Genomic DNA, 288,358 nt, shown 5'->3' with positions numbered 1-288,358 from the left:
AGTTCACTTCAGCTCTATGGAGCTTTATAGGATCTTTCAGCTCATTGTTTTGGTTTTACAGCCCACAAATGTACTGATTCACAGTTCACTCTCACCGCTCTCAACAACCTCGTTTCTAGCAGCAGGCAGCTGCTTTCAGTGGAAAAAGCTCTGGGAAATCCACTGTCTATCTACCTGCTCAGCACCAAAAAGCAGACAGACACTTGTTAGTAACTAGCTGGTGAACATAGTGAACATGGTGGAGCATTTAGCAGCTAAAGAGCCAGATATTTTGGAGCCAATCAAGGGTCAGTATGCAACTTCCACAAATGTGATATGGAAACTTGAAACCTTCAGTGCACACACACTGAGAATGGAGTTATCTTTTGTGATGAAAAATGTTTGTTTATTTATAGATTCTGTATTTTTCAGTGAGGGAGAAGTAGATGTCATTTTAAGGAACAAAGTAGCTGAACATTTGTTTGTGTGAAAAACATGTCAGACATTTTATTATTCCAAGCAGCAGAGGATTTTTATGCGTCCTAAAACATGTCTGGAGGTTATGTTTAAACAGGTACAGCTGACAGCCAATTGTGTTTTTGTGCACAACAGTATATGGAGATGATTCCACAACTGTGCTTTAAATTCTGATTGTAATCCAAAGAGGCTTAAATAGTAAGACACGTGGCCTGGCAGTGGGAAAGAGACTACAGTGCATCTTCTCTGGGACCCAGTGGGCCCTGAGCAGGATGAGGAGAGACTTTTTGCTAGATGGATAAACAACCTTTATCACCACTTAGACTACATGGAATTCCACTACATGCTCTAGTGTCATGTATTCCTTGAATTCTACCAGGGAGCTGCCTCTATGCCAGACGTGTTATCAAAAATATGTCATCAAGCTACCAGCTGGGGATTTTTGTCCTTTTAGTTACTCTAAGCGATCGGCGGGCCAGTGGGATTTTTCACAGGGAAAAGCTATTTCAGAGGCATGTCTGTCAGCATTTTAGGGAGGCACAGATAAGAATGTTTCACTGGTGGGGAGGGAAGAATAGAAAGGATGGAGGGGGGAGGAGGATGATGGGCAGAAGGTGGCAGACAGAGACAGGCAAGAACTGGGCATAAATGATGTGGGGAGAGTAAGATGGTTGCAGGGAATGAGGGAGCAGTGGAGTAAGGGAGATAGACTGACAGACAGATAGGCAGATAGACAGGCAGACCAATCAGAGAGAGCGAGGAAGAGGTGGAATGAGCGCAAATAAACAGAGATAGAAAATAGCGAGGTGTAGTTTTTCTGCTGCTACTGTAATGACACCAGTGGGAGGTGATTACGGGGTAGAAAATAAAGCCCGGGTCTCTCCTGCTGATCACCAGAAAACCTTGTCCACCTCAGACGCATCCAGAAAAACCTTACATGAAGTCTGCTGCAAGGGCAAGGTCACTTAACATTATCATGAAGACATCTCAGTTGCCTATTTCATTATGTTCATATGATTACTTGGTTTAAATCTTCCTGATATTTTTTCACTCTTTGTTTTTCTTACGGAAACGTAAGTAGAACTGTTGGATGTTTGACCTTCACATTAATGAGGAAGGTAAATGAGGACAACATGCAGTAAGTAGAGGTGGAAGTACATTTATTCCATCTAAAGAATAGTTTTGGTCATCCAAATGTAATATGTTAAGGCTTTTGCTTTGGCATGATTGATAGAAAAAACATGAAAACAAAGTACCTGGTATCCATGTTTTTATTGGACATATATGTTATGAAATGCTTTTGAAACTGTTCATCATGTATTATGTTATGTGGTCATAGTGGTTGTTGTTTAGTGTCCTGTAAGCTCATAAAGGTTGTGAATCAGTCAATTAATCAGATAATCATCCTCTGTAATTCAATATAATATATATTATATAATATTATCTAGAACCATTATCAGGTCAATTTGTCCAGTACTTTTTTCTTTATTTGCATATAACTAACAGTTTGGTGTTACAGCCTAACTGAGCTGCTAGCGTGGCTGTAGGCTTTAAGTCATTAAATTATACTCCACCAATTTAGCACTGCACTCATAACATTCTTGGAATCCCAATGGACATGCTTTTTTTCTTTTTTTTTTTTTTTAAAGGGATCAAAATCAATGCAGCAGAATTAGACATATCATCTTCTTTATTCCATTCTTGTATTCTTGCATTCTTGTAAAAGCCTGGTGCCTGTAGTACACAAATGTTTGATTGGAGATTCAGGTGTGTTATGCTAGTAGCCTGGAGCTGCTAGCCTCAAGCAGAGACCCCCAGAGGTCTGCTAACCTCACTTTTTTCTTACTCCATACCTCTAGGTTTTTTTCATTTTCAAACTTGTAGTCATCAGCCCCAACTGACACTGCCTCAACTGACATCACTTGAGGCAGTTTATCAGATTTCACACAGTTCCCTCTGGAGACACAAAAGGATTTATACTACATTTGTCACATATGCAGTAGCACTCCCCAACACCATGGAAACAGGCTTTGACGTCTAAAATCAGTGGAGTTTGCTCTTTTTGAAATGCACTTAAACTGGGCAGCTGTATATTGGCTAATTAACCCCAATTTGATCTTTATTTTGTTAATTTTCATATTTTTCAGTCAAAAGGTGAGACAAGAGCCCATTGCCATGACGGAAAATCACATTATTCACTTAAAAAAAAAAACTTTGAATTCTTTAAGAGATGAGAACTCCCTAACAAACCTGCTCGACTGGAACTATTTTTTGCTAAATCAATAGACCTGAGAGGTCTGTGGATTATCATGTGTAACCAGGACTTTCCTTCTGGAAACTGACTTTACTGTCAATTTCTTGAGATGCCATCTCCCCATTTATTGAACACTCCAAATTAAATTACATTTTAAAGAGGATAAAAACGCCTTTGTGTCATGATGGTGTCAGAAACCTTAAAATCAAATAAAACCAGTAAAGCATTTACATGGATGGCATGTTATTTGCTTGAACTCATAAGCAGCAATGCTTAGAATTGCACAGAATACTATCGGACTGTTTCCACTAAAGTAAAGTGAAATGAAATGCATGTAGATCACGTTTTGTTCTGCAGTCCAAGGATGAGCTGAAACGCTCCCACTGGACTGTTTGATATTACGACAAAAGAGTGGAGGTGTGATACTGATGTGACTCGGGAGGCGGGCGAGGAGGTGGAAGGCGAGTGAAATGAAGTGGAGAAGTGCGTAGTTGGTGATAAACCCAAATGGGGAGCACAAGTGGCATAATTGGACACAACCAACATTCCTCCCATGGGGATTTGGTGAGCTGTAGTCCTGTAGTACAAGTATGCACTGTTTATGAGATAAGAGGATTAGCGGAATACATGAGAATGTCTCCTACATAACTTTAGCCATGAACAAGATAGGAAGGCACACTCTGTCAAACATGGTGCAAGCACTGCTATGTGACAGACGTATAGTATGATAGGTTGCACATAACACTCAATATAGAACCACCAATCCACTCACAGATAGGGATCCATTCACAGTATTGTCAGCAGCACACAAGACCACTGCAAGTGACTCATATTTTGCTGCAGATTATGTTATCTGAGAGGCATTTGACAAGAAGGCTGGATTCAAATAAGTACCGGGTATCATATAACAGGAAATGGCAGTGGTTGATTGAATGTGTGGGATGGTTTTTATTTGTTTTTTTGTTGTTGTTGTTTTTTTTTTTTAACCACCCACAAGAGAAATAGCAATTGACATTCTCTCCGAAAGGAGAGCAAAAGGATTAGGGATGGAAAAAACAACGAAGAAAAAAAAAAACTAATTGTTCCATGTGGGATTTCCCGAGCATGAGTTTTAGATGTTGACAACCATTTCTATTTTGGTTTTTGGAGGTGTGTGTGAGTTTGCGCACAGTGGTCACCGAGTCCTGAGAAAGACAAAACAGAGGATTGAGTGAAGGAATGGAAAAGGAAAAAGAGGGCAATTGTTTTTAGAGAAAGAAACAGAGCAGAATAATAATAGGTATGAAGAGGTAAAGACATCCCATTTCTTTCTGTTTTTCTTCTTCCCTTTTTCATCATCCCTTCTGCTGAGGTAACCTCACATTTTGGCTGGACTTTTGGCCAGCAGCAGAGTGTGAAATTCCTGCCTTCCTTCTAGTCTGTGCTATCGAAAAGCAGAACTGTCATGAAAATAAACAAGCAGCAGGGAACAAACAAAAAATGAGAATATTTCAATAAATGCTGTCATTTTTTCACAAATAGACCACTATGGTGTCATCTTTTACAAAACATTTCTATATTTCTCTAATTTGCTATGCCGAATCTAAATTGAAGGAAACGTAATTTCTGCCAGAAGTCTGTTCACTGGCAAGAGTTTTTTCAGTCCAGGAAGTGTCATATTCTTAATGCCAATGGACTTCAGTGCACCAGAGACTGGGCCTCCCATGTGTTAGGTTCTGACTACTAAAACACTTGGTTAAAGTTAGGGAAAGATCATATGGTTAAACACATTCCTCCTTGCACAAGTCAATGTTGACTTGTTCAGTATGTAACCAAAAATCACAATCTTTCCCTAACCTTAACTTTGATTCATTTAAATATAACATGTCAATCATGCTGTAGTTGCAGTGGTGGAATGTAACTAAGTGTATTTACTCAAGTACTTACATAGAGTCCTAACTTGAGTATTTCAGTTCTCTGCTTTATACTTCTACTTCATTACATTTCAGAAGTAAATATTGGACTTTTAAATTCCACTACATTTATTTGATAGTTATAGTTTAAGGGTTATTTTGCAGATTAATTCTGCATTATTATGCATTTGAAACAATAACTCTTTAATAAATAATAATAAAGGCTCAGCTAAACCAACAACCTGTCCAAAGTGCCAATTATAGCATTTTCAAACCTATAGTTGGTTTGCTTTGGTCTGAATAAGTGGTTGAGTTGGTAAACTTGATTTCTTTTCACACAGAAAACAATTCAAATAAACTGAATGGCATCACTGAAAGCCAGATGAGAATGTTCACTTCTCTCATTGGTCAGATGTGTCTGGAAGCTACAATGTAAACATGGGGCAAATTTCCAGCAGGTTGCTCTATCTGCCCAAATATCAAGAAAGCAACATCCTTTGTTGTTAGTCTTGGTCAGGCCTCGATTCATTCTCCGGCTAGCTGCTAGCAGCTGTTGATTTCACTCATCTGCATCCCAGCATGCAAAGTGCACCCGGCTACAGGAGCTGTTTAGCTCAAACTTGAAGAGCACAACTTGTAGTTGGGTCAGATCGAGGTCAGATCACATTCCCACCACAAAGGGACCACTCCAGGATTCATTTGTGACTGGACTGAGACCATCTCCTCGAAAGGGTCCTGAGTATGATTGTTGTGTTCAGATTGGCCCAAACGATTTGCACCAGAAAAGTCGACCAGAGTCTGATTCAACTGGACTAAACAACACAGGTTTGACAAGCCCTTAGATTCACCCAAAACACATAAAAATATACACAATATTGTAACTGTAGCTTTGATATTCTTTGTGAATCATAAACAACATTTGATGTTTATGTCAAACATATTGTAGCTATCAGAATTCAGTATTTTTGGCAAATAGATCATAAGCGGGCTTACATAATAACAAACTAGCTTAACAGTCAGCAACAATGTACAATATCTCAGTATTTATCTCTGTAAGACTGTTATCTCTTACCTCTATTACTACTTACCTGTATATAACATACCTCTACCTGTGCACAATAGCTACAGTACACAGTACTTACTATTTGAACTGTATTACTGTGCACTATCATTATACTCTACATTCAGTACATATTCAGTACATATTGGAAGTAGAATATGGGCATAGTTTTTTAAGTTGGAGTTTATTGCTTATTATTTAATGGTTTTATGAGGAGGCTTAGCCAGAGTGTTGAGGAAAGGGATAAGAGGCAGACTCAGACTTGTTCAATGACTTAAGAAAGTCATTTATTCAGTCTAGTGTATCCAAAATACAAAATGAAAACTAACAAAAGAAACTTGGCTTAATCTGGTTTAACTCAGGAAAACCCAACAAATTTACCATCATCACATGTACACAGAGAACCACGTTCTTTTCTGCACCCTCTCAAACAAACAGCTTTCCCCTGAAATAGGACCTCCAATCTGTCTAGGCAGAGCCATGTTTCTCACAGCTGTGTCCCTTCCCTTATACCAACAACTGGTGTATGACAATGTCTCTTGTAACAGTTAACATTGTTTACACACACATCACCCACAGCATAGTCCTAACCATAAGCCAAAATAAGTACAAACCACATAAAACTAATAATAACTAATAGGTGGGTATGGTAAGTGACACAACAAACTAATATATGACTCAAAAAACGCAGGACTTAAATCAAACAGTAAATGAGCTTAAATACTTGTCGGCCTTGATGAAAGCAGAAATTAAGATGTAAATTGTACAAAACAATGCTAAACACAAACAATGGGATAGTAAGTGAAAGCAATGCTACAAATATAGATGCTATACTGGCTAAACAAATAAATGAGAAATATGGAAAGAGATACATCAAAGCATAATGGCAGTTTTTTTGTAATTATTGTGGCCAAAAATGTTTGATTTTGCAGCGGCTTTTCTCAAAAATTGTGATACAATTTGCAATGTTTTTTGTGCTCTTTGAAGGATTTGGAAGAATTTGCAATCGAAGGAAAATAATTGCGAATATAATATTTAGGAATTTGGGAACATTTGGAAAATGTTTTACTTGGTCTATGGCATTGTCATTTTTGTTGGCAGGTGAGATTTGTCCATTTTCCACCTGAATGCGCGCCTGAATCCTTGCTGAATGCGTGCTGCGATGACGAAAGGACAACTGGTCCAAATCACAATCGGTCTGCTGATTTGTCCATTTCATGTGGAAAAGCTGTGGTAATTTAGCAAAACTGCAAGCTCTCGCAAATACTGCAGATTTTTTGAATTTGCATTGATCTCGCAATCCCAACATCGCAATTTCCTGTAGAAACTGGTAATGGAGACAAATGATCTCGTCTCACGCACTTTGTCACAGGCTTCTCTTACTTTCTTAGCTTCTGTACCTCCTTGAGTTTCTTGGCTGCTGTTACGCTGCAGTTTCCCATTGTGATCAATTCAAGTAGTCTATTTAAATAAGTCTTCACTGAGCCGGGGTTCAGCAATCAATACTTGGTAGAAAAAACACTTGATGCTTTCTCAGAGCTCTGATATAGCTTGGCATGCTAAATCAATACCTAATCAACATGTTATTAAGGGGAAGGCTGGTGGCGGTGTGATGCCTCCCCTTGAGGTTTAAAAGACACTATCACATGGATAATCTGAACATATATAAGTTTGTTCCTTCTTTTTTTGCATGGCTGTAAAAGGAGAACAGCTACGCTTTGAATATCTCGTACCAACAGGGCAAATATATCTACTAAGTCTTTGGTTCTCTGATTGCTTTTGTTCATGGATTCTCCAGAGAGCAAGCCCAGATAACCAAACTTCATTCATTAGATTTGGATCAATACAGTAGTATGTTGTTGTGTAAAATGCAATTATAGTCCCTTTTGGAGAACTTAATCTGAAATTTAACATAACAATTCAACACTGTTTTATTCAGTAAAAACAATTAATGGACAGGTTACAGGAAAAAAGATAACACGGGTGGTTTGTGTTGTGTGTGCGAAAAGATTAACACGTTAGAATCATCTTAACAACAGTTCCTGCCCAATAGCCTCCCACTAACGCTGTGTTCACATCGTGGGAATAACCGTCAGAATGACTTGACAGTTCAAAGTGTTGACTTGCAAATGTTGATGCGTTTGATCTCCTAACATTATGTTTGATTCCTTCTAATCAGTGATTTCACTTCACACATATGCACTGAAATATACAAGAGTTCACATTTTCCATCAAACTGCAGTGTCAACCACAAACAAATAAATCTATCAGTTAGCTGTCTCCTGTTGTAACGTCAATGCAGCGAATGACTTTTTGAAATGACACAGTAATTAAATGCCTTCCACATTATTTCATTTGTAGAGCAGTTTTCAAAACAAAATGCTTCACAGAACAACAGATTAAAACTTTATGCATGGATTACAGTTTAATGGAATTAAACAAGCAGGCAAGTAAAATTAGGATATACCCTCTAATAAAAGCATATTTCAAGAGGAGATTTAATAATTGAACCTTAAAGCACACTGTACTTGACATGAGAAAATAAAGAGAAAAACAGTTTCTTATTTGACAAATTGGAATGAAAGCTGTTTAATGCAGTGATACACAAGAATTTAGCTCATACCAGCAGTCATTAAAAGGTCACTGGTGACTTTAAAGGATAATTCCAGTTTATTTCCTCTCATTTCAATTGGTAATGATAATATTTTACTCACCTTAGTAATTGCTGAGATCTGGAAACACGGCAAGATCACTACAACAAAGTCAGATGGAACAAGAAACACAAAGGGTCAGCTGTTAACAAGCCAATAGTTTCGCTTTTCGGATTATATAAACCTGAAAGTGAGCACAACCAAAATGTCTGTAATAATCCTTCGTTGCACAGGGAAACTGAGAGCAAAACTGTGGTCAAAGTTAAACTAGGAAGCCATTCTGCAAACTGTACGGATCTATTGAGAGAGTGGATTACGGTGCATCGAGACAGCCATGCTGGCACTTTGCCCCAGTGGCTAACGGTGGTACTACAACTAGAGCATTCCTAGTGATTCAAAAGCTTTTCCTCCATAGACAATCAGTATAGATTGATACAGCAGTTAAACTCTTGACAAGGAAACCTGTAACTGCAAACAAGGTCAAGTACACCTATTTATAGGTTGAGTTAAAAATGAGACTCACCTTTGTGTTCTCTTCCAAAGAAGTTTGAAATTTGTTATTGTTTTGATAGGAATAATGGCCAAAACTACTAAAAAATGTTTGATCCTAAGTCCTTTACAGCACACAGAGGAAAACAAAAGAAGGAAAAAAGAAGGAAATAAACACAATAGAACAGAAGAAAAACAAAAAAATCAGTTGTGATAAAAAAAAATAGTAAAAGCACAATTTAACACAGACCTATAGAGTCTTCAGGAGAAATACCTGAGCTGGTTAAGCTAGGCGCAGTTAAAAGCTAATGAGTAGAAATGTGTTTTAAGATGACTCTTGAAGATCTCAATAGTGGGGAAGAATCGGATGGTGGGAGGAAGAGAATTCTATAGTTTTGGGGCAGCAAGAGAGAAGGCCCTGTCCCTATAATACTTTGTCCTGAATCTCAGGACAGTCAGAAGTTTTTGGTCAGACGATCTCAGTTCTCAGACAGTGTGATATGGGGACAGAAGTTCTGTAATGTAAGCGGGGGTGAAACCATGTAAACAAACATCAGGATTTTAAAATCAATTCTGTAGCTAACAGGCAGCCAGTGTAGGGAGGCAAGAATGGGAGTAACGTGCTCCCCCTTTTTTGACTTTGTCAAAACTCTTGCTGCTGCATTTTGAACTGGTTGGAGACGGGATAAACAAGACTGAGTGATACCAAAATATAACGAGTTGCAATAATCAAGGCGGGAGGATATGATGGCATGGATGACTTTCTCCAGGTCAAAAGTACAGTACATTGATCTGAGTTTGGAGATTATGTAGAGCTGCATGAAGTTTAATAGGCCAAGATGATAAGAAATAATGTTGGTGAAATACTGTTGTCCAAATAAGATATCTTCTGTTTTATTCTTATTGAGCTGGAGAGAGTTTGTAGCCATCCAGGATTTGATGTCTTTAAGACAATTACTGAAGTCAGTTTGTTTGTTATTAGGCTCTAGGGGGAGTTAGATCTGTGTATCATCCACATAACAGTGAAAAGAAATGTTTGTGTTTTTGAATAATGTGGCCTAGCGGAAGCAAATGGGGAAGAGGATTGGACCAAGTATGGAACCTTGGGGGACACCACAGGACATGGGGGCAGAGGAAGACGACGAGTTGCTAATAGAGACACTGAAAGATCTGTTGGACAAATATGAAGAGAACCAGTTTAAGGCAGATCCAGAGACCCCCGCCCATTTGTTTAACCTGTGAATGAGAATAGAATGATCTACTTTGTCAAAAGCTGTAGTTAGATCTAGAACAAGAGGACGGGGCAGTTACCAGTCAGCAGCTAGAAGGAGGTCAGTATTGGAGATTCAGTACTGTGAAGAGCTCTGAAACCAATTAAGAGTTTTTCAAAAATGCAGTTTTGAGCCAGGTGGGACAGCAGTTGGTTAAAAACTACTTTTTCAAGGATTTTAGAAATAAAGGGGAGTTTGGAGATTGGTCTGTAATTGGTCTGATTGATTATTGTTTTTTTAAAGTTGCTGGACCACTGCATGTTTGAAAGATTGGGGAACATGGCTGGTTTCCAGGGAGCTATTGATAATTGAAAGAATGCTGGGGCCTCTGGTGCCAATAATGTCTTTGAAAAGTTAAGTTGGAATAATGTTGAGAGATAATTTGGTGAAGTTTTGGTAAAGTGATGGAGTTAAGGGAAGTTGAACTGCAGTGTTCTCAGAGGAGATGGATAGGCTATTTACAGATGGACTAATACTATCTCTGATGTCAAGTATTTTGTCTCTAAAGAAGTTTAGGAAATCCTCACATTTAGAGACAGATGCCTCTAAGCAGGGGGTGAGAGTGGAGGAGGTGACAGAGTTTAATACACTTAAAAGTACCCCGGGATTATGACAGTTTTTGTCAATAATATTGGAAAAGTATGGAGCCCTGGCATTTTTGACAGCCAGCTGGTATTTATCCAAGAGATCCTTCAGAATTTGAAATGAGATTTGGAATTTATCCTGCTTCCACCTCCACTCTGCCCTTCTGCATGCTCTCCTTATTTCTCTGGTATTACTGCTATTAAGCCATGGCGAGGCCAAAGCCTTATGCTTTTTAGTTTTGACTGGTGCAACAGAGTCAAGGGTGACAGAAACAGTATTGTTGAAAAGTGAGACAACTTCCTAGTGCCTCTCTATAGACTTCTGCAATCCTAGTGGCAGTGGGAGAGTTTAGAATATGGGAGCGGAGAAGAGCAGGTCGGACAGGAAAAGCGTGTGGCAAATCAAGATAAAAAATGACAGCCCTGTGATCAGATAGGTGAAAATACCCTATGTCTAATAGGGTCCCTAATAGGGACCCTATACCCTACTGTATGTACACCATATATGATGTTGCCTATGCACAATTTTATGCTTTCACTGTTTCAAGACCCCCCCATAACACCTCAAAAGTCTGCAGGAGCCCTCCTGAGTGGGAACCCTGGCAAATGTAGCAATATGGTGGGAACATGGGCAGTTCTTGTGACCGTGTCATGGTCCCCCTTGAATTCTGTCCCCATGACAGAAATACACACACATGCAAAGCTATAATTTCACTGTTTCAAGATTCCCCATAGCCACACTTTAATTTGATTTGACCCCTCTGGTGACTTTAAAATCCCTTTGAATAAATATGGGTCAGATTTGACCCAGAACACCCTCCATTTGCAAAAATGTATACCAACTGCACAAAAATAAGTAATTTTGAAATATTTCCATTTTTGTATATTTTGGGCCACTCTAGGAAAAGTCATAAAATTTCAGGCTTAAAGAATGTCATTTATGATGTTTTTATTGTTTATAAATATCAAACTGGGTCAAATTTGACCCAAACAGTGTGTAAGGGTTAAATGTGTGGGCACTCTTTTCTCTTGAGATTATTTGTCTTTTTGCCTACACACCTGATATCATTCAAACAAATAAAATATATTTTAAACCTTGACTAAAAAAAGTTTAAAATGTCTGACCAAGTTCTGACCAAACTGAATGTAGTGCACAAAACAAACAAACAAACAAAAAAAGACAACCACAGACGTTTGTGGGGGGATTTTTTTCACTGCACTTTACTGCACCTTCACAACTATGATAAGAGACATAATAGGACATGTTGTGTAATACTTCTTTCTTGATATGATGCCTTATTAGCCATATCTTCATTGCTTTATTGTTTCTGCAGATAAAAGACCTGTCTAGTTGTCTCTGTGCTGTGCTTTTGATGAACCAGCAGGGAGGCTTGATGTGTTCTCACAGAAACATGAAGACACAGAAACATGAACACAGATCCTTCATCTTTCCCTATAGGTTAAATTCCCTGTATACTTTCACTCCTTTCCCCCATCCTCCCTCCATCTTTCTTTCTCTCTGTCTTCTCCACAGCATCTCTTCTTCACTTCCTCCTTCTTTGTTCTTGCTGCGTCTCTGGCTCATCCCTGTGGCCGTGCCTCTGAGGGCACCATATCAAACACATCAAAAGGATTGCTGGAGCTGCCTCTGTTTTAGCTTCTCTCTATATGCACATGTGTGTGTGTGTCTGTGTGTGTATTTCCGCTGCACAATCCATGCACATATCATACTTGCCCTCCCTCACATACAGAGCTTATTATTCAGAGTGTGCATTCTCTTCTTATCAGTTCGTTGGAAGCTATTCCCCTGAGGAGGCGATCCTGTAGCAAATCCATCCCTCTCTCCACAATGCGAGGGTCAGAACACACAGATCCCAGTGTGCACAGTATGTATTCTAATGGTCCCCAGCATATGTTTGGGATGCTGTGGTGGTTACCTCTCTTGTTATGCCTGTTGGCTGTTTTCAGTCTTTTCCTCTGCCTCCCTGTCACGCTCATGTGTCTCTTTCTGTCGTTTGCTCTCATGCTGTCGTCCCCAATCTCTGTCTTTGTTTGCTCCTGCTAGCTTTGTTCCCCCGGTGAGAACACATGTATCTGAGACACAGAGGCACTCGCGGAGGCAATGGGGTAATTCTGCATCGCTGTATGTGGTTGTTTACATCTGGCTCACTTTCTCTGGGTCTTTGCCTCTCTGTTTCTTCCTCTATCAATCTGTTTCCAATTAGATTCAAACAGCTTTATTGGTGTGGTAAGTTTCTCATTTTCTTTCACTGGCAATCTCCTTTGGCCCTCTCAAAATCCTATCTGTCATCTTGTCAATCCAAATGCAGCTCACTTGCTCTCATGGTTGTTGGTGTTTGGGGTCAGGAGTGAAATAGGTTGGTGCAGAGGCTGCTTCTAACTGGAGTATTAATGATATTTTCACTACTATAATACATAAAATTTACATTCACTGACATTTTGAACAACGCAAGTCTTATTTTTGTAGTTCTGGCATAGCTATCAGTTACAATGACATTTTCTTCTTGTTTCAATTTAAAGGTACACTAGTCAATATTTTTATAGTAACAATGGATGAAATTACTGTGTGCAATGTAAAACTCCTGAACCCAAAGAGAATGATCACAGGACAGGTTTCCTTAACTTGACAGACTGTTTTAGCATCTTTCAGCTAATTTTTTTGGTTTTCTGGCCCGTAACATTCAGTGTCAATCCAAGAGTAGTGTGTCTTTGTTGTGAAGGGGAAAGTATGGGAGTGGAGCCTGGAGTGGTGGATGGATATGTGCAGTTCATCATGTCTCTGTCATGCAGGAGACCAGAGTTAATGTTTCATCTGAAAGAAACCTACAACCTTTTACTAAGATCAACCAAGTTACTCAGTTGCTTAATCTTAACTATACCTTTACCATAGTTTATTTTGCATAACCACCATTTTCACCCAGCCATCACCATATTTTAACCACACTGTAGTTGGCATCTGTGGATATGATACAAATTCATTATTTAAAGATCCCCTCCAGACATGTTTTAAGATAAATATAAAAAATACTCTGCTCGAAATAGTAATTAGTATCTGATACAAGTGGGTAGCTCTGGATCTGAAAAGTGAAGCCAACATGGAAGTGCCTTAAACCTGCATTCTCTCTAATGGCCATCAGGGGGCGACTCCACTGGTTCCAAAAAGGATTGTATGGAAGTCTATAAGAAAATGACCCTATTCTCACTTGATTTATTACCTTAGTAACCACTTTCCTATTGAATTAATGGTTTCAATTTCTAGTTATAATACAACATGATGTTCATTTGTAAATTATAGTCCCATTTAGAGTAAATTAGACGATAAAGCAGGGTATGCTTTAACATGTGGCCACGCTGTGATTGACAGGTCACTACCATGGTGGTGCGTGAGGTGCTGTAGTTGGACCCTGGGGAGCTCCTCCCCAGCTCCACCCTCTCATCCAAATATGGTCACTTCTCATCACTTCTGGCTCCAAAAAAACAAAACGGCGACAGTCAAAATGCTAAACTCAAGGCTTCAAAATGGGAGTCCACAAACCAATGGGTGATGGCACGGTTGTTGAATCCATTACATTTATACAGTCTATAATCTGATATGGTTTTTCCACAAAAGTAGTGCAATAAATTTGTTAAAATTACGTATCTTTCTTCCTCATTGAAAAATCAAGATTCTATTAATATTTGAATATTGTGAATTTCAAAGGTTTAACTGCTGGACACAAGATGCCTCCTACTACACTGAAAAGTCCATTCTCAGTGTATGTCCACTGGAGGCTTCATGTAAGTTGCATATTGGACCATGATTGGCTTCCAACTAGTTGTGATGTCACAAATCATGCTCGAAGGTACACCCCCTCAGATTTTCGGTGAGCACAAAGAAACTTTAATCGTTAGCAGGTGGATGTGAAAACAAACTCTGCACACACATCATTCTGCACAGTGAATCTCAACATTCAACTGAAGTAACAATAATCAAAACACATTTTTGAGTGGAGAGGAACTTTAAAAAATGTTGGCATCAAATGTTCAAAGACTACTCGTTGGACGTAATCTGGGGTTTTGCATAAGTCCAGTATCAATGCTCAGCCAGGCAACAGGCTTGCATTTCCCACCTTTTTTCTGCTCAAACTCCTTGCCAGTGATGCACTGTTTCTCTTAATTAGTTGGAGATAATGGCCCTTGCTAGCTCTCTGTGTTTGGTCAGGCTGTACCATTACACCTGCTCACTTACCTCATCATTCACTCATTCATTGTCTTGCTCACTCAGTCATCTTTTTGTTGTGTTTCTGTCCTGTACATTGTTTTTCATCTGCATGCTGATCATTTGTTCTTTTAACATATTCATCATGTTCATCATTAACTCCCTCACTAATTCACTTGTTTCCTGCTTCAATCACCCCCTTTCATATTCATGTTTATTGTGTCTGTCCTCTCCACTGCCAGAGCTGTCCCATCTGGCAGGGTTTGATGGTTTAAATATGCTCTTTCTGAATACTCAATGAGATTATTTTCATAGGCACTCCTCTTCCATTTGCACACAACACAGCAGCCAGCCAGCTATCCCCACTCCACTCCTTTCTACTCCACCTCACTACAGCACAAAGAGTCAATCAAAATTCAATGCGCATATTACACATTAATATTCATTTCAAAGAATCTACATCCACAAACAGCAGAGAAAGTTACTACCTGATAACACAGATGGACTACAGACTGTAATTCAGTCAAGTATGGCAAGACTTGACACTACTGACTACTTAAAGTAACAGCCTTTTCGTCTTCTGGCATGATTATGTCAGTATATTAGACCGGAAGGAGAAGAGAGAGTTTTTTAATTTTTTTTATCCGGGGATAGATGTGTAGGGAAGTCTCCCAGCATGCACCAAAGCAATGGACCTTTGGACATGACTCTCATTTGCATGTGTTACTGTTACTTGTCACTTGTTATTGTGTTTTACATTGTGTTCTACAATGTTTCCACAAGTTATCTGTTGTTGTACAGGGCAAAAAAAAAAAAGACACGTTGGTCCCAGATGTTGTCTTTTATGACACACTACATGGGATAAAATGAGCAGTCCGATCCCATTAAACTATCTCATTAAGCTACTGTTAATGCAAACAGGTAACACTTAACCCCCCCCCCCCCCCCCCCCCCCATTTAGCATATAAACATAAAAATGGTCAATAACACATTATAATGTAATATAACTCCTCCTGTGGGTACCCATCACTGGAGGTGACAATTTAGTAAAATGCAGTTGTAATAATATAACACGCCATCAATGTTAATTAAGACAGATAAAAATACTCTGCTTCGAATACTAGTTTGTGTCTAAAGTTCTTCCAAAAAGTTCCGCTAATTAGTTAAAAATCCTTAAAATGACATCTACTCCTTCTCCCTCATCAAATCCAGGATCTATGAATATGCTACGGAAGCCCTGAGAGGAAGGTGAGACAAAAAAAATCTGGTGATCCATTTTCTAAGTCTAATCTAAAATGTTTTCTCTCCTGTGTTTATAACTTAAGAACAGGTGAGAAAAGGTTTTGCCAGGATAATCTTTCTAAGTTCCTAGGTGGGAGAAAAAGTTTTGCCAGGTGAATTTTTTTTTTTCAGGATCATTTTTGAAGTGTTTATTGTTGTAATACTCATGTTGGCCACAAGAGGCTGAAGTGCACCACTATCCCATGTTCTAAATAGGATTAAAAGCATTCAAAGCGTTTTTTTCCTAGGTGAGTTTTAATTTCTACATGCACTTTAAACACAAGGTACATATAGTGTGTGTTAGCAAGTTATGTAACATTACTGTCATGTCTTTCTTTTAGCTAGAGATGTATTTTAATCAAGAGCAAGAGTTTAAAGATTCATTACAATGAAAATCATGTTTTTCAAGCTCATTGCATTTTTAACAGAAGGTATGTTGATGTAAAATTGCTCAAAATTTTAGAACTGTTGTTGTTATGAAAATGATGAAAGCCCTATGAGCTCTGTCCCATTGGATATCAATAGGATCAGATGTCCAATCTGCTTCCTTGTGGAGATTGAATAATCTACTTGGGTTAACCTGATTGGTCCATCAGTCAGTCTGTCAGTTGTCAGTAGCTGTAAAGGATATCAGCTGGCTAGTCCACAAACCAGTAATGAAAGTAGTTTGCTACAATTTAGTTAATTTTAGTGGTTAAAAAACATCCACAGCAACTATGACAATTTATTCATCACCTGCTAGCACAGATTAGTCCATGTTAATGTCCCATAGCAATCGATCACACTGGTCCCACGAAATTGTTTACATTTGAAAGCTTCATGTATTATGATACTAACTTGACTACTTTTCAATGAATAGAGGACCACACCCCCTCAACATAGTGAGAGTTGGCTGTGCTCAGAGAGGGTACATTATACATTTATAACAAATCAAATTCAAATCAAACATCACTATACTAAGTCTTCAAGGACTGTACATTTGAATATTATTCAAGGACATTTCAGACACGTTTACAGTGTCTGAAAGCATCCGATAGCATCTTTATTGGTAGTGTATGACAACCTCCTTCTGGGTGAATCAGTTGTTAGGAAGCCTCATTTACAAAAGTATGGGCCTTCTGGCAAACAGTTGTGGCAAGCTTGTGGTGTTGTTGCAGCAAACTCCTATTTTCACATGCCTATTAGTTTTGTGGCAAAGCTGTAGCAATATGTGGCACCTGTGGTCTCTATTGTTTGCTGCCAGTTTGCAACACAATTCTGTTTGTGGCAATTTTTTTTTACATTTCTCTGGCAAACACTTGTTGCAACATTCAGGTTAACAAAAACATACATGCATATTATAATCACTTGCACCTCAACATCCAAAATTTAGATTCTAAACATATATAATCATGTATAGTCTAATAAAAACAACAAAGTGTGCATGATTATACATGTTTATTAATTCATCATATTACAAAAGCTTTTCAGTATATCATTCAGCAAATATTCATAAAATATTTACAGTAACATTTAATCTTAATAAAACAAAATGCAATATATAATTCATCAAAAAAGGTAAGAAACAAAACAAGGGACATTTAAGGGAAGCGGGAACACACGCAACATGGGAAACAGCAAAAAACAACTGGTGATGGTATGTGATGCAAATGAAAAAAAAATGCAAACAGTTTTCTAATGACAAATATCTTCATATGGCAAATTATTTGACCATGAGAATTAGATTGAGTAAGTGGCATTTCAGATACAAATGAACTCTTGTATACTGAAAACATCCCTGTGTTAAGTCATGGGGTGTTAGGACTGTGAAGCACCAACCACCCACAGTGTTTTTTCAAAATCATAGGCACTCTTGCTTAGGATGAACTGAAAAAGCGTGAAAGATGGATCAAGTAATGAACTACGGTTAATGCTCAAATGACTGGTAAAGTGGTTTTATAAAGCATACTTGCTTGATATTTTACTTGCCATGGGTGTCATTAATTCTGAAGCAGTGAATAGATAATATATTTGGGATATCTTAATCTTTTCTAAAATCAGCTATGAGGTTGCATGGTAACCACAGACCTTGTGGCAGAAACCACTTGGTGGTGCAGGCGTAAAAGCTGAACTGAGTGGAAAGTCTTCAGGTTGCTGCCTGGCTGGCATTACCAATATGGAACCAACTTGTCCTTAAACAGACTTTGGTTTAATTATGTAATATCTTGTCTACAAGAGATTGCATATAGTGAGAATAATCAGGTTGTGTAAATGTCTGATTATGTCCTCCAAAACTATAGGTACAACTCTGACACAATACTGAAGGCTGGAAACTTGTCATGTCCTCATCTGATCAGGTTCAGGTACTGGGCCACCAATGGAACCTTCAGGTGTTCTTGGACCCTTGAGTTGTGCACACTGTTTTCTTCCTATAGATTTTATCAAGAGAAGGAATAATTAATTTAAATGAAATGACTCAACTCCAATCAGCAATAATCTTATATTGTATATCATGGCAAACAAATGGAAGGGTCTAAAAGTAAAAAACAAAAGGGAAGGAGAAAATTCACTACTTAATGTGAGAAGCATAATTATAATGTATTGAGAGAGTGAGCTAAAATTGACTCTTTAATGCACTGATGTTGTGTTTTGCTTGAGGTAAGACTAAAAACACATTCGTATTTTCTCTCGGAGCACTTTGATCTGGCAACAAAATCAAGTTCAGCTCACTGCTCCAATATGTTTGGATATCTTGGGTCATACTTCATAACACCTTACCTACACACAGCTGATCAGGTGTGAATTTCTCCCTAACAGTGTGTAGGTCTCATTCTGCCCTCTGTGAAACAAGACAGCTTCATTCAGAGTCATAGTTGCTGTTTATGTATTTTATTTATTCAATAAATAAACAAAGCTTATTAACCTCACATGGACTCCTTCACTGATGTGGCTTATATCTCTAGGATGGAATTGTTGGACTAACAAGTCAAATGTTGGACTTACCTCTGGAATATTAAACAAACAAAAATGAACTGACTGGCCTTAAAGGTGATTTAGATTGTTCTAAGTCATAGGTTCTCAAAGTGGGGTCCTTGAGGGGGATCCAAGGGGCTCCATAAAAATGGGGCATAGTTCAATTTAACTAATGACTATGATTGACTATGAATGATTGACTATTCTGATCAGAGGTTTGTCTCTCTCCTCGGCTATCTCCCCACATACAGCATAGATAGTTATGGAATTCTCTACTAAATCATATCTAACAACTATCTTCTCAGATAGGATCCCTGGGACAAAAATCTTTTGGATCTGGATCACCATATTTTTTTTTCTCACTTGCCTGTCAGGGCTTCTGTAATATGCAAATGTTTTTCATCTTATAAGTTATAAGTCCGTTCTCAGTGTATATGCACTGGAGGCTTCAAGTTTCCACATCACACTTGTGTAAGAGGCTGTTTACACTTGATTTTAAAATGCGTTTTGGTGGACAGTCGAGACACATCACCGTTCACACCTGTTTCTATCATGTGTCTCCAAGATTTCGTTAGTGCCCAGGTCACTTCCGCTAGAAGGTCCAAGGGCCCCTGCACACAGTTATTACGTCAGTCTGTTGTCAGACAAGCGCCAGATTAGTTTTGTATGCACTAGCTCAGAAAACAAAAATGTTTCAAGAACTAATATAAATGTATGGCTATTCCAGTTGTTGAGATTGGCAGGAGATTTGGTGTTGGCACCCTGTCACCAAAATAGCCACCATGTCTTGCATTGATGACATATTTTCCTGTTACATCCTTGTCAGGGACACATCAGGACACATTAGCGTTTCCACTACAAAAGATATGTGGTCAAATGTGTCTCAGACCACCTTGGCAAGTGGTTTGAGTGATCAGATCACATGCATCTTGGTGGTCATTTACACTTGTATTTAGCGCTGTCCACTTGTCATCTGATCGCCCAAGACGCATTTTTAAAACCAAGTGTAAACAGGGTCTAAGTTGCATACTGGACCACTACTGGCTTTCAAACTAGTTGTGATGTCACAAATCACACTCATAGCTACACGCCTTAAATTCAGATTTTTGGTGATTTTGGTGAATTTCCTTCTTCAGCAGATTAATGTGAAAACAAGCTTCTCATGTCAAACTCTCAGACATCAAAAGCTCAAGTATCACAGTCAATCAGAAACTGTGTGGACGGATACTTATATCTGTGTACAAATACATTATAGTATGTCATAAACCATTTATTAAATATTTATATGATGCTTATAAATGCTAAATAGGTTTAAAGTAACCTGCAAACATTATTCCTCCTGCTGCTGGTTTAGATGAAAAGCTTTTTATCTGCCAACCACAGAATGGCTGTTATAGATCAGGAAGCAGGATAGTCCACTTAGTCCCGGAGTTACAGTAGAAACCGATCTTTGCTATATCTGGCCCACCAAAAAGCCAACAGCTTTATGCATTTAGGTATACAACACCTTGGAAAGCAAACATGTGTGAGGCTGCATCACAGGCTCTGATCATAGCTGCTCAGTGAGTAAGGCACATGTTCTCTCTCTCTCTCTCTCTCTCTCTCTCTCTCTCTCTCTCTCTCTCTCTCTCTCTCTCTCTCTCTCTGTCAGCCTATCTTTATCTGTCTCATATTCTTTCACCTATCGTCTCATTATCCCATCCTCTGTCTTGTAATCACTGTCTTGTTACTGGCAAATCATACCAGTGATCAGGTTCTTACAGTGTGGGCAGGAGGTGCTGTGTGTGTGTGTGCTTTTGTGTGAAGATAAATGGAGAATGGTAGGCTCTCTATACAATACCAGTGTGGATTAAGTAAGTTCAGCCAGCTGATCTCTTCCACACAGACACATACACACAAAGCACATTGTTAATCCCTGTCCGGTGCTGATACAAGTCATTAACATCCTGTAAGGAGTCAGCTACTCAGTCCACTCTAATTAATCCCATGCTACTTCTCTTTGCTCGTCTTCACACATTCTCTCACTCTCTGTCCAGCCACTACACCTTCTCTGCTCTCTCTATTCCCTTATTCCTCATTTCACCTCTTCCTGTGCTTGTACTGTTATTAACCTTTAGGCGGGTAGAACTGTTTTTAGATGCAAAGCACCATATGTAATTGCCTTATCACTCACTCACAACCTCACATACACACTCTTCAATGTTTACCAAGCTGCAGATTCTACACAAGGGAACTTTATGGACATTGCCAGAGCAGATATAAGCCTGCGCTGAAAGTAATAACAGCAGCAACTTAAATTTACAGTTGTTGACGATGACAGTAATGGCTATTTTTTTGTTGCTACTGTTCTTTCATTAATTGTATTGTAATATACTGTTCTGTGTTTTACTATGTGCTTCTGTATGCAAGGTACTGTTTCCCTCTGAGTTGCTGTAGGGCAGGAAATGGTTGGCGGACTTCTGCTTTTGGTAGACTATGTGTTGTTGAATACAAAATAAAAAGCCGTTGCTGCTGGACGTACCCATTTATTGTTTTCTTATTAATTTTACACAGTTAGGCAAACCCAGGACACTCAGTTACATTGGTGGCAGCAGTGTTCTTCTACGAGCTGATGTTAGTGCTTTTCATTGTGCGTATGGATTTGCGCTGGTGTCTGAGGAGGGAAACTGACTAGCTGGGGATGGGCCAAGGAAACTTTTCAGTTTTGTCAATAGCTTTTTTTTTTTTTTTTTGCAGTTTTTTACTTCAAACAAACTTGATATTCATCTGGACCACCTGCCACTGCATGCTCAACCTACTCTTTTTCAGTATGACTGAATGAGCTACTATGGCCCGTTTTCCTGTCAATAGCAATTTTGAAAGCTCCACCTTAACCAGCTACAACAATAAAATGTTCACACACTGATGCATCAGTATTGACAATCTAATGATGTCATATTAATGTCACTGCCCAACCATTATTTTCACTTTTATACTTGTACGTTTTACTCATCATACTTATGTTATATTGTAGTATTGGTGCTTTTAAGTAAAGGATCTAAAAACTTCTTCCCCCACTGGCTGTCATGGAGGGAATGTGAAATGGATATATTTTGCTGTGTCAGCCTATATTATCAGCCTATATCATATATATGATCTATATAGATATATATATTTTTTATATTTAAACATTTTTTTTAGCCTATATTGGCTATATAAGATACTCACATTTTGATACATTTGCCAGTTTTGTCTTTTCTCAGTACTCTTGCCTTTTGCTAACGTGTTTTTGTTTGATAGTAGCAACAGCAGTCTACAGATTTCAAAAGTTTGGATGGAAGGCCTTTGCAGACTACCAGTGCTCCCATTATCACCTAGATTACTTTATTATTCTGCAATAAATCACTCCCATAACTGTGTGTCTGTTGCTTTTATCAGGCTGGTTCACATACTGTAAACTTGAAGCCAAAGACTCATCTCACATGTTTTATTTGGAAGAAAACTGACTTTCATTGGAACACTTCACACAGTAATATTGATGAGGAAGGATAAAACTCTTCTATACAGGATGTAGTCAAGGTTATGGTTAAGCTGATGATAGTGTATTGTTAGCAGATAGAGAGTCAACATTCAACATGGATTACAGATAAGTAAAGCTGGGTTTTCATTTCAGAGCTCAGTCTTCTGTCTTGTTTTCTTCTTCTCTTCTTTTCCCTCCTTGTGGAAGACTTTCCCATCAGGCTGTTCTCTCCACTTCAGGGTGACTCCACTCACTCCTTGCTCCTTCAGCCTGTCCTGGAACTGGGAAACACAAATGGAAGCCATTTTGAAACAATCATTCTCCCATTGTGTTGTTGTTGTGTCTAAAAACCCCACTGGTTTTTAGATATTATCAAACTGCACAGTGTCAAAACATAGCAAGCAGAATAAGCATGTAAACAAGTATTCTAGACCTGTTTGACACACCCAGCCCCCAACCCAGTCTGGATTTTGGAGACTTGCCTTTTTCAGGATGGTTGCTTTCACAGCAGGGTCATTGAGATCCACAGAGGAGTCCTGCACCTTCATCCTCAGCTTAACTACCTGCCTCTTTATTGGTACTGAGACACAGAATAAGAGGAGAAATGAATCATTCATTTGCTGTCCTATTAGTTCTGTGATATTTACATCTTTTCATGTACATTCAAACATGATTTATGCTAAAGTTATGCAGCATTCTCTGGCTTCCACTGAAGGACAGTAAACCACTCACCAGGAGGGATGCTGTAGCAGACAAATGGATATCTCGCTCCACAGGACATAAATGTCCATTGGTTTGATTCCTGCACACCACACATCATTTTCATCAATTTGAGTGATGCTGAAACTGAACCACTCCATTTGGTGAACGAGTAGGCACTGCCATCAGACCAGTTAATACCAGGATCACTGTACAGGCCGATCCATGCATAGTCTGTACCAGGCACCAAGTTCTTGACCTCCTGGTTCTCAGTGTTGTTCCTCACAGTGGCCAGGTCTATGAAATTCTCCCTGCAGTACCTCTGAGCATTGGACCAGTTCATTGGTTGATTCACAAAAATAAATTTAGGATCCAGCTGTGTTCCTGCAGATAAATTATTGGGGAAAAAATGAGTCTTTGATTTGAAGTGCTGAAATTCAATGTAATCATTATTAGAGAAGAAATAATGCTTAGCTGGGTACTTACCATTATAACAGACAAAAGGTATTTCGGATGAACAATAATAATCTACCCATTCGTAAGGATTCTGAAAGGCCATTACACAGAACTCATTAGTGCCTAAATCTGGTTCACTGGAGTCCCAGTTCCTATATTCAGCCCCACTCCCTCTGTACCCATCTGACCACTTCCAATCAATGACTCTGTACAGGCCAATCCAGACCTGACTGTTGTAACCAGCAGATGAAACTGTGTTGATGAGTTGGTTCATGTCTTCAGTGTTTTCAATGGTGGCCAGGTCTGTGTATGTCTCTCTGCAGTAGGTCCGAGCTTCAGTCCAAGTCATCCGTTCAGCAACAAAGTGGTACTGATGGAGATGACATGTGGAGAAGATGGACCAGCCTGTGAGCAATGTGAGGAAAACACCACTTTTTAACAGGTAAGGTGGCTCAAACATTTTTTATAAGTATTACAGTATAATGAAATAATAAGCACTGTTAGACATTATTAAACCCACAATATGTAATTTCTGCTGCTAGGTATCTCTCATTCAAAACAATAACAAAGACAGAGTTTGATGATGTCATGTAGTGTGGGATCATGGGAGTTATTGTCTTCATTGTGAAACAACCACCATTGCAGTCAGCTTCTCCCGGTAAGGATTCCTTCAGTTTCATCATTCAGGAGGTTTTTACCAGGAGCTGAATTACCCGTCGAGGTCTCCTCCTCTCCAAAACAAATGGACCCGATGATTAAAACCATTAAAAACACGGAATAAAGCAGTTTCATGTTAAAAGTCAGCGTTTCTGCCACGTTGTTCAGTGGCCACAAGATATCCAGAGGGGCTGCGAGCTGAGCTGCTGTAAATGTTTGCTCAGCTTGTTTCTCTGATAACTTAAGATCCAGGCGTCTGATGACTAAAATCCTTCATCTGGTTAAAAGATATTGTTAAAAACAACCAAGATCTAAAAAGTGTATTTTAAAAATGTGGGTTAAAACTGGATAAAAAGTCAATTTATGACAGCTTCTGGCAGACAACCACAACACTGACGTATGTGCAAAGGGGATATGACGCTATTAACTGCCGACCAAATGAAATGTACTGTTACCTTGATTAACCTTTGTGCTTTGCTTTAAAATACTATCAATTAGGGGTGTGCCTGAATACAAATACCTTATTTGGCAAAGCACAGATAATGGTTTTTTTATGAACATTTATTTTGTACAAATATTTTAAAAATTGCTACCTCAGTCTCCCTCCTCTGCTCCCCTGTTGTCTATCAGAAGGTCTCAACGAGGGGAGTCACATCAACTTGCTACATGAGACACATTTCCTTACTTGGACATCACTCCCAGAGTAAAGCTGAGCTACTGACACAAGCGAAGTGTTCTCAAGGGACACTCCATAACCTGTTGTTCCCCTTCTCCTTTCCACAAACTCAGGTTGTAAAAAAACAGGCAATAAATGTGCAAAAAAGTTCAAAGCAAGAATTGCCTTTGAAGTTCTTCTCTACATGTTACACACTGTGCTGTCTCTGTGTTATCGGTGTACAATAAGTAGAAGTCTGTCTGCACACCAGTGAGCATTTGGTTTAGCTCAGTAGTCCTTTATGATCTATGATCTCGAGTTCAAGACCTGAACCAATTTCAGTCCTGATCCTGACTACCAAATATTCATTCATTTTCAGAATTTTAACCCTAAAGGCTAGTGTGATTTTTTGATCATCACAGTCTAGAATATGTAACTGATTAGCAACAACATTGATATTATACATTATTAACATTTAAAAAAAGATATCCCTCTCCTAACTTAAAAGGTGCCCATCAAAAACAACCATAAAAATATTATGTATTCATATGATTTTCCACTTTCACTGAGTTAATTTTTTTTAACCAACATCAGTCCTGATCATAACTACCAAATATTCATTCTTTTTTTAAATTTTTTTTTTTTTTTTTCAGTTTTTTGATGATACCACAGAAAACACACAAAAATTGAAATATTTTCAATATACTAAAGGCACAGGGGAAATTTTTTGTGATTATCACAGTCTGGGATATGTCAATGATTAGCAACAACATTGATATTTATGCATTATTATTTTTTGTGCAGCAGAAGACTAAAGTAAAGAATCTGACCTGTCTGACCCTAGACTTATAGTCTACATAGTCTTATAGTCTAAAGTGTCCTATTACCCTTCAAAGTTTTTACTTTCTAATAGCATATGACCTTATTTTGCTCTAGAAATAAAGCATAAATACAACATCACTTTGAACATTTATTTTTCAAAATTTAAGAGAATTCAACATTTAACATTCAAAAATTCAGAACAGAAATTAATGTGTGTGTGCATGCGTGTGTGTGTGTGTGTGTCACAGGTAAGAAATGCATAGCTCCTGCGCTAGCTGTATTTATAAGTTTAGCTATGACTGCAGCTACATAAACAAACTGATGGTTTAGGGTGCCTTGTTTGGTCCTGTTCTTCAGGGCAAAATTCAGAGAAAATTTCTCAATCAGATTTTGAAACCAGGGCTTCAGTTTGAAAGGCTTATAAAATAGAATGCATAGTTTTATATTATAATGGCCACAGGATCAAATTTTTTTTATCGGTTTAGATTGGTTAGTTTTTTTTCCATAAGGATTTGAGTGTGTGTATTTTGGCTACACACACAGACACACACACACACACACACACACACACACACACCAGTTTCTCCACACACACACACACACACACCACATTTAGACATCTCTACCTACACATACAACTCATTGAAGCTGTGATATACTTGGCTGCAGTATTCATAATAGAGGATTAATGTCCCTAGTGGAACCAGGAAAATAGCATGCATCTGGCATAAAGGGTTAAAAAAGAGAAAATGGCTCAATCAGCTAGAAAATACCAAAAATTACAATTTTGGCGCCAGGACATCATTTTGAAAGTCTTATAAAACATAATACATGAATTTATGCTCTGGCAATCATGGGATCAAAAAATGTGGTTTTAATGGGTTTCAATGGGATCTAAAAGGGCCCTAACATGCTGAAAGGTAGTATTGGTTCTACACAGTTTATTATGGACTTATATAGGATCTGTGGTTGAATTACCAAAATTTGAGTAAAAATACACACATTTGCCATATCATGGCTACAGCATAATCACAGCCAAAATGATTGAAAAAAATGTTAAAGGCTCTTTTAGGTCCCTAGTGAGGCGTAAGTGTTAAAATTACAGATTTCTCAGGGTTTGAACATTGTCAGAAACATTTGGGATAATGTAAGTACACACCTCAACAAAATATATAACATAGGTCTAGTCGTTTTTAGACATTATAATGTGGAAACGTTACATATTATACCTTTAAATATTTCACTGACCTGAGAGATACAGGACACCCAGCAAGATCCTTTCCATCATGATGTTGCTCTGAGGTCTATATGTTCTGATGTTTACTCTTAAAAGGAAACTCTACCTCTACTGTATGTTCTTAGGCAAATCAAGGCAAATTGAACACCACCGTCACTTCTATGTCACTATTAAAAGTCACTGTTCTGCTGCATTCTATATGCAAAAAGTATTGTCACGTATGTAAATGTTTGACTCCAGCATGTCGAGTACCCACGGAGCATTTTTGAGGCTGTTTTTTCAGTCATACTTTGGTAGTATACAAAGGTGTTGATTTGAAGGGATCAGTTCATCCCAACTACAAAAGATATATATTTCATTTTTCACTTACCTCCAGTCGTATCTAGCGTGCAGAGTTATATTTGACTATCTGTTTTTCTGAGATTTCTGCCTTCTACACAGTAGAGGTGAATGGAGATGTTTTGTTTGTTTGTTTTTTGGTGCTCACAGCGTTGAAAAAGTCGCATTCAGATAGTACAGTTGCAGCGTCACCCAATGGAGTCTTACTCCAAACAGAATTCACTGCGATCAGTTTTCATTGGGACTATTTCCTCAGTAGAAAGTAGTTCCAATGATACCTGCTCACAGAGAGGCTGGGCTGGATGTTTGAAATGTTTAAATGTATTTAGCACCTCTAATTAAAATTCCACAGATTCCAACGTATATATACATCAGATAAAAAGTCAAAATGCAAGAAAAAAGTGGGGAAAGAGGAAAAATAAATATAATAAATACACACATATATAAATGAATTGAGCAATATCAGTTCACAGATTTAATAGATGATATTTGCCTACCACTACTCTACTGCATTTTGTTGCCTTCAGGCAGCAGAAAGTCTTTTGAGCCTCTCACTTATACATATTGTAATTATCACACATTGTAAACCTTGATCAGAAGTTTCTATCAAATCAGATGAGGAGTTAAAATGGGTATAATGTTGCATTTTTGGGGTGGAACACACTTTCAGGAAGTGGAGCCACATTTGGCACAGTGCTAGAAAAGGGTAAGATAGATTTGACTATAACACTTTGAAATCAAGATAACCTTTAAAAAATACAAGCATGAGCATTAATGTTTAAAAAAACAAAACAACTGAATTGATGGTTTAAAGACTTTTTAAATTTTTTCTAAACTGTGATTTTTTTTGTTGCCTCGAGGCATAATTAGTGCCATTAGTGTAAATGTTAAGACATTCTAAATGATGGCAATGTATTCTTGTGTCAAATAATGATCTAGTTAATGTTTTTGCTATCTACTACTCACTGGGAGTAATGGAAGTACATTTTATGATCCAAACAAATATATTGTATTTCTTATGCAAAGTGCAGAAAGTGTGATGTCCATGTCTGGTTTATGAACAAACGTAAGTGCTTCTAAGATTCCACACAGGATGAGAAGCCCTGCTCCACTGTGATGTGATGGTGTTTAGATCAAACAGCCCCCGCTGCACTCAGAAATGGAGCTGAGCGGCTCGCTGTTTGCTTGTTAATTCAAAGTTTATTAATATTAAACGTGTCACATGTCCAGATTGCAATTGCAATTGAGTGTTTGATGGTTGTTTATTTGTGCTTTAGAATGTAACCGCTGTGAAACAATCAAGAAAATAACGTATTTTTGTCATTCACAGGCTTTTTTTCTCTCAGAGAATACAAAACAAATCATCACTGGGTAACATTTAGGTTACTTGACACACACTTAGTAGAGAATGGTGCACATAAGGACAAGGCTGCATGACAGATCCACTGTATCCTAACTTCAGGTTAAATACTAGAGGAACATTTAGCTCACTTAAAGAGGTGGATTCTTGTGACTTCATGGCAAAAAATGAAGCCATTTTACATCTGTGGAGGATTCAAGGGCTGTTGAGTCCCCCTCCACTCAAAAATGTGTTTTGCTTGTCATTACTTCACTTGAATTTTTAAATTGGATTCAATTTATGAAAATGATAAATAACACCCCAGGCTCGGGGAATGAAGAGATTTGTTTGATATTAACATATCCACAAAAATCTGTAGAACTGACAGCAGCTACTATTGAGGGGATTGAGGACAAGTGTTCAGTGTTGTTTCCGGGAATAACAACCTCTTTTACTCACTTTTACTTTTAATTTGCCATCTTTCAATTTCCCTGCTCTGTTTATAAGTAAATTGTTATTATTATTTTTATTGTTATTATCACATTTATTTGTCAGGGACCATGTACAAAAAAAAAAAAAAATCTCACACATGGAGAGGATATACATATACATATTTAACATATATATACATATAATTCATGTGTGTGCAAAAAATCTTTTTCTGTGCTCAGAATCGAGACACAAATATGACCAACGAATCACAACTTTACATTCTAGCTCATTGTGATTTTGTTTGAGTCAATATTCTTAGATGTTTTTTGATTTACAATTTTATATTGTGAATTAAATTTTATTATTTTTCTTCTTCTTCTTCTTCTTCTTCTTCTTCTTCTTATTTTAGATTACACCAACAGAATTACACTCAGTTGCCGGTTTATTAGGTACACCTGGCTAAAACTAATGCTGTCTAATACAACAGGCCTGCAGTAATACCATTGCCTTATAATGTTGATCTTTTGTTGATATTTCTTTCTGAAGCTTATGGACATTTTGGAGGCTATGGTTGGAGGAGTTATTGGAAATAAAGTGGAGTGTATATCCTTAGTATTGTCTCTGAAATAACAATTAGACCTCCATATGCAGGGATATAATTTACAGAAAACACTGTATGTTTTAACAGGTAAATAAATACATAAAGAGTAAAAATAATAAGAAACTTTCACAGACTTTTATTGGCTGCTGTTATTTTTTTCTGAACTCATGACCATCAATCATTCCAATACTTTTCAAATGGCAGTGAATAAAATATTCTGTGTCTGTGTGGTCCCATGATGTACAGTACAGTATATTTTTATGGAGCGGTGCACCCACCACTCATTGATCTCATCCTCTAAAAAGCCACGCTGACCTTTCTTTTATCTGCTGAAGGTCACAAACACTTTGACATCAGTGTGAAAACAGTCTATTGATCACTCTGGAAAATAACAGCAGGCTTAGGTAAGTGCAGTTGAGTCTTTTACTGTATCTCACTTATTTACATGCTGGAAATACAATGTTAGTAATAAAAATGAAAGAAAGAGATTATTGCAGTGCAGAGTACAAGAGGATTCAGTAATAAGTATAACACAGTGAGGATATAGATGAAACGTGATGCTTCTTTTCAGGGCAGATTGTTTCATTAACTTGACTGAGTCCAGGAGCAAAAAAGCATCATTAAATGTGTTCATTAGCCTCTCACTGTGCTCTTGTCACCAACAAATAATTAGAGCGGAGCTCAGTTGCATCCAATGTAATCTGAACATTGCTGGAAACTCTCTGTTAGTGTGTCTGTGAGAGAAAATCCAAAATCACCACTTTAATACCGTAACTCCACAGTCCAAAAACACATATATTTATATCTTAGACATTTTAATCACTTAAATGGATTTTTTGTACCTTTTGCATAATTTAAGTTGCAGATGTATTTTTTGGCTATAGAGGCATTTAGTCCAGTGATGATCTACAGCTGATCTGTCACTTACTACAGTATGTTTGCAGTTTGGTCTATCACTGTCAGTCACATTGATCCCTGGATTATCAAGGTCAATCAAGACTTCTAATGATACTTAATACATCTGTGCTACTGATTATAAAATCAAGTGTATAAGAAAAACATGTTCAGGGTTTGCAGTGATTGTTAAATTGTTCCTAATTTGGTTTCAAGAAAGAAACCCAGAAATCACTGAGTGATTACTGCACAGCCCAATAAAGAATGAAGCTAATCTATCGACTGTTGACTGGCTGCAACTAAGCTTCAAACATTGACCTTTTTCAGTTGCATTTAACCTTTTAAAGACTGTCATAGCTGTGTGATCGATAACCTGCTTCTCTGACCTCTGTGACTGAAGAAACTAAATGTAGATCACAGATACAACCTACAGCAACCTACAGTATAAACCCAAGAAAAAAAATCCACATATCTCATTTACTTGTCACTGGACTGTTGAAGCATTTACATCAATTTGAGGTGGCAAGTTGGTTGAGAATCTCAAAGCAAAACATTGAACCTCCACTTCTTATAGCGTTTTCTGGACTGTTTTAGCATCAGTATAATACTTACAGTAAAGACACATTCACAATCAAGACTAAACAGATTTCACATTTTAAATACACGTCTCCAGTGGTGTGCTACAAAACTCAACCCATGGAATCTAATTAAACTGAGTTAATTAAATCAAAGTAGGACAAACAGTTCAAAGTGAGTTAAATGTATGTACAGTGTTTACTGAGCACCTGAGGGTCAGCCATAAATAAGTTATTAAATGCACAGGCGGTGACAAAAAATCAAAAACAAAGCCCACTGCTTGCTTGAAGGCTGCAGGTGAAACTCAGTATGTGGCAACTCATGCATGCACGCTTGTGCTGAATTCTGGTGGTGAGTTACTAAAATGACATATGACATTCAACATTTCCTACCAGTTTTTGTTCATGTATCCGTCCATCCATTTTCCATTCCACCAGTCCTGTTTGGGGTAATGGGGGGCTGAGGCCTATCCCAGCATGCATTGGGCAACAGTCAAGGCACTCCCCAAGCCTGCAGGAACAGCGCCACACTGTGAAGCCAATTTGATATAGTGGCCAAACTGTAATTACAACTTCTGCGTTGGTCATGTGATGCACACTGACCCCAAAAGCATTTTTCCTACACAATCATTGGAAAAGGAGCTACTGTAAAACGGTGAATATATAGCGTCACAAAGCCCTGCAAAATGACTTGTTTTACTATCAGAATTTGATGCATGCCAACAACATTTGGAAACTCTAAAAACATGATGAATTTATTTCATCCCCATTCAAGTGAGTGAGGAGCCAACTGGAAATCAGCTGGCTCAGCCTGTGGAAGTTCTTCTCGCCTGGAGGACTCCAGCCTAGCCTAGCCTAGCCTAGCCTTGCCCTTCAGGCCTATACTGAGCAACTTTCTTTGAAATGAATGGGCAACAACTTTGAAAAGGTTATCCAGTTCTCCTTAAAACATTCATAGCAATCCCTGGACAGGACTATCAGGCTATTACAGTGCTAATATTTTCATGAACAAACACTGGCACTACCCACATTTGCATTCAAAAAATATTCTGGAGGAAAACAGACAGACTGTGTGAGTTGTGGAATTTGGGTGAAGGGGAAAGTGAGTCCCATTTTCTTTTGTACTGTACAAATTATGATAACTTAAGAGAGTTACTGTTCCATGTAATCGCTCGACAAAACCCTGAAATATTCTGGTGTTCAGATGAGCAAAAACTGGAATGGCTGTTTAATTCTGATGTGTTTAAGTCTGCTAACATCATCTCAAAAGCCTGGAAAAGAAGGCAAGATAGATTGTTTAATTTGTATTTATTTAGATTTTTCAGTAATACATAGTAAGCTTCTGCTAGTAAATTAGAAGTTCTGCACTACTCAGTGATGGTCTGAAGATCTGAAAGTGAAAGATGCTTTAGTTGTTTCTTTATTTTCTTTCTCTACTGTTTGACAGTGTATATGCTGTACTCTGGTCATGGCTTGTTTGAATTTATGGTGTATATGTATATGCCCATGTAGGCTTTGCATACAATTTTATGGACAGCACAATAATAAAAATGTAAATCATTCATTCATTCATTCATGCAATCTTCAGTTCACCTGACCTGTATGTATTTTCACATACACACACAGAAAGGACACGTTCGGTGAGTGGATTGAAACCCAGGCTGGTCTTGCTGTGCAGGAGACAATGTTCACTAGTCAGCCAATTTGTCTGCCACGTTACTGAAGTAAAAACAGTTAAATATTGAGGTAGGTCTGGCCAGTTTTATTACACACATTATTAAACATTAATGAATGCCAAACAACAAATGCATTCACTCAATCTACAGAGACTTTTCACAGAATGTTCTGCCTCCTTGTTGGATGTGTTCATATGTTCGGAGTACAAAACATGATTTAAAAAATATAAAAATCTAAATTAAAAATTATAAATAGGTCAAAAAATACCTAGGTCAATAAAATATTTTTCTCCAGTGTTGTACCTGCATCACTATTCTAGTGGTGCAGGATGCTTGTGGACATTTTCTCCACAGTGGTTAGCAAACAATCATGGCCGGCCATACAGGGAGAGTGAGACCTGTCAATCATAATGACCTTGAGGAGAACAGGAGTAAAACTGTATATTCCAGCTTATTTCCAAGTCAGCATCAACCACAGAGAATTTTCTTATTTTTCTTTGCAATTTGCATCGACATGGTGACAAATACACGCCTCAAAATGATTTTTAATTTTTTTGTTGAAAAATCTGCAAATACAGCAAACATGTGTGGATGTTAAATGGGTTTCAGTGATGTTTGAAATACAGAAACCCCAGAGACTGAAGCATACATGCTAACAAGGGTCATATGGGGTAAAGATGAATTCAGGGCCCAATACCTTTCAATCAGAAACCAGATCAACTGTGCAACTCCTATATTGAGAATTTCAGTGAATTGATAATAGCGGAGAGAGGAGGTGAATACTGTTAACCTCTTAGTTCTAAAGAGATCATGTACTAAACAGCCACATGAAGAGGCCTGATAGGGATGTAAATAAACATGAAACCCACTTTACATGATTTCATCTACAGCAAGGTCGACCAAACCCCGATTATACACAGACTTTTTGCTGGATTTTTTAGTTTGGGTCCCATTAAATATAATATTTCATAGTTTCCTGGAGGAAAAGCAGGAGTAGAAACTTATCAGCAAGTATAAAAATAACACATTCAATTTAAGTTAGTTACTTTTACTGTCAACTCTGCCCTTTTTTTTTTTAGTTTCTCAGCATAACACTGAAATGCAGAAAACTCAAAATCATTCCCAGTTTTTGAAAAGAGAGGCAGGAGGAGTCCTTCTACAGCATCAGTTTATTTTTAGTTACCTAGCAACAGTGTTCTCTCGACTCAAGTTTAACCACTAGGACCCTGCGTCAAAAACTCTCACACTCCTGATATTGCAAATGTTCCTGTATGAAAGAGAAAATCAATGACCCATCAACGCATATAGTGAGTCACACACATGCACACACACACACACACACACACAGAGTGAACACATTCCTAGGCATAGACATACACACTAATACATTTATGTACACACAGAGGCAACATGTGCTGGATGCTGGCACAGCCCTCTAACCCCACTGTTTGTTGTGTTTCCAGATGGCAGCTGACTTGTGCTCATCAAACATCGCTTCCCAACTTCTGCCCACAAAAACTCTTGTTTGATTGAAAAAGAGTTGCCCGCTGATTTTTTTTTTGTCTGTAAATACGCCGTTATCTCCAGAATGCAGAGTGCTGCTGGTGTGATTTTTTTTTTCCATCAGTGTAAAGCCGAGCTGTGTGTTGATCTCAGTCAGACTAAAAGAAACCCTTCATCCAAACTTAAAGTTTGAAATGCTTCGTCTGGCTCTATAGCAGCTGCTTGAACTTCTCCCCTGGACCCCCTCTTGGCTCAGCTAAGCCTGTTTGGGGAAAATTAAGAAAGTGTGAAGAAAAAAAACAAAAAACCCCCACATCGAGCCACAGTCAGATGCCAGAAGAAATGATGGGATAATTTCATATGGAAATGAGAATGCTGTCGTCCAAGGAAGAAATGTTGAGAACAGAACCAAAGGGCCTGCAGTAATTGAATGTCACTCACAGGGGCTGATGTGGTTGGCTACAGTTTGACACGCAGTCTAATTGCACACAGTCTACTAGCGTCATTGGAGATTCATGTCTTTTGGAGAGAAATTACTAATGGAAAAGCCTGTTCTCGCCCTCTATAACTTTGTGCTGAGTCATGTCCGGTGGGGATATGACTGTTGAATGTCCTCTCGCTTTATCACCAGTTGCTGCGTCACACCATCTGGAATGCCAGAAAGAATTTCCCTCAATCTGATTCACTGTTGTGGCCTATTAACTACAGTCCATGCCAAGTTTGTCAATGCCATTTTGAAAACACAAACATTTTTGCACCATCAGAACCAGAAAAACAGATAGAAACGAACTAAATTACTCAACAAAAACAAAAGCAAGATGCTTTTGGGGATTTTTTTTAAGGTGGAGACTTGAGATCAATTTTGTGAATGTCTGATGATTCATCACTATATTGAACAGGGCCAGACACCACCAGGACTAATGCACATAAATCATCACCAAAGTTCTGAGCTACCAATATTGTTATTTAGTGTTAAAACTCACATGATCTAGGGGAGAGGGGAATAACACAACACCAGGAGTCTGATTTAACTTCTCCTTTCTATTGCCAAAAGCTCATGAAGGCTGATGCTTCTCTTCTCCATCACTTCTTTTTCCTCTAAACTGTTCTGTTTACTTTCCCCTTGGATTTTGTTCATCATTGCAGACTATTTAGTTCAATAAAAAGCTGTAGCTGCATTGAGAGGGGCTTGCAGTCACTGGAGTTAATGTGAAGCTAACTATGGTCAGTATACTCCAAACTGTAGGCTGACTGTTAAGCCACTACATCTCGCTTTCTTTGTCTACTTGTGACAAACACAGATAATGGAACATGTGGCTGTGGAGGCTTTGAAGTAGTAATGTAGCTAATTACTTTTTCTGTTCAGTAATTAGTAATTAGATTGTGTTGTATACTGTGTATATTGTTTTGTGTATATATAGTGTTGGGTAAATTATTACACCTCTCACATTTACTCACTTTACACACTTTGACAAAACTTTTCTATTATCTGTTGTGTTTTTAGTTGTAGACTAATTTATATTTTTCTTTAAAAGTCACATCATTACTTGATGCACTACACTGTGTATAAATACACAAAAAACCCTCAGTTGAAAATGTTTAGGGAGAAAAAAGTATGGTAAATTGGATATAATGTGAGAATTTTGCTTTGAAATATCATATAAAAATTAACACATGCAATATTGTACTACTGCCATAACATGAGAAACAAAATTTAAAAAAAAAAAAAGTTACACCACAATTACCGTGTCCTATGAAGCTCCATCCACCTGGGCAAGTTCGTAGCAACATTTTTCACTCTGAGGTTCAATCAGGCAGTTGTTCTATGACTGTCTTACCATGACAGTTTTGTAGAAAATGTAATAAATGTGTAAAACAAAGAAATATAACCACAGAATTCAAAATATATAAACTTATAGCATGCACGAGTCCATATTTCATGTCATAGTGCCCTGAGTGCCCTGTACTTTATGCCTTACTATAATGCAGCAGGGAAACTTAAGATATACGTTCAGGGGAGTGGAAGAAGCCTTTACATTGGTTATAATGTGATCATTAGAAATGCCGATCATCTATACATTATATGGAACATACGGTGTTTGCGCCTCCAGTGTTTCTTTTTAAATCTTCACACAGAAATACTCATCGTGACAGTAGATGATCACATCATGTTACATATCAGGTAAGGTCATACGGAATTAATTTTGATGGCTCTTATAAATTGGGTTTCGTGCTTCCCCTCAGTCTGATTATTATTATTGCTGGACACTGGCACTGACAAGTATGTCAACTATGTATCTCACCATGGGGTGAACCTTTTGATTGCGGGATAATTCAAATGACCTGTGGCTATATTCTGCAGGGTCGGCTCATGGCATACTAGCAAACAGGAATGATTTTAATCTAATCACATCTCATAGCGTAATGTCATGATGCAGAGTTAAACTGTTCTGCTGAATATGCTCCTTGTAGAGCGCCAATATGGGCCAAGTTAGTTTAATAAGTGCCCTGGGGGTGAAAATTGCTTCTTTTTGTCAGAATAATAAGGCATTTGTAATTACACTTGGGAATGTATGCATGCTCATTGTGTACATGGAGAAGAAATTACATTAGCAGAATTTCATTACCTTGCTTTTGAGGTGATTAGTATGATTATATCTAAAGTAATCATTGCTGTTGTAATTGCAATAGACTGAGATGATTTCAGCTTTTCAGAGATAAAGCGACAGACTATAAGACATTTAACAGGTTTGTAATTTGCAGTAGGTGTCTGCCTGTCCATCTTTCTAATAGACGGGCAGATTTCTAGGCAAATCTTAGTTTCATGCTGTGTTATAGAGTGTTGTGTTCCTCCACTCTCTGGCTTCATTCTACAATTTGTTTTTCTTATCCTGTCCTCACAGACCAATAAAACTTTATTGATATTTTCAGCCCCGGCGACATGTTCCTCTTGGGCTCAATGAATCCACACAGCTGAGAACACGAGTTATTAAGCCAGGCAGCCCAGGAAACAAGCAGTATAAGCCAGAGGAACAAGGATGTGTGAAATGACTGAGCAGGGAAAATCACAATAAGAAAAAGATGGATGTTTTATTGTCCAACAGACACCGTGTTCATTGTGTTTCATAAGATAATGCTTTACAAATGGTTTTACTGACCCCTTTACTGACAGCAAATGTGAAAGCCAGCTGTTCTAAATGAGCCAACAGGCCACCAATGGCCTTTTCATGAAAACTAGAATGACTTAGTTACAGCAATTTTTTATTAAGGACAATATTGCTGGATCATATTTGCAACTTGACACACTGTAAGTTCAAACTGGAACACATTTTGCATTGATAAGAAACTTTTTTTGATTCTGGGGAATACAGTTTATGTGTTATTTTTTGATTCAGTACAGCTGATAATGATCTAACCTAAAGAAGCCTAATAATTTCCCATAGCCCACAAAGTATAGCTCCATCATTCTCTTAAGAGCAGGGACTGTAGCAAATATATTAACTTGCAAATTAGGCTATGGCTTCATCTGGAGACTTCAAGTGATGTTTAGAGCAGAAAATAACATTTTACCTTGGAAAATAGTTGGCAAAACTTCTCTGCACCTATATGAGTATCCATTTCTGTGGGATAGACTATGGTGTAGTATGGCATGTGCTCTGAGCTTTATAGAGTATGAATATGTCACAAACTGTGTCAGTGAACACATCCAATGCATAGCATACTGCTGTAAACTTACATTGTTTTGTCCCACAGCACAGCTGATTCTGAATCTTGCATGGTGTTGCATGAGGCATGTGGGGTCCATTCATTTTCAGCAATATCAGTATATGTAGGAGAGATAAGACAACATTGCCCCTCTATTATACGCAGGAATGGATGTAAAAATAGATATCTGTTTAGCTGACAAAGTGGCAATTACAGTGAACAAATGACAGTTTGTCTGATGGATGGAGATAATGCCCCACTCAGCAGGTATCACCAGTGCAGCACTTATTAAGCATTATCAAACATACATCAATGCCAGCATAATTTTAATTTTTTCATAATATTAACACCAAGGTTGGTGTTAATGTTGGTGTTAATGAACAACTAAACCTTTCTGCATAAAATCATTAAAAAAACAACTTTAAAATGGGCACTTTTAGCAAGTGTATCCTTTCCCTGGTTTGATCATAGGATGATATATAACCATCTCACTACACACTTATTACACCCAACTGTTGTCTGCCAAGAGATAGTTGCAGCACATAACTAATATTAATTAGTGAGCTTTAAAGGTGCTGGTAGGTGGATTTTTGAACTTTGGGGTGAGCCAGGCGAGCTAGTTGTCATTGCTTCCAGCATTTATGCAAAGGTAAGCTAATTACCTCCCAGCTATGGCTCCATTTTTAACAGAACAGATACGACTAACTCTCAAAAAGAAAGTGAACACCTGTATCTCCCAAATATTTGAACCATTTGTACAAAACAATACTACACTGATGTATTCTAATTATGGGTTGTGTATCCTCTCCCACTCATTATACTCACATTTACATTCACAAATTATATTCAGTACAATTTGATCTGGGATTAAACATTTTAGAAATAAAATAGTGACCAAAATAAACCAGTTATTTATTCATTTTTGTTCATGCTGAATCATAAATGCCCCAGAAAATGATGTCTTTTACTAGACGAACAATGGTACAGTAATAATACAGTGATACGCTGGATACTTTTTTGTTCAGTTTTTAAGGAGGAGGAATATTTCTCTAAAATGCTGCTTACAGGCTGATGTGTGCCTCAGTTCCTGGGTCAATTTCATCTGTCTGTATTTGGTATTTTGATATGATATTATATGATATTGCTGATACAGATGATTTATGATACTGCAGCAGGTTTTGATGACCGTAAAGTAAGAATTCAAATTCAAATTCAAATTTGCTTTACTGGCGTGAATGTCACAACAATAATATTACCAAAGCATCAAGAGTCAATGACACAATATAACATTAACATAACACCAGGATTGATATATATTAATTATATATAGTATATCTATCTCTCTCTCTCTCTCTCTCTCTCAATATATATATATATATATATATATATGTATGTATATATATATGTATAGGTCATTCACTGTCCCTCAGGTTGTGGTATGTTGATACATATTGGGGAGCAGAAGATGCCCTGTCTCCTTCTCCTAGGCGTATTTTTATTTTTGAGAGGACATTAAGCTCTTTGAAATCTGAAATTTTAGAATTGAACTTGTTAAAGTAAAAGTTCCCTATTTTATTGAATGTTTTACATTGCAGAAAAGAATGCTTTCCTGAAACATATCATGTAATCTTTACACTTCTAATGGTTGTATAGAGTCCAGTTTCAAATTTAATACAAGCACTGAGCTAAAGTAGACATGCTTTGCTAGTGTCACTGTTTAAAAGCAATTCAACATGGAAGTCAGCGATTTATAATCAAAGTGGATCTTCAGAATAATCAATCATCTGAAAAGGTTAGCTTTAGTTCACTTTTGAGTCTAACAATCTGACATACACAGATGCTGCGGCCAATTAAACCATATTTTCCATCTTTACAATATGACTTTCCCCATTGCTTGTGTTGCAGTGTTTATTGGTCTGCCACAGTTTCTACGGGTTACATCAGCTCATAATTTACCCACCAGTTCAACAACAGCTTCAATGCAGTCAAAACCAATGCTGGTCATGTAGGATGGGGGCTGAAGATAAGTGGAACAATACAGGATGGATTTTCAGCCAGATGCTGATGTCAGTAACTGGGGAGATAAATGAATGACCCTCCATTGAGCTTACTGCGCACTCTCCAGGTGTAAAGGGCAATAACCGTTTCTCACAACACACAAGCATTACATGTAGTATTAAACCCTTTACAGACAGAACTAGTTTGTCAGGATGGTTCTGTATCTCCTAACACTGCAGGACAGTGCTGAGGCACACATCTCTCTTTTATTAAATAATGCTTCCCTGCACAACTAAAATTACAAACTTGACCTCTTCTGGTACAATTAATCCCATCTGGACAGGCCCTTATATAACCACTGGTATTTTACAGAGCTGTTCTCTGCCCAGGGGTGTGGTGTAAATGTCAGACTAACCATAAGTGAAGCAGTTTTGTGTGCATTCTGCCTGAGACATGAAATATAGGCTGTGAACTAGATGCTGATTGCTGACACTGATGTTGCTGTGGGAGGGCAGTGTTGGCTGACAGTATCAGCACACAGCTCATACAGTAAATCTGACTGAGCAGGATGAGCAAGGCAGCGCAGTATGATCACTCAGATAGATATCGTATTAAAGTTAAAGGTACATAGCATCCCAATACATCACAACTTGATAAAGGTTATCTGTGTTTCCACAGATTACATGGATAAATAGATGTTTTCAACCTTCATCTGTACAGAAAATGAAGCTATTTTTGAGTAGTTCCACTGAAGTCATGGTCTATTATTTTTTATTTCTTCTTTTGTCTGGCATCATTTCAACTGGTGATAATGGATCTAAAACCCCAATCTCAACCATAACCATTTATGAAGCATTGTCTTCATTACAATGAAGCATTGTCTTGTACAATCCCATAGCTCTTCAGTGAAGAGGCAGACATGAAATAAGAGGAGAGAGAGATGAGTATTACATGCAACAAAGGTGCATGGCTGGAATTGAACCAGGGACATTGTTTTATGTGGCATGCTCAGTAACCATTCAGCTACCAGGATGCTTCAACAACAAGTTTCATTGATTGATGAATTTGGTGAAAACAGTAATTAATTTCATATATAACTGTTATAATTTTGTGTAAATGTTAGATATGAAGTTTAAGTTTCATCTAGTCTGTATCCATCTAAAAAAATCTGTTCTGTTAATGAATTCATAATACAAATATAAGTACAGCATATTATTATACTGCAACAGGATGATCACATGGTGCAAATGAGCAAATGTGCTCATTTGCAAATGTGCAAATGAGCTGTTTAGCTAACCCTGACACATTTACACCGATGTTTTTGAAATGTCACTGTTGATTAATGTGCACTGTCACCTATAAATAAACAAATAAAGACACAAACATATCCAATTTGCTCAGACTGAAATTGTTTCTCATTCATTTTAAATCCTACCCAGCATCCCTTTATATTCACTTCCTCACCTAGATAGTTCACCCTGTCCAGGATTTCAAGTGGGCGTCTGCCATCGCAATCAAGCAGACAAATGGCAGAGAGATGAATAGAAAAGAGATACTTCAACTAGCAATGAATTATCCTACAGTGCATGACTCTGCCTGCTGTCCGCAGCATAATGACAAACCTGAGATTTAAGGCCTGGCAGTGTGAGCGCTGTAACTTAAACTAATTTGACAGAGCAGTTCTTCAGGCATACACATATACACTAGACACACACACAGTCAATTTGTTCACTGTCAGATTCATATGACAGTAAGCAGAATATCAGAGCGGACAGGAATTATTTCAAAGACCAAACAGGACACCTGGGCTCCACATATTGTTGTGCTAACTAATCACTGCTGTCAAAGGGAGACAGCTGCTAAATGCTGCTGCTGCCCAAACAGGCTGAAAAGCACGAGGAGAAACATGAGAGAGGCTGAGCAGGACTTCTATCTGCCTACTGTGGTGGAACAATGACAAGATATAGCTAAAAAAAACCTGCAGCTGCAAAGAAATAATGTAGTTGTTTGAGCATGAACAGAGGAATGCAACTCCACACACGTGAATGCACATTTGCACCAACACATACTGTACATTACAGACTTGGAAAGAATGCAGCTGTGGAGCTGTGTATGAATGAATGCAAAGTGAGAGTGTGTTTAGTCAAAAATAATTACAATCATCATTATTAGAGCCCTCTTGCAGCTGGGAGATGGTTATGTTTCAGCTTGAAAACTTCTGAGGAAAAACTTGATTCAATGTTTGCAAATTGGAAAAGTTTCAGCAACTTGTTAAAACTAATTCATATTTGTCTCTCACATCTGGAACTTTGATAATCAAACTTTTTCATCCACAATGTTTGAAGTGCTGGACAGTGGCTTTACCTTCAGATTCAGTTAAATGCAAATTTAACTGAATCAAAGACAGTACATGCAGATGAAACAAATACAGATAGATCAGTTCATACACAGGAGGATTCACAGAAGTATTTTCATTATACCTACAATGTAGTATATTTTATTACTTTTTATGATGACAAAAAGCTTTTTATTATTGCATCATGCTTAAAGGTATTCCCATGGTCTTACAAGAAAATATGTATGTATGTATGTTCCATTTTTGATCATCTGTACACCAGAATATTTCATTGTTATTTTTAGAGATATTTCATGAAAACAATGACATTCTTAAAGCTGCATTAAATTATTTTGAATTTACTTGGGTGCAGTGAAAGAAGCCATAAACAGAACAATGGCTTATTACCACCTTAGAGTTATAGCTAACAGGTTAGCAAATAGCTGAATACTTACACATCCAACAGACCTCGAGCAACATTAGTAGGGCTGCAACTAATTAATCGATTAACCTTTTGATTATTTTCTTGATTATTCGATAAGTTGTTTGGTCTATAAAATATCTAAAATGGCGAAAAATGTCGATCACTGTTTCCCAAAGCCCAAGATGATGTCCTCAGATGTCTTCTTTTGTCCCAACCAATAGTCCACAACTTGAAGATATTCAGTTTACTATCATAGAAACCAGAACATATTCACTGTTGAGAAGCTGGAATCACAGAATTTGGACATTTTTTTCCCTAAAAAACTACCTCAAACAGGTCAAATAGTTATTTGACCCGTTGTTAATATTAAAAAAAATATTAGTGCAGCTTTAAACAATAGTAAGACAGTATGCAAAATCTACAATAATAAGTGACTCACTTACCACTTTTCCTGGATAATACAGCTCACACAATCTATTTTCTGTCTGAATAATTTTGAATCTGCCAACACAGGAAGAATATCAGTTTTTAAATGTGGACTGAAGATCTTTGGCTTCTGGATAAGTGTGATGTCACACATGGTTGAGGGCCATATTTTGTCATGACCTAAGAGCTGCTACTTGTGGCAGTTGTCTGTGACCTACAAAGAACCCAATATAGTGCAGGCATTTTGTGAGAAAAAAGATGTGAACTTCGCACAAATTGCAACAGAAAATTTGACAAATGTGTATTACTCATAAAAGTCTCCTCTATAACATATAAAAGTCCTAAGAGATCCAAGGGGTGGAACATTTTCAAAGGTGTTTCTTAGCCATACCATGGCACCACTTTTTTGTTTCCTAAAATAATATTTTAAAGCAACATCACTATATTGCTATACTTGTATACAAGGCAACATAAATTAGCACTAATCCATATAAATGTAGGCATTGATTAACATAAATTTAAAACAAGATAATTTAAATATCACTTAAAATAGCACTTTTATATTACTTTCAAAATATTCGTGACTGCCAAATCGGCACAAATCAACATAAATGTTGGCACTGATGAACATAAACTTGAACATGTTAACTTTTAAGTAAAATTTAAACATTGCTGGTCATCATCAGTGTAAGTTGTCAGGCTTATCTTCATCATCTTCATCGTCACCACATGCAGCCTGAGATGAATTTGCACACCCTTATCCTTTGCAGTTGCTACATGCAACAGAACATTCAGTGTCATGTCTCTTGCATGTGCATCTCAGGCTGCTGCCGCCTGTCTTGCAGGTGAGTCTGATGACCTGAAGGAGTTCCTGTGGAGTTGGTGGTAAGTCAGTTTGGACAGGGACAAGCCCCCCATCACTCTATTTCCATCCCCATTCTTGTGGCAGGGGTTCATCATCATTCCACTGCAGCACCTGGTAGTACACATGAAGACCATGGTACTTTGCTGCTGCTGATGAAGGTGGCAGACTGTGGCTGTACATGAGAAGTGCTAGTAGCCACCTTCTCACAAAAGCACTTGTTTCATAGTGAGTCAACTCCCTACATAGGCTTCTCATTGTACAGGCTAAGCAAAGCATCCTCTCCTGCTGACACAACATCTGCTGTGGAAGCTGACTGTGTGTCAAACACTGTAGCTTGCTCATGGAAGTCACCGCTGGTTGTGAATTTCTTTCCCAATGCGTCACACCCGGCTATTGCATGGATGAAGAGGATGTGAGTGCACACACTGGGACCCAGCTGCTGCTTAACGGCCTTGATGTTCCAAACACGTGGCTTCTTCGTGCTCTTCTTTGACTCATACTTTAACATTGATGCCAGGTCTTGTGAAGCTTGTGCAGCAATTGTGAATCACTGGAAAAGTAGTTGAGGATCCACCTGCACTGTTTTGCAATCAGTCTTCACTGAGGATTTCGTACCCATGGTGATTGCCTGATCCCTATTCTTGAACGTGTACTCAGCAGTAGTCTGTCCATCCATACTGTCCAAGATGGTGCCTTATCAACAATCACAGAAGGGTGTGCATGGACCCCATTCTAGACGATGCTCAATCTCGGATCCAAGCAGAAGGCGTGTCTTTCTTGGAGATAGTTCAGAACTGTGAGTGTGTCCTTCATATCACATGTTGGTCAATGTTGTGGTTCACCCCTGTCAGCTCTTGCATGAAGCTTGGGGTAGTTATACAAAAATTACAATTTCTTAAAAAGTATAAAAGGTATATTAAAAATGTAAATAGTCTGATATCGAAAACAAGGTTTTTGAGGAATACCTGGAATATGACATGGTAAAAACTTTTTATTACAAAAATATTGCAAAAAACAAAACAAACCCCACCAAAAAATGAACTCACTGGGTCATTCTGATCCACTTGCATCTAAGGGTTAAGAATTTCCTTTAGCACATGCACTGTACTGCATCCAACTCCATGTCTCATGTAAAACACAGTTTCTGGTTGATTTTGGACAGTAGTGAACCCTTTGTGTGGACATCAGGCAAGAAGACATGCATAAATCATTTTTTTAACATGGGCAGCAATGGGAAATTATGACATCACTGATTTCAATATTTTTCAATACTTTTCAATACCACTTGGATTTCTTAGGACTTTTGATATGTTATAAATGACATATTTATAAGACTAGAACAGTTGAAAGAGTTTCTGTTGCAATTCATGCGGGGTCATGTTGTATAATACCTGTACTAATACACTTTGGTCTCACTTTATCTCATCCCAGTTTCATTTCAATTCTCTGAATGAACAGGCAGGAAATTTCTCCCCCACCCTCCATCAAATTGTTTGACCTTTCACCAGGTGTGAAGATAACACATCTTGTAGGAGGACATTCCAAGGATACATACCAGCTCATGAATCCACAACGTGAACAGTGAGAGATGGTGAGTGGGGGAGGGGGCGGCAGATGGAAAAATAGACAGATAGATATAGACAGATATAAAGACGAGGGATATTAGAAGTATGATTCATGAGCTGCGGGACACCCCTTCCTCTGCATGCGTTCATCATTCATCTCCCTGACAGTAATGAAATGACTGAGATTAAAATTTACATTTAATCCTTTCCTTGGAGCTCCTCAACTTTTCACTGTCACATGGTGTTACACAGTGTAGAAAATATTTCAGTAGGAGGTGAAATACTGCAAAGTCACTGTTGAATCTTCTGAAGGACGATGCTAAATGAAGGAGAACTGGAGTGTGAAAAAGAGAGACCTCTTAAAAGATATTGGTCTGTGTTCCTGCTTTCATTCTCAGCTCATTCATTCAGAAAGAAAAAGTCAGGATCCAACCCGTCCTTTAGAGCATATTTGACAATCAATTCTCCCAGAAAATGAGACGTCCATCATGGTAAAAAAATTACACCTGCTCACAAATGATTGATTGTCAAGCATTGAAAGAAATTACAATGATTTTCAAGGACTGACAGTCACCTTAAATCCAAGGTGGAAGACTTATAACACTCATTGTCTTGCTCTTGAACTTCAATCAATCTTTGGCCTACTTTGACCAAGACTTTTAGTTGTGCTGAAGAAGCTGTTGTCTAAAATTAACAATTAACAATATCTGTAAGGTGTGATCTTTTGCCTTGAGTAATGGCAAATGGATGGTGATGTCAGTTGATCAGTCCATCTTTCCATCCAACGCTTTGGCCTGAAGCAAGACCTGTAGAATTACACAACACAACACATGAATATTTATGCTGTCAAATGTCCTCAGAACTATTAGAGGTTGTGTGAGTCCATATAAAGTCAGTGCAGAGATGTGAGTGGGTGCAAACAAACATATATTCACTCTGGGTAGCAGAAATTGAGGCAGACATGTTCTCACGAGTTGAAAATATTTCAGTTTGATCAAAAAATGTAAGCTTATCACCAGACAGATGGTGTTTATGTTGCTAGCTAGCTACAGCCAAAATTAGCTTCAAACTCAATGTAACGTGTCTTGACCCCACCACTGAGTTAAAATGTATAATTTGACACACAATATATATTGGCCTTATAGTGAAAGCAGCATGTTAGCAGCACTATAGTCTTGTGTTAAGATGCCAGTATACTGACATCAGAGTTGGGCAAGGTGGGTGGCAAGGTGACAATTTCTGTACCTCTCCAAAACTGACAATCCGACATTCACACCAATTTCACATGCAGTGATTGGTCAGCTGTGAGGAGGGGAGAAAATAAACAGGGTTTGAACTTCTCTTTTTATTTTTTTTTCCCTAACTAACTGTTTCTGTCACTTTTTGTGTGTATAACTGAGTGCAAACCTATGAATGCCTCCCAAGGTTGTTCAATAGTGTATGCTGTTATAACCATTTTTAAATAATCATTGCATCTTGACCTGAATGGCCACACCCTGCTTTTGTGTGTGGCTGCATCGAACAAATGTAGTATTGTCTTCTGACGTAGACCAACAGTATGTCATACAAACTAGTTCTTTCTGAGCATACCCCAGCCCTCAGTGTCTACACTGAATCTATCAGTCTTTTTGAAGGGTCTTGACAGTGATAACAGCCCAATACATGGTGAAAATAGTAACACACCTAAGTCAGAAGGAAATAGATTTGAAAGTGTAATGATATGCTTTGCAGTTACACACACGAAGTCACAAGCTCTTACTCTGCTGGTATAAACAACTATTATTTATATGTGGTATGCTCCTCAAAGGATAAATATTTCCATTTTAGGTACTCCCATGACATCTAGCTACCTTTACACAAAAAATCTCACAATCTAAGAAACATATTGCCATGAAACTTTCTGTGCATATCCATGCATACAATTTGAATTTAATGACCCTGTGACCCCCATTCCCCTAGTGTCATCTCCAGGACAAATATTACATTTTTTAACCAGTTTACTCATGAAAATCTAAGAATAGCATAATCAGGAATTGTATTTTTGTTCCATTGCTCCAGATAGAAAAACCTTACTTAGAGACATGAATGAGTATTGCTCTCTTTGCAATTAAAACTCACAAGCCTCTTAACAACTGGTAACTTCAGCTCCCTCTGATCTGAGTGAATGTTTTTGGGTGGCAGCTCCAACTAAATTGCCATCACTATCAGTGGAGTACCCAGACGTCTTTCATGCTAGAATTGTCAAGAAAGCACTGACTCTATTAGAGAAAAGTTCCATGTTCACATACTGTACATAACTGAACTCACACAATCAATTCTATTTTTAGGTGTATGTTCCCTTTAATATTGTAGAATCCTTATGATTCCCAAGGCTCCTACCTCGGGGGGGTTCTCCCTTTAAAAACAGCCACGACACACTCTCAAAACAAAACCCTGTGACTCATACTTCATTGTTATTCTCACTTCTATAAAAAAATCCACACAATCACAATGAACCCTGCAGTTGATAGTTTGTGTTAATGTTAGAAAATAAGAAAGAAGAGGTCAGGCACTGAAATAGCTTGACTTCACAACCTTAATTTGAACTCTGACAGCGAAGGAACGTCAAGGGTGGTTATATAACTTATTACAAGTGTGCTTGTTTTTAGAAAATAGTGACATTAATTGGGTTACATCTTCGCTCCTCCAGTCTACATGCCGATGTGTCCTTGGGCAAGATACTTAACCCCAAATGTGTGTGAATGGTTAGTTTCCTCTGATGGGCGGGTTGGGACCTTGCATGGTAGCCCCTGTACCCATTCAGTGTGTGAATGTGTATGAATGGGTGAATGTGATTTGTAGTGTAAAAGCGCTTTGAGTGGTCGGAAGACTAGAAAGGCGCTACACAAGTACAGTTACCATACTGTAACAGCAAACATCAGTTAATACAACCAGAGAAGGAGTCAACAGGGGTGGTAGAGTTCAATTACAAGACGCTCATCAGTACAAAACACACAGCTCGCATGCTGAAATGTGAGATGCCACATCGTTTCATGTGCAAATGAAGCAATCTGCTAGTAATTGGGATACATTAATCCTTTCACTTCCTCTTCTCCCTCATGATCCCATACTGTATCTTCCTTTTATCTTCTGTCTTCAACTTTCCTTTCCTCCTGCTTGTCTATCATACTCGATAATTGTAGCAAACTTTATGTCTTGCTGGGTCTTGTATGTCCTAGATAAAAAGCCAAACTTTACTTGTCTAAAGTGTTTCAGTAGATCATATGGCAGATTGTATGAGCAGTTGTAGTAGAAAACCTTCTTCAAAATAAGATTCTCAGCCTTGCAGATGTGTAACTGGCATCTCCTCGCCACTGAATCCTCCTCATTTATTTCTTACGCCTGTCATCCATTTATTCCGTCTCATTAAAGCTTCTGATTGGGTCTGAAATTGCGCATTGTACATGATGTTCCTTTTCAGTGAGTCACCCATTCACATGAGTAGCATTTTCTGACCTTGAAGTGGGCGTGAGGGCATACAGTGTAGTAAGTGCAGGGGTGCACACACGTATACACAGAGAGGGAGTTTTCCTGACCAGTGAGGTGGATGATCACCCGTGAGAGGTCAGTATTGGAGACCTTCTGCTTGGCTAAGCTTGAACATTAGTACTACAAAACACTGTGACATACAGTGGGGTTAAATGTCTGAAGACTGGAATCACAGCTGGCTGAGCAGATGGAACTGCACCTCTGTCTGACTCAGTCAATTTCAAAAACCATTTCTTTCTTAAAAGAAAGTGGTCGATATGTATTAAGACATGGGAAGGAATAAAAAGTGGGGGAGTGAGACAGAAACCTGAAGAGAATGCAAAAAATAAAGGAATGGATTACAGCTTTCTTTCATCTCTCTCTACCCTTCTCTGTTCTTTGAATTTGGATAAATTATACTATTTCTTTCTTTTTATTATTTATTATTTCTTTTCTTCTTCTTCCTTTTTTTTTAAAAAAAAAAATGATCAGATGAGGCATAAACATGAATGTACAGGGTTCATGGGTATCAAGGTGAAGAAGTTTAAGGGCTTTAATCTTCTTCTTTTCATAGACAAATAACTTGATATTGTAGTGTCATTCAACTTTATGTAACTTCTGTATTACCGTAAGAAAATATAACTTTCTTTCCCTTTTTTTCTGTATTTTGTATCATGTTCCATCATATGTTATTTACTGTCTGTTGTAGCAGGAAGGTTTGGACAGGATTTAGAAAGCTAAGTTAAAATGGAGTTTTCAACCACAAAGTTAAAGTACATTTCGTAACTACAGTATTGTGTTTTCATATTGTCATATTGCTTGGCCGACATAACTACTTCATTCTTTCTACATTAGTGCTGGGAAGCTCAAGTGTTATGTTGCTCCAGCATATACTAAAAATGTTCTATACAATTTTCACATTATCGTTAATATTTTAGATGTAAGCTACATAAAGGTCTAGTCTGCTTAATTTTCTGCATTAAATTGTTTTCTACCCCCATTTATACTCCTTACACATAAATCTATAACTTATATATTTAGTTGCCAACAAAATAATATGATATTTTAACCACGTACCTAAATTAATGAAATATTAATACATGATTTATATTTTACCCCTACTTTCAAAAAGCAAGTCTAAATAAAAGCTGCGTAACTAAATCAGTAATGACAATATAATGGAAGGCTAGTGGTAAAACACAAGTCAAAACTGCATGATTTTTCTTCATAAATTGGGTGTTGCATATATTAAGAGAGGAAGCCCAGATGAATGTAAAGTTGCTCTGAAGTGTTTATGATGAAAAACGAAAAAGCTACTGACAGAAAAGGGCCTACTAGCTCATGATGCCCTATTGAATATTGTTTTTAAAAAGGAGATTGTGCATGCAATGGGAGGAGGTCAAGATGAATATTGTCAATGAAAAAAGACAAATGTAAAAATTTTAGTACCTCCCTTAGTCCAATTGCATGCACTTTTGAGACGATCCCTAACTTCACCTCATCTGTTCCTCTGTACTGTCAAGAGCAAGGTGCCAGGCTTCAATACTGAACATGAGTCAAGATTTATCCTGCACTGCACAACTAGTGGTGAAAACTGATGAAATGTTATTGGGCATGATCCTCACTGGATGCCTGATTATTGAAATGCACATTGTGAAAGTATCACCATAATGTAGTTTGTTTAGGTTTCTTCTTGTTGGTTGGTGTCCATCTTTCTGTGAAAGGAGGGCTAACTTACAGCTGCTTAAGAATAGGTTTTGCATTTTACTTATGTTTTACATCATCACTTCCTGGGTGCTGAGGAGAATTCCTCCCACCATCTGTATCCAACACCAGAATTTTATTTCAGCAAAAACTTGAGTCTCAATTAGGGCAATGAGACATCCAAAATACTGCATAGTGCATATTTTTGGAAAATACTAGATATCTACAAAGGGAAAGAAATGAGTCAGGTTATGTTTTCTGTCTTTATTTCTGTCTGTCATCCATTTCCTCCACCCTATCTGCTGTCTCCTCCCCCCAACTCCCCCGCTGTCTCTCTCCCTCAATCTCTCCATGTTTTCCAGTCTCTTTGAAATGAGGACAGATACTGTAGGGTGTGGGGATGCGCCAGTGAGCTCCATAGAAAATTTATTAGCAGCTCTGATGTTGGCTAGCCAAAACTGTGATTGCTTAAGCACTTTTTCATGGTGAGATGTCAAATGGATGTGTCATGCTTGATGAAAATAATTTGTAGTCAGTTTCCTGTCTCTATGTGTTCCTGTTATCAGCTGTGTGTGTATGTGTATGTGTGTGTGTGTGTGTGTGTGTGTGTGTGTGTGTGCTTGAGTTACCAAGCCATCTGCACTGGTTTTTATGCATCAAAGCACTTGTAAAATAATTCCTATATATTCATCCACATCTTTGTATGTGAGTATTAGTGTGTGCCTTTACATTCATGTCTGTAAATGCACATATGTATGACCTGCTCTCATTTCCAAATTTGCAGTGGTCAGCTCTCCTCCACTTCCCTGTTAATGAACGGTGAGCACTCAACAAATGATGATATGATCTCTAACACAGACACACCAACACAGGCGCTCAGGGATGTATATATTTAGCTGTGTGTCCTCTGCAAATGTAAAAAAAGAGGCAAACTAAGTGATAAACACAAGAGTTACATGAACTCTCATTAGTTCCCACAGAAACGGACTCAGTCACTGAGTCAGATTTAAGTCCATGAAGTCAGATTTAATCACCACGTTCATCGTCCTGCAGCCGTTCTGCTGTGGCCGCCACCAGCTCGGCTTGTCTGCCTTAATATGGCAGCGTGGCATTATTATGGATTGCCTGCCATGTTTAGCATCATTAGTGTTTTTAATTTGGAAAAGTGATTAAATGAATGTGTACCTTTTTTTTTTTGCTTCATCAGAACATCCACACACACACACAGAGTGAGTGAATCTCTCAACCTTGAGCTGTGCTGTGGCCAAGATGACTTATACTATAGCTATCCAGTGGAGTCTTATACAAACAGAAGCTCTGTGTAGCAATGTTTTGATGAGTAAGTCTCGATTTTGTTTGTATCTTATGCTTTACTAGCAAGCACATAAGGATGCGCATGCACTCATGTGAGCACGTGGGTGGTCCGATATGCATTTTAGCTGACTGCAGAGGCAGAGGGTGACTGAACGACAGTTTGTGGAGGTAATGTGCCAAGAACTGTAGCGCTGCACCAGTTGAACTTCAGACCCTCCCAAACTAGAACATGAACTCATGTAAAACGATGTGTTCAACCATTGGAAATGACAGCTATACACAAACATAAATAACTCACACTGAGTTACCACTATATTTGGTAACAAACTAGCAAGAAGTTTATGTGAAAAGACACAGAAGTCAGAGCCAAGATCCACACAATAGAAAAAACATCTGAACTCCAGACTGATACCAGGCTTGGGTACTAGAGTGCTTGCTCATGGACAGCTCAGAACTGTTCACTAACAGTTTGCTATAGTGAACTACACTCACAGAGCATTTTATTAGGAACACCTGTGCAATCTAATGCAATCCAATACAACAGGTCTGCTGTACTGGAGTGCATTATATTGAGAAGTCTAATATTTTGTCCGCCCATTAACATACACGAGGGGAGCAAAATTAAAGAACACTTTTAATGCACTCCAGTACACCACCACTCACTGCAACTTCAATAATAAACATTTAGTAGAATTATCACCTTTCTGACAATGTCAACTGAAAATGTATAAGCTTCATAAAAGTAGAATTTATGGCAGAGCTGTTGTAATGGATTGCATTAGACCATTAGATTGCACAGTTGTTCCTAATAAAGTGATCATGGAGCGTATATTGTAGTGTGTTGGTGTTAATCCTGATGAAATGCATTTAAAGATGCTTCCAGAAATCCCTATTGGAAGTCAGTGCCAATTGACACTGGGGTGGTTGATTAGGCCATTGTTATTATTGGTTGAAATAAAGCCTGAACATAATCCAGTCAAAAGATTGGACAATACTGAGATGCAGAGACTGTGTAATGGGAGGTAAAGGATTATTAACTGTCTTACATATGCTTAAATCTTCATTTCAACAATTGGGCATCGTTGAGTACAACTCAATACATTTTCGTGAGCTACAGTGCAGTACAATTGGTTGAATTCCAGATCGGTTTATATAACTGTACAAATTCAGGACAACATCTGTAATCTCTCTTTCACTCACTTGGCTAGAGTGATGTGCAGTATATGGTGCACTTTCATTAGTATGTTTTGCACTGTCCCTGCTCTTCTGGTGTAAACTGACAATAAAATGAAACCATTACAGTTAGTCATACCTTCAAATTCTGACACATTTTAATCAGATTCAGTTTTATCAAACTTAGATCACACAAGTTTAGCTCAGTTCAGGTGCTACTGTAGTTAATTTGAACCTATTCAGCTGAAAGGCCATTTGGAAAGTAAAGAGTTGACAGTGGTCTAGTCAGTGGTTTCTGAGAAAATGTGATAATGAATCAAAACAAAATTTAAAAAATAGAGATGAAATGTAATAGAAACACATACAAAGTGCAGCTGTAGGATATCTTTGCTTGTGAATGTATCTCTGTATTTCTGCCGCTTCACTGCCTCAGCAGTCTGCTATAAGAGCCATGAGTCATTGGCTGGAGACACAGGGACATACACACACTACAATGCTGTTTAAAAGAGTATGCAAAAATAGCATCTTTTGCCTTCCTTTTCTTGTTTTTTTGTGTGCACTCCATGCTTTCTTTGACAGATGACAGTGCAGAGAAGCATAAGGAATGGGGAGAGACGGCTGACATGTGATGGGGATACTGGGACAAATGGTACAATTGTATCATATGTTTCCTGTCCGACTCAGCCACTGGGATGACCTTGTTTCCTCTTCTGAAGTGAATGAATGAGAATGTTTTGTACCCATTTATAGCAGCTGTAAATGTATGTGTCTCAAGTGTTCAGCACAGACTGTGATCAAAATGTTTAGGTAAAGAATGTTCATTAAGCCACTGTTGATTATTACACACACAGTAATATACTGCTGTACTGTGATATTGAATGGTCAATTGGCCAGCTTTACTATCAGAGTTGAGTAACTCTACTGCCAACGCAAACCAAACATTTCCTGCTTTACTGCTTAAAAGCTTTTAAATGACTAAATAACAGGAGACTTTTATCGTGAGGAATTTACAGGAAGTGAAACCTGTTCCTCACTAAAGTAGCAGAGCTAGTTAGTTAGCTTGTTAGCGGTGCTAAAAAGCTGTCGAAACAACAACATATGGAGATATTTGTTCAGTAGATCAGTTGAAAATAATGCAGGGAGGAATAGTACACGCAGAAACAGCCACAGTGATGATGATGTTTTATGAAGAGCTACAGATGACCAGCACACCTCCAACAGGTAAACTACTTATTTTACTTTGCTGTACTGTGTATTGGATTCATGGCTCAGCGTGATTATCCCCGGAGCAGAGTGGAACAGATGAACATATAAAGAAATCCATCACAAACTGACGTCGGCTTGGGCCGAAAGTAGAAAAAATCGTTGGAAAGTTAGCATTCAGAGCAGTCTGAAGCCGGTGCTTTTGGCTCACAGGGAATACTTCAACATACGCTTACCTCATTATTTGACACATCGGCCACTTTTAACATTAACATCCGCCATTGTGACATTATATATATGTCTGAAAATAAGGAAAAGTATAATACGTCCCCTTTAAAAAAAGACTGAAAACACAGCTCTGAGAAAAGTCCCAAATGTTATCTTTTAAACATAAAGGCAGTTAGTTAGGGTCTCGATAGATGTCTCAGTAATGTCTTGATACTTGAATTGTTCTCAAAGATACTGGTCCGTGTCTCCTGTTCCCTGCAGTCCTGTCTGCTCTGGCTCCAGTCCCTGTCTCCCGTCCCTCATCTCGTCAGCCTGGATTCCCTACCCTGAATCCCCACTCTATCCGGCTTCCACAGCTTCAGCTCCATGACTGCTCCCCTTACCCCAGCCTGCCTCAGCCCCAGGTTCCCTGCTATCAGTCCAACCTTCCCCAGGCCTGCATTTCCCACCTTCTTGAAATATATACTTTGTCCTACCAGATCCCTGTCTTACCTACATGGGTTCACCTTGGGATCACCCGCTCTGCCCCACATAACAAAGATATATTATTCAGATCATATTTGCTTGATTAGCAGGAGTTTCAGACTATAATGCTGTTTAATAGAGCTGGATGAAATCACAGACACTATGACCTGTTTTGTTAGGGACTGATAAGATTAGAATATTTTAGAATGTTTACAAAGGGTTGATCGGATGCTAAAACATAGACTGAGGAAACTGATTTTCATAATATTTTTTATACCCTAAATGATCTGATGAAGATGAATATTTGATATCTTTGCATCTAAATGTCTGAATATTTCTGCTAATCATAAAAGCACCTCATGCTATTAACAGCACAATCATTAAATCAATTTACAACATGACAAACCTCCATTAATCACTGCCTTTGGAGTAGCTGTGGAGGATAGAGGTGAAATTAATGCCTGAGATGTGGACTACAGAGTGGGCTCAAAAGTAAGGCACCAAATCCTTGAATAGAGGAAGAGAGAAGAGGAGAAAAATGCCTTTGATGTGTGGTAAATGCATTAACGTTCTTCCATTTCTACCAGGAGGTAATTGGAGTGTTGGTTTGCAGAGGTTTAACTTTCAGCTGAGGATTTTATGGTAATTGATTTTTTTTTTTTTAAATAATAATAAAAGGATTTTTCCATGAGTTAGTGCCTCACACTAATAAAAGGCTTAATCCTTAATCCAAATGTAAACAAAACACATTTATCTGTCATATGTGCATAAACAGTGGAGAAAATATATTTTAAGATATGATGGTTGGAAAAAGGTGATAATATTACAGTGTGACAAGATACACCAAAATGGATTTTTATCAAAAAGACCCTAGATGGAAGTTTAATTACATTATGGTATGATTAACTCAATTTCCATTCATATTTCTCTCTCTCTGTCTTTCTCTGTCACACACAAACACATGGAATGCTTGTTGCATTCCTCATATTTTATTGCTTTGTTGTTGACAAATGCTGTTTTTCAGAATACAAATGTTGCTCCAGCAAACTGAGCAGTAAAAGGAATAATCTGACAAATAGTAGTTTAAAAGATTAAGTTTATCAACAAAATGTATCCATCCATTAAAGCATATACTGAGTCCAGTTTCAATCTTTTTTGCTTTTTAAATCAACTCCTCAATTAACAATAGTCAACACCCATGACAAATGGACAATTCACTAATGTATATAACTTTCAGGAACGCAGAGAGCCAAGGATATTGACATGAATAAGATGCTCTTGGGAGGGCTGTGCTGGTCTGTCTCTCAGTTGGTCCACCACTTTAGTCCAGACTGAAATATCTCAACTATTGGGTGGACTACCATGACATTATGTACTGACATTCACATTCACCGGAGGATGAAGCGGATTTTCTAACTTTTCATCCAAAAAAATCATCAGGTGTCTCCACCTTAACCTTGCTCCTGATGATGGTTTTATAGGAAACCTGAAAACTTGAAACAACAAATTTCCTACTCCTAGTCTTACCTACTTACTCCTTTTAAAGGTATTACAGTCACGAAATGACATCCTGACTGAGCTTCATGAATAAACCAATTTCTTATTTCTGAGTACAATAATATTTGAAACAGATAAAAGTGAAGGGGCTGCTGCAGCAGAGGTGCAGAATATCTACATTACCTACACTGAATAAGTGACCTTTCTGATGGTTAAAGTGCACCAATAACCACATGCACATTCTCATTAGGTATGGATGTACAACAAGAATCCATCGGATGTAGTTAAAATATAATAATAAATAACCTGCTGCTAATCTTGCTATCAACCTTGATTCAAATTCATCATCCGAGCAGCTATGATTAATTTCTGGAGCAGCCACCACTCCCCATGTTCTGATAACACTGCTGAGATATTCACAGGCCTCTGCTTTGGCCTTATCTTATTTAGCTCGAGGCCGTGTGACACACAGACTCTCTGAACAAGAACACAGCCGATATACAAAGCCTTGAGAGCATCATTTAAAATGCAGCAGATGGTGCATAGTGATGCAACAGCAGCTGAGCTGAAGGTGTAAGGCTGCTTAGTACTTACTGGATATACAATACTGCATCTTCACTGTCCTGATTGATTTTTTAGGGGTATTTTTCCCACTTCTATTGTCTTTCTTTTCATCTCATACTCTTATACCATCATCAACTCCGACAGTAGCAGCAAATAGCTGTGCACGTTCATGAGAGTGTCAGTGTCGTCCGTCTCCTTGCTGCTACCTTTGCGACATGGCTGCTGTCTTTAATCCACACCATCAAGCCAGTGAGAATCTAGAATTCTCAATGGCTGTGGCATAATAGATGATCATTTATTAATCCAAAACTATTTCAGATACCTGCTTTAAGTCAGTCATCCGTAATGACAATTTGATATTTGCCACTATAACACAGTGCCTGTATGAGTCAGTCTGTGTGTGTGTGTGTGTGTGTGTGTGTGTGCGCGTGCCATGCTGAGGTTGTTAATATTTACACGTTGGAACCATGTGGTGCTGTTTTAAAGCTAATCTAAAGGTCTTCCTCCAACATCGGAGGTACACACTGGGAGCAAAATGGAGATCCTGCTGAGATGCATACCGTACACACTCACACACACACACACACACAGGTACACACTCGCAAGTGCACACACACTCTGTAATCCCAGTGGAGGTGAGGTGAGAGCAGCTAAATGATTGTCATGTGGAGTGATTGGAACAGTAACCTTTCCCTCTGTTATTTACCCGACTCAAAATGTCTTACTTCTCTAAAACATACTGTAAACATTCTTCGGCAGCGGTGTGTGAAGAAGACATATGCCTTTTAATAAGCTGACTTTATTCCTACTGTTTGTTTCTACTTAATGACTTTAATGCAGTTAGCGACATGACTGCTTTTAAAATTCAAAATAGCAAGTTGTTAGGTCATAAAATTTAAAACAATTCGACAGGTTTTAGTGGCTACTGGAAGTGTTTGTGTACTGGGGCAGGTATGGGTGTTTTTACTGCAATAGGTACAGGTTTAGGTTCTTTACAATTTGCAAGTTACATCTCTGAAACTAAGAAAGGAGTGAATTTGCTTTTGGGAGAAATAAAAAGGAAAGACAACCACGAAGTTACAAGTGTGCAGGTATCCCAGCTGTACTGACATAAGTCAACAGACCCTCGTCATGTAGGATTGAAAACTAACTAACCTTAGATATTAGTTCAGAGATTTCTGGCCTTTTTTGCCTCAGAAATCCAATTGAAGGTGTGAAAAATTTTGCGACCCCAGATATTTGAATAGATGGTGTATAGTGCATAAGGAAGCAATTACATTAGAGGCACAGACTGATGTCTAGTTCAAAAACACTGCTGAAATGTTTCTTGGAAAAAGATGTTGCCACAACATATCATGGATGGATTGTCAGTTTAAGTTACTTAATATCTTTAAAAGCTGCTATATTTGTGTTGGTGTCGTGCTGTCCGTTTTGTAAAGTGATGAATACCTTATTTTAGAACAAAAGTCATTTCATATGATGTGCTGATCAAAAGCTAAAGTAAACAAGCCTGTGTAATGTTTGTACTTTGGTCCTTGTGGTACATTCAGTCCTTTATGCATTATTTTACAATGTGTGGCTCACGTCTCTGTTGTCTCTCATTACTTGCCTTCGGGATTAAATGGCATGAACTTTGAATATGTAATCAGATATAAGGTGCATGGACACATACACACAACGAACACATGCATGCACAAACATGATCCCAGATCCCAGAGGGGAGGTCGAGAACATAACAGAGAACCCAGAGGAGCTGAAACCATAACAGAGAAACCCATGAAAGAAGATGTGGTATTTTAATCTCCCTCTGCATCTACATCAGTGTGCACTCTGTGTGCATGGATTTATTATTATTCATAGGCTTAAATTTCCTGTGGAAGCATATTCAAAATTGCTGTTGTTACCTTCCCTGGCCAGTATCAATACATCATCTATCTTCTAATTTGACTCATTAAAACCAATAATTTTACTCTCAAAAAATTTCATAGTCTTCCTCTAAATATTCCACAGTCACCTACAGACACATACATATATATATAGCATTTCACGTTAATATTTGTGTATCCCTTTATTTTCATTTTCCATTGGCCTGATAATTACCGCACATCTCATATATCTCTGTATTGCCATTCATGAAGATGATCATTGACTCCCTGCAGTGCAAACACTCCACAGAGATGCTCACCAGTCAGCAGCAGATGTTGTGAGCAGAGTGGGAGAAAAGTCATTCCCACCATTTATCAGGAAACACCCTTTAATTAGTGATTTTATGTCTGTGTGTGTGTGTGATACTGCAGCTGACACAGGAGCCAACACTGACTCATCAACGGTATACCCAGGGACATTATAATAAATATGAAGATTGTAAATGTGCATGTATTTATTTATTTTTTATTTATATGTATTTCTTTGATTTCATGTGAATGTGTGCATTGTTTTGCTTTTCCTGGTTGTGTAGGCCTATGTGTGTTTCCTGCTGACAATGTGTAGTGTAACATGGTGTGATGATAGGCAGTTGGATGATCTTCTCTGCAAGCGGAACTAACTTCTCTCTGTATCAGCCTATAAATCTTGCACAAAACACGCACGCACACAAACACCTTTGAAATAACCTTCTGTCTCTGACAATAATAAGGATTTGAGAACCTGCCTCACTGTGGCCAAACTGTATGCTCACGTTATAATTTTTTCATTTTAGCAATGTTTTTAAACAGTGAAGAAATGAAATAAATAAGTTAATCATTAGTTCTCTAAAGGCTGACATAGGCACTTGACATCAACTATAACATTTTTTTTAAACATTCCCTTGATTGTGGGTTAGTGGGATCTTTACAAATACTACAATGGGTCATTGTTGTCACTGACTATTATATTTAGGATTGGGGAGAAATGTTACAATTACTATTGTTGCCCTACCTGTGACAAATTTAAAGCTGCAGCTAGATATTTTGGGAAATACAATAATTGATGAAAGGCATCAATATTGACCTAATCTCTCTCTGGTGTCGAGGAGATGTGCTAAGTTATATTAGCCCTTGTCTTAAGATATAGCTAAACACATCATACAGAATAAAATTGTAATTTAAAACACATTTCCTGCATATCTTCTTCACCTAATCTCTTGGATTAAGTGAAGAAACAGCCACCTGCACTAGTCTAGATTAGTTAGATTGAGGGTGCTATGAAAACCAAGAATGCATCATGAACAGTGTATAATTGGGTGGATCAGGACAAGAAATTATTATTAGAAGAATGGCTATTTCATATTTCAAAAATATATTTATAAAAACATTATGTAGCCTAAAATGGAAGTAGGTTATACACAGAGCGTCTCCGTAACCATAGCAACTCATTCTCACTCCTGCTTGTGTGAGTAAGGCGTGAGAGGAGAGGAAGAGATGCTATGCTGCTGCCAGAAGAGCCGCTGACTTAGATTACTCTGAGCAGCATGCATGGGAATACATTACAATATAGTAGTTTGTTTGTGCATATTAGTTTGTGTATATTTATGGATTTCCCCCTGATGTTCTGAATTACTCGTTGCTGCACGGTGCTGCTGTTGTGCTGTGCTGCTCCGTCTTGTCTGTCCATGCGCTGTCAGTGTCCTCTTTTCACGCTGCGACGTTATCATTTATAAATTTGTTTTTCACTGCATGAGAAAATGGACGTGTGGTGTGAGTGTGTGTGAAAAGTGTCAATTGTGTGAGTCTCAAGGTCAATGTGTGAGACTTGGCAGCCCTGTCTTTAATCATCAGTTTCTTTTGGACAATTGTAAAAAAGACTTTTTGCTATGAGAAATACTGGCTGGGAGCTAAATCAGCTGAGTGAGCTTGGTCTGCTACACCCAGTGGGCCCAAAGGAGACCACAGCCTTGCCTGGAGCTGCGCAGGAGAGGAAACGTCAAAAGCAGTGCGACAGAACGTGGAAGCTAGGCTAACTGCAGACCCATACAAACCAGCAGTTCCAACAATTATCTGGCCTGGACACGATATATTTTTTTTCCCAGGATGGCGAAGTCATGACCAACCCTACTCTGCCTCTGATTGGTTTACCCTGATATTCTTACCCTAACCCTAACCAGTCTCACTCCTCATGCCTAAACCTAACCAACCCAGCCAATTAGGCACTGAGTACTAGCCAATCAGAGGCAGAGTAGGGCAGGTCATGACTTTGCCATCCTGGGAAAACAAATTTGGTGTACTGGATGCACAGATGTGAAAATGATACAAATTTTTGCAAACAGTAAGCATATTTCTCCAAATGTCAGTTCCAATAAAAGGAAAAGAAAATGTTTTTTTGGTCTTTTTACTGTGCCCAGAACTCACTTTTATTGCTGTCATTTATCAGAAATGTTAAAGTTTCACCACTGCTCTATAGCACTATAATGCATTTTACTCACAGCAGCTTAACTGCAGGTTAAGAGTCTCTGTGGCTGTTGAGGCAGGGCAGAGCATTACTCTTTCACGCTGCCCGACCAGATTATTAATAGGGCTCTAGAGATATCTTACCTCCATAGAGCTCGAGCAACTATCTCTTTATTAAAGAGTATTTCCACCAAAGCAACAATGCCTTGTTTAATTGAACGTGTCAGTGGTGTCAGAGGATGGAGGAGGAAGTGAAAGATTGCAGAGGGCTGGGCGATGTGATAGCTTCTAGCAAAGCGCTGGGTCGGGAGGCAGAAGAGAGGTCGCTGACTGTGATGCATTACCCCAACACAAAGACACCATTCAATACCAGGGGGCAGGGAAATTGATCTGCAACTCTCTCCGAGGAGCCATTGTTACTGGCTCCCTTGTATTAAATGACAGAGAAAATAAGAGGAGATGAGATGGGGATGGGAAAAAAAGAGAGAGGCTGAGAGAGGGGGTTGAACGGATGAGATGGCGGGGGAGGAGATATTGAGAGAGGAAGAGGAAGGATAAAATGCAAGAGAGAGACATGTTTTGAGTTTTGAGGTTAGGGGAATGAAGAGACATCCAGGCACAAGGATGAGGAGGCAGTGCTTGGTGCTTTTCCAGTTTGTTGTGTTGTTTTATGTTCAAATTCAAATGATAACACACTGGCTTCAGCCTGTGCGACGCTACAGGTGCACCGTGAGTGCATAAAAAAACAAATTAGAAACATCACCTGCAAACATTCTTTAAATCGAATGGAAATTAAAATTTATTTAGCTGAGAAAGACAACCAACACTAGCTAGACACCCTCTTTTCTATAATTCAGGATGAACATAGTACTGAGTGTGAAGGTGCTGCCCAAGACTCAAGAGGTGAAATACCATGCACAAAAAGTAATGTCCATAGGGTGACCATATTTTGAAACCTCCAAATGGACCTTTACATGTATATGCTTATGCATGCACCATAGGCGTTTTCATCAGGATGGGGGATAATTATTTGAGTGCTTAGAACACCTACCAAGTGCACCTTTCAACACCATGGACAGCGCCTCAGCAGACAAAAAATTATGTTTTGTCTCCCAAAATCAACCAAGATATTTATCAGTGTGCACAAGTGCAGGCTGCCGGTGTAGGTACCAGATCGGCTCAGCCTGCCAGATCGGCTCAGGGTCCTAGCTGTGTGTTCTGCAGAGCAGTGATGACGTACTTTCTTGTGGTCTTCAAAGAATCTATATAAAAAAAAGAAGGGTCACTGTGACAACATTCAAATTGAGCACTGGTGCCAGACTTTGGTGCTACTTCTATTGAAGTTAATGGAGCAGGCATGGCAAGTCCCACTCACTGTATCCGTGCTGTTTAACTTTTGGCTGAAAAATGCTTCAACAAAATAAAAAAACAAACAAACAAAAAACCCCCAAACCCAACACATTACGAGATATTGACTGATGTTTTTTGTCTAAATGTGTGTGTTCATTTTCCTTATTACTGGTCTCCAAACAGATCATGGCCCTGTCCAGCAGCTGCATATATCTCTACTTAAACGCCTGTTTGGTCCAAGATGGCTACATCATGATACATGACCAAATGGGATATTGCTGACCAGACTGCTATTATAAACAGATCAATTTATTAATGGCTCTGGTTATAACTGGCTGGACTCAATGATATGGCCTGTCAGAGTTAGGTAAATATCCTTAAGCCAAACAAGGACTTGACAATATCCTACAGTACCTTGCAGTTTGTCTCAGCTAGCACACACATAAGTCATGACAATTAATAAGCTAGAGAGGCTGTTAATTTGCTATCACGCACAAACACAGCAGCTCCCTGACTAAAAAATAAAGCACATCCAAACCTTGTCTGTTTCTTTTACACCTTCACAAGGATTATTTCTTACGAATGTTACCAGTTATTAATGGTTAAATTAATATAGGACGTCTCAACAGAGATATTGCTGGCCAATGTTGGCTAAAAAAGTGCAAAAGCTAATTTAATTCATTGATGAGAAAGTAACAAGAACCAGTAAGTGATAAAGGTTTAGATTTATAAAGGCATATAAAATTTGGCAATTAGCGCCACCTCCTGACAATAATAGGAGACATTATCGAGAGAGCTGGCTAATATTAGCCCTCCTGAATATTATCAAATATCTTTAACCATTTGATGGTTGGTTAGTTATTGATAATCAAATACATGTACAATAATACCCGCTATTGGGAGAAAAGGAGGCTAGCACACCCTCCCCATCTCAGTCAGTGATCTTACATGCATTTCCATTAACCTGTTTTCTACAGCTGTCTTATGTTCAATCAGAAAATTACTAATATGCAGTCCTATTATTAATGGAAACATAACATCATGTCTTGTAGTAAATCATAAAAGGAAAGACATGGCTAGTTATCATTAATGGAAACATTAACAACATTATATCTTCTGGTAGAGAATGACATGAATAGTATTATGAATAGAAACACAATTAACACTATGACTTCTTCTGGTAAATCTGAAGAGGAAAAACATAACTAGTATAATCCTCAGTGGCAACATTGTTAACACTTTTTTGTTTTTGTTTTAGCCAAATGGTTGGCTGAGCAGCACCACAGTGCCGGAGGAGAGGGTCTGGGCCTAACAAAAAGTGCTTTTTCCACTTTCCAAAGACCCCAACAGAAGAAGGAAATGGATGATAAAGTAATAAAGAGGGCAGGGTCAAATGCATTCCATTTAAGGCAACCTACAAAAGAGTCAAGGCTGTGTGAGGTAAGATAGAGCACTTGAACCCAAAGAAGCATTTATCTGAAAAGTCAATAACAAGTAACATCACTACACTAACCCACCATCCCCTCTTATAAAGGACCACTTCTCAAGTGAACAGTTTGACAGCAAAGGTAGACTTCTCCCTGATCCCAAAAATGCCTAACTCTCAAGGTGAGATAAAATACCTTGTCATACATGAGTGATGTTGTGTTCACACCAAACGCGAAGTGAATTTTCGCCTCGCTTTACTTGCGTGAATTTGGCCGCAGGATCATTTGTGTTTATTCACCCCACGAGTACACGAACCCATGAATATTCACTAGAAAAGAGGAGGATTTATTTCTGCCATTTCTTTCTATCATCAACCATGACCGAAGTAACAACCACTGCTGCCTTGTACCTGTTGTGGAAGTCCCAGATACGTCGGAAAACCAAACGCCGCCGTGTCTGGATCCATAACATTATCAGCAGCTGGGTGAATTTCACCGCCCTCTCCAGCAACCGCATCTGGATGATGGCCATTTCCAGCGATACTTCAGGCTGACATGGGCCCAGTTTGATGACATGTTGGCGAGGATCTGTGCCAGGATATAATGGGTGGACACCAACTACAAGTGGTCCGTCTCAGCTGCAGAGTGCCTGTCCATCTGTCTCCGGTGAGTTGCAGTTTTTGGTCTGTCAAAATCAATAGATATTCACTGTATCTAGCAAGTCACACGTTGGCTGAATTATCTGGTTTACTAAAGCGATATGACTCCAAACTAAACTTATATTTTATATTATATTATATTCTTCATTGTGGTTGTTGCACAAGTTGTACAATTTATGTGTAAAGTGAATAGATTTATGTGTAAATCCTTAATCTCTTTATCTGCTTTTCTTGTTTTTCAAAGGAAAATTTGTTATTGTTATCCATCACAATAAAACAATATAAACAAGGTGAGAAATTAGCACCAGCCACCAGACAAATGCTGGTAAAATATTAAAGTAGCTGGTAGATTTCAGTCACAAAATAATTATTTAGTGGCAGGTGAATTTGAACATAGTGGTTGGTAGATGTTCACATTTTAAAAAGTTAATTTCCCACCATGGGTATAAATATTCAGTTAGCATTTAAAAAACACCTGTGCAGCCATATCAATAAAATAGCACTACTACTAAGCTAAATTAAATGTTTTCTCTGTTGCAGATACCTAGCCACTGATGACCATCGCGAACAGCTTTCGTGTTGGGGTCTTCACTGTCTCCAAGATCATACCAGATGTTGTCACTGCTATGTGGGACTGCCTCATGGATGGCTTCATGGCTGTGCTCCCTTGTGCACTCCACCACAGAGGAGTGGAGATCAATTGCAGAGAGGTTTGAGGAGCGGTAGAATTTTCCTCTCTGCTGTGGAGCACTGAATGGCTAACACTTCGTTCTTAAAGCCCCTGCTAATTCAGGATTCCAGTACTACAACTACAAGGGAACATTCTCTCTAGTTCTCCTGGCAGTTGTAGATGCCCAATATTGTTTTCGGGTGATTGATGTTGGGGGCTATGGAAGAACAAGCGACGGTGGGATTCTGGCCAACTCAGCCTTTGGTCAGGTACTGCGATCTGGCACCCTCCAACTGCCTGTTGACTTGCCATTTTCCAGAACTGACCACTGAGAACCCCAGCCATGTCTTCATTGCTGACGAGGCCTTTCCACTTCAGAAAAATCTTATGAGGCCATTCCCTGGGTGCGTCCTTCCACGAGAGCGACGGATATCCAACTACCGTCTGTCCTGAGCTCGGCTGGTAGTGGAGAATGCCTTCTATATCCTTTCAGTGGAGAATGTACAGGCGTGCCCTTGAGGTCCACCCAGAAGTTGCAGAGAAGTTTGTGAAGGCTACCTGTGTTCGCCATAACTTCCTGCGGAGGACAACCTGGACAACTGCAGGAAGGGGGAGCATCCCGGTTGGTGAGGTGGAGCCACTGCCAGGTCTGGGAAGACTTGCTGCCAACAACTCAGCAAGAGAGGCCATCAGGGCTAGGGAGGTCTTCATGTCCTACTTATCTGCAGAGAGAAGTGTCCCATGGCAAGACACCGTGTAGTGCACAAACACTCTCAAAACAGCTCTTTTCAGAGCCACCCACACATTGCTATTGAGCAAAATTCCTGCAATATTACTATATTGCATATCAGCACCAATATATGCCTGTGTTTTTATCCATGATATATTATTATTGTGAGGTAATACAGCTTTAATTTGGCATGTCTGCACCGCATTACAACACAATAAGGATATTGACCTGAACTTTTGATACGAACAAAATATCTATCTTACGGCATAGAGAAATGCACATAAGGTTGTTTCCTTTGTGTGTCAACTGTATTTTTGCAAATAAAGAACATGAAGTAAATCATGGAAATAAAATGTTTTTATTTTTTGATTAAAAAAACAAACAAACAAAAAAACTACTCTATACCTCAACCAATTGCCTCAAAAAAAGGACACACAAAATACTAATTTAAAAATAAACATAAAAAATATCAGCATGGAGCCCCTGAACATGGATGGATGATGAACGGTGGCAGAGGGCAGGGACAGACTCAGAGGAGGCCAGGTATGGGTGTGTGTGTGTGTGTGTGTGTGTGTGTGTGTGTGTGTGTGTGTATGTGTGTGTGTGTGAGATGTAAGGCCTGGTTTGTTCCCTGCAAAGACTTTCGCCCTGATAACCTATTCTGCTGGTTCCAAATTGAGAACGATGGAGCTGGATTCATAAATGAGTTTGGGGATCTGAAATTTGACAAATTCCTTCCGCTGGGGCGACAGTCTTTGCAGGGAAGGAACCAGGCTTTTGAGGAAAAGCTTGTCCTCTGAGGGGGGAGGTGGAGAAGGCCTTTTCAAAGCCTCCAGAAGGAGTACTTCTATCTCGCTCTCCCTGTCACTCCCCCTGGTCCTCTTTTAGGTCCTCTTGGTCACTGTATGAAATCAAAACACCATATTTCCATCAATGCAATAGTTTGTAGAGCTAATATTTACTGAGATCAGGCAACAGACAAGAACCATGAATCAAACATGAAAGGCAATGAATACAGTAGTGAAAAAAATGTCATTCATACAGAAATTATGCTTATACCATAAAAAAATGCAATCCAACTTTTCTGAAGTACATACCTGTGGGTGGTGTTGCTAGTGTTACAGCAGTAATACTGAAAAAAACAATAATCTCCACTGCCTTACATTAAAGACTTAATAGAGCCTGACCTAAAGTCACCTTGCCACCAACTCCCCATAAATCGGCCGCAAAACTCCTCAACACCATCTTGTCCTCTCTAATGAGGCAATATAAGAGGGTGCTACACAGTGACGTATAGACCCTTCCTTCTTTTACAGATTCCTTGATGGTCTTCATTTGTTAGCTAACGTTAACTGGCTAACTAAGCAAACTTAGGAATATCATCCTTTACATAATGCCATGAGTTATGTTTGTTTGTGTATATATATATATATATATATACACACACACACACACATATATAATACATATACATATATAATGTAGTGTATGTATATATACTATATAAACATAGTGAGCTTTCACTCTCTACACATACAGATATGAAATGTAAACTTTGGCATTTACATTTTATTAGATGTGGACCTCTTTTTCTACACAAACAATCACACAATCAAAATTTGCTCAGTTAAAGCTTTAATATGTACTATTCCGCATTAAAATGTCTAAAAACAACTAGACCTGTGTTATATATTTTGTCGAGCTGTGTACTTACATTATCTTAACCAAATGTTTCCAACAATTTTCAAACCCAGAGAAATCTGTTACTTTAATCAAGGTAACGGTCCATTTCATTTGGTCACCTGTCAATGGCGTCATATCTCTTTACCAAAGAGTATATGTATGTAATATGCACAAGATAATACATTGGTGTTGTGGTTGTTTGACAGAAACTGTTATGAATTGACTTTTATCAGTTTTAAGCCACATTTTTCTGATAACTTTTTTTCAGCTTTTTTAAATATATCTTTTAACTGGATGAAGAGATTTTAGTCATCAGAAAGACATGTTATCAGAGAAATAAGCTGGGCAAACGTTAGCAGCAGCTCGGCTAGCAGCCCTTCATGGACGTCTGGTGCTTGCCGAACATCATCGGAGAAACATTGATTTTTTACGTGAAACAGCGTCATTCAGTATTTTTATGGTTTTAATCCCCTTGTACGTTTATTTTTGGAGAAGAGGAGACCTCTGCGGATAATTCGACTCCTGGTAGAAACCTGCTGAATGTCTGTGTCTTAAGTTATCAGAGTAACAAGCTGAGCAAACGTTAGCGGCAGCTCAGCTAACAGCCCCTACTGGACGTCTGGTGCCAGCCGAACAGTGTCAGAGAGACACTGGTTTTCAATGTGAAACTGCTTTATTCAGTGTTTTTACCCGTTTTAATCACCGGGTCTGTTCGTTTTGGAGAGAAGGAGACCTCTGCGGATGATTCGGCTCCCGGTAAAAACATCCTGAATAATGAACACTGGAGTAATCCTAACCTGAAGAAGCTGGTTGTTGAAGCTTGGCTATTGTTGCTCCTTTTCACTTTTTTGGATTGGCTCTTGCTCCAAGATGGTCATCTTTTAAGTGTTCTTTTTTTCTGTCATCTTGTGTTTTTTTGCCTCATTTCTCATTCTCAGCTGCGTGAATCTTTTAATGATTTTTTCTTGTACTCCACAGCATGACGGAAGCCTGCTGGAGAGTGCCTGAGCTTCTTTCTCCACGATACTGACTGCGCTGAGGAGCTCCATGAGGGAGGAACCAGTCTTGGTCCTAAATAGTTCCTCAATTTGGTGAATGAAATCATTGGCTTCTTGGGAGAGACGGCAAAGACCACCTGCCTTAAACTCTTTTAAGGTGCATTTTTAACCTTGATAACCTTGATGTTAACACAAACCTGTGTCAGCATCTTCTCCTGTATGGCCAAAATTGATATTGTTGCCATTATTACCCCTTTCTGAACAGGCTTCCAACCTCCCTTTTGACCAATCTTCATCCCACGGAACAGATGGACGATGTCCTGGAGGAAGGTGATGGCCTTTTGGTATTCCTCCATCTTGAGTCTGCTCAGCACTGTAATTGGATGGCGGGATGACATGAGATCAAACCAATGATCAATTTGCTCCAGGAGCCACGCTATAATCAGATAGGACAATGGATGGTTCTCTGCCTGTACCATTGTTTCAGCCCAGCACTTGTTGCCTTACTGAATACATTTAGAACAGGACCAATCTTCATCTTATCAAAGTGACTTGGCTCAATGGCTGCAGCTGATAGATGGGAGCTAGTTTTAATGACATCCCTTTTTGAAAGGTCAGTAAGTCCTTAACAGGGACCACTGAAACCTCGTTAGAGAGGAGGTTCTCTTTCTTTACAATATCTTCAGGAATTATGAACACTTGTCCACAGACCAGACCACAGACCTTTTTAGATTTTTTTTACTAGATATGGGAGATCAGGCATGAAATGGAGCCACCTGTCTGGTGTTGCCAGATGTTGGACTGAGGTTTTATTCTGGTCGACCCCAAAGGATTTCCACATGGCCTGGTTAGGACTACCCATGTCAGTGCTGACATTAAGCACATGTAGCCCTATGGATGCTGCCCTCTGTATTATTTATATATTTTGTTAATTACTGGCCTGTACTCTGCTCTGTTGGTAGAATTGCCACTTTAATGATATGCCACTACTTGCTTCCACCGTGTTGTGTTTCCAGCCAACATGAACGCACAAGCGTGTGTTGCTAGTACTACATACAGTTTGCCTGTAAGCATGTGCAACTCCACACTAGATGTGATTGCCATTTTATTCAATGTCAACACACACTCCCTTTCAAGCTCGGTCAATCCTTCTACCTTCAGTTTTAGAAAATCAAATTCCTGCAGGGTCTTGTAACCTGTTGGACCGGCAGCAAAGCAAATTTTTAACGCCTTCCTAATTGAGTCATTGCTCCATTTCATCCCTTTTGTGGTTAGTCTGCCTAATGCTTTAATTTGGTCTTTTGAAAAAGTTTTCTTTAAAGTTTTGTCCCTAATTTTCATTGTCTTCTTGAGAGCTGCATTTTCCTTCCTTATTTTTCTTAGTGCCACCTTTGCTTTTTTGATGATTTTTTCTTGTCTCTTTATTTTTTTTCAGTAGATCTGATTGACTGGCTGCTGGCTCACTGGGTGGTGTCAGCTCTCCCCATCTCTCCTCACTAGCCATGTCCTCTCTTTCTTCTCTCTCTTTCCCTTCTCTCAGTCTCCTCATTCCTTCTTTCCTCACTTTCCCTTCTCTCAGTCTCCTCATTCCTTCTTTCCTCACTTTCCCTTCTCTCAGTCTCCTCATCCCTTTCCTCAATCTTTGAAACTGATGTAAGTGGAAGACATGACACTGTTAATTTTTGAATATTCAAAATAATATATAATTTAAACATATGAAATATTACTATGATTATTAAGAATTCATGCTTATTATACCTGTGTCATCTTTAACACCATAGCTGTGATCAGCAGCTATGGGCTCTCTATTTAAAGGTCCACGGGTGCATCATGGTGCAGGGGCCCTCCTCTTTTTGACCACAGGGTGATGCACAAAGATGGGGGGAATAGCATCTGCTTTCAGCCTAGTCCTGCCCTTTTTGGTCTTGACAAACTGGTCTGCCTCAAAATGTTCCTGCAGAGAGATGTGAGTTTACTTCCCACACATAACAACTCAGTTTTGTCTACCCACATAGATATCCCATAGTGATTAATTGCACAGTATTAGGGAACACTTTATACTTATTGGACATGTATACACACATTACATATCTAAAAGAAAACAATGAACATGAGACAACTTTATATGAATTCATATCACATCGGTAACTGATGCCACTTATCATACTGTACGTTGCTAAACATCAGCAGTAAAACCTGCTGATGATCACAACTACTGAAGTTCCATAACTTAAGTTGGGGAACAAAGTCCACACCTCATCTCTCAAGGGTGTCTAACCCTTTCTCTCCTGTCTTTTTCTCCCTCTCTCACTCTCTCTCTCTTTCAGCACAAGAACAACAGGGGGATTCAATGGAGCCTGAAGACTCTGCAATGAGACAGCACCCTCACCCTGCACCGTAAGACTCAACTCCCTGGGCTTTGCAAGACTTTTTAATAAACCAAACATTAAGCTGATGATTACCTCACATGTTTTTTTGTTGTTATAATCTTTTTTGATCATAAGATTGCTCCTGCTGCCTTGAGCCAACCATTTTTTTCTCCTCTCCGTGCCAGTGGGGAAACCGTACATTCGTACTCCTTTCTCTGAGCGTTTGGAGCATACCCATGCAGCACAGTAAACCATGGTGTAGACTATATGCAAGGACAACATAGTGGAAAGGACACAAATTTATTTAGAGATTTATTTAATAAATTCATTGCAGTAAATAAGTACATAGTAAAAAGACAAAATATACATAAAATATGTTTATATGTGTATAAACATATGTGTTTCAATGTGTACTGTCTGGATGTGATGTGTTTTAACGTACCCTTTTTAATAGCAGATTTCTGCACATGCAAGCCAAAGAGAAATTTCTGCCTTTTGCATGCAAAAAGTGGATAATAAAGTTGTTTTGATCTTGAATATATTATGCATCAATGTATATATTAATAAGTGCTGGGGTGCATAAGAATTGTAAACAAAAAGATTCATTTAAATCCACTTATTTGCAATGGATTTCCTAAGATAACACACTTAACATCATCGTGGTGCAGCTGCTAGTCCATTGACTTATTGTGCTGTCAGTTGACAATCATTTATGGTCACCTGTTGGTCTCCTTCTCTCCTATCTGAAAGTCATAAAGATTACATAAGTCATTAAGATTACATAGGCCCTCTGTTACCATGGGATTACTGAAACCAGCATGAATTTAAGAAATGGCAGAAAATTATTCTAATCTGAATTTTGAAACATCCCTTCCCTTCCCCTCCCTCTAGATATATCAATGACCATTAGGATGTGATTGCTCTTGACTGCCATTCAAATTTAAGAACATAAATAGAAAAGTAATAAAAAAGAACAACACGCTCTTTAAAAGGTAACGTTAGTCTAAAATATATCAACAAGGCAGGTAACACAGTTAAGTTCACACAGTAACAGTTCACACTAATCCTCAAATATTAGTGAGTTTTACTTTTTAAACACATGGATGTTATTACATACGCATGTCAGTGTGCTATATAAATAGTATATAAATATTATAAATCAATGCATTTATTGAGTACTAATTACCAAAAATCGCAGTTCTGTCTCTCTATATCTATGCTTTCAAATTGCCTGCCAATAACTTCCTGGAATTATCTGAAGTCTCCATGAATCATGTAACGAAGCATTTTGAACTTCTGTTGACGCGACACTCTCTTTATACGGCTCTGGCCTTTGACGACAAGACACTGATTGATTGAGACTCATACAGACAAATCAGTGTTGAATTCAGACACATGGTGCATTGTTTATGCTTTTGTATTGGGTTAGGTAATAATGGTTCTATGTTCTATGAGAGAGAGTGGCTGCACCAGAGATGGACCCCTGAATACATCTCAAACTTGGACCTAAACAGTGGGACATTTTGCAAAATAACCTTCAAATAATCTTCAGAAAAGAATCTTAGGAGGAGATAACAGCATCAGCAAGAACAGAAGAGGAAATATCATCTTTGGATATATTTTGTAAATCAAAACAACTAGCTTAGTTGTCAACTGCTAACTGCTACCTGCCACTGTTACCAACATTCCAAAGGAGAAACTGCACTGAGAAAGCTAACAGAAGAGTTATTTTGTGAAGAAAAGAAGAGAAATTAAGGGGTCCTTGTTGGTGGTATTCTCTCGCTCTCTCTCCATGAACTGGTGTGATGGTGACACAACTGACATTTGTGACCTCTCCTATTTCCAACTATGCAGTGTCTTTGTCCATGTCCATGTCTACGTCTGTGTCATTGTGTGGAGTGCAAGGGAAATATGTCAATGATCGTCAGTTTCTTTTAGACATTTGTAACACTTGTAATGTTGTAAGATTTTTGCTACGAGAAATACTGGCTGGGAGCTAAATAATCTGAGCACGCTTGGTCTGCTATGCCCAGTGGTCCTAATTGAGACCATGGCCTTGCCTGGGGCTGTGCTGGAGGGGAAACATTGAAAGCGGAGCAAGCTGGGCAAGTGTGGAGGAGTGCAAGCTAGGCTAACTGTTAACTCATACAAACCGGCAGTTCCAACAATCATGTCACCTAATGTTCTCTGGACAGCAAATTGAATTATATAACTCCCTCATCAGTGCTGGTCACTCGATGACATGCAGGAGCTGTCTACATCAAACTGAGACATATACTTTTCTCTCTAAATGCACTTTAATGCACTGTGCTGCTAACTGCTCGTTCTTTTGTTGTTGTTTTTTTTCTCTTGGGATTTATATGTTTTTATCATTTTGTAAAGGGAATTTTTAGAGATATAGTATATCATTTCTGTTGTTGCTCTGCTGTGGGCTGGGAGGAACAGCATTTTTTTTGTGCGCGTATGCAAATACAGAAAAATATGACAATAAACTAAATCTTGAATCTTGAATGAGTGGGACAGAACATGATAAACGTCTATGTAAGCACTGAATCAAAATTTTAATTGTGTTGAAAATTGGGACAATTTGGTAGTTAATGTTAAAAACCGGGACACTGTAAATGTCCATAATGTTAGCAAGCAAGGCTAACTAGCTTCAAGTTTTCCAACTAGATTACAAACTTAACAGCACAATAGGTCCGCCTAAATGTTGAATGTTGTGAAATTGCTAATTGGTAGGTAATGTATTGTGATTTTGTTGAAAAATTGGGGAAAAACAACTTATATCTATGTTTTCAAGCTATACTATGATGTTCTTCAGTCATTGGCGTCCCTTAGAAGCTAACAATGTATCCCCTAGCAATGCTGCCTCTCTGCTGTCAGTCAACCAGTGCCGTGGGAAACGCCCAAACCTCAAGGTTATTGATGCTCTTTTCAAGAATGTTAGAGGTGGGAATCTTTGGTAATATAAAGATTAGATTCAATTCCAACTCTATGTGTCACGATTCGATTCAGAATCGAAATAAAAAAGGAGGCAGTATTTTCAGGGTCTTATTCCAATGTACCAAGCCTGCTAAATTGCAATGACATATGACTGGCAGTTAAGCTAAGTGATCTTGATGAAGATCACTGTGTGTGAGATGAAGCTTTTTTAATGGATAAAATGTATTAAAAAATTGTAATTTACTGACCACCAGTGGCTAAATATCAATTTTAAAACAGAAATAGATCTACACGTTCTGGAGGGAGAAATTATTTTAAAAAGTGTTTCAGTGTGCTGTGCGTATAGTCTGCCTCCAGCAGTGGAGAACATCTCTCTGCTGCAGTGCATGCACAATAGCTGCAATTTATACTTCCTTAAACTAAAAGTGAGGAGAGTTAAAATTTCAGTTTGACTTAGAAGGTGCCCTGTTTAGGTTTAAACAAACAAAATTTATATATACCTTTAGTGTTACACACCCAAATGCACTGCGTGTATCCTTGAGGTCTAACAAACATGTTGAATGGATTTCCTTCCTCATGAAACATTTCAAAGCGTGTCGTCTTCTTCCTTGCTTTTGCAGGTGAATTGCTGCATATCCTTTGCGCACTATAGCCACTGTTGATCAGTGGAAGAGTGTGCAAATCATTTGCTATAACTGAGCATTGCATGACATAAATTATTTACTATCACTGTTAAAGTGAGGAAAAAGTATCTGATGAAATCACTTGAAGTGCTGCATAAAAAATATTGTGTATACAGTCATGTATTCTATTTCTCCACACTGTTATTTACTTGGGGGTGAATTCGTGAGTCATCTAAATGGGATGGTCACACAGTTGTCCATAGACATAATTCAAATGGATGCTTCATTTTGAGCTGTACACACAGTCAAACTGATGGTGGAAAGTATTCATTGGCCACCTACTGAAACAGCTAGAACTGTTTTTCAGAGAAAGAGTTGAGGTTACAAAGATGAATCATACTGCTCTTGAAAGACTGCCAAAACATATTGGCAAAATGTTTTGTCTCAGTCTAAAGTCTATAAAAGTTTTAACAAGCTTCGGTGCTGAGGAATTTTATTTTTGGCTGCATGAAAATGATTCAGAAACAGCATGTAGGTCATCATGAGATGAGACATCAAGATGCAATTTTTATTGGTGTTGTATGGATATTTAAAGGCTCATCATTTCTATTTAAAGGCACCCTGTAGTACTAAACAACCTGTGGCACAATGGAGCAATGTTTTGATGATGGGGTTTTTGCTTTGTTTGTATTTCGTGCTCTGTGTGAGCCCGAAATGAAAGGCGCCGCAATTCAACAGTTTCATGCTATTTCACATATAGAGCTGTGAAGCGGGAAGATTTGCTGGTTTCCAGAAGTATTTTTCCCCACTGTTTGACATTTAAAAATTTTGTTTAACGGTGTTCTAATGTTCCTCAACGTAGAAACACATGAGGCTCAACTTTGTCTCTGAGAAATCACGGTAACCATGAACTTCAGCCTCTGCATAGCTAGCCATTGTTAAAATCAATGTAAACAATTCAAAATATTCAAACATTTTAATATTTTCAAAATATTTCTAAAATGGAGCTTTGGAACTGTTCTATAAGGAAGGAAATGCACATTTGATTTTCACATGAAAAGTACACAGGGTACCTTTGAGACATTTAAGACCTTTTACTTTATGAGATGGGTGAAGAGGAGACTGCAAGGCAGACCCAGAACACGCTAGAGGGATTACTTAACACTTGGAGGATGAGGCTGGGGAAAAAGATGGATGACTGCCAATGCAGCTTTGACCTGAATCGATATAAAGATACGTTTATGTTTACTGACATTTCTGAACCCAACAACAACAAACAGTAGCATTAACTTTTAGTTTCGTCCACCCACAATGCTACAGTAAGACTATGAAGTTAGTTGAGGTAAAGAACTGAAGGTGATGTTGTGTTCTGAGTCACCTCATGTGTCAGCTGAGCTTGCACACTGCCATCACCATTTGGGTGGCGCATTTAAGCTGTCAAACTAATTTGCTCATTCTGTGCTGCTGCTCATGCAACTCTCAGCTCGACACCACAACTTGAGCATCCACCTGTTCCCTGTGGCAGACTACACTGATTTCTGTCTGTTTTGAATTATGATGGCAGGCATAGAAAGGCTAGATGCTAAAGACAAAAAGAAAAAAGTTTCCGAAAGAATTTGTGGCTGATATATTGTAGGGATGTGCAGAGAGCCCAGTATTTGTATTTGTTTGTATTCTGTATTTGTTGAGGCAGCAAAATTATTTGTATTTGTATTTGAATAAAAGTGGAAAGACATTTAAAAATCCTGTTTTTGTTTTTATTACGCTTTTAATTTTAGAAAATTAAAGTGTTACAACAAGTGTTCATGAATAAATTACCTTATAAAGGAGGTCCCCACACCAGGTCTCAAACTGGAGTCTCCCAGATCATAGACGACTGTGCTGACTACTGAGCTAAAACTTTACTCATCGCCTCATTGCAGACAGACCTCCACCTATTTATACACCCATAACACAGAGACAGCACAGCGTGTAATGTGTAGGGAAGAATGTCAAAGGAGAATATTGCTTTGCACTTTTCATTTATTGCCTATTTTTTTACAACTTAACTTTGTGGAAAGGAGAAGGGGAACAACAGGTTATGGGGAGTCCCTTTGTGCACTTTGTGAGTGTCAGTAGCTCAGCTTTATCTCTTGGGAAGACCCACAACTCCGGGAGTGATGTCCAAATTAGGAAATGTGCGTCATGTAGCAGGTGGATGTGACTCCCCTTGTTGAGACCTGCTGATAGACGTAACAGCAGAGCAGAGGAGAGAGACTGAGATAGCGATGTAACCAACCTGTGCACTGGTATTTGACATGTTTTTTTCTATCTTCCCGAAAACAAATCATTTTTAAAATATTTGTATGAAACAAATATTCATAAAAAAACAAAACATAAACACTATTTGTGCTTTGCCGAATAACGAATAATTGTTTAGTCTACAAAATGTCAACAAAACTGAGAAATAAAACTCAGAAAAGCATCAAATCCTCCCATTTGAGAAGCAAAAAAGAGAAAATGTTCAGAACACATTCAAGAGAAGACTAATGAAGATTAATTAAATGTGTTTCCAGTAGTTTTAGAAGTACAGGTACTGTACGTTTAGTGTGTGTATGTGTGTATGTGTATGTGTGCGTACATTTATAACTACTAAACTGATGAACTGAAACACTCAATTTTTATACTGACACACTCCTTTCTCTAATTTCCACCCCTCTATCTCTGTAACACATACACACATTAGGGGAAAGACACTGTGCGGTGTAAGCAGCTTCCTCTCTAAGAGATGTCCAGGCTTTATTGTCACCCAGCTATTTCTGTGTGTGTGTGTGTGTGTGTGTGTGTGTGTGTGTGTGTGTGTGTGTATGCAGACAGTACAAGTCTGAATGTTCTTGTTATTTTAGTCTTCCCAGAGGCTGCATTTCACTTCACACTCAGCCCGCCTGACTCAAGCATGTACACCAGTGTGCCCAGAGATGTACACACATGTTTGTACTGTACATATCAGTGCAGAGATACACAAACATGCTCAATGCAACACTGAGTGCCATTGTCTTCATTGGAACCAGACAGTATCTCTATAAACACACTGAGTAGATGATAGATGAAGTAATACTGCAGTTAGGTTCTGCTAAGTGTTATATCTGTACAAATGATCTCCTGACCGTGGTAAATCAACAGCAACACACAACATGAACAGCACAGCCATACAAAATATAATAATATCCTGGCATACAGCCACACAAACACACTTCTAATATTAAATCCACTCATGGTAATTCACAATGGCACAGTGGCATAATGTGTCTCTGTGTGTGTGTGTGTGTTTCAGGATGCATAATTAAAGAATCTATTCTAACTATCAACTTTAATTTACATAATATGAAAAGCAATAATATTACATTCATAGGAACCGGTATCAGCCTCTATTTAAAGTTTGTAATATTATATCAACATGTGTGTCTTTGAACTTTTACATCAACTGTAACAAACTTTCATAGTTAATAGTTTCTAATTTGACAAAACAATCTCAACTCAAGCTCCGCCTGCTAGCTTTCGCTCAGTTGTAATAGAGACGGATCTGTTGACATGCTAACTCAGCAGCTGTTATGATGTCATGTTGGCTTTAAAGTTAAATGATTTGGCTGGCAATTTTTCGTATTTTTCTTACTGTCAGCAACTCTCATGTGCAGAGCCAAACCAACAATGAACTCATGCCAGTTACAAGTAACACAACCTTTTGACTTTGTACTATATTATACATTTATGAAAGAACTAGTACAAAGTGAAGAGGTTGTGATATGTAGCAAAACAAGCTAGTGAAGCTCTGTAAACAGAACCATGTTCCCGTGCATGCGCAGCGGTGTCTGCCGTACTAGGAACCGTTCTCCTGAGGGTTATCTTGTCACTGTTTTTATTCTTTAGAGCCTATTTTAAACAAGCTGCGGTAACCATTGTCTTCAGGGAGGAATGAACATGTCACACAGTGGTGTGGCTCATTGACATCTTTTTAATAGTTTTTGGTTTAAAACACGGAGGAATAAGATATATCAGGCTTCGGACACACACACAATACTTGTAAGTAGGATGAGTTCATTGTTGGTTTGGCTTTGCCCATGAGATTTGTTGACAATAAGAAAAATATAGAAAATCTCCAGCCTTATCCTTTAACCCTGAAAGTCTAAGCTTGGAAAAAGTAGTTTGACAAATCCCAACCCAAGGTTCACTTACTAGATCTTCTGGAGCTTTCAGTCATATCACAAGGTATTCAACTGCTACTGAGCTCACATATTTACAGATTCTTTTCTGTGACAACTGAGTGATGAAGACTGTGTGATAATTGTCATGAATTTTGCTTAGGTATTTATAATCTTGACAAGAAGTTTTGGTGACCCTCTGACTTTATTTCCATTGACATTATCTTGTTCAAACTTTCAATTCTACACTGAAAAATAGGAATTTATGTCAACTGTCAACTACACAAACATGTTTTCTCATAATCTAGGATAATAGGCAAAGGCCATCAGATTTTGCAATTATTTCATGCTCTCAAGGTTGAACTCATTTTATTTGAATCTTTAGTACTTGATTGATGCATTTTTAAATATAGTTCTTTGATTAATGTGAAAAACATTAATTGCTCCTAGCAACTGCCACTGCAGCTTCCATTTAAACTGAAAAACAAAGCAAAATAAGCTTCACTTGCAGCAAGAAATGAGCTTAATGAACACGATATCAGCTGAAGACTGAATTGAAACAAAATGGCATTTCAGTCTTATTATCAGGCTAACTTTGACTTCATGGCTAAATTACACTTATTATAAAAAGGAAAAAAATAGCAAATTGTTTGCCATTATTGAGTCATACAATGTTTCATCAACATGGTTCTTTGACAATACAATCCCAACTCAATGTCCACTTACTGGCTTTTTTCCAGAGTTTGCTTTGCATTGAAATCATAACATCAATCTAATATGTCGACAGATCCATCCCCATGACAACTGAACAAAGTCCATCTGCTGATGAAGGTTTGAAAAGGTGTCCTAGAACATGTGTAGTGCTAGTCACATGTCAAATGAAGACATGTCTGAGTAGCCCAATCAAAGCTTTGCTTTGCCTTTTCCGTGTTGCTGTGATCAGAGTACTGTAATCCCACATCACAGTCTACATGTAACCCACAGCTTGTCAACCTGGTGTCTTAGTAAATGTTGAAGTCTGGCTCATAATGTAAACACTCATACTGTAAGAGAGTCATTGAGTCATTACAAACACACACACACACATATCCACACACACACATTCAAATCCCCATCAAAAATAGGTTACCTAGGAACAGATGTAAAGCTCAAAGGAAATGAAATTCTGCCACTGAAGATTTCCTCCAGAGACTGTATGTGTTTGTGTCTATGTATATCTGTGTGCATTTTTCACCACACATGTAAATAGTGCGTGTGCGTCTGCTTCACGGATTCCATTTTTATTAGTTACGGTGTCCTTATCCTGCATAAACAGATGAAAGGTTGGCATGCTAGACATGAAGCCAGTGGGGGATAGAGAAGGTATGAGTGTGTGTATGTGTGTATTTAAGAAAGAGAGAGGAAGTGAGACTGTGAAAGAAGGAGAGAGATAGAAGACAAAAATAGAGAGGGATAAAGAAAAGAAAATCTCAGTGCCCTGTCTGGTGGTAAATTTACTGTGTTTGTGTGTATTGTACAGTATGTATGCGTTTGTGCCTTCCACACAACTGCTCCACTCGAATGAACCAAACTAAACTAAACGCTCCAGATATTCAAATCAACCAGTGTAAAGTCTGTGTAAACGCCTCTGCTGTGATGTTTTTCATAGGGCTGAATCTTTCACTTTCACATGAGGTCTAGTCTGGCCTGTATATGGACTCTGAAGTGTGCCACTACAGCAATTACCAGTGTTTCACAGTCATCAAGTATAATAGAACTATATCCCCTCATAGGGCTCCGTCTGTGCTTATAGAACTAGGCTTACAATATTGTAACCATCATTCCATCTCACACAGGCTCCTCCCTCTACTAGACTCTATGGGTACAGTAGGCAGAGCGTGATGAATGTTTGCCCTGCTGTGACATGCCTTCAGTCTGCCTCACTGAGCGTAAAGCAGCCTCCGTGGCCATGGCGCATGTGAAAACTAGGGGTGCAATGGATCACAAAACTCATGGTTCGGATCGTATCACGGATTTGAGTCACGGATTGGATCATTTTTCAGATCAGCAGAAAAAAAAGAAAGAAAAAAGAAATGCTCAGTTGTTAAATTAAATTGCAATATGAGTCATGATACCTTCCTCCTTTAAACATGGTAGTGAAAGAAACAACAGCCTGTGTCCACATCATCAGAACTTGATGATAACTTATAAACATAAACACACGTCTTGTCCTGCAGCTTAGTTTGTTGAATAAGCCACCAAACAAACATTCACCGTTAACGTCTGTTAGGGAGGGTGTGGGAACTTGCTCTGTTAGCAATTTGTATTTTATTTTAATGAAAGGGGAGTGTTTTGCTGTGAAGACACCAGCAAAATGCCCAACACACCCTAAGATGCAGAGCAGATACACCGTTGCTGAAGTGAGAAAGATGAAAGGGGCAGCAAAGTGCTGCCTTATATACTGTGATACATCCTGATTGGCCATCTATGTACATGCAAATTTCAGTGGGTGATTGTGTACGTGTGATTGGAAGAGAGTATTACCCATAGAGTCCAGTAGAGGGTGGAGCCTGTGTGAGATAGAACTATAATCTTCAGCTGGTGACAGCACACAGCAGCTACATGGGAGTAACTGGAGGTGAAATTTCTCATGGGAGGTGGAGAAAGAGGTTATTGTTTGTCCATCACTTTCCCCAGAGGGATTTTTCCCACTGATCCAAGAAATCACAGTTGTTGCAGTGTAAACTACAGCAGTTCACCTTTCTCTATCCTCCCCACTGGCTCTGCAGGAGGACACAAACACACACACACACACACAGAGGGAGAACTGCATCCTTGTGGGTTGTGGGGTCTATTTCGGGAGCCCCAGTGTCTGATTCAGCCCCGGGACTCTTTGTTAACAAGTAAACACAACCTCCACAACACATTCACCCACATCCACAGAGTACTGCATGAATGAGAGACACACACACATTGAGCTGTAATTTTAGCATCTTTCTTTTACAACTCAAAATAAAGCAGAGTTCAGCAAGATTGTAGTCAGCTGTGCTGCTGTGGGAATACAAGTAAAAACAACTTTCACACCAGTCCTTTGCTTACATCTGAAAGTTTAGTGTCAGTTCTTTTGGTTTTCTCATTTTCTTAACGTGACTTAAAGACACCTAGTAGCTCCATATGCTCCTCAACAAGTGTTAGTGCTTTGTTAAATCCTTACACTTTTCATTTCTTGATACTGTTTTGCTCAAATTTGACATGATGAGTAAGGATGAAAAATAATGCTGTGAAAATCTTAGAGATCATTTTACTGTCATTACAATAAAAGTTGTGAAGAACTTTAGTGAGTTCATGATGCAAACAAGACAACAGGACAACAGTCACCAAAACATACAAATAAATCCATCATTATCCTGAAAATAAAATAAAAAACACCATAAATGATTGCAATCTAACTTATTTACTGTCATCAATCAGACATTTCAAACATTTCTTTTATAACTGTTCCCTGAAACCTCTTTTGTACTTTTGGGGAAATAATCTTAACTCAAGTTTCACTTACTAGCTTTTTCTGGAGATTTTGACATTCAAAAAAACTGAGAAAAGATGCAGTTGAGAGCTCCTTAAAAAGCCAGTAAGTGAACACTGAGTTACAAATATTAAACCCCTACTGACAAGATCATTATCCAAATTACATTGAATGACAATATATTTACATTGAATGCCAATGTTTGTAAAACTGATTGGCAAAACAATCTTAATCAAGGTCCCTTTAGCTGTTCTGGAAGTTTCAATTATATCACACAATCTTTCTCAGCAGATGGAGTTTGCCCAGTTGTCATGTCATGTTCAAATCTCCATATTTCCTAGGACTTCATGATTGTAAAGTTTACTGTAAAACAGTATTTGGTAAAACAGTCTCACCACATCTGTCCGTTCAGTAACCGCTCTGGAGCTTTTGACTGTATCATAAGATCTTCCTCAACAGATGGACTCGCCCAGTTGTGATTGGGCTCAGTTGTTATTATGATGATAGATGGAGCAAATTTCCATTTCCTCCATCTGCTGAGGAAGACTGTGTGATAAGATAAAAATATTTTTCCAACTATTGTTTCCAACGTCAAGAATGAACTTTCAATGTCAGTTTTCATTCTCAGCCTTACTGTCAAAAACCTCACTACATTAAAGGCGCACTACCTACTTACCTACTACGCTACCTACTACCTCCTGAGTTGACCTTCTGTAGATATAAGGTGAAGTGCAGAATTGCCCATTATGAACATAATTCTTTGGGATACTGGTCAAACTTTTCCAAGGTCAAGGTGAACCCCCCCCCCCCCCCCCCCCCCTTAATTCTTCTGTACATTTTAAGAAGGTCTTAGATTAAAAAAAAAAGACTCTATAACCATATCGACAAGGTTCAAACCACCCTCTCACAGCTAGACTTGCTTTATGAAGAGTTTTTCCATTGTGTTTCACCTAATTTTCAATAGCCTGTGAGTATTACGGTATGTGGTTTTGGTCCATCTGTTAGAGGTCTGATCTGTTTTCTACACTTAAGTGGATAATTGAATTATTGGAAGGGTTCCACCCCCTCAGCTGCAACTCTATTCATACCACCTGTGAAATGTGTATATGTTATGTGCCATGATGACAGTTAATGTTGGGTAAAACATGAAACATGTTGGTTTCTTAATGGTAGTTAATGAACAGCTGAAATCAGGCAAACACAGAAAGATTTGGAAGAAGATCACAAAGCTTTGTTTTTTCCACGCTAGTTTAATGTATTTTATTCCCAAGTAAAGATCATCCTTAGGATACTACTCACCACCCCCTGTTTGACTGCTCTGTCCGCCATTTGTCTAGCTGATATTTTAATACACTACAAAATAAAAACTAGGTGCATAAACTTAGAACCAATGTAGGAGAAAGATACGCTTTATGTTTTTATTTGCAAAGACTCCACCTTGTACTCCTCACCACTAGTGTTTTGTGATATTGGTAAAAATGTATTATTTTTATTGTTATTGTTATCATGATTATTATTATTATTATGTCTACTTTAGAGCTGTGGTTCCCAAATGGTCCAGGCTCAGGGGTCACATTTTCCCTTAGACATCAGGTTGCAGTCCACACTCAACCAACATAACACCCAGTCAACTGACTGACATGACTCACATGACTGACCGGGATCGATTGGTTATTTGTTCTATAAAGTTGCATGTTTTGACATGCTACTATACATACTACTATTACTAGGAAGCAGGAAAACGGTACTTAAAAATGAAAGCTTGGTTCTGTAAATTCCCTTAATTTCACAAGTTTTTTTTCTCTATTTCAAAGTTGATCCACAAATTCATGATCAACTGAAAATGGACCCATTGGTATAGTGCCTACCTTTGGACTGTGCCTTGTCAGTTGGGAACCACTGCTTCAGAGCTAGATAGTCTGTCTATTAGTCAGTCAAATAAATGCTAATGCTAAATGCCAATTTTAAAACACAAATGCAATTTCTGGATAATGTTATGTATCATTTTCATTACACTGATACTAAAGTGCACAAGAAGACCAGGAACAACATTAGCATTCATTTGGTGTCATGTGGCCATCTGACAAATATAATTCTAATATTCAGTCTCCCTTTTGCTCCATTGATCTTCACCAACTCCATAGCAAAATATCCACTATAGCAAATGGTCCACTATATTCACCAGCTAGTTGCTAACTTGGTCTCTCTGCTGTTTGCTTCTAGGCAGTGTAGAGAGAGTTTATCACAGCTTTTTAACTTAAAACAGCTAAATGCTGCATCTGAAAAAGAGGTTGATGAAAGTGATGAGACCAAAGTAATAGTAAAGATGCATTCCTCTCTGTGAGTAAGCACTTTCACATTACACATAGTCTTGACCCAATGACCCAACCTCTAAATAATTTCTGAAGGAGGATTTTTTTTTGCTAACACAGTTATTGCTACTCTGTGACAGATTACATCTTCAGCATTATCCTTCGCCCATTTCTCTCTCCACTGCACCTTTAGCGCTCAGCCTTGAGCTAGAGGCAGATGGAGAGGAATGACCTCATGTCTAAAGCTGTTTATGAGTGAAAGGCCATGGACAAACAGCTCCTCTGTCATAGTCAGGGAGTAACAGTTTTTCTCAGCAGTATGTGTGTGTCAGAGAGTGTGTGGGTGCTTGTGTGAGCTCTGGCAGCCTAGTGGTTAATGCAACAGTGTTGAAGGTCAGCTCAGCGTCAAGGAGAACATATCTTTGGTAATTAGCACTCCCACAGAGAGCCCGGCATCTGTGTCTAACCAAGCTACAGAACATTCACATGTGCATTGCTCATACACGTGAATCACTACTTCCAAGGTTCTTCATTGATTGTAACCAATCTGTAAAGTGTAATTCTAACACAAAGCCCAATTCCTGAATCTAAACTTGTGCATAAAATGTAAAAAGTGCCCTCAATTTGCTGCTGAACAAAGAACCGGTTTGACTTTTTAATCAGTCCATTGTTGATTGGTTTAATGGACAAGGATGTATTCCCACTGCAATATAGTTTCATGTGTCATGAGCAGTGTTGCCAACTACTTTCAGTGGGAAGTAGCTAAAGCCTTCAGGAAGATGTCGCAAGATGAAGTCATGTGCTTTTTTTCATATATATGATGTCACAATGTATTTATATATACATGCATACAAGATTTTAAAAAATCTAAAGAAAATTAAGTTGACTGACTGTAACTAGCTATATCGTTAGCTATTTTTTCAAGCAGCTCCTCAATGTGCATCTAAATCTACCTCTAATATTAAAAAACTGTTTCACAGGCTGTTGTACTGACTCTCACTGAAGTATTATGAATAGAGAGATTATCATGTACTGGAATAAGTGTATTCATTCATTCTATTGTTAACTGTGTATTTTGATGAAACAAAATCAAACTGTAGGGGATCAGTGGGGATCAGTGATCAGTCATTAGGTATTCACATTCACAGCTCATTCATGTCTCTGTCTGGCTGATGATTGGTCGACTGAACGTGCTGCTGCTTTGTCCCACCCACTGAACACAGTCAGTCCAGAGAGCCACATTAGTGCACATTCACTAAGAAGTACTGGTGACTCCCTTCCAGGTGAGGAGTTAAGAGCTGTCCAAAAAATCGCTAGACATGTCTCTAGCTGCTTTTTTGAAAAAAAAAAAAGTCGCTTAAGGGGTCTTAAAAATTGCCAAATCTAGCGAGGCTGATGTTTCATGATTGTTGAATGATTGTTCATTTTGTCTACTCATTTTGGGATGACATTTTGTCCCAAAATATACTAGTCTAATCAGGTATTTGAAGAAAAAAATATAGTCAATCTAATCTAGACTTGAGAACAGAACATCAAGAAAAAGCTAAAGTACTTAAGCTAGCGTGTAAAACCACAGTGTCTTGTTTTCTATTCTAAGTGTGTTAAATTCTCAAGGTATTTGTAATGATGACAGCTTTGGAGTTGTTTGAATTATTTATATGAAGCACAAGGTAAATGTATGTTAAGTTTGCCCCTTACATTAATAATACAGTCTGCCTACAGGCCTGATGAAAAAAATACATTCATTTTTTATGTTTACCTACAACTGCGATCAATATGATTACTAAAAAATCAAAAAAGAAAAAGAAAACTGGCAGTCTGACTTTTCAAATTTCAGATTCCTTGACAAGTGCAAATCATCCGTGTCAAACTGGATCATTAAAAAGTGAATTCTTGACCTTAATTGTAGTTTAACAAACTAGTCAAGGTCAATGATCTATTTTTTCCAGGCTCTTTAACTGCATCTGAGATATGGTTGAATGAAAAAAACCTCACAGTAGACCACACAGTGCAAAACAAAAATGTATTGTATGCTGTATATTGATGCTGTTGTATGCCACTGTTGTGTGAACATCTAACTGCCACAAATATAGACTTGATTTTATCTTCTACTTTTTTATGTGTTGTGTTAACATGACTTCAAGGACACAAAGGCGACGAAATGTGTGTTTAAAAAAACCCAAATGACGATATTATATTATCTTTACGTTGTAATGTGAGCAAATAATTAGTTTTCTTTACATTGATAATGGTGAACTTGAATATTGTCTGTGATTAATTACAAGAAACACGGAGAATCAAAACAGGTTACTGTGCATCAGAGCGGTGGATTCACACGACTGAGACTCAAGTTAGATTTGATTCATGAATTTAATGACTTCAGACTGGACTTGACCAAAAACAAAACCAGAACTATGAAAATCTTTAATCTCGAGGTTGACTTTAACACAAATGACTCATAACTTCATGCTGGACTTGAACCTTCTGACTTATACATGAAGAGGAAGACTGCGGGCAGCTGCAGTGTATACAAAGATATTCAGTCTTGTGTTCAAACTGTACTGGATTACTACTGGATCCTCTGCAGCACTTAGTTTAATGTGCTTTTGATTTATTGTGATTGTGGCATAAGAGAAAGATGAGAGAAAAAAGTGGTTGTTTACTGCGAGAAGAGAGCATACATATCCATTCTGTGAGAAGATATTCCATTTTTTAGAAAATAGGAAATAACACACATTACCATTTCTTCCATACTGAAAATCCTCAAGACAACCCTGTTTTCTAGTAATTACATTTATATATAACTAAATTCTTGTCCCAATTATGATAAACATAATAACTTCCTGGATTATGTTCACAGGCAATGTTTCATGGATGAATGTAGCGCTGCATTATATATTGTACTGAAGTAAGAGGGAGGAGGTCAGGGTGGATGGCAGGCATACAAGATGCAGGACTCTGGTACCGGAGACCAAGGTTCACATCATCATCATAGATGCTTTGATATTTCTTCCCCTTACACTGTGACGGCACACTCAGGACTGTGCTGTAAATTATGTTATTTGGAGGGCATTAATGTGATTTTAAGCTGCTTTCATTGGAGATTGGAATTGTTGCTGGCAACAACTTTGTCACTTGTAACAAAATCTTGTAACCGTTAAGGTGTTGATGCTTACAGAATAATTTCCACCAAGATGGGGATTTTCCGGACACTTTTGTTGATGTTTTTTTCACATATGGCCATATTTATGTGTCATAAAGCCATTTTCACCCTAGTAAAAAAATTCAAATCATAACAGAAACAACTGACAAAAGGTCCATGAATAATTAATGAAGTAGTGTTAGAAGCACAAACAGGTGTTAGGTAGCTTGTTCACACTTGGTTGCATGCATTACTCCCATTAACTACATGAATAAATCAGTGTATTTTTAGGTTGCTTTATTTCCATCACTAGCTGCTCTTTCCCATGATGCACTGGGTGAAAAGTCAGTCTCTTGTTAGTGTTGACTTTACATTTTAAATGAAGATTTGACTTGACAACAGCGGGTGCAAGAAGCTGCAGAATGCCTGACTAGTGACTTGCAAAACAATGGCTCCAACAGCATCACTGCTGAATGTAGTAGTAATGAGAAGGCCAAGATTAACTCATCAGATCAGTATAATATTATACATACTTAAGTCTCAGCAGCTTTTAAATACAGTCTATTACTAGGCATTTGGTGTCTTCTGCGTTATTTTGCTACAAAAAATCAATGATTATTAAAAATTGACGCTATTACTGCTAAACAGAAGGGTTTTTTGGCCTTGCTACAGCAAAACGCCAATTCTCCTAAAGAAAGAGACACGCTCAAGACCTTAACTTATAGCACTTATAGCACTATGCTCACACCTTACCTTTCTCTGATTGCCGGATGGATCATTACTGGCCCTGATGGGGAACCCATCCAATATCTGAACCCAGATTCATCAACATACACCTCAACACCTGTGGTGTAAAATAGTGCTTATCTGTGCCCACAAACTCCTCAGAGAGACTCACTAAAACACTCTCTGCTGCGTTAAAACAAGAGGGGAGTCGGAGTCATACAAATGGCAGTAAAGGCTGATTCTTCTGTATCACTGGAGTGGCTTTGCCAGAGGCTGTGAAGGTAGAAGTGCTCTTTAGAGATGGCTTCATTTGCAGTTTTATCCAACATAACAGTGGAAGGAGCCATAAGTCTTTCCTTTTTGACTGCCTTATGTCAGTGTATTAAGCTCTATTATTCTCTGCAGGTTCAGTGAGTGTGTGGCAGTGACCTGGTTGGGTGTAATAGAAAACAGAATAGGTTACCTGGTGAGAAAATGGTAAAGCTTTGATTTGATAGCCTTAACCAGACCAATTTCTTCTTCTAACGCCAACCCCAAATCAAAACTCAACTCAACATTTTTTAGCCACTTGGGGACAGCACAAGTTATAAACACAAAATTGATATATTATAAAAATGTCATGGCCACCATGTTAAGAGCTGCACATTTACACACCCAGCAGAGACAGAGAAAAAAACATCAATTGGAGTCATGTTGCTGGCCACCTGACAGATGTAAGTCCAACATTCACTATTTTATCTCTGTTTTAGTCTCCACCAACTGCTGAGGGAAATATCTGTCTCTTTAGCTGCTAAATGCTCCACTGTGTTCACCAGTTTGCAGTTTGTTGCTGGGCAAGTATACAATATGTACAAAGCTGCAAGCTGTAAAAACAAAAAATGAGCTAAAAGATGCTAAAAAGTTAAGCACATTAAAGCTGAGGGATTGAAGAGTTGTGTGATAGTTCTCTGTGAGTACATACCAACGACTCCTTTCACATTACACATAGTCATGCAATGCATTGTTTACATAAAAATATTTATTGGTGCAGCTTTGACTTAGCCCTAATATTAATATAAACTGTACATAACCAATAATTTGCTGTTCTGCACTGGAGTGTAGAGGTGTAGTGCAAAGCTGCTAAATGTATATGATTAGTTTAGAAAAATATCTGTATTCTGATTTACACTGGCACCAGAAATAGTGAGAAATCATCCAGACTGTTTTATTTTCTGTTTTCAATTGTTTTTTATTGACATTTATACATTTATACCCCATTAAATATGGAATTTATGGGAACAAATGGTGTTAGTGCAGACATTTTCTATTGGTCCCTGTGGGGGAATAAGAACAAGAATGATCCTAATGTCCATGAGCTGTTTTCATTCATGTTAGACTCATTAAAGTTATGGATGATGATTTATTTGTGTTTATAGATTGTAGGTTATAAATTGCGTGTAAAAACATTTTTAATCAATGATGTTGTTTGGCTGTGATTGGATAGAATAGAGCTACTGTCATGCCACTAAACTGTGTGTACGGGTCACTTTCACAATGTTTGCATAAAACTACAGTACACAACACAGTAGGAACATGAGATAAAACTATTCATGAACATAATGAACATCATTAGGCTGCCATTAAGGTGATCTGTGGAACACCAGTGAATGTTATTTAGTGTTGGGAGGATTCCAGAGTACAATAGAAAACACCTGCTGCAGGATGCCATGATGCCCATTTTTCTTCTTCATGGCGTTTGGCAGATAGATCAATGGTGCTGTGAAGGTATTCATAATGAACTCGCTCCTCTTGTATTATACTCTAATCAATCCTCTCTTTTATGAACACACATCTGGAAGACAGAATGTTATTAGAGAGTAGCTCCAGGAGAGTGAGTTGAATATATTACTGGGCTGGTTTTCTTCAATAAGTGATGGTGCAGATTAACCAGGTTTTAATCATTTGTGATGTGTAGATTGCGATCTAGCCTAGTTATAATGCATATCTGACATCGCATATTTCATAGTTGTCAAATGTGCCTGTTTAATGTACAATTCAACCAAAGAGGGCACAACAAACATCTCACACTGTTTGACTGACACAGTCCTGAGTCACTGATGTCAGTTTGACAGTGACAGCAGCTCTGGCCTGACAGAGATGCATGGTGGGAACGCTTGGAGTGCCTTCTGCAGGTAGGTCAAGTGCAGTTCAGCGCTGACAGCCTACATTACTTAAAGATGATGTGAAATTCAGTGGATGTATTGTTGCCAATGCTGGCTTGTTTCACCACTCAACTTGAATAAAAATGAACTATTTTTATTTGATTTGTTGTTTGAGATTTGGACAGCTCGTGAGGATTCAGACATTATAAGTCTTGGAGGGAGTTTGTGAAATTTTTGTCCTTTTTTTTTTTTTTAATTTTTGAATTCACAGTCATTAAATACACAAACAGAACTTATACTATAATTAGGATAAATTTATAGGGCTTTGTTTAAATTTTGACAAATCAGTCATCAGTGGACTTATGAATTGTTTGTACATAATCACATTAACTTCAGCAAAATGCCCACACGATTCAAAGAAAGGCTTTTTTTGAGAATTGAGAAAACAACTGTTTGGTTGAATAAACTTAAAGTATTTCAGTAGTGGTGTGTGGTGTAAACACAGCTGAATGCAGGTGAAATCATCTCCCTGTCTTACCAGTGGCACATAGACAGGGTGACACATTGCCCATATAGCACTGCAGGATGGCACAACCACACATGTCAAAGCACATAATGCTTAGCTGCCTCTGTCACACCCACCTCCCTCCCTCGCCCCCTCTCTGTGTCTGAGGATAAAAGGATCACCGGGGAGGCTAGTGAAGGAAGGTGAGGGACATGCAGTGAAAGCAAAATAAAAAAAAAAGAAAGAAAGAAAAAAGAAAAAAGAGGAGGACAGAGGTTTTTGCGATAAGGTGGTAAATGAGAATCCAGCTCTCTGTGAAGTGTTCAGATGGCATTAGAGCGGAGAGATAGTTTGGGGACAAAGTGGCTGAGTCAGTGGACAGTACTCAAAGAACAGACAGGCTGACTCAGTGGCTCTTAAATACACAGTCACAAAGCCAGACACTGGACCTAATGTTGTTTTAGGACAACATCAAGAGTAACAACCTTTCTAAGGGAAGAATGAAGATGAATCATAACTTGTATTTTTTCAAAGAATCACAAGATCTATGTGCTTTTTCAACATTATGAAGACGATTGAGGTTGTTGGTGTATTGGAAGATTTTATGAAACTGTACCTTCTGAAGGCTCTTGGAAATGAATTAGAAATGACTGTTTTCACATGAATGCTCATTTAAACCTGCACTAAACAATATCAGCAGACAGACAAAGTTAGTAACTCGCTGGTGGACATAGTGGAGCATTTATCAGCTAATGAGAGTGAGAGTGAATATCTGATTTAAAATTTACAGGTGGCCATACGACTTTTGTCAATAGATGATGCCATCTGAACTTTACAAGGCAATAATATGTCAATGTTTTGTATACAGCTTGCTTTGCTGCTCCCAAGTGGCCAAAAGAAAACAATTAATGCAGTTTTAAAGACAACAGATTTGACAGATTTGAGATATTTTGACAGTAACACAGAGAAGAATTATAAAGACAGCAATGTTGTATGTTGTATTACATTAGCAAATGATGTGTCTTCTTGTATATTTGTAAGAGGAAGAATGTATTATTACTTAAAAGTCAGAGTCTCACTTCAAAGTATAATGTCAGTCCACTGCATCTTTAACCTTTTCTAACCAACTAGGCCTGTTAGGTTTGAATTTCTCCAAATGGCCTTGAGCTTGATGAGACCAAGGTCTGGTTGTGCCAGCTCACCTACCATGGTGAGTCTCCAGTGTGACCAAGAAGCTGCCAATTACAAGAAGAATTCACTGATTTGATCTTCTGCAGCCAGAGAGGAGGACCTTAAGAAGCTCAGATACCTTGTTGAGTTTGGTTGAAAAGAAAACCTGCAGGATCTCAAGCTACCCTAGAATGAGTGCAGCTCTCCTGTGTCCCATGTCAGTCCATTGTACACAATTTGATTCATTGACCTATTTGCACACTTTGGAAAACTATATGTTTGAACCGAATCACAGAGCCGGTTTCTGCTGGGCCTCCACATGGGACAAGTAGCAATATGCATGTGTGAGCTTCAGTCCCATGCAGAGCAGGATTAAAATTGGCTCCCTTGCTGTGAAAAGTTGAAGAAACAGAGTTTTACAGACAAATCTCAGGTTCCAGACGGCTGAGCACAGTGTGCCGGAGCCGCAGGACAAGAGCTCAATGTCATTTCGCAGCTTTAAGAGGAGAGCTGGATGCTGGTGAGGATTTGGGGAAGAGAAGAGAAACAGAGGGAGGCGAGAGGAGGAGGTACGGGAGGGAGACTAATCCAAATACATCACTGCCAGTGTCTTCACATACACACATGTACACACACATGATGAGGGGCCAAAAGGTCAGCAGTGTGTGTCTGGTTTGGTTATGATGAAATATATGGCAGTGATGTGGAGAGCACCCAGGTGCATACTGGGAAGACAGGCTGTCACCAAGCTGTCATCGTCTGTCTGCCACAGCTTGGACACCCTCTTGCTCACCTGCACACACACACACACACACACACACACACACAAAGAGTAAACAGTAGCATTCATTCATAAAATAAACAATTACACTGAGGTGTTAACAACAAAACAACAAACAAAAAATGTTTGAGGAAATCTTTTTTAGATAAAAGTGGATATAATGTGTTAGACTGGACAAATTCAAGAAAGAGGACTTTAAGACAGCTATGGCTGATTCTGCCGCTCAAATTTATGACATAATATCTTGTAAGTGTACTCTATAGGCCTGGGCATCTTGAGCCTTCATTATAAGATGAAATCATATAATTAATGTTTTATGTCCTGCACAAAGAGCTCAGCCCAAGTGGACATGAGCTACATCGTTCTTCATTTCAGGAAGCAGGGCTTTTACTTTACTGTGTCTAAGAAAAGTTGTACGTATATTTGTTACGCATAATTTCCCTTGATTTTGCTGACAGTGATCATCTTTAAAGACATGGAGCTCTGTTTCCCTGACAGTGCATGCTGCATATTGTGAATTTGGGTTGTGATAATTACAATGAAGAGGTGCAGTTTAACCGGGTATCATGGATTACCATGATTAGCACATGTGTGCCCACCTGCTTATACCTGGCCAAGACTGTATGGCACGAGGTGCGGTCCTGTTCTGTGTTATTTTTATGACTGACCGATCGACATAAACAGATCCTGTCTTAAAAGCTACAGTAAGAACTTTCTATGTAGATGATACAATAATATACCTGTATATCCTCCTACCCCCACCTCAATGCTTCATGTTCCCCTGTGGCGATTCTGCACCTCCTGAACAAACATGATGTATGAGAAAGTATGATGAGCGGAAATGTACATAAACACCAAGTCTTTGATTTTAAAATACTTTATTTCATAAACAATATCTAAATTCAACTTGGTTGGTCACATACACAGTAAGGATAGAAAATGCTTGAATTAGAATAAGAGAAAACAACAAGAATCGGGCATTCCTATCTGCTCCTTGAGTTACGAAGATGATGGTGAAGATCTGAAGAGAGTGGCCTGATGGTTAGAAAACTGCGCTACACATGGAGGAGGCAGGTCTAAGCCCATATATTGGAAAGCACCTGCCCTGCTGAAGTGCCTGTAAGCAAGACTCTTGAGTTTCCTTCCAGCTGCAGAGATGCTGCTGAGCCTGACGTCTAACCTTTCTGTGGAAAGAAGCAACTTTCTTTCTGGTAATCATTTCAAATATTCTTTGCAAGCACGTTTGGTGCAAATTGTATGAATGAAGGTGAAGCTTGCATCATCTGCTACCATCTGCTTTGATTTCAGAGAGAAAGACAGACTAATGCTAGGCACCTTTCTCGTCTTCTGCTTTGTTCAATACTCTTGTAGTCTCTCTCCTGGTGGTGTGGTCTAACTGGAAGATAATGTTTAGTTTCAGATAAATCATGTAGGCAAGCCATCGATATCTCACAAATAGGCTAGACATAAATAAATCCATTTTCATACTGAAAAGACAACATTTTGGTCCATTGTGTAAATAGAGCTAGAAAAGATTCACATTGTTCCCCCATGTTCAAACAGGGCTGGCTAGTTCTTTAAATGTTGGAAGACCTTCACCTGTGTGGCTAGACTATCATAAATTATCTCTAATATATAGCCAAATATTGCGAATATTGTGCAAGATCAAAGACACTATTTGTGCAAAGAATGTGTGCTCCTCTACTATAAAAGCTCTGACAGGTTTCAGTTTTTATGCCTTTAGTTTTGAGTTTTAGAAAAGTTTCCCACAATAGAACGACACGAGGACAACACTAAGAAGGCATTTGCTGTATAGAATACCTCCATAATTCAATTAGAAATGCCTTTTGTTAAAGAATACACCAAAATGCACACGTCACTAAAGCCATTCACATAATGTTAATGTAAAGAAAAGCCCACAGGCCATGGACTGTACTGTATGTGCTGTTCGGGAGAAAATAGAGAGAGCTCTCTGCTTCCCCCCAAGCATTTTTCTTGTTTCTGTACAGTGTGATCCGTCCGTCTGTTCGTCCATCTATCCCTCGTTTCTGACTCACCGGTGAAGCTACGGTCGGTGAGGCGCCGAGGAGGAATGACTGCGGGCCGGTGAGCTGTGCTGGGCTGGACAGTGCTTCACCATGCTGTGCCTGAGACAAACTGTGCAAACGCTACTGTGCTCTTCGTCCTCTGGGCTACCGGCACTGCTACTGTACAGTAAGTACGGTACCATTCCAGAGGAGCCTGTGGATGTGTATGTGTGTTGGTCTATGTGTGTGTATGTGTGTGTGTGTATGTGTATGTGTATGTGTGTGTGTGTGGTACAAACGTTGGCCAGGCAGTGATTAACTCAGGTCTCGCTATGACCAGTCAAACTGTAAACAGTGGATTTAGTCTTCAGTTTTTATATACAGTCGAGCATTCGTTCCTCTTTGGGGGACGAGGCAGAAAAGAAGCTGTGACCCCCCCCCCCCCCCAACATGTTCATTGTTTGGCTTCACAGCAAATAAAATGTTTTTCTTTCTCTACTATGAAATGTCTTGTCTTTTTGTGCAAGCGCTTAATTCTAGACAAAGAAAGCGGCAGTCTGTGTATCCAGAGGCTGTTTTGTTTCTCTCCAGTTGCTGATAAATCAGTTGTTATGAGGTAACCAAGGAGTAGATCATACTGCAACACAAGAAGAAGAAGAAACAGGAAATTGAAAGTGAGTCAACACCTCTCTGATTGGACAGGCAGGCAGAAAGGTGGCAAAGTCAAAATTACAAAACAATTCAAATCATCTAATGGCCTGTTTGAAGAATTCACATAAAGCATTTGAGCACTGTGTGTGTGTGTGTGTGTGTGTGTATTAATGACTTCAAATGATTAATTGAGCCAAAGTTTTCCTGCTGATTCATCTCAACACTGCTGTCTCAACTGCTCACAGATTTTAATAAGAAGTCTGTTTCTTTGTGTACTTGAAAGTTGGAAACTCAAAGGTGGACTTATTTATCTTGGTTGCTGACAGTAAACTTTTATGTGTGATGTCACTGAAGCTTCTTTGTAATAGTCTGCATTATTCAGAGTAATGCTGTGTTCACACATATTGTATTCTGAAAGCTGAATTGTGCTTCTCCATCAAGATGATGCATTGGTGTTTAGTAGTATTGGTAGCGTTACAGCAGCAATTATAATACATTGGTTAAAGTGAGTGAGTGTAAGTTTTGAGAGAAGAAATAACACATTCTTCCTCTTAAAAACTGAAAGTTGAATTCATTGGTAAAGAAACACTCCCTGTTGTAGCAGCAGAACTCAGGGCTTTTTGCTGCTACGACCTTAATTGGTCTGGTATGACCAGTAGCTCATGGCTAATGTTAGCAAACTTTGGATATGCAGTGTAACCAGCCCGGTCGCCAGAATAAAATGTTGGCATTGTACATTTCTGCAAACCACAGAAACCTTGAATATCTATGTTTCAACACGTGTAATACGTAGCATATTAACATTTCAACAATTCGTATCATCTCAACATTTCTAAAGTGACGTAGTTCACAGAAGATTTATATGAGCTGCCTTTCTTATTAGGAGGAGGGGATTGTTAGGAAGTTTGTTGGCAGAAAGTTGGCGAGCATGGTTCGAGACCACCTCGAAACCAATGCCTGCTTCCCGTTTCAACTGACAAAAGCGGGTGTTTTTATCGAGGTGTCAGGACATTTGCAGCTGTTTTTATTTTATTTTTTATTTTATTTTAACCCAAACCATGATCTTTCCCTAACCTTAACCAAGTGGTCTTTGTGCCTAAACCTAACCAGACCTTAACCACAGCGTTGTCACATCATAAAACATCATTATTCAATGGATAATGGCCAACATTGAAACATAGACATTCAATGTATCTGTGGTTTGCAGAAACATTCAATGCCAATGTTTTGTTCTGGCGATTGGGTTGGTGTAACTTACACAATGAGTCACTTTTCAGAATTGATGACTCATCTCTTTTTTTGTTACTGTTTAAAGGACGGGTTAAGTCTGTCTTAAAAGAATGTTCTGCGTCCCCGTATCCGTAACCTAAATTTCTAACCATTTCTGCGAGGGACTGCACATTTCCCATTTCCCATTTCCCAAATGACCGAGTGCTTCTTCTGCACATCCCTATGCAGACACCCGTTGTAGTGCAGACAGGACCATTTGCCTGGCTGCTGTCTGTGTCTGTTTTTGAGTATATTCACTAACTAGCTACGTAGATTACTTTGTAACAGGAACGTCATAACTCTGCTGTTTACCTCGTGACTGCACAGAAAGGGGGAAAATATTCTGATGCTGTGATAGCTTTCCAGATTTGCAAAATATTGTCTAAGATGATTATAAAACCACTGTGCAGCATCTGATTAGCCCCCAGACTGGCCTTCAGAGGGCCAGTTTTCAACATGAGATCATTTCCTCCCGCGCACTGTGACATGTTTCACTAAACAAACCCTTTGCGATCCACACTGTAAATTCAATTTTTTCTGAAATTTGCATGACACTGTCATGATTTGTGATCTGTGTGGAAGCTGGCCCCAGGATCCTATGTTGGTTCATGAAGCAACAAACCTTCACTAAGACAGCCCTTTGATGTTTTTATTTAAACAAAGTGCTGTTTCAAGTCTGAAAGCCCAGTTACACTATATTTTAGCATTTACCATTATCCTGTAATTGTCACGTGTGACCAGCAACAACTTAATAACTGTTAAGCAAAAGTTGTCTTTCTATGACTCCTATGCTGCAAAATCCTACACGTACACTGGAGGCATCAGGGACCACCATAACACCTTGATGGAGAAGCAATATGTGGCCTTAGCTTCCACTGTCTATTTTAAAGAACAGACAATGGGAAGTTGCTTCATGGTGCTTTTGCTTTTTGTCAGACTGAAGAGGCTCCAAAGTTTAAAGTAATGAGTGATGTAAACTCCTTTTTTATTAGCCAATCAAAGGAAATTCTCAGGTTTATGTTTCTCACAGAAAAATCACTGTAGTGTGTGCAGCAAGTGGTGAGATCAGATACATCCTAGAACACATAAACTAAAATGAGCCACTTTTTTATTCACATAAAGACTTCACAGAGCTCTGTTTTGTGAAATAAAAGAGCATATATGAACACTGCTGCAAGACTGAAAGCAAATTTTTAGTTCAAAGCCAGTTTAGATTCTGTGGAAGTTTTCCTCTTACCACATCTAATCTGTACTGACGCCAGTGTGGACATGAAAAAGGCGCCAATTGAGGCTCCAGTTGAAAATATTTCAACTTAAGGAGCATATTTCCACTTCATTAATGTGTAGATGGCAGGAGTGAAACACACACATACACACACAGTTGGAATCTGTTGTTAGGTAGCTACAGCTGACATCTGTACATCCTCTGGCTGTATGTGGCTGCAGAAACACACTGCAATAAAGTGAAAGGAAACTGAATTCTGAATACCTGTAGAAACTCTCCCGTATCTAGACAAACACATGTTGGACTAACATCACTGACATGTAAATCATTGATCACTTGTAAGAAATTGCAATGCCTAGCATCTTTAATGATCCCTATAATGGAATTTAAGGCGTATTATCTGCAAAACAACAGGGTCTGATTTAATAGTTTCAAATACAGAGTTTACATGGAAGAATTAGCTGTAGCTTAGCTACATTAGTTAATAATAAATACATAAACTTTATAAATAAACATTCTAACAAACCATCTTCGCCACAAATCTCTTAAAATAATCAACAAATGAAATGCTTAGTGTAATACCTCCTCACTGTCTTTCTACATTAAATATCACTATTTTACATTTTTAGGTTTTTACCATGACCTAAAAATGTAAAAACAAAAATCCTTCCTGGCATGTTTGTGCTCTTTTTCAGTTTTTGTAAACGATTGCAGCTGTGTGGAAAAAAACTGCCACTGAATGCAAAATAAAAAAAGCAGAAGCTGATGAGCATCATGTAATGCAATGAGAATGTACAAAACAAGCTGCAAAACATGTCACTGCAAAATGATTTCACTGGTGCAGTCGGAGAAAGACTTTTTTCTTCCAGTATAAACCACTGACAGATCTGTATACTTTATGATTATTTGACCACAGCCAAAGTGATCTGTGATGTTTACCTGAAAAAAAGAGAGTAACAAAGGATTGCATGTAAGAACAACAGCATTAATAGCAGATTGGGGATTTGACACTTGTCTTGCCGAGCTGGGGTTTTGACAAGAACAGATCAGCACCTCACTGACGGCAACTAATGATTCCAAACATTTGCATTCATCCCCGAAGCCTCTCCGAGCTCCTAACACCTCCGTTAATCTCTGCTGGTGAGAGGACTGTAAGTTCACTCTGTTGACTCATGAATATCCATGGAAGGAGAGCGAGATGGGTTGAAAAAATGTGTTGCGGAGAGACACGCAGGAGAAGACAGACAGATCAATAGTGAAGGGACTTGACCTCCTCCCATTGAAACCTCGGAGAAATGGCTTCATCATTAGTAGATTTACTTGTAGCTCTTTAAATTACAGCTCCTTCACTTTCACAGCCTAATTAGACATTAACAAAACATAATGTATGCTAAAATATGACTTGTTATATGAGATACTGCGAGGAGGAATACTGACACTCAGTGCTACATGATTATGAAAAAAGTGATAATACTGTTCAATTTATTTAAATATACAAGGTTATTTAACATATTGTCTTAATTTAAAGGGAAAAAAGTTTTGTACATGATCATATTTTAAATTTTATAGAATTAGTAGCAGATATGAAGTGAGATTTCAACTCTAATTGTCTTTTTGTGATATTTACATACAGTATTCAAATAATGATGTTTGCTTTGCTGTGAACTATCCTTATTGATTTTATATTGGAAAAAAAAACAAAGTATGTCTAGATAACTAATGATTTTCTATTTTTACCTGACCTTTCTACCGTCATCTTATAAAAACAATATAAAAACTGAAAAGACAATATCTATAACAATACACGCAAGCTTAAAGGTTACCTTTTATGAAAATGCAAATGTTAAGATAAGAAAGAAAAGAAAATACAGATTTACATATACATACATATAAAAACAAAAATTAGAAAACTAATAATTAAAAAAACCTTTTGAATATACCAAATACACATTAATTATGTAATTTATATAATCATCATGATAAGTTCAGGCACATACTGTTTGTTTGTTTTACATAATGAAACCACTTCTTTCATGTAATACTTAATTCCCTCTTAATTTAAGGGTAATTTGCTCCATGGTATTTCTATATTATTTCTTTCCAGTCCTGGATTCATGATCTGTAACCATAACATAGTGATATGTTTCAGAGCAGAACACCTTAAAATGTTAATATAAGCAATATGTTCATGTTTCATGGGAAGATGAACACTTAGAAAACCTCAATTCTTAATCTAGTAAATCTGCTTGGATTACACGCTGTTCTAAAGTGTCACCAGCCTTTAGAACTGGAACTGTATTATTAATGTGTCCAATTTAGACCCATGAACAGTAGAGCACATTGGAGGGGAATTAGTACTGAACACATGCTCCTCACATGACACCTTATTACACCACAACCTGTGTTAACGAGGTAACATCCAATTACTGCACCTCTAATTGTGTGCAGACTTGCATGTAATGTGTGAGTTGAAACACCCACAGGAAGACAGATCAAATTGCCTTTACGTGTTATATATTTCTTCACTGAGCACAACATTTGCTGCACACTATGAATGTTGGATATCTTTGTTTTTCATTATTTGTTTTTTTAACAAAGCTATGTGTTATTCATATTAACTTTATGTGTCCTTTTCATACTGCTGTTTTGAAGCTTTTACCTATGTCTGCTGTACTGTAATGTGATTACACTGTAAATTGTCATATTTTAACTGCTTGCACAGTCATGTTTTTCTTTTGTATTCATTTCTTGCATTGTACATTTCCTACTATGCATGTTTCTTGCCTTATTCCTGTTAGATTGTATCCACTATTTAGCTGCTTCATGGTTCGCCTACTCTAACTTTACATGTTCCTTATTTTATTGCTGTTAATTTCAAGGGTAATTCTATCCTAACCCCAAAACAACACAACAACAAAAAAACGTCCATCATGTCATAGGACTACAATGCTCTCAGTTCTCTCATCTGGCCAAGGGACTACAGTTGAAAACTAGCTTTTTGGCTAACATTGGTACATTTACAGTGATCAATGTGCATTGTCAAATTATCGCAAACAAATTTGCATTAACAAATACACTTGGTATTACATTTGTTTCTCAACATAATGAAACAATGTTCCTATTGAATGTTTCAATATATTTCATGTTTTCCCTCCAAACAAATGGAGTGCAACTTGTAGCACTTTGACAACATCTACATTATGCCAGCTAAATTTTAAAAACAACATGCTCTCACAGCAAGAGTTTCAGCTTGTTTCTGCAAATACGTCCGTCCACATTGAAATGCCACACGGAGTAATTCTCCTCCAACAGAAAACCAGAGAAGAAGAAATGGTACATAATTTCCATTTCCATGCAGATTTCAACAATTTCAGCAAGAGAAAGGTGGTAGATAGCTATGTTGAAACAACTGATCAAAGTAGACAATAAGGAGAACAGCAATTGCTTGAAGCCATCCGCCATTGTTGTTATTGTCTTTGTGGTTCTTCTTCTTCGTCTTCCAATGAAATGAAGGACTACTGCCACCATCTGTTTCTACAAAACTCCATTTTTGGGAGAGAAAAACACCATTTTAGTCTGGACAGAGGGCCAAAACGGAGAGAAAAAGATGCGTTTAGGAATTTGGTTGGCTTAGTGTGGACATAGTCTTACTTAGGGTTAGTGGGAGATTGTGGCCTTCAAATGTTGAAAAAGTCAATACCGCAGTCTTTCCCTAACCATAACCAAGTGTTTTAGTTGCTTAAACCTAACAACAGGTAGCATACAGAACCCAAACTCTGGTCTCCAATGTCTAGAAACTCTATTGCAACAAATGTTGCCAGTTAGTGTAATCCAGACAACAATTTCATCTCCCCTACAACATATTTGGCAAACCAAATGTATTTTGTAGTTTGTGAGTTTGGTTTGGTTACATAACGATCATGTGTTTAAATGTTGGCAATTTATTCAGTAAAAGTGTTAAATAAATGTTACAAACAGAGCATGAAAGCTTGCCTGCATAATAGTCCAAGAACTAATGGCTCTAATAATGCTGACAGTATTAGCTATTAGGATCCTTGCACTGAAATGTACACAGTCAGAAATGCTCAAATCTTGCACACAGCTTTGAATGTAATGCATGGAAAAACACTTCATTGTGATTCAAGAGGAAACAATGTTAAATACACGAACAGATGCTCCATCACACCCAGTATTCGCCACATTTGACTCCACTGAAAGGTGCAGTTTTTTTTGACCACAGATAGAATTCCATACTGGTTGTAAACAACACAGTACCCACAACAGATGGCTCACACCTAACACGTGATGTGAAATATACGGTTCATGATGTTCAAGTTTATGTTTTTAAAAACCCTCTGCATTCATGAAACAGAATTCATGTCGTGTGAGGTCATTCCCCGTCTGCTGCAAACATTTTACATCAAGTGACAGATGTCGCTTATTTCATGTCCCATTAGCTTTAAACATCTGTCTAGTTAATGAGCCGAGGCTGACCTTGTGTGTGTGTATGTGTGTGTATATGTGTGTGTGTGTGTGTGTGTAAATGAACAGGAAAACCAGATTTTCATGCCCAGGAGGAGAGGAAAGAACAAGAAGTACGGTAAAAAGATTGAAACTGTAAATGTACAGCCAGATAGCTCAGATGTAGCAGCATCCAACAACATGCTAAGGACGAGTATGTGAAACCACAGGGGTGAAACCAGGCTGAGGAAAGAAACCTGTATCCATCTTGCAAGGGGAAAAGTATTCATTACTGGAGTGTATCACATTCTACACAGCATCCCTGTGACAAAGCAACAGGCTCAGGAGGAGAGAGGGAAGAAAGAAGGCGAGAGGTTGCAGGGTTAAGGTCAAAGGTCACATTCTGAGGGGATCTCCCTTACTCAGGCAGGACTTCATTATCATCCAGGAGAAAGAAGAGACAGCAAAGAGCGCACCTGAGGCCAGGTTAGAAGGTTTTTTTTTTATAATTTTACACTGGTAAAATTATAACAAGAGGATTAATGGTAACATTTTTGCACTCATTTACCCTGTTGTTTAATTCTTGATTCATATATATTTACTTATTGAAATGTTAAATTGAATTTTTAAAATAAAAAAATATCACAGCAGAAATATGCCCCCCCCCCCTCCAAAGTCTGCTTAAAGCCCTCTGAGCTTGTGTTTCTGTTCTCCTGCTGCGCCCAGATGGACAAAATCAAGAGTTATAGAGTAATTCCAGTGGATCATCTGCACCAGATAAGCTCCACTGAGCAACCAAAAAGGATTTTAAATCACCCGTCACCCAGGTGTGGAGGTGAGCGCTCAGGTGGAGCTGTGTGTTCATCTGTGTGTCTGTGAGGGCATGCACAATTTCATTACTTGCATTCATGGGATTTTGGGCCTGTGTATGTGTGTGTGTGTGTGCATCTTTCTCTGCGTGCGGGTAAGATTTATCGGCGGGGTGTGAAGGATCTTTAGGTCACAGATGCGGGAGAGCGGTGCTGGAGTGTGTTTGGTTTTGGGGAGTGGTGGAAAAGAAGGGTCGGTGTCACAAGGCAAGAAAACAGAGACAAGCCTCATGGAGCAGGTTTCAGGCCACTTCACTTCCAATTCAACCAGTTCTATTTATTCATCAAAACAAACCATTTATGCTACTTTTTATACTAGTTTTTATTTTTATTGACCATTACTATGCTAAGACATTAAACCTAACAGATTGGTTATTCGTTTTAAGTCACAGTATGTTAATGTTATTACAAAAAATCTCTTCTACAAGCTACTGTAGATTTTGGGTTTTTTTGTAATAGCCATCACTCCTCTGGGTTGTAACATTTTAATTACCAGCTTCACTGATGTGTGTGACACCAGTTCAGTGATGCAGCATCACGAGCAGTTAGAAGATCATAGTTGCAGACAAAATCCCAAATTGTCCCTCATGTTGCTGCCCAACGTGAGTTGTTCAGTGGTGAGTGAAATTTGATTTTATAAAACTTCTTCAGCTATATTGGTACTTTGCTTACTGTAGCTGGTTGACCATTACCTTTATGGAAGTGACACATCAAGTAATCTGGAATAATCTGTTGGCTACTTAATTAAAGACACAGTGGAATGAAAAATACATTTTCCAAGTTCTAATCCTGTTCTAATATATGTGTCATAAAATTCATTTTTGAGTATTTTTTTAAAAAACCTCTCCTTTCTCTCTCTGTAAAGTGTAAAAAGAGTAATGATGACTCATCTTGAACTTGGGGGCGGTTACATTAATGTATGCAATCAAATGTGTTGGTTTTCAGCTGGGAAATCTTTCTTTACATTGCTAAAGACTTGTGGTTATGCTCTAATTCATTCGTTAACCCTTATGCTCCTTGTCCTGATCTGTGGGTGGAGTTGAACAGTCCTACAGCTTCATATGTCTTCACAGCTCCGTACTGCACTGTATTCATTAAGCCACGCCCCCCTTTTAGTGATCCAATAGGATTTGATTTAAATCCCTCTTGTCACTTAACCCTATTCAATTTTACTCAGAAATACATCACATTACCAACAGTAAAGACGCTCTAACTTCCACCTCACTGTGACTTCAATCAGAACGCAATCAAAGCTGAATGTCTCAATAATAAAAAACAGATGATGACCATTTGCCAGGCTTATACTGTATCACAGTTTGTAGTCGATACAAAAATTACACCATGGTTAATATCTAGAAGATGAACTTGCAGAAATTGGAAGTGAATGGACCATCACCCTGCACTGTAGAGTAGTACCTCACTGCTGCTGCTGCTGCTGCTGCTGCCAGTGGTCTCTAAAACAGCAGATCAGTCCAGTATGAGCTACAGCAGGACAGGATGGAGTGAGATGGAGAAGCAAGATGATTTCAGTTCAAGATGAATGCCTGGTTTATAGTCAGACACCCAGTGTCTGTGACAGTCTGAAAATACATTAGTCAGGACATAGTTCCTCCTTGGCTCACTCAAAAGACAAAATATAGTAAAACACTATAATAACAACATTTGTTATAGCACTGATGAGCCTCACTTTATCTTGATATGGGTTCATGACTAGTGGGCCACTAGTCCTATTTTAAAGCTGCACCCTGTTTGGTGCATCAAGTCATACCAGCCATTTTTTCATGTTTTAGCTGATTAACTACCAATCACATATACTTCACATATTACACTAATCACATATTACTGTTGACCAGTTTGCATAATTTCTTTACATTTGTAGGGATGTGTAGGATTTGCAGAGTTCCCCCCCAAAAAAATCCTAACATCTGAAGCAAAAGAAACGTATATAAAATGCACACAGTTTGTAGCTTATGGGGTAAAACATACAAAACCACTGGTATGGTATTACTAAGTCAGCTCAAAAATTTCTTATTTATTGAACCTGCAAAACAGGTGACTTGATTTCATCTACTGATTAATGTAGGCACTGGTATGAAAATGGATGAGATATGAGCATAAACCAATAGCTCCTTTTTCTTTCCCTTATACTTTCTGCCACTATACCATGCCAGGAGGGAGCCCACTATAGTTTCAATATTTTTGCAGAATGGCATATTGTTTGGAAAATACTGATTTGTTCAGTCAGCATTTGTAATATCTAACATATGTTTTACAAAGTTGCTGACAGCTCACAGTTTGAGAAACCAACAAAGGCTTTGCATCCTTGTTTGCAGAAGAATAAATGATACATTAGGCTTGGAATATTACTTGGTTTCAAAAATCTCATGTGACACATGAAGTACTGTGTTATATTTCAATCCATGTGAAATTAAATTGCAAAATGTTGAGCATGGACTTAAATAAGAATACAATTAACTATATACTGTATCTCTACTGTATGACTACACAGGGATCATGTGTTAACTAATATATCAGCATCATATCATAACATATCAGCATTACAGCTGTAGCTGTAAGAACAAATTGGTTCTGCCAAGGGGATGAGGTCATGTTTATCTGTCTCAAATTGTTTTCCAAAATTGTTTTTAAGTGATTCACATCATGTTGAAAAGTTGAATTAACAAGATGCAGCACCTCACCCCCCGGCATATGTTGATTTTGGGATATAGAAATGCTACTTTTATCAAATCAAACAAATTAATACAAAAACTATATGATATATTGTGTTATAGCAGAAGACCAACACTTACTTGCTCATGATGTTGCTTTTCTACCTGTGTGGTATTGCTGTGATAAACATATTAACAGCATACCAATAACAAAGCATCTATAGCCTAAAAAGACACAAACTGCATTCTTTTCTACAAGGATCGAAGCTCACAGTATGTGTTAAATGTTTAATCACAGCATTATCACACACATACAAAAACAACTCCATGTTAAAGTTGCAATCCTTTAATTTGTCATCAAAAATCCTTTACTGAGCTGGTAATGCAATGACTATAAAAATCTTTAATGACAGCCAAGTCATCAAAATACTACAGACTATCTGAAGCTGACATGGCTCTGCAAAAATCTCAAGCTCAGTTTAAAGCTGAAAGCCACATAGCCACAACAGTCCTTAATGGCATATTAATGAATGAAGGCAAACGTGGCCTTTATATAGATCAACAGAGTTTATCAAACACTGTGGTGGCCATATGGAAGGTGGTCCAATTTTCTGTTGAATAATGCTATTTGTTTACTGTCATAAAATAAAAGGTTAAAAAAATATAAGGATTGTACCTTTAAGTGTTTCCATTGATAAGACCTATTAGAGGGATATATCCAGGTTCCACACACTGCAGCACCCACATGACACATGGAACAAGAATCCGGAGTGATTAATATCAGCATTAATAAACATGCACAGGAAAAGTGTTAGCAGTATTATCATATAACAAAAACACATTTTAGAAAAATCATGTTCGACAAATACTATCAGTAAAACAATTTCCTTCCTAAGTATAAAAACACAGAATGATCAACATTTTAACCAATGCATAGCAGTTTTATCCATCTGTCATCCACCTTGGCATTCAGGTAGTGCTTGTCAATGAAGTAAAGAATCAAATTCTCTCAACATCACATGCATTAGCAGTGGTGGGCCTAAAAGTCGAGCATAACTACCCTAACAGACCTGAAGTATGTGACAGAACTTGCATGTGACTGTCAGAGAAATGGTTACTTTATTCAGTGATTTGCACTCACATTGCTTCATGAGAGCTGTGAAATAAAACCAGGATAAAATATCAAAGCATATGAAATTTCGAAAATGATGTGAATGTTGATCTTTACAATTTCCTAGTTTTGCATTTTCACCATTTCCTTTCAAACCTGGGTCTGAGTAATATATTTTTTAAGTATCTTAAGTTAGATTTTATATATTTGTTTTTTTTTTCCAGTAGCTGCTGTAATCAGATTAATGTAATCTCTTTAAATGTAATCCAATTACGTCGCCCACACTGCCTGCCACATGCTCACCAGTAGAGATAGTAGAAGAAGGAGAGGACGAAGAAGGATAGCTTGCACCAGGCCTCCTTCAGGCAGAACTTGAGCGTGTCGCCGTTCATCACGGATGCTGGGTCGTAGAGCAACTCCTTAGTGTCCGTTGGGGAATGGAAGTACCTACCACAGAGGGCAAAGACCACACCACGGGTAGTTGACCCGTTCCAGACCCAGGGGGGCAAGGGGGAGGGAGGGAGGCGGGGGAGATGATGGGAGGAAATGGGGAAGGAGATAGTATGGAAAAAGATGGCATGATGAGTTACGGGGACACCATCATGCAGCAGACGTGGGTGAAATAGTAGTTGAATATGTTTGGGGGAAATTGAACCCCTTCCCTGAGCAGTGATGGTAACCTTGTCAAGCTATGAACATCTCAACAGATTGAAGCAGGGCATAAACCTTTCTATATCCTTTCCCAAACCAAAAACACAAGAGCAAAGTGTAAGGAATGTATTCAATGATAGCATGCTAACTAGCTTACAGCTTTTAACCTGCCATTACTTTCAGAGATAAAGGGAATATCCTTAGCTAGTGTAGGGCAACAGGTTACGTTACAAAAAAGCTCTGTCCAGGACTACTACTACAATACTACACCTAGTGTGTAGTATAGTATTTCACCTCAATGAAAGATGGGATGCTACATATCAGAGTTTTGGTTCATGTAACTGCTCTGTCCTGCTCTTGGAATTTGGGGAAAGTTACACTCCAAGAACCACCAGCCAAAGCAGATAGCATTACATTTGCCAAACTCTTCACCTCCAAAGCCTTCTCTCTTGTTTAAATGAAATATATAGCTTGAAAATATGACCATTGGCAATACCACTCAGTTATCTTTTATCTTTTTGTAGCATACTGTTCTGTCCTACTTGCGCAAGCGAGCTACCCTGCAAGAATTCTGATCCGGGTTACCATGTGTCGTACATGGATCATCAACTGGTGAGAATGCTAACTTTTTAAATAGAATTGATAGCTTTTAGCATTACATCATGTATGTGGCCATCAAATGTATATTTAATTACACAATAACAGATTTTTAGGCCACTTGCTTAGCTGCTTTTCAAGCAACTCATTGACTGAATTTTAATGAGCTAGCTAGAGGTGATTAAATATGCCAGCAACAGTTGTTATTTCAGCCAGAAGAATTAACAGTAGCCATCTAAAAATAAGATAGACTGCTTTTGTCTTTGGTCTGTTGTTGTTACCTGCTTTATATGCAATGAATGTAAAGCTTGACAGGCATAGCAGCAGTACCTACTGTGGGCCTTAGCGAAGGGTCAGTTGGGGAAATACTCCAATAAGGAGTTACTTGCTGGATTTATCTTGTGGTGTTGAATGCTAAAGTTCCCAACAAGATAAACAAAGTATGATATTTGAATGGATATTCAAATATATTTTGCCCAGGTCTGTAATGTGGTTCTAAAGGTATCAGGGCTGGGGTTTATTATACGTCTCTAAATCCAGTCAGTGTGGTAAATTAATTACAACTCCAATTGCTTTGTATAACAATAAGTCAAACAATGACTTTCAGTTCAACTTTGTAATGAATTTTCAATGAATGATTTTGCACCTGTTTCAAAATACGGCCATTTATCACCCTGCTGACTGATTTAAAGGCTGAAGAGAAAATCCACCCTACAATAGAATCTACATGTGTTAGTGCTTTGCTTTTAGCATAATAAATATTTGTATACACAAACAGCTGTTTCTCACAAAGCTGTGTAAAATGAAGATGTGCAATGTCACCACAACAGAAAACCTGGAGGTGATCAATAGCAGAACGGGTTTGGGGAATTTAAGATGTTTCCTGGAGCTTCTACATTCCAGTGAGACTTACTTCAGCAGGCTGTTCATATTATGAAATAGAAAATATGTCATACAGAAAATGAGTACTTAAGGACTATGAGGAAACATCAGGAGGGAATTGTCACTGCTAACTGTTGCTTTGAGACAAGGCTGTTTATGCACTGAGTTTACACTTATCTCACTCAGTTCTTTTATAGGGTGGAATTTGTCTTTTAATGGACCCCAGAGCTGATACAAATGATCTGGTTTCTGTAACAATGGATTACTGCATATCAATGTAATATGTTGAACAGACCAGTTGCATTAAGATAGCTAACTTCTGGTTTCTTTTCAGTCATTTGCTCCCATCAGAAAGGAATTCACTCAATCAGACATTCAAATTATGTTTTGCAGGGTATGATGGGTAAAACCAGGAGGCTACTGTCCTTATACATGTGGTCTGTTCTGTCATAACTCAAACTAATTGATGGTTTATGCATGTCCATACTGTATGTTAAACCATGTACATTTGGTTAATGATGACTATGAAGTTTGACTTTCATCAATTCTAATGTACATTCAGTAATGTTTCTGTCAATAGATGACTCATGCATGTATGAAATATTCAATAATGCACTTGAAAATAAATGCATCTTGATGTATTTTGAGTGTGACATGGAGGTTTTGTAATGAGTCACTGAATATGTAATTCCCATGTATTTCTACAAAAGATACATGCACAATTGACTGATGATGAGGTAAACAAGGTTAGCTAATAGTTAACAAACTATTACATACAATTAGCTGATAAAAATGTCATTAATAATAACATTGACACCATTTTTTTCCACAAAGAAAAAGACAAGACAAGTAGACAGTAACAGTCATTTCAAGCGCACTTACAGAGAGTCAAATTAAAAATGACTGAGATCAGTATTTCTGTGTGGACAAAGCAGCTCATCTTTCAGACTAAGCTAACAAACTCATACACGCAAACACACATTGAGAGGGATTCAGCTGGCAATCAAAGCAGTTTAAATAACTGCAGCGCTACACAGCCAACTTCAGTTGGAATATCCCTGTACACCCACATAGTCATATATTGTGAGAGCTTTTTATCTGACAAAAACTTTTCTTTTTAAAAATAAACAAGGAAATTCCTCCTAAGACTGGTCCAATCAGTTACATATTCCCTCCATATTCAACATCAGACCTGTGTTGCAGCATTTATGGTCTTACAACTCTTAGCACAGGTGGTGACTATTTTTCTTTCCTCTCTGAAGGTCAACAGAGGCGTCAGTGTTGACCGATTAACCAAAGTGACAGCTTGTACTCTACAGGCCTAAGAGGGCCCAGGCTTTTAAAGCAACATGATTACAGTCTCTGTGGCATATTGTACTGTATCATGTAACCACAACATTCTGGGCCTGAATTAAGCTGGGGACCTTTGTCACATGACCCTCTTCTTATTTCCTATATTTTCCTTTAGTTCACCTCCTTACATAACTGTAAAAAAAAACCATAACTTCAGAAACCCTTATGACAAAACTGCTTAAATGAGTCTTTAAAGGACTATGCCAGTGTATTGTATGTTTTTTCCCATTTACTATAAATCACATGTATCACACTTTACCTGTGTCTTTATTTATTAGACCTTTCTATCTAAGGTGCAGAGATATTTCACCTCCTCAGTCACCTCCTTAACTATGACAATAGATCAAAGAATAGGTGAGGTAAGGTGCGCAATACTGGTTTCCAGTACTGCGCACCTTACTTCTGGAATGGCCTACAACACCAACTGAAATTAGTGAAACTTGCTCCTCTGAGGGACTTAACATTTTCTTTATATTTTTAATAATATTTGTGAATATTTTAATTAGCGTGTCTGTATGTGTGATGACTGCTTTGTGTGAGCTTGATCTCAGTGAGATTTGCTGCAAAAATACACCAAGTAGCTAACATCACAGTCTAAGGATTAGACTGGAGTCTAAGGAGTCTTAGTATTATTTCAAAGTCTGCGCTGCATTATCACACAAAATTAATTTAACATAATTTAATAAAAATGAAGACATGAAGAATGCAGACTCGATAACAGATGATGGATTACAAAACTTTCATGAATTGAATGTAAATAAATGGCCGGTTGAAAAATACATCTTTGCTAAAATGTAAAGTATACATGATTTATAGTTAAGGAGCTAAGCCATTCAAAAACACTGGTACGGTCCTTTAATGACGCTTGAACTTTTCTGACAACAAGACGTCCTTCAGTACAAATTTATATTGACTCAAAATCAACTGTATTAGTAGGAATTTTGCTGACAAAGTTGTCAATTTGGCCTCTGAAAGCAGCCGCTCAGAAGCATTTGTAAACTCTGCAGAGCATCACATGGACATGCGGATACACAAGCAAAAAGCCACACAAGCATTCACTCCCGTCCATGTATGTCGCTGTGATCACATACTGTATGTATCCATGAACTCTGTGTTTATTTAGCTCCCCCATCAATGTCTCCCTGCCTCCCCCTCTCACTCTCCTCTGAATCACCTTGTCAACATTAGATCTCTCTCCTATCACTCACTCGCTTTCTCTCTCGCCTCACCGTCTAGCCTCCTGCTACTCCCTCCTTCATTTTCCACACCCCCTCCATCTCCTGTCTTAATCTCTCTCTCTCCCTTTTCCTTGTCTTCTCATCTCTCAGCTGTGCAGGAAGCTGCATCTGTACCATAGCTAGTGGGCATCTGGCACAGTCTCCACTTAATAAGACATCAAGATGTTTTTCTCTCCTCTCCTCTCCTCTCCTCTCCTCTCCTCTCCTCTCCTCTCCTCTCCTCTCCTCTCCTCTCCTCTGTCTGTAACTTCAACTAACTGAGCTCAAACCAATGAGGTTGCCAGCAGAGCAGCAGCAACGGCAAAGACAAAAACAGAGAAAGAAGGAGCAGTAAGAGAAATCTGAAGATCACTGACTGGTGACCCATTTTCCAGACATTGCCTTTAAGGGGCTCCAGAAATGTTAGAACACTGATATACTTGCTTTTAACTATGAATTTGGGTGTGCATGATGGCTACCCTGTGTATCCTGTGTTGTCAGAAATGAACGCGACACATCTGCAAGATGCAATTAAACAAATAACAAACAAACACAACAATGTTGAAAAGCTTTGCATATTAAAAACATATCTATGAGCCACAATGTTGCACTGGCTAACATGTTCCTTCACTGCATGAACGCACACATTGCAGTTTATTTTGACTCAGTCCCACACACACTGTCCTGCTACATGAAATATTCCCTAGAGCACCAAATGTGTATTAATCCGCCGCTGAAAGTAGTCCCCCTACAAATGCAGTATTTACAACTGTTTGAGTAATGTTTGTGAAAAACTACAGTGGCTAGCTGTTTCAGGAAACTATACACTCACTGGCCAATTTATTAGGAACACCTATGCAATCTAATGTAATCCAATACAACAGCTCTGCCATAAATTCTACATTTACGAAGCTCATACATTTTCAGTTTTTGTGACATTGTCAGAAAGGTGATAATTCCACTTTATGTTTATTATTGAGGTCATAGTGGGTGGTGGTGGTGTACTGGTACTCTGGGCTTCAAACTGGTTCCAATGCAAACCAATGGGTGGCTTAACACCTCACCATGTCCACCTTTATATACAGGTTATGCTCTAAACTCTAACTACCAACGCAAACCCATAACATTATAGACTAATTCTAGCTCTGATCTTAACTCAAATCTCAAGACCCGTAAAGATAAAATTGTAGGCTTACACACACACACACACACACACACACACACACACAGAATATGCTGGATTGGATATATACCTCCACGTGTTGTAGAAGAGCAGGGGGATGTTGAGGCCCACAGTCAGCCACTCCTGGGCACACAGGAACATGATGCAGAAGAGCCCATGGATGGAATATTCTGGTAGCACCAACTACAGCACAGGGAGAGATAGAGGAGAGTGGGTGAGAGAGAAGAGCATTGATTGATTATTCAGACTTTAACTACCGATAGACATCTGAAGAACTTTAATGTCAATGACCGGGGAGCCAGGCACCAACACTTCAGCTCGTTTCTTTCTCCTTTCACAGATTAACCCAATTGCTAATGATCAGTGTTGCCAAAAATAAATATTTTATTTGACATTTACTCTAATATAATAACTGCATGAATGAACAGAGACTATATTTAACTAAACTAAAGGGCAGTTGGTTAGCAGATGCCACATTATCATTTTAATGCCCACAGGTGTAACAAAATACCTCAAGCAGCATCATTAGCATTCAAATCCTTAGCCTAGCCTATATTTAGCCACTGAAATCTGTCTATGTGCATGCATTCCAAATGGCTAAATGCCCCCATCTAGATTATAGAGGGCTTAGCTTCACAATGGGCAGCACACACTGATGGCAGGGCTCCATCATTATCATAATAACTGGAGGGTTCGGCCCTCCGAATGCAGGAAGCAAGACAACCTCCTGGCAAACAGTAAGGGTGCGAATATGTGAAAGTCCTCGCCACCAATCCCATCCCCCCACACGCCTCACTTTTCTTCTCCAAAAATAAAAAGTTGAGGGAAAAAAGAAGCTTATACTTATACAGTTTTGAAATGATCCATAACAAAAAGTTGGAATTCTATACACTTTCAGTCAGTTTGGCTAATATAAAGCTAATTTGCCAATACTGTATGTTGTAAAAGTAGGCTTAGATTTACAGGCAGCTAAAATACACTTTAAAAGGTAATGATCTTCCCATGAGCCTATCCTTCTTATTTGAAATGTCTTGTGTTTACTACCTTTATTACTGACTTGATATGAACATAACCACATAACTGTTATCCTTGCCCATAGGTTGTGGCCTGAGTGGAGTGGTTATGCCCATTTGTGCAAAGTATTTAATGGGTGGTATCTGAAGATGCTCGGATATGATCAGCATGCAAAAAAAAGTCACATTTTAAACCTAAAATGTTTTGGCCAACTGGGAGCAGTACAATCAGCTATAACACAGCACGCTCTTTTAGCTCTGTTTTGGTCTCCATCAACTCCTGAGGGAAATATCTGACTCTTTAGCTGCTAAATGCTCCACTATGTTCACTAGCTAGTTGCTAACTTTGTCAGTGTGCTGCTAGGCTGGTAGCATACAGTTGGGTTTCAGCTTTCTGATTTAATACAGCAGCCCTCTGTTGCTAGAAATGCTGCTGGAAAAGAGCAGTGAGAATGAATCAATCAATTTTTGGTTTGGAAAAACCAAAACAATGTGCTGACAGAGACTTTAAAGCTCCATAGAGCTTTATGGGAACTGCAAACCTGGGTGATGATTCTCTTGTCACTATTAGCGACTCCTCTCACATCACACCTATGTTTCATCGTAATGGACAGTTTGTCAATATAAGAACAACAGCATATCAGTTCACAAGGGATTGTATTATCCAAGAAAAAGTGCTTCTGGTGGGTCTGTGTTCTCTGTTAAAGCTGCACAGGAATGGAACTCTATCACAGCATATAGAGACCTATACACATACAGTTTATTCAGAGCTCATTTAAAGAAATGGTTAATTAGCGGGTGGCTCTGTCAGCATTAAAGACCAACTGCACCTTGCTTCCTCAGTCTGTCTGTGCTGTGTACTTTGCTGTCTGTTGTCATCCCTCGCTTTCTTGTACTCGCCAGTCTGTCCTCATGTATTATTGTGGCTTTGCTTTTATTGTGCCAGAGTGATTGATGTATTTTATGTACTGTATGTCATTACTATGTCTGTCCTTCTGCTTTGCTTGTTTCAATTGGTGTCTAATAATGCAGCACAATACTGTCTTATTCAATCCATATTTCTGTTAACATTAATATTCCCATTTCTTTACTTTGCATGTCATGTATATGTTTCTGTGTTGCATGTCTTAATTAGTACCTCATTAATTAATTAGTACCTACTTAACATTGTGCTACATTAGACAATTTAGCACGTACGTACGTATGTATGATTTTTTTTTTGTTTTTGTTATTGCTCTGCAAGCCTTTAAATGAACTCAGTGACTTTGTGATGTGAAATCTTATATTCTTTTTTTAGGGTGACTTTGAAACATCTGTCCAGGGATTACAGATGAAAAACAGCCTCTGGGGTATCTCTGGCACATTTACAGCTATGTTTATCAATGTGCACTGTCCCGGTTAAATACACCAAGAAATAAAAATAGAATTTATTCGAAAATACATATTTTACATTATTATAAATGGAAAATGATTAGTGCAGCTTTAAATCCCAGATTTATTCATAGAGGTTTTGGATTTGTTTGAGTACTTAAGATGTGTTTCTTTAATTTGCTGTTTTTTGTACAGAGACTTGTTGGAAAATAGATGCAACACCACCTAGTCAAATCCTTTTCACTATGAAAATAGACTTTTATAAGAAAGGCAATATGCATTATAAAAAAAAAGAAAAACCTTTTGAGGCCCTGAAAGCAAGAAGAAAGGCAGATACAAAATCCAGATAAGAAGCTTGTCTGAGGGAAGCAGGAAGGAAACACTCTAAGAGAGTATAATCATTGAAGGGATCTGCTGCGTATTATCAGGCAGAACATTTTAAGTTATGTTTCAATTGTGCAAAGCACCTATCATGTTTACTTATATATTAGTTATACACTATTTCTTCACCAACTTTCCACTGTAGGACTCTCAGTTCATAAAGCTTTTAAATGTCTGGTTTCTAGCAGCAGAATAAAGGAAGATGAGATTGATGAGTAGAAAGAGCAATCAGTGTGAAAACACATCTATGTTGTTCAGGAGCTGAGCCTGAAAGCTGTAACTATTTATTATATCTCCCAAAGAACACTGTCCTCTGCTCCTGTTAACATTTCTAATTGATCAAATAGACAACAGTAGTTTTTTCAGCCTTAATTGGCCCCTTGTCATCTACAGAGGAATCATACATCAGTATCTGCACACAGAGAGGGAAAAGCTCAATTTCATCAAAAGAAATTAAAGGAAACGAGAGGACATATGCAATTAATTTCAGTTCTGTTCTCTCAAATAAAAAAAGGATTTTCAAAATTTTATCAAAGCACACAATACGTCAGAATTAAGGTAAATCAGTTTAAAATTGAGCTAATTTAATATAATATAATATAGGACTATTTAAATGAAGATTCATTTTGTATTCAGTTAACTATTAAACTATGCTGCGACCTGAATCAAACAATCTTTTAATGTCAAAATGTTTGTGTAAATTCTTTGTTGCTTTCCATACCTAAGCACTAGTTGCTGCTACATCCTCAGGACTGACGGTGTTGCAGATTATCACTTCAGATTAGTCTAAACACATGTATAATCTTTGGCTACCACAAGAGTTGGCAAGCAACCAATAAAGCCTGGCTTGCCACCCTGGAAGGGTCTGTTGCCAATCACATTGCTTTGCTGAAACTGCTTGCCATGCAAATCCCTGTGAACACCTGAATAACCCGAATGTCTGGAAATCTGTAGCAGCCTTTTCGCTGCGGTAGTTAATGTTATTCACAAAGAAAGCCATTTCACTACTCATGTATATTTAACAGCGTACAGGGCGACACATTCTGGACCGCCTGGCCTAGAACATTACTGTATACGCTGCCGTTAAGAGGAAGTGTTCAGGATGCATTATTCAGATGGCTACATGCCTCCTAATAACAGAAGAACACATTTTCACTGAATAGCTCTACAACAGTGGGAGAGGAGAAAACTGCTGCTAAGACAAAACCTAAATATATCCATTTGCTTTCACACATACAGCATGGAGGCTACACACACCTCACAATTACAACATGCATGCAATACATGGACAAGAACACACACACACACTTTCCCCTCCCCACACACACACACAGACAAAAAGCTCATTAAAAAACAAATAGCCACACAGAGCTTTACATTCTGCCTTTTCTGCCCCCTCTCTTGTTTAAATCCCTAATGCATGTTGTCTGACAGCGCTCAGATGAAGGTACAAACATGATCCATCACTCTGGCAGCCACGCAACACTTGAGAAGTACATAAAACTTTAGTGACAACAACACAAGAATCGGTTGTGAACATGTCAAAAAACGTGATTAAAGCAGCTTTGTGTCGCCTTGTTAAAGAATGCAAAATGACTTTTAAATGATGTTGCGGGGGTTAAAAGTGAATGCATGTCTTCTATAATGTGTGTGGTTTCACTATTGCAAAGCATTGTTATGTCATGTTTTCAGCCATTATCCAGTGAGAAAAGAGCAGCAACTCAAAGCATGGAAATGAAACCCTTAAAGTTACAGCCTACATTACTGTAATTTGGGAAATATACTGAAATAAAATATGTAGCTAATTATAAAATATTCAAAAACAACTTTATTTATGCAGCACATGATGAGAAGCTGGTGAGGGACATAGAAAGGCCTATTTGCACCTCAAATCCAGTGGTCTGATCACATAGTGTGCATTCAGGCCTATTGTATGAACAGCTGTGTTACAATTTGTTACATATTCATCCAAGTATAATTACATTAAACAGTGGCTTTGTTTATTGTTTACTGTCACAAACAAAGTGGGTGCATTCTTCAGTCCACCATCACAAAAACCCTGCCAGGGTCAGACCTGGCCCTGCAATCCCCCTGAGTATGATGTTTTTTTATTTAGTGGTTCAGTAGTTATGATATGTTTGTTGCTGAGACGGAATGCAAAAACACACACACAAACACACACACAAGAAATGCAAATTCTGAACAATTATTACAATGTATTGCACAGTGCTGGCAACCCTGCTGTGACTCCTTTGCATTCAGTGAACATGTTCACCATACAGTAGTGAGTGAGTGTGTGTGTGTGTGTGTGTGTGTGTGTATTGGAGCATATGTATATGATTCCCCATGCTGATGGGCAGCAAACTATTTTCTTCCTTATATCACAGACCGTCTAGCAGATTCTCTGAAGCTGTGTGTGTGTGTTTGTGTGTGTTGACTAAGGGACCCATCTGGGACTGTGCCTGGCTGGGACTGGAGATCTGTTTCTTTGGATGCGGTGCCCAGGGGCCGCCCCTACACCCATCTGATCCAACCAGAAGCTCTGCTGCTGCAATACTGATAAGGCTTCATTCATGTGGGAAGCTATATTTTACCCAAATCACTAGAGGTATCCCATGATACACAAGCGTCACTGCACTTTGAAATACTTTGTACAGCTGCAACCATACTGTATGCTTGCAGAACTCTGTGGATGTTAGTATGTATCCATACATATATGAATATGTGTATGTTACTGTGGCTAAATTATGAAAAGTCGAACTACAGCCTCTGAAATTACCATGAAATAAGATCTCTGTTAGGTTTCCACCACAGGAAGTTTCCCAGGGGACCAAGAACATTTTTAGGAACTCAGGAACTAAACCTGTGTTTTGATCAGAGGAACCAAATGTAGCTCCTGTTGGATCAATCCAGTCTCTTCAAACAGCATACAAATGACTTTATACTTTGGAACTGCATGCAGTACATATGCCAAAGTCCAGTTTTATGTGCAGGTGATACGCCAGTCCTTCCCATTAACTTCTGTGGAGAGCAGATGCATCTCCAGTCTCACATCAATACGTGTAATTGCTATGTTGGTCTGCGTCCATGTCACGTGACTGTCAGGTTTCTTTCATTGCAGTGAAAGCAAAAAATGACATTCCCTTTATTCTCTGTGGAAAAAGCTTTGACATTAAAATGCATTTCGATAACATTTCTAGCGATAAATGTGCATTTTATTTTCATAGTCTTCACTCAGTGAATATATATGATGTTTGGTTTGTTAATTATTACGAAGATTTTTGCAGACTTTCTATTGTTGCTATGGTGGTTGCTATGGACGCTGAAATCGCTGAAACCACACAGTTGGATGTTGTGTAGTTATCTGAGCTGTTATGTTAGGCCTATTTGTGTTATTTTATGTAACTGTTCGATGATGTTCTTTCAATAAAAAAGTAGATTGTAGATGCCTCAGGGATGAACTGAATTTGAAATCCAGAATTTGAAGCTTTGTGATTGGCTGACCGGAGGACCATCCTGGAAGTATTTTCCTCACTGTCAACATGTTAATGTTTTCTTTTGATGATATCTTTAACATTTCTCAACACAAAAACACAAAAGCGTCCTTGATAACTCAACAGTACAATAGGTTAATGTTAAGGCCATCAGTTTTGATTATTAGATTTACACCAAAACAAACTAGTTGCCTTTTCTGCTTTTCCTGCCGCAGGTTATTAGCAGTAAGATACCAAGGGTGTGTGAGTGGGACCATGAAGTAATATAAAGTTATTAATAATTAATTACAAACAGAAGTTGGGTATTACACAACCACTTAGCATATACTTCTGTTGTAAAATGCAAAAAGAAAATATTTTAGTCCATAGCACAATGAAGGTGTCCTTTTCATACAGATAGGATGGCCACTGCTCCTCTCCGTCCTCAGTCACCATATGCAAAACTCCAAGTAGTAAAAAATGAATGTATAACATGTTCACTTAATGTTAAATGAAGACCTAAGAAGCAATACACAATATTTTTCATTTGACATACAGTACATCTCTATGACCATTATATCATTGTAACATCTTCACATTGTTTTCTCTGACCAACAGCCCAAAACCTAGAAATATTAAATTCACTCACACATACTCAATGCATATAACAATGTTGGATTCACGGTGGAAAGTTTTAAAAAAAAATTGATAGAACAAAACCAGAGATATCTGTTTTATTCATTGCATTCGTCTTCCTTGTCAAAATCTGCCGCGTACATAACTCACTTTGCAGTTCGACTGCAGACTGTTTGGTCAGAGAATTGGGTGTATTATGCTAGTAGCAGCTAACTTAGCCTGGAGCTGCTAGCCTCCAGCAGAGATGAGGAGCGGGCTACAGAGGTCTGGTAACCTCACTTCTTTCTAAGTCCACAACCCCAGAGTTTTTTTTCATTCTCAAACTCATAGTTGTCAGCCCCAACTGATGCTGGATGAAGTGACGTTACTTGAGACAATTTATCAGATTTCTCGCAGCTCTGGAGCCACAAAACAAGCTGAGTGTCCCGAGTCCTGACAAATATCTGTAAAACACTAAAATGTCCCTGTTTTCAACATTCACAACTAAATTGTCCCAGTTTTCACCAAAATTAAAATAATAATTGTAATATTATACTTCAGTTCAGTTCAGCGCTTACATAGACATGCTTACATATCATGTTCTGTCCCACTCATTATTATCTAACCCAATATAAAAACATAAACAATGCACCACGTGTCTGAATTCAACACTGATTTGTCTGTATGTGTCTCAATCAGTGTGTCGTTGTCAAGGCTTTTGCTAGCCTTTGACGCTTGCTGCTCTTCCTGACAGAACCTGCTAACGGTTAGCTACCATGCCGAAGAGAGAGTCGCTCTTTTCTACAGGGCTCCAGGAGGCTTACTCTGTCCTTTGTAAAGTACCCTGTGCAATGAAATGCCATGTTCTGCACACACTGCAAGAGAACATTTTCAGTCACGCATGGTGGAAACTTCTATGTATTTTGTTACAGAGATATCTACTGAAATAAGCATGCTAACTAGCTAGTCCTGGCCCATCCTGTCTCATAATAACACTCGTACCTTGAGAGGCAATAGTGAGTCATTGTATTGTCCAGTGTGCCTCATGGATGTATTATAAGAGCTGGATACCAGACTAAAAATGGCGCCCATTCAGTCCTATAGGAATTGCTCGGCTGGCGCATACGCCAAAAAAAGTTGAATATGCGCAGTAGTGTTTCCCACACTGGCCCCGCCCATGAGTTCCCGTTTGGCCCATAGACTTTACATTGTGATGGCGTCACAGATTTTTAAATCACTTTTCTCGGCTTGAGGAATGTTTTACAAATATAAAACCTCCATGGATCAAAAGTTCATGATAGAAAGAGTCATAATTGACATTGTTTGCAGCTGGAAGGGTCCTGTCAACAGTTTTACAGACGTCTCTTTTACAACGGTGGTCTATGGGGAAAATGCTTTTTGAGCCGCAGGGGGATTTTTCACTGCAATACTGCGAGTGGCCATTGGGAAAAATTGGCTGCAAGGCTGAGTGGTGGCACCCTATCCAACTCTAATACATCCATGGTTTGCCCTCAGTCCAACATGAGAAGAAGAAGAAGTAGCGCTGCCCGAGCCTCCAGGAGCAGCGCAAAGCTTTGAAGTGTAATTTTCAATGTAGGACTGTCAATATATCACGTTATTATATTTTAATATTTTTTCAGAAGATGAAGTAACCATTTAGATTCTCAATATATGGTCAGTTTGTCCAAGTAATGCTAATTTAGAAAATAAAGCCACTGGCTGGAGAGGCAGCTGTCCACCTCAGCTGCATAATCTGATGAACTGATCTGTGCAGCTCTTTGGTAATTTACCGCTGACTCTAATGTCTCCGCACTATTTTGATTTCTTGATGACGCCATAGCACAGATTCAATGTAAACAGTAAGCTTTATGCTATATTCAGTAGGTGATAATTATGGCGTGATGTGTTTGTGGGGAAGGGTGGTGGGTGGAGGGACTGTGCCTTCTGGTGATATGCTGTCCCCATTTGTTTGGATCAGGTGGCCAAATCTTATACATTGCACCTTTAAGGGACACAAAAAAAATCAAAACTTAGCCATGTCAAAAGGCACAGCAGTCAGTTGCATGCACATCATCTCCATCCCTCCCCTTTGATTTCAGTAGCAGATGATGACTGAGGACACATCCACCCTCTCTCTAACCCTAACCAGCACTTCCTCTAAAGTTACAGCTCTTGAGTGGCTGGATAGCAGCTCTGCATATGGATGATATTGCATCATGTTTCCCTCTACTGGCAAAATGTAGAAAATCTTGCCTGTAGCACTGATAGATAGATAGATAGATAGATAGATAGATAGATAATATACATATACATATAATAAGTAAAAATACATATAAACACTAGAAGAGAGAAATATATATCTATAGAAAAATAAACACAACAAATAAAATAAAATGGCTCAATATAAGGATGTAAGAAAAAACCTTAGCATACACTATAAATATAATAAAATATAAACATAGGATAACATATTATATACATTGGACCGAGTGCAAAGTTTAAAAAAAATTTTTAAATTCACCATGAGCAAAGTTACTGAGAGAGCAAAACAGAGTGGAGTTTGGTTTAGACAGAAACTATAAAGCTGAGAGTTCTCTGTTAGACAGAAGTGAGGTGTTGTAGAAAGTAATTGCTTTGGACAGGGAAAATTTCCTGTATCGGTCCTTGTGACATCGAAGCTGAACCAGTCTGTTAGAGAAGGTGCTCTGCTGTCTGTCCAGTAGGTGGTGGAGAGGGTGGTCAGGATTATCCATAACGGATAGCAGTTTGATCAGTGTCCTCCTCTCCACCACAACTTCAAAGGTGTCTGGTTTTCAGCCAATCATAGAGCTGGCCTTCTTAATAATTTTATTGAGTCTGTTGGTGTCGCCGGCTCCATTGTTGCTCCCCCAGAAGACTACAGCAAAGTACAGTGCACTGGCCACAACAGACTGGTAGAACTAATGAGCCGTGCCAATGCTTATATAATTCTACACACAAATTAGACGGTCAGCTTTAATACGTTAGAAATAGTGCAGCCAGTATTTGTTGGTAGAAAAGCAGAATTTTAAATGAAGAAGCCTGTGATACAGTTTCAGATTGTGAGTGAGTGATCTGCTGGGCTATCTTGCAGATGAGTCAGTCTGGGCAGGCAGTAGATAAGACTTGGTTGGTTTCAGTGGGAAAAGCTTTTTTTCCCCTGTGGACTAATAAAAAAACACTTGCATTGCCACATTGTAAATGTATAAATAAAATCATAAGAACATAACACTTTAAGCTCCCCGTCCTCATAAGTCCATGTCCCCCATTAGTCACCTTCCCCAAAACATTTAGAAAAGTGCATATTTTTGCATTACTGCACATGGTACATTATGTTTTTTTGTCAAATCCTTTTCTGCAGTGTTCACTTCATCTACTATTCATTGATGGCCTTTTGTCCCAATGAAAAGGAAGCTAAAATGAAAGTTAAAAACAAAAACATCTTCAATGAGTCAAAGCTAAGCGACAAGGTGAAAGGACAAATGAACAAATAAATTAATAACTCTTAATGCAGGCTTATTCAACAACAATGTATTAAACATTGCATCATTCAGACTTCAAAACATTGTCCTCTGCCACCCTACGTATCTCTTCCTCAGAAGATGATTTAGCTGCTAGCATCTTGAATTTCAGTAACGTCATGTCTCTGTCGCTTAAGTAGCTAACGACCAGTTTCTGGAGAAAAAAAGTAACAGATTTATAGACTAAATTCATTTACAATCCCCCTGAAAATTAGACAAGAAGCATTGACAAAACCACTAGGACAAACCATGAAAACATTCAGGCCAGCACATCGACTTTTTTAAAAAGGTAAGCTAACGTTAACGGCTGTGGACGTAATGCTAATGTTACTTTCAGGCAGATACATTTCGATTAATGAAGGCTGGCAACCATCTTAATCTTCCTCTGGATGTTTACTAAAGGAATATTCCTGCTATTTGACATTTTAGCTGCTTGTCTCATGCTAAACCCAGGCAGTGATCAATATTTTAGTGAATAGTGATCAGTCCATCCCACCTGTATTTTCACCCCCCGTCACTCTCCAGAAAGAAATGTCTTGGCTTATTCTTTCACATTTTTCCCTCTCATTACCCCTGTACTGAGGCAAACAGCTCCCAGACCTCTTGCCGCAAATCAGCATCCAACATGGTAAATGAGAGCTCCTGCCCACGCTCCTTTCAAAGCCCAAGTGGAACATGACAGGGCCACCTCGACTTGGCCTCAACCTCTCCAGGTCCAATTAGTGAGGCCACCCGCTATGGTGTGTGCTCACTCACAGCTAAAAAGAGGCTGCAGAGCTTTTCAAATGTGACTTTTCAGGCAGTCACGTTCTAAGGGATGCAGGGTAAGGTCACGAGGTCAAAGAACAACACTCACAACTAATGAGGGAAATAAACAAATAGAAAATGAAAGAGATGAGAACGAGAGAGAGGAGTGATGTGGTCTGTTGCATGTGTAGCTGAGCAAGCCTTCATTTCCCCACTCCTCATCTAGCCCTTAAACTCTTTGTTTGTCACCCACCTTGTTGTGCAGCTTGTAGAGAGGCAGCAGGTATGAAAGCACAGATCCTAACAGTGGAGGGTGTCATGTGAATTTTGATACAGAAATTTACTCACTTGCTGAACTCTCTGACTTTGATTTGGATGACTGGTGCTTCTGAAATCTGGGTCCAAGCCTCTACGATAGGTATAGGTGGAAATAAGCTGCAGTCTGATGTCCCTGTCTGAAGCTGACTTCAATCACCACATTCATTTGCTTACAGTTTTCTTGACACACATATTGTAGCACATGAAAGGACAGCAGACAGAAACCTAGGGGACTTCAACCACCCTGATGGACTTGTTCAACAGGGGTATCTCATTCAGTGAAGTTGTTAAGAGTCCCTCTCAGAGATTCCACATTAGCTCCAGGAAATTGAACCACATGTCCCACAGCAACCTGCTTCTGTATTAACACGAGAGTCCTGACTGAACAGGATGATTATTTAATGGGCAATATGAAGCTCAGCGACCCCTGAGGAGGATCAGTATGATATATTTCAACCATAGTTTCCCACTGTACATGGTGTGAGCATCAGGAGCCAAATTCAAGGTTAATTAGTCAGTCGTCAGACACATGAAGAAGCTCATTGTTGGCTTTTAATTTTATATTAGTCATAGGGGTGCCATGTCTTCCACATACATGCTATATTAGCACTATGGCCAGCTGTGGCAGCTTAGTTAGTTTGGTTTAGAGCTAAAACGATTAGTTAGCTGATTGAAATAAAATTAAAGGATAAGTTCACAATTTTTCTAGTCCATGTTAAAACAACAGTCAGGAGCCCAAATGAACACTGAAATAGGTTTTTCTTGCTATCATCATTCCTCCTGTTCATACTGGCCATTATTATAAGATCCCTTCAAATGCACATCATATGGAGCTTCCAAATGAGTCATATCAAGTAGATATCTTTCAACGTTACAGTCTTTTTAGTGCCAGAGTTCTGCTTTTTGTTACTATACTTCTGCTGCAGCTCAACAGGGAAACACTGTCTGAGGCAACACAAAGGAATTTGATGCTAAAACAGACTGAATGTGGCAGATATCCACTTGATATGACTAAATCAGACTGCTGAAGCCTCATATAAGCTTCACATCAACTTTTAAATGCTTTTTTGCATAAAATGACTGTGTGGACATTGTGGATTTTGGCCTCCATCACTTACATTGAAAGCACATTTGATGGGGGTCTTTCAACAGCCAGTATGAATAGCATTGACTCACTTCACAACCTACGTAGTAAAAATACTAGAAACATTCAGTGCTAAGTATCTACAACTACAGTAGTCAAAGTCACGTACAAATGCCATGGCAACTCATTACATAAACACTCATCAGCTGTCACCATGTCAACCAACTGATGTCAGCATGACCTGATGTGTGAAGCCAGAGATATAGACTACTGTATACGCCAAGGAATATGCTAATAACATGATTCATATCTCATACAATACAAGTTAATTAAGTATTGTCTGATTGATTTAATCATAATATTGGCTGGACATTTTTTATTACTGCATGTTTTACTGGAAGCTACTGGCTAGTGATTTGCATGTAAATTCTGCAGCTTAACCCTTTAATAAACTGTCCTAGAATAATGTGGGTCTTAAAGGGTTACGTTATTTCCAATTTCATAAATTTGGGGGTCAAACAAATAGATCTGATGTATAGCAAACATGAAAGACTAGAGGGAGCAACCCCAACCCAGTCTCACATCACAATTTATAATAGCTATGTTGGTCAACAGCACAAAATGTGTTAGTTTCACAATAACGGCTCTAAAATTGTTAGATGCCTACATTTCTGTTTGCTCAAAATTTCTATAGTTTCGAGGGAGAAATTAGTGGTGTAGCATACAGCAGAAATCTCATATCAAACCACATGTAGTAGTGCTAGCATACAACTTTGGCAGGCTATTGTATTTCAATACAGACAGGCAGCAAGCCCAATGCAGATAAAAACCACAGATGTGCAGGATCCAACCAGGAAACATATGGCCCTCTCCTTCTCCAATCACCCACATTCAGCCTCATCAAGTGCGCTACACCCCTCTCCACCTAATTCATTTGGGTCCACTCTCATTCCAGATGAAACTTGGATGTTCATTTTAGCTGCAGCAGCTTTTCCTCCCCTGCTTGAGATCAAAAAAACAGACCCGTTCGCCAGTTACTGTCTCAAACCCCTTCAGAAGGCAACTTTAATTAAGCTTGGCACAAAAATAATTAATTGTACATTTTTTACGACCTTTAAATGATTCATATTCCTCTGAGATGCTGTGAAGCAGGGACTCACATGGTTCATTTAGTTGTTCAAACAGAATTCAGATGAAACAAAGGCTTAATAAGAAGGCTTCAGTTAGGTAGGGAACATATTATAATCCTCACCTTGATGTAATTTAGTTAGAAGGTAAATTAAATGAGCTAATTTGAATTAAATTGAAGTTACAAGTAAAACTGACACTATATTGTTCTGGCATTGGGCCAACACTTGCTTCTCTAATTTACAGCCCCTAAATGTAGGCTTGAGAATTTTGATGATTCCTGGTGGTACTATAGGATTCGTGCACACAGCAGTGCACAGATATGACCTGGGAACACTGAGATTACACTTGACAGTTGTAATAGAAAAACCACACTTTTTACTTTCTGTGCTGCATTTCATACTGTGCATTTTGGATGAATTCACACTGTATTACCTTGGACATCTAGCCATCTAGCACGTATGCTCATTATTAGTTTTCTTGTTTTTGTCTTGTACGGTGTAGGGAGTAGCGTTGCTTTGAACATGCAATAATTCCTCTCGACAGGCTGACAGCTTTGATGACACCGGGCACTGTACCACACACTGCCTCCCGCACTCCTTGTCTATAAAATACATATACACTTTTGTAACACATCAGTCTGCAATTATACTCTGTTGTGACTGTATGCTGATCCCTTGCAAGGTTTTTCATTAAACAACAAAAAGACAACTTGGTCATTGTCAGCTTTTTATTTTTAGATATCCTCCACACACTACCAATTTTCACAAGGATAGTTGAATTTTTCTGTGAACAAAAACTTACGACATCCATATAATTTAAACAATGCTATAATCACATACATATTTTACTTATAGGTGTTTTACATGAGCAAACTAGTTAAATGTGGGTTTATACTGTATAGTTACTCCTGATCACAACCTTAACAATTGTTTTGTTTGTGATGAATTGTCTGACGTTATTATGATAGCAGATTTTTAAATAGATTAACACAAAAAATTGGTAATTTCTCTTTAGGAAGCTGTAAAATCCGGTGCTTTCACTGATGTCAGTGGGTGCTGGTCCTGAATCCAATTTGCTGCTCTTGTCCTCCTCTCTGGCAGTTGTCTGCAGAGCAACTGCTGCTCAAAGCAGTGCTATTTGAGGCACTTAAAGAAACTACCACAGAAAGGTAAAGGGCCGCTGGACTAAAAAACAAAAAGTGATTGGCTGAGTGGGGGTTGACATACAAACCCTCTCTCTTTCTCTCCCTGTGGACCGATTTGTGCGGCAGCCCACTGGGAAACCTCCAGGTACTCCCGATGGCCACTCTGGCCTTTTGTAATGACTGTCTGGAACAACCTGTTCCATCCTCCAGACTGTGGTCATGAGAGAGACTCCTTTACAGCTCCAGGGCAAAGATGTAGCTAGCTTCGGGGTTAACCCTTGTCACTACACTCAGCAAAACTAGGGAAGTGTGTTAATTTTTCAAGGATCTGTATCTTTTATTTTGTATTAACCATTCACTGACTCTTCTCCAATGGTCAGCACTCCTGCCTGCTCTGAGCCCAGCTACACCTCACTCTTTGACAGTATTTGCTTTTAGCTTTGTTTTCTTATGTATCATGCAAATAGCAGTCACATGACCAACATGTTATCTTTTTTTCTGTAGCAGCTTTTTTTTCATGTGCACCCACCTCCAGTAGCAATTTCTACAGTATTTGAGTCATTTTGGCTATCTGAATTAGACAGAATATGCATGGTTCATCACATTGCTTAAAACTGATAGGTGGTGCAAAGCTGACTCCACCTAATCTGTTTTAAATGAACTCACACAACACATTCTTTACTCGTTGTGACCTTAAGCTTGTAGAGTTAGATTAGCTGTTAGATTTTCGAGAAGTATCTGGCAGCCTGCAGGAAGTATTTTTTATTGAGTATACTGACATGACTGAAATGAGGTCGGTTATAGAGTTGTAATATCGGTTTTGGTAAAAGTTAGATTAATTGCCCAACCCTGCTATAGCTTATACTTTCTGTTCTTAATAAGTTTGACTAACCTGGGGTTTGTTTTCAACCTCTTTAATTTTGTGACTGCTTGCTAAGCACTTACTATATTGAGTACAATATGAGTTACAAAACTAAAACCCAAGATGAAATAAGCTTTACTTTTCCTTTTATCTAAAAACTAGGTTGTTTGTTTAAATATTATGCTAGCTGCTAAATTACTGCAAAACTGACTTTATTAAGATATGAGGTTTTAGCATGACAGTAATGATATATTGCACACTCAAGGACTGCTTTCATTGACTGCCAAGCTGCTGAAAGACCACTTTCCCTTGAGCTGAAACATCAAAGAGTTCTCTTATTCAGCTTAAATAAACTGAACTCACTACAGTATTCAGCAGCACTCTGCTGATGCCCTTTCACCCCGAGGGCAGGAATGATAGGCATGAAATTGGAAGAGTCTTCTTTTTGCAATTGAGTTGATGAGATTCTCTTTCCGCATGAGTTGTGAGGACAGCTGCCTCAGGCCTCAATATATTCTAAAAGCCCTCATACACTTGGGTGGAGTTTTGAGACTGGCGACGTGCAGTGTTGCCTTCAGCTGGGATAAAATGATGGTCACTGGGACAAACTGCATATGGATGAATAAATTATTAGATTTATTCTGGAATACTGTATGCCATTTTGAGATTTTACCTAAAAAGGAGATGTGATTTTCTTGGCAAGAGTACTGATATATCTGCAAACTTAAATGTTTTCCAGTCAAAGTTTTACATTTTCAGATGTCAGCAGTCATTTTGTTAGAGTGGGAGTCACTTAAATCAAATGTAAGATGTTTCATTTTGTAAATGAAAGACTTCAAGTGCATGTCTGAGTGAGGATTGCCAAGAAGGATATCCCTCTGACTCTAACAAACACAGACACACAGTAACACGTCTTGTTGAAAGAATGTGACAGGGTCGTAGTCTCACTGAGAGATACGTCAAATGTAGAAGGAGCTCCTCAAATAAGTGTTTTTGACAAAAACAAATAAGAACTGGAGCACCCATCACAGCAGGATTGATCCTCCTGTCATCTCAGTGTCCATTAAAATGGTTGTCTTATGTAGTTACAACAGTAGCGGATGATACCAGAGGTTCTTTTTTTTACCTCTCAGCTTTCAGACACCATCCCAACAACCCAAGGTGTTGATGTGCACTTAGAATGGTTATCAAGCAATATCCTAGAAAGTCAATGCAAAGACCCAAGGACATAAACAGATATGATTTACACAAGGCAGTGCAAATGGAGGCAAAAACGCAGAAGTTCAAAATGTTACAAGTTAACTAAATTTTTGCCCGTATCCCAAGACTCTACTTCATCAATATACCGAGTTAATGGGAAAAAGCAGAGAAACTGGAAGAAAACATCACAAAAAAAAGCTGCCAAACGAACACATACTGTATACAGGCACCACACACACAGTTGGTGCATACCTGGCTAGCTAACAATAGCTAGCATCTGTGCATTCATTACATTACGTGTTTATCACAAATAAACGCACACTGCACAAACACTCAATAATAAATAATAAATAGGCAAATTGTAAGTATATACGTAACTGTGAGCAAATTTTATTCTCCTGCATGCAAGTTAGATGTGCCATATGTCCATCCAGCACCTCAACCTCCACACTCTTACTTTCCGCCACACTACATTATAATCAAAATACTTCCTGTGGTGGTACCAAACGTTGGCATCGGATATAAATCTTGAGTTGTGGAATTGTCCAGTATAAATGTTATTACTAGGGATACTGAGCTGAGTGTTTTGTACCAACTGCAGTACATATAGGACTCCATGTGAGAACAATACCTTGCAGTGTTGTTTCTTCTAGTTGACGCTCTTTCCTTTTTCTCTGCCTCCTTTTCCTTTCTGATTGGCCTCTTAGTGCAGATTCACAGACTCTCTGACAAGCTAATGAGCCCTCCTCTTCCACCCTTTCCTCTGCAGCCCCTCGTCTTTGGCAGGCCTTGCCAGGCGATGTGATTATACCCTGTCCTAGTTTGGAAAAAGGGTAAGCTGGTAGCCTTTGGAGATGTAACATGATGCTGGACTGGGTTTGCTACAGCACATCAGGGTACACCAGTCTCACTACATGGCTTACACAGAGGGTAGTGACAGTAATGTCCATATTGTTGAAATTCACTCTACAGTTGTTCTCAGAGCTAACAGTTGTTGCCCCCAGTGCCTTTGCCATGTAAATTTTCTTCCTCAACCAACACTTGGTCCATGATAAAATGGAGTTATTCCATATACTAAAAATAGCTAGATCAATCACTTGTTTCCTCCTTTCATTATTTGTCTCTGCAATTTAACCAACTATTACAAACAAATGTCTCTTGAATAAGTCGTTACCACTCTTCTTTGAGCCAGATGCCATCACTAATCCGGTAAAAAGTGGTGAGGATTACAGGGGTTCACAGCTGAAGATGGTCTATAAAGATTCTACTGGGATGTATAAATTATAGTAATTAAGTGGGGCCCAGAGCAATATTGTTTCAGAAGGCCCACATATCCTAACTATGCCCTTGCTTGTGTCTCTGGATGACTAGGAGGATAATGCTTTTTAAATTTTCCAAGCAATTGAATTGGCAATGGAGCAATGGTGCGGCATCAACGCAGTCATCACTGAACATCTTTTCCCTGAGCTGGAACACTGAGTTTGCCATTACCATTACTTTGTTTTTAATGGTTTGATCTGTGATAATCTTTGTACTTAATAATTATCTTTATGAGAACAAATGGACTGTAAATCACACCATAGATTGGATCCCTGCAGATAAATTCTCTTTTTGCTCCAAAGAGCTGGAAGGGGTCAGTGTCTTGCTCGAGGGCACTAGGCAGAAGTTTGAAAAATCGAAATTGTAACAAAAAGCAAAAATGTCTTACTCTGTCCAGACACACACTCACATGCACAAATACGCACCATTACACACATACCAAATGTAATGCAGAATAAATGAATGTACTGTATATTAGTTGTCAGCTCTGTGAGTGTGGATGTCTACGTTACAAAGACACACAGTCAGGCACATGCACACACAGATATACACATTTCCTGAGAATATGACTAACTATGGCTTTGACACAATACTGTGAAATGTACTATATTGTAAATACAGAACAGCTTCTGTCTAAAGGTGCTTTCAGACAGCAGGTGGTTACCGTTGCCACCTCCATTGTTTCCAAACTAAAGATGACGGCAGTCTTGCCCCTGAGGTCTGCAGCAATAACATCAACAAGGAGCCAGGGGGCTGCTGCCATTCTTGTGTATGTGCATGTTTACTTGCCCCTTGAGTTGATGATGGTTGAAGTTTTTTGCATACTATCACTTGCCATTCAAAAACAGCACACAGAAACCACACAAAGGAAAATGAGGCAGGAGCTTATTTTACTGGTATCTGAGTAGTCTGGATTATACACCTCTTCACCAGTGGTGACAACTTGTTTTATGAAGCTACAGTATGTCATCAAATTACATAGGTAAGTATTCCTTGGAATTACTGTCATATAGGAAGAATATGCAATGCATAATTTACATAAAATGACATCATTATGTGTCAGTGCAAGAGGTGGTAGCCCTGTATGTGATGAAAGTAAGGGTGTGGAGGTGTGGGTGGTGGGTGGACATGTGGCCCTTTTGTGCAGGAGACCAGAAGTTCACATCTTGTCACAAACTAGCAAAACAAACCACAGCCTTTCCTTCAAGGGGAACTCCACTGATTTCACACCTCAGAGTGTTTTTCCAGGTGGTGGGGAGTACGACTGCATTTGTATAAAAGTAGTATAAAGCCTTTTGTGTCTCCAGAGGGAGTGAAATCTGATAAATTGCCTCAAGTGATGTCACTTCAGGCAGTATCAACTGCAGCAGCTCCAAGTGACTTTAGCCACAACTAGCATTACACACCCAAACCTCAAACAGAACTGTCAGCAGTGGAGTTGCATTGTAGGTAATGTACTGTAGGTGCTAGTTTTTGACAAGGAAGAGGAATGTGTGGAATAAAAAACTGCTGCTTTGATTTTGATCGTTACATGTGTAGATATCGCAGAAAGAGTGTTAAAAATATTTTTGAGAATTGTCCAGTTTCAACATTGTTTCAGGGGATAGGGTTGAGATTACAGTGGATATATAGCAGCAATGTGGATTGCATGTAGACTCTTTTCTCAACAGTGAAATGTGCCCTGGTGTCACCTATGCAAAATACAATTTACACCAATTTTGCTAGGCAGTAGAAGCAGTGGTATTTGCTCAGTGTCTAAGAGCACCTTAAGATGGGAGTCAAACAAATGTACATATGAACATACAGAAGGAGCAAGCCTAAGAAACAATGTGACACTGAAAAGTCCGTCAGAAAGAGATGGAAAAGAAGAATGAGAGAAGGACAGAATAAAGTCATATACGCCATCTTTTCCATGTTTTTGCATTAAATAGACTTCTTCCACCTACTAAGGCTTGCAGGGGTACAATACAATAGTACCAGAATCAGGTTAGGTTATCTTATCTTACTAAAAAACCCCTCTCTGTTTCATCATGAAAAAATAGCCCACATGGATCAATCAAAAGCTCAACATGCACTCAATAATATGCATGGTCACCTCATCAAGTCAGTCACTCAATCAGGTCCTCTGACCCTTTTTAATGATCTACAACAGGAGCCTTCATGTGGCAGGAAGAGAATTCAGCTCCTGCTGGTTGGAGTAGGACTAAAATATATAATTATCACTCATCATTGGGATCCCACCAGGAACCCAGGAGGTCCCCAGAAACCACTTAGAGAATCATTCAACTGAGAGATGCCACTGAGAAGGAACATTTATTTAACTTTCAGTATCTACTTATGTTCTGCACTGCACAAATGGGAAGAGATCCAGTCCAAATGTGTCCCTCTGGTTCTCAGCTCTGTAGAGAAAATCTACATTTAATAGCTCATATAACTCTTGCAATGACATTTATGCATCGAGAATACATAAAAGAGAGATTCCCAGTCAAAATGCATCCTTCTGTATCGTCACGTTTGTCATGCGCACACACACACGCACACACTCAGATCTGTTATCCCACAAACAGAACCACCATCTGTGCCGTGCAACCAGCTTCCCTTTGTGTCCTGTGTCTTGGCAAACTTCACAGAGTTTTATCAAAGTATGCAGGACAGGCCCTCAGTGGCCCCACATCAGACAATACACTTCACACAGACTGCATCACCTGCATGCCCAGCTGCTGGTGTTTATGTGCTGTATGTATATGTACAGCATGTGTGTGTGTGTGTGTGTGTCTGTGCCTGTGTGTGCACAAGAGAGAGGATAAAAAACAAAGAGAGGATGAGAAACAGACTGAGTGTGTGAGATGTGGAGATGGATGTGACCTGCATGACGGACACAGCAAATGAGAATGAGTCAGAAAGAGGAACGGGAAGTGGGGAGGGGAGGAGGCAAAGAGAACCTTTGTACTGAAACTTCAAAAGCATCATGGGAACCACAGGGGACGCTCCTCATCTCCATCCCTCCCAACCTGACTCCTCTGCATCCCCAATTCTGATTGGCTGTATCTGGAACATGGAGCAAACTTCACCTTGACATCAGTAACATGAAGGAGGGAAGGACCCTGCAATAACTAAATTGGTGATTTTTTAGCTTCTAAACAATGAAATAATTATCCAAAGTTCCTCAGTCTAAAATCATCTCTCCCATCCTTGCTTAAGCAGCACTTGCACTTAAAGTAGGTTACTGCACATGTAATGCACACACGTTCATTTACAATATTTCAGCTTATTTTGCAACTGTGTGTCTCCTACTTCACACAAAGTTTTGGCACCGTGCTCACAGTTACTGTGTTCACTGTTACTGTTGACATGAGCACAAATGAGATGCAGCAGGTATTCTGTGAATGATACACATCCAGTGTGTTTTGGAGTTGGTATAACACTGAACATTGAGGCGAAGTATTGGTCTTAATTTCAAATATTGGGGCTGACAAATTCTCATGTTTCATATTTTGGGGGGGACGTGACCCCTCCATCCCCCATGACAATTACACGCCTGTCTTGAAGAGCATTCTCTTGCTCTTCAATAACTCTTTATTGAAGAAAATGGCAGGGAGGATTAAACGGTGCAGTACAGAGAAAATAGAAAGTAACTCTGGGAGTTATTGTTTTCACTAGCGCTAGCACATTCCCAGCTGGCGAGCACGTTAGCAGTGAGCTCATCAGCTACAGTAGTTCATCATCTGGCCCTGTGAGTGGTCATACATCTAGAAGCAGCTTCTAGAACCACATATTTCATGAAAATGCTCCATCTTCTGGTGTGAAAAGGCCTGAAGCAGAGAAAAAAAAACAAACCTGAAAAACAGCTACTGTGTCCTTCCTTATGTATAACATACAGCAAGTGAATGGTCAACATTTAAATTTGATACATTTCAGCAGCAGCTGAAGTTCCTGGTTCCAGTTATTGTCAGCATATATGTGTTAATATCTTAAAAAATGGCTGTGTCCTTGTTATATTTTGATTAAAAACATGCTCATTTATTGTAATTTATCATGTCAAACAACTTCCAGAAGGCAGGCTGACCAGCAGAGTTTATAATCTGAGAAAGAGACCATCATGATACTGCAGTCATTTAGTTTGGAAATATTGCGTTCACTACCACTAATGGTAATTTAGATGCTGAGAAAGTGCATGGTAAGATGAATACTCCTCTATATGCAAACATAGCTAGAGGGGTGGATTTTAGATACATGTGTTATCAGGATGGACAGATGGAGGATGGCTACGTGAATGACATGAAAGAATTCAGCCAACAGCAGTGTTTCACTGGCAGAAAATTTGTAAAATATTTGGAATTCTACTGCCAGTCATATTTTAATCACCCAAACTGCTAAAACCCACACAGCAGGTTTGCTATAACAGCAAAAAAAAGTTGTCTGTTTGCTGACAACATGCTCTTGTAAAAGCAGCCAGGTGTTGGGCAGTTGGAGTGTTAATAGCCTTTCTTTCATGTGTAGGTATAGTTTTTCTTCTTTAGCACCTCTGTTACACAGTCAGACTCCATTAAGGTACCATGATGTTGTTAATGTGGTAGAAACAACTGAAATATCTCAACACATATTGAATGTATTACCATGAAATGATGTACAGACATTTGTGTTGCCTGGAGGATGTATTCTTATGACTTTGGTGATCCCTCGACTTTTTCTCTAGCGCCACAATGAGGTTGACATTTGCGGTATTTGGTGACATATCTCAACAATTATTGGATAAATTGCCATGAAATTAGGTTCATTTGGACATTCATGTTTCCCTTCAGAGTTCATTGTAATGGCTTTGGTGATCCCCTGACTTCTCATCTTCATTTGAAAATCTCCAATATTTTGGTTTATACTAACATGCTAAAGTAAGATAGTGAACATGGTAAACATTATACCTGCTAAACATCATCATGTTAACATTAGTAGCAATAGTTTGTATGACATATTGTCCCACCTCGTCTGAAGGTTTATAGCTGAATGAAGGTGAAGTGAGAGGGGGGGAGATGCAATATACGTTTAAATACAGGAACAACAATTCACATTTTCAGACAGACTCTCCTGGAAATTATATTGTTCCACTCGGATGTTCACATGAGAAGCAATTTTAACATGATTTTAAAAAGTGTGTAACAAATGAAAAAGAAAGTGAGAGAAGTTCTAACCCTGTTTACTTTCTCTCCTTCATATAGCTGGCCCAGCACTGCGTGACACGGGTGTGAATGTTGAATGTCATAAGGTTGCAAAAGTCGGAAAGGTATGGGAGGAAACCGTCTGAGCCTCCGACAAGCAGTTCTGAAAGTATACTGGTGCTTTGATTACAGAGCTGCTAGCATGGCTGTAGGCTCTTCGTCTTGTTCATTTATACAGTATCATGTAAAAATAAATAACCTTTCTATTATGCATTCTTAATAGAGTCCAGTTAATATTAGCTCATTTCGAATATAATCAGTATCAGTGCAGAAGTCAGCTGATAAATGGCAGGGAACACAAGTACAGAAATGAAAAACATCCTGCCAAGTACATTAGTAGATCACAACTGTTAGAAAAAAATGTTTTTATCTTGTGGGCTGTATAAAGAAAATTAATATTGGCTGATATATTATTATTCAATTTTGGATTCAATACTGGACTCAAAAATCCGGCATCAGTCGACCTATAATTCCCATATGACACATACACACTACTGCTTTCATTCGGAATCCATTCAAAAATTAAAGAATAGTTTAGTTCGATTTGTGATCAGAACATGTATTATTAGTAGCTCCAGCTGAGAGGAAATAAAAGCTTCATCTTTTGGAACAATTCCTCTGCAGAATGGAACTAAATCTCAGAGACAGAATGGACTTTTGCAAAGAGTCTGACCATGAAAATGTGTGCTGTTTCCAGTGTAAGTCACGCAGCACGCTATTAATATTAATTTCCTACAGAGCCTCACAGTGGCTGTTATTTTCTTGTCAGAGAGGGGTTTCCTTTTCCCCCTTCCCCCTCTATTACCATCCTCCTCTCCTCTGCCAGATTCTTCTTTTTCATTTCTTTCTTCTTCACTACACCCCCCTGTTATCTCTTACCCCCTCCCCTCCATCCCTTTCTCCACCTTTCTCTCCACCTCTCAGGTCTTCTTTCCTGGTAACAGTGTGTGGGATCAAGGAAGCACTGCGGTTTGCATATAAGCTCATTACTCTGACTGACAGAGAACTTACACATTTCCTGCATGAGGGATCACACTGAAGAAAACATAGTCACACGTACAGTCTTTTATCAGCACCAGACTGGATGGCATTTGTTGTTGTTGGATTTATTTATTGTCTAGCAGCTGCATCATTTTCCTTTTTTAAACTAATGCACACACACTTGTTTATCTCTGAGTTTTATATGCATACATTCAGTCATTTTAAAGCTAAACCTACTTTTGATAAACAATATATGAAATAATTTTTCATTGTCATGAAAAAAGGTTAAGAAGGCAAAGATTATTGGCTATTTTTACTCAAAGTTAATTGAATTCATTTAAGCAAATCTGAAAAATGTTTGATCAATCAAGTTTAGTCACATTCATTTATCCTCATTACTATCAATAAGGTTGAGCTGCTGAAAGGCTGATTATATTTAATTTGTACAACTTTAAATGATCACTGATGATGCTAAAACATGACTTTTACTTACTTACACTTCAGTAAGCACAGTTACACTTTACTTACTTACAATTATCTGTATGCATTAAAAAAAAAACTTGCCCAGCTACGATGATGAGTTACAAATTGCGTATTTCCTGTTTTATTCAAGAAACTGAGAGTTCCAACTACAACAACAATAACATACTATATAGACAAATAGATTATTGCTTAATTGATACAAAGAGTTACTGTAGTTCAAGATTTATATTATATCATTTCAAGATATTATACAGTACTACACTATACTATTGTATAGCTTGGCTGACAATAACGTGAGACTAAACTGATGCTGAAGATGATTGTGCATATCACTGACAATGATAGCAATGTTTTTAAGCTAAGTAAAATTTTTTCAGCATCTGCAACCACCATCTGTTACCTCTGTGATAACAAAAAAGCATGATAGACATGCCCATATACAATATACAGCTATATTTGTTTTGTCAATACATGATTGTACATTGTACAAAATATTTTACTGCAAATTAGTCATTGAAGAATAAGGATATTGTCAATCTACATTTTTCCTATTGTCAATAAATCCCATGAAGGAATAAACACAAATGATATAGTTTCATTGAAAACAGCTACAGTAATGTCCTACAAAAAGCTGGGTACTGTAGTTTTTAGCCAGCATTCCTCAAGCAGGAGTACACAGAGCATTTGTTAGCGACTATTCTCAGTGATCAATGGTCAATGGTAATATTGGAACATGTCAACCGGTGAAATCACACACATCACCCAATCATTGCTGTGTTTTTAATAGTTTTTGAACAACAATGGAGCTCAATGGAACAGAGGAATACGATATATAAGGCTTTGGATACACAGACAAGCTGTGGACCCTCATGAATTCATTGCTGATTTAGGTATTTTCATGGAATTTGCTGACAAAGTAGAGAATGCCACCAGACCTATCCATTAAAGGGACCGATTTTATACATCAAAGTGTGCTTCCAGGTGTTGAGGAGTTCAACTGCATAAGTGAAAAAGTTGTATAAAGCTATTTGTGTCTCCAGAGAGAGCTGTGTGAAATCTGATGATTTGCCTCAAGTGATGTCCATTGAGTCAAGAATGATAAAAAGCAATGTTAAAATGAGCAATGCAGATGTTTATCAAATAAAGCCTTCTTTTATCATATTGCGGCCCTGCTATCAGATCATTATCAGATCAATTCTATTTTAATTAAACCATTCATGTCTTTATCCAAACAAGTTCATATTCAAATGCGATCAATTCAGTCGTACTTCAAACAGCTCAGTTTTCCTCATTAATTATTCCAGCACAAAAGTTCCAGCACTCATATGCAGCTGAGCAGCCTGAAGGGCTTTGTTCAGACAGACAGGATCCCAGCGGACTTAGCTTCAGCCCTCCAGCGCACTGCAGTGAAAAGTGCCATCACTCCTCTGTTAGTCTAATGACTGATTGATTCTGATGGTCAGCCGCCCTTGGTATTAAAACCAGAAGATGCTAATAGGAACATGTAGCTTGTTAGATACTATCACTAGGGGCACTGAAGACGTTTCACTGATACATTAAATCAACTCGTGCATTTGTGAAGAGCAGATTCATTCAACCAACAACCATTTCACAGTCTAGTGAGTGTGTTGACAGATAAATACTGGGCAAGAAATTTCATGGATGTACTTGTCTTGCACTCATGTGCATTATATGCATGAGGGAGAGAATTATAGTTCCTACAGTGTCTGAATGTCGAACATGCAGCAGTCAGAATCTGCTACTGTGATTCACATTCAAAGCAAAACATAGAAAACATTCCTAAAATATTAGAGCTGACAAAAGATTCAGATTGCCCCCATAAGTGGCATCCTGTTGCATTTCAATTGTTTGAGTCTGTATGTGTAAATAGTGGGTTACAGCCTCTCTACACAGGAAGCTTTTCAGCTGTGTTGTTGTCCGTCGCATGTGTGTCTTACAGAACAGTCAGACACTTCAATTTGAATACACTCTTGACACAGGCCCCATAACAGCTCACACTTTACTTGCATAACCGTGATACTAACTGGCTTCTCAGGTTCAAGTGTATTCCCTTCCGTTTTGTGCGTTAGGCTTTACACGGAGCCTGTAATGGTACCTACACAGCAGTACTGTACCTGAACGCATCCTGTCCTGTGTAGGCACAGACGGAGGATGGAAACTGCTGCTCTGCTAACGTGTTGCTGTCACCACACAGCTTGTTTAGACAGGGTGTCTTGTCAACAGGGTGTCCACTGTTTACTCTGGATGCACTCAGTCACAGTTCACAGCTCAATACACATTCAGTTGAGTTACATGAATAAGCTTAAATGAATGAAGCTTAAAAATAAACTTTGGGTTGCAGGACATAAAGTGTGAATGAAGAGAAAGTTGTTTCATGTAAATGGAAGTATTGAAATGTACATTGTATGTATAAAAACCAATGTGTATCTGTTCCGTTAGACTGATATGAGACAGTTAGTTTGGTTTTCTTTGGTGTAATAACAGATTGTTGTGTTATTGTGTTTGTTCACCTCGAGACTATCTGTAATGTGCACCACTGTAAACACAATGGTAACAATGCTAATGAGTTAGCAAGTATTGTATGCACACAATATAACTGGCATTTACTGCAGTCAATGGTTAGGCATTACCATGGAAACCATGGAATCCATCAGTCAATACAGATAATACATGGAAAAATTAAAGACCCTCTCTACTGTTTACTCACATGGATCTGCACAATCACCACTGCGCACACACACACACACACGATTACACTAAGACAACTATGCCACAACAGCAGACACAAATATGTGCACCTCTAACACACAGACATGTGAAAGCAGCTCAGCACAGCACCACTCAATCTCTGACTCCTCTCTCATCTCTTTCCAATGTGAAGAGAGAAAGAAAGACACAGAGAGAGAGTGAGAAGGAGGGGGCAGTAAGAGGCACAAAGGCAAAGAAAGAGCAGAAAAATAAAAAAAACCCTATGAGAGCACAGGAGGGGTAGGAATTGAGGGTGGATGAAACTGGGAGAGTCAAAAAGAAGGGAGCAGGGAAGTAAACCAATTTTACAAAAGGTCTCACTCAAGTTGCATTCAGGCAGTCCCCTATTGCGTCTCCCAATGCACTTGGTTTCAAAGATTTTGAAACCTTATTTAAGCCACACAAAAAGGAGACCAGAAACAACATATTTGAAATCTGATTACCAACAATCAAGAAAAAAGAAACAGGAAAGAATCAAGCCTGAGAGTAGTTTGCAGTTCATTCCATTTAAAGATACAGAGTGCATACAATACATATACAATACAGTGGATACAGAAGGTATCACAGGTCAGCTTTATAGATGAATATCATAAAAATACCGTTATGAGTGCTTAAGTGTTACATATGAATCTAGAATCACAGTAAGCTGTAAGGCCAGTTTCTAACTTGTAGATGTGTTGACAATAGTAATATAGGTAGACTAATCATTTAAAATTTTGATGACAGGACAGAGACACAGGTGGACTTAGAGAATACCATGTATGTAGACTTACCTGTATTTAAAACAACATAAAAAGTCTCTAAGTATAACAATATATAACTATTATAATATGTATGATAATAAGTATATGTAACAGTCTATATACGTATATATGAAAAGCAAACTGAGTTGGAGTGGAACAGGGGCATATAAAATAGTGTCATCTGCATAAAAATAGACATACTACTCATAGTTTTGAGTAGGAAGAATAATGTAAACGTAAATAGGACCAACAATTTCTCTACAAAGTTTGGTTGAAATTGAATTAAAACCTGACATCTAGTGTACCATATAAAAAAATTTTGTACCATAGAAATGTGTAATTTTTTAATAAAACATGAACAATAAGAATAAGAACAAACCGTAAAACCGCACTGCTCTCTACCTAGTCAAGGCTAGTCAGAGAGTAATCATAGCACAGCTAGTTTTAGCTAAAGCACATTTACCAACTTTTTCCAAACTGTAATTGAAAAATACATTTTGATGGTTCTTAGCAACCAAATTTGTTGTACTACATAATTTGGGTAGTGGCTAAATGAAAAAATAATGGAGAAACAAGTAACACCAGTTAAACTAGTCAAATCATACAGTGCAATATCTGATTTTATCAGATTATTTTTCACTTTTTTATAGTTAAAGTTTCACAACTTACATAACTGTCACTTCAACCCTTTTCAAACCATTTTCTTCACTGTTTCTGTAGCTACTGCTGTCTACCTTTGTAAGGCAGAATAGACGCCATTACTGATGGTAATTGGGCTTGATTCAGCACTGTCAGCCACAACAATCAGAGTTCTCCCTGAGAGGTAAGTTGGAACCAGTTGAATAAAATATCATCAAAGCTTACTGACCCATTAGTCCATTGTTTGCAAAGAATTTTATGATGAACTTAACAACTAAACCATCAAAAAATGGCAAGGATGAAGGTACAGTTAAGGTCCCAGACCCTCAGCTAAGGTTTGAAAAACACATTAAAAGTTTGGTAGAAAGGTTTGGCCCAATCTCCAAACCTTTAGGCAAATCAGACACTGCTTACCATTTCATACAGCTCTAACATTTATGCATGCAATGATTTTTTTCTCATCTTTCATACTGAATAAACTCTTGGCCTCAGGCATCAGCCTCTGCCATTAAACCATTAACATCCCTGTATGACCAAGCTATCAAAGTTCTGGCCAAGAAGAGATTTCATCATTGCAATATTTTAAAGAAGTATAATCTTCTCAGTTTTGAAAATTTCATTAATTACTCCAACCTCAAATTTACATTTAAATGTCTCTACCATATAGCCCCACCCATTATCAGCACATTCATAACTAGACTTCACTATACTGCCGATAACACCCAAAATACACCAGCAGGAAACTGTATTCCCCACATGCCAGTTCAAAGCAGATTCAGGATTTTAAAACGTGTTCTACAACAGTCAAGTCCTGGTTAAAAGTTGGCCAGAACTGTAATCATGACACCAACTAGTCATTATTTGTGTACTTGAGTTCATGCTATAAATGTTCTGTTTTTTTTTAATTTTTATTTTATTTGTCTGTTTGTATGTTTATTTGTGTGTTGTTGTGGATGGTTGCTCTTGTTTTATTACTATATGCACTGATTTTAAACTGTAACATGTAATTTTAATGATTGCTTGAACTATCAGTACCCATCAAGGGACTCGTGTTAGAAATAAGCTTTGGCTACACAGTACACAGCGTGTACAGTACATCGGATACTGCATCTGTAACTGTCAATGTTCTATTTACTTGTCCCTTGCAAATAAACTAATAATAATAAATAAAAGTCTTCTTTGCAAGCTAGGCATGTGTTGAATTGTGATTTGAATGAAAATAAAGCTGCATAAAAATTGTATACAGTTACTCAACAGCTGTGTCATGTTTTGATGGTGCAACATCTACCAGAAAGCGCATCTCACACTGTAAACAAGATTTAGTGCCTGAGATGCTCCTTCTCTCTGACAACTCAGAAAGATTGTTCTCCACAGGGATGCAAACATTTTTTTTAAGTCCCCGATTAGATAATCACCTGGTGACACGTGGGAAAGGCAACCAAAGTTGAGTTTTGAAGACAGCACGGCAGCGATTAAAATAAATACACTTGAGACCTCAGAAATAAAAAATCTATACATGCTGTGCTACTCACTCATTACTACACTTAGGAATGTGTAGAGAGAGGGAGGGATGGTAAGAGGGGGAGGAGAGAGAGCAAGCGATGTTGAAAGAGAGGGAGAGAGAGAGGAAAGGGGGCAAAACAGGCCCAAAAATAAAGGAAGAGCACTAATGAGTACACTCAGGTTTGCTCAGTTGCTGTGACAACGCGCCTGCTCATTGCTTCAAGCCACAAGACTGCACATCTAATGAATAACACACACACACACACACACACACACACACACACACACACACACACAGCTGAAAGTAAAGAACACAGTATATCCCCTCAAGCTATTGTCATCTGCATGGGTTTGCAGCCGTCCAAAGCCCATCAGAAACACAACACACTCCATTGAGAACAATGTGTGTGTGCAGTGAAAACTATCAAATAGGTATGCCAACATAAAGAAAGAGCAGCCAAAGCTTTTAACCAAATCAATCAGGACCACCGTGCTGCGTCTGTGCCAGTTGGAGCGAGCTGAATAGTTTAGTGGAGGGAAGAGGAGCTCTGGAGAAAGGAGGGAAAAAACCTTCACAATGCAGCAGATCCTCCTGCATCAGGACCTCAGGCATCCAAACTGACAGGCACAGTATGCAACAGAGAGAAAATATAGTTCATAAATGGTGTGTGTCTGAATAGATGTATGAAAAAGGGAAATCGTCACTTGAGGCACTTGGCAGGGATGTCCTCTCTTGCCATTTCTCTTTGCTTTGAGCTGCTAGACGATGCTGTTCGTCAATCACCTCGTGCATTGGGTTGGACAGTGTGATGACTGACTGTATATATGCTGATAAACACTGTTAGCCTATTTTGCTGTAGCATTTTTTCTGAGGTAATTATCTATGGTTGTGTTAGGGCTTTTCAGGCAGTACTGAAAATCAATGAATAGGATTTATAAGATTTTTGCATCAATGCAATGAAGGACCTTTAATTTACCGGATTAGCCAAAAAACAGACAGTTTATTTAATCTATACATTTCTTCTCGGTTGAATTTAGCCAACTCACTGTGGCTTCTTCATGACTTCCAGAATTTGAAAGTAGTCACTGACAAAAAAGTGCTGAATGTCTGCATCTGGGCATTTTTTATCAATAAGAAGGTAGCAGTCAGTTGCGAACCACAGCAGGTGTGGAATTTACCATTAGGCTAAGTAGGCAACTGTCTTGAGCCCCGGCAACTAAAAGGAACTCCTGACAGCTGTAGATTTATCATGAGGTTTAGATATAAAACATATAATATGATGTTACTTTCCTAACTCATATATGCCCTGCAAGAAAAAGAAAAATTATTCATAGAAGCAATTATTGGTTGGAATGGCATTCATTAATTCTTAAAGTGCCCCTCCACTCAAAATTGTGTTGCTATGAATATATGTATGTGAAATTTCAAATTCACCTGCTGAAGGTAAAGGTGTGTACATACAAGCATGATTTGTGACATCACAACTAGTTTGAAAACCAATCGGGGTAGAGTATGCAACTTACAGAACTGTGATATGGAAACTTGAAGCCTCCAGTGCACAAACGTTGTGAATGGACTTTTCAGTGAAGTAGGAGATGTCATGTGTCCAACTGTCAAACTTTTGAAATGAAAAATATTTATATATTCAGAGATTCTGGATTTATGAATAAGGGAGAAGGAGTAGATGTCATTTTAAGATCTCTGTAGGGGGTCTTTGGATTAAGCTTAAACCTCTAGTATCATGTCAGCAGCCACCTCCAATGATCTCTGCACAGTAGGTCACAGCTGCAAGGACAGTGCATCTGGATGTGTGTATGCACTGTATGTCGCTTTGTGTGTTCGTGTATTCATGCATGTGTGTATTTGTCTCTGTGTTAAGTACTGTAGGGAGAATATCCTTCCCCTGGGGGGCCAGTGGAGGGCCTGGGGGTCGAGTTGACAACACTGATAACCAAGATCAGCTGTTCAACCAATGAACCTCCAGCATAAACAGACACACATAAACAAACACTCATAGACACACACACACACACACACACACACTTGCGAGCACACGTGCATGAAACATGCAGACACAGTGTGAGTTTCAGAGAGGTGGAGAGAGAAACAGATGTCACACTGAAGCTGGAAGGAGGCCTCTTCTCATCCTCATACTGAGTCCTCAAGGCAAACTGTCTGCACACACACCACACACACACACACATATACACACACACACACAGACACAGCATGGCTCTGCAGAGCACAGCACATCTCAATCTCTGTCTCCCCTTTGATGTCAGTCCAACATGAGGCAAGAAGACAAAGGAAGCATCACCGTGCAAATCAAAAATTCATTCAAAAGCTCGACTACTGGCACCAGACCTGAGGAATATCATTATGCAGCTCTAAAAACTCACATAACTCAAAAATCTGATACAAAATTGTCGAGAAGAAGCTTTGCATTTCTAACTAATAAGGAGAAAAGTGTGAAGAAACTGCTGTCAATGCACCACATTCAGAGAATTTAAAAGATGCATTTTGAGTTTGCACATACGACTGATGGATAAAGCAAAAAACATATTTAATAAACTTAAAAGAATCAGATATCAGATGCAAGTAAGATGGAATTCCAGTTCCACTTCATTTTCTGTACTTTCTCATTAGAGTACATCTTCCTTCACGACTTCAATCCGGGATTCGTCCTTCACTGCTTACCTTCCTCAGCAGATTGCAGATCCTCTCGATGTTCCGCAGTCTCTCCCTCTGTAAGGGGACAGACGGAGAACAGGTAAGTTCTAGCATTCACAGAACACTTTGTTCATGTTGTGTATGTTGGCATCTGATGAAAGATGAAACAAAATTTAAAAAATGGCTTGTATTTCGAGGGAAAGTAGGTGAAAATTAGATGCTGATGCTAGATATACAAAAGCATTTGAGATTTATTTTATCACTGAGCTAAAGTAAACTAAACTACACTAAAATATGTCTGTTAATATGTTAGTTTTAGGTGAGGAGTTCCCCAGATTATAATATTTTCTCACTTTTACACAAGCATCTCTCAATATATAGAAACGAAAGACAAATATCTTTTCAAATGTAAAGATACTCACATAATTCTTCATTAGTGTGTTTATTTTGTTAAATTAAACCTACACCCTTACTTTCTGCCTCCCTGTAAATGACACACTGTTTCCACATTGGCGCTAAAAGTTGGAACTAAACTAAACTGTGAAGTCAGAATTGTCTAACATGTGCTAATATGAAGGAGTTGAGGTGGGTCTCTTTTCTATTTTGTTGATGAATGATGCTACCAGCAGAAGTTTCTTGCATCTGATACCCATTTCAGGCCGGGTCCAAATTATATCCAGTCTAATCTGGTTGGGTAGGGTACCACTGAATTGCAGTGGGTCTTGGTCTGTGTGTCACTATGTCTAATATCTGAGTGAATCCTGTTTGTTTAACCTGTAAATGAAAAGAATTACAAAAATTGTGGTTTTAAGGTGAGTTAGATGCTGGAACCATCCTTAATAGGCAACAACCAGGCGCAGTGACTGAGTGCAGCTTCCTTGTCGTCATTGTGAAGTTTCTAGGTTTGGTACCAAAACCAACATGCAACTTCTCCTAAAACTGCTAATTGTTGAACATCACCTGTACTAGTGAGCTTTAGAGGGGCAGGTGGTATTTTTAAAATTCTGTCAGAGCCAGGCTAGCTGTTTCCCCCTACTTTGCCCATCTTTATGCTGAGATAACCACCTCCTGAATCCAGTTCTGTGCCTAACACACAGACTAGCGACTGATATTAGTCTTCTCATCTCACTCTCAGAAAGAAAGTGCATGAGTGTATCCCTAAAACCATTCTTTTAAGGCAAAGGTATTAGTTGTGTTCTAAAAATTGCAGTTTGGTGCATTTGAAGTTAGATGCCAATTCACTGTTCAGACTCTGAGTGTCTGTTTATCATTTCCTAAAATATGCATCCATAAGACAGTTAACATACATATTTGATTACTATTTTAAGGAGGCAGTTATGGAGGTTTCTCCTGGAAAATGTTTAATTTATGTCTGTGCTCTGAATAATAAAGCCAGATTGAATGATTCTCCAGATCACATTCAGTGTTTTTTGTCTTATGTATTTATTGGGACCATAGACAGTGTCAAACATAAATGTTACCATGTGATGTACTGTACCAGAGTTAGCTTATATATCATTTTGATCTGCAGTCCCTTCAGCAAGTCACAATTATAACATATAAGAGAACAATAACAAACAGTACAAAGCAAAAAACACACAGGACACATAATACAAAATACAAAACTACATTACAACTACTGTATAGTTAATGTTAATGTTGTGGTTGGCATTTCTAAAAATGCAAATGAGAGGGGATGGGATATGATGGGATGCAAGAACTGCAGCCTAAAATTGAAACAACACACTACTTGGCACTAAACACTGGAACTGGATGTGAATTTGGAGGTCAGAATTGTCTAATATATTCCTCAGCTACAGTAAGACATGGTTATATGCTAAGTGAGCTCAGGTGGGTTTCTTCTTCAGTACGTCTAACACCAGCCCTGATCATGAGGAGCCTCATAATCACTGCATTGGTAAAAATGTGTTTCAGATGCAAGGCGGTGAATGTGAAATGTGAAGTGCGGGAAAAATGATAATGTATTGCTATTCTTTTCAAGCATGACTCTTTGTCAACAGGTGGTGTATCATACTGCTGTCAGTGGTGGTGTTCTCTCTCTGTTTCAGTCTGTTCTGGTAGACATTATTCAGGTAGAGTTTTACATCAGGTTTCTTTTTTCTTTTTTTTGAAAATGAATGTATACATGTCAGGTTTGGGTAGGTTTCCCACTCTATTCTTCTGTTCTTTCCAAACTTTTGGACCCATGAAGACCTCTAAGGACTATTTTGAGAAATACCTCAAAGAAAGTTTGCTAGATCTCACTTGGAGTTTCTCCACATTGTGTAGAGTGCCAAGAAATTCACTAAGACAGAGCAGGAGTGCAACTTTTTACTCCAGCAGTTACTATCACTGTCACTGTATTTATTCTGTGTTACTATGTTTCAATATTTGAGGGTTCTCAGCTTGTATATTAAGCTGATAATGCTTAAATCAGCACTGGCCCCAATGCTGACTCTAACAGCCACCATTTCAGCAAAGTTTTTCACATCATCATCAAATATTAACAAATTCCTATAGCGATGCAATCTGGACGTGACTGGCAGCGCTGGCTGTTCCATGGGGGGTGATCCAAAACTCTGGCTGCTTATGAATCATATACTGATCTCAGCGTCACACTGTTGGTGCTTGTGGACAGTCATTTTGACTTTATCTCTGCTTCTCATAAGCTGGCTGCAGACGTCAACAACGGAGGCTCCCTGCTGATAAAGTATATAAAAAAATATTTAGGCTCATACAAAAACATCAAAGCCAACGTGTCTAAAGCTGAACTGATATTTAGTAACCACACAAGGAAAACAGGATTAAACAATATGGAAATGTGCTGAAATAATTGGAGTAAAAATGGAGCTTGCTGCTTGTGAACACAGTGTTTATGAATGTTTGTGATGGGCTCTGCTTATTGTGATTTACTTTTTCATATACTGTAAGTGACAGTCAATATGTGCATCTTTAAACAACATAATCCCTTCATTGAAGCCCTTTGTGATTTTTAATTTACCTGTGTATTTTTTTAATATCATATATTTAATGCTGAATGCAGACAAGACGTCTGTGAATTAGATTTATCTATGTGAAAATGTGCCAGTGAATCTACCTCTGCTGAACTACAGTGCAAACAGCCGTGCAGCAGTATGTGTGTGTGTGTGTGTGTGTGTGTGTGTGTGTGTGTGTGTGTGTGTGTGTGTGTGTGTGTGTGTGTGTGTGTGTGTGTGTGTGTGCGAGACAGAGAGAGAGAGAGAGAGAGAGAGAGAGAGAGAGAGAATGAATTGGAAACAGAAGCAGGAGCTTACAGGGTGAGAGCTGTGAGACGCGCACACACACAGCTGTGAGACACAGAGAGAGAGAGACACACACACACAGACACAACAGGGCATCCAGTATTTCCAACTTAGTACAGTAAAAAAGTAATATGACTTCTATGCACCTGAGGGCTTAACTTTCACTCTTAAATTCAATCTTAAGTACTGAAATCTCATTCTGAAACATCTGATGTCATGTTTTGTTACTACACTGTATATAGAGGATCTCATTTGGGCACATTGATATAATAGCTGTTAAGTATTATGTCAGCCTGTAATTGGAAATGTGATCATAAGCCTTCACTGCAGCTACATCACTCAGTGATGACTGATGCAGGTACTCATGATGGTCTTTCTACCTGTCCTGTTTCTGTGTTTGTGGACAGGCAGTTGAGCTCGCAGCTCAGAAGCACAAATCAAAGGTTAAACAAGGGACCTGCAGGGCTGCAATGTCTTGATTGACTGTGTGTTTGTTGTTGTATGAAGTATCAAAAATTACTTTCCACTTTGAATGAGTCACCATGTCTTTTTTGCAACCTTTCACACCTCCTGCACCACCCAACTCTTTCTTGATCAGTATGCACACATATGTCTTTATGTGTGTATTACACAACTATGTCATTTTGCTTAGAGACGGTATTGTACAGCACTATTAGTTTAAGGTGGAACACTGGTCAGGGTATATGTATATTGTGTGCCTTATACTTTTGACTTGAATTGCTTTTATATTGTTTGTTATTTTTAAAAAATCATTATTACTTCTTCCCTATTCATCTTTACTTCTATGTCTTTGTGCTACTGCAACACCCAAAATTCTTCCCCTGGGGAACAGGGAAGGCTTATCTTACCTCATTTTCTCTAACACTTTGATTTCAAATGACTAAGTTCTTTTATAATCATAGTGCAACACTTTGAAAAATAACTTATTTGCCCTCTTCCTGAGAGTGAAAGTAATACAGTAGATCAACACCAACCTGAATGTCTGTGTGTTAAGTAAAGAGTTAATGCAGCATCAGAGTATCATAATTACAATTTCCCAACTTGCTAAATATTGTTCACATCAACATCCAAGTTATAATTACAACTGGGAAACCACAATTTTTCTTAAAGCTCTGATATATCTGACTTGGTCCTTAATAATACAAAAGTGCTTCGAAGCCTGATTGGCACCTGATTGGCAGCATAGGGCTGCCAGGAGGCCTGCCATGACTGCCCTTCACCGTCAGGCCCATTTGCGCTGGTGTTGGTAACACGTGCACTGGAACCTGAACATGTGGAACATTATGTTCAGTGATGAGTCCAGATTGTGCCTACGGCAGTTGGATCATAGCGTCAAAGTGTGGAGAAGACGCGGAGAACGCTATACTGATTGCTGCACCGATAGAGTAACATCTTTTGGTGGAGGCAGTGTGGTGGTGTGGGGCGGCATCTCCCTCACTGGAAAAACGAGGCTTGTCATCAATGGAGGCAATCTCAATGCAGAGAGGTATCGAGATGAGATTCTGCAACCAGTGGAAATCCCATATCTCCACAGTCTGGGACCAAACTCTGTCCTCCAAGATGACAACACTCGCCCCCACAGAGTGGGGTTTATCAGAGACTACCTCCAGAATTTGGGAGTGGAGAGGATGGAATGGCCTGCCAGCAGTCCTGACCTCAACCCCATTGAACATTTGTGGGATCAGCTTGGGCTTGCTGTTCGTGCCAGAGTGACCAACACAATCACGTTGGCTGACTTGTGACAAATGCTGGTTGAAGAATGGGATGCCATCCCACAGCAGTGTGTGACCAGGCTGGTGACCAGCATGAGAAGGAAGTGTCAGGCTGTTGTGGCTGTGGATGGTTCTTCCACACACTGAGGAGGCTCCGGTTTGTTAAATGAATAAATTGTTTAATTGCCAATATGTCTTGTTTCTTCAAACTTCAATCATCCAATCCACCAAACACCAAACAAGAGTAAATGGCAGAATAAGCTGTTTGGCATTGGCAGAGAAGATTTGGCAAATTTTTCATGGGCGCAACCCACATACTCATCCCACAAATGCATGTTCCTTACAAATGTGGCACCATTTAAAAGGGAAATAAACAGGCTTTCCAACGGTATAAGATTAATTTAAGATTATTTAGCATTGTTACAACAAAGAAATAATCTACCAAACACAAATTTCCTTACTTTTTGTGCTATGTTTATATATATACAAAAATTATTTGTTTTCGGGAAGAAAAAAAAGCCCCATGTCAAATAGCAGCACGTAGGTTGGTTACATCGCTATCTCAGTCTCTCTCCTCTGCTCTGCTGTTACATCTATCAGCAGGTCTCAACGAGGGGAGTCACATCCACCTGCTACATGATGCACATTTCCTAATTTGGACGTCATTCCTGGAGTTGAGGGTGTTCGCCAGATAGCTCTCAAGGGAGTCTCCATAACCTGTTGTTCCCCTTCTCCTTTCCACAAAGTAAGGTTGTAAAAAATGGGCAATAAATGAAAAGTGCAAAGCAAGAATCGCCTTTGAAGGTCCAGTCGTCTATGATCTGGGAGTTTATTCATGAACACTTATTGTGACACTTTAATTTTCTAAAATTAAATGCATAATAAAAACAAAAAAAGGATTTTTAAGCCTCTTTCCACTTTTATTCGAATACAAATACAAATAATCTTGCTGCCTCAACAAATATAGATACAAATACAAATACTGGGCTCTCTGCACAACCCTATAAGGGCTGCAAACTCAATCAGTGTGTTCCAGTCTTTCCCCTCTGAAGTTTGCTGTCTCTGATCTGAGAGACACCTGATTCAGCTGCACCTTGGTGGAGGATGGATGGAGAAACCCTTTTTACACTGATAACCATCTTGTGTTGAACTATTCTTTTAAAGCAGAGGTATTGGTTTAGTTCTAAAAAATTGTTGTTTGATATATTTGAACTTAGATGCCAAAATGTTCTTCAAATTCTGAGTGTGTGTTTATCATTTCCTAAAATATGCATCCATAACAAAGTTAACATACATATTTGGTTACTATTTTTAAGAGGCTTTCAGTTGCAGAGGTTTCTCCTGGAAAATGTTTAATTTATGCCTGTGCTCTAAATAATGAAGCCAGAGGTTCCTGGTTAGAAGGCTGCAAACATGTCTGAGGTAACATCACTGTAACAATGGAGAGAGAGAGAGAGAGAGGTGGTGGTGGAGGGATCAAGGAAATAAGTGAAAGGAAGCGAGAAAAGAAGGGTGACCATCAAGTCATTTTGTATTAATTTCTTGTGTATGTGTGTGCCTGAGAGTGTGCGATGAGAGTGAAGTATCACGACTTCCACTCCGTCAATCTCTCATCTCCCCAAAACGCCTCATGGGACTTTACCTCATTTCACAAGAGCAAGGGAAGGAAGCATGGGAAAAAAGAAACCAAAAACTTTTCATTATTTCAAATATTTCAAAGCACAAGGAGAAGCCATCTCTGCTGAAGAAAGTTGGACTTTGAAGTGCAATGTACGGCAGCGGCATGACTGGCAAAAATAGGGAATCTGTGATTAGGAGGAGGAACCGCGGAAAAAAGTGGTCGGGGTAAGAATTTATATTCATAGTCGTGGATTGCAGATTCATGCGGCAGGCACAGAAAGTCTTTCATGTTCTTCAAAACGCAGACTTTTCTGACCCACCCTCTGTCCTCAATATGACCTCATCCGCTGCACACACATACACCCACACCCATATACACTTACATGAACGCACACTCCTGTCTCTGACAAAAAACACACCACACCATGAAATGCACCCGGTCTGATAGCCAATTATCTCCAGTGCTAATGTCTATTTCTGGTTGAGACTGTGCACCTCATCAAGGACCGGACCAATTCACTCCTGTGCGATACCATCTCCCCTCGCCTTCATCTCCTAACGGGTTTCAACGAGGACATGCAAATATATTCCACTCTAAGCAGCATGTGTGTGTGTGTGTGTGTTTGTTGGTGTGTGCATGTGCACATACCCGCAACTGTCTTCTCATTAGCAAGCAATTAGGCTGATGCCTCTTTGAAATGTTACTCAGCGAGAATTTGCTTGACAAGCGAGAGCGGCGCGGAAGTATAAACAAGTCGAGTGAGGCAGAGGGAGGGAGGAGGTAGCGGGGGGAGCAGAGGGAGAGTGGGGGGGAGGGGTGGCGGTTTAAATTGACCTTTATTTAACCAGGCAGGCCAATTAAGAGCAAATTCTCATTTCCAGGAACTGCATGGTGTAAGCATGATTGACCCTAAAGATAAAGAAGAAAAGGTTCATAATGTTAATGTTCTCCTGGTGCAAAGTGTGTTTAAATGGCCCCTGTGAATCAAATAAGACTTAAATCTAAGCAGGGGAGACAGGTGTGGAGCAGTGAGGGAGATGGAGTGATAAGGCTGATGAGGGGCAGAGGGGAGCATTTAAGAGGCTACAGAAGCTGCCATCAGTTGGTGCTTGTGTCCCTGTTGCAAGGCTGATAGACATCAATAAACTTACTTCATGAAAAATACTTAAAATTCACACACATAAAACATTTGAACAGCCTGATCTATTAAAAAAAAGACACAAGTCTCCCGTTCCTTCATCTCCTACCTCAGTTATCACTTGGATTTCAGACTCAGATGATTATCAGCGCTCCTGGCTACAGCTTCATCCCTTCATAATGAAGCGTATGTGCGCATATTAAACATGCAAGGGTGTGCGTTTATTCACTGGAGTGTGTCTGCAGGATGTGTGTAACAGTTGCACAAGCAACAGATGACAGGAGCACTGTAAAGAACGCATTAAACCCTGAGCACTGTGGGAAACAAAGAAGTGAACTATAATGTATTTTCATCACAGGACATCTGTGTTTGTGTGCGTCTACATGTGAGGGAGAGATACGTGTGAAATCCTCACAGACATGTAAAGCCAGCAGTGTTTTCATCGTGTAGAGGAGAGTGTTAACACGTTATCTGTGTTTGTGCATGGATACGCCTGTTTGCCTTTTACTGACAATAAAGGTCTAGCACACCACAAAGCAGCACAGTTCATCTGCACGCGCTCCTGAAATAGGCAATAGGCTAAAGTCTAGGCTAAAGTGATGTTGGAACTACTCACACAGCTAGGTGAAAAAATGTAGCTGGTGAACTAATGGCATGGATGTATTATAAGAACTGGATACCGGACTAAAAATGGCGCCCATTCAGTCCTATAGGAATTGCTCGACTGGCACATACACCAAAAAAAGTTTCTAGCTTCCAGGTTTGCGGTCCACTGAATATGCACAGTAGTGTTTCCCCCGTTGGCCCCGCTCGCAAGCTCCCACTCAGCCCATAGACTTTACATTGTGACGACGTCACAGATTTTTAAATCTTACAAATCTTACAAACATAAAACCTCCATGGATCAAAAGTTCACCATAAAAAGAGTCATAATTGACGTTGTTTGCAGTTCAAGGGGTCCTGTCAACAGTTTTACAGGTGTCTCTTTTACAATGGTGGTCTATGGGGAAAATACTTTTTGGGCTGCAGGGGGATTTTTTGCTGCAATACCGCGAGTGGCCACTGGGAAAAATTGGCTGCAAGGCTGAGCAGCGACACCCTATCCAACTCTTATTATACATCCATGACTAATGGCTGACAAGTTAGCAGGCCGAGAACATGCTAGCACTGGATCTATGGATATATACACATAAATGCCATATCAGGCCACCCCTCTGAATGCATACAAGTATATTGTGAGAAGAGGTCTATCCACTCTTACAGCTATAATAACTCACTGAACTGTCAAACAATCAATCAATTTTCCAGCAGTTTGTTTTTTTTATAGTTGTAACTAATAAAAAAGTCCAATGTCAATGTGCTTCACAATTCTGCTTTAATGATATTCATGTTTTTTCACATACATTCTACTGATATTTCCCATAATATTTACATAAAGTTCAAGTAAGTTCAAGTTCTTCTAGTGTAGCAGTTACACGTTCTGCTCAATTAATTGTTTTGTAGAAACAAAACCACAAGCAGCAGGAAAATGACAGTGAGTTGTGGGCTGCATGTGTGTGTATGAGAGACATGATCAGTATAAATTTAATCTCATATTAATTTAGTCAACGTGAAAGCAGTGTTTATTCTTTGAGCAAGATCATCAGGTAGGTGCCTGGTTGGTTCCTATGTGGGCATGTGGCTGTATCCAGGTTTGATAAATAGAGTCCAAGATTAACAGCCACTTTAAATTGCTTATAATGATAACAGTATATTAAATTCATATTTGTGTGAGTAGAGTGTTGTCTAATAACTACTCGCCCATGAAATTATTCCTTGTGCCTCAGTTTCATTAGAATGTTCAAATGCAGCACAAAAGTCTGGTATTCATCCCTGCAGAGAGCAGCCAGACTGAACCAATATGACGGCAGCTGAAACGCATCCCGCATACAGTATCTATGTGTATGTATCTATGACTGGATATGTGAGAGTCTCTCTTATATTGTTTGTACTGGACTGTTTACCACTCAATGGGATTTTATTCTGAGAATTGCAAATCATTTCATTCAATAAGAAGTTATTGAAGAGTGAAAAAACATCTTGCTGCATACTGTCTGTTCACACAGTTTATTCAATACATGTATTTGTTCCATTGACTCTTGTTCTGTCTGACAAACGTTCCTCTTTTGAAGAGCAGTTTAACAGCTAATAAGCTACGATAGCTTCATTTTAAACTCTCTGGCTCTCCATTCCCTCAAAGGTCAGCAATGTCAAGACAGCTTGCTATTGGTCAGCAGGGTGATTTTGCGTGTCAAAGTTGAACTCAACATAATTAACTTGTCAGAATCTTTTTTTGTGGTGATTCCATTTAAGAGTTGATTACACAAAAAAATTCACTGTTTTTAAATGCTGGAGAGACCAGACCTTACAACATCACTGAACTTTAAATTTAATATTAATTCATTAGTTTATTCAGTCATTACTTACTTAGTTTCTGAGTCACAGGAGGCCTGTAGCAGCATGCATTACAGTTTAAAGTCTCCAGTGTGGAGCAGTGAGGAGCAAACAGCAGAAGGGAGACTTATGTTGATACAGGAAAAACATGCTCATCTTCATACTGTAGAATGGAGCAGAGTGAGTGATGTGGAAGGAAAATTAAAGGACAGATTCTGATTATTTTTTCATTACCTTAATACACCGCCCACATGCAATATGTTTATTGAGACAGTTACTGCTGGTTGTAATCATTCCTCCTCTGCATGCTGGCTGTCAAGTGATTTCATCATGCAGAGTAAAAGATAAGGAACAAAATCAACAAACCTTGTTCTGGAAGATTCATTCTAGATGTTATATGAGGCTTCAATTAGTCTGAGTTCAGCAAAGCAAGTGAGTATCATCTAAAGTTATGATCTTTCTAGTTTGTAATTTGCTTTCTGTGTTTTCACTGACAGTGTTTCCTTGCTGAGCGGTGGTGGAGGAATAAGTCCTGGCAGTGGCGTGCATGTTTGTTGTTGGGACAGAGCAATGAACCTACATGCCAGTGCAAAGATACCCACTCTAACTGACTCTGCTGTAGCATTATATTAACTTCAACTGAACTTAAAGCAGTTTTGCATGGAACGAGGACTGTGAAGTATGCACCCCTTCTTTTACAAGGTGCTAAAAAGGATATTTTGATGGCCAAATCAATGTATATATGAAATATGCTTAAGCTTCTGTTGCATGCAGATTAACACTAAAACATTAAAAGCATTTGATTTGTATAGTGATGACAATAAGTTCTTGTCTTGGCAAACATTACTGTGTGATTGAAAATTAACTCTCCAGTCCTCTTAGATCTGAAAGGCAAACTAAAAAAGGCTACATTTTCTGAAGAAAATGTTTGCTCACTGCAGAAATTTTGCCGTTGAAACATTTGAAAAGTACTAAAGCAGTTGAAGTGGCAGTCAAAATACACACACTCAAAGAATCAGATATAGCAGTTAAAGTAGAGATGCTGGAAGAAGTTTATTTTGAGTGTGAGGTCTGAATAAAGTTGAGGTGTCAAAATTTGTGTAAAAAAGTGTAAGCACTGAGCCAAATTGAGGTATCAGTTGAAGAGAAAGTGCTGAAAGGAGCTGAAAATGTCAGTTGAAGTGTAGGTGATACATTGAGCTGGAAGTGTCAGTTGAAGTGGAAGTCCCGAAAGAAATTAGTGTCAGTTCAAATGTATACTGTGAAGTGTAAACTGAAAGATTATGTCAGTAAAAGGCTGAAGTGTAAGCACTGAAACAGTTGGAGATACAGTAATTGTGCAAGAACTGTGGAAGTTATGGGAGTTATACAAGCTGATTTTTTTTTTGTTTTTTGTTGTTGGAAGTTGAAGACCTGAGACATGAAAGTATTTGAAGTGTCAGTGGAAGGTGAAGTGGAAGCGTTGAAAGGGGAAAGTCACAAAGAGAGAAAAAAAGCTGAATTTAGTTCAAATAAAATGTTTACAAAATGTTAAACTGGTAATTCCACGTTGTGAAATTGCTCGCTAACAACACACACACACACACACACACACACACACACACACACACACACACACAAGGAATTAGTACTGGATACACACAGAAACTCATCCATAAAATGAACAAGCACATGTAAATACACTATCAAACAGTTTAGGAAACATCTCCAACACATCAGCTCCTCCAGCAACAGCCACCCTACTTTTCTTAGGAAGCAAGTTTTTGAGGGCAAAAACAATTCTTCAAAGTGCCGGAACATTATTCTCTATCTTATTTCCACTACACTGTCTGAATACAAATTTTCAGTCAAATTTGACCGCGTGTGTGTGTGTGCTTGACGAGAGAGTAACAGAGACCTGCGTGTTTATGTGTGGCTCCTCACAATGTGAGTAGCAGGCTGACTGACACCACTAATTAGACTGCCTGGTTTCAAGAAAGAAAGGAAGACGAAGGAAGGAAACCGGGCGGGAGACATTATGCAAGGGTTAGTGAGAGACGGATCATATAAATCATTTCTGGAAGCGTGTGTCTGCGTGACAGATAGAAGGGAAAAACACCAACCTGCTGGATTAAAAAGACAGAAAAATGTAGGACAAATGGAAGACAAAGCAGAGATTTTCCAATTATATTCCAAAATAAGATGAAACTTGCACTTGAACTCTAACCACTGATGCAAATGAAAATGTAATAAAGGGCCAAGTTACAAGTACGTTCCTTATATCATACAGCAACTTAAATTAATTAAAAAATGTTTTTAAGTTTCCATTAGTCGAAGCAGCAGTTTGTTATGATAAAAAAGAACTGAGAATCAACAGCTTAAATAGCTTTAGAGACAGATTAGTCAGCTCAAACATCTACAGAAACACGAAAAGTATAACATGTAGTGGCAATCAGTGCTAACGCTAGCAAGATAGGCTAACTGTCCAAGTGGAATTATACAAATGTAACAGAATGATGTTTTTAAAAGCAGTTCATGGTCATAAATCACTTTCTTTTCTTTAATCATTTATCTCTTATGTTCATGATTTATTGCCTCATCTATTTTATTGGCATCATTATTTCACTGTAATCATTTCAATTTTTGTGTGCATTACTCTTAAATTGTTTAACTGCTTATATTTGTACTTTCTTATTGTCAGATTGTCAGTCATCTGTAATGCAACCCTAACCCTAACCCTACGATGTGAGGTTAGGGTTAGGGTTAGGATGGATTAATGATGGGTCCACCTAAATGTTTAATGCTGTAAAGGGACAGATAAGTAATCGATAATTAATTCTATAAAAAGTGAAAGAGATTCATAATGATGAATGCTATATGTGTGTCTCTCAAAGTTGTGTGAGGATTGATATGTTTGTTGAAATATTTCTATCCAGATCTAGTTCTCTCTGCCAGAGCTACCTGCCTACTGGGGGGATGTTATATGCTGTGTCCTGCTGCGCCCCTGCTTCCAGTCTTTATGCTAAGCTAGGCTAACCACATCTTGGCTTCAGATCAGTAAATAATGCACACAGAGGACGCACATGTCCCCTCGAATATATGATATTGGATGGCTTTAGAAATTGTTAAATGCTATTTTCACAGTAAATGTTTTTAATTATCCTAACTAACATAGTATATAAACCAAAGTCGCTCTGGTTACTATAACCCAGAAGAGTAATTAACATTAGTGTTCACTTGTTGTCCTTGCTATTATCAGTAGCTAAATTATTTTTTTGTCAAAAGAAACTTTCAGCACTATAATTTGTCCTACAAAACAGGGGATGGACAGTTATATTAGTGTAAATAAAAACAGTATCTACATGTTTTAACCTTTTTTACTTTCTGTTAAATAATCAACAGTGCTGCTAGCTTACCAGCTAACGTTAGCCCCAACTTCAAAGCCTTTTTGCTCTCATTTTCTTGTTCAATATTGCTTTTAAATGTAATATTGTAGAAGTGTCATTCGATTATAGTTAGATAGTTACTGATAGGGGGCAGTTTGATCATATTGAACATAGAAGCCAAAGCAGATAATTACTGCAGCAGCATGGTTTAGAGTGAACATTAACATATGCATTGTGAAATTGTACACCCTCAAGAAATTGACTACATGACTGTATGTACATAACCATCACTGGACAAAATGTTACTTTCGTTTCTACTGTATTCATTAAGTATTATTTTTGTAATCCACAAAGTTTCCAGGGTTTTCAGGGTCTGGAGGAACCCATGGAGAAAGTAAGACATTAATTTAAACCTGTCATAAAAAACTTTAAGAGTAGCTTTAACAACTTTAACAATGTATTTAATTAATGCATTGAAAAGAGAAATTCACACATTTCCATCTGGAAATGGGCAGCAGTGACGCGTTTCATATAAGAAGCAAGAGGCAAAAGGGGAAGGATGGCTTTAGGAAACATGGGAGAGTGAGAGAAGAAAGAAGAGGGAAGAGAAAATTAGATGGAACCTTTTGTACCCATTCCCCCGCTGGATTCTTTGATACACTCTGCATTGCATAATGATATGCAAATATGACAAAATATGAAAGTGGTACTGAGTGGGGAAATCTGGTCTAATGCACTGTTTTCAGAATCTTGAAAATGCCTTTCAAGCCGAAGAATTCTTTTCATTTGACTCTTAAGAAATCCTCATTCAGCCATCGCTCCCTCTTTCTGTCTGTCTGTCTCCATCTCTAATGCTTCTCTTTCACTCAGTTTGCAATTTTTCCATCAATCTGTCTCCTTTTCTGACTTTCCTCCCCTCTTTCTTCCGCTCATCCCTGAGGATGTATAGAAGTCAATACTCCAGAGAAGCTATACAGTCCAGAGCTCTTAAGTCAAAGTCACCTCCAAACTAACTGCTCGCACTGTACTGTACCACCATGCATTATTAAGATCTGACTGTGTTAGTAAAACCCCAAAAGACTCAAGGGAAAGGGATTTAGAAGGCTGGAAATCATCCTAAAACAACTTCACCAGGGGGCAGCTTTCCCATGCTGGCCATCGCTAATGTACATTTTTCTCCACATCCCCCTGTGATTGCTGCTGTGGCAATTTTGAAGAGCAACGAAGCAGAACATATATGCCTGTTTCCTCACTGAGAATTTTTTGAGAACGAGAAGGTAGCGGAAAGAGATGAGATTGGTGTAAGGGGTGGAAATAACGTGTGTGAGAAAAACACTCAAAACGGTCCAAGGCTCAAAGAGACTCGCAGTTTGTCAAACCACCTTTTTCTCTCACATTACATGCACATATATGAATAAATTTATGCATTAACATGTATAAATACATTAACGCAGATGTTAGGACACAGTTTAAAGCACAACATTTATTTAATATTCACTACAGATCCACTTTGTTTACCAGACTGCCGGGGAGAGTTGAGGATATATGTATAATCCTGTGTATTAACCTGTGAATTGAGTATTGTTAAAACATAATATTCTGTAAGCTGAATCAAATACATGCTCCTATTTAAATAGCAGGCTGGATACACAGTATCACTAAAAGCCTAAATCCCTGCATTAGCCTGGAAGAGCATTTCAATAATATCAGGGATAAACTGACGTGAATAGCATTAGTTGTGGGGGTGGCCAGCAGTGAGTCTGGTAGCACCTGTCAAGGCCCCAACACTATATAAAATTTGGGATTGTCCCAGACGAAAGTTGATAGTTGTGAGAGAAACGTGCTGTAATATTTGGTTGTCAAACTAGAACATTGGTGCTAGAACTGTGAGGCACTGGCTACCAACAATTTCCATATTATACGGATAGAAGAAGCAGTGATCTATATCTAGGAAGCAAATGTGATCAGATTGCTGCTTCTCTGGAGCAACAAACCCTCCAAATCAAATGAAAAAATAGGTAGGTTGTTGCTCCATGCACTGCAGAACAACACAGAAGTGCTTTCTGATCTAACGTCCCTATCATCAGACAACATCATTTGTTTGTGCCTGTACTTTTTCAAATCACTGTTGAAAAGTGAATGTTTTATGATGTGATGACGCTATTGTTAAGGTTTTGTTAGGTTAAGGCACAACAACTTTATTAAGGTTTGGGGAAACATTGTGGTTTGACTTACAATGACTAGTTCGCTATTGTTAGGGGACATTCACTGTCATGGTTACAATAATAATCACATGGTTAAGGGAGGGTATCGTGGTCATGCTTTCAAAAAAAACAATATTGATTAGCGGTTCGGGAAACGAACAGCGATCTCCCATGTATATAACGTCACCCGATTTCCTCCTTTGCTCCCGTCATAATTACAACTGCCACTAGAGGGTGCTGTCACTTGACTGTACACGTGTTGTTTTAGGGCGCTTGGATGGGGCTAGAACAATGACAGTTAAATTTTGGCATCAGAAATAAAATTTGGCATTGAGAACAAAACCTGAACTGAAAAAGGAAACATTGGCATTAAATGAAATTACAATCATATTTTATTTTGATTTTATTTTTTGCATTATGATGTCTTTCAATGTCAATCTTCAAATGTTTTCTTCATGTCTGTCTTTTGTCAGAGACAATTTTTTATTTTTTAAAGCTGACATTTTTTCCCCCAGTGTCACTGGTTTTTAGTTTCAACTTTCTGTCACTGTTTTGGTGTAGAGAGGAGGGCCCTTGTTTGGGTCTGCTTTTTGGTACGACAGTAGCCCAGGGCAATGGTGGAGATTTTGAGCCAGACTGATGTAATTTTCGCTCTGGGACTGTTAATATGTCACTTCATTAAGTTTGAATATTTTTTCAGGCAAGAAAGTAACCATTTAGATTGCCAATATGTGGTCAGTTTATCCAAATAACTCCTGTTTGTAAAACTGCTGTGACGTTTCAGAGCTGCTGGCTGGGTGAAACCAGCCAGTCATCTCCAAGCAGCAGCCTGACTCCTGTGTCCTCATCCTTGGGGAGAAAATGATCTGATGAACTGATCTGTGCAGCTCTTTGGTAATTTAGCTCTGGCTCTAATGTCTCTGTAGCATTTTGATATATGATATAATTCCTTTTGGAAGATAAATGTTGGTCTCACAGAGGAAATCTAACAATTGTAGCTGCCACATTAGTTTGTCTTAGTGTGAAGTGAAGCTTCATGCTCTTATTGGACTGAACAACAGTGCTGCTTCTGGGACTCTGGGGCTGGGGTACAGATACACTGCATTTCAATCAATATATATGTATTATAATGAACAGATCAGTCCATATTAACTTTCATCTGAGTTCCTCAAAAGGTTCTTGGTGCAGGGGGGAAGTTCCTGTGGTTGAGACATGGCTCAGGTGTATTTGGGCAAGATGCTGAACCCCAAATTGCTCCCGATGTGTGAGTGTGTGCATGAATGGGTGAGTGAGCATTAGAAACATTGTAAAGTGCTTTGGATAAAAAGCACTATATTGCTCCTGATGAGCAGGTTGGCACCTTGCATGGCAGCCTCTGCCATCAGTGTATGAATGTGTGTGTGAATAGGTGAATGTCGGCATGTGTTATAAAGCGCTTTGAGTGGTTGGTAGATTAGAAAAGCGCTATACAAATGCAGTCCAGTTCATTTAAACATAGAGCCTGCAGATCAGGTTTGCTTAATATTTTTCCTGCATGGACGATCAGGCCAACTGTGGATTCCATGTTTATCTTTTATTGTGGCTTGTAGCTTTTATTTTCATTTATATTTGGATTCAAGGATTTGTTCGTAAAAGATGATTCATTCATACTTGATGCTTTGGCCTTAGGTGCTATAATAGGAGTCTTCTTGTAAGCCAGGAAGTGGGGAGAGGAGGGCATACAAAACTAGTAGGATGCCAGCTGCCTGATTTAAATTTAATGAAGAGAGAGAGAGAATGTGCAGGAATGAAGACTGGGAACGTCAGAGACAGAGAGTGAAAGACGAGACAGTGAATCACCCTGTGTACTGTTGTGTATTAATGTATGTGGCCCTCCGGAAATGGGTTTAAGTCTTTGTCTAAAATTACCACGCACACATAAACAGTAACACAATAATCTGCTGTAATATGTGCGGTAAACGTGTGGTATATATGGCATTGAGTAGTGAAAGCAAAACCTACCGCATGGAGTGGATTGCCCTGATCGATTGGCACCTTGAAGTCAGCCTGGAGCTCATCAAAAGCTGTTATCTGAGAAAAAGAGAGAGGGAAAAAGAGATGACTCATAAAATCAGCAAAATAGAGGGACAATATAATGAAATTTGTCATTCTGAAAGCACATCAAAAGTGCTTACAGCCCTGTACTGCATGTACCCATGAGATGCTCGGCTGCAGAAGACCACATTATTGCCATAGATTATCTTTATGTTAATTAACGCTAAACAGATGCTACCATGGCACATTTAAAGTATAAGGCTGGTGAGAAAAGACCAAAACCATCAACAATTTGATCCTATGAATAAGTATTGTCTACACACCCAAAGTCTGATACACATTCCCCCAAAGAGCTTCATTGTTATCCATGAAAAACACATCAGTGAGTCACACTTTTGACATACGATGCAGAAACATGTCACATGGGTAACAGCGGTGCTAACATCAACATGCTAACATGGTCAGCATGGACAATGCTGTCCCATACTTAAGCTTATGAACAATTGCTTACAAAAATAATGATATTTCCATCAGCCTCAACTGTACTGCTGATGTTTAAAAGGTAGTGTATGATGTTTACCATGTTAACCATTGTATTTTAGTATGTTAGCGTGCTAACACTTGTTAATTAGCACTAATCACAAACTACAATTGAAGCTGATGGAAATGTCATAATTTTTGCAGGTGTCTGGTCATAAACTTAAGTATGGGACAAACTGGAAAATTTGATCTGATGATGGCATTAGATTAAAAGTCAGAGGATCATAAAAATGATTAGAATTCATGCGCTGGGCACAATGGATATCTAAAATATATAAGCATATATAAGATATTTCAGTCTGGAAAGTGGTGGACCTGCCGGCTGACTAACATCACCGTCATAGAGCTACACAGCTACAGCCCCCAGCTACTGTATTTTAGGAAATTATTGGGTCTTAAAAAAAAAAAAGAAGATATATTTGCAGCACATTTTTAAAGATGTAAGTCTTCATTAGGAATGGGTTTGGGAGTTCCACAGTTAGGGTCGGGAAGTATTGAGAGATGGACTAATACATTGTTGGTTTCATTAAAGTCCTCCTCCACTCAAAAATATGTTTTTCTTCTTGTTCCTACCGTTGAATGTTTGAGTTTCTCTATGCAAAATGATGTATGTGCAGAGTTTGACAGTGGATGGAGGGCTGTTTTCAAATTCGTCTGCTGAAAGTGGAAAACTTCTCTGCGCTCATTAAAATCAGATTTTTAGGGGTGGGCCTATGAGCATGATTTGTGACATCACAAATAGTGTGGAAGCCAATCCTGGTTCAGTGTTCAACTTACACAAGCGTGATGTGGAAACTTGAAGCCCAAGTGCACAAACACTGAGAATGGACTTTACAGTGAAATAGGAGACATCTTGTGTCCAGCAGTTAAAGATTCTGGAATTTTTAATAAGAGAGAAGACGTAGATGGAATTTTAATGATTTTAAGATAACTGAACTTTTTTTTGTGGCAAAGCCATACCAGACACAAATTATTATTCAGAGTTCATTTTATTTTATTCATTTTATATTCAGAGATTTGTTCAATCAAAATGAATTTATTCAGACCCACGTAACCAAAAAGCAAGTGTTTCGGAAAAATGAAATGAAAAACATACAAAACAAACAGATTAATCTGGTTTAACTCGAGAAAACTGAAATTTAGGCACGCTCACATGCACGCAGCTACACAGACATCCTCTCCCTCAAACCAACAAGTCTCCCCTTAAATAGGCTGTCCAATCTGTCTAGGCAGAACCATGTTTCTAACAGCTGTGTCCCTTCCCTTATACCAACAACTGGTATATGACAATGTAACTTGTATTACTTAACACTGTTTACATACACATCACCCACAGCACAGTCCTAACCATAAGCCAAAATAAGTACAAAGCTTAAAAGCAGGAAGTGGTTGGGTGCCCTCACCTTTTTTCTCGTGGAAAACGTGATGGATATGATAAGGGACACGACAAGGAAATCAATAACTCAAGAAACTCAGGACTTAAATCAATAAACAATAAGTGAGTTTAAATCTTATCTGTCTTCATTAAAGCAGAAATGCAGACGTAAATGTAACAAACAAACCTGAGATAGTATGTGAAAGCAATGCTACAAATAGATGTTATATTCTCTAAACAATCAAATGACAAGGATGTTAAGAAATGTGGTCTCACCCACTATGTCACAGGCAGTCTTATCCTTTAAGGACGCGGTCATACAGATTGATTTATTGAACATGCCAGTGCTCTTTATTCACTTATTTCCTTCAATCTGCCACCCTGAGATTTCAGGTTCAAAATGTCTCGTTTTCACTGCAGCATGTGTTATGTCATCATCTGCTGAACACATCAATCCACCTGCTGCACTGTCAGGCAAAAAGAAAAGAAGAAAAGAAAAAAAAAGCCCATTTCTAAGTTGCTCTACAAGGACAATTTCAGGTCTTCACCCTCGTCATCGGCATGATCTGCTCCACTTAAAATGTTGGATCGTTTCTGCCCAGAGCAACACAATTTGCATGTAAGAGACTTAGAAATCAGAACCCTTTGGATTTTATTTGATCCTGCCACCCACCCACTGCTGCATTGTGGGATAGCTCTTGGTAATAACAATGTCAAGTAAAGATGAGCAGCAGAGAAACTACGCAACAGTTCCATTGGTGTTGCGTGTGTTGCAATGGAGGCAATTGCACTACAAAGACAGATGTCATTGCTTGAGTTGGGCCTCAGGAGGAAAGTGTGTGTGTGTATGAGAGAGAACGGGAAGAGATACTGTATGAGTGTGTCAGTCAGTGTATCTGCATATGAACTACACTCTCTGTCTCCAGTGTGTGTGCACTATGGGGGAGCTGTAAGATGCGAGAACGTCACGATTATATCATTATATGTGTGTGCAGAGTAAGAAAAAATGGATTACTGTTTGTGTGGTAGGAAAACGTTACTCATTCATTGTGTTGTGTGAGCAAGAAACAGAGGAAGCTGTTGCATATGTGTTTGCACATGTGAATGTGTGTGTTAGCCCAGTATGGGGAATTAACATCAGAGAGACGGCAGAGGTTCGCACCAATCCCGGGTTATTTCCCTGGGCTCGCCCCGCACTGACAGGCAGCTTTTTACATGTTATTTCCCAATGGATCCAAACAGTGATCCTGGCTCATTGCCTCGCTCTGTTACAGTGTGTTAGCTTCCCCCAGGCTGTTCCTCATGGGCGACAGGAAGACACATACACAGTCTTCATGGGTGTATAAATACATGCATACAGTAAAGCACTGTGCATAGCAGTGCACACTAACACACTTCCACAAAGACAGCCATATAAAGATTGAAAGTACAGCAGAAATACCTGGTCTATAATCCTTGTGCACCACATGAGAGACTGGATGTTCTTGGTGGGTGTCAGGCTTCAAGGATAATTAAGATTTATCTCAACTTGCATCTTATTTTTGTAGTTTAAGCCAGTTGCTATCATTTAAAATAGCAATCACAACATGAAATCTGACAAAGCAAGAGGCATAGTTGGACAGATTGTCACAGTTCATCCAGATTATCTAAACTACTTCATTAATCCATCAGTTTTCCACTGCTTATCTGTGTCTGTGTCACAGTGGCAGCAGGCTAAGCTAAGGTATCCCGGATGTGCTTCTCCCTAGCCATGTCCTCCAGCTCTTCCTGAGGCATTGACTGACCAGATTGGATATGTAATGTCTTCAGCAAGTACTGGGTCAGCCCCAGGCTCCCTTCCCAATTGGATGTGGCAAGAGTACCTGCACAGGGGGGCATCCAGGAGGTATCTTAATCAGATGCCTGAATCACCTCAACTGGCTCCTTTTAACATGAAGGAACAGCAGTTCTATTCCACTCTGAGGGGGAGTTCAGCCACCCTGCAAACTTATTGTGGCTGCTTGTATTAGCAGTCTCATTCTTTCAGTCATCACCCAAAGCTCATGGGTGATGACTGAATGGTTTGAGAACCCCTTGACCCTGGGATCTGCATTGTCGAAACAATAGTTCCTGGTAGGGTCACTCTTGGCAAATCTGTCCCAAGGACCCTTACACAGCTGCAACTTCGGAAGAAAGCTACTTTGCTTGGATTAGAGAATCTAGAGCCCTTTCCTGCCGCCAGGCAATGGTAAGGGAATTTACCCTTGGTAGGGGAACTCGTCCCAAGGCATATTGGTTCAAAGGAATGGGTCAGAACAAGAGTATAACCCTTATGGAGTTTTTTTTAGCTTGATTAAAGCTGATTAAAGATATACTCAAGGTACCTTTACAATCTGTTTTATCATCTAACTACTGGTATTTCTTGCTCCGTCAAACGTCTTTTTAGCAATGACACTACATACCTAGTCATCAGCAATTAACTTGGCAAGTACCATGTTTTCATTACCAATAGGGATGATGGCTTAAACTCCAAAACTACGAACCATATTGTAATGAACTAGTATCCTTTAAGGGAAAATCCACCCTAAAACAAAATTTCACCTCCTTGATATTTGGCAACTTAGTCAGTGGTGATCTGAAGCAATATTTGACCCTTAGCTGCAGACCAGAGGACCAGAACTCAAATCTGTGGCATGCTCAGAGGGTGATTCCTGCAGAAGACCCACTGGCAATGACTATGGGTTTTCTTTTTGCAAATCTGCTTCTATTTTGATGTGGATGATAACTTTAACAGACTGCTTTGAAGTCAAGGTTGGCTGGCAGAAACGGCGAACAAACTGGCACACTCTGCTCCTCTCTTGGCTTGCTGAATTCTGCATAAACAGTGTGTTTTAATGCAGACTGTGGCTGCTAGTAGACCGACACCTTATTCTGTGTGTGTGTGTGTCTGCAAGGAAAAGAACAGCAAGAAGAGTGTAGCCTAATTTGTTGTGTTTTAGTGTCCGGATATAAATTTGGGCTCATTTCCACTGTCTTTCGGTCGGTTGAAGCTGTGACACACCAAAAACATGCTTTTCCATCCATGCAGTCTCCAAGGCATTCATATGGAAATAACAAGATTAAAAACAACAACAGCAATCACAGGAACCTCCACCCTGATGTGAAAGACTACAAGGTCCACTTTAATTATTCAAAACCTTGTCTGAATTATTCATTGGGATTTTAAACCCACTCAATATGGGTTAATTTTCTGCATAGCCATTTCTCACCAACCTCTGAAGCACAGTTTAGAACCCAATGAAGCTGGTGCCAAAACACTAAGTCTAATATGCATACAGCCAATTGAGAACCACACAGTGCTGGACTTAATTCATGCTATCTGTCTGTTTCCCGGCATTAACCAACAGGCTCGATGCAAAGTTTACAACACAAGCTGCCCAATTTCCCCAAGAGGAGCATTAAATTTTCATCTTATCTCAGGCGGAGAGTAAAATGCAGTGCCGAGCTAACGGAGAATGGGGAAAGGTCTATTGTGAGTAATCCTGTGTTGGTCCTTATTGCTTACAACTCATTTTTTAGTAACGGCAGGTTTAATAATCAAGTGTTAGGAAGCGTAGAGGCAAGCAAAATGGCTGGCAATGTTCATCACAGTTTGGATGCCTTACAGACAAATCCATATGCATGGATTCTCGCTCAGGGAAGGATCACCTGCTTCACATATTGATGATGTTTTTGAAAAGGCAGAGCACAGAAGAAAACATTGAATAAATAAAATAGGAAAGGAAATAGGAAAATATTATGTCTTTTAGTTCCATTTTTTGCAACATTTTGCGAATATGTTAAGCTTTTGTATTTCTGCCTTTGAGGGTCTGTTTTCTCCTTCTATGACTTTATAGGGAACATCAAAATATCCTTTCCCCTGCAGACTTCCCAGAGGTCACTGGCTATCCATGTGCTGGGAATTGGCTTGTGTTTTAATCACTAACATGCTCCCGTAAGTGTCAGCCTATATCTGTGCTGAACACCTTGGCGGGGGGGAGACAGCTGGAGGAGGCAGTTTCCCTGATGCTAATAAACACTGCTGGCACAATTAACCCCTTCATTCACTGTGATGAGATCAAATGAAACAAATCTCTTCCTTTTAGAAAATTCCTTTGTCAGCTTTTTGTATGTATGAATCAGCTGCCAGGAACTTTATAGGCATATACGAAACTACAGTGACAGTTATTAGACAGAACATCAACTGAGCACATTCAACATATATACATATGTGTACATGTTGCTGTGACCATGGCGTCTAGTGGAGGCAAGAATGGTGTTGCACTGACATTACAGCAGGACAGTGTTTTCTTTTGTCTTAAAATCAATGACAGGAATTAGATTACCATGGAAACATTGATTCCAGCAGCACTTGATTCCTTGACCCTTGAGCCAGTTATTGAGACAATATTGCTGAGGTTCATCTTTGTTTCTTGAGGTCACGAAAAGAAGTCAGTAACCATGACCAACCGGTATGATAGACTTTTATGTTGAGAAACCCCAGTGAATAAGTGAATGCAAGAGCTGGATTGTTGGCATATATTCATATTAATGTGGGATCCGGCAGATGTCTGAAGTGCCTTTTCGAAATTGCTCTCTTGAATTAGCAGAGCATAAACAATATTGTTAACATTTTAACATGTTTAAAGCTGCACTCATCCATATCTTTATTTAATTCTTATGCCAGTAATGTGAAAGGGGTTGTTGAAGTGACAAACCCACAGAGAATTACCATCAGACTCTGCAGTTCCCTTCAATTCTACGGAGCATTTCAGCTCATTGTTTAGTTTCACGGTCTTCACCTCAATATGAAAAACACATCTGCTAGCTACAGTAGCTGCTAACACTTGGGTGTTAGGTTAGGGTGTTTCTTCCTAACTGACTCACCACAACAACCTGTTAACACAAACTAGTACAAATAAGAATTTACAGTTGGAAAAAAAAAACATATTACACCTGTCCGGCTCCATAAGTTCAAGTCTTATTTAAGTTATGCTGTGAAGTGTTGTTGTCAAGCATAAAGAAAATATACAGTTGGCCCTAATTTAACCACGCAAGTACAACAACAGGCGTAGCGTTGTAAGTCTGAGGTGCACAGACTGTGTGGACGTTTCCATGCGCACCTGTTATTGTGGTTATGTATGTCTGATATGTGTGTAGAGGTCTGTGTGGTTATTTTGTAGCAGACTGGTGTTGTTTTCAGATGATTTAATGAAAATAAACACAGTGAACAGTCGTGTGAAACAGCACTGGTACGACACTTCTAAGAGGCTGAGGATTTATCAATATATCAGTCCTGCTGCCTTCAGATGCTGCAGAGATTTAATGAACTGAAGGAGAAGCTTTTCATACAGTATAAACAGCTGTGGACAGCAGATACTGTAAAAATCACCCACATTCATTTATAGGGCAATACAGACTGATTTACTGACTTTCCTTCTTTAACCCAATCAAATGTTATTTTCTGTGCTGATTTTGGTTCGAGAGTGTTTAATTGAAGTAACTTATTTATATTTCAAACATTAATCCATTATTATAGCACATTTGCAGCAAGTATTTAGTTTGCTCTTGTGATAAAATCACCAAAGCAGGAGCAGACTGACGTTGTACCAGAAACAGAGGTGGTTCTGAGATGTCTGTTTTCAGTGCAACATCTAAGACCAAATTACAACCAAAATACAACAACTGGCTTTGCGCTGCTTCACTTGAATGAACCTTCAACCTATTTATACCTCTCCTCCCACCTGTGCACCATGCGTTCTGCATTGGTCACCAAAATACCACACAGCCTGGCGAAGCAAGTTTCAGGGTCAGGAAATTACCAAACAGTCAGAGCGCTGCTTGTGCTGATCATTGTGGTCTCACTTCCAGTTAACACAACTGCTAATTATCTTCTTTCTGTCTGATGGAGCAATACTGAGCTAATCTACCATGTAGCCTTTGATACATTAAAAGTAAATCACAGTATGATCCCAGTAGTACTGTACAATGTGACAAATGTACTTATGTTTGGAAGTGAAAGCAATAACACCTTTACATGGCTAATCTTACCCTGGTCTAGTTACTAGACTATGAACATAACAAGGCAGTTTTGATGTTTACATGCATCAATCCAACAAACTAATGATTTTATTAATTATTAATTACTTAAACAATCCTACAAAGAGACTTATCTCTATCTATGTACTTACAGCAACTGCTTGTCATTAGTAGTGCTATTTCTTTCGCCTGTACTGACTATTATCCACTACCATACGAGTGGAGCGACAGTGGATTTTCAAGGTCTCCTTACACAAGAAAAATCAATGTAAATCCAGTTGATTCAGAATGCATGAATCCTCACAGGCTTTACTTGTTAATGGTGAACACTTGCCCCTGAGAAATCTTCACACACTAAACATAACCATAAAGAAATAGCTGGAATGGTGATTTGTCTGATGTTGCAACCAATGTGTCTTCGATGGGGCTGGCTAATGGAAACAGTCAGCCAAACCAGATCAAGTGTGCTCTAAAGACATTTAAAATGTGATCAGACCTGCACTGGGGTTTTCATTGAATCTTCTGAATAAGAATAAAGAAAGAAAGAAAGGCTTTTAAAACTGCACACTTTTCAAACCATTTTCACACTTATCCATATTGTTGTGTATATGAAAACAAAGAGGGTTTACTTAAATTAATGTTGAACAAAACTACCAATTTTCTGTCATTGTTTAAATGTGAAGAAGAATGAACTGGAAAGAAAAAGGGGGTAGGACAAGGATCGACCATATAATCCTACAGTGTATGCACTGTGTAGAGAAACAATAGAAACAGTGGAGTCATAATGATGGATGAGGAGCCAGCAGGGGTTAATGAACACGTGGATCGATGGTGAGCCAACCCAGCTATATACTGAACACCACCCCCATTAGCCTCCAGTGCCTGGTGCCAGAAAGCCTTGTTGACTGTTTACTTCTTTGAAATTACAATCAATTATATCACCTATGTATTTCTTCCCCCTGATATCTTATAAGGGCACCTTGAGCATGAGCTACTTCCTAGTTTGTATAGTTCAGGGAAGCGTGGTAGAAAATCACAGTGGCTCAGCATGCTCAATGCAAGGTGAAATCCTACAGGACCTGCCTTCACTTCAATTATTCTTTTTGTTCTGTCATTTACAGACCTGTCTGCACCTTGAAGGGTATGTCTTCCTTTTTATATTCCCTTGGGTTTATAGTCATATTAGACAACACAGTGTTGTAAGGCAGTCACAATCAAACTTTCTGCCTTTGTTGCCTTGCATCAATCCTGTCCTCTTTGTAAAATATACAAAAGGTATGGTAAAGGTGAAGGTGGCAGACATGCTTACGCTTTAAGATTAGTATAAACTAATCTTTAAGGGGAAGCTTGGTTTCATGGGTCTTTTTTTTTTTTTTTATAATTTTGACTAACATTCCAATTGGGAGTGATAATATCGTTCTTACCAAATCAATTGCTCAGAGTAAAAAAGAAGTCCATCTGGGCAACAAACAACAGCAGTTTAAAACAACAGGTTTTAAACAAATCTCCAGTGTACAGCCTAACTTAATTAGAAGAGAAAACAAAGGCAAACTATTAAATTATTACCCACAGTCTACAGACTCGACTTCCTGGTTCAACCTTGACTTACCACACCTGCAGTTCTGTAAATGTGTGGGAAGACAATTTTCCTCTGCAATAAGGGATCATTACTGTCCCTTATTGCACCATTTTGCTGCACCTCATTTAGGTTTTACCACTGAATAATGTTGTTTAGAGATAATCTGACTGTATACTGCTTGTGTATAACTTGTGTCTGATTGCCTGTTAACTGCATTAAGACTGAATTTCCATTTCATTCCATTCATTCATCCTGACATTGTGCTCATGTTAACCAATTTCTTGTTTGTTCGAAGCAGTAGTGAGTGACATCCAGCCTGCCGACATCATTTTCACAGACACAGGAGGTAGGAGTTGCCTGGATCTGCATTTTAAACGTTTTCCACAATTACTGAAGGAATGTTATTTTAAATCCCCATGTACATCTGGTATTAACATGTGATCTTTACCTGGATACATTATCTGGACAATGACATCCAATCTATGGGTCTTTGGATTTATACCCTGTATTAAAATATGCTCTCATTTTCTCAGTCGTGTATTATGATTGGATCTCAATATGCAAATTGGGTAGGTGGAGCTGGCAGACCTGTCAACAAACATGGCGACTCTTAGGTCATGGGAAGCAATGCCATGGATGGATGTCATTAATTTTTTGTGAGGGAAGACTTTTAGTTTGTGCTACTAGTCGCAGTTTTTGCTGTGCTTGTGACCTTTAAACAAATTCTTTCTTCTGAATGTGGTCATGCTATATGGACTGCATTTACACCTGGCTGCGTTCTGATCACAATGTGTTCTGAGTGGATTTACACCTTGAATTTTCCCATATCCAGACAATGTATCCAGATACAAATTGCATTTTATAACTTTAATATTTTAACAATAGATGTAAATGGGGTATAAGAGTTGTTACTTCTATAAGTTGACATACAGCAAACTGTGCAGCTGCATCAGTCTAATCATCTTGTCCCATTTTGTGGCGATTTTACTGTTGCTATTTTCCATGTGATCTGTCTAGGTATCTAGCAGGCTATACAGTTAATAATTATTTTTTTAATAATTATTAACTGTATAGCCTGTATAATAATTATATTTTTAATCCAATCTCCAAAACTCTGATTGGCGTAACCAGCATAACCAGCCGTTAATGGACACAATACCTATTTGTATCTCTGAACATATCAGAGATGTGGGTGGCAATTCAGAGGTCTGGAACTAAACTGCTTCATTGTGGCGTTGTTGTTGTGTTCCCAATTCTCAGCAATTAAAACGTCACAGAAAAAATGTGAACAAAAACTAATGGTATACAGAATAAAAGTCCTAATTGAGGCAAATTTTGAAACAGTCCTTATGTCACAGAAAAAACAAATAAATAGAATAACAAAGTGCAACCATGCTTGTTCTTGTTCAGCTATTTGGATCTAGTGGCTGATGTATGCCTATTCTGTTTTGGAAGTACGGCCCATGGCACCAGGACCCTCTGATTGTCACAGGGTATTTAACACACTGATTAAAAGATTAAAAACAAGGAGGCTGTGTCAGAAATGATTCGCTATTATACCATGGTCTGGATGTATACTCGATTCTGATTGGCTGCAGGGTGTCCATTAATTCCTGATAATGGACACCTACTAAGTAGTTCCAGTGAAACTGTCTGCTCACCGTTCTAAATTAATTCACTGGTTAAAATGAGTAACCATAGCAACAGGGACGGAATCAAAACCTATGTTTACAATTTATTGCAACATGTTAACATCTAATTACAACAATGAGTAACTTCGACATTTCTTTTAACCTGTTTGAAGAATATGACAACTTTGATGACTGGGATGCAGCTGAAGAAAGAGAAACTGAGAAGAAAATTGAGAAACGACACAAAGAGTTGGTTGAACTCCTTTGCACAAAAATGAATGGACTCCAACTTTGAAAACTACACCGCCGATGCTTTGAATGAGACCCTGTGGGAGTTTTATGCCCCTGTCCAGTCCACCAAGGCGGGGGGGGGGGAGTACAGCGTTGCCAGAATAAGGAGTCTGAAGGCCGGTATGAACCGTAATTTAAGTGAATTCAATGTCATGACTGACACCAGATTCAAGACCAGCAATGTGGTGTTTAAAGCTATACTTAAACATTACAGGAAAAGTGGTAAAGGTACCAGCCTGCACCATGCCTGTATCTCAGACTTGAACCTTGAACTCAAATTCCACTGCACTGTCTCCTGATACGCCCCTCGGCCTGGTCAGATAAGTTGGGATTCATCATCCAACTATGTTTGGCTCGGCGTGACAGGGAGGGCAACCAGGTCAAAAAAAACACCCTGGCACACAATCCACAAACTAAGAATCATAAAGCCCCGAATAACCCAGACAAGGAAAACCTAAGAGGTTTTATGTTTGCAGGCCTGACAGTTAATTCAGTTTTTAAATTATATATATGATTTCTGTTGGCTCCGATATGTGGAGCGGAATGAATTGTTGACATGTTTCTTTGCATTAAAAACATGAATTACTACTTGTGGTTTTTAATTATTTACAATGAAATTGTTTGAAAAGCCCATGACTACAACATGAAAAAGCACGATACATCCAGTCAGACTACTGTTTGAAAAATGGTATGAGGAACATAGGTTAGGCCTAAATGTTGCAAGCCTCATGAAAACAGTCCTGTTAACACAATGTATCTAGTCTGGTCTACAAACCTCTGCTGGCATTGGCATCAGCTGGATGCAGACACATCAACATCAGAATAACATTAAATGACAAAATAAATCTGAATATCTTATTTACAATGCTGAGTGTAGTCCTTCAGCACCTCATCCTCTGAACATCACAGGATGGCAACTGTAAGCTGCAAGTTACACCGCCCCTCTGAACTTTCTGATACTTAGTATAGCATAAGTGATCAACCCACATCCTATTCGCTGTTCAACTTGCTTCAGGCTGCAGCTGACAGTAAACATGGCCTATCAGTTGTTCATGAAAATCTTGATATTGATTTGGGGAAAATTACATGGCTGGATAGTTAGCTAGTCATGTTGTTAAACATACTGTCAAATTATATTTACTGTTTTTCAGCCATACACAATGTTATTAACTTTGAATTTTGCTAGCATAACGTTAGCTTTCTGGTTCATAGCTGAGCCAAAAGGTTCTATGAGCTGAGTGGACTAGAAATCTCCCGTTGCCAAATCGTATCTCAGGTTCGTCCTGTTTACTGGAGTAGTGGTTTCATTGCATAAGAACCTCATGGGATGGTAATGATTGTTCCAGGTATTAGTCAAACCCTCAGGTGTTAGATTGTTAGATTTTGATTGCAAAATGTATGAAAAGACAAATTAATGGTCTTATTTTTTTCTTTGGCAAGTGACCATGGTATAAGTAGAATAATGTCCTTCGAGGTGTCCATGATCAGGAATTAAAGGACTCCGTGGAGGCAACTGTCCTTGGCGCCCCGTCGTCCATTAATTCCTGATAATGGACATGTCGTCAGGCATTATCCCTTACTCCACTATCACTGTTCACACAATTTTGTAGTGTTTCCCCAACATCTAGTGGAACTTAAAGTGTGTAGTAAATAGTGAATGAGTGAATGATTTCGGAAGCAGCCAGAGACAAATGTAAAAAGAACATTAAGTGGAAAGCTGATTGTACTTCATCTTTATTTCATTGCTTTTATTAAGACATAAATAATCCAGATGAAGACAGTGTGAACTGTGAGTGCCCTCCCCGCAACACACAGCTTTACTTTCTGTGGCTGAACTCGTCCGTTCTTCTTTCTAAAGTTAATTATTTTGTCCTTGATGTTTTTATGTTTCCGTGTTTGTATCTCTTGCTGTCACACTCGTCTCCTAGAAAGGCTTGATCCATCTTAGGACTTTTCCCTCACTCTCAGGAAACTTCAACCTTCCCACACAGAACTATAATTTTATTATTTATCATCCCTGTCTTCCTTTGATCTCCCCCTATATGCACTGCTGCCTACTTACAGCTTTGCATCTGCTGTTTCCTTCCTTTTCATGTCTGATCATCATTTTGTATTCTGCTCCAGTCATCTATCCAGCAGCCCAATCTGCCCCCGTCTGATCTCCCAGTAAGCGAAATCTCTCTCTGGCTTTTCCTCCTCTCCTTCTCCATCATCCCATCACTCCTGCAGCTCACGTCATTCCCCTCTCCTCAGCAGCCTTTCATCTTTCTTCTTGTGACATTGTCTGTCCCTTTCCTCTGGGGCTTGACCAGTCTATCCCCAGCGGACCTGTACAGTAGATGTCTGAGGCGTTACAGATCACAGGAACAAGCTTAGGCCTCTGGCAGGCTAAGAAAAGTAACACAAACCATGCCTGGCTAGATATCACTCTCATTTTCAATCTCTTTTGCGCACTTTCTCATCTGTCTCTGAAGCTATGTCAACCCTCTGCCATTCTAAAATATAATCCTCCATAATTGATCAAAGGAATGTACTTTTCACTTATCTCACTTCCCTTTGCTTCTCTCTCCTTTCTGCCCGTGAAAACAACTTGTTTTGCTCCATCATCAGAACACCACAGAGACAGTATTAGATTAGGGAGTGTTATGGTTGTTCAGTGTGAATGATTATGCACACGACACCTCTGTTAAACCTGTGAATGCCCTGTACTTGTCAAAATCTCAGTGTGATGCAAAGTCACGCTCGGCGAGGAAGCAACGCCAACTGCGATGCTAGCTGAGCTGCTCACCTCCAAATCCATCCTGAGGTGTGCGTGAAATTCTGATGTATAGTGTCGCCTCGGTGTTATTCAAACCAGTGTATGTTTTGTATGAGGTCATTTAAGTGAATAAATGGGAGGCAGGTGGATGGGAGAGGGTAAAGAGAAAAGACTTATGGAAATAAAAAGAATCCTTCCTTAATGCCACGGCTGGAATAACCTGCTAGGGGCCAGAGACCAAAAATCTGTTGTGGGCCCTTAATTAAATTAAATTATTGCATTTTTATGAAATATTATATTAAGGTTCTTAAACAGTGGTGCTATATTACACAGCATAGGCTGAGTATTTAATAAAACTGTCATCTAGTGACAACATTTATAACAAGATCACACGCATTAGTCTGATTCAGCTCAGCAGATGATTAATTGATCATATTTTCAGTTATTAATCAGATCAGCATGTCAGGAAAAAGAAAAACTTCTGAGAATGTAATAGTTTGGAAAAGTAAACACAAGCAGCCCATCAGTCACAATCAGTGTCAGATGGACACATGTTTTACCCAATACTAGAAGTTAGTCTGTTTCCTGGGGGAAACCCTGTCAGTACTAGATTTTGACACAGGGCTCCTTGGCTAGACAGGGCCTCAGTTTTAGGTCTACATAGATTCCCTACACTGGATTGGTATCAGGGCTGATACAGACTTTATTAAGCAGCTTGAGTATTGACCAGATGTGACCAATCCACATTAAATACAGTCTGTTCATCAATGTCACAAAATTTAGTGGTTCTGCTGTCAGTTCTGGTGGGAAATCAAGGTTTTTTTTGCACTACACCACCTGGTTTTATGCAGTGAGGTATACAGACTTTAACTTTGGGAAAAAGGGAGCACCACATCTATATCAGCACGGGAAGGTGCCCTGAGTTAGAATAATATTTTGACATTTTAGGAAATACACTTGATACCCCTTTAAGCCTAATGAAGACCTAGTAGGATCAAACCAATGCCTTTTTCAGTCAAATAAATTTGTTGGGAGCTAAAAACCAGTGTGCGGACACACTACTTCTTTCTTTCATTGAAGCTTTTGTCCTGCACCTGGCCTGAATATAGGATGGGATGTGCCCGCAACTATCTCTATGATTGTTACCACTTTTATATTTGTCTGCTAAATATACAGCCAACAGCCAGTTAGCTTAGCTTAGCACCAAGCCTGGAAACAGCCAGGTCTACAGAGCCAGTCTGCTTCTGTAACAGTTACAAAATCTGCCAACCAGTACTAATAAAGTTAACTAATTGGGTTGAATTTCATATGTTTAGTCTGTACAAATACTGAAGTGTGGAGACAACAATTTGCATTTTTACAGGGGGCTACATGCCTACTATTTGTTAGCTAGGAGCAGTTACTTCCCAGAATCCCCAGCAACTCTGTTGCCTGGCACCTCTGAGAAGTTGAGCATTTCCCATAATGTCAAACTTTTCCATTAAACTATGGGATTTGGTATCTGGAGAGAAAATGTTATATTTATGCATCCCTTTTTGTTTTGGTAAAAATATGAGAGCTGCCTTTTGGTTCTCATCGTTTTGAGTTTGTGCTCTTGTCGTGCATATCATGAAATAAATTTGAACTTTTTAAATTGGTCTGTAGAGGATGAATTAAGTAATTTGATTAAACTGAATTGAAATTAATCAAATTACGACAAATCAGACAGTAATCCCAGCGCTTTCTGTGAGTGCCTAGTGATCCAGTTGATAATCCAGCCTTACTCATTGCTCCTTCCATACTAAACATGCTTTCATACTTCACTGCACCTTCTATACTAAATGCCAAAACTGCCATAATATAATGGAAACTCTAACTGAGAGAGTAAATGCTGTCAATTTGACATTCCGCCCTCTGCAACGCTGCCAGGACAGCCTCTACATCATATCTGCACCACGGGGCTTTCCCAGCTATCAGAGGTGCACCGGAGGAGCGTCTGGCTCGCTCCCAGCTTTAATGACACTTAGAGCACATTAGAAGCTGTGGTTACATGGGAGGAGAATCATTCAAGCGGAGTCGGACCATAGACGCGCTGATCCATAGAGCTCGGGGGAGGTCGCAGTTCACCTTGTATGCTAATTAAAATGGCTTTGTAATCACTTACGTGAGTGCTCCCGCGGGAGTCTGTGGTGTTGTGTTTTATGTGATGAACAGATTGATTCTGCCGATCGCTGCATCTGGCTGGAAGTGAACTGCTGAAAGTGACATTATAGCCCACAGAGAGAATATTGTGACATGCTTTTCATTATTACTACATTATTGTTTTTTTCTAATGGACAAATGTGTTTTAGAAGAAGAAATCTGGGTGTTAGACTAGATTCAGACCTCAAGTTGAGCAGTCATATCAAGTCAATTGTGAAATCAGCGTTCAGAGACCTGTTGTCCAGAAAAGCTGATTCACGCTTGTGTTTTTAGCAGACTGGACTACTGTAACGTCCAGTTCTCTGGTCTCACAGAGAACAATTACAACTCATCCAGAACAGTGCAGCAAGGATGCTTACCAGAACAAAACAAGCCAAACACATCACACCAATTCTTAAAACTCTGCACGGGCTTCCAAATAGTTTTATAATCCATTTTAAAATCCTTTTACTTGTTTTTAAATCAATCAGCGGCTTTGGCCCTAAATACATTGCTGAAATGCTAATTCCTTAGATCATCAGGGACTAGTCTATTAGTCGTCCCTCAGATAAACACTAAGCATGGCTGCCTGTTACTGTAAAATATGAGACAGGCCCCATCTGCAGATTCATTTAAGACCAGGCTAAAACCTCACTGTTCTCCAAAGCCTTTGACTGACTATCAACTGTGACCTCAGCGCAGTCAATTTAAGTGCTTTTTATTACTTAATATGTTTTATGTGTTTACATTATCATGATTTTATGTGTTTACGATTGTGTTTTATTTTATATCATGCTTTTATACATTTGTCAGAATTGTTTTAAGATTCAGTTTTACATGATTTAAATTGTTTTAATTAGATTGTTTTAATAGTTATTTTACTCTCTTCATATTGATGTTTTTCTTTAATAACTTACACGATATTCTTTCTTTTTATTTTCTGTAAAAGACTTTGAATTGCCCCGGTATAAAATGTGCTATAAATAAAGTTGCCTTGCCTTCAGTAAGCTTCTGAACCTTTAAGAGTTATGTCTCTAAATGTCACTTACAAAATGACTCTATTATTTCCACACAAGCAGAATTGATATTAGATTTGTTGTTGCTCCATGTCTGCAAGTGTAAATGGGCAACCGTTTGCCAGCACATTCACAATATCAACTTTACGAGGTGATAATATGTCAATGTTGTGTTTTCAGCTTGTTCTGCTGTCCCCAAGTGGCCAAAAACACAATCAATACAGTTTTAAACATGGTTAGTATATAAGTTCAGTCTTAGATGACGTGCTGACAGTATCACAGACTAGAACAATGATTTGAAAACTTCACCAGAGGTTTAAAAAAGTAATTTTGTTACTTTTATATCACACAGTAATTTTAATGTGCTTTCACTGGACCAAACTTTACGTCTTTTCCGTCCTCATTACTCGACCTGTTCTTACTTTACACCTCAGCTCACGTTGAAAGCAGGGACAGTCAGAGAGGAAGGTGATTAATGATAATAGCTATTCTAAAGATAGCCGACATGTCTTTCCCTTTTTTTTCCTTACAGAAATGCTTCATTTGTGTGTAAATGAGGACTATGGAAGAGGAAATATTTCCCATAGAGAGGTTGTGTTCAGTCCCTACTTCAAAACAAGTTCATGAAATATTTATCAGCACCTGAAAAGGAGTGTTTAAGTAGATAAGGCATATGTGTGAGCAAGTTAACTTGGCAGTATATGGTTTGATTAATTATGGCCAATTAATGACAGAAGTCCATCAGTGTGCAGTCATTTTTCATTCTGTGACTTCCATGAGTCTGACACTCATACTACCTGCTGACAGCATGTGTATTATGTTTCAATCAGAACACTTCATTACTCATTTTATTTCCATTGTCTTTTTCTATGTGGCTGTTTCATAGCCCATGTATTTTTATGTTCATTTACACTACCTCATTTTTATTTATAGCTTGGTTTTACCCTGGGTGCTTTGAGTCAGCACACTTGCTCTTTTTAGCAATTCACTGCTGCTCAGGGCAATAAAAACTAACCTTTTGGTCAAGTGGCCACTGTGTCAGCAGGATTCAGTGTTTTCAGCAGTTCTTTGAAACCAGATGAGTTCTTGAAATAAAAAAAAATGAGAGACTGACGGAGAGTTGGCCACCTGCCAAAATGGCTGATAGAAGTAAAAGAGTTACAGCCAAATAACTGCCCAGCTTTTGGCAGATGGCTAGTGTTAATGTGCAGCCTTGGCTCTGCTGCACACTTCCACAGCTCCCCATATTCCCACCTCACAGCCTCTTCCTAATTATGTTTCCTCGCAGTATGGAGCCCAAGATTATTACGCTGCGTTTCTGTATGTCAACGTGAATGGGAATCAGCCGTGGAGGCATCTCTACTGTTTCTGCCGTCATAAGCAGAATGCAAAATAAAGCCTGGTGCGATGTGGATTATTGCTGAAGCTACAGAATAATGTGTTCTATTGTGATCCGGCACGAGCACTGAATTTACATCACAGACATAACTGAAGGAGGTGTTGTGGTTTCTGTCCCTCCATTATGAAGCAATGCAGACAGATAGCTTTCCCTCTATCACTGAGGCAGCATCACACAGGCATTATGTGTTTAGTCTATTTTTGCATAAACATCAGTTTTGACTGGACTATTATGAGTGTCTGCACTCTGTTATTTTTCTCTTTATTTTTAAATGTGCGGTGAGCAGGCACTTGGGCCACTGTCTGACAGACAGGCCGACCCACTATCAGCTGTAATTGCCAGAGGATCAGTCATCCCAAGTGCATCAGGTCTGTTGCTGTTTCTATGCAAAAGGCAGACCCGGGGCAAGACGCTAGAAGACCTGACCCAAATCTGTCTTTACATAAGGCCCTGCATGATGGAGACGTTGCTCAGGGAGCAAATAATTAGATTATTCAAATATCATAATGCAGTCAGTCATATTGGCACTGCATAGTGTGTAGCTGAGCTGAGGCTTGATTAAAGGCAGCAGGGAACAGAGCGGAAAGATGAGAGGGGAGAGATAACACTCTACAAGATTTCATAATTGATCTGGAAGGAAGGCTGTTTAATTGATCTAGGATGCTGCACAGGGTTGCAAGCATTTCCGGATATCAAATTGGGTCAGCAAAAATGCATAAAGTAGCCAAGTAAGAGGAAGCGCTGCAAAATCGTGAGAAAGTGGTGAAAATGCTGGATGCGTGTATGAATGATGAGGCAGGAGCTCAAGATACAGGTGCGCACCTGTCGTGTTGAGGATCATATCTGACAAAAAAATGATCATGCAATGTCTAACTGAAAATAAAAATGGACATTGGAAAGGAATTAGTCTTTGGTGTTATAAGCTATCTAGCACTATTACGCACAAATATGACAGAAGCATCACCTGCGCGTCCAATATACACACACATCCCCGACGATGAGGCAATCCTCTGCTTATCAAATCTAAGACAAAGATGAGAAAAATCTCATAACATACCACATGTGAGGTACTTACGTGCCATATTGCAAAGAAGATCAGTGACACACAGAGGACCAGCGACAGCATGTAGCAGAAGGCAGCAAAAGTGAACATAATTGAAAGGGGAAACGGTGGATAATTTCCCAAAGAAGCAACATCTAAAACAAAAAGAGGGGGGCAGGAAGAAAGTTCTCACGGTGCCATGAAAAGCCGAGGCGGTACCGGCACCATGACTTCGTCCCTCTCAATGTTTGCAACAAATTGTTGCAGAAAACCTCTCCAGATGATCAGCGGTGCGTCCACCCAGCAGCGGTGAAAGTCAAAGCCGGTCTCAGATCAGTCCACTTGGCATGATCAGCGATCAGTGTGCGCAATCTTGGCGAGATGATCATGTAATCATAGAAACGCAGCTGTTTTCTCACAAATGAGTGTAAATTGATTTGAGGAGGTTATGCGCAAAACCATCCGGGTGAGGTGAATTGGTGGGTAATCCATTCAGTAGCAGCAGAAGAAGCCCTGCTTGTACGGGTATCTGTGCTGTGATGATGTTAGTTAGGAGAGGGGCTCCTCGTCACTTCAGGCACAAGGCGTTAATAAATGCTGTTTTCTCTCCATCACAAACCTATCAGCAGCAGCGCGAGCAGAGAGGCGCGTGAACAGGTGGATTTAAAAGAGCAGCACCGTGCGTGCGTGCGTGTGTGTGTGTGTGTGTGTGTGTGTGTGTGTGTGTCTGTGTGTGTGCGTGCGTGTGTACAGTATTTGGCTGGTGTGTGCGAGTGTTCAAATTTCTAGTTTTACAGGCTCTTGCTATTAAGGTTAAATGTGCTCTTAGTGCAGTTTTGATCATTTTTCGGTGCCAATCTGAACATTTGGAACATTTTGCGCATGATTCTGGGTTTAGTTATGATGCCCACGTTAAAGAGGCGACCACCAACATGTAGGACCTCATATCACCTCACAAGTATGCTGTGTTCAAAAATATCAGACTCATAATCTAATGCAATACACAGGCTTCAGAGAGAAAGCACAAAGTCCAAACTTACTGAAATAGAAAATGAAGAGAATAAATAGAAATATTGATTGACGCATTACATTACATAACACATTCCCTAAACATTCTTGCAGACAGACAATTTGGATTTTATGAAACAACAACAGCAACAAACTGTTTCCACTGATGTCCTTGAAGAAACTAACCCATCTACTTGGATTGAGGGATACAGTATATTAGAGACTGGCGCCACCGTCTGACTCTTTTAAAAATTGCCCACAATTTCATCCAAGTGTCTCACATGCAGTATAGTATACAGCAATAATCAACCATTCAAACAAGCTTACAAGCTAATATCACCACCACCACCATGATGATTATGATGATGATGATGATGATGATGATGATGATGATTTATATTATTATAGTAGTAGTAAGCCTATTTACATATAGAGCATTTTTCAAGCAAGATGCACAAAGAGAAGCAACATAAACAGTAGCTGGATATACAGTAGGCCTATTCAGGCAGCAGGACCAGTGTGCAGCTTCAGTGGTCACTACGCTGTTCAGACTGTAAAGCCAATGAGGCAAATGTGTGATTTTAGACCATATAAACAAAACTGACTGGATCTCACTTGACAGCTAATAAAATAGTCCGCTATATCTGAAATGGACTTTTTATGAAAATTAGACAGATTTCCAAATTACTTGGTGTTGTGTAGGCTAATTTTTTTCCTGGCATGGCTTATATAACGATGAAGAACTGCAACTGCTCAAAGAAGATTGATGTCACAGGAACATGTAATACATCGTAATGCAAGCTTTATTGTGAAGGATGGTATAACCGGATATCAGGCAGCTATTCTTCATAACTTGACGGTTGTACTTTGTCGCCTAGCAACAGCTGGAGACAGTAAATTGGACTGTGGCTGCTACTTTTGACTTGCTGCGTTACCACAAACGGAAATTATTGTTTTCTAATGAAACAATGACGACATAAACCGCCAAGTTAGCCGCGATAAAGAATTCAAACTTTCTGGCGTAATTGAGTTTTCAGTAGGAATTTGTAACTATGCTGGAATTCATCAGTCACAGAGGAAGTGTGGAAGTGTTTATCTCCCCTACAGACTGCACCTGACACCGGACGCTAATTAATAGAGTAAGTATGAACATTTTCACTATGAAGGACGCTCATTATGACCCAGAGTCTGAAGAGAGATTTTCTTAATGTGGCGTTGAATTATATAAGTTAATAGTAGGCTGGTAGGAGGATAGAATGGAAAGTAAAAACTGTCTGTGCTCACTGTGTGTATCTGCTGTTTTCAGCTTTCTGTTTCCCTGTAAAAATCAGACTCAGGAGCTTGTAATGGCGCAAGTTAATGACAGCTAATCAGCTCCAGGTGTGCCAGTTAATTGCCCAGTTTTAGCTGTTAGGTTGATGACGTAACAGGTTTAATGTGTTCAAAATATGACGAACATCAGTTTTTATTTTTCATTTTTCCAACCTACACCATTTCATATGGAAAAACCAAAACAAAAAACCCCAAAAGGGTTATTATCCTGTTAATTCAGTTATTGTTAATTACAGGTTAAATGTTGACCTTTTGTTCTTTTTGCCTGAACACACTTTGAACTGAAACTCGTGCTTTTGGACTGTACCTGTATTCAAACCTTTAGGAATGACCTGAATAACTTTTTAAAAACATTAGACATTGAGGCAAAATGAGAATGTAACTGTTATTTGGTATTTTTACCAATGTAAGAACATATGTCCCCCCTCCTTTTTACAAAGTCAAAAACTATAAAAACTTGAGTCTAATAAAATTAACTTTTTTTTTCAATTTTACTGTATTATTTATTTCATTTTTCTCTCATATCATCTTTCTCCCAATATCATGTAACCAGCTTTAGTTCTTTAGAAGTCTCTGATGATTGTTCCAAAGCAAAAGTTTGTAACAGTGAAAATGCCTCTGAGCTGTTTTGAAGTAACTCCTCTCTTATACATTCTAAATAGCAGTGGATTTTTTTTTTTTTTTTTTTTTACCAGTATCTTATTAAATACTCATCTGACATCCCAAAAAAACTATTCCACTTCATCACAGACAGTGCATACTCTGCATTTACAGTATGTGTACAACAGGCTTAATGAAGAATATACTGTAGATTTGGATACACTGCGACAAACATTGAGAAAAATTCCAACAACTTTGAGACCGTTTTACAGTTTATTGCATTGTGAATGCATTCCTATTTTGTATTCAAGTGCTCAATGAAATAAAAACAGGCAGAAGTCTAAATTGCCATCTTACTCCTCTCAGAGCATCTTCATGTGAGAGCTTTGTAGTCCAACACTTAAGGCTGTTATTCAGCCCTTCTAATGTAACAGAAAATTGCTGCAGTGCAGCCTTTCATTCTCAAGCAGCTAAAGATCCTCTTTAACCTCATCACACACACACACACACACTTCTGTTAAGTCACTCCAGGACTCTCGTCTTTGTTGCCGTGACACTGCGCTGTCACAGTGTTATTCTTCCGCAACACATGTGGCGATATGACAGCACCGACGGCCACTTTGTGAGGCGTCAAAAAGTTGTTGTGTCAGTGTCAATGAGAGACAGACAGCAGGCCTGCGAGCGGGAGAGACAGACAGGTGGACACAGACAAAGACCGAGGAGTCTGCACGGCAACTAGTGATGCAGCAGGTTAAGGATACAGCGCTGTGTCATTGCTCAGCAGTTTCTGACAGACGTTTACTTTCTTATGTGTGTAAAGTCCGTCATACCGACACGCCTGAGGTCGGGTGCCACCATTAACAGAACACATCATGGTCCAGAAGCATTTACACATGAATGACCATCATAATGACCAATCATTATGATGAGATTTAAAGGGGCACCAACCAAATTTATATATGAGGATCAGTTACCTATACAGCATAGGGAGTATTATTTAGCCTGTGGTTGTGTTACTCTTCTGTGACTCTGGACGAGCTTTGTCAGGTCTTTTTTACACACATTATAAAATGTATTGCATACATTACAAACTAGGCTTGTGGAGTTGAAAGACATAGGTGAAGTTTGAACAAAAAGGTCAAGTTGCGTTATGGGAATTGTAGGACGCTGTGTTTTGATCTTGACCCTTAGGGACTAAGCATCGTGATTTCTCAACCTCTGCTGTATTGATTTTTAGCATCTTTTTTTTATCTGTCTCTTCACTTTATCAGCTTAATGGAACTCCAATACTGAGTACGCTATTCAAATAGTTTTTATACTTACAGTACTAGTCAAAAGTTTGGACATATCTTCCTTTTCAGTTGAATGAGAAAGTGTATCCAACAGTATTGCAACTGCTGGTTGGGTTTTCTTTGCCCTCGTTGAACTTGCTTTGCTTTACCAATCAACGTATTGCTTGTTGAAATAAACCACTTATGTTTAGTTTAGTTTTATGTTTAGTATTTAGTTATTATTATAACAAAGGTTCAGGAACAAGACTACGCCCCTCTCTCGCACTAATTCAATCATCCGTGCATACCTATATAAGCGTGTCTAACCCCTTTCTCTCCCGTTCGTCTCAGTTCTCACGCGACCTACGACACGCTTGCATCGCACACGCTTACCTCTCGCCCGTGCTCCACGTTCCTCAGCAACATACCACCACGACTAGATCCAGCAGTACCAACGAGATACATCCTTCACCACCACATCCACATGGAACCCTTCTCCTCCAGACACCGCGCTCTGATCAGCTGGAATCCAGACGATCCACAAGCATCCACGCAAGGGCACACTCGGACGCGGCTCTTTTCCAAGTGATTAACATCTTCAACCGGATGTTTGCTCACCTCCGGCGAGCTCTCAAGAAGATGGTCGTCCCACTCCTACGAAACAATGATAAGGACAAACTTTCCAACCCTATGCAGACTCTACTTCCATCAACCCTCTTGCCGGCTGCTCAAATCCTTCTGCTCTTCCAGGTTCATTTTCCGCCGCCGGGCTGACGCACACCGATGACGTCACAACGCCGCCTACTACAACAGAGCCCAGACTTCTTCAGCCCCGGCTGAAGGCCAGGCTGAACTCCAAATACAAATCCTGTTTCGCCGAACCGACAACAAAGCAGGTTCTTCCTGCTCCTTTCTGCCTCCACCCATGGATGTATAAAGAAAACTGGATACAGCGTCGGAGGCGGGGCCCTCTTCATTCCTAGGAAAGTTGCTCAGTGGCGCATGAAGCAATAAAAAACCTACCTCTACGCTTTTGGCTCCACCACTGCTTCTTTTCATTCATTCAACCTTTATTTACATCTCGAGATATTATTGAGGGTGTACCCTCATTTTCAGTGACATTGACCGACTGTATCAACTGCGTTGCCACAGTGAACAATTTTCATTGCAATCGTTTCATATCAATTCATTGCTTCAGGGAGCCTGGTTTTCCTCATCATTAGTTGATAAATAAGGAAGCCATAGAACTCTCTTCTTTCTAACCCCCTTCATTTTGTATTTGTTTTCGTTTTCGTTTCATCCCTGTGTCCGCAGGCTGCACAATCGACCCCTGCACATACATCCCCTCATTCCAGCATCCTTTCCTCTTCCTTTCCCTCAGCTGCAGCTACCTCAGCGCTTTCGGCTCCACCCGCCCCCGCAGCTCTTTTCTTCTCTTTCTTCCCATACTGGTCCTGCTGTTACCTCAGCCACAGTCACACCGAGCCACGGTGCTCCCTCTACTGGACCCATTCCATTTCCTCCTGTTCTATCCCTGTCCCCCCCCCCAATTCCCCAACACCCAACTGTATTTTCTTCTCACGTCTCCATAAAACTGTCCTCAGGGGCACCATACCTAGCCTTCTTTCATGCACACTTTGGCATGTTATCTGTAAGTCCGAACCACATCTTATGCCAAACGTTCGCCCCTCACTTCAGACTTCCTGGCCCACTACCAAACTCTCCGCACAGGCACAAACATCGACAAAGTCAGTCCACATTCCTAACCGTACTCTGGCCAATTCTTCCGCACTGGAGCCGCTTCAACCGCTTCCAAATAAGAAATCCCAGACCACCTGTTAAAATTAAAAAATAAAATTCTCGACCGCTAGTCTTCCCAAGATTCCATACTTACCTCAGCGACATTCAAAGAGCCCGTTCTCACTTGGTCCAATGAAGTTAACTTTGGGGGATGACGAAGCAGAAAGCTCATCGAGACATGTCCCCCACCCTGAGTCTCGACCCCCGGGTTCCTAGACGCTCCAGCCTCTTTGTGATTCCATTTGGTCCCCGGTCATCCCCATGCCATCAACCCCCTTCATCCCTCTCTGTGACCCCATCATCCCACTGTACATGACCTGGACCAACCTTCAGCTCCCATTCATCTCCCCGACAATCGACCCCCTTCATCCCTCTCCTTGACCCCCATCCAGCCCACCATACATTATCCTCATCCAATCCTGAACCCTCTCAACAATCCAAATAAAACTAATTTTTATACTGTTCAAATTGCGTGGTCTTTGTTAGTGAAAAATCAATTCGTGGTTTGGAGTTGGTGTGCAGGTGTTACCTTTTCAGACATGCTTATAACATGGCTCTGTGGATAGCAATGCGGGTCCGTCAACAGGCCTTTTTCACAGCAGACATTTTGACTTATCATAGCAGCAGAAGCATAAGTGGAACTGACAATATTAACGGTGGCTCAGTTCCATTCAAGGGTCCATGGCAGTCATACACGTGAACCAAGCACTTTACCAGGGTCATGAATTTGGAAGAACTAAATGGGATCCAGCTGTCATTAATGTTATTAATCGCACCTGTTCTATTCCTGCTTTGACAGGTTAAAATGTCTACTTTGAGAAAAGTCTATTGGTCTCTCACTCCACCAATGTGGTTCAGGTTTGAAACAAGGCAAAAACTAAAGTATCACTGCAAGGAATGCAAGATGTTAAGATACCTTGCTTCCCAATGATAAAATGATGATATACCACTGATAAAGAACTCCATTCATTACAGATCAAACAAGTACTAATCAACATTTAATCCAGTGCATCTAAAAGCATAAAAGCAGGAGGTGTTAGGTTGTCACGCCTTTTGACTCTTGGGAAAACATGGTGAGTATAGGGAAGTTAGAAAAAAGAAAGCTAATGTTTAAAGGACCAAGTCTAAATCAATAAGGATGAATTAAACAGTAAATTGAATAAAAACCAACCCTGGATAGTGTGCGCTAGCAATGCTACAGATAAAGATGTTATACTCGCTAAAACAACAAATGACAAGCATGGTAAGAAATACATAAATGTGACAAAGCTGGATATGACTCCCCTGTCTTCCTTTCTGTTGTTTGCTGTAATGGTATTGGGTGTTTTATGTGTATTGTGTGTACTTGTTATTTATTGCAAAAAAGTCAAAAATAAAATAGTCCAAAAAGAAAAAGAAAAGAAATACATAAAAGTGTAAATGGGACAAATGGTGTGGTCTCACCCACTTTGTCACACCATCTACTAAAAATTTGCTCAAACGATGGAATGCTCATTTTAAAATAACTTTCGGGGTTATACTGATGCCTCCAAAGCAGGTCATGGACAGTCAGCTGTCAGTATCAGCTGCCTTGGGGATTCATTTTTATCACAAGCAAAATGCGTCAGTGTTGGCCTTTTTACAGCTTTTTGTGAAAGCAGAATTGCCAGAAATTGGCAAAGCCTCTAGTTTTATGTTTGGAAAGCAGCCAAGGCCATAATACACTCAATTCCCAGTAGGTATTTCAAATGGTGTTGCATAGCAACTAATAATCCTTTTTGTCCAATCAAGAAGCTTTTCTACACTGTTTTCTAATTGTTATACTGTATCAGAGGGAGCGCTTTACTGAGCTTTACTTCTTCTCTGGAGCAGCTATTTGATATTCATGCACAGAAGGTTCACACCTTTCACACCACATCTCTTAGGTGTGTTCAGGATACTTGTAGAAGCAGGATGGACTGAAGGCTCAAATGCACTGAAAGTGATAATTGACACATCAATTGCTATATGAGCATCAATTGACGCTCCTATGGCGCACTGCAGGCATCAGATTTGAAATGCCAACACCACAGATCCAACACAGGTTTTTCATTTTGTTTTTGTATTAACCACTGCATTAGTTGGATATAATGAATGAATGAAAAGGAGAAATGCAAAGGAGGAAAATGAAACTGAAACTAAGAGCATCTGTGTCCACAGTAAATCATCTGTTGACTGTTTGATGGTTATTTATTTGTGCTTTAAAACGTAACTGACGTGAAATAATCAGAATAGAATGTTTTATTTCTCTCATTCAGCGGTTTTGTTCTCACTACCACTCGCTCTCCTTACTCGACCATAGCTGAGCTGTCTCTCTCTCTCTTGTGCTATCTCTCTCTTTTTCGGCTGGAGAGAAAACAGCTTTGGTCGCTGGGTCCTCATTTGACACTCCAAAGTCGAAACAAGGTTGGAGTTGCGGCATCAAGACAGTTTGACGCGCCTCATAATGCTTTTAGTATGTGTTCGGCCATTAAAAACAATAGGTGTACTTCAAATCGCGCGCATCAGACACGTCCAGTGCATTTAGGCCTTAGGTGTTAGATTGTGGGCTGTGGTTAAGGATGCACTAGATTCAGTAGAATGCCTTTGTTGTGTTTTAGATGCTAACATGGAGCAGAGGGAGCAGTGTACCCTTAACCCGGGCCTTCGCCAGGCCCAGGCTCACAGCATCCAAGCTGAGGAAACCTGTCCTGTGCAGGACTCTCCACTTCAAACCACTGAAGTCTCCAAGAGCAGGAAAACACAAAGTCAGTCTATAAAATGTAGCTGTTTAAATTTTGACTAGAAGTATTCAAATGTACATCAGGCACATGAAAAAGGCACATCACTCTGTGTTTAAAGATAATATTCTGTCTTTCTCTTTTAATGTTTGAGGAACACAAATATTAAACATTGACTACATGATCACATAATCTCTTATTTACAGGGACGTTGCCCTGCCATGGAGCAGTTGGAGCCAGACCCTACTGCTCCCCTGAGTACAGCCCTGACTTCTACAAGTTAGACTCAACATTACCTCACAGCAAATTTGGGTGAGTTACAATTTCTTCAAACAGTTTTATTTATAAATCTTATGTTGACAAAGGATGAAATTACATCATGTAATGTGAAAGGTGTAGCAGATGTCAAACCAACAGTCTTTTAGCTGTTGGTTTGGTTTTACAGCCTGCAGGTGAGCTATTTTGGCTCAGTGAACCTTTTATGGAACAAAGTTTCCAGTAAAAAAGCTCCGATAAACCTGCTTGACACTACCTGCCCAGCAATAAAAGTCATACAGTGAAAGTTACTCTACACTGTTGTACACTGAAACAAGCGGAACAGGAGATGTGTGACCAGCAGATGGTGCAATTTTCCTTTTTATCCATGAAATGGAAAAGAGAAGCAGGAGCTGAAGTCCACAGAATGAGATTTTACAAACAGTATAACAGTATTTTGTACTCTGATTCCCCCCTCCCCTATTCACACCCAAACTATTTAGAACAAACTGATCCTTCTTTCAGGACGATGTCACATATGAAAACAGATACCTTCATTCCTCTCCAGCCTTCTACCAAAACACTGTGAGTTGAACTCTATTAGCCCTTATTATTATATTCAATGTTTATATTACATTATACTTGATAAAGTACTTAATTTGATGATTTTATGGTTATTGGTGAGTTGAGAGCAACATTTAACAGAACTACTATTTTGTGTGTGGAGGTAAATACAGCCTCAAAAGGTGGCACACAACAGGATGATAATGTGCTTTGATTTGAAGTTCAGAAGTTCGAAGTGTAAAACATTTTGATAGAACAGAGGAAAGGGGATAGTGAGGGAATAAAATAAATCGTTTTTGGCCTTCATTGACAGCGTGCCTTATTTAGAGAAAAAGAGGCTCCTAGACAAAGAAGAAGAAATCCAGGAGGTGAAGCAGCTGGATGAGTGGAAGCCTGCTGTAGGCATCTTTACAGCAGTGCTGGAGGGTTTAGATGACAAAGCCAGTTAACACTTCACACAGGCACTATAGTGTTTACTGTACACTCTTGTTTTCATCCGAACATTGTAAGAAATACACATTTAACACAGCTATATCTGAAGTGAAGTAAAAGTATCATATGCAGTGTGTCTACCATGTCATTACTCTTGACTTGCTGTTTGAACTGTTTTGTTCACACCCACTTTTCTGGATGTTAGTTGATGCTCCTTGTAATCATTTTGTGTGAGTCATCAGTTTGTCTCTCCATCTCACTCTGCCTTTTTCTCTATCATGTAGCAAATCCTTATTTTCCAAGGTATGGTAAGGCTAGCAAGGCTCTAAGAGTAGCTAAATCACCAGTAGGGTGTTTGATCTGTCCAACACTTTAATATTGTGGCTATAATGAACACTGCAGCGTCTAGGAGACACTCACAGGACTTTAGACTGTAAGAACCAGACAAAGACATGTTCCAGTTCGCTCACATCATGTAAGTGTCCAACAAACCTCTAGAACCATTAAACCACTAGAACTATATTTGAGAAACAACAGATAAAACACTGAATAAAAAACAAAACAAACCTGGATCCAATTAAAAATGTATTTATGTTTAATCACAAGACAATAAAAGAGGGTCAATTAAGAATTTCTAATGAACTGAACTTGCATGTCTTTGGAGTGTGGGAGAAAACTGGAGCACTCTGAGGAAATCCACAGCTGGTACATGCAAACAGCCCCCCCTCTACAATTTTCTCCCCTCTCCCCCTTGTTTCCTTGTTCCTTTCCCTTCCTTTCCTGTAGATGAAAGGTGGTTTTTACTGTTTTATGTAGGTGAAAGGTGTTTTTTTTTTTTTTTTTAGAAAATAGGAAAGTCCTTCTTTATCTAGGCTTTGCAGAGAATGCAGACATCAGATACACATTATCTTTACGGCAATGTACATTTAAGTTCAAATGAGATGCACCACCATATCAATGATAGAAAACGTTGCATCCTACAATTTGCTAGAGAGACCTGAAACAACCTTCATAATAACTAACAAACCAAACATCATATACATTCACTGAACAAAGATTATGAAAATAAAATGCACATTTCTCGCCAGAAATGTCATCAAAACGCATTTTGTGCTGAAACTATCCTAAAATATTGCATTTTCCACTGAGAATAAAAGAAATGTCAGCCATTTTGTCTCTTTTGCAGACAGAAACTTGACCGTCATGTGACATGGACGCAGGCCAATAGAAAAGAATAGTCCAAAAAAAAGTAGGCTGAAACTAATACGTTTTGCACTGTAGACCAATGTAGCTAATATACTTTTTGATGTGAGACTAGACATGAGTATTTCCATTTGATGCTACTTTATACTTCCACTCCACTACATTTCAGAGGGAAATATTGTACTTTCTACTCCACTATGTTCAAATGTTCAAATGATCCAATATTTCAGCAAAAATCAAAGATTAGATACACAGATTTGTGTATCAGAACTTTGTTTTTACTTCTTTTCTCTCCCATTAATCATCTCACCACCCTTCAGATTTATCTGCTGACCCTTTGGAGGGGCCTGACCCCTAGGTTGGGAACTAACTGTATATAAAGTAGTTGAAACTAGCTCCACCTCCAGCAGCTACAACAGTAACATTCTGCTTAAACACTGATGCTTCAGTATTAATAATCTAATGATGTCATAACTAACTAACGACTTAGAGCTATGCATGGTTTTAAAGGGGTGGCCATAGTGGCCAGAGCCACCCCCACAATCTGATTGGTCACCCCAGATGCCACTCCAAAATTTCTGTCAACTCATTGGCTTCCACCTCCCTGTGGGGCAAGCATTTGGCCAGCATGTTTGTTCTTACCTGAGACACTGCAAGAGGCATGACGGGCTCCAGAGGTTTGACTCTCACTGTCTCAAAATTTGGGAATCCCCCTTAACTTCAGTCCCATTGCAGCGACATCCCCCCCCTAAGGCCCCCATCTCATTGGTGTCTCTGTTAGCAGCATTACATCCAGGTAACTACTATTTGCATTGACCCACGTTACGCAAAATAGAGAGGAATTATCCGTCCAAGAATGAAGAAAGAAAGAGTTGGAAGAGAAAGGAAAGCAGGACAGTGGTAAGTGGAGTACAAAATGACAAATGATGATGATTGATAATAGTAAATGGTATAAGCCAAAAAGTTAGTTAGCAAAGATACATGATATCATGTAACATGTAGCCTAGGAGTTTTAATGCTTTAGGAGTTGGTAATAACTTGACTAATGCTATCTAGCAAGCTAACAGAATTGAGCTTGCTAGCTATTTACGTTGAGATTATATGAGCCTGATTAAAATCTAATGTAAACTAAATAAATAGTTTTAGCTTTGGTAAGGTTTGTGAAACTAGCCTGTGAAACTGATTAAAGTTAAGTAAATCAAATGGAATAAATTTTAAAAAAGATGATAGGATAATATAAATAATAAGGCCTGAATATATTTTGAATATACTTCATGAATATGATATCGCTGCTTAGTGTTAAGCAAGCTCCCCAGGTCCTGATCCTGATGAATGTGAGTTCATTGCATCCTAATGGTATTGATGACATATGCCATGTCCTCTAAAAATCATCGTGACAATATGTTCCCTGTTTTTTTTTTTCTTTTCAGGTCCATCAACTTCCACCAACCCCAGCACTTTAGTAACAGCAACTCCAGCACCACCTGCTCATGAAGAAGACACAACTACCACCAGCAGCTCCACCACAACACAAAAAGAACCAGTCCCCCCTCCAGGTCCTGATCGTGGTGAATGTGAGTTCATTGCATCCTGATGGTACTGATGAGATATGCCATGCCTTCTAAAAATCATCATGACAATATGTTCCCTGTTACCGTTTCTTATCAGGTCCATCAACTTCCACCATCTCCATCACTTTAGCAACAGCAACACCACCACCCATAACTAAGGAGTTTGTTCATTACTGTTCAGGAGTCAGATAAGAAGATTATTACATTTGTTTTTTCTGCTAATATTAGTGTGAAGAATGTTTAAGCTAGATGTTGATGAGCACTGATCTCATAATGTGGGGTTTTGTTCCCAAAGAGAAAGAACTTTAATGAGTTAGCTTTTAATTAATTTGCATTTGCTATTTATATATATATATGTTTTGTATATTTATTGCATACATTTTTACTTTATACTTTTAAGTTGTTTACATTTATCCTATTTCATTTATCTTATACCTTTAATATAAAACTATGTGTTTTTAAAGTAACTAAGGAGTTTATTACATTTGTTTTTCGCTGTTAATATAAATGTGTTAAAATAAAAATGTTTAGATTCTATAAATGCTTTTTGATTAATAGCTGATTATTTAATAGGCGTTTGGGGAACGTATGTCAACGAAAGTTGGTCAGAAGGGCTCGGTGGATTTTCTGCCTGGGGCCCCATCAGACTCTAGATTTGCCACAAGTCCACATCTCTCCTCCCACAGTCTGTAAATTCTGGATTATGATTATTACAGGTGCTGGTGATATGAACATGCCAATTGTTTAATCCAGATAACAGATAAATACAAATACTGTACAATATCTGTACTTATTAATCATATCCACATTTACCATCCCTATCCATATCCACTTCCACATAGAAATGCTGCTTGTGCTATTGTTGACATTGCACTGTTCTCTCAACAATGTTTCTGCAATCTCTGATTGCACATCAACAAGACATCATATTCTTACTTCATCAGTCATAATAATCATAATTATTTTCACTGTTCTTATTTAATCTGAACAATAATGTGTAGCACTCCTCTTGCAAGCATATTTCATGATAGCAGAGGAATAGCTTTCATGAAGTCAGCTTCTTCTTCTTCTTCTTCTTCTTCTTCTTCTTCTTCTTCTTCTTCTTCTTCTTCTTCTTCTTCTTCTTCTTCTTCTTCTTCTTCTTCTTATTATTATTATTATTATTATTATTATTATTATGTTTGAATGGCTTTTTATAGATCCATGACCACAAATATTTGCACAGGTTTAGTTACAGCTCAGAGCATTATTTATTATATTAAAGCTCAGGAACCTGAAGATGGTAATACCTAAAATGGTAATTGTTGCTTTGTCCAACAATCACATTCACACTAACTCTATAATGATGCATGTTACTTATCCAGTCACTTCAGGCTAGTCTCCTCAGATTGAACCAAGCCTGTAAATTGGTGTTATGTTGGTGTATCATGGCAGGGATTGTCTAACACCTGCAGTTTGTTCTGCAGAACAAAGTCCACGACTTTAAAAGCCTTAAATATGGTCAGAACCTGTTTTTTATTCTTTATCCAAAGATATCCAGGCTAATTGTCTTATTATATTATTATATGTTATAATGTATGGTATACTATATAATTCAGATTAGTCATTTTGATTTTAATTTAGAGGAAGATAGAACCCAGTGTTTGCAGATTGGTGGTTTGCTTAGAGCATTTGACCACTTAATAGCCTTAACTTTTGTAAATGAGCTCAGAGACAGGTCCTATTTATTTGTCATTGTTAATGTTAGCCTACTTGACTATAAAGGTTCTGCCAAATAGAAGACTGACCATAAACAGTTATGTTTATGCATGTAGCCTATTCATTTATGTTTTAGCCTATTATTGGTAGAATATTAATGCATATAAAAAATTTCATGCCCTATGCATGCACATTAACTACACATTGTGGCCACCTCTAAACATCCCTTTGCCACCCCTGGGCCACCCCAGTTAAAAATTCCTAGAACCGCCACTGCTTATAGCAGTTTAACACCATTTACCATGATGAATGATATGATGCTTTCTCATTATCACAGTGTTTTTTTAATCAACCTAAAAAAACGTGTGTGCAGAAAAACTGAGTGGAGGAGCTTTAACCTCCACTACATCCCTGGTTAGCAGGATGAAGGCGCCCTCTTGTGTCGTGCATCAGTTTGTAGGTTTCAGTTGTTGACCTGCTGTGATGTTCACTGCAGGAAGAAAAGCTCATGACACAACCTGTTGCTTCATGTTTGTCAGGACCCAACAAAACTACTTCACACCCAAACTTGATCAAATTAATTCTTACTATTTTCCATTTTTTTTAGGCCTGTATAACAAAGTCTTTATCAACTAAAGTGCCCAAAGAAAATCTTGTTTGTTTGTTGATAGAAAACTGCTCTTTTCTCTGTGACAAAACTGCTATAGTGAAGAAAGCTGAAAGTACAGAAACTGACTGACAAACGTTTGTTTGCTCTGAACATGAACTCTGTACTTTGTGGTGTTTCAGGAGGAAAACTGCCTCAAATAAACTCAGAATGTTATCATGATAATTACAGTTTGATTGTACATTTCTTCATGAATTTACAAAGTGGTGAGAACAAAATATCTATGATGAAGGAAGTTCTGCTGTTTTCTCTGTTTAAGAAACAACAGCACACAAATACATCAGTACAAATATGAAACTAACATTTAGAACAAAGAGAAGTTTACATTTTCATCTGAAGAAATGTCAGTGAAGGTTAAAAACATCCTCATGAGCAGTGATAGCCTCCATGGTTAAAAACACACAGGAAAAGTGACATTTAAAGAAAATGAAAACATCAACAGAACAATAATTGAAAAGAAAAAAAAAGTGTTAATAATCCCAGTTTGACTGACAACTGATCTCTGTGCAGTTCAGAAACACCATCACAGGAACGAATTACAACACAGAAGTCTGACATGACTTCTGTCTATTTGAGTTTACAGAACTCAGCTGTGTCTCCATAATAAGGACAAAGTCCAGCATAGAGAGGCTGAGTGAATGTGGTCTGGACTCTGTGGAGGAGAGTCATGGTTTCAGAGACGCTGTAGAAGGACAGAATACCTGCTCTGTGATCCAGGTACACTCCCACTCTGGAGGAACCAGGACCTGAGACACGAGTTGAGATATTGTTGAACCAAAATTCATAACAGTTGGTGTCACAATATAAAGCCCAAGATTTGTAACTGAATCCAAATCCACAATGAATTGATCCTCCTGCTCTGCTGATATTTTTGTATGCGACTGCTACACAAACTCCTCTCCCTCTCCTCTCCACCTCCCAGTAACAGCGTCCAGTCAGACTCTCCCCACTAAGGACCTGACGCCAATCAGTGAATCTGTCCGGATGATTAGAATAAGACTGTTTTTGTCTCGTTTGTTCTGTTTTTCTGTTCCCCTCAGATAGTAACAGCCATGTGTTTACTGTGTTTGGATCCAGAGTAATTTCACATGAATATTTTAAGAATTCAGCTCTGGTCTTGGGTTCTGGTTCTGACAGTAAAACCTCCACTTCAGTCACTGTCAGTGAGATGTTTGTCCATTTCTGCTTCAGGATGTCCTGAAGTTTATCTCTGAGCTCTGACACAGCTGCTGTCACATCCTCAAAGTAGCGCAGAGGACAGATGTTGATGCTGGATGAGTCTTTAGATGCACTGAGTTGTGACAGTGAGGGGTAGTTGTGTAGAAACTGGATGTGATCCTCTGTATGTGAGAGCTGCTTCAGTTCAGCGTCTTTCCTCTTCAGCTCAGTGATCTCCTGCTCCAGCTTCTCCTGAAGCTCTTTGACTGGACTCACTTCAGTTTGCTGCTGGGATCTGATCTGCTGCTTCACATCAGAGCTTCTTTTCCTGATGAGATGGATCAGTTCAGTGAAGATTTCCCCACTGTCCTCCACTGCTTTATCAGCAGAGCGATTGAAGGCCTCCACTTCCTGTTGAAGCAGCTTCACATCTTTCTCTCTGTCCTGGATTCTCTGCTGGATTTGTCGCAGACTCACTTCGATCTCTCTCTGCCTCTCAGTCCTTTCTGCTGCAGCTGAGACTGTGTCATGGCCTTTATGTTCATCCACAGAGCAGAGATAACAGATACTCTGCTGATCAGTACGGCAGAACATCTTCATCACCTCATCATGACGAGAGCAGATGTTCTCCTGGAGTTTCTCCGAGGGGTCGACCAGCTTGTGTTTCTTTAATGGAGCTGCATCATAATGAGGCTGGAGGTGTTTCTCACAGTAAGAGGCCAGACACTGCAGACAGGACTTGAGGGCTTTCCGCTTCCTCCGATTGCAGACATCACAGGCCACATCTTCAGGTCCAGCAGAGGAGTGATCAGCACGAGAAGCTTTGGGTCCAGTCTTCTTCTTCAGCTGTTCCACTAAAGCTGCTAATATGGTGCTTTTCACCAGGGCAGGCCTCGGTTTGAAGGTCTTTCTGCACTGAGGGCAGCTGTAGATCCTTCTCTTTCCATCCCAGAACTCTTTAATACAGCTCATGCAGTAGCTGTGTCCACAGGGAATAGTCACCGGATCCGTCAGTAGATCCAGACAGATTGAACAGCTGATTGTTTCTCGGTACAGCCGATCTCCTTTCTGTGCCATTTCACCTCTCAGGGGCAATGACTGTCTGAGTTTCACTTACTGAAAAGTGAAACTAGTTTGAGCTCTTATCTGAACAACATGTGTTTCTGCAGTAAATGCAGCCTGACTGCTCTTGTACTTCATTACATGTTGGTTTCAACCATCATCAAACTGTAGATCTGAAGGGGAGGGAACAAGGAAATATGAGCACAGAGTGGAGCTTGAAAGAGCAGGGAGGAGTTACCAGGACAAGGAATGGTATGTGATTTAAAACTGTGTTCCTTCATTTACAGTGAAGTCTCAGTTAAAACCTGCTCACCATTTGAAAACATTTCTGTATTTAGCTGTAAAATACTTTGATAATAGCTCCATATTTCCCTAACTTTTCCTTAAAAGCAGATCAATTCACATTTGTTGGTTAAAAACTGACTGAAAACAGGGAGTTATTACACTAAAGTGTGATAAAAATAATTTAATGGCTGTATTATAAATTTCCCATATACTTAATAAACTTCTTTAACACATTTTTGAGAACACAGGTAAAATTCAGAATATTATTCAGCTTCAGACGGGTTTAAACAAACATCATTAATACCATCCCGAAGGACATGAATGAAGCCGATCAGCTGATTGTATTTTTCTAAGTTAACACCTTCTCTGCTGCCTGGGTTCATGTTTAGTTGACACTGTGCAATAAAATGGTTAATTAACAGCTGTGAACTGTGGAGCCGATGCGCAGTCAGTCTTACTGGTGTAAATACACTGTATTTTAGGCTGGACAGGATATAAAAAACACTTTTAGTCTGTACTGTTGTGTGCAGCCTTTACAGTCTGATGCTCTGTTGGTTGAGCATGTTGGATTGGCAGTGTTTTGGTGTTATTGCTTTTGTGATGCAGAATGCTGCAAAGTAAACTGGTGGCTGGTTGTTCAGTTTGTCTATGTTTTTTAAATTTTTAAATTTTTTTACTTTTCATAAATCAGTTTTTCTGGGAAAAGGTGGCTGACCCACTTTTGTACTGGCTCACCCAAAATACAATTTCTGCCTATGCCACTCTTCTAAAATAAACGTAGATAAAACCAGATTGTTTATCTTATCCAGTAACACTCCTGATAATGGTCGACCTTTGACAATCACATGATCCACTGTAGAAACTAGCAGTCAGTCAGTAGCAGAGGTGGAACAAGTATTCAGATCCTTTACTGCAGTAAAAGTACCAATACAACAATGTAAAAATACTCCATTACAAGTAAAAGTCCTGCATGAAAAATGAACTACTATATATACAGTTAGCTAGTTTAGTCCAGTGATCCCAGCCTAGGGGTCGGGGCCCTTCAAAGGGTCACCAGATAAATCTGAGGGGTTGTCAGATGAGCCAATAAAAGGAGTCGAACACACCAGGTGTGTGTGTGTGTGTGTGTGAATGGGGTGGTTCAAACTATATGCAACTAAGTGGTTTCAGCAACACCAGGATCCATAGCAACCACTATAGCAACAATAGAAAAACGTTGCATTCTTAAAATTTTCTGGTGAGACCTGAAACAACCTTCGTAATAATTAACAAACTAAACATCATATACATTCACTGAACAAAGATTATGAAAATAAAATGCACAGTTCTCACTAGAAATGTCATCAAAATTAATTTTAATGCCAAAACCATCCTAAAATATTGCATTTTCTACTGAGAATAAAAGAAATGTCAGCCATTTTGTTTGTTTTGGCAGATAGAAACTTGACAGTCACGTGACATGGATGCAGGCCAATAGAAAAGAAAAAGCCAAAAGAACGTGGACATCTCACAATTTTAGAGCCATTATTATGAAACCAATACATTTTGCACTGTGGACCAACGTAGTTGTTATACATTTTGACATGAGACTGGGTTGCAATAATAGTTTGGTATTATCCATTTTAAATCATTAGCTTAATATTCATTGAGGTCAATTCAATTAATGTCCCACTTTAATAATATGTGGCTCCAGCTGAGCCATCTGAAGTGCTGTGCTGGTTTTTTCTGTGATCTAGGCAGATCAATGTTGTGATAATGATTTAATCAATAAGCCCCAAGGTCCTCCAGCCAACAAAATAAAACAGAATTACTGCTTCCATCTCTGATACTGTGCTGCTGCTTGTACTGTTACCTCCCTCAGGCATATCAGCTGCTGGTCTGGATTAAATGGTCCATGGCCTATGAAATCCATGTAGGACTAACAGATAAACCATGAATGCAGATCAAAGCATAAAGTGGTGACCAGGGTGAAGGTGTGTGCCTTCAACTTGTCCTTTTCCTATTTCGCTTATTGTTTAATCATGTATACTTAAATGTAGTGTATCCAGTATAATATGAGAGTATACAGTGAGGGGTGGAATGGAGAGGTAAATAGGGGCCCAGCAGGCAAATATTTCCCTGGGGCCCCGATGCAGCTTAAGCCAGCTTCTGTATGCCGTGACATGTACAGTATTCACCAATAACAAATGTCTCTGCGATAAAAAGGACAGTCACAGAAACATTAATGTTTGTGCAACAATAACCTACATTAATAACTGAAAAAGAGTTCCAAATAATGTTGATGGATTGCTAAACACTGTCCCTCTAAGTTATTGTTGCTATGCATGTCAAGCTGTTCATTTTGGCATGCTATTGATAACAGTTGCAAATGTAATAATTCGTTGTAGATTTTAAATAATGGAATTTCAACTTCAAACAAAAGTAAACAGAAGCAGGTTTCTCAATTTTAGCTTTGGACTGTCAATTCTGCTGAATTCGGCTGAAATGATTATGGTTAGCAGATATTATCGCTAACTCATTCAGTTGTAGAAAACCCCTTTCCAGCTGAGTTTTTAATGTTTTCATCAAACTTGTTTTAAAAACCCTGTAAGTAAGGTCTTAAATCTGCATATAATGGCTAGATACATGTTATAATGCTAAAAGACTAAAGCTCATATCCTGCAGGCAAAAAGTCAGTTATTTGATGATCCACATAGAAGACATTATTTTATGCTGTTATTTTATTATGATGCTTCTAGATAATACCAAAAAAAATCATACATGATTGACAAAACAGAGGTTAGATTCATGCATTATTGTTCATATTTTCAAACAAAATGGACTTCAAAATGTTTATCTTTACATGATTTATATGTGGTTTCCAATTTATAATTGACACACGATATTTTTCTCAATAAATATATGCATAAAGACCTGTCGGTAAGTTCTTGCTCTGTTTAAACCAACTCTCTGCTGCAAGACATCTTCAAACCACTTCTGAGATTCTGTAGCTCTGTTCTTTCAGTGTGTTGTTTTGACTACAAATCAAATTTCTTGCAAATAACAAAATATTAGATTGATTGCAGAACATTCTTATTAGATCAGCAGTTACTGGCACTTTGTTTTTCCCTTTAAAAAGGACCTGATGTATTATTTTCACTTTTGGGAGACATTGTCATCAGCAAGTTTGATAAAATTGTAGTTGTTTTGTTTGTCTTGGAAAGGCAAAAAAAGACGTTGCCCTTCAAACTCTTTGTATATTAAGTATTGCTCATACTACAGCCCCATGTACACTGCTTCAACTTGTTGAGAAACTAAAACTTGACGGACTTGCCTTACCTTGCCACAGTTGCAATAATTGCCCAATCACTGTTCAGGGAATGGTCAGTTCACATAGTGGTGAAACTAAAGTCTTAAGGCTAAGAATGAAACTTTAGTAGTGTCTTAATTCAGGGATGCCACTGGAAATTTTGGGCCCTGAATACAGCTCAAGAACAGTTCTGGTACAATTAATCAATATCATGTTCCATGGCCGCTGGCCTGCTCTGGGAATCCTGAAGCTCCTAGTGTCCCTCCTAACAACACCTGTCTCCAGCAATATTTGCTGTTTGTCCTTTGGTCAAATCAGAGCAGGGCAAGTGCCATGGATGGATAAGTAGACAGTCCTGCTCTGTCACTGTTGCCCAGGATGTGTCATCTGCTCTGTACTGCTGATATCTTAAAGGTAATCCTTTGTGATTATTGAGTTAGCATCCCATAGCACTAAATGAATGTCAGTAGTGTTGGATTTTTTGCCAGATTTCCCCTAGGTTGACTGCTTTTGGGGGGGAGTAGGGCTCTGTTTACGAGCAGCTGAGATTGTCACTAAAATGAGAATAGCTGGTCCACCTTAAAGATCAGTCCACCTTAAGGCCACAATCAGACAGTGCTTTTTAGCAGGCTGGGGCGGTCAATGAAAGTGAAGCTTTGTCTCACTGCTTTTGCGTTGCTGAGTGCCTCGTGTTTTTGCAGGAGTGCCCTGAGCACCTCAAACTGAAGAAACTTCAACTCAGAGTGGAAAAGTGCCAGATGTCATTTGTGTTTTTTCCCATTGTCCAATTGGATGAATTGAGAGACAGGCCTTCTGTGGTGGTGACAACATGTGGAGATAACCAGACCGGCCTGGGACAATATAGTGGTGGCTGTTGCTGGATACCCTGAGCTATATGACTTTGCAACCATAGTTACCATGATCTGAATGGAGAACAGCAGACCTGGAGTGAATTTACTTCACAGCAAAATCAACCGTACACTCGCTACTTTCTTGCCTTAATGGAAGAATAAGACTCGCTATTTTGACATTTGGGGTTGTCTGTCCATATTTTGCGCGGATTGCAATAATAAATTACTCATTTTGGCTTTTCACTCACAAAACCTTTATTGCACTTACAGTAATGTGTGCATGTAAATTAGGTATATTACATAAATAAACATATTTTGTTTCTTTCAGGAGGGGTGAGGGGTCCTGTTGGAGGGGCAGGACAGAAACACTGCATCCATAGCATCATCCTTTTAAATGTCAAGAGAGAGAGAGAGAATGCAAAAGCGAGAGAAAGTGAGACAGGGTTTGAGAATGGAGAAGCAGACACCTGGATGAAGGAACATGCATTTTTAGTTTTCTACCTGAAAATACACCCGTCTAATCAGTGCGAATCACAAATTGGTGTTGCAGCAGAGGGGCAAGTCCAGTCCTCACAAATATAAATGTCAAAGATTTTATTTACTCAAAGGCACCGCATTGGAGAAAAGCGCACACGAGTCTCTGATGTCTTAAAGCTGAAAATGTTTATTGAAGTACTTGGTCAAGGAGAACTGAAATAGCGAACATCGAAGTCATCTGCAGTTCAGATGCTGTCTCTTTCTGTTCTGCCTCCTGAAGGTCTGAGTCATAGTCTTTAACCCAAGCACATCAGCCTACAATATGAAAAATTAGTCTAACTGGTTCACTAGTTTCTAAACAAGGAACTGCATTTTACCCGTGTCAGTTCAGGTCACATTGCATGGAACTTCAGGTCACTGTCAGCACTTTCCACCTATCAGTGTTGTCTTGTGTCTTGGAAAGCCTCCCCTGACCTTGGTGACCATGGCAATGCTGATTTACCCTCTATCAGAGAGGTTTCTGCTTTCCCCAAAACATCACAGACAGCTGGAGTCTCACAGAGGGGAGAAAGTGTCCCCTTCCTGCTTAAGAATTACAGTGTGACCTCAAGGCCCAGGCTTGACCCAGTGTAACCCAATTTGTAACCCCCAAAGATGGAAAATTCCATAACACATGTGACTAACCAAGGTGAGAGGCAAAATACCAATCCAAGACCAGATGTTGTATCCAGAAACAGTGAACTTCTCAATTGAAGAAGCTTGGCTGGTTTGTTTGGTTAGATTGAGCAGTATGTTACTGTTGATGGCAGAATGTTAGCTGGCTTGAAGAGATAGTTCAGATTTTTTGAAGTGGGGTTGTATGAGGTAGTTATCCATAGTCAGTGTATTACCTGCAGTATATTTGGGTCAGCACTCCCCTAGTTTGGAGAAGCAGACAGGAGTACTGACACAGAAGCTAAGCAATTTACTGCTGTGGACGGGGCCAGAAGCAAAACATTTTAGCCACCTAAAAAAAGGCCTACCTAAAAACATCAATATCAGTTTAAGTGCACACTATATTTGGAATATTTTCATAGCTTTACCTTGCCATCAGACAGCCCTTTCCATTGGCATTACATTTTCTCAACCGTATAACTTCCGTATTCCTACACTTGTGCAATGCAGCAGTACTTTCTGACCCAAACAGCAGATCTGTGGTGTAATATAGTGTGTAGCATGCGTAGGAATTTGGAAGCTCTATGGTCCCACATTCCTTACAGTGGGCTGGAGGCCAGGACAATGCCATCCAGAGCAGCCATATCACTAGATAATGTGTTTCTAAGGTGTTTAGGTCCAAGCACAATGACTTAGTTTTGTCTTAGTTTAGTAGTAGAAAATTGCAGGTCCTCCAGGTCTTTATGTCCTTAAGGCATGCCTGGAGTTTAGTTAAATGTTTGGTTCGATCTGGCTTCATTGATATATATAACTGAGTATCATCTGCATGACAATGAACATTTTTTTATCTTCTCTAATAATATTACCTAAAGGAAGCATATATAAGGTGAATAGTATTGGTCCAAGCACAGAACCTTGTGAACTCTGTGTCTAACTTTTGCATGCATGGAGGATTCATTGTTAATGTGTACAAACAGCAATTGATCTGATAAATAGGACTTGAACCAGCTTAATGCAGTTCCTTTAATGCTATAGGATGTAATGGTTGGTGGTGTCAAATGCAGCACTAAGATGTAAGAAGACACGTACAAAGAGAAGTCCTTTGTCCGATGCAATTGAGAGGTCATTTGTAACTTTCACCAGTGCTGTCTCTGTGCTATGGTGCACTCTAAATCCTGACTGAAAATCCTCAAATAGCTAGCATGCAGTTAGCTGATGGTGTTAGTTGGTGATATTACAAACAGAGGTGTACGCTTTGTTGACTGCTACGGTGAGGTAGTTGTAGGTTGTTTGGTTTATTTTGCAGCTCAGGCAGCGTTCTAATTAGCTTGGCATGTTTGCTAGCATGTTGTTGGCTGATGGTGTTACCTGGTGATGTTGTAACAGGTGAGTTATTTGTTGCTTGCCAAGGCAACATTGAGGATAATGGTGTGGTTTGTTGCTTGGTGAGATGAGTAGCATGCTGCTGGTGATAACATGTCAGTTAGCTTAATATTGTTAGCTAGTTGTAGACAAGTAAATATATCTTACTTTGGAGGGTTGTGTTGAGTGTGTGGGTGCAGGTTAAGAGGGGGGTGGTTCTGGGGCACTGGAACACACTGTTAAACTTTCTCAGAGTCCTGGGTCCAACTCAACGAAACACCAGTGAGTTGAGTAGGTGCCCAGCTGATGACCCTGTAGACTTCTCTGCATTCTTACAATCATAAAATTGCATATTGAAACCATGTTCTTTTCTTCGGTAAGACAAGCCAGTACTGTGGAAAGTTTTTTGATGTAACTAGCAGCAGGCCATGATATTCAGATGAAAATGCCTATCAAGCCAGTGGAGGCAGCTAATGTAGGTCAGGCTAAGCAGTTACAGTATACAGTAGTTATAAAGCTGGGTCAAGCCACCGAGTATGGATGAAAGAACTTTTAAAAGAAATTTTTACCTGAAAATACACCTGTCTAATAAGTCAGAATCACCAATTGGTATTGGAGCAGAGAGGGAAGTTATGTCTTCAGAAACTTATTGTCAAAGATTTTATTTAAAATGAGCCAGGAAATCTCATATTGCACATTATGTGACTAACCAACTTGAGGCAGTCCTGCCAATTAAGGCTTTTAAATTGTGACGTTTTACTGCTTTGAAGCAGAAATAAGATGCACATCAATGTTTGAGTTGTGCATACACATCTGCACACACCCCCATTCCTCCAAACCGCCCTGAAGCTTTGCATGTAATTAAAGGTGGTGCGAGGATACCAGTGGCAATCAAGTACAGAGCCTGGGCCTGCTAGATAAGGTAATATGCAACCACCTTGCTGCCTTCTCATTCATACGCCACCACCACAGGCACCACCATAAGCTCCTGCTGGGGACTGAGATGGAGGGTGTGTATGCATGTAAGTGATTTTTTGTGGAAGCACGTGTGTGTACAGGGGTTTGCTTCATATTAGATTTTCATGCCAAAAAAAACAACAGCAGCTTTGGAATGAACCCTCCATAGATGGTATGTTTGTGGTGTAATTTTTATTTGATTGTTTTCAGTCAAAAAATTATGTACACAGACTAATGAATTTCTCATAAGATGTGTTCAGACTGAGTGTGTTGTGTTTTTCATGCAAATGTCACCACTGGAGTGTTTGTGCAGTCTGTGTGCCAAACAGCGCACCTGTAAATAAGTTAATCGTCAGTGTATGCCTATTGCTCACTGACATGTGGGAGGAAGTGGTCTCCTACTGCTGCTACTTAACGGTTTCAAACAGATGATGAAGTGTGTTTGTGCAGTTCACCTGGGCTGAAGAAAACATGAATACATTAATGAACTGCACATTAAAACTCCAAACTGTAAACAACAATGGTAAGCATGTTTCATTTAAATTCACTCATTACAGAGCAAGTTGGCAACATGTGATGCTAACCTTAGGTTATAGGCTAACTTTTTATAACACATGTGACTTGTAGTTAAAGTGAAGGAACCACAGTAGGTGAGTGAAAAACAAGGCTCTCTTGAACAGTTATTCACTAATAACTTCAACAATCCATTCTGTTTCTCAATACATACATAGCCATAGAGTACCCCTCCTACCCCCCTTCAGCAAAAATAGATAATCCCATACATAGACAGCCCCCTAAATTAAATGTACAGTCTTAACTCAGATTGCATTGTGAGTTTGATAAGAATGAAGAATTGATAAAGGATTATTAATTTCATCATGCAACGTAATTTTTCATGCAAAAATGGCAAACATTCTCTTAAATTGGAGCTTCTTAAATTGGATGATTTCCTGCTCTCCTCTTTAGCTATCGAATTGGAAAATGGGCTGAGAGTCAATTGAAATAACAAGCTATTTGAATGTGTCACACACTAGGCTCTAGGATTTGTGATTGTAATTTTTTTGTCATTTGAAAGATTAAATAGTTAATTAAAGCCACTATACAATTTTGTGTGATTATCACTTCTTTGTTTCTTTTACATGATTCTTATGGAGTATGTCTTTTAAGAAAAATGGGTAAGTACTGATAAAGATAGGTACAATCTATGTGTTGCTTTTGGCACACTGATGCTAGTGTGCCTGGAACAGAATAGGGGAGGTGGGTATCACTGTACATTGCTGTCTCCCACAGTGTCTTTTCTGAAACTACCACTGGGAGGTGCTAAAGTCTGAAGTTTTAAAATCCTACAGTGCATGGAGCACTTTTATTAATAGAATAATTAATAGATTAATTCACAATGAAAATAATCTTTATTTTTAGCCCTATTGCGCTATATATCTATAGTATAACAACTGTTATGTGTTCACACATCTTTGTATGTTTACATTGTGCCAAAACAGAAAAGCAGGTGAATCACCATCAGCAAACCATTTTAATGCAGAGAGAATAAGTGACAATAGCAGGAGGTGAAGGCACGCACTTACAGTGTACATGGAAGCAATTTCCCCAACCTGCCCATGGCTATTGTTCCAAAGCAAGCAATTACCACAAATAACAGCATTTCTGCCTCCGCATACAAGCAATGGATGTAAAACAGTATTCACAGTGTGGAAATTGATGTCTAGATTATATAATGTGATGTATAATACCAGAGCAAATCATGCCACCATAGCCTATCTTGAATAATGATTTTGCAAGGGCCCAATAACAATGAAATTGCAAATACAGTCATTTGAATCTGCATTGCACTTGAAGTGCTGACAGTGCTTCGTTTTCAGAGTTCGCTCACTCTGAAGCCTGTCAGAGGAAAACCATCTGTCTCTGTCATGAAGATGTGATCGACTGGACCAACACTGCTTCTTAAGGACAAACCCTGAATTTAGAGAAGTGGATATATTAAACACATTTTGCTTTGCTTGTCCAAGAAATATGATTTATAATAATAAAAAAAAAGAAGTAAAAGACTTAAATATAGCTCTTAAAATGTTGAATGAAGGTACACATACAATACAAGAGGATAGATCATTAACACAGATATATTCATGCTATCATTGTGACTGTAAAAAAGTACAATGCTGCAAATGTAAAATTAATGAAGCTAACTGACTTCAGCTTATTACTGAGTTTCAAAAGCATTCATTTTAAAACACTTTCTGGTAGATGACTCTATCATATTAATAAGTGGCTGAATACCTAATGTAGTGAAGATATATATATTAGAGATACAATTCAGCTAAAATGAAATCATACACTAAAATGTAAATCTGCACTGAGCAATATTTTTACATTAACAATGATCAAATGACTACAGTTTGAAAGGGGTTGCTTATAGTGACAAGCCCACTGAAAATATTCACCTAAGTGCAGCTCTGTTGAGCATTTCAGCCTGTTTTAATTGTTTTGGTTTCACAGTCCACACTTTATTCTCAGTAACCTTGTTTCCAGACAAAGAAGAAAGTTTTAAGCAACAAAGCTTTGATACACTCATTGTATACCACCTGCCAAGGCCTTAACATCAAGCAAGAGCCGAATATTTCTCTCAGGAGTTGACAAAGACCAAAGAGAGGGAGAAAGGAAAGACAAGTGAATATTAGACTTATATTCTACAGGTGGCCAGAAACAGGACTCCACATTAATGTTAGTGTTCTTGTCTGCTGCTCTGTAATTGTCACGGCCAGTCCACATAGAAAGCGTTTCTAGAAGAGGGAGAAAGGAAAGACAAGTGAATATTAGACTTATATTCTACAGGTGGCCAGAAACAGGACTCCACATTAATGTTAGTGTTCTTGTCTGCTGCTCTGTAATTGTCACGGCCAGTCCACATAGAAAGCGTTTCTAGAAGCATTTTTGACATACATCACTTGTGTGTCTCACAGAACAGATATGGTGCGGACACACATAATCCAGTGAGGATGCATTTGAACACACTGGACCAATGAACGCTTTGGCCGGTGGGTGAACTGATGGGTGACGTACTGCGAATTTGGTGGTGCTTGGTTTTTATTCTGCTGTTTTCAACATGGTGGCTGCGTTAAAAACAATTTCATTTTACAGCTGAACAGTATACCAGAGTATGTTTCTGAAAACATTTGAGGTGAGAAATAGGCAATGCAGTAACAGAATCTTGATTCATATTTGATCAGCACAGTCTAGTTTGACAGTGTGATCTAAGTTTTGTGAGCTGGCTGCGTTGCACTGGATGGACCTCATTTACATAAAGTTGAGGTCAAGTCATGATTATGCAGATTCAGATACAGTGGTTTGTCTGTCAACTCACTGTGCCATATCCATCATGCACAGCGCGGCCAGATATCCTGCTCTCCATAGAAAATGAATGGGATCCGTCAAGTTGATATCCGTAGACAGATTCAGTGTGTCTGCACCAATACGCTTTCAGTTTATTTTGGCACTCACATCTTCTACACTTCGGAGAGGCACAGTCACACTGTCTACACTTAAAAATTGATTGTGCGTCTACATTGCTTTGTATGGTAAAGCGTTTGTCACTTACGTTGTTTAAAATGGGAAAGTTTCTATTTTTTTCTTATTTTCCTTTGTTTAAATACATACATCTATCATTACTGTGTCGTTCTTTCTCTACAGCATTTGTAATTATTAGATTAAATCTGTGTGTGCAGATGTGTATTTAATTAAATCATAACAATATCCCATTCATTTCTACATAGGAAGATTTTTTTTTTTTTTTAAAGTTCCATTAAAAGAAATCTTATCAAATTGTTATCAGCAAACTGAACCATATTCTTGTAGAATAGGTCCTGAAGTACCTCTGTGATGACTGTCAAGTTGTTTTGCTGCAGCATTTTTTGATAATTAAATACTTAAGTCATACCCAATATGAATACATTGTTATATAGGCATACTTTTCAAATTCCATTAAAAAGTTTAATGTATGCAAATTGTTATCAGCAAACTCCACCATATTCTTGTTCAGCATGTCCCCAGGTACCTCTGTGATGATTTTCAAGTTGTTAGTGTAGCATTTTTTAATAATTAAATGCTAAAATCATAACAATATCCGTTCAGTTCTACATAGGCATATTTTAAAAAAATAATCAAATTGTTATCAGCAAACTCCAGTACATTCAGTCAGGCTGGAGCCCAGTGAGATCCCCTCATCTCTCTTTCTCTCTCTTTCTCTGTCTTTCTTTCAGCAGCATTTGATTTCTTTTCACCATTTTTGCTTTTCACTTGCTTGCTCCTTGTGTTTTCCTATGCTGTGTGTGTGTGTGTGTGTGTGTGTGTGTGTGTGTGTGTGTGCCCAGATCCCATATAGTAGATCCAGCCCAAATCACCTGGTTTCTCTGTTTCCAGCTACCCACATGCTCTGCCTCATCTCTCCCCCTTCTCTGTACCTTTTATCAGTCTATTATCCGCCTGCCCTGCTGGCTCACCACCAACTAGTATGATATTGTATATACCTGTATGTAATCAGTCAGTGTTTGCCAGTTTGTCCCAGTGGTTTACGTGTGATTATCTGTGAGTCTGTACCTTTTTCTGTTGCTATTTTTTTAACTCTCTGATTTTATGCTTTTGGCTGACTTTGGAATAACCTGGTTTTGATTTGATTAGGACTGTCTATTGGATTTTGACATTAGGCTTCTTTAATTCTAGTCCTGCCTCTTCCTTGTGTGTGCTGTTCCGGTGTCTTTACTATTGTAACAATGGAGATGTGGACCCAAGATCAGAAAAAAAAAGGACGGAGAAGAGCAGATCTGGTTTTTAGTCTCTTTATCAGACTTGAACTTGGTTGCACAAAAGCACAAAGAAAATATTAAACACTACTGCCAAAGGTGGAAGAGACTGAACTAAACTTAAAACTATCACCAGATGGTGAGCAGGCTAAAAATAAACAAAAAAGGAATCTAACTCAAAACTCTCTAGCAAGGAGCCTCCAGGCTTGACTTGACTGAAGTTGCAGAGCTTCAGCACCATGGACAGCAGCAGATCCAGAGCTCAGAGCAGCAGTGGATGTGACAACTATATACTGTATAAATACAACAACAGGGCTACAACAGGTCCCCAGATACTCCTGTCATGACTTTCATGTCGGTTTACTGCTGCATTTTCTTAAATTTTGAGATGGCAAAGTCAAAACAAATGCCCACTTAGCTACAAACAGTCTGTTTCAGTAATATCTGTCTATTGTGTTGTATAACAAGTACTTCTGACATGGAGTTAATTTTACTTTATCACAACAATTTCCTATAATGAGATATCTGAATCAGTAAATAAATGAATAAACAAACAAATTCTCCTTTATTCTCGAGTTTTCCAGGTGTTCCTGTATAATACCATATATTCTTTTTAAGATGTGGTTTTATAGGGTTAAATGGACTATACCCTTAAACCTCAGAGCCTTACAATACTGATAGTTAAGTTTAGGCATAAGGTTAAACATTATTATTATTATTATTATTATTTTTGAAGTTGTTTGACAGAATTATTAAGTTTAGACAAGAGACAATTTTATAGTTAGGGTCAAGTATCAGCTGACTCTTTTCAAGTAATATAATGCATTAAAACAACTTGACAATCATCACAGAGGTAATTGGGGACATTTTGAACAAGAATATGGTGGAGTTTGTTGATAACAATCTGATTTGATTTTTTATGGAATTTTTAAAATCCGCTTATGCAGAAATGAATGGGGTTGTTATGATTTTAGCAGCTAATTATTGTAAATGCTGTAGTGAAAGAACAAGAAAGTACTGACAGCATATAAGCAATTTGTCACTCTAATTCAAAAAGCAGCCTTACAGAAGACCCTATAGACATGAGCTCTGCACTTTTTGATAATGATCTGGGAGAAGGAACAATCAGCATGGAAACAAGTGCTTACCCATCCCACTGGAAAATGTGCCAAAAAAAGCTGTCCTGCAGGGGCTGTAGAGGAGCAGCTCCTAAAAATATTGGAGCAGCCAACCTTACCCTGTGTGCTACACCAGGGGGATGAAATGTATTATTCTGCCCTCAGTCTAGTGCCAATTCTCAACAGGCTGGACAGTAGGGGTCAGGCAGAGGCCAAGATTAGAATTTTGGGTGTGCTAGATGAGGTAGAGCGCAAAGATGTTGCACCTGCTCTCACTCCAAGAGTGGATGGAGTGGGCCCAGCAACCCCCCTCACACTTTTAATAATTCTTGGGGTTCTTCATTTGAAAATAGTTAGTTAGTTATTTATACTGTTGTTTTAGGTATTTTCACCAATTGTTTTATAAAATACATAAATAAAAATGAATACTGTATATAAATATAAATATAAATATAAATATAAATATAAATATAAATATAAATATAATATAAAAATCTTGTCTTGTTTTTATCTTTTAGTAATGTGCCATTATAAATAGTCTGTACTCAAGCTTTTATTAAAAACTACTCACTTCTCTTATTGTAATTTCATCTTATAGAATTTAAGACATTTGAAGTTAATTGAAGTGGTTTAACATGAATTTGTTGTTCAAAGCTTTTTCTTATCTCATCATATGTTACATGAAAACACATTTACACTAAGCAGATAGTGATGTGAATTCCAAGTAAGCAAATTACTTTGTTACCTCAGTGTGATAGCAAGTCGTTGTTTTGGCTCGATGGCATCCCTGAAGTTTGTCGACTGCTTTTCGAGCTCAGCACCAGTCCTGGACAACAGGTCGTCCATTTGCTCAGCACTCATCCTGAAGTACTGCCGATGAAGGTCAGGATTTAGCTTCAACTCTGCAACCGAATCCCCCTATAGTTTCCTTCTCTGATTGATCAGATGAACCCATCACTGTCCAGGTTGCCGTCTCCTTTGGATTCGCCGGAGCAGAAGAAGGAGAGCGAGTGTCTGTCTCTTATTAATAGCCGCCACAGCTCAAAACAAAATGCATCATGATAAGTAGTAATAAAACATTAACCTCTATTAAATGATTCCTAGCCAGGTAACGTTGGCTGTTGCTATCAAAGTAACTCAGCAAACTTGAATTTTCTTTATATTAGTGCAAAAAACTTCAGCGAATATGTTTGTCAATGTTTTCTATATTAGGACAACTAGAATAACATATATTATTATACCTTTATTATACCTCTATTATTATACCTCTCAGTCCTTGAAACTGGACTTCTTTATTCATACAGAGCTTATATGCTGTAAATACTGCCAGATGTTCCCATTTTTCATTCTTCTGTTCCAGATGGTTAAATAATGATCACAAATTGTGGTAGGTAAATACCTCTTCATCTTCTGCCTTTGTTATTAAAACCTGATCTGTTTCTGGAAGGTATATTAGAGAGTGTACATAGCCAGAGAATTGTACAGAAAGATTTACATGTTTTTTTCTTGATTTTGTCCTTAGTGGTTTGGAAACGTTGATTTTGGCCCCAGCAGAACTTTGGTGTCATATCCAGCAACAATTCTTCATTACAATCAACATTTGACAGTCTATACTGTTATGTACATGTAGTTGGCAAAGTAATTGTGCTTGTAAAACCCACTGGGATGCCACATAGACCTTCAATATGATTAAATCATTTGTGTGTAATGCTTGAGAATGAGAATGAGAATCCTCCTTGTTCTCTGCAATATTTAAGACTGACTCAAAAATGACCATTGTCTTGTTTTAAAGATGCAATATTTTTTATGAACAATTGTTGTAAGGCTTAACCTTGGTTGACAAATATATTATGTATTACTGTACTTAACTTAATAAAAGTAACCGTGTATTTTGCCAGTTGAATGCTTTTAATGTGAAGCAGCAGCAGTAGAAAATGTTGGATTTGCATAGCAGTAACTTAATACAGCTCTGATATGGCTGTAGGAGAATGAACAGTGAGGTTAACATCAATGACATAAAATGACAAACAGTAACGCTGGATTACATGTTGCATTGTTTCCTTTAAATCCCTCATGCATGTGAAGGCAATTTCAATCCAGCACAGGAATGGTGGACTCTACCACTAACAATGAAACCTAGAGAGAGGTAATTACAGATTGTAAATACATTAAATGACTATAGCAGAAAAAACATATAGCACCAAAACAGGATTTGATTTCATGAAAATCTTCAAGGAGTCTAACTTCAAGTACTATTCCTTTGAAGTGGTCCTACATTTGATTTGAATGTAAGACCAACAGCCATTCTGTAGACGACTTTACAGATCTTACAAGGTCACAAGTACATGTGTGTTATGCAAAAGTTTCTTTAACCCTGTTAGTTTTATTCTTTGTCCACTTGGAAACCAGCACCATTAATTTCTTCAAAAGAAAATCTTCATTCAAGTCCCTAAATGACTGCAGCCTCCACACCTCCTATATGCTTTACCTTTTGACGCATAATGACTATATCAATGATCCAGTCCCCTCACTGGTCTCAGCTCCAGTTTGTTTTGCCAGCCATTCCAGCCAATATGTCAATACATATCATCAAGACAAATCAGGCCTCCAGTATTCTGCATTTTCATTTTCTGGAGCAGTGGACATGGACATTTGCCTGGAGGAAAACTCTTGCTTCCGTAAATGAATCCATTCTTTTCTGAGCTTGTTCTTTACAGTCTGCTTTGATTCATCTCGGAACAATTGATTTTATGTTTTTTAAAGTTATGTTCCCTTTAAATTGTAAAGTTTTTGGTGAATATATGGGATTTTAGGAAACCTACTGTATAGTGAATATATATTCTAAAGGATGTGACGACATAATTAATTGAGAACCAGTATCATTAGAACATCATGACATTGCATTGCTCCTTCCCACCTTAGATGCATTCATGTTTTCTCTGTTTCTCTGTTTTCCCTGCAATCAAACTGGAGACATTGTGTTCATGTACACTCTTGACTCTTCTGCCCTTTACAAACTTTATTCCTGTTGCTTTTTGATGTAGTGGAGGCCTGTAACAGCGACTGGTAGCATGACATGGATGAAAGCCTTTATCACATTGTCTCTTTTTTGACATTTTTAAATTCAGCCAAGCATGAAAACTTATTGGAGATATTCACACCCTCTCTTTTAATAGGATTTCTGGCATTTAATGTTGGCATTTTGTGTGCAAATTCAAAATGTTTTTGAAAACTGGTGGATAGAAATGTATAGTACCTACAGTGTGAAAGTTGACATCCTGCACTCTTGTTGTACACATTTAAATACTTGTTTCCACTGTGTAATTTCTGCATTAATTCCATCATTAGACAAAAAAAACATTTTATATCAAGGACTTAAGGAAGAATAGTTTCAGTGGTTTATAGCAGAACCCCATAACCCAGATGTGACATAATGTGATCAGTGGCTGTTTCCTCTCACTGATTTTATTTACCTTGCTTGATTTTAAGTGCAGAGCAGGATTCCTGACTCCGGGACACCACAGAGCTTGTTACTGTATGAATCTGCTGATTCACTAATGTGCTGTTGAGTCAAACAAACTGTATATCCCCTGCCTGTTTCTCACTAGCTTTTTCCTATCTCTGTATCCTCATTCAGCTCAGTCCACTAATGGACCCTTATCCTAATATACGACCTGCTGTAGACTGTTGTTCCCTTGGACCCTTATATCCTTATCTGTGAAAGACATTGAATATTGACCCCCACTAGCAACGGATGCACCATTAAAACATGATCAATCACTTTAGTTTGATCAATACAGTCTGTGTACTAATCACAGTGATGGTGAACGAGTGTTTGATGGTGATTGCTGATTACACAAATATCCCTCCAGAGCTTACTCTTTGGTTGATTACTGAGTCAGACTCAGAAGCAGGTACAACAGCCCATTACAAATGATTTCATTTGATGTCACAGCTCCCTCATGACAACAACTATTTGGCGCAATTTTAACCAGGATGCAGCATTTAATCCTGATGAAGCCTAACACAGATTTAAACAAATAAAATACAGCAAAGCCAAGATGAGTATCATCCTGCTTTATTTATTAGCCAATGCCCACCAGTTCATACCAGCCTGGCTGCTGCTGTATTTCCCAGAAGCAGTTTTCAGGCTCACCACTAGATGGCAGTCTTTAATTTTGTTCCTCTCCTGCTTCATGGCTTTATCATAACATTTTGTCCTCTCCTCATGTTGACCGTCAGCAGGCTTCACTGGGATCTCCACTGGGTCCAACGTGGTGACTGCAGAGACACACTGCCACGTGTTATAACAGATGCAGATACAGAGCAAGAGGACACATTTGTACTGTGCTTACTTCAAGCACATGTTGCACAGAAGCCCACACAGGGTTCCTCGCTACTGTAGGTTTAAGATGAATCACTGATCGATACACAGTTGACTGAAGCAGCAACTCTCATCCTCTCCGGCTCTTGCTCCCTGTATGAAATTGATGGCAAATGGTTCCCCACACTGCTGCAGGCATAAACGTGTGGATCAGTGACCTTTGACACCAAGGCAGGATTTTTGTTTTTCTTTCTTATTATTTTTACTGGGCTGTTCTGGAGAACATAAGGCCACAGGCTGTATGTACAATACTTGTTGTTTCACAAGAGAAAAAGCTTTTTGTATCAGAAAAAAAAACAAATGCAGTGTTCATAAAATAAAAAAGTAACACTATCTTTTTTGTTTCCTAATAATTTTAATTGTAATGTTCCTGAAAAGGTGTATGGAAAAAAGAGAATATGGAGACAGTGTTAAATTAGTACACTTCCATTTGACTTCAATGTATTGGTAGTGTAACCTTCTTTTACCAAAGTGTCATTCAGTCAGTATAGCTGAACATACAGATATAAAAATTAGTTTTTCTGCGTGTAGTTGTGAATTTTTATTTCAAAATTATAAGGATGAGACCCTTGAGATGCACCATCTTGTTTTCGAGGGGGTCCTTAGGCACAGAAAATAAAAATTAGAATATATAAGCAAAACAAAAATAGATTAGATAATAAATCAAACATTACATTAACACAAAACAATCAACATAATAACATCAACATGGACATACGCATAAGGGCTCTCCCACCATCCTAAACCCCACCAGCTACATCTGTTACATGAGTCATCTGTACAAAGAATGAACAAGAAATAAAATATATGAATAGATCAAATAACATTATGTCAAAGTATAAAGTTTACTTATGAACAGAAATGAAAGTACATGCAATCAAAGACGAGAACAGGAAGAGTTAACGTGGACAAGCAACGATTATTCCAGTCTGATGGTGCTTTAAACTTAAAGCACGTCTCCCAATTTATTACAGGCAATCATGTAATTTAAGTAGTATGGAAAGTTAAAGTTTCCAACAACAAATCAATATTTACAATTAGTTTTTTTCTTTCTATCATTAAAGGAGTACTCCACTGATTAAAAACATTGATGATCAAAATGGAGGCAGCAGTGGCCAACATAGTCTCTATTATGTGTCAAGCTCCAAAAATGCTGGATTATCCAACTCCTAATTTGATAGTGTCCATATCAAACCTCAGACCTCATAGTTCATAATTACTGATGTAACCTTGATGACATCATCATCAAAAAATTCTTAACTCAAGATCCACTTACTACATTTCTCCTGCTTTCAGGGCTTTCAGGATCTCATGCTCCTTGTTAATAGATTGTCCTGTCTCGGTTGTCATGGAGATGGTTCAGTTGTCAAACAGTGAAGCCATACTGTTTATGACCACCAATATACAGTATACTTAATCATCTCCATGTAAACCAGACAAAATCCATCTGCTGATGAAGGCTACAAGATGTTGCTGAAAGCTCTGCAAGAATAGTGAGTGGACCTTGAGCTGAGATGGGGTTTTTTTGACAAACTTATTTTCCAAGCTCAATCATCAAGGTCATTTTCTTACTCTTTAAAAAGTTCCTCCACAGCCACAGAAGACTTTCTTACTGTGGAGCAGTACTTACGCATGACCTAAATCACTCTGACCACTGTGATTGGTTGATAGATGACTGGTCTGTGTCAGTGAATGTGAAATGAAAGAATGAATATACAGATAGATGGATTTTGGTTTGATGAATAATTCTGACTAAAGGCTGGAATATTCCAAGTTCATTAGTCTTACAAACAGCATTTTTTTTTCCAGTTTCCCAGTAATGGAGAGTTGTACAAACTGTCATCTCAGGTGTTATAGGTGAGTTGATTGGATTCTTATTAACTGCACCACCATCTAAATATGCTTTTAAACTGTAGTTATTGTTGTATTTTCCCAAAACAGTGACACAACGATGTTTATTACCTGCAGCAGCTAACTGTGAGCAAGTCTCAGTGATTCAGGAGTCCTCTGGAGCACTAAAATGTTTTGTAAATGAATCTAAACACTTAGTTAGGACTAATATGCCCTTAATTTTTAGGAGTTTTAGTCTTAATTTTAACCCGAGCATTTGAAAAACTGGTGGATTTCCCCTCTATGATTTTAAGATATTTTTACTGTAAATCAACAACTGCATGTACACCTCATCCAGTTAAGTAACTTTTATATCAATTCTTGACTTCTTTTTAATTGAATAAACAAGTCAGTAATTACTGTGTGTACTGGCTCAATACATTGTCTCAGTTTTCTCCACACTGTAATTAGTACCAAATCATATGATCCTTCTCTGGAAACATACCTGTAAATTATGGCATAATTAAGACACTTGGAAAAAGAAGTGTCACGATAAAAACATAATATACAGGAATTTTCATAAATATGATTCCAAGTACAAAAGCCACTGATATAAGAGCCAAAGATGTCTTTGGTTCTTATATCAGTGCTTTATGCTCCTGTAGTATAATGAAAAGAAACATGAATTTATCAAGGTGAGTCTCACCTGCCGTTGCATGCTGACACTTAATTTTTCATATAATTTCTGTTTTTGTGAGTAGCATAAATGGACTACAAACTATATTTCGTTATACAATCTTGTGTTGTGAAATGATAATAATAAATGATCTTGAATCTCGATAAAGCAACATCCTTTTTGTAGCATGTAATCTCAGTGGTTGTACCAGAGCATCTCTGTAGCTTCTCTGTATCACCTGCAGCATTGCTGTTTGTACACAATGTGACAGTCTATAGAGAACTCGATTAGGGCCCTGGCAGAGAGAGCAGTGATCTGCTGAAGCGCTGCCTGAGTGAGCGAGCTTTGCTGCAAAGTCACAGTATCCCCCTCTCCAGCAGAGAGAATCAGAGAGACACGCAGAGATATGCAGCAGTTTGTTGCACCCATCTGAATATCTCTCAGTTTAGCTGTGTCTATTCAGAGCTTGGCCATATTTCTCACCAACCCTCTATCCAGTTTTGTTGTGGATTTTTTTTATTTATTTATTTTTGGCTGCGAGTTTGTGAGTCTTTGGGGTCGGCAAAGAAGAGGTGTAGCGCAGTCCTGTGTGCCTTTCTGAATGTGCCAGCTAGCATCAGTGCCTCCAGCAGGCTGTGTAGGACACAGCCTGCTGGATCAGCATTTTACTCAAAGAGACAGAGAGAGAGAAAACTCTATTCTTGGGTTATAAGGCCCATGAGGGCTGCAGGGTGGTGAGAGCTGCGTGTTTTTCCCATTGTTCTACTACTTCATTTTCTTTTCTTCTTTAGTTGTGTCACATTTCCTCTGTTTTTCTGCCACTGTTTTTGTGCTCAGTCTTTCTTTTTGCAGCCCTTGTCCGTCTTTCTACTCTTCATCTCCTGCTCTAGTCTGTATCGCTCATCACTTCACTAAGAGTTCTACCAGCCATGAAATCAGAAGCCTCTCGCTTTTTTAAGTCAACTTAAGACGGCAGCCCAGTCAGCATCCTTTACATCAGCATGACAGTGCTGCTGCCAGGAAAGAGGGAAAAAAACAGGCACTATAAGGCCCACTTCAACTAGCGTGTAATCTCCCCGAGAGTTCACCTTGATGTAAATGTGCAGCTAATCAATACACAACATTAAAGCGGTAACAATAGGCTTGGCAAATTGCCCCTTTAAAGGCACACTAGGGAGTTGGGTTCATTTATTTGAGAGCTCCCTTGCTGCCAGTTGTGCTACTTTAGTGTTGTTGTAGAGGAAAAAGTTTGTTTTGTCTTTTCCCTCTTTTTCTCTAAAGCTTTCACGGTTTTTTCCACTTTGTCCCTCCAGCTGCTATACCCCGTCCCCCCAGCTTGCCGTCTTTTTCAAACTAATTTGTCTGGGCTGGTATCTTTTCTGCAGGCGAGAGCTGCCGGTGCATGTTTGACTTTGACTGACCTTTCTAATTCGACTCACTTCCATTGTAAAGTGGTATCAGGGGTGTTTATTCAGCTTTTGAGACTGCAACACCGAGCTAAAGGGCAAAAGGACACCAGTCACTCAGGGCCCATTCTGCTAATGAAGACAGATTAGTCAAGGAACAACATCCGCACACACACACAAACAGACACACACACATAGATACGTACACCTCCTCTGTATTGACTGTTTGACACAAATTACAGTGTGTGATTTTTGCTCACTGTGTTTATTCACTGGAGGAAATTATGGGGCTGATCAGTTCACCAAAGTGGTGAGAAGCCATGATTTTAAAAACATGTGATGTCAACTGAAGTTGACAGGTGATGAAAAAATAAATGGTGAATATACAGTAGGTCTTTATGCTCTCACCTAACTTATATTGTCTTTTCCTAATTCTTTAAGAGCTTTTGTATATGGATATTTGAACATTGTGGCTTTTATGGATTCTTTCCAGTAAATTTGCTCCTCTGCCTAATGACCTGCATGTGTTCTGTCTCCTCAAGGAGTCTACAGCCATGCTAGGTGAGCATGTGAGGCTGTATTTGCACATAGCGCTGCTTTCAGTTAAATGCTAACATGCTCTCAATGACAATGCTAATTCTTAATATGTAGAATGTTTACCATGTCCTTCATCTTACTTTTGCATGTTAGCATGCTAACATTTGCCAATTTGTACTAAATACTAAGTACAGCTGAGACAGATGGGAACGTCATTAGTTGTGCAGGTATCTGCTCATTAATCAAGATTTTCACCTGATGATGCAGGAGCTACAAAGTGATTATGATTCATCCTCGGGGGACCGAATGTCTGTAAACATTTCTCAGCAAACTATCCAATATTTGTTAAAAAAAAAAAAAAAAAAAATCAGTCAGAATCAAAGTGGTGGACCAACCAACCAACATTACAATCCCTAGAGCTCCACTGCTAGTGTATATAGAAAAAACTGCCACGAAACTGTTTTATTTTTCTGACTTTCTTTGAATCTTTGCCTTTTTCCTATGAAAAATTGGAATGTTTTTCATCTTTGTGTTTCTGAAAATTATTAAAGCAATCTGTCTTTGGTCGAACTACACAGTTCATTGAGAACTTGTACTTGTAGACATTGTCCGTGGGGATGTTTTGGTCTGGTTCCCAGATTTTGACCATTTATAGCCAAGCACTGAAAAATGTTTACTTCTATGTCATATAATTTAATATACTGAACAGCACTGTTCTATTGTTGTGATATGATGCAATCTTAAGTAATGATAATAAATAATGTAGTTATGTTTATTTTGATAATATACTAATGTAACATAATATGATAGTATTGTAGATTGTAGAGTATTGTATGTACTGTAACTTGCTGTTGTGAGCATAAATGTGGAATACATTGAGATATTATATGGAAACCACTTAGCTCTTCTCATATTTTTTAATCTCTATATAAAAGATACTTTAAAGACCTCTTCACATCCTCTCATCTACATGAGCTTTGACATTTTTCTAATTCCCACCCATAATTTTGGTGAGGAATGAAAGCAGCCAACTTTTCCCTCATGACGAGGTGTTGTATCATTATGTTAACCACATCCCTCTTCCCTTTATTCATTTGGCCACATTATCAAGTATTTTAATCCTAGAGGAAGATTGCCTCAAGCAAAGTAAAAAGTGCCTTAATGTATAGACGTGCTCATCCAAAAAGAAACAAGCATTTCCTTTTCGTTAAGCAGGTAACAGATCATTGCCCAAGGAGATAAAATGGCACTAACACAGAAAAAATGACTAATAATTACGACAGAAGGAACAAAATAGACTCAAGAGTTCACTTAACTAATTTTTTTTAAAAGCTGCACTACTCAATATTTTTATATTAACGATAGATCAAATGACCATGTGTAATGTGAAAGGGGTTGCTTGTAGTGATGAAACCAGAGAATTATCACTCAACTCTGCAGTTCTATGGAGCTTTTTTAGCCTCTTTTAGCTCATTGTTTTGATTTTATGACCCAAAACTTTACAGTTGGGTTCATTCTCACCCCTCTAATCAACCTTGTTTCCAGTAGCACCAGGCAGATATTTTCAGAAAAACAAAAAAGCTCTGATAAACCCACCCTGTACACTACCTGTCCAGCACCAAATGTTAGCTAATAGCTGGTGAACATAGTGGCATCAGTGAGCCAGATGTCTCCTTAGGAGTTGGTGGAGACCACAACTGAACTAAAAGGAGAGTGAATTACATTCATCAGGGCTTAAAAAACTTGTCTTTACATAAGGGCTAATGTTGCTATCTGTTGGATGTATAAACAGGCAATTGTTTGCTAACACACCAATATAAGGCTGTGTTCTCAGCTTGTTGCAGGGCCTCCAAATATCTATTAGTACAGCTCTGAAGAAACTGAAAAGTTAAAAAGCCATTTACACCATGCACGTCTATTTTGTCTTTTGGTCGAACTGTACTGCATTTTGTGGTCTCGTTTTCTTTGAATGTTCATTTATCACGCAGATTTAGATCAGTGTCATTCTGAGACAATAGTCCATTGATCCAAAATGAGACAATTATGTCTACTTCTTTTAAAAAAAACACTGTTGTGTTCTTTCAGGTAATACATTCGATAACTGCCAGTTAGCATTAAGCTTAATCAATACTTGACTAATTTGTACAATGTAGTAGACAGCTTATAATTTAAAGGGGAGATAACATGCACATTTCCAGGTCTATATTTTTAATCTGGGGCTCTACTTGAATGTCTTTGCATAATTTACAGTTAAAAAAACTCCTTATTTAACTACTACTAACCCTTTACACAGCCCCTCAGTTCAGCCTCTGTCTGAAACAGGCTGTTTTAGCTTCTGTCTCTTTAAGGCCCCCCTCCCAATGAGCCCACTCTGTTCTGATAGGCCAGTTCTTGGAAGCTGCCCCTCAGGAGACTTTCCCTCGCTCCGGAATTGATGTCAACAAACAATGAAACAAACAGTAATAGTAGGATTTCACTACTTTTTCTCATTCTTTACTTGAAATGTCAACTTCTTAAATACATCCAAACATGTCTGAGTTGAAATCCGATCTGAAATATGAGAGTGGACAACACAAAAAACGCATGACAAAACCTTAGCAACATCATTGGCAACCAAGGCTACGGAATGGACAGCCATTTTTGGGCATACTGCCGAGCTGACTTCAGCTCATCAGCATGGTAGAAAAAAACAATGCAAAAGAAGCATTCAGAGCAGGGTGAAGCCCTGGCTTTTGACTTGCAGGGAGCATTTCTACATAAAGAAGGATGCTTTTGTGTTGAAGTGAAATTGATGTGTTTTAATATGCATTTGCTGTTGCATGTTTCAAATGAATTTAAAATGGAATATCTGAGTGCATACAGGTAAGGTTACCATAGTGATTGAAGCACACTGCCTGACAGGCTAAACACAGGTTGTGTGACATTGGGTGTCCTGGGACCACCTCTGCCTTTATGTTGCGTGACACACAGCAATGCATCAGTAAACTCTCTTTGACAGCACATGTACTATAACATGATCACAGCAGCCAGAAGTGATGTGTGTACAGAGATAGATTCACTGCACACAGGGTCACATATCTCAACATGTGCAAAATCTAGAGATCTTTTAGCTTCATGTTGCCGCTGTAAAGTGAGGAATACACTCCCATTGTGCAAATGTGTGAGAAAATGTCACAAAAACAGCTGTGATACTCATCACAGTTTCATTAAATGCTAATGTGTAATATTATGCACAACCTTTCCTGAACATGCTGTGCCTTTTAACTGCCTTCAACCTGGTGGGTTCCTCTACATTATTATTGCTTTTAGGCTCTAATGGCTGTCAGTATAATGGCAGTGATTATTGGTTTCCCATGTAAAGATCTTTGAGAATAACCCTGAAAATTAACTGTTTGACACTGATTAAGTCATAACAAGGACAAGTTGAATATGTAATAGTAGCAAAATGATCTACAAATGGTCTGTTAATTTTAAGGTTCATGCAGGTCAGGGCCACAACCTACTAGCATACAGCAGAAAAAGTGTTGAGATGGCAGCATTTTTCGTGCTGATTTTTTTTTAAAGGTGAAAAGGTCTCCACAGGAAATACAGTGTAAGTGATTTAAAGCTGATCAATATTTTTATATTAACAAAAGATCTATAATATGTTGCTTGTAGTGACACAGAGAATTATCACCCTACTCTGCAGTTCCCCTCACTTCTACTGAGACTTTTTACCTATTTTAACTGTTTTGGTTTTCTGGCCCACATCCTCAACCCTGTTTTCAGCCACTGGAGGCAGAAGTTTTCGGACAAAAATTTCTGATAAATCAGCTGACCGTTACCCGCCCAGCACCAAACACTGACAGATAAAGTTAGCGACTAACAGGTAGCCAGAAACATGACTCCAAACGAATGCTAATGCAGTTTCTGCTGAATGTGTAAATAGGTGACTGTTTGCCAACACGTTCACCATAATAACTTTATAAGTTGATATGTCAGTGTTATGTTTTCATGTTACTCTGCTGCCCCCAAGTGGTCAAACAATACATGAACGCAGCTTCAGACTGGAGGAGCTTAACAAATAATCATTAACTTACAAAACTGATTTAAAATGGCTTGCATTTTGCATTTTACACAACATGTTGCGACATGATCAGCACACAGAAAATATAAAGAGCAACCACCAAGCCACCAGCAGTTAGACAAAGAGAATAAAATATTAACTTACCTTTGCTCCTGCATCAGTATTATTGGCTTCCCCCAGTGGCAGTAGTGCGTGCAATGCTGCTGTGCTGCACTCTTGTCAGTGAGTGAGGAAGAAACCACAGTATTTATTTTAATGGAAATAAGCTGCATTCTATTTGTCTTTTTTCTACTTTGCACTTGTAACATCAAAATTTTTCCCCTGATGCCTGCTCACCTTCCCTGGAGATATCTGGATATAATATTGTGGCAGACAAGCAATACATGAACCTGGATCAAGGCTATACAATTTCATATAAAATCAGTGTATAGATCAAGACCCTAGTTCTGTCTTGATTTATTACCTCAGTAAACTGTTTCCTAATGAGTTTATGATCTCAATTGCTAGTTTCACGTCTTCTTCAATACAGCATGATGTTCATTTTGTAAATTATGGTCCCATTTAATTTAAATTTGATGATAAAGCAGGGTATGCTTTAGGGTGTGGCTATGTTGTGATTGGCAAGGCACTACCACGGTGACGACATTGCTTACGTAACGTAACCATTGCGTATAGGCCTAGCCGTTGCTATTTATTATTGTATTTTCAGTTCACTAAAGTTGGTTGAACTTTGTGATCGCCTAAAAAATCTTGTTCAGTGTTTGGTTTTAATAAAAGATCCATTAGTGAGTCAGATGATCAGTTTTTCCAGTGAGTACATTTTGTTTGAACGGTTTTAGGCCTGTTTTTCGCTAGTGAAAATTAACCATATATTGTAAATGCACCATGCTAACTAAGCTAGCAGCTAGAGCTATGGTCAGCTCCACCCTCTTGTCCAAATATGGTCACTTTTGGCTCCAAAAATCAAACATGGCAACGGCCAAATCCAAGATGGCGATGGTCAAATCGCTACACTCGAGGCTTCAAAACAGCTGTTCGCAAACCAATGGGTGACTTCACGGGGACTATGTCCATATTTACATACAGTCTATGGTATAGATGCAAATACCTGCAACGTTGTAAATGACAAACCAATGAAATTAGATTTATACTTATCTTGAGATGTTTGACAAACAGGAAATGGCCTAACTAGCATAACTAGCATAAAGAAGTAGCCGAAGTTTCTGGTAAGTTTTGAAAGTACACAAACATAGCCTATGCCCACACATGCACAGAGTTGTGTGTTGTTAACTAGCTCCAGCAAATGCCTGTACTGTCATGTCCTTTGGCGGCTTGTGGCTCCACATACTGTAAAAACACTCCAACAGTCACATTTTTACAAACAATGCAAAATGAAAACTTGCTTCATGTTTAGAATAACAGCACCTGTGGTTTGTGTATACTACAACTACGACTGCAAATTCAACTCAAAATTAAAGCTGCAAGCAGCGATGATCGGGCCCTCGCACCCCAGCGCATGTCGAAGTGACGCTCAGTCGAAGGGCTTTTGTCAGTGACTTGTTGTGTAAAGTTTGAGGCAGATCCAACCGTGTACACTCAAGTTATATCAATTTCCTCTGTCATGGCGAAACATCAAAACTCAACGCCACGCCACGGCCAAACCATCATGATCATACACTAGTCTAGATGACACACACTGATTTTTAAGTCCTTACCATGGATTCTGTAGGAGGAGTTCTTTAAAATACAAGGTATGCGAAATGGCCAAGAAAAGGCGAAAATGTACCATTTTTTTCAAGATGGCCGACTTCCTGTTCCACTTACAATAAGGCTTCAAGAGGCTTTTTTGTGCGTGTTGACATTATACATGTGCCCTGTGAATTTCATCTTTCTACGTTAATCTGGAAGGCGGGGCTGCAATTTTGAAATTTTAAAGGGGGCGCTGTTGAGCCATTTTGCCACGCCCATTCAAAGTGACCACATAGGATTTTAGCTGACATCACTCTAGACATGTGTGTCAAGTTTCATGACTGTAGAGCAATCCCTTCTCCCTGAAAAACAGTATCGTATTTCATGGCAAAGGATGTGTCGCCATGGTAACAGCATTCAGTTTTGGGTCATGAGCTGCCAAATGTAGCATCACCAAGGTCTTGTTTATTAGCTGACTTAATTTCAGGTGCATCAGCCAAATTTCCTAGGAGTAATTAGACAAAGTACGACGCATGATACTTCCTGTTGCCAGTAGGTGGCGCTATGACTTTCGCTAAATATGAGACTGAACATGTGTTCAGATCGGGACTCTTAACAAGCATATGAAATTTGGAAAAGATCAGACCACGTGGAGTCAAGTTATAAGGCATTGAAATTTCATGGCGTCACATCGAAATTGGCCGCGTCGCCATGGCAACACCTTTCAACGAAGGGTCACCAACTTCATAATATAAGATCTCCAAGGTCTTGAGGCTATTCTCAGTAAATTTCAGCTGGATTCCATCACCGTGCTGCCCACAGGGCGTCAGAGCGTAAAACATGTAACTTCCTGTTGCCAGGAGGTGGCGCTATGACTCATATCCTGTATTGTCACATGGACCCGTTCAGGGCGGGACTCTTATGAAGCACAAAAGGTTTGGCTCTCTTAGGATCATGTATGCCGGAGTTATAGCCGTTTCATTTTTCATGGCGAAGGATCGAAATTCGCCGCCCAGCCACGCCCCCTAGGAAAGACTAATGAGAATTGTTTTAATAACTTTTAATCTCCTATGCCTGTAGATGATACGGACCGAATTTGAAAGTCCTGGGGTCAAATCTCTAGGAGGAGTTCGTTAAAGTATGCGGGCTGGAAATGACAAAATCGGTGCAAAATTTCAACTTTGATACAAAATGGCCGACTTCCTGTTGGAGTTAGGCTATGTGTCCTTGAGACTTTTTGGTGCGTCTGGTCATGATACATATGCATACCGAATTTCGTTCTCCTACGACAATCTGTATCGAGGGGCTCAATTTTCTTGACTTTCTAGGTGGCGCTGTCGAGCCATTTTGTCCCGCTTTATTTCGAGACCCATAAAATATCGCAATTTTCGCCAGTCCTGACATCTGTGCAAATTTTCATGAGTTTTCGTGCATGTTTAGGCCCTCAAAAATGCGTTTGTTTCGGAGGAATAATAATAATAATTAAAGCTGCAAGCAGCGATGATCGGGCCCTCGCACCCCAGCGCATGTCCAAGTGACGCTCAGTCGAAGGGCTTTTGTCAGTGACTTGTTGTGTAAAGTTTGAGGCAGATCCAACCGTGTACACTCAAGTTATATCAATTTCCTCTGTCATGGCGAAACATCAAAACTCAACGCCACGCCACGGCCAAACCATCATGATCATACACTAGTCTAGATGACACACACTGATTTTTAAGTCCTTACCATGGATTCTGTAGGAGGAGTTCTTTAAAATACAAGGTATGCGAAATGGCCAAGAAAAGGCCAAAATGTACCATTTTTTTCAAGATGGCCGACTTCCTGTTCCACTTACAATAAGGCTTCAAGAGGCTTTTTTGTGCGTGTTGACATTATACATGTGCCCTGTGAATTTCATCTTTCTACGTTAATCTGGAAGGCGGGGCTGCAATTTTGAAATTTTAAAGGGGGCGCTGTTGAGCCATTTTGCCACGCCCATTCAAAGCGACCACATAGGATTTTAGCTGACATCACTCTAGACATGTGTGTCAAGTTTCATGACTGTAGAGCAATCCCTTCTCCCTGAAAAACAGTATCATATTTCATGGCGAAGGATGTGTCGCCATGGTAACAGCATTCAGTTTTGGGTCATGAGCTGCCAAATGTAGCATCACCAAGGTCTTGTTTATTAGCTGACTTAATTTCAGGTGCATCAGCCAAATTTCCTAGGAGTAATTAGACAAAGTACGACGCATGATACTTCCTGTTGCCAGTAGGTGGCGCTATGACTTTCGCTAAATATGAGACTGAACATGTGTTCAGATTGGGACTCTTAACAAGCATATGAAATTTGGAAAAGATCAGACCACGTGGAGTCAAGTTATAAGGCATTGAAATTTCATGGCGTCACATCGAAATTCGCCGCGTCGCCATGGCAACACCTTTCAACGAAGGGTCACCAACTTCATAATATAAGATCTCCAAGGTCTTGAGGCTATTCTCAGTAAATTTCAGCTGGATTCCATCACCGTGCTGCCCACAGGGCGTCAGAGCGTAAAACATGTAACTTCCTGTTGCCAGGAGGTGGCGCTATGACTCATATCCTGTATTGTCACATGGACCCGTTCAGGGCGGGACTCTTATGAAGCACAAAAGGTTTGGCTCTCTTAGGATCATGTATGCCGGAGTTATAGCCGTTTCATTTTTCATGGCGAAGGATCGAAATTCGCCGCCCAGCCACGCCCCCTCAGGAAAGACTAATGAGAATTGTTTTAGCAACTTTTAATCTCCTATGCCTGTAGATGATACGGACCGAATTTGAAAGTCCTGGGGTCAGATCTCTAGGAGGAGTTCGTTAAAGTATGCGGGCTGGAAATGACAAAATCGGTGCAAAATTTCAACTTTGATACAAAATGGCCGACTTCCTGTTGGAGTTAGGCTATGTGTCCTTGAGACTTTTTGGTGCGTCTGGTCATGATACATATGCATACCGAATTTCGTTCTCCTAAGACAATCTGTATCGAGGGGCTCAGTTCTAGGTGGCGCTGTCGAGCCATTTTGTCCCGCTTTATTTCGAGACCCATAAAATATCGAAATTTTCGCCAGTCCTGACATCTGTGCAAATTTTCATGAGTTTTCGTGCATGTTTAGGCCCTCAAAAATGCGTTTGTTTCGGAGGAATAATAATAATAACTCCTTCAGTTTCAATAGGGCTTCGCACCGGTCGGTGCTCGGGCCCTAATAATAATAATAATAATAATAACTCCTTCAGTTTCAATAGGGCTTCGCACCGGTCGGTGCTCGGGCCCTAATAAATGCACAAATCCAATTTCTTCACGTGTAAAGTAACAAACAGGATGTGCCTGCTGTCTAAGAATAGCCTTGAACATTCCCGTCCTCTCCTCTCTGCTCCTCTAAGCCATTTCACACATGCTAACCGTACTTTATTATGGATGATGCACTCAGTTGACAGATATGAATGGCTGTGATCCTTTTTTTAGTCACTGTGTCATCCTTTCCTTTCCTCGTAAAACATTAAGCTCCAAAGTATACAGTCAGCTATACACCAGAGACAATCATCACAGCAGGGAGCCACAGCAAAAGAAAGGCAGAGGCAGCATGATGGACTAAGTCAAGAGTTTGAAAAAATATCTTGGAGGGTTGCATCGATCTTGTCTTTACTTTGCTAATTTGAGCATTTTAATGCAGGAGTTGTTCAAAGAAGCGCTGACAGGAATCATAAAACACATAAAAGCAAACTTAACTTTGGAATGTTCATTACTGATGTCCTTTATCAAAAAACACAGATAACATCCAGCTCTTCTTCTGGAGGTTTTTGCTGAGTAAAGAATTAATTTGCAGTGAGCTGTTTCTGGAATTGTAACTAGATGAACAAAATGTTACCAGTACTTTCTGTAAATTCATAAATAAACACATCTTAATAACTCACCAATAAAATCAATGAATATGCAGGGTAAAACAAGACTAAATGTCTGCAGCCACACTAGCTGGTATATGGTAAGGTATATTGTGTTTACTTTATGTTTTACTTTTGAGATAAAAAACCTTTTCTTCTGTGACATCTGTGACATGATAAAGCATAAAAAGAAAATAAGAGTCATAAAGCAACTACACTGACTCAGTAATGTTAGTTATACAACTAACAATAGCCACCATAAGCTACAGGTCATACCATACACATATTAAAAGAGCTGTATACTATGTTCTGAGATAGAGCCCTATTTTTCCAATGACATTTGCTTACAAGACATCCATGCTAAAATACATTTTTTTCAGGTCTCCTGAAGCTAAGAGTAACTTATTTGTTGTTTTACAGCCATTCCTTTTGTAGTGATAAGAGGGAAAAATCTGCTTGGGTCAGTGTCCATCACCTGTATTGCAATACCGACTATGGCCACCAAGTGAAAATTGGCTCAGCCCAGCGATGTTCTTGTCATACCAGTCTAAGTAAGGCCGTGGCAGCAAATCCCTTGAGTGTACTGAACTTTCAAAAGTTAGCAAAAAGCAAAATGTGACAAAGTGAGATGGAAACAGATTTAGCAAATAAATGATGACGTACAGGAAGCATGTACGCTCTCTTCTTCATCTCTGGTCAGCATTCAATACATGCCTATATAACAGACACAGGGTTGTAATCAAAACACTTCCAAAAACAAGAAGCTGTGATGTTAGCTATTCTCTCCATTTCCACCGTCCATTACGCTCTCCATCACCAGGATTTCTATCACGTTTTCAATTGCTTCAGCTTTGACTGTCACTATATTAATTATATCATCGCGTTGCGCCATCTTACTGTTTTTGTGGTTTATTACACTTGATAGAAGATCAGCGCCACCAACTGTTTACTTTGATGTGCTCATCTATTAATATTAACAAAACAGTAGTGGATGGAAACACACATTCATTTGCATTTTCTTTTATCGATTCTCAGAAATTTCACTTAAAATTTGCGCTACATTTGGATGGAAACCTGAGAAATGACTACCATGATCACTATCTTGACTTAGTTTGTTACGGCTTGATCCCAGTGGGTGCGGCTGCATTGCATTTCAGCTGTTGCCGGAGCTGATCGCTGCCACTCAATGCTGGTGATCCCACCAGATGCACCGCAGTATGTTTCAGAAGTGTCCCAGAAGTGGCTCTCCGCTCCACTCCGCCAAAAATATGCGCCTAGTCTAATTTTAATGGAAGCCAGGTCAAGCTGCACAGTGCAGATCGAGCCAGGCCAGAAGTCAGACACAGGAACAGCACGGAGCATCTGGTCACTTTTCAAAATAAAACACCTTGTGCAGACTCCTGATCATATATCACATCACTACATCAACATTACATTATAAGTGGTGGCACCAGGCCAGAAGTCAACTGGGCAGAGAATATTTGTCACCATGAAAGATGAGATCTTGGAAATGGAGAATCACAAGATTTTATGATAACACTGCTGCAATGACTGCCCCAGTCCTTGGCTTCCTCTCCAGGTAGAGGGGTGGCTCTCTTCTCTCTGGCACTGCCCGTAGCAAAACATTCCATTTCTGAAATGCTCCCGGTGGGGTATGTCACCCTGTGGAAGACGAAAAAAACCGCAAAGCAGCCGGAACGTGACACAGCCATGCCCGGTGGAATCAAAGCATTAGCATGTTAACATTTGTTGATTACTTCTACACACTAAGTAGAGCTGAGGCTGATAATGCCTTTAGTTTTGTAGTTGTTTGATAATAAACCTAAGTATAGGACTACAAAAATGTTGACTTAATGATGGTTCTAGATAATAAATCAGTGGATTTCTGAAGTTACTATCATTTATTCTCTGGGGACCTTGAATGGGTTGGGAATGGGAATGGGATCCATCCAATTACTGTTGGGAAATTTCACACAAAACCAAAACAGTAGTGTTGGTGGGGAAGTCAGGGGATCAGCAAAGTTGTTAGGATTCATCCTCTGGAGATCATGAATGTCATGAGTGGTATGGCAGTCTTGGCAGCATTTCAGCCTGAACCAAATCAAATGATGACTCACTAACCCACATTGCAATATGTGGAGCTCTGCCGCTAGCATTGTTAAAAACTTTATTTATTTTATCTGTCTTCCTTGTTGTTTGATGTCCTTACACAGACATTTGCTGCAAAATGAAAAAAGACAAATCAGTCTCAGGTCTGTGTACTTTGTTAAGATGACCTTAAGAAGTGGTGATGCAGCAGATTGCGATTTTGTTTTGATGAACTGCCAAAGGAAGCCAATGTCTATCTCACCGCCGCAGCCTGTTCAATTAGAACATCTCTCCTTCTCCTCTTTCTCTCTCCTCATATCCACAAAGGGAATCTCAGCTCTCTCCGCTTCTCTCTAATCTCCTCTGAATAACTGTGTGGGAGGAAGCTTGGCGATACTGCATATTCCTATACAGCCACATGGTGGGGTTAATATATTCTCTTAATCCTCCCAAATTCACCTAAATTAGCTCTCTTTTTTATAATGAGCTGCACCATCTGTGATTCGGTGTTGTACGGGTGCCTCAGGGGAAGCTGTTTGTTGCCACAAAAAACCTTAGATTGACCCCAGGTTGACCTGCAGGAGAGGTCACAGACAAAAATGGAGGTGGTAGCTATGGCCCAGGCCAGAATCAATACCCGTGGAATTGCCTTGCACTCTGACCTGCCCTAGGCAAAGATATTTAACTCTTGTATCATGCATCTATCAATTTGTCTATGCAGTATAGCCTACTGGTGACTTGCCAGGGAGTGCTCTGGCTGTCAATAAAAAAATATAACCTCAGATTCACTGTACTGCATAATACAGTAAGCCAGCTGAACTCATCAGACAGGATTGCTGCAAAATGATATCATGTCCAGTCATTTATTCATCTCTGGGGTGATTAATATTTTGTGTCTTTGTCTATAAATATCTTTCAGTCTCACAGCCCAGAACTGCTCATTATGATTTCTAATTTCTTTCCCCCATAACCTGGATTCACACCATTTATTCATATGATGTTACACAGCAGATTTTCCCCCAAAGCAGGTTTCTATTACCTTGTTAACAAGATCACTCTCCTGTTGCTCTCCTGTTAAATTAATTCGTTTTGAGGTTTTGTCCATGTCGACAGAAAAATTGAGGCATTTCATTTAGAAGTGTTGTCTTTTAACTGAATTTAGTTTGATAGTTGAATGACAGTTGAATGTTGGTTTTAGTGAGGTTATACAGTCTGTGCTCAACAAAGGGAGCAAGTAGAGCAGCTGTTACCTCTCAGGAAACGCAAGCACCCATGAGCTAACTGCAGTGTCTTAAAGGGGCTCTTCACTATTTTGCACATCAGGATCAGTTTACGCGTCATCTCTTCATTGTGAAAACTGTTGCGTGATTTCTTTTGTGGCTCTGGAGGAACTTTGTCAAATCTGAGAAAATAACCCTGATCAGACCTGTCCCAACTTCACTGTATGAAAGTGCAATACTACATCCCTGGAGTTTCCCTTTAAGTCTTCAGTTTACTAAAGTACAATTGAATTTTGTCAGTCATTGTGTTGTGCTAATTCTTGTCTCATTTATGGTCTGATAAACAATAACTGAATATACAGTTAGGCAATAGGAGGCTAGCTGCGGCATCCAGCCTTGCCAATCCTAGTGCTTTAATGCTTTGCAGGGCGTGTCTTGCCAAGAAAAGCAGTGGGATCCATAATAACATGTCAGTTATACAACAGCTTCTATCTAAAGTTAGCTAACATTAGCTAGCATTAGCCATCAGAAGCTAATGGCGATATCAGACCAAGTGAGGCTGTAGCAGAGAAACCCCTAACTTTACTGAACTGAGCATGGTTGAATTTTATTGCTTATGAACTTACCTCCTTGGTTGTGTTGTGTTTCATATTTTCAAAAGCTGGTCTCATTTTATCTCTGAATTCCGAGTCCCAAACACAACGACTTATTAATTCTATGAAAGCTGTTCATACTGGATGCTTATGCCTGAAAGAAAGAAAAAAAAAATCAGGATTCAAATATTTGGACCAATTACAACTTCTATGCATGCTTTTGAGTCCTTGAGAATGAGACTAAAGGGCACAAAAATAATATATTGATATATGGAAATTCTGATAATATTAGAAGTCATTCTGCGTCTTCTCATTAGATATATTCACTTGTTTTATAGCTGTTTATGAGTGGTTGTGTATGGGGGAAAAATTCTTTCTGGACCCGAGTGTATAATGTGACCTGCATTTTTGATGCTTTTATTTTTTTGAGCTTCACTGCCCCCTTAGTTGCAAAATTGATTTTTCAAGAACTCATTGGGGCACTGCTGCAGTTTCTTGATGAATGATTAATTATGCAACAATAGTTTGATTAGATTAGTCTGTTCACCCCTTTATGAGGACATTCTGTGCTGTTTTGTTACACAGCATCTGCTTTGACTGCATATCACCATGTGGCTTTAATTCTTGCTTAAGTAATCAAGGTAACATGGGCTGTTATTTACACAAAACCTATCAGCAACAAGCCATAAAGGGACCAACCTAGATATATAATGTATGCTACTACCTTAGTCAGAAACATTATACTGGGCCCTGGGGAAATATTCAGAAGGAAATGTTGTAGTTACAGTCTTTGTGTGTAAGAGGGTTTGTGTGTGTGTGTGTATTTTTGCATGTTTGTGTATGTGTGTGTTCTGTGGGGGTGGTTCCTCTGGTGGATGACTAATGACTTTGTGTGTGTGTGAGTGAAGTTGGGGGGGGGTTGGTGTTATGTGTGCATGCTGCCTTCGAGAAACAGGGATGCAGAGAGGTTTATCTTATTTGCTTAGACTTATTTACCAGGAGATGGATGTGCTCATGTAGGCTATGTTAATGCACACTCGAACAAGTTTAAATTACCTGTTAAATCAGTATTTCACCTACACAGACAGGTGAGGAGAAACAACAGTGGCAGAAATAAAGTGGTTTGTCTAAATCAGTTAACCTGTAACCACACGTTCTACACCAAAATACCCTCAGCTGGACTAATACTACAGAGTACGACCCCTATCCATCTCTCCATGTGGCACACAATACATTCAGATTTGTCACTGTCAAATATGTAATTTCAACAGCAGTCAAAGTAAATTGCTTTGCCTTCCACGGTAGTTTATTAATGATTTACAAATCACGGTGGAGCAGAAAATAGGTACACACACACCCAGTATGTGTTCAGACCATGACATGTATCATTTCTCAGCACGGCTCTTTCACACAGATCGATTCCTATGAAAAATGCGACATGTCAGTGGGGTAATTGTGTGTGTACAGTATGTACCAAAGTGTAGCGGTGAGTAAATATGTGTTAAATTAACACACGTATTCATTCATTTGTGACTACAACTGAGTAGGTCTTTGTTTGTACATTTGATGATTGTGTGTGTTCAATACTGTGATTTAGTTCACCAGTTAGAAAAAACTGAACATAGTTTAGTGGCTGTAGTGTATACCATAGTCACTAAAAAAACTTCAAAAACGACATGCATCCACACCAACTTGTTTCAGCAAATAACTCTGTCCACATTAAAATGCCATAATGGGTAATTCTCCTCCTACTGGGCTTGAATGTAGGACAGACAAGCAAGTCAGCCACAGAAAACCACTGAAGAAGAAACGGTATACTATTTCAGTTTCTGCAATGGCTTTCTGACAATTTGAACACATTGTTTATTGCAAGCAGATTACAACAATTTCAGTGAGATGTTTAACTCTAAACAAGCTATCAAAGTAGACAATAAAGAGAACAACACTCACATGAAGTCATCAACCATTGTTGTTGCTGTCATTGTGTTTGTTCTTCTTCCTCTTCCACTCTGTTTTTTCACTGAAATAACAGCGTTTCTACAAAGCTATAACACACTACAACGCCAAGCCAGCACTTTCAGATTTACACACTCTGGAGGCCGTTTTGGAAAAGCTCCATTTTTGAGGGAGAAAAACACAGTTTTAGTCTGGACTGAGGGCCAAATGGAGAGAAAAAGATGTATTTACGCATTTAGCTGGCTTAGTGAGAACATGGTCTTAGGCACGTTGGTGGTTTGAGCTAAATGCTAACATCAGCATGCTCCACATGACAATGTTAACATGTTGATGATTATCAGGTATGTTGGTGTTAAGTTTGGTAGTTTTGGAGGTATTTGGTCCTAAACCAAAGAATTGGACAAATTTAAGTGTAGATGTGACAGATTTTGCTAATTGAAAAGTCAGAGGATCACTAAAGTGATTACAATTCATCCTGAAGGGCACATAACCTTATGGCGGTGCTCAAGCAAAAATCAGGGGATCACCAAAGTCAGTAGGGTTCATCCCCTGGGGACCATGCATGTTTGTACAAATTAAATGACAGTCCATCCAATAGTTGTTGAGATATTTTGGTCTGGACCAAAGTGACGGACTGACCGACCAAGAGACCAACATTGCTGGTGGCACTAGATATTGGCAACTACAACAAAATCAGAGAGTATACCCAAATACATAAACATTTGTTTTGTTTTCTATATATGAGGCACTGTATGGAAACATAACTGTTTGTAACTACAGTATATGGTGAAAAAGAATCAAAGCTCAAAGGTCCAGTTACTTATAATTTGGAGCTTTCAACTGTGCGTCACAGCCTACATTCAGTAAATGGAGGTGGTTATATGTAGGGGTGGAGTGGGGATTGTAACCTCTATTGCTGTTCAAAAAAGCCTCTGGTGTTGTATGTGAATGGCCTCCTTGATCTCTCTCCAGCTGTCCACGGACACCTGGTTGATGTTGTTTGACCCCTTCCCAGATGATGCTGTGATTGTCTTTTTGTGTGGTGTTCACAGACAGCAGATGTTGTTTCAGATGTCTATTCAGTCTCTTGTCAAGGGACCTCTTCATTTCACGGTTCCCTTCTACTGCCCTACTACTATTGCATGTGATGTCATACAACACTCCAGTCTTCCTTTCCTTTCCTGCCTTTAGGGTGTGTCAGGAGAGACCTTAAGGTATTGCATGGTCGAGAAAGGTCATGGAGAGTTCTGTGGAATCTGCTGATATGAATTTATGCAGGACTGAAAATTGGATCTAAGAGTGCTCTAGTAATATAGTAAACAGTATTAGATGGAAACATTTACAGTATGTTCAATCATCTACATGGTCCTTCACAAGTAAATGAAAAAGACAAAGGCCCTGCAGAACCTTGCTTGCTACAAAGGTCTCTAACTGCTCAACATACTGTAATCGTGTTAAGTTGGGTATCTCAGCTGTCAAAAGTATCAACTATCCATACAAGACTATGCAAACACAAGAAATGTTGAGATGGATTATGGAAATAAATATTTCAAATACAGTTGTAGTTGTTCATGTAGAGCAAAGAGAGACATTTATCCTTGAGATATACTCAGTTGTCTTTCAGACTTATCCTGAATCAGTCAGCTGTCTTGGCTATGTCTCTATGCTGTTGGTTGTGATATGTAGCAGCCAGTGAGTAATTCACACAAGCATGTTGTTTGAGGCTTACAGATTGAAAAATATATCTCACTATAACATGTTAATTCATTTGAATACATCATATGATTATGTTTGGACTCCAACTAAAGAGTTCAAAATTTGGTGGTTGGTTCCTTATCTGGTTGGTTAACACGTGCTCATTTCACATGCCCACCAAAGGGGGCAAGAAGACCATCTACATATACTGCAATACTATGTACATTTGGTTCAGTCAAGTCTGAATCTTCTATCCACTTTAACACTCAAACATAGCTTGGTGTAAAACCAAGAAAACAACACCACAGTAGACTGAAAATACCCTTGTGAGACTGGCTGTTGGCCAGTATATAATCACACATTTCCACACTCATCTATCCCCTGCCACAGAATAGCGGAGCTAACTTTTTCCTCCTAATCCACAGTAACACCTCCCAAGCACTCATTATTCTACTGCTTCAAGCACAGATCTGGGTATGGAGCCAGAACACTAAATGACTGATGATGTCCTGAGTGGGTTTGGCCACTGCTTCTATATGATTTGAATTCATTCATTTGTAAATTCAATAACTGTACAATAAAAGAACAGAAATGATTACAATCCAATACTGTTGCCCAACCCTTGAATTTCCTTTTAGAAATCTCAAAAGTTCATTGTTGAGATTCAGTTCTTGAGATTTGGTTACACTATAAAAACAATAAAAAAAACAGGTAGTGTATTTAACATTTCAGTGTGTTTCATAGAGGACAATAACTAATTAACAAGTACTTGGCAGTCAACTGAAATCAATCTGTAATATTCTTAAAGCTACATTAACAGTTGGGGACAGAAGAACAAGCTGCAAACACAACATTGCTAACGTGTGTGCAGCAGACAGAGCAACATTAGCAATTATCTCACGTTGTGTGACCTCTTGATTAATGTAAGTCCAATATTCACTCCCATTTTAGCTCTGTTTTGGTATCCACCAACTCCTGAGAAAAAAATCTGGGTTATTAGCTGCTAAATGCTTCCCATATGTTCACTTAGCTAATCGCTAATCTTGTCTGTCTGCTGTTTGGTGCATGGAAAGAAGTGTATAATTGGGTTCATCAAAGCTTTTTTGTTGGAAACAGAAGTCTGCTGCTGCTGGAGATGAGGTTGATGTGAGCGGAGGTTGCCAACCATAAAACGCAAAACAATGACATTCTGGCTTTTTAGGTGCTAAATGCTTCCATACATTCAGCAGCTAGTTGTTAACTTTATCTATCTACTGTTTGTTGCTGGGCAGCTGGAGTACAGTGGATTTATCAGAACTTTTTCGCTGAAAACAGCTGCCTGCTTCTGCAGGAAACAAGGTTGATGAGAACAGAGTTTGTGGGCCATAAAACAAATCAATGAACTTAAAGATGCTGAATTGCGCCGTAAAGCAGGGGGGAACTGCAGTCTAGTGACAATTCTGTGTAGGTTTGTCAATATAAGAGAACCCTTTCACATTTTACATAATCATTTGAATTGTGCAGCTTTAAGAATAAAATAAAAAAAACAATTTTACTAGAGTGTAACTGAGAAAAGAAAACTGTCCAAATACTTTTTTTAATCAAATCACATTTTAGTGGTAGCGTAAATATAGCTTTAAAAAACACAGCCATGATGTTAAGTGACTCATCCCATTAATACATACTGTATTGTTAAGTGATACAGCGCCTTTTCCTTTGATTTCCCATGCCTGTGCTCTGTGAGTAATGATGGACTGTTGTCTGCTGTTTCCCTCTCAGGAGGAAGCATCTTGGATAAACCTTTCACTGAACTCCATTAGTTGCAAAAGCTCTCTGTTTAGTGTCAGCTCAGTTACACTATATATGGTGCAGATTTGTTTTATGTTATACTTAATCGATGAGTGTAGTTTTATGTGACAGCTCCTTTTATCAGACACAAACCCAGCCTCTCAGGGAAATTAAACTCTGTGATGGCTGATTGCTGTCAGTGGAGAACTGGCATGTAAGCAGGAATGCCATTCAACATTTTATGTGTTTAGATTTTTTCAAGCAAGCAATAAGAATTGCTGTAAAGGACTTGAGAATGTTGTACAATCTTATGCTTTTTGCTGGGCAGATATGTTATTCAAAATGATGGATTACTTTCGACGTTTTCTGTTTGTGCTGCACCCTGCACTGCACAAAAATACATTACAAAACACATTACAAAAGTCTCTCAGTGGGATAGCTAAAATATTCATCAGCACAAATGTGTTCAGATGCTGCATGTGGATCCACCAACTTCTCTCCCCGTAGCCGGCAAATGAGAGAAAAATGTTCTGGCTGCACCATTAACGTTGTCACACTCTCCAAACAAATCCACCTGCATTTCCCTGCATCCAAAACCCAATTTCAGGAGACATCTTTCATAATTTATGGAGCCGAAGCGACGTCAGGGTCCTTCTGCAAACTATGTCGCATTTACATAGTCCCCACAGCATTCTGGTGGATGTGACACCAAGCTTTTCTCTCTGAAGCCAATACATCTTTAAATGACCACAATTACTGTCTGCTGACAGTGTTATCAAGAAATTCTGATTGGAAAAGTCCTTCAGTTAATTTTGTAAATGAGTGGGCAGGGACAGAAAGACTTGGAGGGACAAGTGGAGGAAAAGTGAAGAAAAGATAAAGCAGTGGGGGTAAAAAAGCAGAAATTGAATTTACTGCTGGAGTGAGGCTTCACTGTAGGTAATGTGTGGATTTATTTATCGTTCTGTTCCAGTGGCCTCCTTCTTTCCTTCCCCCAGTCCCGTTTCCCCTTCCTCCTCCTCCTTTTCTTCCACATCCATGCTTTATGTACACAATCAATTATTCAACATGCAGTTTTCACAAGCTGTACCTCCCACTCTGCCAACTGCATGCCTTGTTGTAGCCTCAGATAAACACAGCCACTGTAGGCTGCAGACAACGCCAGAGCTACGGCCTGCTCCTCCATTCTGAGACCGTGTAGGAAATTTGCCAAATCGGTGTACAGTATGGAAGGCCAGTGTGAGCTTGTTGTTTGTTGGAGCTGCTCTTGTCCACTGATGCTTTAAATGTCTACTGTGTAGAATTTAGTGGCATCCAGTGGAACAGACAGGGCAGAAATGGAATATAATATTCATACGTATGTTTTCATTAGTGTATCACCTGAAAATAAGAATCGTTCTGCTTTCATTACCTTAGCATGAGTCTTTTATATCTACACAGACAACAGAAAAACCAAACACTGGCTCTAGAGAGGGCCTTTTGCATTTCTCGCGAGTTTCGCAGCCACCGTAGGTTCTCCTACATGCTTAGAGGGGGAGGGGTAGTCACTTGGTTGCAATCTGCAACCTCACCACTAGATGCCACTAAATCTTACACACACTGGTCCTTTAAGTTGAAAACTGTAGAAAGATCACATGTAAAAACGGACACCGACTTATTTAGAATTAAAAAGACTACTCTGCGAGTTTCAGTTGGTCTTTAAATGAAATTATTTTGTATACAAAAATGCATCTCTGCATCTGCATGGATCTTTTCTTTCATCCCGCTGCAGTGCTGTCACAGCGACACTTTCCATCTGAAGCCTTGCATGCACATAAGTAAAAAGCTAATTAGCAACCTTGTTAAACATTTGTATGACCGAGATATTGGGTTTCTCCAGGACAAATGTAGATGAAGAAATCAGGTTTCTCAAGTAACCTTTCCCCGATTGCAAAAACTGGGTTTCTCATTAACCCTTTGAAAGCTAGGGTGGTTTTGCTAGTTTTTGCTAGGTAGTTTTCATTTATAGGCTTATAGCATTGTCACTATATGTGTCACCCAGACATGCCATATATTGTTTTTTTCAGGACAAGTTGGGCTTTGAATGCTATCATGTTGCATTTGAGTTGGCTCTCGGAGACGTTTTAAGGGATAAAAAGTCTCATTAAAATTTTGTATTTCTTTGTCTTTATGTCTGGAAGTTCTGTTCAGGACAGTATAAATTATTTCAGGGATATAAGAACCATGTTGATAGGACATTCTCAGCCTTAGTAATGTCAAAAATGATTGTGCCAAATGATGAAACACAGAAACCCCATTTTCATTTTCACCAAGTTATAAGTACGTATATTTTCTATGATTTCAAAGTGGATTTACTGATGCTGATTTTGAACAGACTGCAGAGGAATGTTTATCTTTCTGCTGATTTTTACAGAGTGTGTATGATGTCTGTGTTCTGGTTTGACAGATGTCATGACGTTGACATTAAGGGAGATGTGTAATGACGCGTATTGTGTCCCTTGGGTGCAAAGGCTTAAACAACTTATTTCAGACAGTTGACAGTAACCTGGTAACTGCCATCACTGCATATAAAAATGCTTTATGTGTGTTAGCAGTGTGGTAGACTTGGTCAGAGTGTACTCTGTCTCTTGTCCCTGTGCATGCTGGGATATACTCCAGCACTTGTAAGCCTAAACAGCATAAATAAAATAAGAAAAAAAGGGCTGAATGGATCATCTCTATAGAAAATTAGTATGAAATGATGATAACATTCCTTTACGCTCTTTTTTATAGTAGTGATTTGAAATCAAAACAACTTTATTGTCCACCTTTGTTACATGAAAGTAGAAATCACATATCACATCATACATCACAAAACGATAAGTAAAAATATTTAAATACACTATATTATATGAAACTTCATAAAAAAGCAAGGAATAAATTGACAAAACTGATTTGAAATAATTTAAAATAATTTAAGTCCAATTTAAGAAGTAAATTGCCAGGTACATGGAATTCAGAACATTACTGTCCATTAATTACTGGTTTAACTGATGTATGGCAAGTGGGATGAATGTTTTTTTTAATGGATATTTTTGTTTGCACAGGGGATACTGTCTCCCTGAAGGCAGGAGCTGGAAGTGATGATTCAGATGGGATGCATCCTCTAAGATTTTGTCTGTCATCCGTGCAACTGCTTTGTCATGGTGATAAGCTAACGAGTGTTGTTTACAGCCTGATATTGCACTGCCAAGTTTGATCATCCTAGAGAGTTTGTTTTTGCCTTTGCCTTGTTTTTGACATTCAGGTATTTGAACCAGGACACAGCTCAGTATCCTGAGTTTTGTCCATATTGGATGTTTCCGCATCTCACAATTGACATCAATGTCCTTTATGCAACAAAGCGGAAAATAATGACTTGGAGTGTGTAGTGAGTCCGACTTTTCATGCAGGAGATTGGATTTCAGATCCTATCTCAGACTTGGAATTAATATTCTATTTTTTAATAACTGTCTGTAAGAGCCTGTAACTGAACATGAGGCCATTGTCTCAAGTTCTGCTCTTGTTTCTACTATAACCTCCTGCTTTGGTGACAAGTTCCAGGTGCAAAACATCGGCACCCTTAGGTAAGGTGGTACTAAATCAAGTTCCAGGCACTCGCAGGGCTGTCGCCTCTGATTGGTCAAGCAGTTGATCATCACATCTCAACTACAACCACAACAACATTGCAGTAACCAATATCTCACTTCTGTGTATACATTAGAGAAGACATTTTGTAACATAAAACATGCATGTTGGACACACATGTAGAAATGGCGCCTTTTTAATTCTGTACGTCTGAAGTGTGTCCTGTTTTCAATGACACAGTAGATGAGTTGTTAAGTTCCTGTCATGGAAAAGAGCTATAAGATGTTGGAGACAGAAAGCAGATATTGTAGAAAGCATTAAAAACATTCATACTGGATGTGAAAAAAATTGTCACTGAGTATAATTTAGCGGAATTGTCCGTCAATGTTCTTGTGTGGCATCAGAGTTGACTTTTCACTGAAGGACTGATCTCCCCTTATCAGGTAGCCCAGGGTAATTTCTGTCAGCCCAGAGCTTGATATATTATATATACTGATTTATAATATGAGTAAAAGGCACCTCTGGCTGGAGAGTTGGCCTCATTTTATAACATGCTAACATACTGTATATCTGTTGTCTTCTTATTCTTCTACTCCAGATTCTATTAGTCATCTGTGGACACTTGATTTCATTGGCTGACAGAGAAAAATTAGAAATTACACAGCTCTTTTCAGCTTTTGCTTCACATTCAAAATGTAATCCTTTTTGGAAACAGATCTCTACTTAGTGACCAAACCAGAACCTCATATAGGCAAACACAGTGAATATAAATGGATTTCTAGTATGGTGTTCATATTGTAATTTCGTCTGATGAAACAAAATTTTATATACTAACAAAAAAAAAAGTCCCTAGTTCATCTTTAAAATCAGGTAAAACTCTGACTCTGATTCTTGGAGGTATTCTCTTTAGTCTTTTACTGCCTAACAGAGAGGTCAGATATACAGATTCAGTACACCTTGCAGGTCCAGACTCTATACTTCACCCTGCTGTACTGCTGGAACTTGTGCGTGGGCAGAGCTGTCTCTTGCACAAAGGCTAATTTCAAATGGCAAAGGATGCAATGCAGACGATCCAGACTGGAACAAGAAAACAATGCCAAACACCATTATCTCATCTCACCCTTCCTGTTTGCATCAGCCTGCAATTCTGCACGCTGCAAGAGGAAATAAAAATAGCTACGGGAAGATGAAAGAGGGCAGAATGTGGGTAAAAATGGAATACAAGAGACGTGCCTCAAATCCTTGAAATAGAAGGAGTGGAAATAATAATGATCACAGGCTCCTTCTTTGCCTTGTCACACGGTTTCCTGTAGTGACTGCGACACATTTCAAGAGCTATAAGAGCACTTTGTCAGTCACTTCAACCACTCATGTTTTGTGTATAATATGTGTGTGTGTGTGTGTGCTCTTGCAGCCATGTATTTCTGCACTGTGGGACTTCATGATTATACTCCTGCACACCATGTTCTCTGTTGTCTTATGAGACTGTTTACAACATAATGAACACTAATGACAACAGAATTATGACAAAGTGTGCATCTGAAATGAGATCCTCAGTGCATCAGTGTCACACCAACGCTAAAATGTTCCTCTTTACCAATGATGCTGCAGAGTGAACAGCCAGCTAATTAGCCATTCCAGGCACGATGGCCACAGGCAGTTTTCTCTGTGAAACCTCCCATTACCGGCATCATTTCCACAGCTGTCGTTATAAACCATGCTCTCTTTGTTCCTGATCAGCCAGAGCAGACAGCTCCTGGCCCTGGTCTGCTCATCAATGCAGAAATCTCAGTAACCTGTATGTGGTGGTGGTGGTGGTCGTGGTGGTTGCAGTGTGTTAGAGGAGGTTAATATTAAAGAAGAGAGAAAATTGCAAGATTGGAGAACACACCACAGAATCAAAGAACGTTCTTCATCCCAGCTCACTTTTTTATAGAAGTAAATACATAATAAACATGAAGGAAAGTTTGATACTCACCATGTCTAGGTTGTGAAGTTCGGTTGTCAAGTTAAATGAACGTTATGTGAGAATCCAACCCTGTCTCCTAGAAATTACATTTCTTATTGTTTTTTCAAAAATGATTTAAAAGAGACATAGTTACATTATTACATAGTTACTTGTTACAAAAGTGTGATGTTGAAACTTGAAGCCTTCAGCGCACAAACACTGAGAATGGACTTAACCGTGAATTATCTGCATATTCATAGATTCTGTATTTGTTAATGATGGAGGAGTAGATGCCATTTCAAGGATTTTAACAAGATAATTGACCTTTTTTGTGGAAAAATCATATCATGAACCATGACTATTATGTTGAAAGTTCAAGAACAGTGTAGAATTTATAAAAACGAAAGTATCTGTATGTGCTGTAGTGGCACTGCTCTGTTGCCGCACACAATAAGATTCTCTCTCTCTGGATCAGTAACTTGTGCTCTGTGATAAACCAGCAGTGTGTGTTTATTTCAACGCAGCTTTAACTAACACATTCAGCTCTCTCATCAAAGTGATCCCCTCTGGTCATTTTCTGTCTACTAATCTATTCATAGGTTTCATATATGTGAAAGATGATGCAGAGTCTTAATATTAGCCTGGAGTGGCCCCAGAGACTGTATTCTACTCCACCTCCTACCCAGGCTTTTCATTTGACTGCAACAGTATCTGCAATATCAGTACGCTCTCTTTCTGCAGAGGGGTTTCCCAGCACAGGCATTCCCTCGCTCTCTTATCTCTCCTCTGCTGCTGATACAGCGTGACCAGGATTACGCTTTTAACCCAGTCCAAGATGGCTGCCTCCAGCTTGCAACACACTCTCTCTTTTCTCTCTCGTTCCCTGCGCTGTGTCTGAAAGGCAGAGTGTGAGAGCGAGACTTTTAAAAATACATGACCCCTGGAGAACGAATGACACTCCAGTCAGCATTTCTCGACTTCAACCATCAAACCCAGTGCAAAGAGATTTACTATCAACCACAATATGACAGCTGAACATGCTAATTAAAGCAGTCCTTCCATCTGTTACTACAGATAAGGGAATGTGCTGATTGTTCTCGAGGCAGTCCTCAGTTTAAGAAAACCAACTCAAGGATGCAATGATGCAGTGCTTTTATTATTAGCCTGAAAGGAAACAGAAGAAAGCTGCTGCAACTTAGTGTTCAGAATACAGACCAGACATATTGTCTCAGCATTCAGAGGTCAGAATAAGCTGCTAGAATCAATAATTTACTGCAGTTCCAGTACATATGAAATGTCTTTTTTTCATAATTTAGCATCAACCTGACCAGAGTAACCCAGATTCTTGGAATCTTTATTCCAAACACAGCAGCCGTTTCAGCAGTGGTGCGAAGTAGGAGGAGATATTTTGGGGAGAGTTTCGGATGAAAAAGCTTTGTTCATTTTCTGCATCCACAATGGTGAGTGACTGGCAGTGGGAGCTTTCTAAAGCTTGGACGGGCATGAAACTCTCCTTGTTCCTTGTAGTTATTGTCAGAAACATGCAGTAAACAAGGTTAAGATTTTGTTGCGTGCGCTGCTAGCGTCAAATGTAAGCTAAAGCTAATTGCCATTTTGAAAGAGGGATGAAACAGGATGTAGGAAATGGAATCATTCTCTGTGAGTTTATCACTACATGTAACTTCTTTCACATGGGATGATATTGTTAATATACACATATTGATTATTTATGGTTCATTGCATGTAAATTAATATAATGTAAGATTCAGACGTCCACTTTCAAAAATCTTCCTTTTTTATAAGAAAAGTTTGCAATATAACTAATCATTTAACCATAAGGATTCTTTTGGTGCCATGTTTCATATCTTTGCAAGAGAATGTGGCAGGTTGAGTGGAGGAGGAACAGATGTAGCAGTTTTGACTTGGAGAGCTGTGAGGTGAAGTAATACCGCTCATCCAGCATCCCTGTTGACAAGTTTAAAAAAAAAAAAACACACATTCAAACACTTTTGAGGTGTCAGTTATTTCCATTTTTATTACAAGGAGAAATAATGACATTTTAAGTGGCCTCTGTCAGCACTCTCTATCAGACACACGCTCCACAAATCTGTCCAACACATTTATTTGGCTCTATGTTCTCTAATAACATTATCTTTTTGATTTAACTGCACATGCACACTCACTTCATGTAACTACAGTAGCTAAACACGCACGCAGCACAAAAGCGTGCACACTCGAGCAGATGGCATGCGTGAGTGTGTGTTTGCATACTGTTATGTGCATCTCTGTGAGATTATATGTGGGTTGCCATGGTGACACATCGTCCTCAGTCCTCCCCAGCAAAGTCCTGATGTTGAGACTCGTCCTGACACTTAAATGAAGGAAAATACTCAGCTCGTGAGGAAAATGGAGCAGAGGGATGAAGGAAGGAAAATGAGGAATGAAGGAAAGAAAGATGAGAGGAACAGGAATAAAGGAACAAAAAGTGGTACAATGGTGCATGTCCTGCACATTTTTTTACATCTCAGCGCTGCTGAATTATTATACTGTAGAGCAAAAGGATAATATGATTAACATAAGCTCAATTATAATGTTTTATTGATTTGTTGTCAATATTTGTCGCTTTCTTGCCTGCAAAACAGTTGCCTTTTTCCAAAAAATAACCCAAAAATAGACTTTCCTAATCCTGTTTTTTCAGCAGGTAATCTATCATCTGTAGAGGATAAGGGTGTGAAAGTAATGTTCTCTAACCTGCTGTTTGTCAAAATAGAGATCAAAGGGGCTGCTGCAGAGTGAAGTTAAGCAGGCTGTTTGTGGCATTAAAGAGAAGCAGCTTTCTGCAAGTCAGAGCTTAATGCTCCCAGCCGGCACGCTGACAGCTCTTGTCACTGTGGATCTCAGTGAAAAGCCATGCATTTGTAAACAGCAGGTTAAACTAAGGCTGGGATATGGGTACCTGTACAAAATAGTACAACAAAACCAGGAAAATATACACATTAAAGGAATAAAGAGGTGAAGTACTGCGTGATATATAGAGCAGCTCCATCGCTTTGTTAGGATCTTTGTTTTTTTTTTTCAAGAGTGATAGTGGTGCAAATATTTTATTAGTGAAGCTGGAATCTTAAAATTTAAAGTGTGGTAGTAGCAGGAGAAAATATTTAATTCATTGAAAGTGAAAGGACCCTGGGCAACATTTATTACAGAAACTTGTTCCACCTTTGACACTGTAATTGTGGACGTTTCCTGTCCACAGTTATCTCAGTTTGTCCTCCTGTCTCTCTCTCCCCACTCAGTAATATTAATGTGGTTCAAATGTTTCTGCAGACACCATTGAGCCTTTATATCTGTTGGCAGGTGTGTTCAGATCATAGCTATGGCATGTGGAACTGAACTGTAGGCTTCAATATTTCAATGATTTTTTGCCATTTTCTTAGGGGATGAGGCCAAACTCAACTCCACTCAAATCACAATGCAGACAGACATTTGTGTGTCTAACGGACTGCTGATCTGTCTCTGCTGCTTGTATTATGTCGCCTGTTGTTCTTGCATGTAAGAGTTTAATCAGTCTGCGATAGGAAGTGAATACATCTCCCTGTTTCTCACTGAAATGAATGTGCAGTAAATTCTGGTCCAACTTCAACTTCACACCAGCTTCCTCCTGCTGCTCCTCTACCATCCAACTTATCGTTGCTAGCATTTATATTATATTTTAAATAGTATCATGCAGTTATGTACAGTCTGTAGCAGCCCTGGGATGTGTAGGGGTGCATGGTATTTTTGTTCATTCTGTCTTTTCACCTGTTTTTTAGATAGCTAAGGTAAGCAATTTGCATTTCAGTTTAGTTGTTTATAGGTTGGTTTAATTCAGTTTTAATTTGTTTTTGATTTAGCTGTAGCCTCTAATGAGTTGAAGACTTTGCAAAATCAGAGTAAGAGATAGTTTAAGCACTGAAATTTCCTGTTCTTGGAAGCTGGGAAGAGAAACATGGAAAACACCATGTTCTACTACTGTTTTTCCCATAATTCAGGAGAATAACACAGAGCCACTAGAGGTCCTTGTTAAGTAAAAGTAAACATAGGTAGTAATATGCAAATGACTGCTGTGAAAGTGACCATTTTTGTAGGAAAGGCAAGTTGCTTTTGAGATATTCAGATCTGTTTTTTCAATGCACTTCCACTCAGCTCCACTGGATCGGGATGGATTGATACTACTAGACGTGATTTATGTGATTTGGGTGAAATGACCCTTTAATATGTCCCTAAAGTATAATCCCATCTTGTTTGACAATTTACAAATTCGCACAGCATGTTGATAAAATGGTATTTTGATACTGCTGGGGTGCAGCTTGACAAATCACACGAGGTCAGTGACATGGCTCAGATACTGTGACCAGAGAGGAGCGATATCTTTAATAATATTTATTTGCAAGTCAAATCATCTTAATGGCCTTTGTTCATTTATTTATCCATGCTTTATATAATGGCAGAGTGACTTCTCTGATGTATTAGCTAGCGCTGAGTGGGCAGCTCAGATCCATTACCCATCTACTAATGCAGGTCTTTCTCTTTTTATGCAGCCATTTATCTCAGCCTTCTTGTTGCACTGTATAACTCAACAGCATCCACTGAAGAGAACAGAGGGAGATTATGAGGAGCAAGGCTGTAGCCAGGATTTTAGATTGTATTTTTCTAGTAATAAACATTACCTCAGTTGGATATTTGAGCTTCATTGTGCAGAATGATGTATGTGCAGAGTCTAAGGCTGTTTTCACATTCATCTGCTGAAGGAGGAAAGTTTTCACCTTAAGTCTGAGCTTAAGGGATGTACCTATGAGCGTTATTTGTGGCAATTAGCTTGGAGCCAATCCTGATCCAGTATGCCACTTATAAAAATGTGATGTAGAAACTTGAAGCCTCCAGTGCACAAACACTGAGAATGAACTTTTCAGTGAAGTAGGAAACATCTTGTATCCGGCAGTTCAACTTTTGAAGCGAACAGTATTTGCATATTCATGGCATCCACTCATTTTTCAATGAGGGAGAAGGAGTAGGTGTAATCTTAGGAATTTAAATGAACTTTTTGGTGGAGGTGGATGTGTGGAACTTGAATAATGAAATTACAAATGGAATATCAATAAATGCAGCTGCAAATCATTAATACATTTTTAAAAAAAAATGCATCGGTATTCAAGTCTGTTTACACGCTGTGGCTCGACTGATCTGCACACAGTATAAATACAGGATAAAGGTTGTTAATAAATGTGCGAATGCTTCTGAAACTGTTTATTTAAAAGGGCAATGTGCAGTGAGGCTCAAAAAACAAAATTAATATTATTTGGATAGCACATACTCTACACTGTATGTGCAAATACAAACTCCAAACCACCACTAGACTACAGAGCTGTTAACATCAACTGGTGGCTGAAGACATTAATTTCTTCATTCGTCTTTCTTTGCATCTCTCATCTGTCCCAGTGCAGACACAGAAAAGACTCAAGTGAGCAAATAAGGGAATATGGACGCACTCTTAGCCTTGAAATGTCGAATGACGAAATGAGGATTTTACATTCATCGCCTCTTACTTGTCCACTGAATGTAAGGAGTCAAATAGTAAACCCAAATTTTACACTGGAGACTTAAGATAGTCTGATAGGCATCTAAGTTTATCCTGAAGTTTTTCTTGGACACTTTTAAAAGGATAGTTTTAAAATAATCTTTTATTGTTTTATTTCCCCATGAAGGTCTACATTTGGTTTTAAAATGTAATATTGTTCAAATGTAGACCATCGTTGAAACCCATTAAATACACAGAATATTACTTTAAATACTGAGGACATGACATCAGTGTCCTCAGAGGCAGCTAGGGTCCTGATGGGGAAGGAAGAATAAAACTAGATCTGTAGAAAGTGGCTGTGGAGCTGATGGCTCAGAGGTTTAGGTCATCCCGCCTGGTGTTTCAGGCTCTGGGTAACTGGCAGCTGCCTGTGTGCACAGCAACAGTCTGAAACGTGATGTTGGGATTTAAAAACTGTGAATACTCTTCTCATTACATGCACCGATCAGAAACGCTTTCAATCAGAAAAACATCAACTGAGCCTCACACTCTTATTTTCTTATTTCTCATCCGGGAGATTGGCGTTGCAGCTGATTGCACCTGTTCCCCCTCAAACAGATACAGTATGTGCAAAGCTGAAAAGCCGATACGCTGCGCTGATTCACTATTAAAAATTCCTCCAGAGTATTCAACATATCTACACCATCTTTCCCCCCATTCAGTCATGCAGTGAACACTCATTTCACATTCACAAAAGAACCGTGAATCACAACTAATTTGAAATATTTCAACAACAAAATTAATCAGCACAGTTTGATGAATGCTGAATACGTCCAATTATTTTTCACTCAGTGTTTTAGTTGTTATTGCCAACACATAAAGCCAGTGATTAATGAGACTGCCTGGAACTTTTGAATATACTTTTTTTTTATCACCACAGTTGAAATAATAGAATACATGCAATGGGATTTGTGTCATTTTCTTACAAAAACCTGTTATACTTATCATTACAGCTGCTCTGAAACCCTGATTAAAATAATCTCCAGCTCACAGATAATTACAACAAACAAGAATATTTTATTTAGCTTTTTTAAAGAGGGAGTTTATTTTTGAAGGATTCATTTATTTATTTATGAAAGAAGTAGAATAGCATTACTGTATAAATTCATTGCACATTACTCTGCACTTAATTATCATCATGGTTTTTGTCAGAAAACTAAATTAATGACAAAACGGATCCTATAATATTAATAGAAAATCCCCATCCCCAATCCCCAAAACCCCATCAAAACTTATTTTCATAATCTTTACCCTTCTTCCTATTGGTCAGGATAACAATGTACTCACCTAATTGGTTGCTTTAGTTCTTTAGTTTTAGGAACATGGCAACATTGCCACGAGGTCTGAAACAGTTTCTTGCCCTGTCATAATTGTAGCCAGATTATGTGAATGTCAGTAACTATTCCACATTGCAAAGGAAAACACATGTGTGCAGTTAGTAGAGTAAATACAGTACAAGGCAAAGATGAACCAGATATCTGGATCTGTACACTGTGATGAATGTTTACAGCAGACAAACATCCATCACAGTGTACAGATGGATGTTTGTACACTGTGATGGAGACGATGTTGATAATAACTACTGTTGGCCTTTGTGTCCTCTTCCAAATAAGACTGAAGCTAACCTGGGTGTCTCATCATGTGGCTGCTTTTTTAGTAATGTTATTATGACTGATAGAGATTATGGCCAATATGACAATAAGATCCACATTGTAATTGTAATTGTAAAGCTCCACTTGTCAATATTTTTATATTAACAGTGAATAAATGGAATGACTGAATTAAAATACTATGTGTATGTGAGAGGGGTCATTCATGACAGACCCATAAAGGATCAACTCAGTGTTTTAGCATCTTTTAACTTGCTGTTTTGTTCATACAGCTGCAACTTCATTGTTAACTGTTTAGTTTTCCTCTCACCATTATGTCAGTGTTGTTTCCAGCAGCAGCAGCAGCAGGATAATAAGAATACAATTCAGAACTGAAATTGAAAAATTAAGCAGCGAGACTGAAAAAAGTGACCACAAAAGAGAAAACCCCATCAGGGAAAGAAAAGTCTGAATATTGCAATCAAATGTCACACTCTTCTGTAGTTGTATTGTAAATTTTGTCTTTAAGGTCATATTTTTTTGGGTAAATGTATTATTTTATTCTTGGGAGATTTTGTTCAATTATTATGACATACATTTAATCCCATAATAAACCCACTGTACACTACCTGCCCAACAACAACTGACAGACAGTCAAGATTATCGACTCATTAGCTGGTGAGCAAAGTGAAGCATTTAGCAGTCAAAGAGCTTAAAGGTGAGTATATATTGGATTTATAATATCCAATTCAGCCAATTAAATACTAGTGTTGCTCCATGTTTGCTGGATGCGTGTTGCTGTTTCCTAACATAATAGCAACGTTAAATATTGATCATATGTTCATGTTGTGGTTTGAGGTCACACTGCTACCACTAACTGGCTAAATGCAACTTCAGTTAAAATAAATCTTTGGGTTTTTTTTACTTTCACCTTTCAGAATATTCATCACATGGACTGATGAGTAAATGGTTTTAAATCATTTAACCTTAAAGTTTACCCACTTATTTACAGAGGGGCTTTACTTAGCAAATCACAATTCTCATGCTATTAGTTCTGATTACTACTAAAAGACTTTTTTCTTTTCATAATCCCTGCTTTTAACACATGAATAAATGAAAACACTATTCTTTAAAGGAGAAACAATGGCAACTCTTCCTTTTGGTGATTTGTGGGTAACTTCAAAGGAGTGGATCAATGTTGCTTCCAGCGATAAACTTATCCTTTGCTGTACCGCAGAGGGTTTTTTTTTTTGCTAAATGAATGAATTCTTCATGGTTTACTGCCTGTGTTGAAAATAACAATCAAATTGGCAAGATGGTGACTATTTGGCCACAGGTGCCCTCATGCTGTGTGGCAGAATAAAACTGTGCATTGGCTCAATTTAATTATGTAGCCCAGAGCCTTTGTTTTCTTTGCCACAGATCTTTCTTGACTTCAGCATGGGCGACAGAACATTGAGCAATGAGACAGAATGTGTTTTTACTGTATTAAAGAAATTGACAGATGGTATTACAGTGACTTTGATGCTCTTCTTGTTGGGCGCATGTGTAAAGCCAGTGATCCATCAGCAAATAAAAAAATTACAGAAATTACAACACCTTATTCATTCAAATTAATCCTATTTCCCTTTAGGGGGTAACGAGCATACATTAGGTCCAGTATCTGGTGGTTTATAAGAGATGAGCACTTTGTTGCAGCCCCTCATGAGTATGAAGATTAATCCTGCACATGTAATGACCTTTATTGTGTGGGGGACAGCTGGCAGGTAACACTTACCAGCCGTAATATAGAGTGATGAGCCCACAAGTAATTACAATAATTCCTCATGGTCATTAGCAAAAAGGTAAAGAGTCTTCCTTGGTGAGATCATCCCCACAATTAGAATGAATAGTGAGGGCGCTTCCTGGTGGATCTTGGGAACGTATTATTTGACACACCCAACATGATGACAGTGGATTTTGATAGATTTGAGCAATTTTTATGTACAATTTGGTTATGTTAATGTAGATTAGAGATTAAAAAACTTCCCTGACTTGAATATTTTGGTTTCTTTAGTATTTTGCCATTTGATGTCCACAGTTATAACCCAGCGATGTAGTTAATATGTCATTCATGTAAGCTTGTGCATCTGTTGTTCTAAACTCTGAAGGGCAAAACACAACAACTGCAACATAGCAGCACACACAAATAGCTATACAACGTTAGCCATAGCACAAAACCAAAAGGTTCAACACACACAGATGAAATCGTCATTGTATGATAGGCAGGATGCTCTCATCTAGGGAAGAAATTAAATCAAATTCCTGATTGAGCGTCAATGTGTGTCCATCAATGCTGGGAAATGACGTAGGACAGTGGCATATCAGCTTCATGAGAAGGGTAAAAATATTGCATTTTGCATTTTAAGTTAATAGTTTGTATGGAATAAGGGCAAAGAGGCAGTGGCTAGTTAGCATTAGCAGTTACAGTAGAGCCATTGCTTTTGGTTTTTGAATGTGGCTTTATTTGGGTTATTTGCTTGGGTTTACTGCTTCTCTTTGTTGCACTGTCACTTGATACAGCTATTTATCTGTACTATTATAAAATCAGATAATGGTAATCTACTGGCTCCCACCTGCAACACCTTTTATTGGCCTCTATTTATGTGAAAAAGAAGGCAGAGAGCACAACAAACAAGATATGTCTCTAATTATTCCCTGTTTGCTACCTGCCAACTATTGTTTACTTTCTGATCGCATTTGATTGTCCAACTTCACACTGGGAAATGTATGCACTATATTGTTCCCTCAAAAATTCCCACAGTGGAACAAAAAATTTACTTGTATCAGGCTTGTCAATAATTATGTGTTTTCTACACCCACCATCAACTAGAGGTAGAAATCATGAATCACCTTGTTGATTCAATTAACTTTGTTGAGTCCATTTCAAAGATAAGTTGTCACTGACTATGTAGTTCTTTCACTCTTTCCTTCAGTATGTACATCAGTAAGTGATAATTCCAGCACTGATTGTTTAGTTCAGTAGGACATAGAGTTTGTTGCTAGTCCAAGCTGTCACGTTCAGTTCAGTACTAAACTAGCCTACACAAGCACTGCACAAAAATTTAATAGCTCAGCAGTCTGTTATTTACAACAGAGTTGTCAGATTATGGTTATTTGTGTATTTTTCACAGTCTTTTTTAATGAGGAAGTAACGTATTGTGAATCACGGTTGAGCTGGGAACAAACGATGCTCTCAGTCACTGGTGAGGAGCTCCACTGCTAAAAACTACTGTCTGTAAAGATTGTTTCATTTAAAGTCTGGACCCCCCAACCACTTCAATTAGGTAGAAGAATGTAGCACTTCATGGATTGGAAAAAAAAAACAGTGCCAGTGAACATAATCCACACAACAGTTACTGTACATTTCCTCCAGTACTATGCAAACCTTCAAAGAGTATATTAACAGAATTTTTAGGAGACAGGCTTAGTCCATCGCCTGTTTTCTACTTTTGGCTTTGAAATATGTGAAAATTAAAATTCATATGAATTTGCTGCTGAGTGTTTAGGGAATAATGAATGAGTGAACAAGGGAGTGATTTTGGATGTGGAAACCTAAGTGTGTTATATATAGTGAAGCATCAGGAATGTTTTTACTGAAAATGTAGCAATAAAATAGGCCTGTATTTGGGTTTTCCTTTTTTTTTCATTTGCCTGTAATGTTTGAGTCAATGTTCAAAAGCTTTTTTCACGGCCCACTATGTATGCAAATCATAGATACTCCCCTGGGGCTAGATGCATAAAAACCATGCATACGCCATTTCCTGCACATAAACTGGTATTTATAGACACAGAATGTGCGGAGAGAATGTGCGCACTTCACGCATTCTTCAGACCAGGCGTACACGTTTCTCTAAAGTGATCTGAGGGTGATGTGATGAGGTGGAGATGAAATATAAGGTGGGGGACAGAATCTTTTAGTCAAACATTGTGTAGATTGCTAACCAGCTGCACTGATTGCATTTACACAGAGATTAGTAAAATGCCAATCAAAGGCCCATTTATAAACATAACATTGATTAATTTGTGTGATTTTATCATTCTTTTAATTTACATAGATGTCAACATTTTATTTTCTTGTTAATATTCTTTTTATTCTTTCCTTGATTGTGACACACCTTGTAAAGTCAGTTTAGATACAAACTAATCATTGATTACATTTCTGAGATATCACTGCTGACAATGGTTTACAGTCCATTTGATGAATTAATGATATGGGCGGTATAAAGAGCCGCGTGGCCACATGTAATGACAGCTGTTCTGGCTGTTGGAGAACCTCGCCGGTGCAACACAATCGGTGAACCCGCACGTCCTCTTTGCCATTTGTTTCATTGACAGGTGTACAGACTGGTGGAGCAGGAGGTGAAGTAATATGAAAACGGCTGGTTCAAGGCATCTTCATCCATTTATGGTTAATTGAGGGAGTGGAGATGAAGCTTGTGCATGTGTGCCCAGTTTTTCAATGACTGAGATTTATAAAACAAACCCATGCAGCTCTACAGCTTTATAAATCTGATGAAAAGAATGTGTATGCATATTTCTGGCTTTGTGTGTGCACACAGTTTTAGTCATGAATCTACAGAGTTTTATGCTTCTGGGCCCTGCTTTCCTTTTCTTAGAATGACTAACATACACTTTTTTTGAGACTTTGCTCTCTTTGTTTCAACATTTATATCAGTTCACATTAATCATGAAGAGAAACTTACTGTTTGTAACACAATATCTACATCTACACAAAGGAGTACCGTTTTGTTTATATGCTGTGTGTGTATTAGACAATACTGTAATCCAGATCCCAAACAAATCCAAAGGGTACTATTGGATTTACAAGCCGTGCTGCAACAGCAAAAGTGGAATATTATGACATTTTTTTTAAGAAAATGAAGAGACAACCACAACAGAATCCAATAGAGGTGGATGAGCGCTGGAACTGCTGAGCTCCAGCACTCACAAGGACACATCTTCCATTCTGTTCCAACAATGAAATCAAAGTCGAGAAGATACATGAGGGAGAAAGTGCTGTGGGAGACTCAGCCATTGATCCAACAGAGAAACAAATCTGTCTTTCTTACTGTCTGCAGGGATCAGAATAATACTGTACGGATCACCTGCGGCTGCCTGTCTGTTACTTTGTCTAGTTTCTCTAAACCTGCTGCCTTTTCATTTGCTCACATCATGTCTAATGTCTGTCCTGTGGACATGTCCTCAACTTTGATGGTTGGTTAAATATATAGCGGTAAAATGTCTGATTAGATTATATTAATATTGTGTCTGCCTAATTTATCTTGACTTTCTTCTTCTTCTTATTATTATTATTATTATTTTATTTGATTGATTTGGTCATTATTATTCTACAAGCATTAATTCTTATTAAAATTTAAGGTAATCACTTAAGATTTTCATCTTGTCCAACCCCCATTTTTATACTATTTATGGCCGACATTTTGTCAATAGCCATTTAACCTCTTTCTAACCTTTAACCTCTCATACTGTTTTTTTGCATGCAGTATAAATGTTTTATTTTCGTCAATTCTAAAAATGGTGCATTTGAAGATTTCTGCATACTGGGGTCCCTAAACAGTCTTGGAATTGCATAAATTTGGTATGACTGGAAAGCTGAGACTCTTGTGGATTCAATGAGCCTAATTGTGTTCATGTGTGATGATGTTAGTCCCCACAGTAGCCATTTCATTGTAGTGAAACCATTTTTTGAAACTTGACCTCACTGTATAAAATGACCTATTGTGACCTCTAGGATAATCACAGCCTCATGAAACTCGAGACCTAGAGCATTCAGGGGTCGTATGGATTTCCTGGGTATATTGACAATAAGAGCGTTTCTGAGAAATTTCCAGAACAGAAGTGCTCACCATCCAATTGCTGAAAAATTTAATTCTTACAGAAATCTCCAAATGTCAAAAGTTTTTGATACCAAATCACAGCATGAATTTTTCTATGGTGTTTCTCAAGGTCTTGGTGTCTTAATGTAGTACTTTGGAGGAATTTTTGACAAGTTTTATCAATTGTGGAGTGGTCAAAAATGGTTAAATTTTCCACCAAATCTGTGTAACAAATGGTATCGACCCAAAAATGGCTGCAACAGCTATGATATATAATTGAGCATGAGAATGGCAATCATATGCTTCCATTATAATGTTCTAAGCCCTTATACACTCTAAACTTTCAAAATTTGAATAGGTGCCTAACCAAAACCAACCAGATTTATCACTAGAAAAATTTGACACAGTGCTGAGTTGTATCTCAAATTAATCTTCAGGTTCCCAGCTTTCAGATGATATATACCACTACTATGTGGCATCTACTGTTGACCTGCTATCTCCCCCTAAAGATCCCCTGTCCCCCTAAAAATGTGTCCATGGTAGGGGGGCAGGAGGGGAAGAGCTTAATGTATTTGCATTCTGTAATTGCCTCTCTATATTGACGTTTACATAAAGCTGGAATTATGGTTCTCCAGAGATACACATAAACGTCTGCAGGTCTATGCGTAGAGAGGAGTTATGGGAAATAGTAGGTCCACAGGCTCAGAGAAGATGATGCCAACACCTCCGCAATCACAATACAGTGGAAACTGCTTATAGTGATCCCGGTTACAGTGATCAACCACTTATTGGTGGTTTGGGACAGAATCAATCCTATACAAATGCTGTTTAAAGAATTCACTTATAGTAATCAAGTAGTCAATTTACAGTGTTCATTTTTGGTCTTTTCATACATGACAACATATGGCAAAAAGTTAAAACTGTGGTCTTTTTTTTTTTTTTTTTTACTTTACTCTCATTATACACGGATGATATGTACTTAGCGGATGTGGCACCATTGTGGCCTCACAATAACCCATCTGCTTGCGGCTGGTTACCAGAGGCTGGTGCTGCATGCACACTGAAATCATTATGGGAAAAAGAAAGTCATTTTCTCTCGATGAAAAACGTAGTCTCCTTGAAGTTTATGACAAACTGCATAAAATGAGCCAACGAGATGCAGCAGCAAAACAAGCATTTGAAACAGCTGTACTGTATTTTGAAACAGTCAATAAAATTCAGTAAATAATGAAGTTGTTTTTTTTTACTTTATATTCCTGTAATAAATATACACATGTCAAATACATGGTCATTTGCATAAGAAATAAAGAAAAAGAAAAAATGGTAATAATAATCATCCCCTTGTAATGATCAATTTGACAGACAGTTGTGATCACTATTAGTGGTTTCCACTGTATTGTGTGCAAGTCTATTGGTTGATCCAACACCTTGTTGGGAGGCAGGTTCAAAAATCTAAATGAAAAAACAAATTGCATTCACAATCCATAGAACTATAAAAGAAAAAAACATGCAAACATTTTCAAATGACCTCTGTGTGCTTACAGTTTGGAAAGGTGTGTTCCAGCCTTCACTGGCAGAGTTCACCCTTCCAGTGTAGGATTCACCCAGAGGCAAGTGGTACACAATGGGGTGACAATGCTTGTATGTACTGGACATGATGCAAATTACAAGAGCAGGAGCATGTACACACTTCAATTAAAGACAACATGTCATGATGATGTCAGTATTACTGTCATTGTTGACTGTCTTGTTGTGCTGTTAAATAGAACAGCTTTATTCGTTGAATTCTCTCAGCCCACAATGTGTAGAACATAAACATCAATTACCATTATCAGACTTTTTCATAGTAAAGATAGGCATAGTTATACCCAAAGACAATAAAATTAATCTAAGAGAAGCAAATATATCAATAAAACCATCAAGCAGTGACAGATGGATAATAACATTATCGAGATATCGAAATTACACAGTTGGTGACAAAGAAAGACAGCAATATGAAAAATAAATGCTTGTATTTGTGTTACAGCAACATATTAAGTTAGACCTGATTAGTTTGCTTGTATATGTTAGGTTTATTCAAAAGTAATGAATACAAATTTTCACAGTAATCATTTCTGTAAATTTACCATAAAGTATGAGGTGAAGGGCATGCAATGTCTTGTTCAGGATTTGAAACACACATTTTAGGACTCTACATGGAACTTATTGGCATTGACTTGGGATTTGACTCTGAACTTCATAGCCAAGATTTTCTTGTGACTTGGAAAACAATAACTTTCTCCTATCTTTAGAAACATGTCCTTTCGAAAGGAACTCTGACACCGGTATGATGAAATGCACTCACAGTTACCACCAGTAAACCAAATCAACCAGGACCTCAGTACTTTGAATATTTTTGAGATTTTTTACTGGATGATATACCACTGGTACATGAAGCTAGCAAGATGTCATCCTAACAGGCACTGTAGGAGTGGGGGAGTGGCAGAATGCTATATTTACAGCAGGGATATTAAAAGACAACAGTTTAATGCCTATCATTTGGAGGGCCTTAGCAACAGAGAGAAGATGTGGAGATGAAGGGAGAAAGACAAAGCAGGATGAGAGAGACTATTACAAGCTGATTGATAGCACTGATTAAGGGAGAAGAGTGTATGCGGGTCTTACTTTCATTAAAGTTCCAATAGATTTTGCTGAAGGTAAGAGTTTTTCTCATGTTAGCAGGAACAACATACAGTACATTACGTGGACAACACAGGGGGTTAACCATGCATTTAAATAGCTCCCATTAAGTGCACATACAGATAAGATTATTTACCATGTGTTTATCTTGGGATATGCAATGAATTTTGATGTGCTTGTTTACCTCAAGCAAAAACTCACAGGTGTATGTTCTCTAAATGTACCTTTCTAGTCTGTTTCTTTGAAGCATTTAGTCCATAATTGAAGGATGTTATTTCTCTCAAAGACATCGCTCTGCCACATTTTGAGTACACAAACTGTATAAAGCTTTGCATTTACATCACAAGTGTCCTTGTACCCATATCTGGCACATTGATGAAAGTAGCACACTGTACATGTGAGAATAACTGTATGCAGAACAAATGTGAAGATGGCATCAGGGCCAGAGAAACTGAGATACTGCTCCAAAGAATACACATCTTCCAAATATGTCCATCCATCCATCCATCCATCTATCCATCCCTCCTGTCATGTTCTCCAGGACCTTGAACACCTCAAATGCCTCCTTTAAGGGCAAAGGAGCAAAGGTTTTACTCTGAGCTGCCTGTGAACATCTGAGCTCCTCACCCTGTCCCTGAGGGTGACCCCAGAGACCCTGCAAAGAGAACTGATTGCTTGTATCTTAGTATATCTTGTATACTAGCCAGAGCTCATGACAACATGTCAAGTCAAGTCAAGTCAATTTTATTTGTATAGCCTAATATCACAAATCACAAATTTGCCTCAGGGCACTTTACAATCTGTACAGCAATACAACATCCTCTGTCCTTAGACCCTCGATTCGAATAAGGAAAAACTCCCTGAAGAAAAAAAAAACGCTTTAAAAAAAAGAAAAAAGAAACCTCAGGAAGAGGAACAGAGGGATCCCTCTCCCAGGACGGACAGACATGCAATAGATGTTGTGTGTACAGAATCAAACACAAATGATAGAATCCAGCTTTGAACAGGATGACAAAATTATAATGGATTTACAATATATATGAAGAATGTGATGAAGAGGACATCGAGCAGCTTCCAGGTACCACTAGGACAGAATAGGACCTGAGCCACATGACCTCCATCACCATGGAGACCTGGCAGGAGGACAGACTACACATGCACACATGAGGCTGAACTCCTGCAGGATGGGGAACCAGATCCAAAACCTCAGGAAATGGCACCAACAGCCAGGGCAGCAAAGTGGTTCCAGGAGGGGTACTGGTCCAGCAAGAGATGCCTCAGAGACAAGAGATGACAGGAGGAGAAAAAGGGAGAGAGCAGGAGAAAACAGAGAAGGTCACACATCTCATACATGCATTTGCTTGTGGAACAAATAAGGTTAAAGAGATGCAGTGGTTATCAGTTACAATAATTAATAATCTCGGCAGGACAGCACTTAATAAATTCATTGAGACAGAAACCGACCTGCCGTGTAGTACAAAGTCATGAAGTACTCAATTAAAGGCGACTAATCGTAGGGTAAGGCAAAAAGATGAGTTTAAAGTTTATATTTAAAGGCCTCAACAGACTTGGATTGTCTGATGTCAGCAGGGAGGTTATTCTATAAGAAAGGGGGCCCGATAGGAAAAGGCCCTGCTGCCCACTGACTTCTTCTTAACTTGGGTACACACAGGAGCCCTGCATTTTGAAAGCAGAGAGCTTGAGATGGAATATAAGGTATAATATAAGTCAGCACAAGCACCTTAAAGTTTGATCTATAATGGATAGGAAGCCAATGAAGGAAGGCTAGAATTGGTGTAAGATGGTCAAATTTTATTGTCTTAGTTAAGATACTAGCTTCAGCATTTTGAACCATCTGAAGACTTTTACTACTAGCATGTGGCAGAACTGAAAACAGAACATTACAGTATTCAAGTCTGGATGAAACAAATGCATGTATTAGAGGCTCTGTGTCAGCCATGAACAGGGAAGACCGAATATTAGATAGGTAACGTAACTGGAAAAAAGGCAGTCTTGGTGATTTCCTTAATGTGCTTATCAAAAGAAAGGCTGGGATCAAATGTAATACCAAGATTCTTGGCTGCCACACCATTGGAAATCACACAGTTGTTGAGTGTTATTGTTACTTGATCAAACTGGTGTCTGTGTCTAGCAGGGCCAGTAACCAGCATCTCAGTTTTATCCAAATTTAGAAGCAGGAAATTTAGTGACATCCGATTTTTCACAGCAGCCGAGCAGGCCTCTAATTTAGTGATTTGAGTATGATCATCAGCCCTTATAGGCACATACAGCTGAGTATCATCCATGTAGCAATGGAAATTTATTCCATAGCCAAGAGGTGAAATATAAAGAGAGAAAAGCAAAGGGCCAAGAACCAAGCCCTGAGGTACTCTATATTTAACATCACAGATTTTAGATGTATTATTATTATTATTATTATTAAAGCAGCATCCATTGTTTTCTATGTAAAGCTGGATTTATACCTTTGCATTAAGGGCCGCACCTTCAGCTACGTGCCTTGGCTCTGAGACTACGCCATAGGCTATGCCAAAGCTGGCATGATAATATTCTCAAAAATGTAACTACACATTTGGGCTACAGTGGTGATGGTGATACTACATGGGAACCACAAGGATAGTGATTGGTCAGTTTGGCTGCTTTTGTTTTCTCCAACAAGTTTCTGTAACAAATGGTAGTAGATTACTGAGAGGGAAGATAACATCAAAGAAGTTAATATTAATCTGAAAATCCAGCTAAAGTCAGCTCGTAGGGATTCACCACTGGTTATGGCCTATTTCCCAGTATCAGTGTATGTCAAATCTCCAGTAAAGGTGCAATGACATCACTTTCATGCCCTGACTCGGGACACCCCAGCTACCCTTAATGACTACTTATGATTGTACGGTAGGTCTTGTGTGTTTGACTTTGACAGAAGAGTATATGTATGTAATTCAGAATGCATGGTCTCTGTGGGCTGTTTCTTATTATAGTATATTGCCAAACTTTCCAATATTTCTCATCAGACAGGTCACCAGTGTATCCTCAGCTTTGAAGTTCAATGGCTCTTTTATTTTGAAGTTGTGCTTTGGTTATTAGGAAAAACATCAATGAGGACACAGAAAGTATGCAAATTGAGAAAGAGCCTCTGTTGCCATCTGTCTTCCTCTGTCTCAGCACAAACATATACACACTCTGTCACTCACTGACTGTCTCTCTTTGTCTCTCTCTTGTTTTTCTTCATCTCTGGGTATACAGGAAAGCATGTGTGTTAATATCAGTGCCTAGCCGAGAGGAATTCATTTATCTGGCTTCCCTCTGCTCTCCATCTGAGCAGACACACATCCACTTGTGCAGCCAATAAAGCAATTGGTTCTGCTGCAGCCTGAGGACAACAGGCAGAGGTATATCTGCCTCTACCAGACGGCTGGACTGAGACTACAGTCCATTAACAGTAGGAGCTCAGACTAACAGATCACACCAAATTATATTTTGTAGTCAAACCTCATCCATCCAAACCTCAGACTTGCTGTAGTCCATGGAGAACCTAAGAGTAGGTTAACCTCAAACTTTGACCAATTAACAGTACTGCAAAGCAGATCAAAGTCCACCTCATACACCCAAACGTCAAACCTGATATACAATTAAGATTACAGCACACTAATAAACATACACACACATACAAATCTACTAGCTTACATCAGAGCTTTCAAATCCAGGACAGCCTTAAGGAAAACCAGTAAGTGAACCTTAAAATGTTAACACTCAGCTACTTTATAGAAAGTCCATAACCAGGAAGGACAAAAGAATAAAAAACTCCATCTCACAGTATCAAACTGGAGGCTCTAATGTACAGACAATGAAAAGTTTTATGAACAATTGGATTCTTTCTAAGGCTCAGGCAAATATTATACCTAGTAAGGCTATTAGTACCATATATCCATCACTATAGGCTCAAGGCAATGTTACTGTGTAAGTTGGTTCACCACTTTGCAGAAATACCTCAGCATCTACAGGATTCATCCTGACATTTATGATTGACAATCAATGAATCCTACTGACTTTGGTAATTCCCTGACTTTTCCTCCATCATCATAATAAGGCTGGCAATTGAGGTTTTCAGTGAAATGTCTCAACAACTATAGGATGGATTGCCACAAAATTTGGTATACACATTCATGTTCACCACTGGTTGAATTGTAGTAACTTTGGTGATTCCTCAACTTTTCATCCTGCCCCATCAGCACGTCAAATTTTTCATTTGTCCAAAAGTTTGGCATATGACCAAATACCTGCAAAACTAATACCTGCAAAACGGTGGCCGACAAGGGCAAGTGCGCTGCAACTTAAGAAAACACATGAAAATAAACAAAACAAAGGCAAATTAAGAAAACATCAATTTGACAACACATGCGCAGCATTTAGAAAACGCGCTGCAAATACCACAACACAATGGAAGTGTTTCCAGAGGACACTTAAGATTAATGAACATGTCAATAACGCATAAGCAAAACATTAAAATACAAACAAGGCCTCTCTCCTACCGTAGTAAGGTAGACAGTGAGCTACAACCTTAATTTCACCAAAACAAGCCGTCCTTTGAGCTGGACAAATGACATTGGTCTCTATGTACAGCCAGCTGTGAAGCGAGTGCGCAGGGACCATCTACAAAGTGCAACAACAAAAAGAGATACTTCAAACAATATTCCATAACCCCTAACCCTTTTTTCCCCCAAACTAAATGTTGTAGTATAACCAACAGCAGACCATTGATATGTGAAGTGATTTTGGGGACACTACTCTGTATAAGAGTTAAGTTATTGAATACTGTTGCTGTGCATGTGTTGTCAAATTGATGAAGATGTTTTCTTAATTTGCTTTTCTACTTGCATGTGTAAACCTACTGCATTTATATAACTGGAAATGAACGGAACAATACTTAATTTTTTTACAAAACCGGCCAATGAAATTATGTCTTCAGACACATGGACATGCAGATGTTTTTGTTCTTTTCAATTGGTTTTCCAATATGGTAAAAGCTGATGTCTTAATATAATACAACAACACTGCTGTCCTCACCTCCAGTGTCATTCTTGTGGCCTATTAGAATTTAAACAAATAAACAAAAAAAACAGTCACATTGCATCTGGTTCTGCCTGCCTCACCCTAGTACACTGTATTTATGGAGCTCTCTGCATCTCCACTCACTGAAAATTTTATGTAACTTCTCATCCAATCAGGATGAGCCTAAGGGCTTGGCATATACTCACCCTATATACAAGGCCCCAGAGATATCACAGAGCTCCTTGACTTGTACTGTTTTCTACTCCTGCAGACTCTTTGTTTTAAAGCAAGGAGTTCTTGGATGAAAATTTGGATTTGTGTGCTTCAGTGCAAACAAGAAGAGCATCTTTTAACTTAAAATTCAGGCGAGAAAATGGTGCAGCTTGGTGTAAGAGCACTTTGTGGTTCAGTGTTGGTAGATGTTTTTTTTTGCATTCCAGTTCTGAATGGAAGAAGTAAATGTTAAACAATGCATCATGCGGTGCAGCAGTAACAACTGAGATTACATATTGTTTATGGGATGTGAATCCATCATGGCTGCATTTGTATATTCAAAATGGCGACTGAATAGAACATTCCACTTATCAAAACCACCTCCCTGAAAACCTTTTCATCCAAGTACATAAATTTGATGTTGATATTCCTCATGCTTTGTGTCAGTGTGTTTCATGAAATGTTTTGTCAGATAGTGCATCCATTTGATATTTGTATTCCACATGTTCACCGTAATTTTGTGATTTATATCCAGGTGGGGGCTGCACTGCAGGCCTGTATGATCTGCATAGTGGACTATTTATGGGGTTGTGTCTAGGATAATATCGAAACAAAATGTGTGTGTCTGTGTGTGTGGCACTGGTTGCACTTTATTGTTTGATATATTGTATTTGTAACTATGTTATTGTGAAATTCAATGAAGATATTTAAACCAAAATAAAGGTAACCCCCTGTCTCCGTTCATTGAGGGTCTCTGCTGTCAGATTCGTTGACTGTTCACTGACTCCTGGTCCATATGTTTATTCAGTCTCTTAAACAGGGGACCAGACTGAAACCTGCTCGAGCAGGATGGGATCGAAGTCATTGACCTGGAGTCAGTCATCATGATGACAAGTGAGCTTTTTGTATGCAACCATGCAAACTCCGCTGAGACAGACTGTGAGATATGAATGAATGCTTCGGAAAAAGCTAGAGTGGACTTTGAGTGGAGTTCTTTATTTATTCATTTTATTTATTTATATTTGTTGTCAAACTACAGCAATACTACACTGGTCCCAGGCCTCTGAATCACTGCCTACATCTCAAATGTGGTCAATGATTCAAACAGGTCTGGTTTCGCATCTGGAGAAACAGTCAGCCAATCAGAGCTTAGCAGGTAGGAGTAAAGGGGATAATCATGTACATTTACAGGTCTATATTTATATTCTGGGACTCTAATGGAATATCTTTGCATGATTTACAGTCAAAAAACTCCTTATCTATTTTATACTGACCTTTTACGCAGCCCCTCAATTCAGCCTCTGCCTGATACAGGTCGTTAAAGCTTCTGTCTCTTTACATAGCCCCCTGGTAGGGGGGCCTTAAACAATAGTATTAGGATTTCAATTATTTTTCTCATTCTTTACTTGAAATGGAAGCCTCTCAAATATATTCATGCATCACATCCGAAATACATGAGTGGACAACATGAACAACCTGTGGAACAATCTCAGCAACAAAGACTACAGAACGGTCATCATGAGGAGGAAGTAAAAGTAACTTTGCAGGGAGTATTTTTTTACATATCTTCAACCTCAAATTTTGGACATCTGATATCATAATAGTATAAAAATAACAGAAAACCAAAGCATAAAATCATCATTGTCACACTGCCCACAAACAAGAGGAGATGCTGCTCTAGAGTAAAAAGTAATTTCTAAAAAGAGATGATATGATGGAATCCTTACACTTACCCTGTTATACAAGGATGTTCGGCAGGTTTGGAACAAACATGGTGACAGAATGATAGTGAAGATAGAACAAAGACTTTCCTCCACTCATTGTCCTCTCACAAGCTCAAAATTATGAACAGAAAAAAGAAATATAAACCAAGGCTTTGAACATTGTTACTCATAAATAAAGAACAGGAAGCCTTACATTTGTTTGTGTGTTTGTCCAAAACCAGAACTCACTGCTCCTCACGTTTCTCTAGAGGCATGGAGAGAAATGGACGGAGAGATGAGGTGTGACGGAGACAAAAAACAAAGAAAGAGGCAGCGAGGCGGAGCGGAAAAAGGCACAAAAACAAAGAAAATGGAAGGCATAGATAGTGAGACAGACAGTACAGAAAGATCACTTTCCCCATTAATTAGAGTTTCTTTCTGGAGGACAAAAGCTGTGAAATGGATGACTAACTCTTCACAGGGCTGTCAAATAATGCTGGATGTTTTGATTTGTAGCTATGCAGTGACAGGACCTTTGCAGGGAAATAGAAAGGTGAGAATCCAAAACATGTATTTTTCGTCCAGAAAACCCAATTAGTCACTGCAATTTGTCTTTGATATATCCACATTCCAGCACAAAACTACTTACTGGTTTTGTTTTTGTGGGTCACTCAGACCCAAACATATTACATTTGGATGTGTAGTTTTATGTTCAAATGTGTGGAAATGTTGTTATAGATGTAAAAGTGTGCAAATATTTAGTTTCCCCCCCTAATACAGCTCTATGTTTTTTCTGCACACATAAGACTGGTTGGTAATAACTCAGTATTCTGCCTGTTTTTGTGGGATACATTGGATTACAGGAGATCATTAATCCTGGGTGCCATGATTCAACGGGAAAAGAAGTAGCCTTGCCTTCACCTGCATACTGTGTTTTCCACTCTCACACACGCCTCCAACGTTGCTAAGGAAGAGGCACGAGGAAGACAATCTCAATGTCTCAAAGATATTTTTTTTATTTGCAAAATGTTTAACTTTTGCTTAATGTCTTTTAGTTATTGTTCAATTCATATTATATATTATATTGCTGCATTCCTGTTAGCCAGTATTAACGTTGCTAACGTTATCATCTAGCAGAAGACACTAAATCTTGATATAAAGCAATGAATTAAGTTGACTGCATAGTGGTTGCCCTCTGTAGAGCAACCACAGCTGACGCCTGGGACACACTGGATGTGTGAACCTCAGCAGTGCGTGTGCATCGCTGAACTGCTGTGTCTCTCACGCTTGCAGCATCCACACAGGAAGCGTGTCTGCTGCGGCGCTTCTACCACTGGCAGCCCTATCTTTCTATCGTGTTCCCTGTCTAATTCTGCTGAGAACCGTGCGCATCACATGGAGAAAATAGGCGAGACCTCGAATCTCTAGATGAAGCGGGCTGTGTGGCTGCTCCAACCTGTTAAAATGGATACTGAAATGAAAAGCAAGAGGTTCTGCGACATGCTGCTCACGCATCCAGTGTGTCCCAGGGGTGACATTAACATGTAAATACAAGTTCATAGAAGTGTAATGGGTTGGAAATGCCACATGTTAAGTTTTGTATGTAAACAGACACCCCCTAATTTTTTGTTAATTATTTGAACTAATCTAACTCTGTTTATACAGTTTTGACATCAGGTCAATACTCAAAGATGTCAGTAGGCAGCGCTCTAATGCCACTGTGGATACCTGAAGGAGGTCTCTCGTATCTGCTCTGCTCATGCGCAGCTCAATATTAAATGAGCATCGGCTAGAGCAAGACGCTAACTTTGGCTCTCTCCCTTATTAATCCACAGGTATGTTAAAACTTGCTTTTCTATGATTAGCTTTGTTTAATAACTAATGTAAATGCATTGGAAATCGTTCTGTGAAGTTGTGACATGGTTTAGAGATGTATTTGAAACGTATTTTTGTTGCTGTATGTTTCGTGGGCGCCGACATTGATAATAGTTACCTCCGTGAATTCCGGTTTTCTACTATTTTGTCAGTGAAAGTTACAGACCTTTGCATGTGGTAACATATGAAAATGTGTTTAAAAGATTGTTTTGGAGTATAAGCCAGTCAGTCGCGAGTTAATGGTAAATAGAGATGCTATATTCAAACCAGTTTCACTTCCGGTCGCTCGTTAACAAGGCAGAGTCGCGCCATTTTGTTAAGAGGTTAAGTGCAAGTGCAAAGGAGTGTTACGCTAATGTTGCAGAAAGGTTTTGTGTACGTCATATCAGTGTAGGATGAGTGTAACTGTGGTGTATGTGTTAAAATAGGAGTGATTGTAGTAATGTCAGCAAAGTAAATGTGTGTTTTGGGTAATATAATTTTTGTGCTGTATATTATATTTTATACATATATTACATTATATTGTAGTTAAGCCTATTCTTATTTATTTAGAAATGTAAGTCATATTTTGAATTTGTGTGAAGTTATGTTTCTTTGACAAAATGTTTTATATTGTTTATTGTGAATTTGGTTCCAACATTTATTTTATTTCTGTAACATGTTTTGGTGTGAATGTGAAATATGAACCTTGTAGCTGTAGATTTCAGGAAACTGACGTAACTGAGAATTATGTACAGTTTTATACTGTTGTGTCAATATTAAATGAGCATCGGCTAGAGCAAGACGCTAACTTTGGCTCTCTCCCTTATTAATCCACAGTCCACAGACCATGTTTTCATCGGCTACACAGTGCACCCTTGCCTGTGTAACCTTTGCTGCCGGTCCAGATTTCCCCTAGGTCTGGCGCCGGTAACAATTGGGGGCTCGTCCGGGATTGGTGCTGCCTGGTGAAGTGAGTGCTGTGACAACGTGAACCTGTGTCCCAAAGCTTCAGGGAAGGCTGCAATCCTGTGCGTCATCCAGAGAGTAGAGGTCACCTGTACAACGTCATCATGGCCACTGTCAACCCACGGCGGGCGCTAATCTACAAGATCCAGAAGAGACTTTGTGATTTGAGTGCGAGTCAGCTGCTGCAAGTTGCAGATTCGATTAGTGATGGCAGCATGACTGATCGTGTTGATGAGCCGAGTGAACCAGAACTGTTTGATCTGATTGTTGACTACATCAAGAGTGAGAAGTTGGGAGCCCTGGAGGATGGAGGCATGGCCCAGCTCCTCCACCTTGACGATATGTTGAGTGACCTGGTGGCCACGCAAAGTGAAGCGGTTGGGGTTGCCCAGACGGCGCCTCCTGAGAATGAAGGTTCAACAACCATTCAACAGGGGTGCTCCATTCCACCCCATCGTAAACCCAGCCAGCCAACCACACCTCCAGCTACCCCTACTACAGACATACCCAGACATTCATTGCACATGGACAGAGACATTCATTCACTGCCACCCTCACCACGGAACAGAGATGCACACACTAACCCCTCTACAGAGAACAGAGATCTCCACACATTTCCATCACCTGCCGGAAGAGGCAATGTTATGTTAGCAAGAGACCTTACCACTCCAGCATTAGCCAAGTCACCCACAACAGGTTTTGGTGGTGCTCCTCCTGGTAGGGTGAGTCTGTCTTCCAGCATGGGAGATCAGGTACTGAGGTTTAATGATGTTGCAGCTCTGCTTCCGCGCAGAGAATTTAAGCTACATGGTGGCCAAATTTCTGATGTGGGTTCTGATATGTCATACAGTAGCCTTTGTAAACAAATTGATGAAGGTTTGCATGAAGGTTTTACTGAGTCAGAGATAATTCGTACAGTGATTAAGATAACAAAACCTGGTACGTTTAGAGAAATGTTGGCTAATAAAGGTGATTTAACTGTTGATGAGCTAAAGCGGTTTCTCCGCGCACACATCAGGGACAAAAACAGTACTGAACTTTTCCAAGAGCTAAGTAATGCCAAGCAACAAGACAAAGAGAATCCACAGCAGTTTCTGTACAGGATAATGGGGTTAAAACAGCGTGTTCTGTTTGAGTCACAACAGCCTGGTGCTGAGTTTAGCTATGACAAAAGGCTCGTTCAGGGCACTTTTCTCCACACTCTTTACCAGGGCTTAAATGAAAAAAACAACCATGTCAGACATGACCTCAAGCCACTTCTCACCGACTTGCAGGTTAGTGATGACTTTCTGTTAGACCAGATCACTAAGTCTACGAGCGAGGAAGCTGAAAGACTTAAACGACTTGGCACAGTAAGCAAAACCCGACCAGTGACAGTGAGCACAGCTCAGCTTGACTGTAGTGACTCAGCTAAGCAAGATAAAGTTGACACTCAGCTACAGGCTAACCGTGCTGCTATTCAAGAACTGACTGCACAAGTGTCCTCACTGACCAAACATCTGGCACAGATGGTAAAGCCTGCTGACAGTGTCACACCTGGGGGTCCCTGCTCCACCACAGCTTGTCCTCAGGCGCCAACAACTGATAACAGGGGCAGATGCAATGACTGTGTACAGCAAAGCAAAGTGAGCTGCCCTCACTGCTTTGTTTGTGGCCAAGCTGGACACCGCGCCATTGGCTGTCTCCAAAGGAAACTATCGGGAAACGGAATGAGGTCACTGGTGAGGGGCAACCAGTGACCGTGACAGCTGAGGAGCCCCCAGCACAAGCCAGCCAACCTAAAGCATCCCATCAGTCTAAGGCAGCCAGCCCTGTAAAAGCAAACACACCATGTCAACCACCACCAAGAAAGCGAATAGCACAGCTCATAGGAAAGCGTTGTATGGTGTCCTGTGCTATCAACAAAGTTCCTCTTCAAATGTTGCTCGATTCAGGGGCTCAAGTGACTATGGTAGAGAGAGCGTGGATGGAAAAAGCACTCCCCAACATCCAGATCCAGCCACTCGAGACCCTCCTTCTTGACCAGCCTTTGGACATTGCTGCAGCTAATGGCACAGATGTTCCCTTCGACGGATGGGCAGATGTGGAACTCCAGGTCTGTAGTGAGAACCATGGATGTGTCACCATCCAAGTGCCACTATTAGTCAGCCAAGACAGTCTTAATTGTCCCCTTTTAGGCAGCAATGTTATAGGTGAGATCATTAAAGCAAATCAAGAACAGAGAGGTGCAGCTGATGTTTCTGCGTTATTAAAAGAGGCTTTAAGTATCAGTAACAGTGCAGTGGAAGCGCTAGTTTCAGCTCTCCAGATTTTGACCCCTGATGAAACCACCTTTGAGAGTAGTGTGAGAACAGGCAAGAGAGGTGTAACTATTCCTGCGGGGCAGATTTGTGAGGTGAAGTGCAGAGTCAGGGAATGGCCAAGGGGTGGGACAATGCTTTTTCAACCTGATCTAGCGAGTACCTGTCCTGAGGGATTAGAGCTGTTTCCAGCTTTAGTAGATGTTCCAAGTGGGTCTTCTAAAGTTGTTAAAATCCCCATTCAAAACCCAACAAAACATGATATCTATCTCACAAAGAGAACAGTGTTAGGCACATTGGAGGAAGTTACTGAGGTGAGACCAGTTAATTTGTCCCCAGGTAACTCTGAGCCAGTTTTCCCTCCCACTGTAAACACATGTTCAGTTCAGCCAAACACAGATAGGCAAAAACAGTCAAATGGTAGACACAAGACAGCAGACATGACAAAACAGAGATGGCACCCACCTGTTGATGTGTCCCACCTGGAAGAGAGTGAGCAAAAGATAGTCAGAGATATGTTGTACGCAGAGTCAGATGTTTTTGCCAAGGACGATTCTGACATTGGTTGCATCCCAAGCCTGAAACTGAAAATCCACCTAAAGGATGAAACACCAGTCCAGACATCATACAACTCAGTTCCCAAGCCCTTGTACAAAGAGGTTAAGGAATATGTCCAGAACCTGCTCGACCACGGCTGGATCAGGAAGTCTGCCTCTCCCTACTCGTCACCAGTGGTCTGCGTTAGAAAAAAGGACAAGAGCTTACGTTTGTGTGTTGACTTTCGGGGCTTGAACCTCAAAACCATCCCCGATCGCCACCCTCTTCCACGCATCCAAGATTTGCTGGACAACCTTGGGGGCTACTCGTGGTTCTCGATACTCGACCAGGGCAGTGCTTACCACCAGGGCTTCGTCGACGAGAGCTCTAGACACCTGACAGCCTTTAGTACGCCCTGGGGTCTGTACGAGTGGATCCGCCTCCCATTTGGCCTTACCAACGCCCCAGCCGCTTTTCAAAGGTGCATGGAGGGAGTCCTTGATGGTCTAAGGGACGAGTGCTGCTCTCCATACTTGGATGACGTGCTCTGCTTTTCCAAGACCTTTCATGACCACGTTGACGACCTGAGGAAGGTGCTCCACCGGCTGCGGGAGCATGGTGTTAAACTACGTCCAAAAAAATGTGAACTATTCAAAAGGCAGGTCAGATATGTAGGGCGTCTAGTGACCAGTGAAGGTGTCCAGATAGACCCTAAAGATCTTGAGGCAGTCTACCATCTGAAGGATAGGGAGCCAAAGAATGTTGGTGAGGTCAGAGCTCTCCTTGGGTTTTTAGGCTATTATAGAACCTTCATACAGGACTTTTCAAGGATAGCCAGGCCCCTGTTTAAGCTCATAGAAAGTCCAAGCGAGTCTAGTCAGGGAGTCACCTCAGCTAGAACAAGAAAGACTAAGCCCAGCAATGGCCAGCTCCCATCCAAGGCACCTGTCCAGTGGACACCAGAACACAGTGCAGTGGTGTCGCGCCTTGTTGACATGTTAACCAGTCCACCCATCTTGGCCTACCCAGACTTTGAGTTGCCCTTTGTCCTTCACACTGACGCATCAAATGAGGGTCTGGGTGCAGTGCTCTATCAGCAGCAGGGAAACAAACTCCGTGTCATTGCTTTTGGCTCCAGATCACTCACGCCTGCCGAGAAGAATTATCATCTCCATTCTGGCAAGCTGGAGTTCCTTGCACTGAAGTGGGCGATCTGCGACAAATTTAGAGATTACCTCTATTATGCACCCACCTTCACTGTGTACACGGATAATAATCCCCTCACTTATGTTCTGAGCACAGCCAAGTTGAATGCAGTCGGGCATCGCTGGGTGGGCGAGCTAGCCGATTTCCATTTCACCATCAGATATCGGCCAGGAAAGTCAAACACAGACGCTGACACCCTCTCACGATATCCAGTCCAACTCCATGAACACCTGAAAGAGTACACTGAAATAATGCCCCCAGATGTTATTTCTGCCATCTGGCAGGGGGACAGAGCAATGAGAGACAGTGATGTGCCATGGGTGGCTGCGTTGCAGATGCGCCCTGGTGCCGATGAAACCCCTCATGAAGGCATTCCAGTTATCACCCCAGAAAGTGTAAGGGCAGCTCAAAGGGGAGATGTTCCTATCTGTGAGGTGATAAACCTAAAAAAAAGAGGGTGGAATCCTAATGACAAAGACAAGAGGCAAATGGGACGAGAGACACGCAGACTAATACACGAATGGAACAGACTCATGCTTGACAAGGGAATATTGTACAGGCAGGCAGGACAAAGGAAACAGTTGGTACTCCCCAGTAAGCTTAAGTCGACTGTGCTGAAACACCTGCATGATGATATGGGGCATGTCGGCGCAGACAAAGTCATTCATTTAGCGAGAGAAAGATTTTATTGGCCCTTCATGCAACGCGAAATTGAAGACTACGTCATTCGCCAGTGTCAGTGTCTTAAGCAGAAGCAGCCTTGTATCCCAGAGAGAGCACCAATGGGCTCAATAACAACAAGCGCCCCTTTCGAGCTCATCTCTGTTGACTACCTCCATCTTGAACCGAGTAAAGGTGGCTATGAGTACATTTTAGTCCTAGTAGACCACTTTACTCGTTTTGCACAAGCATACCCAACCAAAAACAAGTCAGGCAGAACAGCAGCCGAAAAGATCTTCTCAGACTTTATTCCACGCTTTGGGTACCCTGAAAAGCTACATCATGACCAGGGCCGTGAGTTTGAGAACAGCCTTTTCCAGAGACTCCAACAACTGTCCGGAATTGCCCACTCTCGAACCACCCCCTATCACCCACAGGGGAATCCCGTCGAGCGTCTGAACAGAACCCTCCTACAGATGCTGCGTACTTTGCACGAGGAAAAGAAAACTGAGTGGAAGGACCATCTACCCCACATAGTCCATGCGTACAACTGTACGAGGCATGAGAGTACAGGCTACTCGCCATTCTTTCTCCTGTATGGCAGAGCACCACGTTTGCCTGTTGATTTGCTTTTCGACTTGAAATCTGAACAAACACCGCAGACCAGACAAGAGTATGCACAGAAATGGGCTTCTCGCATGCAGGAGGCATACAAAATTGCCTCTGATAACAGTGAAAAAAGCTCAGCTAAGGGGAAGAAACAGTACGACCAGCGTGTTAAAGGCATTGTGCTGCAGCCTGGAGATCGGGTGCTTGTCAGAAATCTGTCAGAGAGGGGTGGTCCAGGCAAACTTCGCTCATACTGGGAAAAGAGGATTCATCGTGTTGTTGAAAAGCTTGGAGATGGACCTGTGTACAGAGTTCAGCCAGAAACTGGAGACCGAACTCTCCGTGTCCTGCATCGAAACCTTCTGCTACTTGTTAATGATTTGCCCTTGGACCCAGACCAACAGACTCAGTGCACACCCAGAAAAAGACAAAAACGAGGAGAGACACACACAAATAACAGAGAAACAGTAGAACAAGAGTCAGAACATTCTGAGGAAGAGGAGGAATACACATACTGCCTAAGGACTATACCTGTGTATGAGAGGAGGAGAGTCAGACACCCAATGCCTCAGTCTGAACCACACAGTCAACTCAGTGCTGTAGCTCCTGAGTTCCGGCCAGTTGAAAAAGTAACAGAGACAGTTCAGAACCAGCAGCGACATGAACCTGACCCTGTTGCAGTCCCAGATTCAGTGTCCCCACCAACACTGGCTGCTGCCCGACCGACACTGGCTGAGGAACTACAGGAGGAACATGCAACGGATGAGACTGGGGAGGAGGCAGGTTCAGAGGAGCATCAGGACTACAGTGAACATGTCCCCGAGCCCTCAGGAGAGGAAGTGCCACCTGTGAGGAGGTCAACTCGAGCAATGAAGCCTCGAGAAATGCTCACATATGACCACCTTGGGCAGCCTTCATATCAGCCCTGGAGAGCAGGAGCAAACCTGATGTTTGCTTGCGTCCCCTATCCCATGTCATTTTATCCAGCTGTTCCTGAACCTTGCTACTACCCTACCTCAGTATGGACATGTTAGACTTGTGAAAATGCACTCCCTGACTTAAACATACATTCACCTGTACAAATACAGCAGACTGTATACTGACTATTAGACTTTCTAAACTCTTGACAACTACACCTAACTTGTGTTAGTTTGGTTCTAGATGTCCGGAGACATCTCTTAAAGCAGGGGAGAGTGTAATGGGTTGGAAATGCCACATGTTAAGTTTTGTATGTAAACAGACACCCCCTAATTTTTTGTTAATTATTTGAACTAATCTAACTCTGTTTATACAGTTTTGACATCAGGTCAATACTCAAAGATGTCAGTAGGCAGCGCTCTAATGCCACTGTGGATACCTGAAGGAGGTCTCTCGTATCTGCTCTGCTCATGCGCAGCTCAATATTAAATGAGCATCGGCTAGAGCAAGACGCTAACTTTGGCTCTCTCCCTTATTAATCCACAGGTATGTTAAAACTTGCTTTTCTATGATTAGCTTTGTTTAATAACTAATGTAAATGCATTGGAAATCGTTCTGTGAAGTTGTGACATGGTTTAGAGATGTATTTGAAACGTATTTTTGTTGCTGTATGTTTCGTGGGCGCCGACATTGATAATAGTTACCTCCGTGAATTCCGGTTTTCTACTATTTTGTCAGTGAAAGTTACAGACCTTTGCATGTGGTAACATATGAAAATGTGTTTAAAAGATTGTTTTGGAGTATAAGCCAGTCAGTCGCGAGTTAATGGTAAATAGAGATGCTATATTCAAACCAGTTTCACTTCCGGTCGCTCGTTAACAAGGCAGAGTCGCGCCATTTTGTTAAGAGGTTAAGTGCAAGTGCAAAGGAGTGTTACGCTAATGTTGCAGAAAGGTTTTGTGTACGTCATATCAGTGTAGGATGAGTGTAACTGTGGTGTATGTGTTAAAATAGGAGTGATTGTAGTAATGTCAGCAAAGTAAATGTGTGTTTTGGGTAATATAATTTTTGTGCTGTATATTATATTTTATACATATATTACATTATATTGTAGTTAAGCCTATTCTTATTTATTTAGAAATGTAAGTCATATTTTGAATTTGTGTGAAGTTATGTTTCTTTGACAAAATGTTTTATATTGTTTATTGTGAATTTGGTTCCAACATTTATTTTATTTCTGTAACATGTTTTGGTGTGAATGTGAAATATGAACCTTGTAGCTGTAGATTTCAGGAAACTGACGTAACTGAGAAATATGTACAGTTTTATACTGTTGTGTCAATATTAAATGAGCATCGGCTAGAGCAAGACGCTAACTTTGGCTCTCTCCCTTATTAATCCACAGTCCACAGACCATGTTTTCATCGGCTACACAGTGCACCCTTGCCTGTGTAACCTTTGCTGCCGGTCCAGATTTCCCCTAGGTCTGGCGCCGGTAACAGAAGCGTGACGTGAACTTTTATCCATTTTAAACTATCGCTTAGCAAATGACAAACTGAACGGAGCGCTGACTACAGCGTAGCGCACCTCCTCAGGCTGCTTAGATTTTTGCAGAGTTCGGGCCAGATTTCTGGTAAAAATCAGAGACGGGAATTCTACGCAGCACTTGATGGCCACACAGCACGCTTCTTGGAAATCTTCAGATCCAAAGGCGGATCACAGGGAAAGACTTTATGTGAATTCTTGCGATGACTGGGTAGTTTAGGCCTCCAGCCTATGTAGGTGTCTTCTTGTAAACCTCTCTCTTCTTTCCAGGCCTCCACCAGCCAGATGGGTTAGACTTTGGTTTTGTTTTGCTTTGCTTGCATGCATCACATACTTCACTCATCCATACGTTGCATTCATGACTGATTTAACTGACTAACATTATTAAATTTTATATTAAGTTAATAATAAATCTAATTTTGAAAAGTTTTATTCATGTGTGATTCCCTCCTTTGTCACTGACTGAGCCAGTTCGTGACATCGAACCGCCACTGCAAAATTATGAGCGCCGCTGCTAAAATTTCAAACGATCATTAATATCAATGGGCTACTAATGATTTTCACTCACACACTGTACAACCACAATAACACCCTATGTTATTGTGGATTTTTTTAAGTCATCCTCCCTCTCTTCGTTCTTCAAAGGACATCTATGTGAAAGGTACAAGAGTAGCCCTGTTAAGGAATAAGGCAGTGCGCGTGTGTGTATGTGTGTGTAAATGTTCGTGTGTAGTTGCACGAGTGGCAGAAACGTGACCTGAACGCAAGCGGAGCAGAGGAACAGTTTAGCAGTAAGTTGTCAATCTGGCAGTAAATGTACACTACAGGCTGTGTGTCAATTAATAAATGCTGCAGCTCCTCAAGACAAAGAAAATACTCATTTATCGAAGGGTGTTAGCCCCACAGTAGAGTTTTTCATATGGCCTCACATATGACATCTTGTTTACAATGTGACATGAAGTATTCAGACAATACTCTGAAGTGTGAAATTTGTGTTTAAAACTCAAAACTTAATTCCCCAATGTGGGAATTTACCATCTCCAGTCAAAGTCAGCCACACCTTAAAGTCCCCAAACAAAGGAAATTAATATTCATCAGTAATGTGGCGCAAAAACATTTAAAACACACCCAAAATTCCACCCATTTCAACCAAAATTATAAATAGAAAGTTGGACTCCAGAAACACATGAGCTGAGCCACAATTCTTCTAAAATTTTCTTTTCTTTCTTCTTCACCCAAGTAAGTGCATATTTGAATCTTCATTCATCTTCATCTTCCAAGTTCAGTTTGTTTTTGATTATTTGTAACATTAAGTCTCATGTTTCCACTAATAGTATTTGCTTTGAATTCACATCAACTCACATGGAGTTTATCCAATGACTGAATAAAGATTTGAGTGTAGTCAGATTAAACTTTCTTCGGCATTAAATTAAGATTACAAGAAGCAAGCGAAAGACTGAATCCTCAACTCAAAACGAAACGTCACTTTGAAGAAGATAGGGATGCTTAAACTGGATCTCAGCCTGCTTGCTCACAGCACTATGGCCAAACTGGGAATTAAGCTGACAGAGATTCTCTCTTAAATTAATAAATGCCTAATATTCCAATAATATGAAAAAAAAGTTTATTTATTTATACAAATTAGCAAAAAAGCAGCTACTTAAAACTAGCTATTATTTTAACAAACCAAGATTGGTTAAATATGATATTTTAAGTATTAAAAATTTTAATTTTTCAGATTTGACAGTTCTTGGATTAGTCAGAACATAGTCCACAACTGTGCCACAAATTAAAAAAATGAATTTTTCAAGAAAGGCACCTTAGAACCTGAGAAACCACCACCAGGTCTCAGAAACTAGAAACGCAGACTGTCTCATCCTTTTGCTGAGTCTACTAATTCGCTGATATGTATGCACATATAGACCCCTATACACACTGATATGCTACACTCTCACACACTCACTCATCCAGGTTGTTTCCCCCTCCGTCTTTCTTTCACACACACGCACCCACACGTTCAGGCATAAATTAGTAAAGTACAGTATCTCCCTATGCTGCTCTTTATGCCTCTCAGACAGAAGTACCTCTCATGAAGTCCTCACGCAGGCTCTGGTTTCCTCTCATCAGAGGGTGAGTTAAGTGTGAGGGAATACCTTGAAGGTGAAGACACTCTGAGAATTAATTTACCTTCTTTGGAATTTATTATGTGATATATCAAGACATTTGGGGCTCGTGAAGAGACTGTAGTGGATTGTAGTACATTTATTATTATTATTATCAAGTCTCTAAGATCATAGGGTTGAGCCATTAACAATACAGAAACAAACACATAAGTTCTTATTTTTTTATATGCTACCACTACGATTTAAGTCACAATAACCAATGTCATCATAACATATTATTTGCTGAATCAAAATGCACCATGTAATAGTATTCACATAATGTCGGGTTTTGTGGGGGGCTTTTTGTTTTACACAATGTACGTGACATTGGTTCTCATTCACTAATATGTGCATAGAAATGTTCTTTGCGCACAAAATAAGTACGCATGCAAAATTACTGTCAGATTCATGACACGTGCGTGCATGTTAGTGAATCAGAATCATTCTAAATTGACAGGTGCGTGCCCACTATCAGTAATTAACATACTACCACGCCCCCATTTCTCTAGATAAGGAAAGCTCTGTTGGAGGGTGCAGCAGTGCAGAGAGCTGTCACTCATTGCAAAGAGGGCTGTGGCGGTGAAAACGTAGAAACACATTTCTGCTAGTGAAATGCAAACAATAGTTTCAGAAGAAGAAGCCAGAAAAGGCAGATTTGGCTGGTGAACATGTCATTGGCATAACCGTTTTGAGCCCGACTGTGAATCCTGTATACAGCCTGCAGACCTGTTGCACCACTAACACGCAGTACGTCTGTAACAAAATAAAAAGTTGGCAAATTTTTAGATCTGTGGAATTGATCTAAATAAATCTCTGATGACAAAGTTTTTTTGTTTTTTCTAAATTATTTCGACACCATATTCCTTCACTGCTCACTGGTTTTCAGATTTCGTGTCCTTGTTATTTCTGCTAGTAAAACAGGTGGCCCCAACTGAAGGTAACATGACATTATTGCAGTAATTTGACTGGCTGTTGCATGCACTTAGTTTTAAATAAATCAAACAGTTTCAACTAATGGTTCCTCTCATCTTTGTAGTGAAGTGCATAAGATGATACACAGTTGAACTCTAATGAGAGAGAGACATCCTGTCACTGCCATCAGATCTGTCTCTCTGTTCCTCCCACTCCACACTGCTTCTGGTTGACAAGAGCAGAAACTGGGTCATGTTTTTATTCAGCCTCTGAGATAGAGAATAAAATGCTGATTGAGGGAGTACTGACCTTAGGTATAAAGCAGACAGACAGAACTGTTTGAAAATGCATTGGAAACCTTGGGCCTTACCAGCTGTGAGTCTGCTGCATGAGGACAGAACATTTCCCCACAGTGGAATTCACTCTGAACCACCCATGTAGCTGTGGATGTACCTGGATGTGCCTGTGCAGGCTAGGACTGGCAATCTGGCAATTCTGGCAAATGCCAGATGGCCGCAAGGTCACCAGCAATGTGGGGAAAAAAAAAAACTGTGGGAAAAAAAATTCAACCTGCCAGCTGTGGCCCACTTGATGTTGGAACCGCCTATCTGAATGGGGGTTACGGTCCCAATTGTCAATAGGCGACCTATCATGGACGTATAAAGAGAACTGGAGAACTAGAAACTACTGCCGGCCGAGACGGATAACTTGCGGTTGAGCCCTCCGGTTAACTAAAATGATACAATCATGCGGCTCAAAATGTGATTGGACTGAATGGATCATATTCTAATAGTGAAATGAGTCATTTTACAGTGTTTGTGGCGCTCAAAGAAATGTATCTGCTGATTGGCAAATGTCTCTTTCACAATATAAGTCTATGGGAAAAAGTCATTTTGGGCTCAATATCACATGACGGACCTGGAAGTTGTAATTACACGGTATGGCCACTATGTCAAATTGGCTTCAAAGCCCAGCGCTGTTCCTGGGGCCTTTCAACCTATACTGTAAGGCAGGTGCAGGAAATGCTACCGTCGTCATCTTCCCCCCACCGTTTCAAGTGGACGCGTCCATCCATGTAATGTCAGAGGTCAAACAGGAAACAATCAAATCAAGACAGAAAGAATGGAGTTTGAATGAAAGTAATGCTAGCCTGTACAAATGGATAAAGGTCTCAAAAAACAAAAAGGTGGAGCGGAAAAGGTGAGAGAGAGAAAAAAAAAAAAAAATCTTGTGGCTGATGCTGCAACACATTTATTCAAAACGTTAATGCCACTGTGTTATGTAAGCAGACTTTCTCCTGGCCTCTTTTTGGAGGAGAGCTGTATCTGTGTGTTTCAGGTCTGATCACCCACATCTGAACTTCATCTGATCATCAGTGGAGCTGTATATCGACCCCTGTGAACCAGTGCTCCTTGCCATTTAGCCACTGAGCTGCTTGTTGGGCTGGTGCTGCATTTGAGTTTTTTGCTGTTGTTCGTACTCTGTGTCTCTGGTAGCACTTTGATATAGCTCTGTTTACATTCATGTAACTTGTAGGTAATTTTAAGGAAGCCTTGTAGGGGTTCTCTCATTTATTTTTCTCTCCATTTAGCCAGGGAGCTTAGCATTGTATTTCTGTTTCAATTCTGTAGACCAAGTGAGACTTTATTTTCTAGTTAGTGTAGGATTTTGTTTATTTTTTTGGCCTTGGAGAAAATCTGATGTGATGTAGTTGCATGATTCAATGCTGCAGATGTTACCTGAGTAAGTTGAACCATTGCAGTCGCCACAACTCCAGTTTGACATTGCGTTTATGCAGCATTTATGCTATAATGTTACTGGGGAAATCACTGCCGCATTAAATGAAGAAATGTTGCAGCTCACCTCCGCAACCTTATTTTTTGAAACTCACATTTTGCTAAGCAACAGTAAACAAAACCAGTGGCCTACGATCAATACAATGTACAGTAGGCAAATACTCTGAATAATCCTTTTAATGAGATCTTAAAACAAGAGTAAAAAAAAAAAAAAAAACTAAAAAAAAAAAAAACTCATGGTTGATTTACTGATCACCTTGGTTCTTGCACATATTACATCCCACAGGCACACCTAAATTAATATTTGTGGCTATGCTACTGCTCTGAAACAGAACATTGCAGGGCAGCTCTATGCATTTCAAACAGTTTTGACTTTGAGTCCTTGGACCAGCTGTGTGTGTGAGTGTGTGTGTGCGCGTGTGTGTGTATACACAGGTTCACTCTGTGGAAACTTGCAGGCATGTGTGTATATTTTATTGTGTGCATGACACAACCCTGAATTCACACAGCTCTTGTCTGCCACTTGAGCTCACTCCCATTGGTTGAAATAAACAGTGTGTGTAAAGAGTGTGATTGTGTGTGTGTGAACTGAGATGACATTGTTTGCTGATATTCGTGGACATTGCCCAGCACTTGGATACGTTCCTGCTTTGAGGGCACTTGAGTTTAGAAAATTGAGGGAGTGGAGGAGATCTGCTGTCATGATGATTAAACTGTTCCTCTCCCTCTCAGTTTATTCTGCTGCTGCCAAACTAAACCAAACAAGTTGGGAAGGCTCCATTCAAAATGCAATCTTGTGTCATTCCTTGCAGGTGACTGATTATTTAATCATAGACTCTGACTGCTCTCTGTTACATTAAGGCTTTTCTAAC

At 39.1% G+C, this 288,358-nt stretch overlaps 4 protein-coding genes and 3 long non-coding RNA genes across 20 annotated transcripts; 3 read left to right on the top strand and 4 right to left on the bottom strand.

Annotated features, from left to right (window-relative positions):
* Positions 1 to 62,503: 62,503 nt before the first annotated feature.
* On the bottom strand, positions 62,504 to 66,894 carry LOC121882506. The gene is made up of 3 exons (XR_006092103.1): positions 65,811 to 66,894; positions 65,018 to 65,292; positions 62,504 to 63,092 (listed from the first exon to the last, which is right to left on the bottom strand). It is a non-coding gene; the product is annotated as an uncharacterized LOC121882506 (long non-coding RNA).
* Positions 66,895 to 68,669: 1,775 nt separating this feature from the next.
* LOC121882505 lies at positions 68,670 to 71,800 on the top strand. 3 transcript variants are annotated; one of them, XR_006092102.1, is made up of 5 exons: positions 68,670 to 69,105; positions 69,328 to 69,504; positions 69,613 to 69,677; positions 71,163 to 71,313; positions 71,675 to 71,800. It is a non-coding gene; the product is annotated as an uncharacterized LOC121882505 (long non-coding RNA). The 3 variants fall into 3 exon arrangements; XR_006092101.1 differs by having other exon boundaries at positions 71,142 to 71,313; XR_006092100.1 differs by having other exon boundaries at positions 71,129 to 71,313.
* Positions 71,801 to 94,659: 22,859 nt separating this feature from the next.
* cnih3 (cornichon family AMPA receptor auxiliary protein 3) lies at positions 94,660 to 185,482 on the bottom strand. Of its 2 annotated transcripts, none has more exons than XM_042391083.1 (6): positions 184,795 to 185,482; positions 164,881 to 164,949; positions 147,132 to 147,179; positions 113,975 to 114,087; positions 108,325 to 108,468; positions 94,660 to 96,403 (listed from the first exon to the last, which is right to left on the bottom strand). In XM_042391083.1, the coding sequence occupies exons 1-6, from the start codon at positions 184,870 to 184,872 to the stop codon at positions 96,376 to 96,378; spliced, it is 480 nt and encodes a 159-aa protein (XP_042247017.1). In that variant the 5' UTR covers positions 184,873 to 185,482; the 3' UTR covers positions 94,660 to 96,375. The 2 variants fall into 2 exon arrangements, with proteins under 2 accessions (XP_042247017.1, XP_042247018.1); XM_042391084.1 differs by lacking the exon at positions 94,660 to 96,403 and adding an exon at positions 107,303 to 107,642.
* Positions 185,483 to 186,598: 1,116 nt separating this feature from the next.
* On the top strand, positions 186,599 to 272,283 carry LOC121882680 (spermatogenesis-associated serine-rich protein 1-like). 11 transcript variants are annotated; one of them, XR_006092145.1, is made up of 6 exons: positions 186,608 to 186,908; positions 193,391 to 193,537; positions 193,717 to 193,822; positions 194,291 to 194,350; positions 217,229 to 217,311; positions 217,447 to 217,821. XR_006092145.1 is itself a non-coding variant. In XM_042391086.1 (5 exons), the coding sequence occupies exons 2-5, from the start codon at positions 193,399 to 193,401 to the stop codon at positions 210,066 to 210,068; spliced, it is 468 nt and encodes a 155-aa protein (XP_042247020.1). In that variant the 5' UTR covers positions 186,601 to 186,908; positions 193,391 to 193,398; the 3' UTR covers positions 210,069 to 210,151. The 11 variants fall into 11 exon arrangements, 10 of the variants coding, with proteins under 10 accessions (XP_042247025.1, XP_042247024.1, XP_042247020.1 ...); XM_042391086.1 differs by lacking the exons at positions 217,229 to 217,311; positions 217,447 to 217,821 and adding an exon at positions 209,906 to 210,151 and having other exon boundaries at positions 186,601 to 186,908; XM_042391085.1 differs by lacking the exons at positions 217,229 to 217,311; positions 217,447 to 217,821 and adding an exon at positions 220,167 to 220,632 and having other exon boundaries at positions 186,603 to 186,908.
* On the bottom strand, positions 200,338 to 202,140 carry LOC121882677 (tripartite motif-containing protein 16-like protein). The gene is made up of 2 exons (XM_042391082.1): positions 201,872 to 202,140; positions 200,338 to 201,697 (listed from the first exon to the last, which is right to left on the bottom strand). Exons 1-2 carry the CDS (start codon positions 202,133 to 202,135, stop codon positions 200,468 to 200,470), a joined length of 1,494 nt encoding a protein of 497 aa, XP_042247016.1. The 5' UTR covers positions 202,136 to 202,140; the 3' UTR covers positions 200,338 to 200,467.
* On the bottom strand, positions 265,945 to 272,283 carry LOC121882681. The gene is made up of 3 exons (XR_006092146.1): positions 272,233 to 272,283; positions 271,590 to 272,150; positions 265,945 to 266,317 (listed from the first exon to the last, which is right to left on the bottom strand). It is a non-coding gene; the product is annotated as an uncharacterized LOC121882681 (long non-coding RNA).
* Positions 272,284 to 275,052: 2,769 nt separating this feature from the next.
* LOC121882676 lies at positions 275,053 to 276,593 on the top strand. The gene has a single exon (XM_042391081.1). The coding sequence runs from the start codon at positions 275,057 to 275,059 to the stop codon at positions 276,578 to 276,580; it is 1,524 nt and encodes a 507-aa protein (XP_042247015.1). The 5' UTR covers positions 275,053 to 275,056; the 3' UTR covers positions 276,581 to 276,593.
* The last annotated feature ends 11,765 nt before the right edge of the window (positions 276,594 to 288,358 follow it).

Source organism: Thunnus maccoyii, chromosome 17 (genome assembly GCF_910596095.1).
Source record: "Thunnus maccoyii chromosome 17, fThuMac1.1, whole genome shotgun sequence".
Lineage (NCBI taxonomy): Eukaryota > Metazoa > Chordata > Actinopteri > Scombriformes > Scombridae > Thunnus > Thunnus maccoyii.
Note: the sequence above shows the minus strand (reverse complement) of the source record. Positions and strands in the feature narration are given on the sequence as shown.

Excerpts from the sequence above, each read along its gene's own strand:
- LOC121882680 (XM_042391085.1), top strand. The coding sequence starts at position 193,399 with ATGGAGCAGAGGGAGCAGTGTACCCTTAACCCGGGCCTTCGCCAGGCC. Across the intron at positions 193,823-194,290 it reads TTACCTCACAGCAAATTTGG|GACGATGTCACATATGAAAA; the intron begins GTGAGTTACAAT and ends TCCTTCTTTCAG. Across the intron at positions 194,351-220,166 it reads CAGCCTTCTACCAAAACACT|CAGGCTTCACTGGGATCTCC; the intron begins GTGAGTTGAACT and ends GTTGACCGTCAG.
- LOC121882676 (XM_042391081.1), top strand. The coding sequence starts at position 275,057 with ATGACTGATCGTGTTGATGAGCCGAGTGAACCAGAACTGTTTGATCTG.
- LOC121882677 (XM_042391082.1), bottom strand. The coding sequence starts at position 202,135 with ATGGCACAGAAAGGAGATCGGCTGTACCGAGAAACAATCAGCTGTTCA. Across the intron at positions 201,698-201,871 it reads CTGGACCCAAAGCTTCTCGT|AAACTCCAGGAGAACATCTG; the intron begins GCTGATCACTCC and ends GACCCCTCGGAG.
- cnih3 (XM_042391083.1), bottom strand. The coding sequence starts at position 184,872 with ATGTTCACTTTTGCTGCCTTCTGCTACATGCTGTCGCTGGTCCTCTGT. Across the intron at positions 114,088-147,131 it reads TCTGCAATCTGCTGAGGAAG|TTGGTGCTACCAGAATATTC; the intron begins GTAAGCAGTGAA and ends CCTGTGCTGTAG. Across the intron at positions 96,404-108,324 it reads TTCTTCTACTATCTCTACTG|TATGATCTACTCCTTGGTTA; the intron begins GTGAGCATGTGG and ends CTTGTGTTGCAG.